We start from the raw sequence: 288,358 nt of genomic DNA on the forward strand, positions 1-288,358 counted from the left end.
GAGGATTTAACCAAGGGGGACTTGTCAGACAAGCACCCCCGGTTTGTTGGACTTGTGGGATGACAGGGCACATTGCACGCGTATGTAGGGGGCAAGGGAATGTACAGAATGGACAATTCACAAGAGGGAGGACAGCTTATCCTCCACCATATAGCACATAAACTAGGGAAGGGTTTGCCCAATATCAGGCGGTGCATCAGACACTAGCACTGTGAGTGCAACAGACACAGCAATCAGAGCAAGAGTAAATTAATTCACCGCAGGGGCAGTCACAACAGGCCCCCATGCCGACAAAGCAGTATGCAAGCACAGGACAATTGCTGACACCTAGAATTGGAGGTGCCACTGTGGTAGGAGGAAATCCTTTCACAGGAACGGGGATATGCGTATACCCACAATAGGATAGCTCACAGGGTGACTTGATGTGTTCATTACGATCTGTGACACCAACCCCCCTAGAAGAATCAAGATTTGATGTGACGATAGGAGGCAAATCCTTTTCTCTTTTAGTAGATACCTGGGCTACTCGCTCATGTATATGAGAGGGAAAATATCCAATGTTGGGAATTGCCATGAATGCTCAGGGGTTCTCAGGAGCTTCAAGTTGAGTTCCTTTTACTGATGAATTGCCAGTCTCTACAGGAGAGTGTGACCTGTTAACATTTAACCAGTTAACATTTTAGGAAGAGATTTGATGACAAAACTTAACATGACAATTTCATTCACTGACAAAGGGATAGTATGTTCCACTCCAGGATTACACTATTTGAACGTGGGAGAATTTATATTAGCGTTCACAGGACAAGTGGCTCTGCAAGGTGTTCCAATAGAGCCAGAGGTTTTTCTATATGGGGTGAGCATTTTACTGACATGTCTACCTGTCTTAGTAGGAAAGACTGAGAATACTGAGGAGGTTTTGTTCAGACCACAGATACCAATCTACGAAGAGGGGAGACAGACTATCCTTATAGAATTAGAAGCAGCTATAGTAGGAAGGGAAATTGTATTGCTCGATGGAGTCGATGATGAGGGTAGACCATGTACCATGGAGAACAGTAATAGCTCTTGAAGAAGGGTACAGATTAACTGACATCACTGATGACGACATGTTTAGGGAAGACCAAACAGACGATGAAGTGGTGTTCTTTATGAGCATTACATACTGGATAAGAATAGAGAAGAGGGAAGTCCCACAGTGAATGGCGATAATATGGCAGCGTCCGGCATTTTTTGAGGAATATTTGGAAAAAGTGCAGAGTGTCCTTTGGACGACTACAGGCCCTTATGATATAGGGTTGTTAAAGGGGATAGGGAAAATCAAGATAAAGCTGAAGCCAGGAGCAATCTTACCTCCGGCAAGTACCCCATGTCTCGAGAGGCTGATGAGGGTATATTTAAGACCATTTCAGCACTGATGAAACAGGGCATTCTGGTACTGTCAGAGTGATTGTGTAATACTGCCGTGTATCCTATCAAATAATCGAAAGTAGGGTCGTGGAGATTTATACAAGATATAAGACCAATTAACCAGATTATAGATGCAGAGTTTCCTTTAGTTCCTAATCCAGCGACAATACTCTGTAGTATCCCAGTGGAAGCTCAATATTTCACGCTGATCGATTTAAAGAATGCATTTTTCTCGATCCTGTTGCACAAGGACTCACAAGATTTGATTTCCTTTACATTTCGCCAAACTCAACTGAAACATACTTGTTTGCCCCAGGGGTACTGTGAGTCTCCATCGATCTTTAATAGAGTCCTATAGATGGACTTGGGCAATATTGATCTTAAGAGTGCAGTGATACAGTACGTAGATGACATTTTACTTTGTAGCTGTCACACTCACCTGTGTCTCTGCAGGAGCGATGGACGAGCTTCCCTTGACCCCGAGTCTTCACTTCCCCTGTTTCACCCGGATGAATACCTTTATCTTTAGTAGGGTGTGCACTCCATCCTGCATTCGCAGGGGCGCGATTCACTCATGTGATTGGTGCCAATGTCTGTAGGCTGAGTTCAGATACCAAACGCTGTTTTATGCCTTCACAGCGAGGCCGAGAGTTCAAGACGCCAGCTTCTTCACTGGCTAGAAAGTCCTTCCCACAAGTGAACATTGTGCGGAGAATGTTGAGTGTCCAAAATTGTCCGTATGGTCTTTGTTTGCCAGTATTTTTGTGAGTGAGTAGCCCTGCGTGTAGAAGCTAGCTGCTGATAGGTTTGCGCAGGGCCTTCAATTCGAGCACGCCTGGTAATGTCTCTCCCTTTCCCTTGCAGGAGAAATTATGTGGTATTAGCGCCTCGAGTCTGGGTTCAGCGCTACTGGAGAATTGGTGATTAGGTAAGTTTGCACGGAGGCTTTTGGTAAGTATGCACCGCATAGAGAGAGAGAGCGCAGTGAAATAAGTTTCCACGTTATTGGAGTGAGCGCAATGAATAATGTCTCTTCTTTCTTACAGGGGTTTGTTCGCTCGTGCAACTAAACTGGATTCCAGCGTCGCGGGAAGATTCGGTGAGTATGCGCAGCATTACTGATGTGCGCGTGTTAACGCTGTTCTTCTTTGTTCTTACAGGTGCCGGTGTAGAAGTCCCCTCTTGACTGGAGATAGCTGCAGCGTGGAGTAAGAACCAGGTAAGCTGAAGCTGAATGATCCAGAGCGGGTAAGCAGAAGTAGGATGATCCAGAGCAGGTAAGCAGAAACAGGATGATCCGGAGCAGGTAAGCAGAAGCAGGATGATCGGGAGAAGGTAAGCAGAAACAGGATGATCCGGAGCAGGTAAGCAGATGCTGGCTGATCCGGAGCATGGCAAGTGTGTTGCTGATACAGCTCACAGTAAGCAACACGAAGCACTGGAAGAATCTTGGGTGTGGCTTATATAGCGAGCCACACCAAAACACTAGACAGCTCATGAGTTATCATGCACTTCCTGTTTGGCAACAGGAAGTGGTAACCAGTAAGTTACTACAAACACTAGGAAGGAATCAAAGGAGGGATTTGTTATGGGTTCTTTGTGTGCCTATGCCAGGCCTGCCAAGCATCCACCCAGCTTTCCCCAACTACCTGCCTGATACCCATGACAGTAGCATGACAGATGAGTGCAGACAAGACTTGGTTCAGTTGATGACTATCCTAGCAGACAAGGGATGCAAGGTAGACAAGGAGAAACTGCAGTATTGTCAAGAAGAGGTGCTATACATCGGGCAGTTGATTTCACATGAGGGAAAAAAGGTGACAACTGAAAGGGCTGAGGCAATTATGAAAACTGCAAACCCAAATACAGTAAAACAAATGCAACCGTTTTTGGGGCTATCCAACTATGTTAAAGTCTGGGTGTTTAATAACAGTTCATATACAAGACCTCTCCTGCATTCTTTAAAGAAAGCACAAGTGGACAAGATAAAAAAAATAGAGTGAACTGAAGAAATGGAGGAAGGGTTTGAAGAGTTGAAAAAAGCAATTTGAACAGCTCCAATTTTAGGAATCCCTAATTATGTTGAGTTTTATTTATTCTCGCACACAAATGGGACAGTCATGACAGCAGTGCTTACACAGAGAGCTACGTTGGGGTACAAGCCTCTAGCATACTATAGTGGGATTTTGGACCCAGTTATGAAAGGACACTTTCCTTGCGAACAGTCATTGGCAGCTGCTGCGTTCGCAATCGAGAAGTCTACAAGTATTGTGATGGGCTGCTCTATGACTCCTTTTGTGGAACATGCTCTTTTTGCAATTTTAGAGAAACCCAAAGGCACATTGACATCCCAAAGAACTTCTGCTTATGAAGTAATGATTTCAAACCCAGCGATCAAAATTGTCAGATGTAAAATAGTGAATCCTGCCACGTTTGTAGCTGAGCCAATAGCAGAAGGTGATCAAGTGCATGATTGTACTAATTATGTTGAATTATATGATGAAATAACCTGCATGAAGGAAAATGCTTTGTCTGGAGGGGAAATTCTCTTTATTGATGGTTCTTCATAAATTGATCAAACTAGTGGGGAAAGGCATTCTGGCGCAGTTGTAGTGAGGCATAGAGTGAATTGTGAGTTTGAATGCTGTAGCAAGTGCAAGGCTACTGTCTCACTTGTCAGCTCAAGCAGCAGAATTAGTAGTGCTTGTTGTCGCGTTTGAGAAACATGAAGGGCAGGAAGTGACGGTATACAGTGATTCCGCCTTTGTGAAGTCAACTGTATATGCAGGGTTAGCGTGTTGGAAAGGGGGGGGCTACAAAAGAACACAGGGAGGTTGAGGAAGGGAATGGAGTCACAAGCAAACCCTCACATTAAGGGCAGAACCCTTGTTACAACAACAAAAAGGCTTGTGACTCAGGAAATTCCCGCATTCTTGGAGTGACGGGAAGCACTATCTCACGTCTTCAACTCATATCAAATTCATCGAAGACGAAGGACAACATTGTTGATAGATCTAAAAAAATTGCATATTTTAATTAATAACAGACACAAGTGCATTGCACAAATTAGATGCATAAACAATATAAATAACCTCTAATGGAGCTAATCCAGAGAGAGCTAATAAAGAGATGGAAGAAAACATCATTGTACAAAACTAATGCAACATAATTCCACATGTAAGTCCCAATATTGGGGGCCTAGATGGTTAAGTGGCTTATACAATGTGATAATACATAATCATATTTCAATTGCTTACTCACCCACTCATCGTCATTCGTACCACACACACATACTCATGAATTGTTATTCATTAATTCACACATGATAAATTTAGACAATAATAAAAACAAGCCCAACATGTTTCTTTCCTCAGGGGGTTATTCCATGGAAATTCATCAGGGGCGGAATTAAAGTTGGAATCATTGCATAGTAGTAGTGACTAGAAACTCTTGCATTCAATGGTTCTCCTCAAAGCCCAGGTGCTTTGGTTGATTTCATAAACATTCCAATCTTTACTTTCAAGGAACTCTAGGTAGAAGACTTCAAAGAATAGCTTCCCCTTGCTGGCTATCCAGAGCATGAGGTAGCTTCTTACTTATAAGGCCTGATTATTCATCACTAAATCGATATACAGGCTGCACCTGTCTGATGGTTGATCGCAGACTCTCAGAGTAAGACACTAATTGGTCTCGGGCCGTGCTGCATAAGGTCGGCTCGCACGTGCCGGATGTCAGGCGACTATCGCGTCCCAATTCCGGAAAGTGCTGGTAAATGTGCACTTATGTGAAATCCGATCTCCTGGCCCATGTAGTAAAAGACAGAGTGTAACGTATCAATTGCGTGCGTTGCTCTAGTCTACTTCACGCAATGCCAATCCTGCTCTCACCCAGTCAAAGCAACTAGCTTCACAGAATCTCTGTTGTGAGTATGCAGCCGAATTGCAGCACCGAGCTGCTAAACTGGAGGTGCCGTATCTTTCGAGGTCTGCCTTCCGGGTCCAAAGGAGGGGCTACCTCTTTGCGGTTGGCACTCCAGTGCAACATGCATCCTTATTGGACAGGCTTATTAAGGCATTACAACTCCCAGTGGCCATAGTGGTTGTTAAGTACACCGCTCACACTAAATGAACAGATTTGATCTCTTGTGGGAACAAGCCGCAGACATAGAAGCCAAAAGGGTTGCATATTCCCCTGATATTTCAAGCTTTGATACTCCAAATGTCAAGGAAAAAGTAGTCACATTTATGATAATAAAAGAAGGGTCTAATAAGTGACCAATAACCCAATTAATGGAGATTCAAGGAAGTCCACTGCAGCAAGAGCAGGAATTATGGAAACGGAGGGGGTGTTCTTTATCCAGCACAGAAGCATTATGGCGACAAGACAGCACTGGAAAGCCGGTGATGCCAGTAGCATTACTAAAGGTAGCGCTTGAACAGCTGCATTACCCCATGCATGTAACTAGGGAGAGTCTTGCTGCAACGATTGCCGAAGACTGGTTCATTCCAAATTTGTTAGAACATGTTGCATTCATTATAGTGAATTGTATTGTGTGTCAAATGCTTACTGTTGGGCATATACTAAGAACAATTAGAGGAGTAATACCTAGACCGAATGGTCCTTTTCAGCATTTACATATTGATAATGTTGATATGCTGCAAGTATGTGAACTGGGTTAGTTCCCAGCTCTTTAATACGAGTAGCAATACCTTACAGATGGGTGGGGATGCAGATTTTATTCATACATCAATAATCGAAATTGCCTTAGCACCAGCTTCCCACCAATTAATGTATCAATCCATCATCCCCTCAATGATCCAGTGTCAATTAGGGCTTTGAAGCTCGTCCTTGAGAGTGTTCTTAACACTGAGAAATTCAGGGAGTGAAAGTACAGTCTGCCCTCGTGCGTAGGTGTGACCACCTCGTTCATCCGATTTCATCCTTCCATGTGACTAGAGACCATGGAATCGAGCCTTTTGTGCATTTAAAATACTAATTCTTAATAGACCTCTGACGTCTTTTGTTTTTGTCCATGCCTTCTGAACAGGAGTTCTGTTCTTTCACACAATTAGTATCTAAAGTCAGTTTGCTCCAGTTTGATAAGACCATGGCTTCTTGGCTCATTCAACTCTGCCTTCTGAGATTCATTTTGTAATTCAATTGTTTTTAACTGTGACACAATAGAAATTAGGCCTTCTCGTTACTGTTCAGCACTGCCATAATGCGTAGTGGAAACATCCATCCTTTACTAATCATCTGCATATATGTATATATTGGCGCTTGCCGCAATCTGTTCACTATAAAGCATAAGACTGGCTTCATGATTACTTTGCAGCTTGCGATTCTTGCATCTGTACACATGAGAACCGACTTGATATCTTCATCATTTCTGTGGCATAAGCTTCTTCACTTTGTTCCCAAGATGTCACTTCTCCTCAATACTTTCTTGATGCCTTATAGAATGTCTGCATTATCTGGTCTCTGCATCTCTTCTGTGCACGTCAGCTCAACTCTGTATGATGTCATCATTCATCTCTGTCGTTTATCGGCTCTGCTTCTTCAGGAATCTCATTTAAAGAACTGTCATACTTTCTTGTGGGCAGGTATGGTTTCCTCAATGGGAACTTTGTCTCCCAGATTCTCTTAGGTATTGGGATTGGGATTTTTACTGGTCCAGCACAGAGTCCATACTCTAGTCTCTGTCGGTTCAACTGCTCCATGTAAGTCTCATACTCTTGTTTCCACTCCATGGGCAACATAGGCGATATAAGTGAAGTGATTGAGGTGGGGACACTTGGCTCCTCCTCTATACTCCCCCCTCTGGGCGATTCATCGACCACTCTATCATCATTCTTTACCTCCAGGCGTCCTCATCTGAAAAAGAGCTTCTTTGGGACCCATATCTTTATGACTCCCTTCAGTCAACCTGCTGTTTTGACGTGCTCACCTTTGGTCCAGGTCATGTGTTGACATTGTTCATTTGGGCTGCAGTAGACCCATCTTCCCATATATTTCTTATGATTCTTCGGATACAGGAACTTCGTTCCCTCAGGTGCATGGCTACTGTCCTTCACATAGTCTCTGATTTCTTCATCTGTCAGTTCTTTGGCCTTCCATCCCTGCTCAACATCGATCATGGTCTTCATTCCTATTGCTTTCTTTGCTGTCCTCCTACATTGCAAGATTGTCAGCTTAATCACACAGAATCCAAGTAATATCATCACTATCAGGGCTCCAAGGAGTTTGAAGATGTCTGCCATCCCCAGTGGAAACCAAGAAAAGATTGATCCAAACCAGCTGCCATCAGCAATGTCTTAGTCAGCATGTCTATGGCCTCTGTCAAGGTTCAATTCTTGTCATCATGAGAAGGTATGAATGTGCAACATGATTCTCCAATTTTTGCACAAACACCTCCATCCATAGCTGTGATCATATGCAGGACATATCTATTCTGGTGAGTCATTAGTCTTATGGCTCTCATTTCTTCTCTGATTGCATTGAATCCTTTTATAGTTGTGTTAATCGTCTGTAGCAATTCCCATTTGGTGTTCTGTAACCATTTGATGTTTGCTTCATCCTGTATTCTTGGCATAAAAATTAACTTAAACACTGATGAAGTCTAGCTGAACAGTCTATGCTCATACGAAATGGCATCAAAGGCTTTTATTGATTTTGCTGAGAAGTAGTTCTCTCTCTTCATTCTTCTTAGCAGCTCCACAGATCTCTTCTTCCTCAGGTGAGCATCTGCTTTCGGGAAGCTATCAATATTCATATCACTCTTTGGAATCCCCAATGCTGGAACATGGACATTCACCAATAAACATATTCCTCCCCAATCTGCAGGCAGCCTTATATTGGCTCTGCCTCCACACGCCCAATAGTGATCCATTATCACTGTTGTCCCAATGTTCATTCTTGTTGCATCAAAAATGTGTTCACACTTCTGATTTTCTCCCATTCTCTTGTATCATTATTTCTTTTTTTTTAAAAAAACCTCTTTTTATTGGTATGTCAACAAATACATTCCATCACAGTATAGTATAGGGGTGTTGTCATGACCATGACCCCGGGCCTTGGGACTCAGGGTCGCTGGGCCTCACCACAATTTCCCTACAGGGCTTCAAGGGCCCAATTATGCCCCTCTTGGCCCTCCTGGAGTCAGTCATGGCACCTTTGGCACCAGGATCATAAAGCAGATGCAGCTCCCATTGGGGAATAGATCAACATGGCTGCCCCCATTGGGTTCAGTTCGGAACTGAACCATGAGGTCTAGCATCTAGGGCCTGGTCCGCCCTGAAGGCACCTGGGATACCTGTAGGCTATTTAAGCCACGCCCAAACTGCAGCACGCGATTTGTGTTGCTCTGCACTCGCAGCGTGATGTTCACCGTGACCTGTCTGCAGCAGTCCAGGCCTGCACCTGCAAAGAAAAAGAAAGAACTCCATCATTCATCCTTACCTGTTCCGCAATCCAGCTCCTCGAGTGTTCCAGTCTGTTCTCGGGAGTCCATCTTCACCCGAAAGCAACATCCTGGGAAAAAGAGAGAAGAAGACAACATTAGCTAGAGTTCGCTTCATTTTCCAGCATCTTGCAGAATCCCCCTCTAACCAAAGCAGAAAGGGACAAGAGGAGGGAACAGCAGTTATGCTAGTACTGCGCAAAGGCAGGCCATTTCCTCAAAAATTGCCCAGTAAAACCACCAAGAAGAACCGTAGGAGCCACAGATAAAGAGAAAACAAGTGAGGAGTCGGAAAACTACCAAGCCTGGCAATTTTAGGGGTCCATTTGTCAAGCGAAGAAACCCAATTACAGACCTCCCATTTTGCTTTACCTGTGATCCTGATCCACCACCAACAGCCATCAAAGATGCATTCGTTGGAAGCTTACATTGATAGCGGAGCCATGGGGAATTACATGGACCAGGATCTTGCAGCAAAGATAGGGCTACCACTCTGCCCTAAGCCCACCACAGAAATTGTAACCACTGTAGATGGCACCGAAATTGCCTCCGGCCCCCATGTCCGAATGTACAACTGTTCTTACTCTCCTATGTCATGATGGCCATATGGAATCAATCGCTTTCGACCTCATCAAAGCACCTCAATTTCGATTAATCCTAGGGATGCCGTGGCTGGTTGCACATAATCCTCGGATCGATTGGCGTGCCAGAGAATTGTTTTTTTCCCAGGATTGTACATGCACCTGCTATCTTAAAGGGAGAAAGGCTAAGAACACTGGCTCATCTGTCCAGGAAGAGGCAACAAGCGCCTTAGGAGTGGTTGGTATCCTGCCAATCCAATATCAGGACTTTCAAGACGTGTTTCAAAAGGAGCAAGCTAATACCTTACCACCCCACAGACCCTACGACTCCCAGATTGATCTGATACCTGGTGCACAAATTCCTTGTGGCCGCATTTACGCACTCACCGAACCCGAGAACCAACATTTGAAGTTATACCTGGAGCAATATCTGGCCAACGGTTTCATCTGCCCCTCAAAGTCACAGGCAGCCTCTCCCTTATTCTACGTGCTGAAGAAGGAAGGTGAATTGAGGACCTGCATAGATTACCGTGCATTGAACCAAATCACAGTCAAGAATCGTTACCCCTTGCCCCTGATCCTGGAATTGCTAGACCAAGTCAAAGATGCCCAAATTTATACGAAATTGGACCTTAGAGGGGCCTACCATCTTGTGCGCAATAAAAAAGGGGACGAATGGAAGACAGCGTTTCATACCAAATATGGCTTATATGAATCCCAAGCAATGCCATTCGCCCTTTGTAATGCCCCCACCGCATTTCAATATTTCATGAACAATGTCTTGAGCGAACTGATTGACGTCTGTGCGTTAGTCTATATAGACGGTATCCTGGTATATTCAGCCTCAGAGCAGGTCCATGTTAAGCATGTACCCTCCGTCCTTACCAAGCTACGTCAACATCATCTCTATGCCAAACTTGAGAAATTCTCATTCCACGTTACAGAGGTGGAGTCCCTGGGGTTTATCCTTACTCCAAAAGGAATCCGAACGGACACGCACAAGGTCGATGCCATCCTCAATTGGCCAGCCCCAAGTTCATTCAAAGGAGTCCAGAGCATGTTAGGTTTTGCAAAATGTTACTGCCGATTAATCTCAGGCTTCTCACAAATAGTACACCCGATCACTTCATTGTTAAGGAAGTGCAACAAGACATTCCAGTGGACAGAAGAGGCTGAAAAGGCCTTTCAAGAACTTAGTGAAATTCACTACCACTCCAATCCTAAGACATCCTCACCCATATCTTCCGTATGTAGTGGAAACGGACGCTTCCAGCATGGCTATGGGTGCAGTGCTATTGCAAAGGGATCCACACACCGGCCAACTACATCCCGTGGCCTTCTGGTCGCGCAAATTCTCACCTCCTGAGCTCAACTACACCATCACTGACAAAGAGCTCCAGGCCATAAAAACCGCCTTCAAGGCCTGGCGACATTACCTGCTGGGAGCCAGACACACTATCACCATGATAACCGACCCCCACAATCTACAATACCTGAAGAGTGCGAAGGCTCAATCTTCTCGACAGCTACGCTGGGCTCTTTTTTTTGCGGAGTACGACTATGTGATCATGTTCTGGCCTGGAGTCAGAAATGGCAAAGCCGATGCCCTTTCACGCATTGGCACCAATGAACTAGTGTAGACTACCCCTGATCCTGTGGCCATCATCCCAAGCGACAGACTCTTAGGCATTACAACCACCATGACTCAAGACGAGTTGCTGCAAGAAATCTGAGGAGTAATAACTCAGGAACAACTACGTGAGTGGCTTACGAAAGGAGAACACTATATGGTTAAGGATTGGCTACCGTACTACAGGGATCGGTTATTCGTGCTCAAGAAAGAACTCCAAGAACAGGTTATCTAGGAGTATCATGACTCTCTCATGGAAGGTCACCCAGGAATTGCTAAAATCCTGGCTAAGGTGAAACGGAGTTAGTGGTGGCCAACATGGCGCAGAGACGTTATTCAGTTCATCACCTCTTGTGGAGTTTGTGCTCAAAACAAATCATCAAAGCAAAGACCAGCAGGGCTCCTTCAACCATTGGACATCCCGCCGGCTCCATTGCACACCTTGTCTCTTGACTTCATCACCGACCTACCCTCTTGTCAAGGTTTATAACACTATCCTAGTGATCGTTGACCTGTTCTCCAAGATGGCCCACTTCTTGACGTTCAAAGGACTACCAAACGCATCCAGCCTGGCTAAGACATTCCTTGAACACGTGGTACGGCTCATGGACCAAGTGGAAGGAAATTGAAAAGACTTATTGTGAATAGCCGAGTATGCCTATAACAACTCACTACACAGCAGTACCGGGCGGACACCATTCTTTACTGTGTATGGCAGACATCCACGCACGTCAGAACTGGATGTTCCCACGTCTCTGGAAATGCCAGCCATCCAGACCCTACACGCTACCATTTTGCAGGCTTTCGCAAGGGCCATTGAACATTCCCGTCAAGCCAAAGTTTGCCAGAAAAAATATGCAGACCGGCTTCGTGAAAAGGTCCCCCAACTACCAAGTAGGTGACAGAGTGTGGCTAGTATCCAAGCATGTGCCTCTAAAAGGAGCCCGGACATTCCGCCCACGATTCCTAGGGCCGTTTACTATTGAGTCCATCATAAACCCAGCAGCAGTAAAACTGACTTTATCAACCAACATGCGGATCCACCCAGTGTTTCATGTATCCCTCTTGAAACCAGTTCAGCCAGGAACTCGAGTAACCACTCCACCCGGACCGGTGATGATCCACGAGAACCAGAATTTGAGGACAAGGGCATCCTGGAATCAAAGTATGTTCAAACAAGACTTTACTATCTGGTGGACTAGAAAGGGTATGGTCCACAGGACAGAACATGGGAACCCAGAGATTACATTCATGCACCACGCCTAATACGATGTTTCCATCAAGAGCACCCCACCAAGCCGGGACCGGACAGAGCAACCACCTTGAGAGGGGCCTTGGGGGGGAGTGCTGTCATGACCATGACCCCGGGCCTTGGGACTTGGGGTCTCTGGCCCTCACCACAATGTCCCTACAGGGCTCCAAGGGCCCAATTATGCCCCTCTCGGCCCTCCTGGAGTCAGTCCTGGTGCCTTTGGCGCCAGGCTCATATAGCAGATGGAGCTCCCATTGGGGAATGGATCAACATGGCTGCCCCCATTGGGTTCAGTTCGGAACTGAACCATGAACCATGCGGTCTACCATCTTGGGCGTGGTCCGCCCTGAAGGCACCTGGGATACCTGTAGCTATTTAAGTCACTCCCGAACTGCAGCACGTGCTTCGCATTGCTCTGCACTCGCAGCGTGACGTTCACTGTGACCTGTCCGCAGCATTCCAGGCCTACACCTGCAAAGAAGAAGAAGAACTCCATTATTCATCCTTACCTGTTCGGCAATCCAGCTCCTCGAATGATCCAGTCTCTTTTCTGGAGTCCATCTTGGCCCGAAAGCAACATCCTGGGAAAAAGAGAGAAGAAGACAACATTAGCTAGAGTTCGCTTCATTTTCCAGCATCTTGCGGTACCGCGCTTACCTTGCGAAGCGCTGTTGGTACTCGACGGCGGTCCGGACGCCTTCCACTATGCGTTCCACGTTCTTCCGACCACACTTCATCCAGGACATCACGGCGACCTGCAAGAAAAGAACAATACAGGTTAGCCCGATTACAAAAACACACATAGCGCAGCGCTTTGCGCATCCACTTACCAGCTCGAGCACTGCCCTCTCCATCAGCTCGACATCATCACCATCCTTTCTGCATCTACGAGAGAAAGAGAAGATTAAACAGGGCACCTACAATTACAGACACACTTAAGAACTATAGACTTACTTCAAGAGAGGAGTCGCAGCAGGTCTGGACTCCAGGGCCCGTGCCAATGAAGCAACTAGGCAGCAAGGTGCCCAACCACAATGCACCCCTGCACAGAACAGCAGGACGGAGAGAGCATCTTACCTAAGCACAAGGTGAGGAAGACTCTGAGGGGTCGCTGGGGACATCTGGGAGGTGGGCCCCGAGAAAAGGAGATTGTAGGCTAAAACTGAACTCCTGTCTTCCAGAATAGACCCTTGGCAGAATGGGTACCCGAGGAAGACTAATCCAAGTCAGAAACTATCCAGCCAGGTCGGGTGGCATCCCTGTGGATACAAGGTGAGCGTTACAGGTGTTTAGCAAGACCATAAAAGACCAGTTTACTAACATTTTGTTAATTACATAACACTAAGTAAACATTGCAATTTGTATCATTATTTCTGAAGCACAACTTCGCACTTTCCAGTGGAACTATCTGCAAGGGTCCTCCTCTGTCTTCGACCCACGTTAATAGCTTAGCAATACTCTTCCAAAGTGGTTTGCACAGCGCTTATACATTCCACAGAGTTGATTCAGGACGATCATACACCATCCATGTTCTGCAGAGAACTACTCCTTCTTCCCAGCCATCTGGTGATAACACTGATCCCCAGATCTGCATCTGGCCTCTATAATTCCAGTGTCAAATGCTTTCGTCAGTGTTATTTGGACTGTCAAGTTTTTTGTTTACTCTCCATCTGAACCCAGCTCCTTTTTCTCCAGGCCTTTCGTAACTGATCACATGATACTTAGTGTGTTCTCTGTCTCTCGTCTTTGAGTCTTGCACATAATCACCTTCATCTGGATCTGTTCATTCAGTTGCCCATTTCATATAGGCATCTCGGCCCATGAACTGGCCTCTGGGCCGGCAAAGTGCTATGTGCGAAAGACAATGTGCTGTCTGGACATCTATTTCAATGACTATGAAAATCTTAGACTTCCCCATGCTGTACGACAGGAGTGCACAAACAAAGCATCCTTCCTTTGAGGTCCTTCTTCCCACTTCCTTCATATGCTGTTGCCAGATGTTATTCCCCAGGTGTGCTCTGCTGTCCAGGTAATCATTCAGCTCGAAATCATCTTCTGTAGTATTCCTCTTTGGTCTCATTCTTCTTTCGTGACCTTCTATGATCATGGTATGTAGCACATCAGCATAACTCTTCCTCACTGGACCAAACATAGGAACGTTTATCAATGGTGTGAGTGTATTCATCTGTACCATTTGAGTAGGAGAAAGTTCAGAAAGCTTCATTCTTTCAACATACCATTTAGGCATAATAATGTCTCGCAAAATCTCCCTGTGTGACCTCCTTCTAGGATTTGACCTAATATAATGTATCACAGGACCAGGTGTAGTTGTATGCATTGTTTGGGTGAGCTCACATTTTAACAATTCATTTCTTTGTTTCTCCTGAAAAGCCTGTTTCTGAAGTTCAAGAATCATTTCTAAAACCTTTTTTGCATGTGAACGGCTATCAGTATCATTTATCTCGGACTCAGACAATGTGTCATTTTTCTTTGGAACAGGAATGACTACATAGGGTCTCGGCTGCTTAGTAGTTGCCAAGGCCATATCTTCCTTCTGCTTGGGGAGATTCGCTGGAGTCTTAGGTCCGTGCACGTAAATATAATGACGTTCGTACCGTGAGTGAAAGCAATACAATTATGAACAGAATGCAAAAGTAGATGACACATAAGTAAGAAAACCGGCAGCATCTACTTTGTGAACAATGTGGATGCCTTTCTCAGTCAGGCATAAATATGTTGCTACTAGCTGCACCCATCTTTAATGCCTAAGGAAGAAAAACCTCAAATATTTTAATAATACAACATTCTGTACTGCTTCTTGAAACACTGTCGACTTGACTCAGCGCTTCATCCTGGCTGATCAAGGACAAGATCTTCAATGCTCTTTCTCCGTTAGTCTTTTCACCAGATGAAATGTAGACGTCTCTGAAGCATGAAGAAAATGATTTCACCAATGTTCTTTTTTGCTTCAATTATTTTTACACAAGTTCTATAACATAAACAAGTTCCCAGTCGATGCCTCGAATTTGCTTCAGGCCAGACGACATAATAAGTCTTCTTTCAGCTTAAACCAAGAGTCCTTCTTTGACCATTAGTCTTTTGATCTGTCCCCCGAAGGACTGTTTTTCACCACCGTCCTGTGGGTTTGCTCGGAGTATATTGACACTTGGATAATTATTCCCTACAAGATTTCCTCCAAATTTGCAGTGTTTCTAGGATCCCTTAAAATTGTAAGCACACCCGTGTGTCTGCCAACAAAATGTGGGTACTCCTCACTGAGACGAAAGAAGACCCCTTTGATAAGTCTGCATGTAGCATCAGTTGATATGGGCATTTGTGCTCTCTTCACTGTACTCAGGTAGTTGCAAAATCTGTTCAGTAATAACTATAAGCAATCGTCTTATGATTGGACCATTTTTAGGATCTTGCAAGAAATTAGAAATGCTATTAGTTCTCCCCACGAGTGAAGGAAAAACACACAACACGAAATCAAAATAAGCAAAGATAACCTGCAAAACATGGTCATTGGGTAACACCATAGGCAAATCCAGACAGGAACTCAGTATGGAAGGAATCAGGATACTGTACTCTTTCCAATTGTCAAAACCACGATCAGAATCTGGCATATTTTTCTCTTCTTATCAAGCCTTTAAGCATGCCCGAGTCCAAAATCTATCAAAAACCTGTGGCTTAAGAACAACACATTTTCGTTTACTCTGCAAAGGCCGCACAGAGCATTAGAATCCGCTTTTCTCACTGCTTTATGAATGGTTTGAAGAGTTTCCCGAACAAAGTCACAGTCAACTGAACTCTTTGAATTTCCACTTGTCAGCTTCTTAACCTTCTTCCTCGTGATAGACCTTGTCTGCTTATGCTGTGGTTCTTCCCCGAAGCCTGTACTTGCTTCTGATGGGTGCTAGGGCATTGGGGTTTCTCCAGTATGAACTTTGACGTTACTTTACGAACGTCTATGTACGTCTGCCTTAAACTCTCATTTTGCAGATGGCGTGACGTTTTCCATAATGAATGAACCTTTGAGGCAGCGTTCGTCCTATTGCTTCCTTATATGGTTTGCGGATTATGACCGCATCACCAGAGAGTAATTGGTTGGAAAAGATGTAATTTCATAGGTTTACTTGTTGCGACGTAGCTCACCTGAAATGACAAAAGGTACTTCAAGTCAAATAATCATGCAATTTCATTTTCTTTTCATCAATTTTAACAGTGGCTGAGCATCACTTCGAACTCTAAATGAAGGCTTTTTTAAGGATGTACTCATTCGCCTTCCTGTCACTATCTCATCAGGGTGATTTCCTAATGCATATGTTGCCAGTGGTAGGCAATGCAACCAACCTTGCTTCAAGGTAAACTTCAAATTGGCTATTTCTTCTTTGAACATATCATTGAGCTGTCCCCAGATCTAATCCCCTTGTGGATGCTAAGCCAAAGCAAACTTGTGCTTTTTACCAAGCAACAAGCTTATCCACTCAAATATCTGGTCTATAAAGGCAAGGACCATTGTCTGACCTCATGACCTCACATACTCCTTATCTAAGAAGCACTTCCCTCACTAAGAATATGACTGCACAGATGGAATCTGGGTGTGCACATGACCCTGCTCTAATCCATATTAAAAAGGACAAACTTCTACAATCCTATATCTATACACATTATATACTTGCATCACGTTCACTTAGTCGATATGCAAATGCTGAAAAAAGCCATTAGGTCTCAGAACAACTCCACAGTCTATGCCCAGCCATGAACTTCTGACTGACTATGCAATTTATTATGAAGAATGCAACATGCTCTATCAGAATTGGTACAAACCAATCTTCAGCAATAGCTGCAACAAAATTCTCCCTAGTTACATGTGCGGGACAGTGTATCTATTCCAGCGCCACCCTTAACAAGGCTACATGCATCACTGGTTTACCAGTGCTGTCTTGTCGCCACAATGCTTCAGAGGGGTTTAAAGAACACCCTCTTCACATCTACAAATTCTTTTCCTCTTAAGGTGCTTTCCCCCGAACCTCCACTAGCTGCATTTTTTGGCAAGCTATTTTAGCCCTTAAATACAGCTATTACAATAATCAATTCTTAATATACATCAAGCGTTTCCACATTCATCATCACTTTATGTGCAATTGACATGTACTTGGCATCAGCGTCAGCTATTTGATTTCCATGTGAGATAACTTTTGCTCCCGTTAGTGTGAGCTGCGCATTTAAAGACTGCTATGCCCACTGGGAGTAGTGCTTTAATGAGCCTGTCCAATAAGGCTGTGTACCACACTGGAGTGCCATCCGCTCGGAGGTAGCCCATCCTTTTCCAACGTGCTAGCCCTGCATGCACTGTCGACATCATATAGGTGGAGTTGCTATACATTGTTACATCCAGGTCTGTGCGATTCACGAGCGTGCGCATCAACGCCAATAATTCTGCAGCCTGTGCTGAATAATGAAATGATAATCGTGTACTTATAAGCACCCAAAATTCCCCCTTAGCCGTGTGCTTCAACACAGCCGCACCTGCATATCTCTGCCCATTATTTTAATCGATCCTCAAAGAACCGCCAATGGAAACAATCTCTCCTCCTGCTGAAACGTTTTCCTTTATTCTGGGGATTTCATCATAGAACTCTTTATAGTTTGCGCAGTCGTGTACACGCTCTCCTTTTACCATTGGCACAGCTACAAATTTGGCAGGATTCACTATTTTTCATTGAACTATTTTAATAGTTGGATTCGATATAACTACCTCATAGGCAACAGCCCTTTGGTTTCTCTAAAATAACAAATAATGCACGTTCAACAAATGATGTCATAGAATACTGTTGTGCTCAAGGTAAAAATTGCACATGTTGCACAAGCATAGGTATTTTTGATCTGAATAAAAATTCATCGGATATTCTAATCATCTTGCCTACGAGGCCTGACAGCCCTGTTAACAGAATGCGCACTTCATAATAAAAATTCTAGCTCTACAGGCATTGCTCTCTCCGCCACTCGTCCTTCAGATGCCATAATAAACTTGCTCATGTTTAAATAATGCATTCCTAGTACTGTACACAATATGCCTTTGTCAGCAGGCTAAATTGTCATATTCTATTTTGTCATTTACTCTCGACCCTATATATTGACAAGCATGTACTCTTGAATATAGCAATGGTGCTGACATGTCACACTCTTCTATAAAACTGGTAATCCTTCAGAGAACTCTGCTTGTAACTCTTGTAAAACCTTAAGGATTTATAGCTTCCATTGGGCATTGAAGCTTTCCCTCTTGTATACATGAGCGCGTTGCACTCGTGTCTACTAAAAGACAGAAAAAAAACCTTTCCTCTTATGCTGACGTCCACCCTCAGTTCCTTGTGAGGTTTCGGCATCATGAATAATATCGAACACATCAAGTCTCCTAGTGAGCTTTCCTATTGTGGGTGCAGCTTCATCCCGTTTCCCATGAACGGATTCCCTCCATCAATAATAACACCCTATCTCCTATCCTAGGAATCAGCGACTATCCTGTTTTCATGTTTCGTTGAAGCTGCATAAATAACTACTGATCCTACCTCTGAGGCGGTTTAACCGCTGCTTGCTGTATCTACAAGCCCTACTGCGCTTGTATGCTGCACCGTTTGATTCTAAACAAATCCATCTCTACTTTGTTGTGAATACGCAGGCGGGTTTGACATCCCCCCTCTTGACAACTGGTAATTTTGCACAGACCCTCGGCTTCTGCATATGCAAGCAAAATACCCTGTCATCCCATATGTCCAACCTATATGCAGTGGTCTTCTACCCTCTCCACATTGTGTATTATGATTATCTTTCTGCATATTCTAAAATCCACCTTGCCACTTCTCTGAAGCCTCTCTAGCTGGCCTGTCAACTCCCTTGGTTACCTTACCACCCTCTTTCACGAAAGCCTCTTCCCTGTGGAGTAAACCCATTATTACTCTGATCAACTTATCTTTTTTCCAATCTGCGGTCATGGTACATACTGCGATCTAGCTCCCTCTTTCTCTAGCAAGGGAAACTTGTGACGCAGTAAACTCATTCTTATTTTCCATCATTTATCCATCTCCTGTGATGACTATATTCCAACACCGCTTTCTACCTGGCAATGACCTCAATCTGCTCACATATGGTGGCAATTCCCCCCTCTCACCATAGAGATGCCTTTCAGATTGATCTGACTATGTCAATGATTGTAACGCCCTAAATATTGGTGCATTTAAAATTGCCCATTTTACTTCCTTTTCCATAGGAAAGCATTCCTCACGACCACATGCGTCATTTCTTTTCTTTATTCGCCCCTTTGTCCTTTAAGCATTCCTCTCTGTCTTTATTCTTTTTGTCCTGCTCATCTCGTCCTTCCCTTTGCCTTAAATCCTCAAATGCTTTTACCATCGGGTTTAAGCAAAATCTGACCACCCATTCATTGTTTTGTAGAAGTGCTAACTCGTCAGTTGTATCTCTCCCTTCCTTCCATCTCTTGATTTCTCTTCCTAAGCTAGAGATGTGCTTGCTCAATCGCTTCTATCCTTTTCGCGTCCCTCCTAGTCCCTCGGGACCTTAGGGATTACATCTCTCTTGGTTATTTTTCCTCTGGACCCTCGTCACTGCTTTATGCTCCATCATTGGGTAAAATCCATTGTCTTTCTTACTCTCGCCGTCTAGTTCAGGTAGGGGCGGGTGGAGATGAGGGCTCTTCACCCCCCTCTTTGCATACATTTAAGCATCCAATCGAAAGGAGCTTGCTAATTTTTCTCTTGTTGATACATTTTCCCAAAGCTCTAAACTCACAAGTCACTTGTCTAGCTTCCTCCGAGTATACGGAACATGCTAATATGTCATCATGTGCTACAAAACTACCTTCGTTAGTGACCCTTCTGGCAGCCACGGTATGAACATTTTGTCTATGGTTCCCTTAACCCATTCTGCACTGTACTGTTTAAGCTTGAGTGCATGTTTGGGCAACTGTTTACAGAGATGCACATGTGGAGTAATCGCCTCCATTTTTAACCTCGACACTCTTGGACTTTTAACACTTATTTACTTTTCATCACAGGTTTAAAACGTTACTTCAATGCTTAACACAACATGAGCATGCACCAAACGTTGCAGCTCCAATCCCTTTTGATCACAATTTTTACTTTAATCTTGCTAAAAAACAACCATCAAGTTTAATTTAAACAATCATTATTTTTCCACTTTTGCACTTCTCTTTTGTCACCAATTTTTTACTTGTGACGTTATTATTACAAACACATAAATACATAAAACAAACAGACGAACAAACACGCTTGACCAGTCACTTATATTTCTCTCTACAGCCCTTCTTTGGGGGTCTGTCTTACCATCTAAAAATGCTCCTCATGGAACGTAAATCTATCTCTTTGGGACCACTTTTAATCAGTCTTGTCTCCTATGTGTTCCGCTATGGGACTATAGATTAATATTTCTTCTAACACTCTTTAAACGTAGGTATAGGGCGTATCCTCTTATCTTGGCCTCTCTCACGATTTCCCTCTACTTGCTCGGCAACATTTGAGTCAAGCTCTATCAATATCTTTAATACTCTTATTCTTATGTCACATTTATCCTGCCTCCCTCCATTACTCTTCTTTTCCCTTAACACTTCCTTTTATTCACTACACATGCATCAATTTGTCATACTCAGTTTTTACTCACCATTCAAATTTTTCTTCCTCGGATTCTCGGGATCGTACGCCTCTTTTACCGCCTCTTCAAACAGTCATCGATTCAGCTGCTCATAGACTTGGGAGGGGAGTTTGGGAGAAAGCAAGGGACCCATCGCACCTACCACGCAGGGTTTTGGTAGTTATACGAACCACTATCTACAGGGAGCTTAACGCTCTGTCAGTCAAATGGCAAAGGTTGTGCGATATTGCCGGGACTCCAAAGTTTACTTATGCGATGGATATTTTACAAAACCATCCTCTCCGCTACCACTTGAAAGACGAGTAGCAATACCTTAGAGATGGTTGGGATGCAGATTTTATTCATACATAAATAATCGAAATGACTCAGGTAATTTGGCAAAAGGAAACTGTTTTATTCTCAATGATTTAAACAGGGAGAAAACGAACATCAGCGTACTCGCTCGATCCTCTCAGCATTGTAAGAAAAAACTAGGTTCTTGTACTCAGAATTAGTCATTAGTGACGTTAACCTACGTTACCACCAACGTCATCCTACGCGGCAAACTAAAAAAACCTATGCATAGTAATGATTGGTTCTCAGTGAGTATCCAAGTATGTGTTCTATACTAGCAGAGTCAGTGAATAAAAGTGATTGGTTTCTTAACATCAGGTGGGGTAACTAAGCCCTCCCCTCAAAATAGCCACTATGAACGTCACTAAATGTACGATGTACCATTGGCTACAAAACTAGAGGACCCTTAATTATGTGGTCCTCTACAATTGGTTACTTCTAACCTCCGTCAGTACTTTCCACCTACGTCTGGCAGCAGGCAGGCCAAGCATCCAGGTGCTGGTGAGCTTGCCTTAGCACCAGCTTCCCACCAATTAATGTATCAATCCATCATCACCTCAATGGTCCAGTGTCAATTAGGGCTCTGAAGCTCGCCTTGAGAGTGTTCTAAACTCTGAGAAATTCAGGGAGTGAAAGTACAGTCTGCCCTCGTGCGTAGGTGTGACCACCTCGTTCATCCGATTTCATCCTTCCATGTGACTAGAGACCATGGAATCGAGCCTTTTGTGCATTTAAAATACTAATTCTAAATAGACCTCTGAAATCTTTTGTTTTTGTCCATGCCTTCTTAACAGGAGTTCTGTTCTTTTACACGATTTGTATCCAAACTCAGTTTGCTCCAGTTTGATAAGACCTTGGCTTCTTGGCTCATCCAACTCTGCCTTCTGAGATTCATTTTGTAATTCAATTGTTTTTAACTCCAACACACTTGAAATGAGGCCTTCTCATTACTGTTCGGCAGTGCCATAATGCGTAGTGGAAACATCCATCCTTTACTAGTTCATCTGCATATATGTATATATTGGCACTTGCCGCAATCTGTTCACTAGAAGGCATAAGGCTGGCTTCATGATTACTTTGCTGCTTGCATTTCTTGCATCTGTACACGTGTAAAATGACTTGATATCTTCATTGTTTCTGTGTCATAAGCTTCTTCACCTTGATCCCAAGATGTCACTTATCCTCATAATTTCTTGATGCCTTATAGTATGTCTGCATTTTCTGGTCTCTGCATCTCTTCTATGCAGGTCAGCTCGACTCTGTATGATGTCATCATTCATCTCTGTCGTTTATTGGCTCTGCTTCTTCAGGAATGTCATTTAAATGACTGTCATACTTTCTCGTGTGCAGGTACTGTTTCCTCAATGGGAACTTTGTCTCCCAGATTCTCTTAGATATTGGGAATTTTACTGGTCCAGCAAAGAGCCCATACTCTATTCTCTGTCGGTTCAACTGCTCAGTGCAAGTCTCATAGTCTCGTTTCCACTCCTTAGGCAACATAAGCGATATAAGTGAAGTGGTTGTGGTGGGGGTACGTGGCTCCTCCTCTACATATGTAATGGATACAGGTATCTGATAGTGGTGGTGTGTCACTTCTTTAGATGCATTGAGGCAGGTCCATATAGACACCCTGATGCCACTTGTGCAGCAACGTTTTTAGTACTTGAAGTCTTTTCTTTCCAAGATGGGGAGTGTGTGAAGTGCTGAGATCCGACAATAGGCCGCATTTTTTTAATGAGATGTTTGAACAGATAGGGCTCTTATTAAAAGGGTTTATTTCTGCTCATCACCCGCAAGCAAACGGGAAATGTGAGACACTCAACAGCCTTCTTAAAGAGAGGATAGCCAAGATAAAACTGACTCTGAAGAAGAGATGGCTATATTGCCTACCATTAGCTTTATATGCCCTACAGAATCAGCCAGGTTCGGACATCGCCTCACCCCCCACAAACTAGTGACAGGATGGCAAATGAGAACGCCTCTTACACCTCCATCCAGGAGTAGAAGTGATGCCCAGAGTACAACAAAACTGTTAGGTAATGAATTTAATGAATATTTGACATATATGACCTCTAGCATCTCTCTCATTTCAGATCAACTCAAGCGTCAGGGGGGTCGTTCTCAGAACACACATGAAGACAATTCATTAACCAGATTATCTGAACTTTTATTGGCACCCACATTTTTGTTGGAGATCTTGTCTTAATTAAGAATTTTACCCGAAAGTGGCACAAGCCAATATTTCATGGCCCCTTTTGTGTTGAGAATAGAACCCCTTCAGCTGTAAAGGTCCAAGGCAGGCAGGCTTGGCTACACTAGAACGACGTGAAATCGTACAAAGGCGAGACTGCCCCTCGCACTGGTGCCAATCCAGAAGCAAGCCAAGAAGAAGAATATCAGTCTGTGCAGACTCGATCCATGACGAAGAAGGACGATGAGGAAACCAGATGCTAATGCAGATTTTGCATTTTGACTAAAACTCGATCAGACACTCCTTATAGATCTATAGCAGGAGTGCAAAATCTTGCTGAGAGTTTTAGGAATCTTGAAAAATGAACTTTAGAATTATATTGATTAATCAAGGTTATGCTAAACGACAGTTTCTAATTTGCAACTGGAAACGTACTCAGTATCCAGATTCATTTCTTGGTGCATACCTGGTCTAATCCGTAATCCCATGGTGTTGACCAATAGTGATGTGCATCAGCTTGTGCTTGCTGTTTTTGTGTTTATCCTTCAAGCTTATCCTGCTCTTGTCAGAAGAGACGTTGATATTAGCACTTTTTTACAGGATCCATAAAATGGCACTGTAATCAGAAGGCTTCTTATTGCTATAATAGAAGAGGTACTGCAGTTGCAAGAGTGAAAGAGTTTTATTATGACTGCAGTAGAAATGTGGCATGCAGGAGTTAGCACGATTCTAAAAAATGAACGCGTACAGCCAGCCCCAGGATGGCGTGACAGGTGGAGGTTGATGGTCTTATGCATAGTATATGCTTGTACAATTACTTTTTTTATCTTTCCGTTTCTTCTACTTCACACTCTCTATCATATTAGTTCAAACAAGGCAGATGTTCCTATGGTTCTCCCAATTGTAAAAACAACTTTTGATTCACTTCATGGCCAGTACACACACCTTGCGTATGGGAGATATAGGAGAGATGCAGAGGAAGAGAGTGAGTGAATAAACACATATCTAGACAATGCAGCACACTTGGGTAATTATATGTGGTACCAACACATGAGAAAGTTGGGAGAGAGGGCATCCAAGGAGAGTTTCTACGTTTGTTCTCTCATACCCTATGCCATGAATACAGTATGAACTTTCATTTCTTGAGAAGTTTCAGAACATGATGCCAGGTGTCTCATTCATCTTGCAGCATGCATGACCAGAGGACAATTTCAAGGAGTTTGGGCTACTTTGCGATGGAGATCGAAATGGTAATTTCCATTACAGGGTTATTATATAAAGACTACACAGATGGGAAAGGAGCCTGCATGGAAGAGCAAGATGCTTACGTGCCCGGTGACAGGACAAGAAGGGGTAGTCATCAAAGAGATGAAGAGAATGGACTGTCCAGATAAAACAGAAATAGCTGGATCGCCTGGATGTTGGGAGCAAACTCAAGTCTTTGTCTATGGGCAAGTGAAATCCCAGAAGGAATGGGAAGAGGTACTGATGCCCTGTGCAGCTCATTTATTAAAACCAGAGTATATGCAAGAAGTGCAGAGAGTAAACAATGGATGTTCAAAATCGTAGGTCAAACATGCTAAGCTGCTGACGTGGGTAGAAGACGAATCAGGTCCTATGGTTGTGATCCCATTGGCGAATGCGACATTATGCTTCCAAAGACATGGAAAGAATCATGTAGGAGCTAACAAAGGCTGCAAAACTACAGTTGATTTTACTAGAATGGGCGCAGGAACAGCTGTACTGATGGATCGATATTGGGCTTGTGGGCCCAGGGCCTTCATTTAAGCCGTCCAAGGATTGGGGAGGGACGTGTTCCTTGGTGCTTATCCGTGTTCCAGCATTAGTGATTCCTCATAGTGACCTGTACATTGGAGAATCCTAGAAGGTAGATGCTCATTTGAGAAGGAGAAGATCGCTTGAATTTCTCAATCGAACAAAAAGAGAGAATTACTTCTCAGCTAAATCAATAGATGCATATGAGGCCATTCCATATGAGCATAGGCTGTTCAGCAAGGCTGCTTCAATCTTCACGACTACCTTCATTCCTGGGATCCAGACAATGGCAAATGCTAAATGGTTAGATTACCAGATGGGAGCTTCTGCAGACAATCAGCACCACCATAAAAGTATTCAATGCTATCAAGGAAGAGTTGATGGCCATACGACTGATGACTCTGCAGAATAGATATGCCCTTGACATGATCGCTGCAATGCAAGGAGGAGTTTGCACCAAAATCATGTCACACATTCATACCTTCTCACAATGACGAGAATGGGACCTTGACAGAGGCCATAACATTGTTGACGAACTTGCACAACAAGATGGAGGATGAGACAAAAGACATTGCAGATGACAGTTGGGTTTCGTCTATATTCTTATGGATTCCACAGTGGATGGCGAACATTTTCAAGTTCCTTGGAGCAGTATTAGTGATGGTGAGGTTTGGATTCTGTGTGATAAGGATAATAATTACACAGTGCAAGGAGACTGCAAAGAAAGCAGCAGGGATGACGATAATGATCAATATCTAGTCAGGGCTTGGACCCAAAGGATTGACAGATGAAGATATCAGAAAGTATGTAGAGGCCAGCATCGTAGCACCTGAAGGAACAAAGTTCCTGTATCCGGAAAACCCAAGAGGTACGTGGGACGATGGGTCTATTGCAATCCGAATGGACAGTGTAGCTACATGACCTGGAGTGTGGACGAACATGTCAAATCAGCTGGTTCCCTGAAGGGAGTGGTGAAGATCTGGTCTCCAAAGAAGCACTTCTTCAAGAGAAGATACCAACACGTGGAGATTGGTGAAGATGTGGTAGATGGTTCGACCAGAGGAGGGAGTGAAGAGGAGCAGCCGAATGCCTCTGCAGGAAGTCCCGCACTCCTACGACCTGTATGTTGGAAGCCTGAAATTGTGCCATGCTTGACACCAGCAATTATGACAATTCTGATGCGAATCTTCGAGAAAAGATACCCACTGAGAAAACCATATCTGATGCATCTTTGAAGAGACGACAATCTAATGGACGAGCACCCCAAAGGAATATGAAAATAAGAGAAAGAAGAGCTGCTGACATCACAAGAAGTGAGCATGACGCACTATGAAGCCTGGCTGAAGAAAATGAATGGACATTATAGAAACCGATGATGAAATAAAGAATCAAGTAAATGCTTCATCAAGAAGATTGCATGTGTGAAGAGCCGTACAAAAATGCAAGCCGTTTAATAGTTGTACAGATGCAGCAACGCAAGTAGACTAAGTAACCTTAGAAGCTGGCTATACTTAGTGAATAGACTGCAGGCGGAGCCGTCATTGTATAGAAGCCGGACATCAGTGTCATGAATTAGTAAGCTCAGACCCAGTGAGAAAGAAGGATCAAGAGCTGTGTCGCAGCAAAGAATTAACTGAATTCACAGACTTGAAAGGTGAAGTTGCCTGGCCTGGTATCAAAGTTGAAGCAAGCCAAGGCCGATTATCTATTCTCAAGGCAGCAAACATGAGAAGCTCAATCGCTCCTTGTTAAGGTGCAAATAAAGAACACCATGCATGCCAAGTTTTATTCAATTAAGATGTTTAATTACTGCAAAATGGACCAGATCGTGGTCTCCTGTCACGTGAGTCAAGGATGGAAATAGAGTTGGCCATTAACTTTCAGAAACTATGATAGCATGTGCTCACACTTCCTTACATTCCCAGAGGCACAGAAGCTCAAAGACAATCTACTTGGCAGAAGGCATGGGTGATGAGAGATGTTGGACTATTTAGGTGGCAAGGCAAAGTCATGTCCACCTCCTAGCAACTAGGTAGGAGCTTATGTGCTGCTAAGTGAACCGAATGTTCCAGACCTGACACGGGCGTGCCAACCAATTGTAGAGGGCTGTATAACAAAGGGCCTTATAGTTTGAGAGCCAATGATATACTGTGTACTTAATAAGTGTTGAAGAAGACTTGCACTAGAGGAGGGCATAAGTGTTCCACCTGACAGTAGATGTCCTATCACAACCCAACCCTGTATAGAAAGTATACTTAGATGTTCCCTTTAAACAAATCACAACCCGTCATAGGTTTTTCTTATTTGCCACATAGTATGTCGTCACATATGACGAATTTGACATCATGATTTTTTATGAAATGCTTCGAGTGTGCTTGTGCGACGTCCGTTGATGTCCGTTGTAACTCCCTGTTTTAGACAATTGATAATAAAACAGAAGACAATTTGCCATCTTCCTGAGTTGGTTCCGTTATTTGGTGTAAGAGTTACTCTGCTTCCCATCCACTGCATGACACGCTACCCAAAGGGCCTTATGTTCAATAGCTTCACACGGAATCTGCCTTCAGCTAGCACCTTCTAAAACAAGGTGTATTCCATAGGAACCCATTGTAAATGCTGTTTGCAAATATTTACATTTTTACAAAGTAAATTAAACGCAAAGACTAAAGCTAATCACCGATTTATAGTATTTTCTTTATCAGTGCGTTTTTGTCAAAGTAGAAAATTGCACGCAGTGGGCCAAACCGCACACAAGTGCTAACATGTGCTGCATGCAATTAGCATTCTTTACAAAATTACTCTATGTGCCTGTGCTGTTGCAAGTTACAGATAACCTTTACAGGGTCATTTTATAAAAAAATTTAAATTTCATGCAGGGGACCACTAACGTTAGCACTTTACTCTTTAGTTTTCCTCTTTGTCTCGGTCTTATGACAAATAAATGCTGCTGGCAAATTACACTTTGGAGGTGGAATTTACTAATGAATTCCTATGAAATCTGCCTGGTCTTCAGCAGGCACTAATCCAAAGTGTATCCCATAAGAGTCCATTCGTTTGATGCATAAGAATCAATTTGTTTGAGGAGGATATCCAACTCAGCAACCTGAGCTGATGAAACCCCATAAATGTTTTGATATTGTTCTGTGGCAGATCAGAAGGAGGACGCAGACACTGAGGACATTTGTAACATGTTTTTATGAAAGAATAAAAGAATGCCTATATTTCCCTGTCACTATAGGGATTCCCTACCAGGTTTACCAACTAAGGTGCTTGTCAGTTGTGGATAAAAATCCAAAGAAAACAGTCCGCCGTCTAAAGCTAACCTAACTGCCCTGTAACCTAGGAGCTCCCAGTTATATAAAAAAAAATGTAAACAAATATTTTGTCCTTTTATTTTATATATGTAGAGTCACGAAGTTATTTTATATATGTAGGGGTCATATTTTATACTGTAAAAAGTATTAAATATGCATTTTTCTAATATTTTTAAGCAACAATGTAAAAAGTATAAAAGATAAGCGGTCTGCAATGCTGACCCCTGCCATGTGATATGTGTGTGTGTCTGTTCGGAATTTTCAGCATACTTCCCAACATGCTACAAACCTGAGATTTGGCATGTAGGTAGGTTCCATGGCATAGACAAATGTAAAAAGTATGAAATGCAAATGTTACCTTTTTTTTTTTTTAAGCGGTCTGCAATGCTTACTGCTGCCATATTTCTCATCGTGCCGTAGTTCTGCAGTAGTTCTGTGCGTAAACTTCAGCAGTTCATTGTTCCTAAACTTTCAGCACTATCAGCATTCTAGCTGACATTATTGGCGCTCACTTCTGAAGTCACGCAGGTGACACAAAACTGTGCTTTTGTAGTAATACGGGTGACAGGAAACATTGCATGTCTCTTCAATAGTGTCCGCAATGACGTTGCCCGTCACGTTGTGGCAAATCTCTCATAATAATTACAGGAACTTAATTTCACACATGAGTTGATGAATGTCTGCCATCTCAATAGTACAAATTGTACATGCTTCAGCCGTACACGTACAGCACTTCAAGCTTACATGTACAGCACTTAGGTTGAGTTTGCTGCTGCCTCGGCTGTAGATCGGGACACCAATAATGTTGCTGCGCAATCTCAACGCTCCAACACAAAGTAGCTGGAATCAATTGCGTTGTTATTTGGGTAAATCAAACAACCATGCAACATCATCATCTATATTCGTTCATTGAATTAACTTCAAACTAGGACTGAAGTGGGAACTACAGTGCAAAGCACGGGTACACCTGCTAGTACCATATAAAATTGAAGCTGTGCAATGTCAAGGGTGAGCAGTCCACCCAGATTCTTTTTTCTTGGCATTTTGGTACTTCTAGTGAAATAGGCATAACATGCGGGTACACGAATTCAAAGGAATAACTTACGCCTGGCATGGTGTGGGTATTAGATCTCATCTTCCTGCCCATAATAAATAGCAGGTAGGTAATGGTAGGAGAGAGCTAATGAGTGACTGGTCTTTCGTTTTAGACAACAGCTCTTTGCATTAAATGATTTCCCCATAGTTTTGGACCTATAAAACAAAACTATAAGTCCCAGAATGCACAATGCATTTGATAAACGCCAGGGTTGTGTGAACATATTAGACTATGTCACAAGACCACTAAGCTATATTAAATAAATGTTCAACATTAGTTTCCTCTTCAGGTCGGTCAGGATGTTCATGCCAAGTCTGAAAAACTCTACAAGACCCATCCCTCAAACCCATATCACCCTACTAATCTGCTACTTGTAGCCCGTCATTCATAAAGGGAAAATTAAATTTAAATTTTGCATAATAGCACAAAACGTCAGGACTGGCAGATCATCTCAAATCTAAACTGTACAGCACAGAAACTCTCTTTCTGCATATTTTGGTGAAAAGAGTATACATGAAGGAATGACATTACATAATAGTGGAAGTAGATTGTCAATGCATGTAGCTGTATTTTTTGCCAAATGTTTGCAGACTACGATTATGTTACAGATGTGAGAAACCTGAGGGCGTCCTCGCATATAATCCCCTTGGGACCTCTTCTACAGACTCTTTTTTGTTTTAGGGCATGGAAGACACACCTAATCAGTGGTGGCTAGTGAATTTTTTAATTGGCGTGCAGTAAACATTTGTCACAAATACGCACAAGCAGACGAGCATGGTGACATAGCCCAAACCAACCAAGTGGCGTTTGGGGGTTTAACAGCCAACATAATGGGGGAGGTAAAGGAAATAGGCTTGGGATCTATGTCATTGTCAGATTATGCCCCCTGATAGTTCAGGTAAGGGATATGAGTCAGCGCATCGGGTTATGGGCATGGACATTTCAGGTGAATTACTGCACGATGAAGGTATGGAAGAGGAGATTAGAGGCAAAATAGAAGGGTATTTTTCTACTAACAGTAATCAATCGGTCTCGCCTGAAGGGACCTGGGATGCATCTACGGCAGTAATGCAGGGAGAACTTTGTCAGTACTCACTCAGTATCCCCAGTGAGGAGGCAATCGTGTCCCAGAAAGTCGGAACCCAGATGATACAACCAAATCTCTGCAAGCCAAGTATGTGTAGAACCTGAGCTAGTCCAACCCTGGGTCTCCCCACATGAGGGAGACCTTTTGTTTAGATCTGCCCTTCTGCTGATTTACAATCACCAGAACAAAAAGGGAAAACCAAATGAAAGAACGGGAGAACCACATTGCTGTAACCCAGGTTGCAAAGAAAATAGACAATGATTAGTCTCAAGGATACACAGAGGGTTTAGCTCTTCTTCTTGGTAGCGCTGATATGGGAGAATCAGGGCTCGACCGAAATGGTCATTATGCAATGAAATGGTAGTTTGAGCGGAATCAAACAACAGAGGTAAACAAAGAAGATACAGTGTACTTTGTAGAAGGCCAGGAAGACAATCCGTTAGTCAGGCTTAGGTTCGTTAACATGCAGACAGCAAAGGTACAAAGTCGGCAGGCAATACGGAGAGTCGGGGGACAGGCAGAGTGTCATAGCTTCAAAAAGACAAGTCAGGATACTCAGAAAAATTAAGTACTCAACGGTAATCAGAAGCAGCGTTCTGAGTGCCACAGAAGCTTTTATGCAATACCGGCGTAGCATGCCGGCAGGAGAGGTACATGCAGGTCACATGACATGCTGCGAACGCCGAACTGAAGTGGAACTCATCATAGTTAGATGCGTCCTTGGTGTGAATGTCTCCATGGCAATTTCCACCTCTGGTAAAATGGAGCAGCCACATAATGGGGCAACCGCCGTACTTGTCTCGCTTTCCTTCTTGCTAGCATTGAGTTCTCGGAGGCTTCACAACCCACCAGAACCGTGACAAACTTATTGCACTCTGAGCCCAGCAGGAGAAACAGAGGGCAAAGATGGAAGGGGACCTTTAGGCTCAAGTGCGAGATACCCAAACTGGCTATAGCTATGCATAGAACAAGGGCTTTGTCTAATAAACTGAAGGAATTAAATAGTCAGCTGAATATGCTATGGACTAGAAGAACAGAGAGATCCTTGCTGATAACTAAACAAAGATGCTATGTTCGTGCCAACAAAGCGGATACACTTTTGCCCTGACAACTGAAGGAATTAGAGGCTGCCAATTTGATACAGCGATTGTCGCAGCCAGATGGGTCGATAATAACCGAAGTGGAGGCAATAACTGAGAACTTTGCCCAATTTTATGAATCACTATATGCATCACCGGTACTCACGGGAGATACAATGCTTTATGGGGGATATGAATTTGCCAAAGATAATGGCGGAGGAGCGCGAGGATCTAGATAGGAATACCAGGGAGGAGGAAGTGGTGGCAGAAATAAGAGCGCTGCCAATAAATAAAGCACCAGCACCAGATGGGTTCCCGGCTGCATTTTATAAGAAATGGGCTAGGCAGCTGGTCCCAAAATTAGTGGAACTCTTCAATACGGTTGTAGCCTTTGGAGGGGTTACACCAACTATGTCAGAAGTGAAGGTGGTGGTGTTTGGAAAACCAGGGAAAGACCCGATGAAATGCGGGTCATATAGACCCATCGCCTCAATGAACATCAATGCGAAGCTGTACCGAATCATTCTGGCAGCGAGACTAGCGCTGCTTCTCCCGGAGTTTATACATACAGACCAATCAGGATTTATATTGGGTAGACAGACCTCAGATAACATTAGGAGGGTGACACAATTAATCAGAAAGTTAATCTTAAACCGATCGCCTCAGTCCTAGTGTCACTAAATACCGAAAAGTCTTTTGATCATGTTCAATGGCCCTTTTTATTCTCTGTGTTGGAACAGATGGGAATGGGGACCAAGTTTATATGGATGGTGCGGGCAAATTATCAGGCCCCTAAAATACGGCTGGCGATTAATAAACAGGTCTCTTGCAGTATAGAAATAGGTGGGGAACATGGCAGGGGTGTACATTATCGCCATTTCTATATGCAATACATTTGGAACCATTCCTGCAAAGAGTCAGGTCAAGGGTGACGATACAGGGCATCCCCTTTGGAGGAGAGGAGCATAAGAGCGTGGTCTTTGCAGACGACATGTTGATAACACTGACACATCCCAAACAATCAATCCCAGCATTGCTGCGTGAAATGGCTGGCCTCAAGGTTAACATAGAGAAATTCGAACTCCTAGAATTGGGTCTATCTGTACAACAGAAGGAGGCACTATCCTCCTATTCTCCATTTATTATGGCAGATAGCTATATTAAATATTTGGGGGTCAATATAACAAAGACGGTTTCACAGCTGTTTGATAGTAATTACCCACAACTATTACAAAAGGTGAAAGAAGATCTTGGGAAATGGACCCCACCCCAAATCTCATGGCTAGGAAGAGTGCCTACTATTAAGATGGTGACTCTCCAGAGATGACATCATAAGTTCCAGGCTTTTCCGATGAAGATTCTATGGCCTTATTTCAAGGCATTGAATAAATAGATTACGAAATTCCTTTTGGCAAAATAAAACCCCGAAAGTCGCATTACAAACATTAATGGCACCGAGAGATGGTGGGAGAGTGGGTCTTCCGAACTTTGTAAACTATTATGAGGCAGCACAGATACATGTACTCCGGGAATGATTTACAGGGGATGCCAAGAAACCTTGGGTAAAGATGGATAGGCCGGTTGCTGGGTGTCCATTGGATGGGGTACTATGGCTATACAGACAAGATAGGCCTCCAAATACTCAGGCCAGTCAGACGCTTGCAGTGGGATTTGATGTATGGGACCGGTCAGTAGATAAGGGAAGTCTATCTATGCCTCCATCCCAGGTTACTCCAATATTTGGAAATCTACCACTCCACCCAGGGATGATACAGGGAGCGTTCAGACAATGGCAGAAAGTGGGATCTTTAAAAATGCGGGACATTATGCAGGGAGGAGATAGTTGTACGTTTGAGGATTGTAAACAGCTTGTTGGCCTCTCAGAGAAGGACAGGCTGGAGTATTATCAATTGAGAAATTGGTTAGCTGTGTCAGGGGGGAGAGCAGCAGCGGGGAGAGAACTTACCATGTTTGAAAAATTAATCACCCTAGACACAGGTAGTAGCCAAATGGTGTACAAGTTGTATTCGATATTGATGGAAGGGGAGAGGGTAGGGGGCAGGTCTGGGGATATATGCATAAGTGGGAAAAGACTTTAGGGATGAATTTTCTGAGAAATCATTGGGAATCTATGGGCAAACATCCCCAAATTGACAAGGTCGATTCAGATCAGGGAAGCGTGGTATAGGATTATGTACCAACGGCACTATACCCCTGAGAGATTGCACAAACTGTTCCCGACAACTACGGGAAAATGCTGGAGAGGCTGTGGAATGACAGGGGATTGGAGACATATATGGTGGGATTGCCCAATTTTGAGGAAGATTTGGGAAGAAGTTACTTACCAGATAAAAATGATGGTTCCCCTGAAGGGATATTGACACCTAGGGAATGGATGTGTGGCTTGTTCAATCCAGAGAGTTGTCTACCCACTAAGACCCAAAACAAAGCTTTTATGTTAATGGTGATAGCAGCATTGTTGGTTATTGCAAGTGCCTAGAAGTAGAAAAGGCCACCAGGGGTAAGAGATTGGTTAATTAAATTTTGGGGGTGTATCGCAATGGAGTGGATGACATACAGCCTTGAGGGGGAACAGGTAAATTTCAACAAGAATGGCCGATGGTATTTGGACTATTTAAATGGTGACTGTACAACAATGGAGTCCACATAGCCTAAGGATATTGAATATTATGTAAGCAAGAATATTGTTGCCTATATGTACAATGGAAGTATGCAACTTTAACTCTGCCCGGGACGGTGGGGGCAAGAGGAGTTGGGGGTATGGGAGGGGGCGGGCTGGGGTAAAGATGTTTTATTTGAAAATGGCAATACAAATACTTTAAAAAAAAAGATTACATTCATAGTAAATGTTGATTAGATTTTTTGTCTGTTCCTCAGATGATTTGCCTCAGGATACAGACGATTGATAGGCTTTCCCCTTGTAGATGCGTTGGTGATTTGAAAACCAGATGTATTAAGCAGTTTACTAGTTTAGCCCTTGATTAACACCTTTGCAGAAAGCATTTTTTTTTCTCCAATATACAAGATGGAATAGGGGAAAATTAAGTCTCTCCTGCTTTCCGAATTGAAAACTGTGGAACTAAGAAGACAGGGCTCAAATCCCCACCTCATACATTATGCAATCCTGTGCAAATCACTTTTCATTACTGTGCCTTATTTTCCATAACTATCTGTAGAGAAAGCCTCATTCATATGGATGAATACTCTATAGTGTTACTTAATAAATAATGTTAAATTATGTTCAGCATACTGGTGAGGAGGTGGGATGACAAGTGAGGGTCTTATGGTGTGGCAGGTGGGTACACAGGGTGCAGGTATGGGTTTTGAGTTGTGAGCTGGGAAGGCAGGAAGCCAGGTATGGGTCTTTTGCCATGCCAGCTCATGTTTGACTCAGAGCAAACCCAGACCCCCGGGTACAGCAAAGACTCTGTTCTACCAATGAATTCTCTGGCTTTGCAACCTCTTTACATTGGTCTAAAACTAAAGATGGGATGGAAGGAGACGAAGCCTGCTGTCATATTGCAAACTGCACGAAATTGAAAACTGGGCTCAAATCTAACTGTTCCCGTTTCTCCAATTATATTATCCTGCTGGAATAATTTGACTGTGTTTGGTAAATCGGAGGATTTCCAGGGGTCTGGGTCTCTAAGAAACCACAAACATAACTGAAAAACATGTTGCATAAAAGGAAAGCAACGTCAATAATGTCTACTATATGTACTTGAGAATGTGTGGGAGGGGGAGAGGTTGGTATTGAGATTACTTGTTCTGGAAGTGTAAACTTGTCCCCTAGGCCAAAGGTTGCCAGCCCGCCTCTGCCTAGAGACCATTCAAATGGCAGTGGAGCGCAATACATCCTCAATAACATAGCATACACGAGCATTATGTTGATGTAATGACCGTTCCTCAAAAATATATGCGCTTCCATCCACAAGAGGGCAGCAGTGTGGCTGCCGTGAGCAAGGCTCTCTTCTCATGATTCCGGGCGCACTTACACACGTCACACGCACACGCTCTGAAGTTTACCCGATTTAATGAGCACTAGCTGGGGGCAGATTGTCTGTGATTTGTTCATGGGACACGACAGCTGCAGCAGGGGCTCCAGGTGGCGAGGTTGAAATCCCTGCGCTAATTCGCAATAAAACACAAATTAAACCATTTCCATCATCCGGAGCATCAGAAAAGCACAGCCATCTGCTCCTGGTAGAACAGACTGTGAACACGTCAGCAAAGCTTGCTCTCCTGCGCCATTCACAGCAGACAGCACTGGCCACCAAAGGCAACACCTTCCAACCACCCACAGCAAGCAGGGATCTAACACCATCTACCACACACTATCTACCACAATCAACGCCCTTACAGTCGGCATCCTTAAACCATCCTCAATAGACAACATTCTTACATCACCCACACAGCAAGATCGCATACACCATCCACAGCATTCAGCACTCCTGCTTAATCCCAACAGTCAGTCAGCACTCTTAAACCATCCATCACATCGAGGACTCTTACTTAATCCAGCACAGTGCGTACTCTCAGAGCCGTCCCGAAGTACGGGCAGTCTGTGCGGTGGCCCAGGGCCATACCTGCGTAGTCTCCGGGTTTACCCCAGAGAGTCTGGGTTTTTACGCTCTTCGGGTCTCTAGGGAAGAGCGTGGAGTCTCTGGAGTTTCCGGCAAACTAAAGAAATCCACCCACGCTTCGATGTGATGGACTACACACACACACACCGTTTGTTGCCAATCACATCGAGATGTGAGCGGAAACTAAGGATCTGCGACTGATCTGATGGCTGTCGCCCAGTTAGCAGCCTCTCCTGATGTGGAGAGTGACACCCGTGCACACGCAAAAAAAAAAGACTACTCTTTTTCTTTTGTTTGCGTGTCCGCATGTCTCTCAGCTGTTTTATTTTTTATTTATTTTTATTTTAAAGTGGTCAGTCGGGTGGGCAGCGTTTTGGGGATCGGGGCGGGATATCGGTGACGTCATTCCCCGGGTTTTGCTTTTGGAAATGTAGGTAGGTATGCCCAGCGCCCCGCTATCAGAGTGTACCCCTGCTGGCACCAGTGCATGCCTCAACTATACCAAGAATATTGTTTTAAGGGGGGGCAGTGCGGCTTTCACGCTAATGTCACGTGAGGCCACTGTGTCCCCTCTCGACCTTCTGTGGCTCTCTAGAGATGAACACCCACTCCCAGAGACCCACTAAACGCTAAAGGCCCCTTAATGACTACTCAACGTTATCTTTCTTCAAACGGAGCATTTAAAGTGGGGGCGCTTTACAAGTGATAGCCCATTTAAGAGACCATTGTTTTGGAGGAGATGTTTGTAATGTTTCTGTGTTAAGAAATACAAAATGGCATTTTCATTCTGAAAACACACACAAAGCTCCAGTTAGCTGCCTAAATCTACGTTCTCCTCCAGGTCAATTACAATCTATCATACAAAACAGTTTTACATTAGCTACATTCTTTTCAAATGTTCATATTTAATGAACCAAAAGGCGTTTCTTTTTTGGTAGAATGTCATATTTTCATCACATCATATATGAACCCTGCATTTGTCAAACACTGAAACACAAACAGGTAACATTTTCACACATACATACATGTTGTTATATGTCTTTAAAATACAAAGGACATTATTTTTGCCTTTTGCTGAATTGCATTCTGGTATTTGTAGTCTCACAGTCAAGATGGGGGAATAATGCCACAATTGTACACTTTTTGCTTAACACATTTCGGTCAGGATTTACATATTGGAGTGGGTACCTTAAACTATGGTATGTGTGCTTTTCAAGGCATCTTCAGAAAGCAGAGTATTGTTGAAAGCCAGACATGGGGTTGATGAGATGAAATGATGAGAGGGCAAGTGAGTCCTGAATTCTTGCCCAGGATGTGGCAAGAGAGGTTGCAATCCTGGAGACCTGTACAGTTATTTTTCCCTGATTGTGGCCATGTGCTGGTTTTCAGGGCGCAAGTAAAGAATACATGTGGGTGGACAGTAACATTTTTTAGAGGGTGGACACAACACACTTGTGTGTTTTTGAGGTTGGAAAGCGTCCTGAAGCATTGGGCTACCAGGATTTCACCCAGGTTGTCATGTATCCAGTGCAGACACATGCAATTATCATCGAAGCACATTCTTTAATCAGGACTTTGTTTTCCAGGGAACATTTCACTACACATTGCTGGGTTTAAAAGGTGAGCACCTTCTATATTTATTGGAAAATGTCCTCTCTCTGGTTATTTTTCTGTTGTTGATTAATTTCTTTGAAAGGCCAATGCTCTTTTGGCCAGTGCACTTTCTTCTAAGGGGAAAGGTCGATTGAATTAAAGGTGCATCTTTCACTTTAAGATATGTTCACTTATTGTGTGTATATTCTTTGGTGCCAGCTTTTGATTTTGCGCTATGGGGGGCAAAGGTTTGCACACTGAGTGAAGCGAGGGAGGTGTACTCATCCCCATGTCAAAACACCACATTTTATAGCACATGTTGCTGCAGGAATAGGAAAGAAGACATGTGATTTACAGGAAGGTCTAAACGTATAACATCTCAGCAACAGTCTCCAAACCTGCTCAGTTGCCTTTGCAACTTTCTGCTGCTATAGGATCCCCTGCTATTCAAGACCGGCAAACAGTTTTGGCCTGCCCACCCCCTCCAATCAAGGCGGAGTTGGAACATTAATGAGGCTCCCTTCTAATTTTGTAGTGAGCAGCACTTGATAAACAGTTATTATTTGCAATTTTGTTTTACAGTCAAAATAACCCTGATCTGTAGCTTCTGAAATAAAAGCGTATGGCTAATTTGGACAATATTTATTTATTTTTATATGTGCAAAGCACACTAAGATCATAGGCATCTGGGAGCTAGTACTGCCCAAATATACACACAATAAAAATAAAAACAATTGTGAAACTTCTGTAAAAACAGCAGTTAGTTTCAGAAGACAGAACACAATCATCATATTTTTGCAATGCCTTCCACAGATATTGTTTTCAAGCCAAAGTTTCAAAAAAAACTTTTTAATACAGTATTTCCACCAATTACATCTGGGAAAAGATGTGTTCAAGTTCCTGAATTGCATACTGCTCTCCAATCCGGGCTTCGAACCAAAGTGAATGCTCCCAGGCAAATCCTTTTATCACAATATGCCTCATCTGCCAACATTAGAAGTCTATACAAGGTATTCAGCAGTCTGCCACTTAAAAGAATAGGCCTCACTCCTGTTATTGCCACATAGGTAAATAAAAGAATTGACAATTCATATACTGGACGTCACAGTGTATTTGTCTACTACCTTACGCATTGCAAAATGTTTCTAATTAAACTTCCCATGATACCTTTACGTACTAAAGACTCATTCTGTGATATCACTGATGTCACTTTTTATGCAAATTATGGGGGCCCACACATCTTTTGCTGCCCAGGTCCCCGCAAATCCAAGGGCCGGCCTTGGTTACCCTTAAACCATCCACTACAGACAACACGCTTACATCATTTACCAGAGCCAGCTACGAGGAGCAGCGGTCCTACATCATGGACCATAGTTATCACTCTTTCACCATGCACCACCAACCACATCAAAGCACATTTACATAAATAACCCCACAGCCAGCTCATATATCATCCACCACAGCCTGCTTTCTTCCACCAGCCACCACGAGGGGCAGCAGTCCTACATCATGGACCATAGTCAGCACTCTTCCATAATCCAACAGCGACAACACTCTTACATCATCCACCATAGCCACCTCAGATACACCATCAACCTCATTAAAGCACTCTTAAATAAATAACCCCCACAGTCAGCATTCTTTTATCATCCACCACTGCCAACTCATATACCATCCACCACAGCCACTCTAGCACCAGTCACCAAAACCGGCACTCTTATAACATCGACCAGTCAGCACACTTAAACCTTCCAGCAGAAGCATCAGTCTCATAGCATCCTCCACAAAGAACACCCTTTCATCATCTACCACAGGGAGCACCCTTACACCACCCCCTCAACAGTACTCTTGCACAGTGTTAGGGGAGTTTTGCTAAAGTCCACTTGAGGTAAGACTCTATAAAACTATCCATTGGTATACAGGTCCCCAACTCTTAGTATACGTCTGTACTACCCAAAGGATCGGGTAGAATGGAAGAACAGCTAGGCTTATTATAGGAGGAAGATGTGAGCTGTAGGTAAGTACACTGAACTTAGTAAATACAGTAGTCCACAGAAACACTTACACACTGAAAATTATATTAAAAATATAGATGTATTATACATACACCAGGCAGGTAAGTAAATACTCTTTTAGACTAACCAATACACATAGGAATTATTCACAATACTTTTCAAAAGGTGACTGTTTCAATAGTAGTTGCTCGCAGTTACAATTGTTACAGAGGCTAACACTAATGACAGTTCTACTGTATTATCGGTACTTCCATGCACTCGCATAGATTACAGACAGGGGAGTTGCTAGGTCTGGAAAAGACCCGGGGCTAAACTGATGTCGGAACTGTTGGGACTGGGGGCTAGCTAGTCTTTTGGCTGTAGCTCCTGAGATTCTATCCGGGGCTACAACCAAAAGATATGGGGCTATAGCCCCCTTAGCCCCCCTAGCAACGCCCCTGATTACAGATAAACGATAATTGCATTTAAGTAGTAAAGTCACATCAGACAAAGGGCCTCATCACGGGTTGGGCGGTATCCTGGCGGTAAATGCGCTGGGATACCACCCAACACTATTAGCGTTATTGCAACTCGGTCTGACACAATTGCCCCAGATCCCGAGTTGCAGTGGCGCTTTTAATCCCCATTTATTCAGAGTCCATAGGACTCCATGGGAATTTTCGACGCTATTACCGATGGTGGTAATAGTGCCAAAAATGGGAGGTTTATACCTACAGCAAAAACCTGGAGGTAAACCTCCCACTTTCCGTCCAAACTCGGGATTGGGCAGAGCGGTAATGAAGCAGTATTAGCGTTACTGCTGCATTTTTAACACTCCACCCAACCCCTGATGACGACCAAAGTCTGTAGGAAGGAAAAGGATGGTTCTTCACACCCAAGCAATATAATACGTTCTAGTAACACTTTCCAAGGCTTCTAATGCTTTCCAAGTGCAATCCCCAACTATTCAAGAGTTAATGAAAGTCATTGTAGGAGTGTAGCAAAAGTCTCATGTAGCACCAGGAAAGGCAAAGTTCCACAGGATACTTTAGTCACTAGAATAAAAATGCCTAGCAAAACAATACGAGTTATAGGGACCCTGCACAGGAAGCCCTAATAGGACACAAGCTGTCAAGCCTGGGCCAGAGGTATGGGTGGATACCCAAACATCTTGTAACGCACTCCAGTCACACTGGAGCGACTCTTTGGCTTGAGTTAAGTTCTACCTTTAGCCCCACAGTACCTTAGGTTAGAAGAAGTAAATTCAGCTAGATTCTTTCATGTGCAGCAGCGACGGACCCAGTCTCCGGATTCCTCGGTCTGGTGATGAAAGGAAGGACTCTGAATAGGATGTCACAGCAGCAGTCGCGAGAAAGGGCCCTCAGCAAGGATTTCTTATGCCGATCTTTGGTTTTGGCACTTTTTTATCAGCTCAAAGGACGGTTTTCGCCATGTCGATCTTCCTCTTTTCTTCAGCCCTGCACTCTAGTGAGGGGAACTTGGATGAGTGGTATAGGGCCTCTGGAGGTCCAACTGGAGTTCACTAAAGTCCTGGGTAGATTCAGCCATGCTAAAACGTTGCACTGCAATTGGGTCGGAGGTCTCCTGGTATTCGCTGTCTGCAGCCCTGGAAGGTCACAGCACCTCGTGAGTTGGCTCAATATGTAGTTCATCTTGGGGCTGGTTGGTCCCACCAGCCAAAGGGAAGGAGTCAACCTCTTTGGAGCTCCTCTGTCGATAGGAAAACAGGGTCAGGACAGCATTGGTCACTTCACGGTTACTGGCATTTCTGGTCGTCTTCAGCTTTGGATCCTCTGTTCCAATGGTCAACTTGCCTTCTATCACCGGAACCTCACCGTATATTCGGATTTCCCACTCACTCCTCTGGAAACTCTCTCAGCATTTTACAGAAAGGGGCGGGTGGCTGTTCAATCAGGACAGCCAGCCCCCTAGTGGGAACTGGTTCCATTCAGGCACTCCAGCACACAAAGGACAGGGGAGTTTTGCACTCCTCCCCTGCTTTCTGCCTTTGCAGACACACTGGAGCCTAGGCAGGGACACCCAAGGTTTCCTGCCAAAGGCAAAACCCACACACAGACAGACCTCCCCATCCCAGAATGGTATAAGAAGGGCTAACAAAGGACAACCACATGAGAAGTGGCAAAAAATAAAAGTGCCACCATGTTAGAACATAGGTGACCCTATTGCGCACAACTGAGACTATGAACACAATCTGCAGTAATTAAAAGGCACAATAGTTGGTAGAACAGGTCCACTGCCACCAGCCATAACTGTAGGGTTGTCACTGTGACTAGAAAGTCACAGAAGCAAAGATAAAGGGGATATTAGGTATCCCCTTAGCACTCCACACGAGGTGGTGTGTGCTAATCTCTCATAAGTTAAAGTTTTAGGAAGGATACAAAGTATCCCTCTATCCTTAAGAACATCAGTTCTTAAGGATAGGCAAAGAATCTCAAAGGGTTCCCAGCAACACTGCACATAGGGTGTTGTGGGCTGCAAAAGTTAAACACAGGTGATATGGAGGAAAGCAGACTCCATATAATAAAGTGAAACAGAAAGAATAGCGTTCCCAAAAGTCAGAGCAAATAAGAATGAAATGAGGGGAGAAAAGGCTGCCCTCATTCAGAATAGAAAGAAAAAGGTCAAGAAGTCCAACAAAAAGTGCGGGGGATCTCACTAGGAGAGGGGATTAAGCATAAAACTGATAAATCTCCCTAACAGACAGTCCACCGCAGACAACACCTACACCATCCACCACAGGCAACACTTGTACAGCATTAAGTACAGTTCAAAGAATCCACCACAAAGTGCGCTCCTGCACCATCGTCGAGAGCAGCACTCTCCCACCTTCCACCAGAAGCAGAACGTTTACTCCATCCACCACAGTTAACACACCATCCTTTTTTTAAAAATTGTTTTAGCTGACATTTTTCCAACTTTACAATATTTATATACACAAGTCAAGTATTAAAATAAGTTTACATTCAATCAATAAAATTATACTTCATCATACATATTTTCAGCAACTTATAAAACATATATTTCTTACAAATTTAAGTAAGTCATACAGTTTAAAAAAAGAGAAAGGGAAAGGCTATGGCAAGGAAACAAATTAGTCTTATCACTGGATGATAATCCTTTATCATTAAACAGAATCATGACGTTTCCAATTTCAGGGAATGTAGGAACCCTACTGCAGCAATTCTCACCCGTAAGAGATACCCACTATGGATCATCAACCATAATATGTCAGAGTCGATATCTCTAAAGGTTTTTAGAATGTGTTTGAAATAATGTATTAGCCCAAGTATGCTAGCACATTCTGTCAGTAAATGTTTCAGAGTCTCTTTTTCAGTCGGAGACCGACGAAACCTACATACATTTGCATTCTGATTAACTGTTTTACGTTTGGCCATTATGTCTTTCGTGGGCCATAGGTTGAATCGGATTTGTATAAATTCATTCCTAAAACCAACAGAGGGATACCTCAATATATAACTTTCAGCGGTTCCATATCTTTTTACTTGCAGAAACATTTGTGCAAAATCAGGATATTTATTGCATTTGGTTGATGTTTGGCTACAATCCCATTGAAACAGTTTGACCCTGGCCCTATTCGGATTCTGGATCAGGGTCAACAAGGTAATATCTATATTGGCCATGATCAAGACAACCAGTTTTCGCCAACTTGGTATAAATTAATCTCTAGAAGAGAAGACATAATTAGCTAGAATTCCATCTACCAAGGGAGACCGTAACGCCAAGAGGCATTTTCTAAATAAGGCCATAATCTGACAAACATATCGCCGCATATAGAGTGAAATCAACCCAAGTTCAAATCTCAGCCATACAGTTGGAACACAATTAGGAAGCTGTAGAAGCCGCCGCCAGAACTTCCCTTCAAAAGCGGTCCATATCTTTACAAAGATTACAGGCTTTGTCCTGGCCGCTTATAAAAGGACTGCAGTATGTTTTTGCATATAATAAGTCAATACAGGTTTAGTTGAAAATGTCACATATTAAGACTGAATTAGTCTCGCTTGTGATATCCCGGTAGTTAATTTGTTTTTTAACGTATCAATGTAATCTTTCACATCATACAAGTTAGTGACATTTACTCCCATATAAATATAGGAAAAGACACATTCCAGCACTTGGCCATCAAGATACCACTTATTAGAGTTGTTTTTCCTACTTCAAATGCACTGCATAGCCTTTGTTTTAATTAAGTTTATGGTCAGAAGATTTTCCCGAACATAATTAATCAAAGCATTTAATTGTTTCTGTAGGCCTTGTTTTTTTTTTTTTAGACATGATGACAAGGTCATCGGCATATAGTAAGTAAGCAATAACTCTGTTAGCCACCCTGGGAGCATCAGTGTTTATGTTCAAAAAGGCTTTGCCCACGTCAGAAATAAAGAAATTAAACAATACGGCTGGAAGTGTGCAGCCTTGTTGCAAACCTCTATAGGTGTTAATAGGCGATGTTACATTTCCTTCAAGAGACAGTCAAACCTGTATCGAATTAGGAGTGTGTATATCATTGATCAAAGCGGTTAGATATGCTGGTCAATTTTGATTCACCAATTTCTTGATCAATAATTCCCTTGATACTGAGTCAAAAGCCATGTTTAGGTCCACAAAGACCATGTATAGAGGTTGTTTCTTATTGGCATGATGTGTTATGATAGAATTAAGTGTTAGCAAATTAATTGCCACAAACAAAGCCTGTTTGGAACACATCACACTCAGCTTGTTTAGCTGTCCATTGTTTAAAGTCCTGTAAGAAAAATTTAGAAAAGATCTTCCCTGGGGCATCCAAGAGGGCAATCGCCCTGTAGTTGGTAGCACAGGACCGATCGCCTTTCTTGAAAATTGGGACTATTATTGATTTACACCATGAATCAGGGATTATATTTGATATTATAATTTGGTTAAATATGGTACATAAGATCTTTGCCCAAAGAGCAGGATGGGTTTTAAACATGCCATTATTCAGTCCATCTGGACCAGGCGCCATTGATCCACTAGCTTTTGTTAATAAAAAACAATACATCCTCCTCCAGAATTTGTAACCCCTGATAAGACGACGGGCCAAGATCCAGATGGCTACCATCCGCCGAAGGTGATGCATGCAAATTTGTATAATGTTGAATCCAGTCAGAATCACTGACTCCATTTATTTGTACAGGTGTTTGTTTCATGTGCAATGCATTATTAAGGTCCAAATCTGGGCCATATTTTTAGATGCCATTGCACGTAGCATGGCCTCACCATCAGCTTTCTGAAGCTGGAATCTGAGTTCCTGACCAATTTCTGTATTTACATTCTGCATTCTGGATCAAGATATTTTTCCCAGAAACACTTGACGCAAGAATCAGTGTTTTCTCTCTACGGAACAGTGCTTTCCTTACTTGCACCTCCTGGTCAAACACATGTCTAGGTTTAAATGCTACACAAGAAGATGACGTTGTAGTTTGTCTTTTATACAGCTGCAAATGGAAAGTATATGATTCCTCTGGCCGCATCTCAAGAGTGTTAGTCTCCTCAATGTTTACATGAAAAGATTGTAGCATTTGTACACTCCAACAAAATGTGGTCTGTGCATTATTAACTGTTAGTATGTGAGGATATTTTTGTTGATCTATTTTGTCATACGCATGACCAAAATCTAGATGGAGCGACAAAGCATCATGATCGCTACCAGAGCAATTGATCACTTTAAATTCTGCAGCACATTGGAAAGTGTTTCTTTCAACAAAAATATAGTCGATTATGGAATTGCTCCCACCTCGCTCCCACGTATATTGTGGAGGAATGTCACCAAAGAGGGACCCGTTGCACATCACCAGGTTTCTCTCGCTCATTAAAGTTAGCCATTTCTCATTAGCCTCACTGTGCGTTTGCTTCCCCAAAATTAGTAAGTGCATATTCAAGTCACCGGCTACAATAATGTTTGTGATTTCTGGGGCATGAGAAGAGAGATTTAGCAAGTGCTCGAGGTCCTCATAAAACCTTTTATCAGTCAATCCTAGATGGTTGCGGTTTATATTGATTAAGGAGGTCGCACCTTCTAAGTAAGCTACCTTTACCATCTGCAGATAAAGATTGGGAGCCTCCTGGACAGATATCTTAACATTCTTGTTTTTGATGGCAATCAAGAGACCAGCGACAGGTCTCCCTCTTAATGATGTCGTAGCAGGATTTAGTATGATGGTACAATTCTGCCAGACCGGTTTAATAGATAACCAATTCTCCTGCATCATTACGATATAGTTATTAAGCAAGTCTGAGCTCTTACTTATCAGGTGCGATAAAACATGTGTGTTCCAGCTGATTATGGATATAGTTTGCCAAACTACTTCACTGGGTGGTTATGATTCCACTCTCCACTTATGTATGTTATTGCCCGAATGATCTGCTCTAGCATTATTTGAGTTATAAGGGTTAGCATTGACCACTCTTTTTGTCTCTTCTGCAAAATTGAGAGTGGAGGGGTCAATTGCAAGCACAAACCCCAAAGAAAAAAGCTCCATCCGCGCCTGCCACAACACATTCCTTACAACATAAGAGGTCACCCATAGTCATACCACTGAAGGGTCATTATCATTTAAAAACTCTACTTGATAAATGTCTGTGGTAGAAACCTCCTGTAGACTAGACACATCCTCAATTATAGCCAACACACTCGCTCTGTTTAAGTCATACGTTGCATAAGGCGCAGCACAACATTTGAGTATTAAGCGATACGACTTACACAATCGTGCCTGCTCCTTTGACAGAGATGTCAGAGAATCACACTTCTTGCTATCACTTAAGTTATTCACTCTATTATGAAAGTTTTGGCGTCCTATTAGGGAGTGAAGTTTGTTAAGACTGAGTCAATTGATTAAATTGAGCTTTCCTCGTGTTATCAGGGGCTTCCATGCTAGCTGTCATCATGTAATTCTCCACAGCTCTGGCAATATGAGTCTCAAGATCATTTGCGGTTTCTAGTTCCCGCAAGTGCTTGTTTTGACCACTCACTAAGGATCTTTCATTTAGCATCATCAGTACAATCATATTTCCCTCAGAGTTTGTTCTATTCTCTTTAAAGATTAGGGGTGGTTGTCTATTCATTGTCATAGGTTTCTGCACTTTATTACCTATTTGCATTTTCAAACTGACAACTTCATTAGCATATGAATCAAGTTCTCTCTTGCTAATGTTACTTAGCGGGATCTCAATCGTTTGTACCGAGGGACCCTCTGTTAATTTTATTGGTCCTTTAGTCAATTGAGAATCAAATGCATCACTTAATTTGTCTTTTCCACTCACTTCAGAAATAAATGCCATTCTTTTGTCAACTGATTTTATGGGTTCTTCCATCACATTCGGGAGGGCCATAACAACAGGGATACCAACTTGATGTAGTTTTATGTATTTTTCAATAGTTTTCTCAATCTGCACTTTAATGTCAGTCAGAATTAGATTGTGAGTAGATATTTGCTTTTCTGTTGCAGAAGTCAAATTCTTCGGGCTATCAGCACACTCTTTGTTTAAGTTTGATTCAATAAAATCATCCACAGCACTCTTATCGTAAGCCTGCGCTGCACTTATTGAAGTAATCAGGTAATTTAGTGGAGGATAATCATTGAGTTCTTTACTTTGGATCTCTGCTATGTCCTTCTGCAAGTTTACTATATCTTTACAATTTGACAACAAGGGGTGAGTTGTTTTTGTTGAAGTGCTCTTTACAGACATATGCTTAAAAAATTGTCTCACGAGAACGACCAGATACATTTTTCTGTTTTTTTGTCTTCTTTAAAGTATTAAATTCCTTCCTTTCATTTTTGGATTAAATGCCTTATAGTTTGTAGAAATTGGGCCAATAGGATTTTGTAGCTCATCTGGCTCAATAACAACTATACTTGTCTGTGTAGGTATTGGGTCAGCTGGTTTTTCATCAGCTAAACCAATTAACTCCAACAATCATTAGAACAGGTTTAGAAAGAGAATTAGAGTCAGCTTCATCAACCGTCCCTACATCGACAATCTCAGAACGAGCAATTAAACAAGCAAGCTTGTCTTTAGGCACAGATTTTTCTCTTTCTTTCATCAAAGCTTGCATCTAAGATTCAATCCGGCCTATCTGCTTAGTTTGTGACATAATTTATTAATCCAATGTTTCAAACAACTTTGTTAGAGTTACAATGGTCATGTGTTTTGAATTCATAGTAATTTCCAACAAAGTGGTCCGGGAATCTAAATGCCGAGTAACAGAGATATCCACTGGGCGGGCCCCCGAGAGACCTATATGAGAGTTCTCAGGAGTCACAGATTGCTTAATTGAATCTGCTTGGCTTAATGTTGTATTTACGGTTGAGGAGGCTACAATTGACTTGTTAAACAAGCCTGGTGACTGATATAAGCTGTTGAATTCAGATTCGATTAAGGAAGAAGAGGCAATTATTGATATGTTTCCAACAGACTGGTCCAAAATTATGTTTGGTTTTTCAGCAAGGTCATTTCGACCATCAATAGATATCTCTGGTTCACAGCCACATTATTCGCCAGCTCCGCTTCAACATTCATTTGTTGTTTTGATTGCCTAATGAAACCAGTTGTGTACCAGCACTCAGAATCTGGGTGTCAGTAATAGAACAATCCAGTAGTATGCTCACCCCCTCCCTTGAGGCAAAGTTGTCTCTTATTGGCAAAGCACTAACCGTTTCATCAATAACAATTGTTTTAGGTATGTCAGACACACTGAATCGGGGTCGACAGAAGTCTCATATGTCACAAGCACAAGTTGTTTTTTTCAAGGTCCAAGATGGATTGCCCTGGTAATTTACGCTTAAAAGCACTAGCCAAATCCCTTTTCAAGGGAGTTGATGTTAGTACCAATGAGGCAGTAGTTATTTGGCGGGAATTAGGCATGTCCGATGCCAAGGCGCACAGTACGTGGATGTCCCGGGAGGATAGCTCAGCGGCAGCGTGCGCGTCTTGGAAGCAAGACGACACGAAGCAGCAACAGGTTCGATCCCCGGGTCCGCGCTTAGAAACCTCCGGGTGTTTAAGCGCGTCATAAATACGTAACTAAGACAAAAAAAAAACGCAATTACGCAACTAAGAAAAACAAACAATTCCTGTAACAGCGCCTCGATGCCTGCGGGCTGTGTGAGCGCTTTATAAATGTAAATAAATAAATAAATAAATACGTGTTGCATCCACTAAACATTAAGCAAGCACAATCAGAAGGACAAATAATAATGGTAATACTCGTTCTGCTTGGCCCAAGTGCTTCACAAGACAATATCATTTTTCTTACAGTCACCTTAAAATCACAGGGGCTGAAAGAGATTAGCTGTCTCTCCCAGCAGCGGTACTTAAATAACCAGAGACCAGCCACGACGTTCAGGCAGTAGAACCATAAACTACGAATACAGGAGTCGCAAATTGTTTCACAATGTTAGTTTTATCAACAGCGCATCAAATAAAGTGCTTTGATGCCCCAAATTGTCTGTTGAGATCTGATGTTCCGACGCTCAATATTCAATACGCTAATTAAAATAATCCTTTGTGCATCGAAGGATGGCTTCTTAGTATAGCCACGGCTCAAAGAGCGGAATTCTTCTTGAATTCACTCCGCAGCACAGCAGGTTCCATCCAAACGACAATCAACTGATAGACACAGGATTCCAGGTCATCGCAGTCTAGGTTAGGTAGAATCAAAACTTAATCAGAAACTGATTTGTCATACGGCTCAAAGGGTTGTATTCACCCCGCAGTCACCATACGCATGAGTCCGCCACCAGAGTATTTCCGCAGCCGCAGCTCAACGGCAGTGAAGCTCAAAGGAAAGAGGTTAACACACCATCCACTAAATCCAGCTATCATACAGCATCACCCTGGTCTAGAGATTTTGGACCAGCCAACACAGCCAGCCCTCCAATGACTTCCATCTCAGACAGGACTCTTGCACCAAGCCTCAGACCAGCACTCTAATACCACCCACAACAGCAAGCACTGTTACATTACAGAAACTAGCGACGGCATCCTAACATCACCTGACCAAAATAGCTCTCTATCCACCATTCAGCACTCACACAGCAACTATCACTGTTAGCACTGCTGCTCCATCTCACTCACTAGCCCTTGTTCACCACTCTACAGAGCCAGCACTCCACCTTCTTGCACTACAATATTTGTATGTCATCTATGAGAGTCATCACTCCACCTCCTAGCAGCACAGTAAGCATTTGTATGCCATCTGTCGGAGCCAGCATTCCATCTCCTAGCACCACAGTAAACAATATTTTGGTGGTTGCGGATCACTCTGTATATGGTATCTATCTTCGCTTCAAAAGTTCAGTCACTCCTTGGATGTTCAATTATATTCACATCGCTCATCACATATGCTTCACACACTTCTCTTCAGATTTTTTTCATACAATCTCGCCGCTTGCAACCTTGGTTCTAACACAGACCGGTCTGCTATCAGTCTTCCTGACTCACCGGCTGTGCTGACTTTACTGACACTGCTTTGTTGTAGGAGCCAAGGACAGTATCACGTTGGCAATCGCTTCTCCCCGCCTTGGATAGCGACATGGGAGAGCCCCGGGCACCTCCGACTGCATGTTTCTTCAGCTTTAATTCGAGGTCTTATGTTTCTTGCTCTCAAGGGCTCCTGAAAGTAGCTTTTTTTTCTCCGTAAAGGTCAAGGACACGTTTCATACACTGGTGATCCCTCCCGTACTTTCTCCTCACCTGGGTCTTCTGTGGAGCAGTCATGAGTTTCTGACTTCTTCCTGCGTCGAGGTTTCCTAGGATCCTTTACCTTTCTTTCCTTCCTTCTTCTCGTGGAGGTAGGGACGAGCTCCCCCGGAGGCCACCTTAACCTGATGAGAAACACCAGCCAAGAGGAACCCCGAGGAGCAAGCCCCCAAAAACAGGGAAAAAGCCCATCGGCACAAAAAACTCTGTGCGAAATTGAGCAATGGATTTGGCGATGAAAGGCATTTCTGGGAATTCTTTCCAGTCTTCTTTAGAAGATCCTTCCAAAGTGAAGGTTGAGCAGGTCTTGAGGACTACAAACTGGCAGAGTCTTAGGCAGAGTTCGAGTCCGGGAATATTCCAGCACCAACATGGATCTGACTCGGGTGCTCAGATGATGGTCTGTATATGTTCAGAGCCACTTAAATGTCTGGATCAGGGTAGCTGAATGAGCCTGGTCGGAGGGAGCAGTCAGAGGAAGCTGTTCCTTAGGGCCCACCAGATAGATAAGGGAGCGGACCAGTAATGCACCAGGAAAGAGAGAAACCTGAGACCAGGTGGAAAATTAGGAATGTGAAAAAGAAAAAAAAGAAAAAAATGTAAAAAAGAAACAAAGTATAAAGGATTTTTGAAAGAACAATTAAGTGTGGAGACAATTATTTGGCACTCATGGATAATATGCAAAGGGAAGTCGCAAGTGGAAATGCATAGAATTTGATAAATGACTTAACTCTACCAGTGGCAATCATGGTATTGATGCAATACCGCAGCTGACAAAACCCTACAAACAATATAAAAAGCAAAAAAGAAGGAATTCGCCGGGAACAAAGTCCATAAAAAGGTTGCCAAGAAAGTGTTTAAAGGAAAATTAGGAATGGACAAGCAGTAGAACACGAAGAGAGTCTGTGGAGAGAGGCTATAGCCCAGCGAGTATGCAGGGTGAAAACAGGTGAGCAGGAATGCCCAGTGAGGGAGCGGGGGAAGCAGAAAGGAAAGAGTGAAGCCCAGCAAGAACGTGGGGTGAAAACAGGTGAGCGAAAATGCCCAGCAAGAGAGCGGGTGAAGCAGAAAGGAGAGAGCGAAACCCAGCGAGGATGTGTGGAAAAACAGGTAAGTGAGAACGCCCAGCGAGAGAGCGGGCAAAGCGGAATGGGGAGAGATAAGCCCCGCGAAAACGTGTGGTGAAACAGGGAAGCGAGAACATCCACCAAGAGAGCAGGCAGAGCCGGAAGGAGAAAGCAAAACCCTGCAGGAAATCGGGGGGTAAACAGGAACTCGGGATGCCCTGCAAATGCGGGACGAACAAACAAGGGAGTGATAGAAAGAGAGACCCTGCGGAGAACAGGGTAGAAAGGAGAAACATAAGGACACTTGAGTGCTGACGGCTCTGGAATAACACTAGAGGATGAACAGCAGCGTATCACCAGTTAGACAGGATACAACGCACTGATCCTCTGTTGCAGCATGTACAAGTAACAGCGGCGACCATCTTAGGTGGAGACTAGACCGCTAACAGCCACTGAAAGGAAAATACGTGATGGCACCTTAATGGAGCTCCAACGCGCCCAGCATTTCCACTGGTGCTGCATGACAGCGCATTCCCCCCTGGCAACCCTCTCTGTGTCGTAAATCTCCCCCATCTCACCTGGGATCGCTTCTTGCTCTGTTCCGCAGGAGGATTCCTCTTGTGGACGGATCAGGTCTTGTATAGGCTTGCTCGGGTCTCGTCCGGCTGCAGAGCGCGTTCAGAGTTCCAGGAAGACCGCTGTTCCAGGATGTCCAGGAAAATAGGTAGCGGTCACAAGAATGGGAATTCCAGGAGCAGATTAGAGGGAAGGGGTGAAGGAAGGAAGAAGGAACCAGGATCTAGGATTAGAAGATTCGCCGAACAGCACACACACATCAAGTCACTACCTAATGATAGCGTTGAGATGCGCGGGCCGCGGGGCGTGGCCAATTTATAGAACGTGCCGTGTGCGACGTGAAAGCTGGTGCGAGGCAAGTCGCTTGTTGCGGCAATGTTGGGAGCAACAAAGAATACAAGCCCCGGCGCGATAAGGACCAGGAAGTCCAGAAGGGGCAAGTTCTATGGGTCATGACAGCATGCCTCCTCCGAAGACCTGTTCCACCAGGTTTGCCCGGGTGTACGAGATAGAATCTTCTAAGCAGTCGAGGGGTATTTAAGTTAGAAACGGGTTCCCAGGTTCTCTCGCTAGGAGGGTATCCTTTCCATTCAACCAGGTATTGAAGTCGACCCCGTTTATACCTGGAATCGCATATTCTGGACACTTCATATTCCAGCTGATCGTCCACCACAACAGGACTGGGTCTGCAGGATTTTCGGGAGGATTGGATGTAAGGTTTCAATAGGGAAGTGTGAAAGACTGGGTGTATTTTCTTCCAGGAATCGGGTAGCTTGAGTCGGAATGAGACAGGATTGATGACTTCCTTTATGGAAAATGGTCCATAGTACCGAGGGGCCAATTTGTTTGGCCGTAGATGTTGCGGTAATAGTTTCGAGGACAACCAGACTTGATCACCAACAAAATAAGAGGGCGCTGATCTTCTCTTGGAATCCGCATAGATCTTAGTGCGTGTTTGAGCCTCTTTCAATTGTTCCTTGGCTTCCTTGTGTATGTTGATGAGAGTCTGTATCCATGAGTCGAGAGTAGGTACTGGAGTGGGATGTGGAAGAACAGAAGGTAAAACGGACGGGGGAAAACCTTGACTGCAATAGAAAGGGCTGACCTTGAGTGCTGAGTGATCGGAATTGTTGTAGGCAAACTCGGCCAGGGGTATGAGGAGAGACCAGTCATCCTGAACCTTGGTGGCAAAACAACGAAGATATTGCTCCAGAGTTTGATTTACAAGTTCCGTGGCTCCATTGGTTTGTGGGTGATAACCTGATGAGAGAGCGCGTTGGATCCCTAGAATACGACACAGATGTTTCCGGAATTGTGAGACGTATTGAGGGCCTCGGTCCGATATGATCTTGGAAGGAAGTCCATGAAGACGGAAAATATGTTCCAGGAAGATTCCAGCAAGTTCTGAGGAGGATGGTAGTTTATACAACGGTGTAAAATGAGCCATATGGGTGAACAAGTCTATGGTTACCATGATGGTCGTGTACCCTCGGGTAGGTGGCAATTCTACAATGAAGTCTGTAGCAATAAACTCCCATGGTCTTGTTTTCAGCGATGGTTGCAGTAGAAGACCCACCGGTCTCTTGTTATGATGTTTGTTTTGACTGCAGACAGTACAAGCCTTGACGTACTGTTGTACGTTGGTCTTCATTCGAGGCCACCAAAACTGCCTTTGTATAAAACGAGGGTGTTAGTTATACCACGATGACCGGAGTGAAGGGTATCATGACAGAGGTTTATTACCCTGTGTTGTAATTTCTGCATAGGAATGACCAGTGCATTGTCCTTGACTAGATATTCTTCCTTGACTCTTAGATTCCATGGATTCTTCCTTGAAATATCCTTCCAGAGGTCAGAGGACTAGGTTTGCACTCGGATTTCTTCCAGGAGGTTGATTGCTTGAGCTACAAAGATAGTTTGGGGAAACATCTTAGGATAGGCCTTGCCCTCAGTGGCTGCGTAGTCAGGACGTCGAGATAAGGCGTCAGCAATCATGTTTTGTGATCCAGGAACATGAGTGATTTGAAACTGGTACTGGGCAAAGAAGTAGGCCCAACGGGCCTGACAACTGTTCCTGCACTCCAACGACTGTAGGATTTGGAGATTCCGATGGTCTGTGCGAACCTGAACTGGATATCTAGCACCCAGAAGTAGGTGTCGCCATTCAGTGAAGGCTTGGCGAATGGCCAAGAGTTCCTTCTCCAGGACGGAATAGTGTGTCTCGCTGGGGGTCAGGGTTCGTGAAAGGTAAGCAATGGGGTGTTCCAGTCCATCCTCAAGTTCCTGTTTCAAGACCGCCCCTATGGCGTAGTTGGAGGCATCCGTTTCCACTAGGAATGGGCGATTTATGTCGGGCTGGGTCAGGATGGGGGCTTGCATGAACTCTGTCTTCAATCGTTGGAATGCTTTATCTTGCGGCGTAGACCAGATAAAGGGGGTGTCTTTCTTCAATAGAGCAACGATCGGCTGAACGATCTCGGAAAAGGTAGAAATAAACTTCCGGTAGAAGTTGGTGAGCCCCAGGAAGGATTGCACTTGTTTCACAGATGTGGGAGCGGGCCAAGCCAGTACGGCCTTTACCTTTGAAGGGTCCATACCAATTCCTTCTGGGCTAAGAATGAATCCTAGGTAGTGAACAGAAGTAACGTGAAACAAGCATTTTTCGGGTTTGGCTAACAGTTTGTGTTCACGAAGCCGTTGTAGTACTGCCTTTACATGTTCTTCATGTTTTAGAGGATCCTTGGAAAAAATCAATATGTCATCCAGATAGACAATGATGAAGAGGAACAACATATCAGAGAACACCCTGTCCATAAAACGCTGAAAGACTGTGGGAGCATTGGCTAGTCCAAAAGGCATGACTAGGTATTCATGGTGTTTCATGTCTCGTACGATGATGACTAACAACCCAGTCTTGATCAATGAAAATTCCCATAGCTCTGCAGTCCACCAAGGCCAGAATGGGATGGGTCTTGTCTTTGGAGGGAGACAGGAAGGCCTGTAGTATCACCAAACTGTTTTGTCCAGGAGAGTTCAAGGATGGAATTGATGTGGAGCAAACATCTCTCTCCCGACACCTCGCTCCATCTAGGATCGGGAGCTGGCGTTTCCCGAACGCTGTGGAGGGGCTAGAGGGCATTCTCTAACTAGGTGTTTTTCCGATGCACAATACATGCACAGGCCTGTGTGGATCCTTCTCATCCTTTCTTGAGGGGAAACAGGCCCACAGAAGGCTCCGATTTGCATGGGTTCCGGATCATGTCAGGGGTTGGGGCAGAATCGGTTTTAACAGAGGTCTCAAGGGAATTCTTTTGAAAGGGTGACTTGGTCTTTCTTCTTTCAGCCTTTCTTTCCTGGATTCGGAAGTCTATTTGCATGGCTAGATCCATAAGAGCCTGGAATGAACTAGGATGAGCCCTGCGGGCTAATTCATCCTTAATGTCCTCGTTTAGACCCCTGCGAAATAGAGTGAGACTTGCTTCTGAGGACCAATCCGCTTCCTTGGCCAGTTGTTTGAATCTAGTAACGTACGTTAACATATCCTCATTACCTTGTCGGAAATCAAGTAAGCGTTCCTGAGCACTAAAAACCTGTTCTGGGCGGTCGAACATAGTCTCGAGTGCCCGGATGAATTCATCATAATCATCCAGGAGGGCATCCCCTGAGTTGACCAAGGGAGTGGCCCAGGTCAACACTTTCCCTATGAGGTGCGAGATTATGAAGCCCCCCTTCGCCCTAGAAGTTGAAAAATAATAGGGCTTAAAAGTAAAATGCACCAAGCAGGAATCCACGTAAGGATTTTGTCGATCCACCATATCTGTGTACCACTCCACCCAGTAACACACTGTCCCTATTACCGGGGTCGCGAGACAAAACAAGCTGCCTTAACGCAGCATTGTCAGCCTTTAAGTTCTGTACTTTAGTTGTGAGCTCTTGCATGCCACGCATAAGGTCCTGGACTGCTTTCTCCATAGCAGTATCAGTGTCGGTCGTTGGGTGTCTCAAACTGTCGTAAATCTCCCCCCGTCTCACCTCGGATCGCTTCTTGCTCTGTTCCGCAGGAGGATTCCTCTTGTGGACGGATCGGGTCTTGTATAGGCTCGCTCGAGTCTCGTCCGGCTGCAGAGCGTGTTCAGAGTTCCGGGAAGACCGCTGTTCTAGGATGTCCAGGAAAATAGGTAGCGGTTGCAAGAATGGGAATTCCAGGAGCAGATTAGAGGGAAGGGGTGAAGGAAGGAAGAAGGAACCAGGATCTAGGATTAGAGAATTCGCCGAACAGCACACACACGTCAAATCACTACCTTATGATAGCGTTGAGACGCGCAGGGCCGCGGGGGCGTGGCCAATTTATAGGACGGGCCGTGTGGACGTGAAAGCTGGTGCGAGGCAAGTCGCTTGTTGCGGCCATGTTGGGAGCAACAAAGAACACAAGCCCCGGCGCGATAAGGACCAGGAAGTCCAGAAGGGGCAAGTTCTATGGGTCATGACACTCTGGTCTTGCTGCCTTTCTCCTTGTATTAAACTGCCATCTTCGAACTTCCCCTATGCGATGTAGCCGCATCCGTTTTCACAAGGGAATTGAGGAAATCCACATTTCCTTGGTCTTTGCCCTTTCGGTGCTCCATAGTGAAACAGCAGGGTTGCAGGTCTAAGAACCATTGCATGACTCGAGGGTTAGAGTCTTTTTGCTGGCTAATCCAAATTAGTGGAGAATGATCCGTAACAAGTGTGAACGTTCTTTCAAGGAGTTTCTATCAAAGGTGGATAATGGCCCACTTGATGGCAAGGACCTCTAAATCTAGCACAGAGTAATTTTTTTCAAGTGGGAAAATTGTGTGACTCGTAAATAAGCTGGGATTTTCCAATATGTCGCAAATGTGTGACAATATTGCTCCTAGCCCATTAAGGGGGAAGTCTATTTGTAATAGAAATTCCTTCGAGAAGTGTACTACCTTTAGGATCGAGTTCTGGCACAGGATTTGTTTTAGGTTGTTGTAACATATATCATCCTCGTCAGTCCAATGAATTTTCTGGGGTTCTGCGTACTTTAAATTGTCTGTTAGCCTAGCTGTTCTGTCCGAGAAGTTTGGATTAAACCTACAATAATAACCGATTAACCCTAGGAATTCTCAGAGATCTCTCTTAGTTTTAGGTGTAGGGTTATCAAGGACTGCTTTCACTTTCTCACATTGAGGTTGGACACTACCATTTGCTACAAAGAAGTGGAGATATTTCACGGCTGATTGGGCCAGTCTGCATTTGGATGGATTGGAAGTTAGGCCAGCTTCTCTGAGGGCTCTCATAATAGTAAAGAGATGGAAAAGATGGTCTTTCCAGGTTTTACAATAAATGACGATATCGACAATATAAGCTCCACAGAAATCAGAGTAGGTCTGTAATATTTTGTCCATAAGTATTTGGAAAGTGGCTACAGCCCTGTGCAAGCCAAAAGGGAGGACTTTGAACTGGAACAGTCCCAGGGACGTCGAGAAAGCTGTCTTTTCCTTATCAGGTCCATACACTGAGAACTGCCAGTACACTTTTGTTAAGTCTAGGGTTGATAGAAAAGTGGCATTTCCGAGTTTATCAATCAGGTCGTCGATGCATGGCACGGGATAGGCATCGTAATCGGAAATCGCATTGACTTGGTGGAAGTCGATGAAAAACCTCCAGGAATGGTCAGGTTTGGTGACCAGTACGATAGGGGAGGACCATGGACTTGAAGAGGGTTCGATAATATTTGCTTTCAACATTTTATTCACTTCCTCAAAAATCTGTTTGCGGGCTTCCGGGAGTCTATAAGGTTTCAGATGGACCACCTTTCCCTTTCCCTTGAGTTTTCTAAAGAAGTGATAAGTGCCTTTCACTCTTCCCGGTTTCTCGAGAATACATCGGGAAATGATACAATGAAATCCTTTAAATCTTCTTGTTGTTGATTAGATAGCTCTTGAGGAATAAATTCAAAGTTATCTATTTCTTCTGGTACCAAACAGAATAGTATTGTGGCATTGGTGGCCGACGGGTTTTCCTTCCACTCTTTTAAGAGATTTACATGATATAGATGGATCTTGTGTTTCCTGTCAGGTTAAGCTACCTTATAGGTACAGGTTCCTGTTCGTTCCAGTATGTCATATGGCCCATGCCAAGTTTGTTTGCTGAGATAGGCAAGAGGACCAATACTTTTTGTCCCATGGAAAACGATCTTAAATTGACCTTTTTGTCATAGGTGGACTTTTGTTGGATTTGGGCCTTTTCCATAGGAGTATAGAATATATATCGAACAAGTCTCATATGCTCTTGCAACCTGGTAGCAGTTTGCGAAAGGGGAATGAGTGCATCTTCTCTTTCTTCCCAGATCTCCCGGAGCATGTCCAGGACATCTCTAGGCTCCCTGACATAAAGGAGTTCAAAGGGAGAGAATCCAGTGGTTACCCGAGGGGTTTTCATTACTGCAAATAGTACCCAGGGGATCATACAGTCCCAGTCCTTCCCGTCCTTATCTACCAACTTTCTTAGGAACATTTTGAGTGGTTTGTTGAATCTTTCTACCAATCCATCTGTTTGGGAATGGGAAACTGAAGTTCGTAAGATGGTAATATGGAGTAGCCCCTTGACTTCACCAAGGAGCTTGCTCATGAAATTGGTTCCGTTAGGATTTCCTTAGTAAAGCCAACTCGGGAAAGATATGGTAGGGGATGCTTTGGAATCTGCTGGGTGGTGGTGTTCCGCATAGGGAATGCCTCGGGGTATCTGGTTGCGTAGTCGATAATCATGAGGACATATTTCTTAACCAGTCTAGACATTTCTAAAGGTCCAATGATGTCCATCCCAATTCTTGAGAAAGGGACTTCTATTATCGGTAAAGGATTTAGAGGGGCAGGTAATGGGATGTGAGTACTAGTTTTCTGATATATTTCACATGTCTGAATAAAAGATTGTATATCAACATGGATACCTGGCCGTTAAAACTTCCCACTGATGTGTACCTGGGTCTCAAGTGTTCCCCTGTCAGATGGGAATGTGCAATCTCTAGTATGATCTTCCGGTGAGTTTTGGGGATTACTGAGTTTTACTTAGGCCTTCTGTGGATGTTTTTTTCCTGTCTATCAATCCTTGCTTTAAGAAGAAAAAATGACATCCCTTCTCTACTCCCTCTCCTTCAGGGCTTGCTTGTAAGATAGCCTCAGCAAGGCCTGGGTCATTTTGCTGGGCAAAGGCCAGGTCGGGAAAGATGGTAAACTCTACGTCCCTTTTCTCTTCAGTGTTAGATGGTACATCAGCTTCCCCAAAGCCGAAGGTACCTCGCTCTGTTTCGTCTGGTTTGCTCTCTTTAAAATTAGGAAATATAGCTTTTTCAAGAATTCCTTGCGCAATTTAGTTCCCAGAGGGATTTCACCATGGTTCTGCACGGTTTCCCTTTGATAGTTTGCACCCCTGCATGCATTTCCAAGGGGCTATGCAAGGACGGGGCGCTTTGTTTCCTCAGCTTTGCATGGTCCATTGGAGATGCAGGCTGGGGTATGTCAGCTCTGAATGTGCGAGAAGCTCCTGTGTCTCCCCACACATTCAAAGCCAACAGGGCATACTCAAGGGTGCGCCGCAGCTCACTGCTTCCTGTTCATGTGGTACAGAGCCAGAGGCCGCTCATGGATCCTGAAGAAGAGGATTCAAGACGGGAGCTTCAGGTAAGAAAGAGATGTGCATGTGGCGCTGTGTGATGAATGAGTGTATTTGGGTGCGCACGTGAATGAAAGACTAAGTTCTGTGGGTGTGTGAGTGAGTGAAAGAGTGAATGTGTATGGGTGCATGAATGAATGTGCATGATGGAATGTGTCAAAAAAATGCACACCCTCCCCTGGACCCTCAAATCAGAAGCCCACAAACCAGAGGCGTGCTCACCAGCGCATGGATCAACGCTCAGCGTGCTGGTCAGTGGACGTTTGATTTAGGCATGAATCGGATCATAGACCTGCTTACCAGAACGGTGAGTGCCACTAACTGTGCTGGTGAGCAGGTCTTTGATTTAATGCATCAAAGCAAAGACCCACGCAACAGCATGATCTCCCTGTGGAAGACGAGGAGATTGCAGGTTTACTTAATGCCTAAGGGGATAAGAGAGGTATAAGAGAAGTGTTATAAAAATCTGCAGCCACTTCAAGTAAGATACAAGTATGTTCCTTTATTCATGTTACTCTTAAGTCCTTAAGTTCCCCAATAGGAACCCACTGGCTTCCACCACCCAGGCTACATCTTCCAACAACCTGGGTTGGAACCTACACAAACATTCCCTCACTCATAGCAACATTCTCTTCTCATAGCATTCACTCTGATCTCACACATTCCGTGCATTCATCCAAGCATCCATCCAAGCATTTCATAACACACCTCCCTTCCTTACCAGCCACATACACATCCTTCGCACTCACACACTCAACTCCAGGCTGGCATGACGCATGCATACACTCTACTCCTCACTCATACCCTTTTATAGAGCGCGTAGCTCTGTATATACTGGTTGCTATACAAACATGCCTTCCGCCAGCCTCAACGTGCTTTACCCACCTACAAGTGTAGTCCCATACTACTACCTCTGACCCACCGACCGGTGTAGTTCCATACTTATACCACTGACCCACCTAACAATGTGGTCCCATACTTATACCTCTGACCCTCCTACCGGTGTAGTCCCATACTACTACCTCTGACCCACCTACCGGTGTAGTTCCACACTTATACCCCTGACCCACCTAACAATGTGGTCCCATACTTATACCTCTGACTCACAAGTGTAGTCCCATGCTTATACCTCTGACCCACTTAACAATGTGGTCCCATACTTATACCTCTGACTCACAAGTGTAGTCCCATGCTTATACCTCTGACCCACCTAACAATGTGGTCCCATACTTATACCTCTGACCCACCTACCGGTGTAGTCCCATACTACTACCTCTGACCCACCTACCGGTGTAGTTCCACACTTATACCCCTGACCCACCTAACAATGTGGTCCCATACTTATACCTCTGACTCACAAGTGTAGTCCCATGCTTATACCTCTGACCCACCTAACAATGTGGTCCCATACTTATACCTCTGACCCACCTACCGGTGTAGTCCCATACTACTACCTCTGACCCACCTACCGGTGTAGTTCCACACTTATACCCCTGACCCACCTAACAATGTGGTCCCATACTTATACCTCTGACCCACTTGAAGGTGTAGCATTCTCTCTTCACAACAAGAACCATCACGGTAGGGCACCAATCAAACGGAACAACTGAAATTCTGCAGATAGAGCTTTTAAAAGCTAGCATTCCGCCTGGATCCAATTTAACCTTTGGGTGTGGAAAGCCTTCGATATGTTTGTTTCCAAACAGCTGAAACACTTTGACATCCTTCCATGAGCAAGTTGCCTACAGATTGTTCTAAACAAGCTAAATACAAGTGGAGCTTGTACAGTGAAGTACAGGGCACAGTTCAGAATATGGAGATGTCTAGCTATCTTGATTCTCATTTAGGAAACGGCTGATCTATGTATTCAGGCAAAATTGAGGGAGGGAACCAAATTTGGTGTTATTTGTGCGGCGTCTTTGTCAGCTCCATTGTTTCTCAAACGGGACCATAAAGGAATCTCTTTTATAATTAACATGTTCTATGCCAAGATGATTTCAATACAGATAAAGCATGACTACATCATAATAATGCTATTCTCTTTAATATAGTGCTTCATGACAGATTCCTCCAACTTCCAGGTTCTGTATTAATTAGCGCCATCATTACTCAATTCAGTGGCACTCAATTTATCAACCTTGCAAATGTAAGGGTCTGCTCTGCTGGAATTCTCACATGTGATTGCATGCTGTGCATAGATCTGACGAGGCCACTATGACGAATCCTGTGGTGTCGTCCTTGCTTTCCGAGGGGGAGACCCTTCCCATGTGGCCAGCGAGGTGAGGCCACTACCCAATAGTCCCCCTGTGGGTGGTACTCGGCGTGAGGATCTCATGGGCAGGGATTCCCCTTCTGGCATACAGGGATGACATCAGGGAGAAACACAGTATTGCCAAGACTCACCCACCTCCATCCTTAACTTCCTCTTAGTCTGCTGTAAACTTCCCTATGTACTTATGTCAAACCACTAATACCTCTACTACTGGGACAATGCGTTGACTCCATTGGACCGTCATCACAACCTACTGAGACGAGGAGGAGCAGCAGAGCAATGAGGAATCCTCCACGCAACCTAATTGAGAAATCTAGCTATCAATCAAGAAGTGGCTTAAAAATGAAAGCAGGACAAACAAGGTTGTCAGTCCCTCCCCAGAGACACCGCGAGCGAAAGTACCATACCACAGGCGGAGAAGCTGATCATGCAGGTGCTGACCGGGATGGAGCGGGAGAAGTTGCGGTGTCCCTACCTGCTCCAGAGAAGAACGAAACACAGAAGCCAAAAGAGGCAGAGTCACCCGGCGCAGAAGAACATTGGGAGGGACGGTGAAGCAGGTAGGCACAGCCCGGCTCCCAGGAAGTGCTGGGGAGCTGCATATGGCAGCGCACAAACAGGAAGCTACTTCAAAGAACTGTCGGAAGACACATAGAAGCCCAAGAGGTGAGCAGCCGGGAGCCCATACAGAAGGTACAGGGTGGCCCGGGAACCTCATGGGGCCGAGAGAAACCAATGTGAAGGAGTCTGGGACCCAGGAACGAAAAGCCAATGTGAAAGGTTCTGGGATCCAAGAATGAAAAGACATTGTAATGGGTCAAGGAACCTCAAGTGGAGAACCGGTATACCAGGCAGGGAGTGCACCAGGGATACTGGAGGAAAACTAGTCAGACAAAGAATGGGTCAAGGACTGTGACAGAGGAGGAGTTCCTCAGACATACATCTTCCTTGTGGCAAAACCTGGCAGCAGAGTATACCTGGTCTGCCCAACTGAGTCACTGGAGAGGCTTATTAAGGGCCTGAAAAAGGCCAGGGGAAGGGAGACACTGGCACTACTTTGTGGAACTGGGACAACCAGCCTGAGAAATTCCAGGGGAAGTGAGACATTCCCCTACTTTGTGAATTATACCCATCCAGAAGAAGGGAGTCATTCTTCTGGACCCAAAAGAGACAAATCCAGTTTAGTTTAGTAATAAGTCTAGGGTTTTGACATGGCAAGGTGGACTTTTTAGTTGCGGACATTCTTGAGTTGCCCAAGTGTTTTGTTGAGGCAGGGAATCCCCTCTTAGAGCTAGTGATAGGTAGGTTATCCTTTTCTGTTGCATACAAATAAAAGTATTTTTTCCAAAAGCATGCCACCTGCGTGTCAGTCTCATACTTCTGCAGCCTTACACCACCTAATTTGTTGAGGTAACGTATAAGCAATATCTTCATAGAAATCCATTGAGATAAAGGCAGCACGTTTGGTAAAGGATAAATCCACAGGGATTTCATAGATGGGACATCTGAATACTGTGAGCATGACAAAAATACACCGAAGTGCTAAAGCTGATGACCAGGCCCAGATCTCCTGGGTGGGAGGGGGTCAGGAAGTAAAACTGTGACAAGGAGGAGTAGGTGTAACACTCACCTGGTATCCACGGGGATGTCAGTCAGCCTGTTCTGACCTCTATCGACCTCGAACCCTTCCCTGGAGTCTACTCGACTGGAGACTGGGCCTTGTTTTCTTGGAAAGTGTGCTCTCCATCCTGCTTTCAGTGCAGGGGTGCGTTGATTGATGCGGGCTCGTTGCTGCCTAGTTACTTCACTGGCAAGAGTCTGACAGATAAGTATAATGAGTCTTTTGAACAGTTCTCCAACTTCATTCCTTTCCTTCTTTAGATGGTGGCCGGCGTTCGGGGATGGCGGAGATGAGTAGTGCTGAAGGTGAGTGAGATTGCGATGCAACCTTTTGTATTTGTATTGAACTGAGTTTTCTTTCTGTGTCTTTTAGGTGCCGTGATGTTTTCAGCATGGATGCCGGTTATGAAGAAGAAATGCGGGGAGTAAGCGCGGTATGCGGCGCCTCTAGATGTTTCCACGCTAACCTGGAGTGGCTTTTCGCTCTTGCAGATGGATGAGAAGTTACGGAGACAGAGTTCCCCCAGAGCGGCTAGGAATCAGGTAAGCGTTTGAAGCTCGTACAGTCTTTAAAAATAAGCGAAGATTTGCTGAATGGTTACTAATGCCTTTTTTCTGTTCTTTTCCCTTTTCCTTAGGAAACGGCGTGCCGGGATGGGAATGACTCTGCCGAAGATGCCCGCAGAACAGAAGAAGCGATGAATGATGGGCAGAAGCGCTGCAAGGTAAGGCTGTTCCTCACAGTGTTCTTGTTCTTGCAGAAGCTGAGCGCAGAAGAAAGATGCAGGCCTACTGGAGACCGATCCGAACACGGTGAGCGTCACGCTGCAGGGGCAGAAAACACAAAGCATGTTTCTCAGCCTGGGCGTGGCTTAAATAGTCTCTGGGTATCCCAGTTGTCACTTGGCTGAACCACACCCAAAAGACTAGACTGCACATGCAGTTCTGGGTACCGAAATATGTGGGGGCATCCATCTTGTCTCCATCAATGCACTACAAGTCCAATCCCCAATGTTATCGTATGGGAGTGAGTGAGTCTGGTGCCACAAGCGGCAAGTCTGACTCCAAGTGGGTGGAGAGGCCCTTGAGGGCCATGTAGGTGATCGTGGCCTGGCTCCAGCCTGACATCCTGGAGGGCTGGGGACAAGAGGGGCAGGAATCATGACAGAAGGACTCAGTAATAAATATCACTGTGAAGTCATTTGGGTATTACCCTTGTGTCCCTCTTCTTTGGCCCAGTCCTTACTAATTGAGGACTCAGTAAACTGGCATCACCACTAATAAGTAGGAAGGGAGTAGTTTCTTACCTGTAACTCCATTTCTCCAGCATTGGTATCTTTCATGGATTCACATGCTTAGAATATTCCCCGTCGTCAGACTGGGAACCCTCGGTACACATATATATAGTCATTTCCAATAGGAAAAACTTCTGCCCTATCCCCGTCTGCGTCCTCTACGGGGCCGCCCACGTACGCCCCGTTGGACGTGATGGTATATAAGCCCCGCCGCCGCGGGTCCCTTCAGATTTCGACCCCTCCAAGATAACGGGGGGAAAACTTGCTTACATACCAATCTTCCACATTGCAGTCCGGGGAGGCCGGAGGGCGCATGTGAATCCATGAAAGATACCAATGCTGGAGAAATGGAGTTACAGGTAAGAAACTACTCCCTTCTCCAGCATTGGATCTTTCATGGATTCACATGCTTAGAATAGATTGTAAAGCAGTAACATTAAGAAGGAGGTGAGAGTGCAATGTAACTTACATTCGTAGAGACACCCCCAAACACTACCGTTTACACCATGTATGTAAGCAACAACTTATTATACTGATACGAAACGGATTTCCGCCATACAATGCTATGTCATATGACTCAGTATGCACCCCTTGCGCACATATCTACCCAACCACTTATGTTTAGGTCAATAAACTATGCACATTCATGTATACACTCTGAAAAACCAGCTGAGGCCAAATAATAATAGGCAGCATTCTTCTTGAAACTTTGGCTTACCTCATTGAAAAAGGTGGCGAAGCACTGCCCTTCCCATTTGTACCTCATCCGCGTGCTGCTTTTCCAGGCAGTAGTGGCGCGTAAACGTGTGCGGAACAGACCATGCCGCCGCCTGGCAGATGTCCGTCAGCGGAATTCCTGCCCATAGAGCCACGGAGGAAGATGTCGATCTCGTGGAATGGGCTCTGGGACGATGTAGTAGAGGTCTCCCGGCCTTGGAATGACACAGGGTAATCGCCGAGGAGACCCAGCGAGCCAGACCTTGTTTGGAGATAGCCTTACCCCTAGCCGAGGGGCCGTAGGCGACGAATAGCTGTCTGGTGGCTCTGATATCTTGCGTTTTTTGCAGGTAAAATTTTAGCGCCCTTTTGACGTCCAGAGTGTGAAGAGCCTTCTCCGCCGTCGACGAAGGAGATGCAAAGAAAGTAGGGAGTACCAGGGTCGAGTGCTTATGATAGACCGACGGTACTTTTGGGATGAATGAAGGGTTAGTTGATAAAATAACTTTGTCCTTAAAGAACCTCAGATATGGAGGGTCTATGACCAGTGCCTGTAGTTCCGACATTCTTCTAGCCGAAGTGATGGCAACTAGGAACGCGAGTTTCCAAGATAGAAATTGTAGAGATGAAGAGGACATTGGCTCAAAGGGAGGCTTCATTAAGGCAGCTAGAACCGTGTTCAGACTCCACGACGGTGGGAACCGTTTTTCCGGAGGGAAGGTTCTAAACAGACCCTTCATGAAATGCTTCACTAGCCTGTCACTGAATAGTGGAGGGGACTGTCTTCTTCTGGTAAATCTCGAAACAGCCGCCAGGTGTACTTTGATTGACGATGATGACAGTCCGCTTTCCGCAAGATGAAGAAGATACGGGAGGATTTGCTCCGGAGTTACTTCCAAAGGTTGTATATTTTGTTGTGTTTGACACCATATACAGAACCTTTTCCATTTGCTTACATATGATTTGTTAGTGGACGGGGCTCTGGCCGCCTGCAGAATCCTTCGGCAATCAGTCGAGACTTTTAGGTTCCCGAACTCCGAGAAGTCAGGAGCCATGCAGTTAAGTTCAGGCTGTCCGGATTGTGGTGCCACACGGTCCCCTCGTCCCTGGACAGGAGGTTCGGTACTTTCCTGAATGGTATCGGCTGATCCAGCGACAGATGAAGGAGGTCTGAGAACCATGGTTGCCTCGGCCAGCGCGGGGCCACTAGGATGACCCGGCAATTGTACCTGTGGATCCCCTGGATCGTCCTCCGTATGAGGGGAAATGGAGGGAAGGCGTAGAGGAACTTGCCTGTCCACGGAAACGAGAACGCTTCCCCCAGGGAGCCTGTTTGGGGCCATCTGCTCGCGAACTGAGCACATTTTCGGTTTCTTTCCGTGGCGAAGAGATCGATCGACGGGGTCCCCCATCTTTCGAAGATTTCCCCGAGTTGAGTGGAGTCCAGCTCCCACTCGTGTATTTGTGACATAGTCCTGCTCAGGGAATCCGCCTGTAAGTTCTTCGCTCCCGGTAGGTGGTATGCCACTAGGGAGATGTGGTGTTTTAAAGCCCAATGCCAGATCTTTTGAGCTTCCTTCGAGAGGGTCCTGGATCTGGTGCCACCCTGTTTTATCAGGTAGAACATAGCTGTCGTATTGTCCGTGAGCACTCTTACTTTTGACCCCTTGATGTGTGGGAGGAAAGATTTCAGGGCCCATCTCACCGCCCTTAGCTCCAGGACGTTGATATGTAGGCGAGATTCGGTCGACGACCACCTGCCTTGGGTTTGGTGGCGTGACATGTGTGCTCCCCAGCCCGATAGAGAGGCGTCTGTAATGATGGTGTTCTGAAATTCCGGCTCCTGCAGGGGCACCCCTCTGTCCAGGTTGCGCGCCACTTTCCACCATCGGATGGCTTTGATAACTCGTTCGTCGTCGACTATTATCTTGTCCGACCAGCGGCCTGTGGCCTGCTTCCATCTGTCTGATAGGAACTCCTGTAGAGGTCTCATGAACAACCGGCAGTTCGCGACTAGGTGGATGCACGATGCCATGGAGCCGAGGAGAGCCGCATATTTTCTTACTGACAACCTTCTCTGTAAACGAAGTTGGCTTGTCAGGTGTTTGATCTTCAACAACCTTTCCAGGGATGGTTTCACTAGTCCCGTGTGGGTGTCGAATTGAGCACCTAGGAACTTCAAGCTCTTCGAGGGCTTTAGTGAAGACTTTTCGTAGTTCACTGCAAATCCCAGACGCTGTAGCAGTCGCAAGGTGCAACCTCTCGACGCAAGACGCTTAGGTGTGGTTGAGACAGGCGTATCGGTGGACGTCTTGGAGGTCTGGATTTGAATCTTAGGGAATGTCCCAGTCTCACCGTGTCCAGAACCCACCGATCTGTCGTAATTGACTCCCATTCCTCGACGCAACTTGACACTCTCCCTCCTAGAACGTCATTGTTGATCTTTTTGTTTTCCAGTCGACGACGAGTAAGTGGGACGTCTCTTAGAGGCCTGGAAATTTCTGCGTCGGGTCGAGGACTGTGAGGCGCGTCTATAGCCTTGGGACGGATATGAAGACCTCCCGAATGCTCTATCCCTGGATCCCGCAAATCGTGCGTTTCCCGTAGCTCCTCTAAAGGGGCGAAAGGAACGAAAGGGCTTACCGCTTTGGAGAGAGCCCAGCGAGCGCGCCGTCTCAGAGTCCTCCTTCATTCCTTTCAAGGCCTCATCCACCTTTTCGCCAAACAGGTGGTCACCTTCGAAAGGCATGTCGACGACCTTATATTGCACCTCGGGTCTAAAGTTGGTGCACTTGAGCCAGGCCTGGCGTCGTAGAACCACTCCGTTTTTAATTTGTTTGAACCCCGAGTCTGCCAGGTCCACCGCTATATTGATAGCATGGTTCGAGGCTTCTTCTCCTTCACGAACCAGGGACATAGCTGATTTTCTGTGTTCTTCTGGGAGGTGGTCCAAAATGGGTGCCAGTCTGTGCCACATCTCCCTGTCATACCTGGCCATGATTGCCAGGGAGTTCGCTGCTTTCACTGTTGACGCTCCCACTGACAGGATCTTCTTACCGAAAGCGTCTTGGCGTCTAGCTTCGGAGTCCGGCGGGGTAGAGCACTTATGCTGGGCCTTTGCCTTTCTCGTCGCCGCCGCTGATACCACCGAGTCAGGCGTGGGTTGCGCAGAGAGGCATTTTGGCGTCGAATCTGGAACTTTAAATTTTTTCTCTACGCGGCCTTTGACCGCAGGTTCCGAGAATGGATGCCGCATGGTTTGGACGCCCTCTTTCCATACGTGGTCCAGTATCGGTATCGAAAAAACGGAACGCCTATTCTTGCCCATGTGGTCAAAGAGGAAGCAGTCCTTCTTTTCTTCTTGTTGGGTCAAACCGAACTCCTTGCAGGCTTTTTCCATCATGGAATGGAAGGCCCCTATGTCATCCGGTGGAGATGGGTGAATGGGACTTTTCGGAGGATCCACCTCCACATCCGAAACCCATGACGGGTCTCTCGACGGCGAGAGGGAGATATCAGAAGCTGACCCCTGTTCAGAGAGGGAGTCCGAGAGCTCACCTTCTTCCTGGACTGTTGGAGCAGTTGGGCCCACGACCGATCTAGTCGGGCGGTGTGAAGGTCCGGGCTCGTCGACGAGGGGAGTCGTCGGAACAGGCGGGAGCCTTTCGTCCAGGGACTTCAAGAGCGAGTGTAAGGAGGAAAGTACCTCCATGGAGAGAGTAGCCTGGGCGTTTGGAGGCTGGGTGAAAACTTGAGAGCAGGTTGCACCAGAAGGAAATCTGGGCCGTAGCCCCAGGTCTTCCGGGCTCACTATTCTGAAGCCGTCGTCTTCTTTGGAGGCGATCGAAACTGCCTGTTCTTGTAGCAGTGTGTCGGGTAGCCCCATGTCGAACGTTTCTGGCCTCCAGGCCTGGAACTCCGTTGACGAGGGAATCGTCGTCGACGATGAGCCCGTTTGAAAGGCGGGGGACTGTGACGGAGTGGGCACTTGGATCGTCGCCGTCGTCGTCGTTGACGGAGGGCCTGCAGGTGGCTTAGGCGGTCCCGCCTTCGCGGAGCTCTCCCTGCGTTTATCCGCCTCTCTACTCGTAGCTGATCTTTTCTGATCGCTCGAGGAGGATTTTGGCCTGTCCTTATCTTTCTTCGACGAAGAAGAAGAGGAAGATGATTTCTTCGTCGATTCTTTCGATGAGGTCTTAGAGGAATGACTTCGAGGCACGTCCTTCTCCGTAGGTCGTGATTTTTTGGCCGGAGGTTCCGACGGATGTGAGCGTCGGGAGGCTTCTGATGTTTTCGCTGAGGCGATACTGCGCACCGATCCTACCTCCGACTGAGGGTACGCTCCAGCGCCGTCGTTCAGCCACGAGACCAGTCGCCGATTCCGGTCCTTCAGGGTTTTTTGGGAAAACCCCTTGCAGATATCACATTGGTCCGCCGAGTGGTGGGGGTGAAGGCAGTAGATGCCGTCAAGATGGCCATCCCCTTCATAAACCTTCTTTAGACCGCACGTGGCACACGGGCGGAAAAGAGGCTTACCCGACATTATTGCCAGACCAACTAACAAAACTCGTAGGAGTTGGAAGCGGACCAAACAGACAAACTCGCAGGAGTTAGAAACAATCGATAAGTATTTGAAGAAAATACACGAGGAGATCCCACTATCTTTGGAGACGGTTGAAATCTGAAGGGACCCGCGGGGGCGGGGCTTATATACCATCACGTCCAACGGGGCGTACGTGGGCGGCCCCGTAGAGGACGCAGACGGGGATAGGGCAGAAGTTTTTCCTATTGGAAATGACTATATATATGTGTACCGAGGGTTCCCAGTCTGACGACGGGGAATATTCTAAGCATGTGAATCCATGAAAGATCCAATGCTGGAGAACAATGAACACCTGATAAAGGTAGATGCACACCAGTGAATTCCCTGGACCCTTTTAGCAATGAAATCTCAGCAAAGCATTCTCCTCTAAAAGGGCAGGTAGTAACATTTGATAAACGTGACCGCAGTCGCCCAAGTGGCAGCACAGCAAATGTCTGTCAGGGAAAGACTAAAAGGAAGCCAAGGAGGTGGCCATTCCTCTGGTAGCTCGAGCCTCAATGACACAATGCGTTGGTACTCTAGATGGCTTATGTGACATTTAGATAACCAGTTTACTCCAGGGTCTGAAGGTGGCTACTGAGGGCTTCATCCATGCATGTGCACCTCAATGTCAGGGAGTCATAGGATCGGTTAGGGTCCATTTTGTCCAGATCAAGCCCGGTACATCTTGAGCTTCTGTGCTCAGTTCTCCCACCCTCTGTCCAGTTTCTGTCCCAAAAAAGAAAGATGAAGGAGAATTACCCTTTCTGATGCTTCCCCCTGCCACCCTATCAGCCAATACTGCCTACTCCCTACCACCACATCTACTTCCTCCAGAGCTTATAGACGCAACACGTGTTAGATCTAAAGCAAACGTCATTCCTTTCTCGAATAGTTGAACTTAAACAGAATAGCCTGAACCCTCTTCCAGGGCTGGGAACAGGGTATGGGAATCCTTTTGGATTAATTGGGATGCATGTGCTGCATAATGCCTATTTTTAACCCAAAGCACGAAGCAGCATATGCCTTTTTGAGTGAGCCCTGTGAGAAACCAGAGGGTATTCTCACTCCTAAACCCCTTGGATCCTCTGCACAGGTAGCCAGGGAAAGGCCATTGCTATTGGAACGCGGCCCTGGGGGCTGAGAAGCGAGGATGATAACCTGGGTGGAGGGTCCTTGGGGGAGTGGGATGCCCTTTGCTGAGACATGGTATTGCCATTTCCCTAGTGACAGCCAACCCAACCCTTTGCCAACATCTATGGTCTTTTATAAGCCAGCTCCCCTCATTTCTCCACAATTGACACTTGACAGTACTGGGACGAAGAAGAGGCAACTAAGAGCAATGAAGACTATGCTCTTTTACCACTCTAGTACTAGGATGAGGAAGATACCTGCTAAGAGCAGTGAAGGTCAGGCATGTCCCTTTAATTGTGGTCAGGCAAGGTTGATCAATCATCCACACCTGCAGCCTGTCAAGGGGCGGAAGGTGTATAAATGGTGCCCTGCCCAACAGCAAAGGGGAACAACAGGAGAATGACCAGGAGGCCAGTGTATGCATGGCATGGGAGTTGGGACTCCCTGGAGCAGATTGAAGAAGTTGAAGGGAGCCAAGTGGGAAGGCTGCCCTGTCCTTTCTGCTCAAAGTGCTCATTCCCCTGTGGTAGAGGACCACCACAGGAGTGTCGGAGGGTCAGGAACTGTAGCCGTGACACTAAAAGCAGAAGGCTGTGTGATCCGTGCTGCAGCACAAGTGACCAGTGAGTCTCTGGTGAACGAGAAACCCGGTGCATGCGTGCAAGACCTCTTTATGTCCTCACTACATTGTATCGGAGTGTCGCATGCTTCCAATTAGCACGTTTTTCAAAAGTCTCTGATCCTTTCATTGGCAATTATCAAACAGATGGGACTACTTTGTATCGGCGTGGTCGTGTGTATTCAGACGTACGTCTATGAAGGTCTCCGAACATCGAATCCTTCAATTAAAGCGAAACAAACAAATATTAAACTACAGATGAAGTGAAAATGAACCAGAGGCAAGATGTATAATTAGTGAATACCAAACTGAATTAAAACCTCTGGAACCAAAAAAGGGGAAAGAAACTTTAAATATTACAAGCAAATCATTATATATTGAAGTACTAAACAAACTACATTATGCTGAAATCTAATGTGACTTTAAGGAATATACAAACAAAAGACAGTGAAGCCTGATTAACAGGGAAACTAGAACCTGGGTGACAGTTGCAAATTATTTGAACAAATCTGCGAAAATAATATTAACTGAACTATGGAGACAAAGATACTTTGCATTTCTTTTTTAACTGTATATCTTGAAACTTGGGGAAGGGAACCCTGAGTCCTGACCAGGAGCATTTTACATTTCAAGATTGTTTGAACTATGTGATTTGGAACTTGGGGAAGGAAATTGTGAGACCTGAATAAGACTCTTGCATCCTCAATCCAAGAAAGGGAATGTTGGGACTTTTCTTTGTGGAACTGTTTTATACTTGGGGAAGGGAGTGGAAAGAAAGTTGTCAGCCAGAAGAAGCTTGTAACTTTATGTTGGACACTGTTTCTTTTGGTTTCGGACATCCCTACACATTGTATAGATTAGTTGTGTGGGCAAGCATAGGTTTTGGACACAGACAGATTCCTAAATTGAACTCTTTGACTCAGACTTTCCTTAGTTTTAATTAGGTATGGAAATCCCACAATAGCATTGGGCAAGTTAGGCCTTTTCCATCCTTGACATTTAAGATAACATTAATTGTTTTGAATATTGGGGGGGAGGGGTGTAGAGAGAGGGTGGGGAATTGTTAGAAGGCGAGCCTACAACTACAAATCACTGCGTATGGAGCGAGAGACGAGGGAGGACGTGGGTGGAGTGGGGTATGGATAAAATGGGAGACCGCAAGATAGTGACCTGGAATGTTAGGGGGCTCAATAACTATTTGAAGCGGAATAGGGTCATGATGTATCTGAAGAGACAGAACATTGATATTACCCTGTTACAAGAAACCCACCTGACCAAAGATAAACAGGAGACGGTGGAGAGGAAATGGAAAATGACCACCATAGGAGCAACATATTCGGCATACGCCAGAGGGGTTATTACGTGGGTAGCACCACGTCCCTTTTAAGCTATTATAGTCTACCATAGAGCCAGACAGGAGGATGGTGTTAATAAGTGGAAAATAGGGAGCTGAGCATTATTAACATGTATGCCCCGAACCAAGACACTACCAGCTATTTTAAAACTTTATACAGTAAGATCAGCCCATATATTGAAAGAGCAGTCATATGGGGAGAGGACTTTAACTGCATGCTGGAGCCCAGAGTCGACAGATCAGATGAGAAGCTAGGGAGGCCCACCCCAGTAGCTAAAGATCTAAAGACCATATTAAGTGATTTTCGACTGGTGGACGTATGGAGAATGCATTACCCACAAGACAGGGTATACTCCCACTATTCGGCTACACAAAATCTGCACACTAGGTTAGATTACATATTTGCAGCACCGGAGTTGACGGGAGAACTAGTGCAGTCAGAATACAAAGCGAGCGTCCTCTCAGACCATGCCCTGTTGATTATAACATGGCAGTATTCGCATCCTAGAGCTAGAATCCCGATCTGGAAACTTGGAGCCTAAGCCTTGAAAGACACAGTGTTCAGGGAGGATCTGAGGAAGGAAATAAAGGAATACTTTGAACACAACACCGGGAGTGTAGAATCGGCTGGCACACTGTGGGAGGCATTTAAGGTGGTGGTGAGGGGGGCGGCGATATCTAAATCTAAAGGCTTACAAGGTGGAATAATACAAGAGTTACACAAGGCATAAGAGAAATTAGAGACAATAATGCGGGAGAGCGGGCATTCCCTAGAGGAGGATGGGAACATACGGCAACTACAACAGGATTGTAGCGATCACTGGGAGAGGTTATGCAACCTGAACTATAAAAAAATATGTTGAAAGGCAGCACACTGAGGGAGACAAGCCAGGCAGATTATTAGCCTGGTTGTACAAGAATGAGACCCCCAGACAGACGATTAGAGCAGTGCAGGGGATGGATGGACAGACACTAGATACCCAGGAAGGTGTGAACAAAGGATTTTTAGAGTACTATCAGCGACTGTACACTGATGTTACCGAGGGGGCAGAGGGGGAGATTGATGTGATGGAAACATTGGTGGTCATTGACCTACCCAAACTGGAGGCAGCAGAGAGGGAGAACTTAGAGGCCCCAATTACGTTAGACGAATTAGAAGAGGTGATCAAGCACTTACCCACTAATAAAGCCCCTGGAGCAGATGGACTCCCTTGCGAGTTCTACAAAACGTATAGGGTGGAGATGCTTCCCCCGATACTAGCAATGTTAACCAGGGCATTAGATAGAGGTACGCTGCCAGAGTCTCTTAGGGAGGCAATCATCATCCTACTCCTTAAACCTAATAAACCGAGCACAGACTGCGGGTCATATAGACCACTATCCATGCTCAAACAAGACAGTAAAATACTCACGGCGGTGCTGGCAAATAGGCAGAGACCGGTTATCAATGAACTTGTACATCCTGACCAAACCGGGTATGTGCCGTGCAGAAGCCTATCCGGCAATATTCGAAGGCTCCAACATGTTATAGAACAGACAGAAAAGGACTCTCAGGAGGTTGCAATAATTTCATTGGATGGAGTCAGTGCCCTTGACGCAGTTAAATGGCTGTGGTTGATGGCTGCCTTGAAGGAGTACAGGGTCGGGCCCACATATTTGAAGTGGGTCCAGCTGCTGTACAGTGAACCACTGGCTCGAGCCAAGACAGGAGTGATCATCTCCGAACTATGGCAACTTAGTAGGAGTACCAGACAGGGATGCCCATGGTCACCAATGCTCTTTATACTGGCACTTGAGCCCCTGGCGATATACTCGAGACAGCAATACGGAGAAGTGGGGATCAACACAGGGGGAGGGCAACACCCGATATCGATGTATGCTGATGACATTCTGCTATATCGGAGATACCACAAAGAGAACCTCCAATATATTTTGGAAGTTATGGAGCGATTTCGGTGCTGTCTGGCATAACAGTGAACCCTAAGAAAATTTGCATATTTCTCCTCGGTAGATATAGAGGGATACCACAGGATAAACTGCCGGTATTACAAATACAATGGGAGACGGAGACCTTTAGATACTTGGGGATAGATTTACACCATAGTGTTGAGGTTGAGCACAAACAAAACAGAGAAGGAAGTGGCTAAAATTGGAAATAGCATGAGGTTCTGGACCAAGCTCCCCTTGACCATAATGGGGAGGAGCGGGGGGCGCTGTTAAAGATGGTGGTACTGTCTAGGCTATTGCACTACTTTACGAACATACCATACATGATACCCAAGCGATTCTTTGTCAAAATACAGAGTATGTGTAGGGGGTTCATATGGCATAATTCCAGGAATAGAATAGCATTATGGAAACTGCAAAATGCACACGAACAGGGAGGCATTAAACTGCCCAACTTCAAGATTTATTATCTGGCCGGCCAACTACAATATGTGGCAAGAGGGTTGTCGGAAGACTCCACACGGAGTCCAGATTGTTGAAGGCTGAATATGCACCGTTCTTTCTGAATGTATGGATATGGCTGCCAATATCGCAATGAGATGAAGGGACAAGAATATTACATTTGGGTTGGAAGATTTGGTGGAGGGCCTGTCGGGTCATGGAGAACCTGCTCCCGTGTTCCCCACAGATGCCGCTAGTAGCACTGGAAGAGGTGGACAAGCAAGTGAGGAAGACAGTCAGAAGACATTGGGAACCGATTGGTATAACAACCATGGGGGATGTGTGGCAGGATGGAAAAGTGGTGGAGTTTGACACACTGGTGGAAGACACCGGTTTACACCGGGGACAATATATCGCTTATACTAGGCTTGTGCGCATGATAAAAGACATGCGGTCAGGAACAGTGCAGGTTAGTCTGCCTGACACGGCCATAGAAACCTTTTATGATGTGTTGGAAGGAGGACATGAGATCTCCCGCATATATGAACTGCTGATGTCGAGGGTGGGGGAAGGAGGTGATTCAGTTGAGGAGGGACTGGGAAGAGAAGCTTGAGAATCGATGGGTGACGGTTTGTGGGTGAGGGTACAGGGATACTATGAAAAAGTCTCCAGGAACGTGAGATTGCAACAAATCCAGTTATATGTTACCCATAGAGCATAGTTGACTCCTAAAATGATACCTAAATTTAGAAAGGTGGGAACACAAGCTTGTTCTAAATATGGGGATGTGAATGCGGGACTGGTACATATGTTCTGGGCATGCCCAGAAATAAGGAGATTCTGGGGGAAGGTAGTCCACCTCATGGCGGGGAAAGAGATAAATCTGGATGTGGATTCTATGTGGGCGTGCATGGTAGGGGGGGTGTAACGCTCACGTGGTATCCACGGGGACGTCACTCAGCCTGTTCTGACCTCTTACGACCTCGAACCCTTCCCTGGAATCTACTTGACTGAAGACTGGGCCTTATTTTCTTGGAAAGTGTGCTCTCCGTCCTGCATTCAGCGCAGCGGCGCGTTGATTGATGCGGGCTTGTTGCTGCCTAGTTACTTCACTGGCAAGAGTCTGACAGGTAAGTATAATGAGTCTTTTGAACAGTTCTCTAACTTCGATCCTTTCCTTCCTTAGATGATGGCCGGCGTCCGGGGATGGCGGCGTGCAGCTGAGAGGAGTAGCGCTGAAAGTGAGTGAGAGCGCGATGCACCCCTCTCGTATTTGTACTGAACTGAGTTCTTTTTCTGTGTCTTTTAGGTGCTGCAACATTTTCAGCATGGTTATGAACAAATGCGGTGAGTAAGCGGGGTATGCGGTGCCTCTATATGTTTCCACGCTAACCTGGAGTGCCTTTTCCCTCTTGCACATGGATGAGAAGTTCCAGAGACAGAGTTCCCCCAGAGCGGCTGGGATTCAGGTAAGCGTTTGAAGCTCGCACAGTCTTTAAAAAATAAGCGAAGATTTGCTGAATGCTTACGAATGCCTTTTTTCTGTTCTTTTCCCTTTTCCTTAGGAAGCAGCGTGCCAGGATGGGAATGACACCGCCGAAGATGCCCGCAGAACAGAAGGAGCGATGAATGATGGGCAGAAGCACCGCAAGTTAAGGCTGTTCCTAACGGTGTTCTTGTTCTTGCAGAAGCTGAGCGCAGAAGAAAGATGCAGGCCTACTGGAGACCGATCCGAACACGGTGAGTGTCACTGCAGGTGCAGAAAACACAAAGCATGTTTCTCAGCCTGGGCGTGGCTTAAATAGTCTCTGGGTATCCCAGGTGTCTCTGGGCTGAACCACACCCAAAAGACTATACTGCACATGCAGTTCTGGGAACCGAAATATGTGGGGGCATCCATCTTGTCCCCATCAATGCACTACAAGTCCAATCCCCAATGTTATCCTATGGGAGTGAGTGAGTCTGGTGCCACAAGCGCCAAGTCTGACTCCAAGTGGGTCTTTGGAGAGATGGAGAGGCCCTTGAGGGCCATGTGGGTGATCGTGGCCTGGCTCCAGCCTGACATCTTGGAGGGCTGGGGACATGAGGGGCAGGAATCATGACAGCGGTTCCCCAGACTGTGCAAATTGAAGCACATGAGTAAACTCAAAGATCTGGCTTACATTCTAGCTAAGCGCAGAATAGCTATGAGCTGGAAAGCAAGTAACAGACCGAAAGTAGAAATCTGGTGGCGGGATCTTCGGAAATGGGCAGATGTGGAAACGGTGGCATGGAGCGAGGCAGTAGGCAGAGGTGGGGAAGACGAAGTGGAGAAGTTGACAGCCTGGAGACAATTAGTGGCCTAGAGGAAGACGGTACATCAAGTGGATTGGAGGGTGGGGCGCCCCCAGGGATGGTGGAGGAAGGTGGTGATGTGGGGTATGCTCGGGACAGGGGAGCTGGGGGGGGCGGTGGAAACAAAATGAAACTGTACACGAGAATTGGAGTGTATAACTGTTGTGCACTGTATGGTTTTCACATTGGAATTAATAAAAAATGGTTTTGAATTTGGAATTTGTTGTCGGTGTCCTTCTTCATGATGTTTTCACAGCCCTCCAACCACTTATCAACCAGGTCTGAAGGGGGTGCTACTTTAAAGGATACAGAGTTCTTGCTAGTTGTTCAACAATATAAGGATTCATGTGATCAAGAAATGCTGCATCATCAACCTTCAAAGAGTACATTTTCAGCCAGTTTCTGGGAATAGACTTCTCAGGGTCTCTCCATTCCCTGTAAGGATGAGCACCTTGGTGGGCACATAGCAACTAAGCAAGTGGCACCTCTGGTGCAGCTGGATCAGGAGCTTAAACATCTACTCATTGCAAGCTGGCCAACAAGTGAGCTACGACCCCCTCAATGACCTCCCTTGCAGCAGACTCCCTAATCTCCTGTTGATCAATCTCTGGGGCGAAGGCAAGCTGGATCTCCCCCAAAGAGATGGCCTCAGGTGGGGCAAGCTCTGTAAGCAGAACAACCAGTGTCCGAGAGGGGGGCAGGGATGGAGGGTTGATGGACACCAGCAGGACAGGACCCGTCAGCAGAGGCAGCCTCTCGTGGACGGTTTTATCCACCTTCCCCACAATCAGTATCTTCCCCCCCCCCCCACAAGAAACATTTTCACTGAGGGGGGAGGCAGTATAGAGTGTGCAGTCAAAGCAGTTGGACGTTGTAGTCTCTTTATTTGGTGGTGACTGGGCGTAGAGTGATCATCAAGTCTGCCTATTCTGTGAACTGTCATATGAGGTCATGTATGATCCTTGTGATATCAGGGCCGAGGGCAGTCCCTGCGAGGAGAAGCTCTGAGTCCAGAATCTGCTCCTGCTGCGGCAGGAGTCAGATGGAGCATAAGCAAGTGTACTTTTGACTCCATCAATGCACATGGTGTTGGAACCCTCTGCAGCTGATTTTCCCCTTAGTTTGCCATTCGCAACTTTATTTCAACACAGTTCGGTTTCTTATCGGTCCTCCATTCGACTCATCGGCTGTGATGAACCGCTGGGCTTTTCTTGCCTCTCGAGTCAAGGACGGTACCATGGTAGCAAGCGTCTCTCCATGCTCTGATCATCAGTGTAGGAGGGCTCTCTGTGTACTGTTTACATCTGCTGCAACACATGCTGGCTATTGTTCGCAGTCTTAGGATTCCTTTCACGAAGGCTGCGTGGGTCTGGGTCAAGCAGGGCAAGGTTGCTTCTCTCCTTGTCGCCCCTTCGGTTTGCGCTGCTTTTCTCCTCTTGAACTGCCGTCCAGGGATAGCCATATCGTTGGGACGGTTTACCTTGCTCGTAGTGTACTCTTGTGCTCCACCTTCTATCCCTGTGGGGAAGGGAAAGGGCTGTCAGGTGTGTGTGTGCTTCTGGTCAATTGCCTGACTTTGCCTGAAGTTGCCTGACCCTTGTGTTGGGACACGTAAGGTAAACGGCTCTAGTATTAGTCTGTTATCTTTTGTGGTATAAGAAAGTGTTTGTGTTGGAAAAGGGGGGGGGGGAGGTCTGAGTATCCTCCTTGGTAGGTTGGGGAAAAGGTGTTATAAGAAGGGGGATACCATGTCTCACCTGTAGGTTTCCCACCTCCACTCCCGAAGGGCCCCTCATCCAGGTGATCCTCCCACACTGGTTCACTGCCAGGAACTGGATCCAATAGAGAGCGATGGCCATTTCCTGGCCACCTGGATGACAGATCCCTGGGGACTAGTCAGGAAGACATTTTCAGGTTTCTCACTTACCCTTCCTCCATGTGATGTATCCACATTAGTTTCACAGGGGAACCGGGAAAGAAAATCTACATTTCCCTGGTGTTTTCCTTTTCGATGTTCCACAGTGAAGCAATAGGGTTGTAGGTCTAGAAACCATTGCATTACCCAAGGGTTGGACTCTTTGCGTTGGCTAATTCAAACTAGGGCCGAGTGATATGTAATGAGTGTTAGCTTTCATCCTAATAGGTAGTATCTAAGATGTATAATGGCCCACTTGCTGGCCAGGGCCTCTAGCTCCAACACAGAGTATTTTTTTTCATGTGGGAATAGCTTGCGACTAGTAAATAATATGGGGTGTTCCAATCCATTGCAAATCTGGGACAGGATGGCTCCTAAGCCTTTAAGGGAAGAATCTGTCTTTAAGACAAACTCCTTAGAGAAGTAGACTACCTTCAGGATTGGGTTCTGGCACAGAGTCTGCTTCAAGGTGTTATATCTCATCCTCATTCCAATTAAGTTTCTGGGGTTCGATATTCTTAACTTTATCTGACAGCCGGGCTGTTTTGTCCGAAAAGTTGGGGATAAACCTACAGTAATATCCTATTAACCCAAGGAAAGCTCTAAGATCTCGTTTTGTCTTATGGGTTGGTGTATCTAAGATGGCTTTTACCTTCTTATGTCTTCCCTATGAAGAAGCCAAGGTATTTTACGGCTGACTGGGCCAATCTGCACTTAGCTGGATTAGCAGTTAGGCCAGCGTTTCTGAGGACTTTCATGATGGTATAAAGATGGAAGAGATGGTCCTCCCAAGTCTCACTATAAATGACAATATCGTCAATATAAGTTCCACAGATATTGGAATAGGGTTGTAGAATTTGATCCATGAGGCGTTGGAAAGTGGCTGGTGCGCTGTGTAAGCCAAAAGGAAGGACTTTGAATTGGAACAGTCCTAGAGGTGTTGAAAACGCAGTCTTTTCCTTATCTGGCCCATATACGGGGGCTGTACTCTTTGGTTAAATCTAGGGTAGATAGAAAGGTGGCTGCTCCGAGTTTATCAATTAGGGCATCAATGCATGGCATGGGATAGGCATCGAAGTCCAAAATGGCATTAACTTGACGGAAATCTATGCAGAATCTCCAGGAACCATCAGGTTTAGTGACCAACAATATAGGAGAGGACAATGGAGTTAAGGCTCGATAATATTGGCTTTCAACATTTTGTTGACTTCCTCAATCACTATCTGTTCACGTGCTTTTGAGAGTCTATACGGTTTTAAATGAACCACTTTACCTTTAGGTGTTCTAATATAGTGCTATGTGTCTTATACTCTTCCTGGTTTTTCTGAGAATACATCGAGAAATGAGACAACTACATCTTTTATATATTCTTGTTGTTGGATAGATAGCTCTCGAGGAATTATAAAGTTATCTATTTCTTCAGGAACAAGACAGGCTAGTACTTTGGCATGGGTAGCTGACGGGTTCTCTTTCCAGTCTTTCAAGAGATTTACGTGATATAAATGGACCTTCTGTTTTCTGTACGGTTGGGCTACTTTCTAAGTATAGGTTCCCGTTCGTTCTACTATCTCATAAGGTCTGTGCCACTTGGAGACAAGTTTGTTTTCTGAGGTGGGTAAGAGGACCAGTACTTTTTGTCCTATGGAGAATGATCTTTAGTTCATTTTTTTGACATAAGTTGATTTTTGTTGACTCTGGGCATTTTCCATGCGAATACAAACTGATTCTCGAACTAATTTCATATGTTCTCGCATTATGGTGGAGGTTTGCGAGATGGGAACGGGCGCCTCCTCTCGTTCTTCACAGGTTACCAGGAGCATATCCAGGACATCTCGAGGCTCTCTACCATAGAGTAGTTCGAAAGGAGAGAAACCTGTGGAAGCCTTAGGGATTTTCCTTACTGCAAATAGTGCTCACAGGATAATTCGGTCCCGGTCTTTATGTCCTTATCTACCAATTTTTGTAAAATTTGTTTATGGGTTTTATTGTATCTTTCCACCAAGCCATAGGTTTGGCAATGGTACACAGAAATTCACAAGGTGGTAATGTGGAGCAGCTCTTTGACTTCGGCCATAAGTTTACTCATAAAATTCCAAAACTCGTCTGTTAGTATTTCCTTGGAAAAGCCGACCCTGGAGAAATACTGTAGAAGGTTTTTAAGGATCTGTTGGGTGGTATTATTTCGCATTGGGAATGCTTTGTAATATCGGGTCGCACAATCCACAATCACAAGGACATATTTATTGTCTAGTATGGATGTCTCTAGAGGTCCAATTCTGACCGTACCGATTCTCGAAAAGGAAACTTCTATAATCGGCAACAGGTTTAGAGGGGCAGGTAATGGGATGTGCATGCTGTCTTTTGACATATTTCGCACGTTTGTATGAAAGTCTTTATATCGGCGAAGATAACTGGCCAGTAAAACTTCCCACTAATATGCACTTGGGTTTTAGAATATTTAGATTATCCTAAATGCCCTCTAGTAAGATGGGAATGCGCGATCTCTAGCATAACCTTTCAGTGGCTCTTAGGTATTAGCAACTGTGTTTTTACTAAACCTTCCGTTGAAACCTCTCGTCTATAAAGCAATCCTTGTTTTAAAAAGAAAAAGGGGCTTCCCTTCTCCAAGCATTCTCATTCCGGAAAAGCTTGTAGAAAAACTTCAGCGAGAGCTGAATCATTCTGCTGGGTGAAGGCTAGGTGGGGTTAGATTGTAGGCTCTTCTCCCTTCCTTTCTTCGATGTTAAGAGATTTATCAGCTCCCCCAAAGCCTAACTTACATCATTCTGTTTTATCTGGTTCATTTTCTTTAAACTTAGGAAGTAGAGCTCTTTTCAAAATTCCGTTGGCAATTTGATCTCCACACCGTATCTCAAAAGGGATCTCACCATGATTCTGTAAGAGAAACTTCACATCTCCCCAAAAGTCAGGATGCCAAGACATCTATCCCAAACCTCCACGCTAGGCCAGATTTCAGGGCCAATCTTATGTAGCACCCAGAAGGGGGTATCAAAACCAGGTCTGCAGGAATCATTCCTCTTTTCCCAGGGGGAATAATAGCTTCCCTACTGCTACAGGTATCAAACCCTATTGATTCCTTGGTGGCGATGGAAGGGTTAGAAGCTCTCTGACTAAGTATTTGAAATGTTAGGGTTCCCCAATTAGTTTCAATTGACTCACATCCACCCCTGACACCATATGTAAGGAACTCATGGTGGCAACAGTAAAGACAGACATAAGTGAGCAGTTCCCCACCAGCCACAAAACCTTTAAAGGGTGTCCTACTCAATGTTAGATCCTTAGGCGCACTTAACATTGACGTACATGATCTAGTTCTCGAATACAAAATTGACCTAGTCATAACTGAAACCTGGCTCCATTCAGCTTCAGGCCCTTAGCTCACACCAGCTACACCACCTGACTACACATTACTCAGAGCAGACCGACAGGAAACCACCGGAGGCGGAGTTGCCATCATCTCCAAAACACCTATCCAATTCAGGGAATGTAAAACGGAAATCCTACCAGGCTATGAACTCCTAGCCCTTAAGCTAGCCATAGACCCCAAAACCACCATCACTGTATTAGTAGTGTACAGAGCCCCCATTGCTACCAATAACCCTGATATTGAAATACCCCTACTCATCTCGCCACTCCTCATAACCCAATTCTAAATTCATTCTCCTAGGAGATATCAATTTGGGATATAATGACCAAACTGACCTCAAAGCTACAGCATCCCACAACGCATTTTTAGAAATGCAATTTAAACAAATTATTAATGCCCCAACTCACTCAAAAGGACAAATCCTTGACTGGATTCTAACACTGAACACTACAGTCCTAGTAAAAGACTTCGTAGAAATGTCCTGGACGGATCACCAAAAGACAGCCATAGATGAAATACCCCGATTAGATCTAAAAGTACCAAACATAAACGCAGCAACACATAGTTTAACGATGACCTCATCGAACTCAGAGGAAAAAAAGAGCCCTAGAACATCTATCTAGAAAAAAACCCACTAGTGAATCAAAAAAAGAACTCCTGCTAGTGTCCAAATCCTACAAGTTGGAAATATATATGCTCAGAAAGCCAACTCCCTTAATGTACGTATCAGCAATGCCACCTCAACTAGCAAAGAGCTATTCGTCATCATCAAAGAACTAGAAACACCTATCATTCTTCCCAGCATAGTTAAGGTAAAGCTTGGTGCACCACCATCTAGGACACACTAGCCTCTAAAATAAAACAGTCTTCACAACAAAATCGACTCGCAAAGAAAATAAAAATACCACCAGCCACCATAGAGCTACCCTTGTTGCCTTCCTCTCTGCCATCACTAGATACCATAACTAACATACCTGAATTCCATTTCACTCCAGTGACCGAAGATCAAGTATTAAAAACCATAGCATCACTCAAACCCTCCAACTGTAAAGGAGATAACTTTCCTGCTAAACTAGTTAAGGACTGCGCCCCTACTCTTGCACCCACTATCACAAATTTTGTCAATCCTTCATTCAACACCAACACTATCCCAACCAATATCAAAGAAGCCTGGATTACCCGCCCTAATTAAAAAAAACCACGTTAGATCCCACCATCCCCACCAACTATAGACCCATCACCACAGTCCCCTTCCTTCTCAAAATGATAGATAAAATTGCCTATACCAAAGTCCAATCTCACCTCGAAAAGAATCAATTGCTAGGGGAAAGACAATCAGGCTTCCGCCCAGGGCACAGCACCGAGACAGCATGGTTAGATCTTAAAAACCAGATGGACACGGTCAGGGAGTCAGGGAAATGTTGTATTCTGCTATTAGTCGACCTTACCGCGGCATTTGATTTAGTAGATCATAACAAAGTATGCCTAACACTAGCAAATAACTTCCATTTCTCCAAAGAGGCCACCGCCTGGATTAACTCATTCCTCTCAGACCGTACATCTAGAGTAGCCATAGTCGATGTAGCAGCAGACCCCATTTCAGTCCCACTGGGAGTTCCCCCAAGGATCCTGCCTCTCCCCAATGCTATACAATGCGAACACTATATTACTCTTTGCAGCACTAGATGCAATGGGAGTAATTTATACCAACTTCGCTGATGACACACAAATACTTATCCCAATATCAGGTAATCTGGAACAGGATACTATTTGTATGAATATAATGTATTCCATCATCCAAAACTGGATGGCAGCAAACAGCCTCTGTCTAAACAGGGAAAAAACAGAAATCCTCATAGTAGGCTCCCCTGCCCATATAGCAAAGCTTCACCCACATTATTCAGCTATAGTCATCGATGGAACTCCTATCACCATCTCCAACCAAGTGAAAACCTTAGGGGTCGACTTGGACTCTAGTCTCACTATGTGCAAACATATCAGTGCACTCGCCTCATCCACAGCATACACAACCAAACTCATTGCACGGAGTAGACCATTCCGCACCCAACAAAATAGTATCACCCTCGCTAGAGCTCTCATACTAGCCAAGATTGACTACTGCAACATACTCCTACTAGGGACTTCAAAGAAAAATATAAACAACATGCAACTACTCCAGAACAAAGCGTTAAGAGCAGCACTAGGCATAAAAAAGGGATCACATATCACACCACAAAAGAGAGGCACACTGGCTACCTATTCAAGCTAGGATACTCCACAAAGCCCTCACTTTAAAACACAAATGTGTATTGGGTAACGCTCCTAGCTACCTCAACCAAAGTCTTAGCGGAAAAATTACAACCAGAACTCTTACATCCAATGCACATACGCAACTACCCTTTCCCCCCCCCCCCCCCCCCCCCGATTCAAAAATGCTAGAACAGGTAGCTCTAGCTTCCCTGTAGCAGAATTTGGAATTCTCTCCTAACTAATATTTGTAATGACCCCTTCCTTAACAAATTTAAGAAACTCCTCAAAACTTGGCTCTTTAACAAATACTACCTCCCTCCTGTTTGTAAATAAGTACTGTATGTATTATCAGTGTATGCAAGATTGTAAATTTACTTACCATGTAAATATTAAGGCAGCATGACTGATTGTAACCAGGCGCAGCTCCATTATGATGTTAGTCTCCAAGTAACTAAGTACATTAGTTTCAAGCAACATTATCATACTACTGTAAGTTATTCTACCATGTAATGTAATATTTGTGCTTTTTAATTAGACCGCACCACTGTAAAGATATTTACATGTAACAAAGACTAAGGATACTTGTAAATCTATGCCGCGATACCCCCGGGTTTGGGCGTGTAATAAATAAAAATAACATCGTACCCATGGCATTTACACTTGCAGCACCTCAAAACAGCAAGTACTGCTACACCATCTCATGTGACGAATCCAGGAAATGTGTCCAATGTGAGGCTAGGGAGGTGGGCCGGCGGAGGGGAGGAAGGAAGGATGGCTCAGGGGCAAAGCGTTTGTCTTGGAAGGAAGATCACACACCGGAGCAGGTTCTTAAAAATCACTCGCAGGTATTCAGCACGTTATTTATGAACAATAAATAAAACAATTAATACCCTGTTTAGCGGTAGAGGCAAGTGGGACCTCACCGGGAGAGACAAGGACTCCCATTGCTGTGAGGAACTCTCTAAACCTTTTGACAAGATGGCATACATGGCATTATCTAATATCCAAAGTAGTGTCAAGTCCGAAGAGAAAGATATTTCATGCCAGCACCATGAAGAAAACAAAAATGCCTCTTTAAATACAAATCTCTAATCAACTGGGACAAGGGAGTTGAAGAGAGTGCAGACCGAACGAATCGGAGAGAGAGAGAGAGGAACACATACAAAGGCAGGGAAGGCGCCCTGGGAGCGTAAGAGCTGGAGGAGGTGGAGCTTGAGAGCCACAGAGCCTGCAACGTTCAGAAGTGCTCTGAACATGGGAAATGCTGGAAGATCGGTTTGTGCAGAAAGCAAGAAGCAGTGCCTAGTGGAGCCTAAAGTGCAACGGTGGCATGACCACAAGGATGTTGTGGTTAGTAGGCTGCCCGTCTAACACTGGCAACAACGTACAGATCAGGAATTGGCAAACACTCTGGTCACCCGTCAGTATACCGAGATACCAAGAGAGAACGAGAGAAACGCAAGGAGATGACGCTGGCGGAAGAGAAACCCAGCAAAGGATCCGGTTGCGCAGCAATACAGGCCCCAATGAAATTCCAACTGCAGAGCAACGATAACCGGGAGAACCGGGAGGCCGAGTGGGACTCATTATACAAGCATAGAGACTAGTCTGCGTACAAGTGACAAAATCGTAAAACAACATCTGATGAATTTGAACAGTGTTCATGTAAGAAGAAGGATCACAAATAACTCTTAGAGAGTGATCAATGGAATGTGGGTGTCACACTATCCTTACTCAAGGAACCTTGAGGGGAACGTAACAGAGAAATAATATTATAAAGTGAAGGGCAGAGAAGCCTCAGAAATAAATTATATGAAGACAGAATATGGCAAGGAAGGTTGATGCCCAATTGCAAACACATAGGAAAAGACACTTTCCACGGTAACCCAGAGCATATTAACCCGAATCAAAGGAATTGACAAAGGCCAAAGAAAGTAATCCTTAAAGAGGAAAGCCAAAAGTCTGCAAATATAACTACAGGAACAGGTACAGAAAATAACACGAGAATATTTGAAAATGTAATATTAAAAGAAATGAGAAGCATCCATCAGGAGAAGGGAGTCATTCTGCTGACCTTAGTTTGTTAGAATAGTGGCAGGGTCAGTAAGCAGTATTTTTGGACAATGGACTTATTCCTTAGGACTTCTCATGGCTGACAAGCACTTAAGTTGTTAAAGTAGGTGGGTAACACCCCATAGTGATAGGGAAAGTTGGGTCTTATTCTTTACTAAACACATGTTGGAAATGTCCTTACAGTGTCTGCGTCATCCTTCTGACCCGCCACACTCACCAATAGATAATGCTCCTAAACTGCCCTCCTAAACTGCCCACCAAATGGTTCTCTCATATTTTTATTTTTTGTAACAGTGCCAATCCATTTAGAGCATTCTCAACAATTAATGAACCACACACACACTAGAAATAGCACATTTACTACATCAGCTGTCAGCAGTTTAACACCAACTGCCAAAGCCAAGGCTTCCATGCCCTCCTTGAAACAGTTACTAGTCTGAAACACCCCTGGCAATTTTATGTGGTTGGCCAAAAAAAGCACTATTACAACCAAGTACCTCATCTGCCTGAGATAGCCCTTCTGCACTCTCACCACAGCCAGCACCATTATATCTTACACGAAGCTGTGCCACACCTGCCCCCTGCAGAGTCAGTATCTTCTACTATCACACCTTGCATGCTCTTGCCCAGCACTCCCAGCCCGGGCATGCAAACAATTCCCAAAGCGAATGTGAACAAAATATAACCACTCTCAACACATTTGAAAATATGGAATTTATTGTGTGCAGAATAGCAAAATATTTTCCTCAGATATCTGAAAATATAACATTTAAAATCTGCCTGAGGTGTGATCTCTGAGCAGTCCAGAAACTGCCCCGGTCAGTAGAAGAGAAGTACAGCAACTCCATTTGGGCAAGCACAACATTGGAATAGGAGGGGTGATCTTTGAAAGAAATAGGAAATTGTGAATTAAAAGGTAAGAGTAAGAAAAGAAGAGACAGATATTGGCTAAAGAAAGGACAAGGAGATAAAGGAGAGCCATAAGGGGGAAGGATAAAAGGAGAGAAGGAAATGGTCAAGTGAGCAAAAAAAGGAGTTGCATAGGAATTTCAAAGAGTAAGGGACAGGGTGGGTGGATGAATGGATGGATGGATGGATGGATGGATGGATGGGGAAAAGAGAAGAAACAGAATGTTGGAGAAAACCCGGCAAATGAGAAGGGCAGGACCAATAATGCAAGGGGAGAACGGTAAAGAGAAAATTGAGGAAGGAAGGAAGGAAGGAAGGAAGGAAGGAAGGAAGGAAGGAAGGAAGGAAGGAAGGAAGGAAGGAAGGAAGGAAGGAAGGAAGGAAGGAAGGAAGGAAGGAAGGAAGGAAGGAAGGAAGGAAGGAAGGAAGGAAGGAAGGAAGGAAGGAAGGGAGTTTTAGAAAGCAAAAGGAAAACTGGGAAAAGGTGAAACACTCAAAAGATAGTGGCATGCCCAGAGGGGTTAGATGGGATGTATTGCAGGATGTGACATGGGCAGCTCAGTTTTCACACTATAACCGTACTCTGCTTGTTTTCTCTTTGGTAGGTTTGGGGATGAGGAGTGTAATTCTTGTGCAGAGTGGCAATCATACTCCTGTGCGTTCCCCGGCATGCTTTCTTAGCCATCATTCACCCATTTCAGGATTTTCAGTAGTCGTCATTCCTCAGTGCATGTCTCTGGCGCGTCCGAAGTGCCTCCACCTGTTTTTCCAGGTTCTTCACCTTGGCCTCGAGCTTCACATCACCCCGGCCTCTTGAGCTCACCCATCCTAGGAGTGCATACACCCCCACCAGGCCCAGCAGGGATGTGGCCAATAGGTGAGGGTCAGAAACCCCTGTCACTAGATAGAAAAAGGCCACCAGGAAAAGGGAGATCTTCAAGCCCCAGAGCAGCCGGCCCAGGAGTGAAAGAAACAGGCCCAGTACTAGAGAGAGCATCCAGTAACCTAGAAGAGCCAAGGTTGCCCAGAGAAGGATGTGCTGGACCTGCTCCGGTGAGAAAGCCAGAATGCTGGAGATCTGCTTCCCTGTAGGAGACAGAAGAGAGGGGGGAGCAAGAGAAGCTGTTAAACACATTTCATGACGACTGCATCCTGTCCCACCAAATCCTTTCAGACTTCCAGTCAAACATATTGTATTAACATGGGAGCAATCACTGTACTATGGAGCTTAAAATTCAGCAGCAACAGACAGTCGCCATCCTCATAACTATTACCTGCTCTGGTGCCAGGAAGGTCTACATTCCTACTCCTGTTACTTTAGATTTGTTATGTAATTTAGGGAATGACAGATCACCGTACATCCTATCCCTTGCTCTGGTACAGAGGCGATGTCTGTACTCTAGTGCATAATGATTTCTTTGGGTCACTGGATGTAGGGCAGGTCGGATCTTCCTAGATCCTGCACTCTATAAGCAATATTGCGAAGGGACAATCTCTGTGCTGCTCTACACCTTGTTTTATACTGACTAGAGTTATTTACTTAGCAAATGAACTGTTGAAAGGGGCTTACTATAGACCTTTATCTATACCCCTTTCTGCCGTATGAATGATCCATGTATTTCTGTTCTCTCAAATATTATCTGGGTTAATAAATGCCATGTTTCTTCATCTGTATCTGGTGTACTAGCAAACACTCCACTGTTGTCCTCGGTTCTTCGCATAGACTATTATAGTGTTGAAAGTGACCTTTCACTGCTTCAAACATTTTCCTACAATAACATGCTGTTGTATGATCTATACTCTTGTGCTTGTTAAACTATCAAAGTTATGTTTCCACGCATTTACTGGGTAACATTCTACTTGCTCACTAGATTACCCATTTCAAAATGTGCTCCAATATAATCTAACTCATTTGCTCACATGCACCCTCAATACATTCACACAGTCATCATATAGACACAACTGATTAAGGGTAGATGGTTTGACTAAGTCTTGAGAGTAGCTAAGGCAAAGGCTTGCTGCGTGTACACTTCTACAGAGCCCACCCTAACAAGGCTCAGATTTAGTATAATAGTCCAATTGGGTTGGGAGTCTAATCAAACGTGCACTGCCACAAACATGTTACTGAGAGGATTATTATCAGAAAGCTGTAGTAACAGATACACATATATTGTTTGCACAAATATATTTAATCGTGTTCTGAACAGCCAACACATGTTTCGACCAAACTGGTTGCTCTCAAGGCCTGAGATCTTGGTAAAGTCGTACGGAAATCATAGAGAAATGTTGTCACGCAAGTAAAGTTGCAGATGAATATATTTGCGGATAGTTATCGCAGTTCAATAGTACACCAGATTAGAATAACACATCTAATGGTGTGGTATGTAGAGATAAGTGCAAATCTGAGAAGAGATAAATCCCATTGATAATACGGTCCACTCGTAGATTGCGACGATCAAGGGGTCATGCCTCCAATGGCGTATTCCCTTGGCATGCAAGTAACAGGGATAGATGCCACTATCCATATATATGGGTATCTGTTACTACAGCTTTCTGATTATAATCCTTGCAGTAACATATGTTTGTGGAAGTACGCGTTTGAGTACACTCCCAACCCAATCGGACCATCATATAGACACATCTAGAAATGCAGAAGTGCCCTGAAGAGGAAAGCAAGTTACTCACTGCAGTTACTCTTGCCCTTGTAGTCAATGTGCTCTTCCTACAGACGCCTAGGATATAGGTTCTCTTGGGACCACATCAGAGCATTTCTGGCCAGTCATAGAAAAGTAATACAAGCCTGTGCACAGAGGCAGCTCCACCAGTATGACATTGAGAAGGAGGTAACCAAGGAAACTGGGCATCTGGGAGAGAACAGGCATTTTGCCCTTGAGAAGCATAATGGTTTCACTTTGGGTTGTTTTGAGTCGCAACGAGGTTGCAAATGAATATCCCCATTTATTTGAAGATGCTACGTTGAAGCACAAAAAGCTAAAAAAGTACCTGCAAAAAAGCCAGTGAACAAGCGGAAAGAAATCCACACGCCCCCAGATGAAGAACCCCATAGAGTTTCTTAAGCCAAGCGTTGAAAGGAAACAAAAACACAGAGCGCTGAATGGAGAGAAGCAACTGAGGTATGAATGCACACAAGACAGGGCAGAGCTTGCACTTTATTGGAGCGCCTCTTGTGCACAAGCTTCAATTGTTTTACTGCGCTTGGCTAGAAATGCTCCGTTAGAAGTACCAATAGCCCGGGACTCTGGAGGAAAGGGACATGGTTTACCAGTGCTCTCTATAACACTTCTCTGCCTATGTAAGGACACACTCTCTCTCTTGGGTGGACAGGACCCTTTTGCTCACCATCAAGCCCCATCACATCCAGGAGCTGCTGGAGGAGACCAGAGATTGCGATCAAGCCATTGGAGACCCCAGTGCAGAAAACCCAGACACATTTCGAGGCAATCTAAGAGAAATAACAGAAAACAAGAATGTAAGAACCTAGACGAGAAACGGAACACAGACAATGAGAGAACATATGGAGGAAAGGATCAGCATAGTATTGAAATAACATGAAGGTAAAAAGGACACTGCTGATTTTAGGGAACAATAGAACCGGGAACAAAGAATGAGAATCTTAGGTTATATCCAGTGGCACGTGTCCTTTTAACACCTCTCAATGCATCATTACAGCATGCACGTGGGTCCCTTTCAGGGAGGGATGTTTTTCAACAGAAAGTATGCGCCAAGGGCAACATGGCCCGGTGCTCACGCCGGCATCCAGCCAACATTATGGCGACTAAAAATAAAAACAGTCTTCGAGGTTAGTAAGGTTTGTGCACTAAAGCCACTAGCAGAATATTCAGAACCCACCAAATGTGAGATGTGCTCGCTCACAAGCTGCAGGCAATCAGAGAACTTGCGGTAAATAGGGAACGTAATGACATGAAGGTAAGACAACAAAGGTAATGTGCGAAGTAGGGAGGAGAACAGGGTGGAGAGAGAGAGTGTGAAAATCCTGTTACAGGTCAAGTGAGAACCTGAAGGCAAGTGCGTCATAGGGTTGAAGTAACAGTAGGTAACGTGGCGCTGTGAATAGAAGAACATGAGGAAAAAACAGGAGACAGAATCTGCAGGCCCAAGGAGTGAAGAACAGAGAAGGCGAGGACCTGAGGTAGGGTAAACGTCAAACAGAAAAGAATACCATAAAAGTAAATAAACTAACCCTCGAGTGCCAGGCTATTATGCAAGTCTATGCAAAAAGGACGAGCATACTCGTCTTAAACAATAAGAAAGGCAATCCCGAAATAATGATAAAATGAAAACATACATTAAAATGGATAAAACGCAATGCATCGCCATCTTAAAAAAAAGTAGCATTTAAACTAAAATAACAGATTTAGTATTGCAAGGGAAAGAACGTGTTTATCTCGTCTCCTTTGTTCTAATCCTAAAAGCTGCTCTGAAGTGACATTCAGGTGCCGTTGCCAGCGGTCGGACCGCAATTTGTTTGACACATGCGAGTGTCACACTGTCTAATACCTCGTGCCCTCAGGAGTGGGAGAAGAGTAGTAGCTCTAATTGCCGCAAATTTGGGAATATAAAAAGAAGTGAATTTCGGATCCTTCCCAAGCCAGGCAAAACGAGCAAATGGGCATTTCATCTTTATTTCCTCTGCACCGCCATTTTTCTGTCAAGAGGAAGAGCCAATATCTGTTGACGGACTCCTTCACCCACAGCAAATCACCTTGCGCCTGGGAAAAGGAGTGTCAGCCAACATCTGGTGACCGACTCCTTCACCCACAGCAAATCATCTTGCGTCTGGGAAAAGGAGTGTCAGCCAACATCTGGTGATCGACTCCTTCACCCACAGCAAATCATCTTGCGTCTGGGAAAAGGAGTGTCAGCCAACATCTGGTGACCGACTCCTCCACCCACAGCAAATCATCTTGCGTCTGGGAAAAGGAGTGTCAGCCAACATCTGGTGAACGACTCTTTCGCCCACAGCAAGTATTACAAATGAAAAAGAAAACTCGTGTCAATGTCTTCCCCGATGTCCTGAAGTTTTTTTCCTTTAGACGTGAACACAACTTTTTTTATGATGGCTGTCTAAAAGCGAGGAGCACTGGACCAGCGTCAAAGCACAATAAGCATGCCTGGAGCAAGGAATTGGATTCAGGTGTCGGTAACAAAGACCCTTCAAAATGACTCTTAATAACGTTGCATGGCGTTTAACCCGCGGAGACAGCTACAATGAGAATGGTCCGATTTGTGCATAATCCAAGATGTACTCTTAACTCTTTATGCGTAGCAAAGTTGTCTGTCGTACTTGGCGGACCAAGTAATCTAAAGAAAGCTTTCTCGATTACTCGGGGCTTATCATGGGCCTCGTGCCGCATATGGGTGAATTATAGAGGCCTTGACCTGGCATTACCGATTCATAATACAGCTCCCACTGACTGGTTACCCCAGTAACACATGGCTTGGCTGATAGAGATAGATATATATATATATATATATATATATATATATATATATATATATATATAGTCAACGCCTCAAAGATTTTCCGCAATCACCATTCCCAAGTAGGTAAATTGCTTCACTAATTCCACTCTCGCATCATCGAAAGAGAAATTGTGCAAACTCCTCCTACCGACGAGTAGCATTTGAATTTTGTGAATTCTGCAACATTTATCGGCGATCCCTTGCTTACATGATATCAACATATGCATTGAGGGGAAGCCGGGTACTGAAAATGTCAGTCCCCGAGGGGGAAATGGGGCGCTGAGAACGTGAAAATAAGACCCCTGGAAAGTGATACTCCGGGTAAACACAGAACTTGCGGAATATGGGAACCGGTGACCAAACAAAAATGGGAAAATAGTAAAAGCCTGCGGGCTGCAGAATAGTCAGTGAAAATAAAGAGACCGCGGTGGAGAGCAGAATGCCTGGCAAGGAAGAAAAAAGTGACCCGCTTGTAATCCTAGCTCTCCATCATGTTTATCATCATTACATTGGTAAACAGTGACTATTGCTACATGTGTGCAGGATTGCTGTTTATTTAAAGACAGCACTCACATGTTTAAGTAATTATAGACGTTAAAAAAATTCACTGGTGCTTTTAAAATAATGTCTGCCTCATTACGAGTTGGGCGGTATTCCGGCATTAAATCTGCCAGAATACAACCCAACGGAATTACTGTTACTGACACAGCCGAATTTCAAGTGGCGGTGGTTCTGTTAGCCCCCATTAATCTTGAGTCCATAGGACTCCATTGGGGATTTCAGTGGAATTACTGATGTGGTAATTCCGCCGATTTTGCTGGATTTACCACTAATTCCAGGGCCAAACTTGCAGCACGGAGGTGCAGGAAAAGTGGCGGTAGTTCCATTGCCGCCACTTTTTTCCCACACCACCATACTCGTAATGAGCTCCAATGTCTTTCACCAATTTCGAACATTGAAAAAGACAACAGTGAGACAGATATGAGGTCATGTAAAACAATGCACTGCAAGGCTTTGCACCAGAGCAGCGCTCGGTCTATTTGTACACGGTGCTGAAGAAGAATCCCTTCATTTCTTTCTTGTGTGCCCCGCCTTCTGGGCGCTTCCAGTGAGTGAGTGGCTTGTTTATGAACTTACTAAAAAAAGGACCCATGACGGAGAAGTAGCAGGAAAGGAAACAACCAAACATATTGGGAATGACTGACATCTTTCCAAGAGACGCTTACCCCATTTGTGCATCTGTTTAAGAATCTGAATCATGACAACAATGAGTTGTCAGATGACCTCCATGTAACTGATTTGTGAAATTGAATGTTGCTTAAAAAGGGTGCCATCAGTTACTTCCGCGTGTAGAAGTAGAGCGAGGTGTCCCTGCCAATATCAACAGCTTGTTTTGTTTCCCGACAACAATCCGACTAGCTCAATACTTTACAAAAAACGATTTGATTTTCGAATGCCGATCGAAAAATCAAACCGTATAATCACCAGGTAGTCTTCTTTAGACATTAAGGGACCTTTCTGTAGGTGAGGATAGATTCCGAAAGAAGCATGGCAAGGACATAGTTACTGCGGAAGTCAGAAACGACTTTTGAACACACGAAAGGACGTGTCCTAGTGGACACTCTGCTCTTATGGAAAACGGTGTGCTGCTCATGAATGCAGAGTTTCATTATCACTACCGCTGCAGAAAGAAGCAATGCCATCAGGAAAACTAGCCTCAAAAAGTGTTTCAAGTCATTCAATAATAATTCTTCAAGGGAATCGTGGAGAAAAAAAAAGATCCAGGAGAAGGGTGCATTCTTCAAGAAGAAACAGTGGCCACATTAATTTTTATGGAGGAATATTAATGAATTCATATAAACATGATGTTATTTCATATAAGCATGGTAGAGAGGTATCTTGTCTTCCTGACATGTAGTGGATTGAGAAGCCGTTACGCTCACCTGGCCTCTGCCGGGACGTAGGGTCACGGTTCGAGCCCTGCCTGGATTAGGCTCCCCTGGATCAGTTCTCTCCCCCAGCTGCTGCCAAGTAGACTGCACTGGATGCTGGCACTGCTCCTGCGAGAACACGAGAGGCAATGATAAGGGTGTGGTGGTATTGCGACTTCCCTCAAATTCTTCGTGCCAGAATGAGGCGAGTAAGCGTTTACCCATATAAGCTCACCTGACGTCTTGTGAGGATGAGCTCTCCGACATGCTTCTCATCAGCAGGGGCGCTTCAAGAGGACCTAGTTGTTTCACTGGTGCATGGATGTGGCGGCCCTGGCCAGCTGCGACCGAACAACTTTGAAGGTAGGAGTTCTTTGTAATGATTATTGTTCGTATTCATAGTAATGACTTTTCACATGATTAATGTTCATATCCTTCGTAATGTCTCTTTCTCCCCAATAGATGATGAAGGCCTGGTGGAGCCGCGATACTGGTGGAGAGCCCGCAGTGTTCTCAAATAGATGGTAAGTTGGAGTCTTAAGGTAAGCGCAATGAGATATGGCACGCGACCTTAGAGAATGACTTTATGAAGTTTCTAACCTTAGTAGTTCTTTTCCCCTGCAGATATAACCTTGAGGCACTTGGAGAGGAGCAGCGGTGCGAAGACCTGTCGGCGGGTGATGGATGCCTGCAACCGTGAGGATGCTGACAGTGTAGAACTCTCCTGCGTCGGTATCCAAGCTGCAGATCAGGTAAGGCGCGCTGCCGGCTGATGTATTACTGGATCCAGGTAAGTGCGCTCTAATCGGTGGATGGAGTCGCTGCAAGCAAGTGAGAGGCGCTTCAGGCTTAGGTAGAATGCGCTCCGGTTGAGGAGTGCGCTAGAAACAGGTAAGGTGCGCCTCAGCGATGGTTTTGCTGGTTCTGAGCAGATTAACGCGAAGCACTGGCGTGACGGTGGGGCAGACTTGAATAGCCTGGTCCCGGCCACACCCCCTTGCTCTGCTAGATGGTTCCACCCAGCCACTCCCAGATGATGCTGCACGTGCAGCTCCATGTATTCCTATGGCCACGCCCAGCCCATATGCACGTGGAGGCTCATTAAGAGATAGAATAACACATGCTCAAGGAAAGAAGTGTGCAGAGCACACTTTATGAGCCTGGCGCCAAATGCGCCAGGACTGGGTCCAGCTGGACCCTTTAGGGGATGTTAACTGTGGTTCTTGTCGAGTGGCCATGACAGCACTCCACCTCAAGGCCACTCTCACAGGCGTCCTCCCTCCTAGTCTTCTTTTGGTGGGATTATGATGATGAAATTGTCTAACCGTGGGGCATGAACAAATTCACTGGGCTCCCATGTTCGGTCCTGCGGTCCGTAACCTTTCCAATCTATTAGATAGTACAGTTTGGATCGTACTACCTTAGAATCCAAAATGTCTTCGACTTCATATTTCGCTTCCCCTTCTGTGATGTCTGGCTCGGGTGGTGTTTAGATCAGAGTATCTGGCTTCATCGGTTTCAGGAGGGAAACATGGAATACCGGATGGATCTGCATGTTAGCTGGCAAATCCAATTTCATGGCTGCATGATTAATAATAGCTTTGATGGGAGAGGGTCACAAGTACCTAGGGCGGAAGGCTCAGAGTCCTTTCAATGGGATGTTCTTGGATGCCAACCAAACATTATCTCCAACTTGGTAATGTGGGGCTTCCTTTCGGTGTCGAGCCACAAACTTTTTCTGTTGTTCTTTAGCCTTGGTTAATGTCTCTGCAGCCTCTTTAAGAGTTTGCGAGATAGTCTTGTGTAAGGTTGAGACAGCTGGCATTTCCAATTCGTCGGGAGAATCAAAGACGGATGTTCGAGGGTGGCGACCTTGGACTGTATAGAATGGGGTCTGTCCGGTGCTAGTGTGGACTGAGTTATTGTAGGCAAATTCCATCAACCAGAGAAAGTTTTTCCAAGGCTCTTCAGTTTGTTGCAGTATGTACCGGAGGTATTGCTCAAAGGTCTGGTTGGTCCTCTCGGTCTGACCATCAGTTTGGGGATGGTGACTCGTGGATAGCCGGAGATCAATCTTGGCTATTTTACAGCTTCTCCTCCAGAGAGCAGAAACAAATTGTGTTCTGCGATCTGAAATTGGCACTGACGGGAAGCCATGTAATTTGGCAACTTGCTCCAAAAACTCAGTGGCAAGGGCAGAGGCAGTAGTAAGCCCTTTCAACAGAATAAAATGGGCCATTTTGGAGAATAAGTCCACAATAACCAGAATTGTATTGAACCAGTTGCAGGGGGGAGGATCGGTAATAAAATCCATCAACAGTGTTTGCCATGGTGCTGGTGGTACCGCTAAAGGATGTAATAGCCCTGTGGGACTTTGTTTCTGAGATTTATTTTGTGCGCACACACCGCAGGTGGCGATGTATTGGGCAATGTCCCTTCTCCAGGTTGGCCACCAATAGCCCTTTTGGATCTTGGCCCGAGTCTTGGCGTGTCCAGGGTGTCCTTCCACTAATGATTTGTGGTAATTCGCTATTATCTGCTTTTCCAAGGCTTTGTCTTGGATATATAGCCTTTGTTGAAAATAGGGTAAATCATCCCTGATGGAGTATTGATCTCCTTGAGCTAGCCATTCCTGTTGTGCAGTTTGGTTCATCCGGGATCGAAGATCAGTTTTTAATTCCTCCAAACAGGAGGTTGCAGCGATTTGGTTCTGAATTCGTTCTTCCGGTATAATGGCCACAGGCTCAGATGTTGCAAAGGCTTCCTTGTCTTCTCCCATGCGGGATAGGGCGTTGGCTTTCCCATTGCGTACTCCTGGTCTGCATTTAATAACAAAATCATATTCTGCAGAGAAAAGAGCCCAGCGGAGCTGGCGCGAGGATTGGGCCCTGGCTGTCTTTAAATACTGTAAATTACGGTGATCTGTAATAACACTGACTGTGTGCCTGACTCCCAAAAGATAGTGTCTCCATGTCTTGAAGGCCCCTTTGATGTCTAATAGTTCCTTGTCGGTAACTGCATAGATCAACTCTGGCGCTGAGAACTTACAGGACCAGAAGGCGATGGGATGCAGTTGTCCTGTATCTGGATTTCTCCGTGATAGGACGGCTCCCATGGCTATACTAGAGGCATCTGTTTGGACCACATATGGCAGGTCATGACGGGGATGCCGAAGAACTGGTGCTGAAGTGAAGGCCTTTTTCAGTTCCTGGAAGGACTTTTCTGCCTCGGGAGACCAAAGAAATGTCCTATTCTTCTTCAATAAGGAAGTGATTGGATGGACTATGTGCGAAAATCCGGGAATAAATAGTCAGTAAAAGTTGGCAAACCCGAGCACGCTTTGCACTCCTATGATGGATGTTGGTGATGGCCATTGTAGAATTGCGTCCACCTTGCGGTTATCCATGTGAACCCCTCATGAAGTAAATAAGAATGTCATTAATGTACACGAGTGCACACACGTCCAACAATTCGTGAAGTACATCGTTCATGAAGAACTGGAAGGCGACTGGTGCATTGCATAATCCGAAGGGCATGACCTGATAATCGAAAAGCCCATATTTGGTTCAGAATGCCATTTTCCATTAGTTTCCCTTTTTAACCCGCACAAGATGATAGACCCCTCGTAAATCCAATTTAGTGTAGGTTTGGGTGTTCTTTACTTGATCGAGCAACTCGGGGATAAGTGGCACAGGGTACTTGTTCTTTATGGTGATTTGATTCAGTGCTCTATAGTCTATGCAAGTTCGTAAATCACCTTCCTTCTTTGGTACGAAGAATAGAGCTGAAGAGGCAGGGGACTTAGACGGGTGGATGAAACTGTTAACTAGGTACTGATCCAGGTAAGATTTCAGATGCTGATTTTCTTGCTCTGTTAGAGCATAAATTCGACTGCATGGAATTTGTGCTCCCGACACCAGATCGATTTGGCAGTCGTAAGGCCTGTGAGGAGGTAGAGTATTTGCTTGTTCCTTCTAGAACACATCATGGTAATCCAGATATTCCGGGGGTAAAGAGCTAGAGAGTCCCAAAATAGATTTTGTTTTGAGTTCCTTACTCTTCTCGGTGGTAGCAAACGTTTGTGCCTTGTGGAGGAAAGGCCAGCACTCTTGTTCGCCAGTCGATCCTTGAGTTATGTGTTTCCAGCCACGGCATTCCTAAGATCATTTGGAACTGGGGAGCTCCAATAAGGTCGAAGGTAGTGTCTTCTCAATGACCGCCTTGACATATCAGCATGACTTTGTCAGTATGTTGCGTCACTGGGCCGGATGACAGTTGAGACCCGTCCACCGCTGTGACGTTGTCTAACTTGAGCTTTTACTAAAGAGGAAGGCCTATTCGTCCAGCCAGATTTTGATCAATATAATTTCCCACTGCACCACTATCAATATATGCCTCCAAGACATGTACCTTTGTTGGTTGCCGATGGTTGACCAAAAGTACCGTGATGACCGGATGTGAAGTCTGTACAGATTCCTTCTTTTCGCTCGACAAGTGGACCCCCCTACCCTTGCCGGGCACTGGAGTTTTCCTGATTTTGTTCCTTTTCCTCGTCACCATTGTCTGTTGCTCCTACAATTCTTTTGGGGGGTTTGATGGGGCATTCTCGAAGAAAATGTCCCGCTTTTCCACAGTATAAACATAGTTGTTGCAGTCTCCTTTTCTCCCGCTCCGCCTTGGAGATAAGAGCGCGTAATCCTCCGATCTGCATTGGTTCGACTTGTTCGTGGGTTTTGACTGAAATGTCCCGGGGTCGCATATAGACTGACCTCCCTTCATTCTGTAAGCGATCCATTCTTCAATTCTGCAACCCGTGATCTAGTTGTACTCTCAGATTTATGTACTCTGCACATCCTTCAGGAGGATTGACCACTTGGGCTAGCACACCTTTTAGTTCCCCACGCAATCCCTGATGAAAGAGCGTGGTCCTTTTTTCTTCTGGCCAATTTGTCTGCGCCACAAGGCGACTGAAGATGGCAATATAGGTCAGCAGGTCTTTGTTCCCTTGTCTGAGGGACAACAGTTTGATGTCCAAGGCTTGGCCAACTTTTCCATTTCCAGTTGGAAATCCCCAAAGTTTCGGAGCAGAGGATCATCCTGATTCACTAGTGGTTTGACCAGTCCGCTGCACTACCTCTGAAATAGGAAAGAACAAAAACAACTCATGCGCTATCATTTGGAAAGGCCCCAGGTCGGCACAGAAAGTGAATAAGACATTGATTCATAAATATTGCATATTTGTTTGGATCGCCGGTGAAACATTTGGGCGGGGCTAGTGGCACTGCCCCCGGAAGCACCACCTGGACTGGTGGTGATGGCTGCGGCGTAGGAGGTTGTGCCATCCCAGGTAGCAGAACCTGTCCTGTATGTGTCTGAAGTTCGTTCTCAAGCTACAATTAAGTCCCTTCGCAAGGCACTGGAATCTTGTCTAGAAGCATGAACTTCGGCCTGCAATTCCCATAGTAATTGGGCCAACTAGTCGGTTTCCGAGGTTTCCATAACACCCAGGCAGAGATTCAGAGAGGCTTTGCGTTCTGTTACGCTGACCTGGTCTCTGTGGGGACGTTGGGGCACGGTTGGAGCCCTCCCTGGATTATGCTCCTCTGGATCAGTTCTCTCCCCCAGCTGCTGCCAAGTAGACTGCTCTGGATGCTGGCACTGCCCCTGCGAGAACATGAGAGGCAATGATATGGGTGTGGTTGTATCGTGACTTCCCTTGAACTCTTCGTGCCAGAATGAGGCGAGTAAGCGTTTACCCATATAAGCTCACCTGATGTCTTGTGAGGATGAGCTCTCGTCCTGCTTCTCATCAACAGGGGTGCTTCAAGAGGACCTATTTGCTTCACTGGTCCATGGATGTGGCGGCCCAGGCCGGCTGCGACCGAACCACTTTGAAGGTAGGACCCTTTAGGGGATGTTAACTGTGGTTCTTGTCCAGTGGCCATGACAGAAGCTCACTGGGCTGTTTGCATACCTACAAAACTTTGCATTCAAACAGATATTTAAATCATCACCATGATGTTATGGGGCAGTAGGAGAAGAGCAAAAATGTCACGAAACTGCATACACAACTTTATTTTGCAGGGCAAGCAACATTGTTTACAATCTCCACCTGGCCTGAAATATTGTTCGATAGTGCTCAGTAAAACCTCCGATTTACAGGAGAGATGTTAGCTGCAATAGCATTCCATGACATCTATGCCCAATGCAACTCGGAAAACTTGGGAAGAATGCAGATTGCCTGAAAAACATTGCATATTTCTGAACATCTGTTCAGGGTTCCTCTCTCTCGCCACTGCCGTTTAATCTCTATCTACGCACCCTTATGAATATCATAAGGAGACAAGGTTAATTTTCAGTCTTATGTAGATGACACCCAAGTGTTTCTCAGGCTAGACGATGAAGATGATTCCCTGACACTGGTTAGCAGCTTCCCGACGGGAGAAGTAGGAGGATGGATGGCCACAAATTGGCTACAACTCAACCCAAAAGTGATTTTGTACAGGCCAAAAAATCTAATAGGCGAGAACAGAGGCTCCCCACCCCCATCCTTTTTAGGATCAGAACTAAAATATGCATCTAGGGAAAAGAATGTGGGGTGCATATGGCAAAATGGTGAATGCCAGGTATCAGCCAAAGTACAGGCCATTTACTATAACCTTCGGTTACTCCGGCAGGCCCTCCCCTATGTTCCCCAGAAAGGCTGTGCTACCGTTTTAAGAGCCTTGGTTAATTCCAAGCTGGACTATTTCAATAGTCTGCTGACCAGGGCTCCTACCAATCCGATACACTGTAAACAAAACAGATTGTTCCAAGGAAAAGCGCTTCCACATGAGTCCAAAATAATGAGTGAGAAAGTGTAATTTGCGGTTGCTACAATCCGTGTTTTAAATCACAAAAGTTTGCATCATATAAATCAAACTTAACCAACTAAAGTCAACCTGCCAACACGTGTTTCGACCCGACTTGGGTCTTTATCAAGGCAAGGCTCAAAATTACAGAAAGAACATGTCCTCCAAATCGAAGCTGCTGTGCCAATAAGTCTGGGGCAAAACATCCCAAAAAAGGGAAGACGTAGTGCCTAGGTTGCACAAGAACGTGTAAGTTTGGCTCCTAGTTACATCGTAAGTGCATCGGTTTGGAATGGTCATATGCACGTGAGGTCCTCGAATAGAGTCCATTCACTAGAATGCGTGCCGTGGCGCATTCCTAAAATATTGTAGACAACACCGCCTTGGCATTTATTCGAGTAATTGAATTTTGTTTTAGGACCCCAGAAGTTACATGACTGGTTTTGTTCTACAATATTTTAGGAATGCGCCACAGCACGTATTCTAGTAAATGGACTCTATTCGAGGACCTCACGTGCATATTACAATTCCAAACCAATGCACTTCTTCCTTTTTGGCACGTTGGAAACACATTTCTCTTGCTAATTACTAGCTGATGTCCGAATTGGCCAAGCATGGATATGCAGTAACTAAGAACCAAACTTACACGTTCTTGTGCAACCTAGGCGCTACGTCTTCCCTTTTTTGGGATTTTTTGCCCCAGACTTATTGGCACAGCAGCTTCGGAGGACGTGTTCTTTCTGTAATTTTGAGCCTTGCCTTGACAAAGACCCAAGTCGGGTCGAAACACGTGTTGGCAGAGTTGACTTTAGTTGGTTAAGTATGATTTATATGATGCACACTTGTGATTAAAACAGGGATTGTAGCAACCGCAATTTACACTTTCTCACTCGTTATTTTTGACTCATGTGGAAGCGCTTTTCCTTGGAACAATCTGTTTTGTTTACAGTTCAATAGAGTAGGCTGGGGGATCCTACAGTTCCTAAGGTCTGCAGCATCCACCACACAATTTTAATTTGTACCAGCATCCCATACTTCTTAACCGAGCGCTCTACTACCAGGTACCCCACTTCTTTTTTCTTAATCAGATACCCTGACTGCAAAAAGCCCAGAATGCAGCAGTCAGATTAGTCTTCAGGGTAAAGAAATTCTACACCAATATCTGGCCTGCGCCGATCCGTTCACTGGTTAGCAGTGGAGGACAGGATAAAGTTCAAAATTGGGTGTATAATCTAGAAATGTCTGAACAACTTAGCACCTAGATACCTAGTGGACAAACTAAAGTGGTACCAACCTACACAGTCTTTAAGATCAGAGCATAAGTTGCTGCTGTCCATCCCTCCCGCTCGATGCATGTTTAGAGAAGATTGCAGATTCTCAGTATTTGGACCAAAACTGTGGAACAGTCTCCCATTGGAGCTGAGAAAACTTGACTCCTTGACATTTCGTAAAAAATAAAAAACGTACCCGTTTAAATAAGGGTCAGGAACTAGAATAACATGAGGGAGGAAATGTGATGCTTCTATAAGTGTGATGGAATAGTTCCAGTGACTCTTTCAACTGCGCCATGGTACGATTTGGTTTGTCTAGTTGCGCAATATAAATTACTCAATCAGTCTACTGGCCCAATGCTAGGTAGGATTAGTGCCAGGAATATTTCCTGTCCCACATTTCTTCTTTAGGCCAAGCAAAGGATATTCCAATATTGCTCCCCCCTAAGGTAGGAGAGGCTGCGGATGAAATATGAATACCAAATACTGTTAGAAGACCAAGTAGATAGGTGTGTATGGTCACCCACACATGATTGAGGTAATTTAAACTGGTCTAGACCATATCAACGCTAGTTTTTATAATGTGTGTTATTTAACAGAACGTCAGGTAACTCCTGTGGCTTCCACGATGTGAAAGCTTGAGAAGGTGGTCATTGTATGTGAATTAATGCTAATTGGCATGGAGAGGAAAGCTGGGCAAGTGTACACACTGTGACAAGGCCTGGGATCAGGCATTGCAAGGGGAGGGAGGGAGGGAGCCCACACCCCAACTCCCTTCGAAGGTGCCTGAGCGAGGGCAGGCCCCCTCCCAATCTCTCCTTACCTGCTGGTGTGACAGCACAACAGCTGCAGCAGAGAGCAACAGGACGAAGTCTAGAATCAGACACTGAATGCTGGGACTGCATGGCGACGGTCTGCACAACGCAGCAGGATGCGACGAGCATGACCCCCACCGGTCCAAGATGGCAGAGGAGGCAGAACCCCAATGCCGCAGGATGCAGTATACTTCATAAGACCAGTGCGGCTCCAACAGACCAGCCACTCTCCCACCAGGGATTACAATATTAAAGAGGGGCCACAAGAGGGCCATGACCGTAGGAGCACCCAGTCACCCGCTAAAAATGTAATTCTCTATGCCAATACTGCATGGAAAGGGAGCAGGGCTTGCACGCCCTTGTAAGCCCTTCCTTTAGTATTCCTCCGTCACACCCATTCAAGGAAGGGAGGTTATTGACCAGGGCGAGTTGACCAATCGGGAGAGGTGGCTGGGCTATTTTAAGAAAAGCCTGGTGAGTATTGTAGGGAAGGCATGGTATCACAAGTATGACAATGACACAATAGGTACAATTTGTAAAAACCTTTATTAAAGTTTCTGGGGTTGGAAAACTCTACGCTGCCCTATTAACTAAGATGGGAATAGTTTCGACCATCAAAACAAAACAGTCCTGGTGGAGTCTGTGAAACCACAATGGCCTACACTAACAAAAACCTAATGCGTGCCCCATCTCTTGTACAAAAAGTACATAAAGGAGAAACCTATGCAAAGGAGAAATCGGTGTTCAAAAGAATAAATGTGGTTGAACCAGCTCTGCTCCCCAGGTTAGACCACACAGAGTAAGGCAGTCCCTGTAGACAGGATGACACACTCTGGCTCAGTTGTCAACACAATAAACCATTTCAAAACGTGGATCGAGGCCCACCTGGCCTTCCACGTTAAAAGTCTCTCTTTTGCAAGTTCCAAATAATGTTTAAACAAAATGTTCACTTAGGTCCCCCTCTGTCGTGTTCAGACCTTTCACAACAAAGTTCACATAGGTCCCCCCTCTGCCGGGCTTAGACCGTTCTCACCACAACAAAGTACAACAAAACTTGCAAGGGTGATCCCTTCCCCAAACCTATTACACTTCGGGCCTCCCTCAGCCAGGCTCAGACCACTATCAGATGTCAAAGACTTTCGAATGTGCATGGCTTTCTTTACAGACCTCCACAGGACCACTTCGACTCAAAGTTCCAGGTTCAACTTTCACTCTTCCCTTCTCTAGGAGTTAATTTTGCTTACTTCACTTTTGCAGATCATTCACTATTTTGTTACAAACAATGCACCTTTCACAGAGACATTCGAGTGGGCTACTTCCTTTCGCCGGACCACTCGATTACTCAGTATCACCGATTCTAGAGCTGTCCTTACTTCAAAGTTCATTCACAGGTCTACCTTCCGTCGCGTCTTATCCACACGCGTTCAGTCTTCACTTGCAATATAATGTTGCTACTTCAAACTTGAACACACACCGATCTTTCGGGTCGCTTGCCAACTCACCGGCTGTCTGCGTTTTTTTCTTGGTTTTTACGATTTCCAATTCACGAGTCAAGGTTAGTACCACAGGATTGGACTCGCCTCCTGAACTCTGCCCTTCACCCGGGAGGGTCGCTGGCGTCCTTGGAACAATGCAGCCTTCTGATGTGGGATCTGGCCTTTTCCACGTGTCCTTTGCAGCCCTATTTGGAGGCAACAACCTCCAGTAGGGAACTCTTGGGGTTTTCAACCCGCTGCTCTCGTACCTTGGTCCCTCGCTCTGCTCCAATAGATTTGCCTTTGTCCCGGAAGTCCTGCTCATACTCGTGTTCTGCCTTGCTCAGAGTGTGTCTCTAGGTTCTGCCTTTTATTCGTGTGAGGAGAGCCAATTGGTATTCGGTGTATGCACTTTGAGTCAAGTGCCTGCTTTTGCCTGACCCGATTAACGGGACATGTCCAGTATGATGTGTGAGAGTTAGTCTGGTTGCTCTCAGTCACCCTTTTCCTTGGCACAGTGTTTGTGCGAAAAGAGGTAGAGGGGGAGGGGAGTTGGGAACTCCGAGAATCCTAAAAAATAGAATCGGTTAGATAAACAAAAAGAGGGGGGAAATACCGTGTCTCACCATCAGCTGTTCCCCCCCCCCCCCCACGAAGACCACTCACCCAGGTGATCCTCCCACACTGGTCCACCCCCACGGTCTGGACACCTGAGAGAGTGAGATCCCCGGGGACTGGCGGTTGAGACACCCTCTAGTTTCTCACAGTTTGCAGTGCGGGTTAGTTGGGTGAAGACCAGAGGAGACAAGAGCAAAAGGAGTGTAGAGGCTACTGGAGAGAGGGGGGCTGTGGAGTGTTTGCAAGTGAGAGTAAGGAGTGTGTGGAATAGTAACACAGTAGGAGGTAGTGGTGGTAGAAAGTAGTAGCCGTTCAGAAAACTGGCAGCAGGGGTAGTGGTACCTGTGGGAGGAGTAAAGTGGTAGTAGGAAGTGGTGATTGGTAGCAGTGAACGGTAGTGAGTGTTAGAGGGTCATAGCAATAGTAGAGGAATTGATGGCGTTGGGAGTAGCAAGAGTAGTAGTGGCAATGGTAGAGTGGGAGTAGAAGGTGGAGTAGTATTAAGGAGGAGGGAAGGAAATAGTAGAGGCAGTAATAGAGTGGTATTTGGGGGAGGAGTAGTTGGAAGTAGCGTAGTAAGGAGAGTGATAAAATCTAAGGGTTCGGTGACGAAGGTGGAGTGTGAGAGCGGAAGGATATGAGTACAGCGCGAGAAGAACATTTTAGGACCCAGTGTAGAGAAGGGTCAGGTGAGAAAGTAAGTGAACGACGAGTTGGTGGAGCAGCGTGGAAGAAGCACCACTAAGCGGGACTAGGTTAGGGATAGTTAGAAGATCCCTAGGGAGACAGTCAGCCAACGCCTTATGGAAACCACCGATAGATCAAGGTAGACAAAAGACAGATGGGTGTGTCTGATCCAATAGCGACTACCGAGCATGTTGTTAAGGATTCCTGGGCTAGGGAGGGGGAAACTGAGGCAAGTAGTGCGAGAGGGATGACCCTAGCGCCAAACTCCCTAAATAACCAAGATCTTTTCTAAGAATCTACAGCCATTCTGTCTGACTGAAGAATAAACACCCTTGGATCATTAATGAAGCGTCAGAGTTTATTTTTATCGTGCCGCGTCACAACACATACAGCTTGGAGGGAACAACACTGCAATCCCCAGAGGAGGCAACTACCTCACCTTTTTCGGAGCCCTGTGAACTAGTATTGTAGTCCAACATAATGGTGTGTAGGGGTGGAGGGCCAGGTGGATTATGGGCACACTGGAGCATGTTCCTTGGGGCAAAGGACAAATTGATTGAGATATTTGTTTAGCGCATACAGGATGTACCAAATCGTATCATGGCGCAGACGTTAACATAGCAGCAATAGCTCCGTCTAAAATCATCAAATGCAGGGGAAGGCTTCCATGTATCCATAGGTCCTAGATTTTGTTTGCATCTTTTTACACCACATTTTTTGGTCCGGAGCGTTTGCCTGTTTTTACAGAATAAAAGTGGCTGGTGCTCCCCTTATCCGTCTGGCTGGTTATGAATAAGTGTTGTGATAGCTCTTTTCTCAGGGCAACGCAACGTCGATCGTTAAGAAGTGTTACATACATTCTGGTTATAAGACTGTCAGGAGAATAACTGCATCAGAAATGGTTCACTCCAATTTATGAGAGGCATATTACAAGCCGCTGAATTACTTTATTCCGTTGGCACACAAAACCTTATTGGCATGTTTCATGGCCCACTCTATTTGGTTGCCAATATCCCATCTATCAAATAATGTATCATGTTTTTTTGGAGAGGCTACATGAGTTAAAGTGGTATTTATTCTTTGCAAAACATTTTCAGATGTGCGGTTTTTCGAGTGGCATAAAATAGGCTCTACACATTGCCTCGGAGCAGTGTTTGCCACTCGGAACCAAAGCAAAATACATTGTTTATAGCTTTCTTCTGGTACATTCTTGAATTTTCTCTGCACAGGAGTACTTTTGCTGGTACTGTGGAAGATCGTGAAGTCATATAGCATTCCATGAAATCAACTATAAAACATGTCTTCAGCTAATGTATGTGGAAAAGGTGCTGTAAGATTAACTTTTTATACTGATTTGTAAAGAATCGCAGTGGTTGGAAGGCGGTCATTTCCCTTCCCCACTCCATAAACAGAGGATAGCTCACCAATTATGCATGCTTACAGAGAACGACTTACCTTGTTCTTCTTAAGGTGCGCAAATGGAAATGCATCCCAAAAGCACCCTTTATGCTCATGAAATAAGTTAGGAGTTAAGAGTTTCAATAGAAAATACAATCTGTATTTGTTCCCGAAAAGCTCAAGACATCAGAGATGATCTTTTATCCTCCTGGTTGTAATACTCCTTGCCTCTGGTAATAGGGCAGCAGACACAAATTGCCTAAGCAACCCAAGGCACAAATTATCTTTCAATTATACTGAAAAAGCCATAGCGTCAAAGTAAATCACTTTAAGAGAACGCATAACTAAGTTCCATTATAGGGAACAAAATATGTGCCCTCTCACATGAAACATATTTTTAAGAAGGAAATCACACTAAAAAAAGACACCCCAGCAAGGGAACACTGAGCCCGAAGGTCCCATACTGGTATTTCCAAATGGTGTTACCAACTCTTCACCTGATGAGTCCTAATTTAATGACATGTAAATGTGGGCTTCGCATGGACTGTACGTCCATGGGAGTGGGGGAGTATACCACTTGCCCAACTGTCCCTGAATTGTAACCATGCATGGTTGGCCCTGGAGGGGCCTAATTGGTTATTAGCAATTTTTCTCTTAGCAATTTCAGGGAGTACAGCTCAGAAAAAACGTACATATACCACTAGCTACCCACCTCTAGCACACCACATATTAGTCATTGAGACAGCCGAGGAGGAGTCAAAGAAACAAAAAGAAGACTTGGAGGTTTTAGAGAAAAAGATTAATGATGAATCTGCCATCCCAGAAATAAAAGTACTATTGGAGAAAATAGAGGACGAAATGAAAACATTTACCTTGGACAAAAAGATTTGGAAGTTAAAAAAAGATATACTTAACTACAAGGAAGAGTCCACCTATCCCTATTTGAACCCAACTTTTTTTCAACAACAAAACGCCAACCAAGTGGGAGGGAGTGGTCCACCCAATAATAGAAATTGTGGAAACAAATTTGTCACTTTCTCTAACTCATCTAACAGCAGTCACTCTGATTCCTCTACAGCACAACCCTCCACCAGCCGTGGAGGCTTGGCGCAAAGAGGTGCCCAACCACAGTTTTTTCAGGGACAAGGGAAACATGGGAAGAACAGACAATGGGGCAACCGCACGATGCCAACCAGACAGTGGCAACCGCCACAGAGCAACTGGTAATCCCGATCTTTAACCTTAGCTCCCACCGCCTCACTGAGACAGAAACTAGGGTCTTAAGTAAGGGACTATCATTTGTTCCAACTAAAGTTGCAGATAAATTCACTACTGAGGCACAGATGAGAAATTTCTTCAGATTGATAAGGCTCAAGTATTTTTTCCGCAATCCAAAAGAGGGGTTCATTCCAGATGATAATATATCAGGACTTAAATGTCCTTCGTCCTTTACACCAACACCAGCTATGATCTCTCCAGAGATTCTCACTTTTGAAAACAAAATAAGGGAATTGAATTATCTCTTTAAAAACAAAAACCAACAAAAAGATAATCTAACACAAGCAGAGCGAAGAGCTTTAAAAAATCTCGAAAATAACACCTCCTTTGTAGTGAAACACGCTGACAAAGGGGGAGGTATCGTACTGTGGGATGTGAATGCATATAATCTGGAAATTGAAAAACAGCTAGGTAACCAATTATGTTATCGGAAACTTGTAGGCAACCCTACTACGGGATTGACTGTGGAAATCTTGAGCCTTATGAAACATGCACACGATCAAAAGTGGAACTGTAAAGATGAGCTGATGTTCTTGACTAGACCCAATCCGACCACCCCGGCTTTTTACTTATTACCCAAATTACATAAGAATGCGATTCATCCACCTGGTCGCCCTATTGCCTCAGCTATAGACTCACTGTTGGAGCCTCTTTCCATTTATGCAGACCCTTTCCTGAGACCATTTGTGGCTAAGATGAAATCATATGTGCAAGACACTACAGCTATGATACACGCATTGCCAGTCTACTCCCAGGGGCCGATGACATCTTGGTTACCCTTGATGTAGAATCGTTATATACTAACATCCCCCAGGACCACTGCATTAAAGTATTACATCAATATCTAGAGACAAGAGCTGACCGGACAGTGCCATCCAACTTTATAATCGAATGTGTGAGGCTGGCACTTACAAAAAACTTTCTTGTGTAACCAAACCTTTTACCAACAAAGGCAAGGGACTTCAATGGGTGCTACATTTGCACCGGACTTAGCAAATTTATACATGGATCACTATGAATTTAATTTCATCTACACGGCGACTAATCCTTTCCATGAACACATCAGTTCATGGCATCGCTATATAGACGATGTCTTCATGCTCTGGCACGGAAGCCAGGACCAACTAGATCTCTTTCTAACATGGCTTAACAGCCAAACTCCTACCATCAAATTCACTATGTCATCAAGCACTGACAATATAGCCTTTCTTGATCTGAAAATCTTCAAAAAGGAAAACCAACTGGGTACCACACTATTCAAAAAACCCACAGACAAGAATACGCTTTTGCTTTTCAGCAGTTTCCACCCGTCCAGTTTACGGGATTATTTGCCCTATGGACAATTCCTCAGAATCCAACAGAATTGCAGTGAAATGGCTGACTTTAAAACCAATAGCCAGTTTTTGAGTGAAAAACTAAAACAGAGACAATATCCCAGGAAAATAATCAGGAGATCTATGAAGAGAGCACGTAACGCAAATCGCGAAGTGATCCTTCAGAAACACAAAAAACCACAAGATGATACAATTACATGCGTCTCATCTTTTTCACCCCTGAGTAATGACCTAAGAAGGGTGATACTAAAAAACTGGAAAATCATTCACACCGATGATTTTCATCCCAATTGTCCAAGATTTGCCTTCAAACGGATGCCAAATCTACGGGACAAACTAGTACACACCTACCCCATTAACAACACTGAGACACCCACTCAATCCACACTATGGGGACTACCACCAGTCAGTGGACATTATGCATGCAGACATTGTTCAGTTTGCCATTTGACCACGAATTTAAAACAGATTGACCTGTATGACAGGCTGTGGAAATACTGATCTTTCTCGAATTGCTTGACCAAATCGGTGATCTATGGGATAAAATGCCCTTGTGGGTTAATCTACATAGGTAAAACTATTAGGTCAATCAAACTACGAATCGTAGAACATCGCTCAGCCATTCGTAATGGTACTCCTGATAAACCATTGGTGGCCCATTATCTAGAAGCAAAACATACATGTGAAGACATGTTTTGGTTCGTCATTGAAACATCAAAAGCTCACCCACGGGGAGGGAACAGGGATCTGTTCCTTAAAAAAATGGAGCAAAAATGGATTTACAATCTTAATACAGTCCAGTCCGGCCTTAATATTGCCGTAGAGTGGAATTTGTTTATCCACTAATGGCTCAGATACTCATTGGGGGGTTTATGAAATATGATTTCTTTGCAATATCTGTCTACCATGTCTGTTGGAGGGTGGCGCTTTGCTGAAAAACTGTCATATAATACACAACTATCATGTGCATAAATACGTTCTAGAGATAAAATGCACTCGATATATAATACATACCTCCATACTAAGAACTAGCAATCAGATCATGTTTTATCCTAGTGTTAAGTATTTATTTTGTTAGGACCTCTATACACTTAAGAATTGCCGATCCTTATCCTACATCGAGGAAAGTCCTTCTTCTATTACATACACTGAAGGACTGGACTTGGTAGTCCTCTGTTGATGTCAATGAATGACATTTTGCTTATACTGGTATTACACCACTGAAACCACGGTGTAAAGCGATCCTGTGAAGGCCAGCGTGCACACGATAGGTAAGCCTGGTTTATACTTTATGCCACACTTGGCTGCTGCCTAAACACGAGCAGAGAGTCTAATTGTACTCTCTGGTGTCTTTGCCCCCCGCACAGAGCTATTTGCTGACACGCGGCATACGCGAGCGGTTCAAAATAACTAACCCAAGATATATAAATACAAGACAGATCTTGGGATCATGATGACCAAGTAAGTGTTACTCACTGCCATTTATATGCCTGAAAGAAACGAAAACCATGTAAAACCATGTGAAACTGAAAGGCTTTTTTGCATTGTTTGTAGATTCCATGATGCATTATGGGACATGTAGTGCCCTGAATACCATAGAAATTCGGTTCACTACTGATATTCCTCTGCAGAACTTGAAACTAAAATCAAGTCGCTAATACCGGCATTTCACTATTGAAACCACGGTGTAAAGCAATTCTGTGAAGGCGAGCGTGCATACGACAGGTAAGCCTGCCTTTTATTGCATGCCACATTTGGCCTCTGTCTAAAAACGAATCGAGAGTCTAATTGCACTCTCTGGTGTCTTTACCCCCCACACAGAGCTATTCACTGACACGTGGCACCAAATAACTAATCCAATATACATTAATACAAGACAGCCTTTGGGATCATCATGGCAAAGTAAGTGTTACTCATTGCCATGTATATGCTTGAAAGAAATGAAAAGCATGTGAAACCATGTAAAATTGAAAGGCTCTCTGCATTGTTTGTAGATTCCATGATGCATTATGGGACATGTAGTGTCCAGAATATCATAGAAACTCGGTTCACTATTGATATTTTTTGCAGGACTTTAAACTAAAATCCTTGCCTTATACATTAAATGATAAATATGATTTATTCATACACCCAGATGTGACTATTGTTGGCTCAATATGTTACTTGTTTCAACAAAAAGCTAAATAATTAACGTATTGATTTACAGCCTGAATTCTTAAGACGGACTGGTTTGCCGCCTCAACTAAATAGATTCACGCAATTGTTTTGCCCATCACACCACAAGAAATAATTAGGTCTTTACACTGACACATAGGTGCCATGTTGCCTGTGTAACTGGTTTCTTTAACCTATCGCGTCCTGAAGACGGGGCTTGGGACTTGACTGATGAGCTTTAAACTGCAACAGTGTTGTCCTTCTCCCCAGAAACATATTTAAGTGTTGACGCTATTATACCATGTTGTTGTATAATTGAAATGCGATCAAAACACACCATTACTAACATCACGCAAATTGTATACTGCAAATGTCTTGGTGTTTACTTTTCTCGCTCATTTTTGTTTCTACAAATGACGAACGCTGGAAATAGGTTTTTATGTCATTTTATTATGTTGTGTTTGATATAATGATTAAAATATGCTAAATACATCATTCTGTCTCTGATGGCAGATATAATCTTATGAAATTCCTACTGTGAGGTTAATTTCTGACAAGTAGCCTTCCTTTGGTGTGCTAGAGGTGGGTAGCTAGTGGTATATGTACGTTTTCTCTCTGCTGTATCTTTCCTCACATACCACAGCCCCCATGAAAAATTGAGGAAACCCTTTTGCTCATCACATTTGCTTACCCCCAGGGAGTACAGCTCTGCATTACTCCGAGGGTGCACCTATCAACAACTCTCATGTAAAATCGTGTTCAGAGTTCTTCAGACACTCATTGTTCCTGAAGGAGAACAAAGAAGACCCGGAAGTGGTCATATATGGTCATGACTTGACTTGCTTCAGTTTCAAGGCTGCAACGTTCAACCAGGTTGACAATCCACATCTAGCGTATTTTTTATTGGGTGGTTGCCAAAATGTCTAATGCAATGCAACCCTTTGAATGTGTGTAAGGGCTCTTACACCGCTCCCGCTCCTCTGCATAAAAGTGGAAGGACTACTTCAGTTGCTTGTAGAATTTGCGAGATAAACTCGGATTCACAAGAGACTTGAAAACTGCTGGAACCTGCAACCTTCCAATACCCTGCTGATGGCAAACATATGTCTGAAACTGAGGAACCGGACACCCGCCTACTAGGGTGAAACCAGAATGGGGCTTGCTCCCCTAGATGCCGCGGGGCAAGACTTGTTAAAAGCTTAGCCCAGCTTGCTGGTCCTGGGCATCTTGCTGCTACAGATGAGCAAGAGATAAAAATATCAGGAATCCAAAGGTTCAGATAAGATTTTGAAGTAGGGATATTTGGAAAAGGAGCATAAGAGGGAGCAAACATATTTTAACTCTAGAAACATCACTTTTAAGCAATTCATGATTCTTTGGATCTAGTTAGTCATGCACATGACAATATACATCTATGCCCGACAGTGCCTCTTTAGATCAGGGAGAAATAATGGAAATTGTTGCTAGGGCACGCTCTGCTGGTACCACTTACCTGAACATATCTATAGAGCGAAGGTCGGGGGAAGGCTCATATAGGTAATTTGCTTCCTATTATTGTTAGGAGTATTTGCCTTTCTGTAGGGATTAAACAGGGCTGGTATGGAACATCTGTATGGATGTTGAGAACATAGATGTACTGGCAGCTGACAGAGTCATGAAGACTTGTAACATGCCTAAGTTTTGAACCATGAATTCAACTACCGCTCCAAGGCAACAACTATCCAACCTACACCAGAACACCGCCCCAGCCGGAATCCCAGCCTTCTCGTTCCAGGAGATGACGGAAGAGGAAGTCCTAACCATACTCAACTCCATTGAACCCTCCAATTGCAAAGGCGACTCATGTCCTGCTCAGCTCGTCAAGGACAGCGCCCCCTCACTGGCACCATTCTTCACAGCCTTCATCAACGCCTCGTTCAAATCCACCAAGTACCATCCTGCCTCAAAGAAGCTTGGGTCCGCCCATTATTGAAAAAACCTTCACTAGACCCCAAGGTACCAGGAACTATAGGCCCATCACAACAGTTCCCTTCCTTCTCAAGATCCTGGATAAAGCTGCATACATCCAAGTTCAGAACTACCTAGAAGCTCATCACCTACTTGGTCTCCGGCAATCTGGCTTCCGCCCAAACCATGGCACAGAAACAGCACTACTGGACCTTAAGAACCAAATCGATGACCTAAGAGACGTAGGCAAACCAGCTCTCCTACTTCTACTCGACCTCTCGGCGGCATTTGACATGGTCAATCATGACACCCTCTGCCACCACCTCTCTACAGCGGGCAACTTCTCAGCAGAAGCCACTGCCTGGATAGCATCCTTCCTTAGGGGCATAGAAATGAAAGTCTTCTCGGACGCAGCCTGCGCCCAGCCAAATTTAATTGAATGCAGTGTCCCGCAGGGGTCCTGCATATCTCCCACACTGTACAACCTTTAATAAGGTCATTATTCAAATACCTCGATGCAATGGGCATCACCTACACCAACTATGCGGACACTCAAGTCCTCATCCCTCTCACCGGAGACTACGAAGCCGACCAAAAAACCCTCATCTCCATTTACTCCACCATCCAAGCCTGGGTGGCTGAAAACTGGCTCTGCCTCAACAGCGAAAAAACAGAGCTACTCATCATCCGATCACTAGCCACAATCAATAAAATGGAGCCCCAATATGACTCCATCATCGACAATTGCCGCATCTCGGTCTCAAAAGCAGTCAAAACCCTTGGAGTCTACCTGGACTCAAACCTCACCATGGACAGACAGGTCAACGCAATCTCTTCAGCAGCAGCCTACCACTCAAAACTTATCACTGCTGCAAGGCCCTTCCTTTCACAGGAAAACTCCCTCACCATCACAAGAGCCATCATAGGCTCCCGCCTAGACTACTGCAATGCACTCCTACTAGGCACTTCAGCCAAAAACATTAAAAAACTTCAAACGGTGCAGAACAATGCCCTCAGAGCAGCCACGGGAATCTCAAAAAGAGACCACATCTCAGCCACCAGAAAATCTGTCCACTGGCTTCCGGTCAAGGAACGGATCCTTTTCAAATCACTGGCACTCACCCACAAATGTCGACACGACACAGCACCGCGCTACCTTGCTCAGAGATTCTCTGGTCCCCCCTCTAACAGACCAACCAGATCTAGCCACACTAACCGCCTAGCAATTCCAAAAAGCATCAGAACCAGAGCAGGTGGCGCTAGCTTCCCAGTCCTCGCCGCCACCAACTGGAACCTATTACCCGTCGAGATCAGAGGCATCAAATCCCACCCCTGCTTCAGGAAAGCAATAAAAACTATGCTGTTTGTATAAACCCCATTTGGGCCCGGTCAACTGTATAACCTCTGTAAAGGCAAAACTTCCTTTTTCCCAGGCTAGGGGTAGATACGATCTCGCTGTAACAACCTCGATCTACCCCTCCCTGCGCTGCAACCAAGTAATTTTCTTGCAACAGCGTCCCGATGCCTCTGGGCTGCGTGGCGCTTTACAAATGTCAAAAATAAAATAAAATAAGGTGCCTGCATCCATAGGACTGCCTGCTTGCCTGAAGCAGCGTTGCTGGAGTTCACCTGAAGTCTTCTGCTGCACAAGCGACACCTCCATCCGACTGGACCGGTTTCCAACATGCTCCAACTTCAGTAGCTCAACCGGACATGTTCTAGGCTGCTACTTTTTCCTGAACGACCCCTTGAAGCTGCTCTCCAACATTAATGTCTCCTCATGACATCTAAAATATCACTTTTGTGGCCTCTACAATCACCAGCTAAGCCTCTGGCAGTTCTGGTGGGAACACCCTAAGAACACCAGCCCTGAGGTACCCAGGTGTTTGCTGGGCCTAGCAGACGCACCTGAGTGCAGCATTATATCACGCTAAATCAACATTTTAAGAGGCCTCATTGTCTTTATTACAAGGGTGAACTGTACTGCGGTTAGGTAGGGGTCGGTCTAGCAGCCATCGATTGCACTCCATGTACTGAACTGTGATTAACCAAGCCGCAGTGAAGTAATACAAATCCTGAGCTCTCCCCGACAGCTGGGAGATGAGAAAAGTTCCCCTCCTTGACCATCACTGTATATAAAGATTTAGCTACCTGCTACAAGATATAAAGTATATACACTATAAATTGGGCTCCCAGGTTTCCGTTTGTACTGATTTTTACACATAAATACGAACGAAAATCACTTGTTTTTCTTTCCGTATTTATTTGTAAAAAGCTAAAAAATTAAAATGCAAAAATTCATGTCTCTGGGTGGCCAATTTAGGGTGTCAATGATGCACTGCAAGCCAATGGCTATGCAAAGTAACACAATGAAGAGGCAAAAAAAAGTTATGCATTTCACTTTGAAGTTGTTTAAAGGGCTGCAAGGATGTTTAAAGCATCAGCAGAAGTAGTAGATGTTTGCTTTAAAGTTGAAAAGGGATCTTGGATTGAAGTGCAAGAACCCAGCTCTTTGAGCTTCCAATTACAGGCATCAAAGGGCTATATTTTAAATTTGAAAAAATGAGGAAAAGCACTAGTTGCAATTAGATTGTTTTTGCAGAGCAAATTCACATGTGGATCAATTAAGATACAATGACTACAAAATATGGATAAATACAGATGGAAATGTTAAAAATAAAAAAATGCCAAAACCAGGAGCCTTAACTAAAAATATGCGTTGGATTGTTCTATTCAGTCTTAACATGCTATCTTGCATTCTCATCACGGGAGGAGGTGCACTGAAGTGGGAGCAAAGGAGAGAGGGCGAGGGGAAGAGACATTCCACACTCAACATTCGACTGCTCATCCAGTGTTAACAAACGGTGAGCTAAGGCAAGCTTAGTGAAATCATATTGCTTTTAAATGTAGCCAACTTGTACGTCCCCATCTGTGATTTGGGGTGAACGCCTGGAAAAATTTGCTGTAAAACAAATTTGGAGAGGGAGCTAGAGGGCAACAGAGAGAAAGAGCACAAGAGCGACAAAGAGAAGGTGCGAGAGAAAGAAAAAAATTATAATCGGAGAGTAACTTTGTAGAACAGATTGTAAGAGTCTTTAGAGCTTCACCCTGCCACATATGGGTCACAGAGTTCAGAGTCAACCTGAGCCTCTGGGGAAAAAATGCGGACGTTAGCGTGCAGTGCCCAAAAGTAAGCGCTCCTAGTTCGAAGAAAACAACCGCAAGCGGTCATTGTTTTGGAAGTCCAAGGTCACATCAGTCAAAAGCAGTATTGGGTTGAACAAGTTTGAGTCCAGTAAAGAAAAGAAAAGGTTTCCACACAGGAAGGAAGTCTTTAAGGGTACTAGGGATTTTGCGGCATCAAAGACAAAGGTGATCTCTGTATTTTTGGGGAGTAAATGGCAGTAATAACATTTCTTTTTATTGTGATTTAGTTCAAAGAACTTTACACATAAATATAATTTTAAAATAAAATATACAAATCAGTTAATCACTTAGCAATTAATCACCATCACTTAACAAAACTAACATATTCTCTTTCTATTACAGTCAATCATCAATTCTAAAACACATCATTATATCGAACAGACAATATTTCGTTGATGAATTGGACTGATTATTCCAGGTATTACAATTTACCACAATTAATGATTTACAATCCCGCAACGTAACTGGCAATATTACTAATTGCCATGTCCTTTCGTTACACAACACCTTTGTGATTGCAACTTTCCAAATCTAACCTCAATTATCTGCCAAAATACATATAATTACATATTCAATCCAGCATTATTTGCTATGAGACATCTTCTCCAAAATGGTTTGCTTTTAATTACAGCGTTCTGTACAAACGCAGCCAAATAATCTATAGGTTTCTCAATGTTCTGGAACTTGCCATCACATGTTGAATGGTCTCCAGTTGGTCTTGAACTAGACACAACCTACAATCCCTCTCACTTAATGGCTTCCCAATTCGGGGGCCAATCATTCCTATAGTAGGTAGCAGATTCAAACAACGTAGTAAAAACAATCCATGCAACGCCGGGGATAACAAAGTGGTTGTCAAGTGGTGATCCCGGTGTCCTGGACGTTACCCTGCTGCTTTTGTTACTGCACCTTTAAGCCTACCTGGAGGTTGGGCTTGGATCCTGCTGCCTGCTAGGAAACAAGCTACAAATTTGCCATACACCGCAAAAGTGGTGTTCGCAGGTGGCGCTGGTGTGTCATTACAGCCGTATTATTGAAGGAACTGTCGGAGGGGGTAATACAATGAAAAAGCCCAATGCCGCTCGGGACACGGTGAGCGAGGCTGGGAGCTCCTGTACGAGATTGCAAGTGAGACAGCGTTGTTATTCAGTACTGTCTAACACACAGTCAAACCAGCCTTGTCCCTCACCAAATCGGAATAGTGTACTCTTCAAGCAGACATGTCTATCTTTTGGAATTAATGGCCAAATGAATGCTCCCTATGATCGTACTTTGGCTGCGGAGAACATTGACTCGACAGATGAGAGAGAGCCAGCTCCACTTCTGTCTGTGGTGACCCGTAATGGGGAAGATCATGTGAGCGGGAGTAGAGGCAGGAGGGAGGGGGTGGTGAACCCCTGTAATGTTTACAACGCAGCAGTGGCTGGCTGGCGAGCGAGGGACAAAGGAAACCGGAAGCAGGGTATTCAGCAACTCCTCAGCTCTCACCTGCCTCGCCAGCCCGTGCGCTCTCGCCAAGGTCCAGGCCATCATCGGAGGGAGGTGGCGGGGAGGGGATGGCTGAGGTGCTACAATTGCCTTGCGAGGTGGTGATAAGCTAAGCACTTGCCGGTCCTGTTCTAGAAGCCCGAAGTGAAGCAATGGATGATCGCTGTGAAGAGACTAACGCTTCAGGGAGTGAATGTTCGGAGGGGGTATCCCGGAGAACATTGTGAGGTCCCTGCCAGTGCCTTCAATCTCCCCGTTAAACGCAGTGCCGGTTGGGAGGGGGTCCCCACTGCCATCAGATTGAACACAAGAGGGTCTATCTTTGGGGCCCATATCCCGGCCCCAGTCCGGAAGCAAGTGTGCTGACCACCTGTTACAAGACAATCAATCGGACCCTGACTCGGTCAGCAGAGGTGGTCCCTTACCCAGCAACTCTGGATTCCGGATCTTCAATCCGGAATGACACCCACAACTGGGATGTCTTTGACGAACCCCAAGAAATGGCAGGAAGAGGGTTAAATCAGGAGACGCCGTGCTTGCTGTCTGGTGTTAACACAGAAATCAGGAACAAACCAGAAGGAAGTATGAGTGTAAATGACAAGGTGCTCTCCCCCAAACACGCAGGAAGGAAGAGACGGGCTAATTTTTCAACAAATCAAGCATCTGAAGAATTGAGTAATTCCAAGTTGGCCGACAAATTGATCAAAGATATTTCAGCTCTTACCGGAAAAACGGAAGAGCCTCACTTTTATCAAGGATAAAATTGCTGCCTTAGACACAAATCCAGCAAAAAAGGCCTACAAACGTAGAAACACTACAGGCTAGCTTTTTACCTCTTTAGAAATCGCTTGAAATTCGTTCGCCAAATGACCCAAGCCCAAATGATATCTTATTCTCCAGATGGAAGGAGATTTACCGAAAACACAGGATGGAAACAACCTCACATCTGCAAAATACAGTAATGGCAGCCCTTACAATAGCAGTTGCACCGTTTCTAAAACTACATGAAACAATTAATGAATCGCTGCAAGATCGATCAGTGGCCAATTTAATGTCGAAGGAACAGTTTAATAATTGGAGAGGTTCACAAAAACAATGGCGATAAGACTGGATAACGAAGTGGACCAAACCAGGACATGGCAAAACCGCCTTAGTGATCAAGCCAGAGGTGAGGCAAATGTTTGAGAAGACCCTTTTGATGGAAGCGATACTTGAGAACTGTAAGTGTATGAGGAGCTATCGTCATTCTGACCAAGTGCATCCAATGCAAGCCGAAAAGCGTATTCTATTGGAGGATGAAACCTCACTGGACTTGGCCTCTCAGCCCTCCATACAGAATAAAAACTTGGTAAAGAATGAGGATTTAATCAAAATCACATCCGCAAGTAATAAAGGCCCTCTCCAATTATCTAAGAACAGAAACTCACAACCACAACAAGCAATATGTGATCTCAAGGAGAAAGGCCAAATGCAAATGACTCCCGTAATCGAAATTGATGAGGACATTCCTCCAAGATGTAGTTTTTCGTTCTTTCGGGGAGCTACGGAAACAGCGAAACGACAGGAAATTCAAATGGAGTTGAAAAGGGGGAGAAAATAAAACTGCAAAATCAAGTCCATAATCACAAGCAACATGGCTCCAGAGCCTTTCTAAGGAATATAACAACTCCACCCAAACTTGATGACATTGAAAGTGCGAAAAGACCAAGAAGAGAGCTGGTGTTAAAAGGAAACCTCCAAAACTAAGGGGCCTTAGATGCCAGCATGCTATGCGAAAATTCAATGGAAGACTCACAGATATCGGATGCATGCTTAAGGGACCTCCTCGAGGTTATAGGAAAGAACAGGGGGAAGGGGTGAAGCATGGGACAGTTTTAATTCAACTGATTGGGAGCAAATTGAAATCCAGGCTCGAACACCATCGGAAACAAGAAAGGAGAAAAGCGACTGGCACCTAGTGGCCCTAAACAAATAGCAAAAGAAAGAAGCAAGCCTATTCAAACGAGAAAAGGGGCATCTAATGGCCAGGTGGAGCAGGAAGACATAAGTATAGCTGAGGTCTTTCAAACACTTGAAGATAAAAGAATAAAAGAAAGACCCTTAAGAAGGAAGTACATCTTACAAGAAAAAGAGATATGAGTAAAGCTCCTGAAAAGAAGAAGGGTCCCTAACCCTCATAGGCAAGTCAGCCTACCAACTGGAGCCAGGTTACGGCCTTCCACTGTGGCCTCAAAGGCCTTGACATCTTGTCAAAGACTCTTGGAGTCTGTCCTGGCACCAGGCTCATACTTAATGTGAAGATAACATTAGGGTTTGGACTTCTTAATAGACTTTTTTATTCAACATGGAGGCACCCACATAGCTCAGTTCCAAGAACTATGCTATGCGGTCTAGTGATTTGAGTGTGGTCCGGCCTTGAGATACCTAGGGCTATATGAGCCACGCCCAAGCAGAGGAACATGCTTCGCGTTATTCTGCGGTTTGCAGCGTGATGCTCGCCGTGTCCAGTTTGGTCTCCAGAGTTCCTTGTTGCCTGCCTTCTCCTGAAACCGTGCACCTGAAAGAAGAAGATAATTAATACAGCACTTACCTGTGAGTAGCATCCTTTCTCGATACATCGCAAGCTGCAGTTCCACCCACTCGAGTATACTCTATTCAGAGAACAGCAGCATCTTGGTGTCGCATCCTTCTCCGGAACACTGCAACCTGGAAAGAAGACAGCGAGATAGCATTAGTGAGCGCTTACTCATTCCTACTCAATAACAACGAAAACCACAAGACTCTTAAATGGTTCAGTCATCCCTTGGTCAGCATCCATTCCGGAACATCACTGCGGCCTACAAGAAAAGGGAAAGACACAGGTTAGCAAAAGAAAAGACAAGATAGCGCCGCACACTTACTTACGGAATAGCGCCACGCACTGCGCATTAACTTACCGACTCGTGCTCATCTCCAATCAGCACAGCAACGCCTAAATCTCTTTCCCCACCTTTAGGAAAGAAGCAGAGACATTAGTAACAAACAAAGGGGGACAAGAAAGAAAGAGCAGAATATCAAGACTGTAAGGCAGCAAAACCTACCTTATCAGAGTCGGAGTCACAGCACGTCTGGCTACGTGCCCCTGCACCGATAAGCAGGACGGAGAGCGCACCATACAAAGAATTAAAGGTGAGGAGAAGGTCTAAGGGAAGGTTTTGAGTCCAAGGGAGGCAGGAGTCAACCTACAAGAGACAGTTGAATCCAGTTCGCCTGTATTGCAGGCCCAATCCTCATCTGAAACCATTACCAAGGGACGAAGGGAGAGGGTTCGAGAGTGCAAGTTTTCCAGCCAGGACGGAGTGGTGTCCCCGTGGATACCAGGTGAGCATAACAGTCCCTTAAAACAGAAAGAATGCAAAAGATCTGAACATGAAATAAACCTTCAACTAGAGCGAATCTCAAGGGACCAAGAAGATTAATTCTGAACCGTGAACTGTTCAGAGTATTTTATGGCAGATCACAACACTAAGACTTATCGCCTCGGAGGACATTGTCATTGTGGAATTCCCTAAAGAAAAGAGACTTGACAATCCTCCATATAACAACTGAAACGATTAAGGACTCATTGCTGGAGGTGCAAGCCAAATTAGTCAAATTGGGATACGATCTAACAGAAGTGATTAAACAGGGTATCCCCCTGGGTAAAGCAACATCACAAGCAGGAAAAAAGGCTTTAGAGAAGCACCGAGCAGAGACAATCCATGAAAATAAAAAAAAAGTAAGCCTTTGAGCAAAATCGTATCCCAAGTAGGGAAAAAGACCTTGGAGAGACATCGAGGGGAAAACACGTATGAAATGAAAGCCGAAAGAAACCCTACAGTATTTAAAAATAACACAAACTGCAACAGTGGAAAAAGCCTTTGAAATAAGGAGAAAGAGGCTATTCTCCTGAAACGAAAAGAGAATATACATCATGAAATTCAAAGGACCAAATCTGAGGTTCGGCCTTTGGCTCTACCTTTAATAACGGATGGGCATAAATATAGCTTTACTATTGATAACTCCAGCCAGGCTAACAAATTGAAACATAGCTCACAAAAAACGGTATTGCCCAAATTGTTCGTTTACAATTGTCCAAACAGTTGTAATACTAACAATTCGTATACAACCCAAAAAACATCACAGAATGGAAGAGATTGGGCATGCATGGACGGAGCATTAGTGACCAAGAAAAAAATAATAGATTTCAAAAAAGGACCAAGAGCTAAACCTGCATATTGACTCATGGAACACCTGAGGTTTCAAACATTTATTTTCAGGAGAGGATAACTCCTTGTGATTCTATGATATCGTCTGCCTCCAAGAAACGTGGGTCCGGGAGAAGCCGCTATGTGATGGTTATGAAGTTTATATTAATCCAGCAAGAAAAGGTGAGAAGAGACGACCATATGCAGGCTTATTAGTTATGGTCAAAGTAACCTGGGACTTCTCGGTGGTAGAGCATTTAACCCCAAACCCATTTGTACAAATCTTAACTATCAAATCCCGGGTGGTGAATAAGGAAGCCAATATACTTCTAATTAATGCCTACTGGACTGAAAACAAAAGACTCAAAGATTTCATTGATGTCATCATGAGGAAAATAGATAAATCAATGACTGAAGACCCAAATCAGTTCATTATACTCTGTGGTGACTTTAACATCAAATTATTGAATCAAGATGGAAAGATAATGAATGATAAATATTTGGGGGAAGAAGGAAAAAAGTTGGAAGACCGCAATGGAAATTCGCTCTAAGAGGATGCTGAGTGGGTCGAAACCAGGGGATTTAAGTGGCGCGGATACCTGTTATTGCGGAAATAACAGTGCCTGTCTGACTACTGCTTTGTTGCGAGTACTACATGGAATTATATAAAATCATTTAAAGTGAAAAAGAAAGCTAACAGTGATCACACCCTCTTGGATATTGAAATGGTAGGTGTTGCGGAGAAACCAGTTCGAATTAAAACAACTCCAACGGAATTATGCTGGGACCCGAATAAATTAAGAATATAGTAGGAGAACCTCATTGGCCTGACAGAACAATATGACTGCCATGTGAAGAGCAACCCAGAGGCCGCTGATTATGATTGTCTCCTGTTGGATTTTAGAACTAAGCAAAATCCAAGGAAAGAAGCCAGGATAAGCAGGAATCATGCTTATAATAAAGTCTTAGTTGAAAAAAGAAAATTGATCCAAGCTACTCGAAATATTAAACGATATTCCAGAAAAAAAGGAGGCACTTAGGAAGTGTAAACAAGCCTATAAAAAATCCACCTGAGCTCAGAGTACAGCTAGATGCAGAAAGAATGTTAGCTGCAATACGGGTCTGTAACCCTAGACATCTATGGGATATTATTAATAAAAGAAATTACTTTCAAGCAGCAGTGGCAACTAACTAGGTGTCAGAAGAAAGGTGGGTAAGCCATTATTCCTCTCTCTTTGCAAGTAAAGAGGCCCCTAAAGAGCAAACATCCAACTCATGCCAACCGTGGTCATTTAATTTGGACCGTGCTGAAATACTTTGGATGATCAATAAATTGAATTCATCAAGGCCAGCGGGGCCCGATGGCGTTTCCAACCAAATGCTCAAAGAAAATAAAGACAAATGGGCAGATTTTGTCTACCTACTGTTTAAACAAGTTGCTAAAACTAAAACGATCCCTTCGTCGTGGAAAGACGCCATTGTGGTACCGATTTTTAAAAAGGGGGACCTCACCGACCCAAGAAATTACAGACCAATAGCCTTATTAGATTCTAGAGGCAAACGTTATGCGTAGATATTGCTGCATGATCTTAAAATATGGGCAAAGACAAACGGCAATCGGCGTTTGTAAGTGGCATAGGCACATCTTTAAATCTGCTCATTTTGAATCTGCTGAAACGAAGCTCTCGAGACCAAGCAGAAAGTATATCTGGGATTTATAGACCTCAAACAAGCGCTCGATGGCATCATGGAAGAGATGGGGATGCCCGGAAGATCTACTAGAGGCAATACAAGCGCTTTACTCCAATACAACTATACAAATTCATCTTTGTAAAGATGGCACCCTATCCAAGTAGATCAAAACTTTGAGGGATCAAGCAGGGGTGTGCGCTTGCACGGTTTCCGTTTGTGTTGTACTTGGCAGATTCCCAAAAATCGATTAGTGCATTCCCACCGAAGATCGAAGAAGGAGAAATTCCGTGGATCATATACGCGGATGATCTGGTCTTTGTTGACCTAACAGCAATTGGACTCCAAAGACGACTAAATGCATTTAAAGTCTATCTAGATAATAATGACATGAAGATCAACGTAGGAAAATCCAAGTTCATGATTATACAGCCTGCTTACAGGAATAAAAAAATGTAAAAAACGATAAAAAAACGTAACTGGAAGATCGAAAATAGTTCACTAGAAGTAGTGAACTCCATTATATACCTTGGAATATGTATTAACAAGAATATCAATGAGTTGGGCCAATATACATCACTCAGGGGAAAACTTTTTAAATTAACAAACCAGGGAAGAACTTCGTTATGGCACTTTTTTCCCAATTCCAACTTACATTTTTTTCAAGTAAAAGGGGACCCCACTAATTACGTATGGTGTAGAGACTTTATTGAATTTATCCTGGGAAACGTGGGAGGTATGTGAAGCCTTCTTTTTGGCGGTAAGTCTTAAGAATACAGAATGCAGTCTCAGCAGCTGTAATAAGATATGAGCTAAGATTACAATCACTGTCGTTGATTGTTCTATGGAAATCAATCTCCCTTTTCTGTAAATGCATCCTAGATGACCCTGCGGAGCCCTTTGAGATATTAAAAAGGGACCGATTCAGCAAAAAATAAAAACTTATCGAGATGGAAAGAGCGATGCAAAGAACAACTTGCCAACTTAAAGATAGATTTTGAAACTCAAAAGTAATACCAACAAGGCGAAAAAAAACTATTAGAAAGGGATTGGATTGAAACGATAGAGCTAAAGAGTTAGAGCAAATTGTGTATCAACATCGTCTGGGAACAGCAAAAGCTGAATGAATTACCACCATACTTGACGAAATTTCGGTCACCCTATTACAGAGATCTACTCCTACGATGTTGATTAAAGATCTTGGCTTCCAAAGAAGTGTTGTTGATCAGGAAAAAGATTATGACACAGGATGCTGTATGCCGCTTCTGTAGAGAGCCAGATATGATTGAAACAATCAGACATTTGATGCTAATCTGTTCTTTGCTAAGGGAACAGAGAACAAAGGCAATGCCAACCTTCTTGGCTGATCTAGACCGTTTTGGTGAAAATCAACTATGGGAGAGATTGTTAATGGCGACTAAAATCAGTCTAACAATTGATGCCCTGAAGTTCCTGGAGGAACTGCTGAGATGCGGAACCGTTCCATAATTTCTAAAGGAGATCAAAGAGTTCTGAAAGTAAAATGACTGGACCTACACTGATAACATTATTAAGTATGATTGTTTTGTAAAAGAACAGAGTCCATTGGAAAATAATGAGTTGAACCTGTATGTTAAAGGTTGAAAGCTAAACAACCAATAAAACATAAAATATATATATTTTTTTAAAACAACATCAAGTATCTCTAAGGACACAAGTAAGCTGTATTTCAGCATCATCAGCGTATGATTCCAATATATTAAGGTGGTCATGATTACCCACCCATTCCCCTAAATTTAATTTAGTGCTGAATTCTGTTTTTAAGATGTGTTCTTCTTTCTCCCAATCTGGAGTCCATTCCACACGCTCAAATATTTCCAAACACTTTATTTTAAACTCCTCCAATTCTGACATACCATACCTTTTAATTGAACTCCCATGATGTCAAACAATTGGCATATCGGGTCTTCAACGACTTATTTACAATGAGCCTTGCTGCTACAGGATGTCGTCATATAAAGGAGGTTAGAGCAAGTTCCAATCTTATTGCCTGCACAGGTACCGTGAGAAGCCTGGAATGAGACGCGGACACAGACAACTCATGGTTTTTGGTTATAAACCTTTATTCAAATTAAGAAGGGGTTGGAAAATGCCGCACTATCCCTAACCTATGAGGTATTTCCCTACCTCAACCAAAAACTAAAAGGTCTGTCCTTTGTCAAGATGTCCAAAGCAAAGTTTGGCCTGTGTCTGTAATCCTATTCTGCCTCTTGCACTCTAAACCAACTCTAAGTTGCAGAGGATATTGTCTCTGATTCTCAAAAGTGTTCAAGTCCAACATAAAAGGTAGGATTAAAACCCAAAAGTTCCAAATGGACAAGGTTTATAGCTCCAGTGAATGGCTCCCTTCCACGGCTTCCTTTTCACCAATATGCAAAGGTTCAAACAATGAATAAGCAAGTTCCTTGTAACACAAGAGGGCAACTCCCTCCTTTGGTTGTACTCACAGTTCCAGGGAATGGCTCCCTTCCCCAGATGCCTCCTTACATCAAGACAACTCAAAATTCCAAAGGCATGAATCCTCTTTGGGTTTCGCTTTCCAATAATTGCGGTGTGGGTCCCAGACTCGCATGTCACCTGGTATAGTCCCCTGCCAGGTTTTCTCTCCACATTGAAACCAACTCACAATCCCAAGGGCATGGCTCTTCCATGAGATTCTTTTCCACTGTAGTTTACTACACACCTCTAAATTTGACCTGGTGTACTCTCATGCCAGGTCTTGGATGCAGTCTTTCAAACATTGAACTTCCCTTGGTATACTCTCCTGCCAGGACTTATTTGCAGTTATCTTTCCTTTTGCCCACAAGGTGATGTTTGCCCTCTGTTGGCTTATCACCTCCGTTTTCACAAAGTTCATTTCAACATTCGTACCTTTTGTTGTATTTCATCTTTTCAGGTATGGGCCCAGCAACCCGTTCATGGTATGGTTTAAGACCACGCTAAATCCTTCACAGGCTTCATTCAGCATTTTTCTCATTATCTTCATGGAGCGGCATGCATTATTAAGCACCCTGGTAACCTGTCCATCTTCCCTAGCCTTACTGTGTACTTTGAATGCTTCTTACGACTCTTCGTTTCTTGTCCGTGCAGCTTGTTGGCTCAGTGTACATCCCGTCAGTCGCTGCAGCTTCGCCGCATTCGGTTCCACTCTGCGAGGCTCCCGCTGCTTCTCCAACACAGGCAGGAAGCCCTCTGTCACTCTGTTTCCTTTCATGCTGTTGGGGTTCGCTTTGGCTTTGCTTCCCACAGCATGCTCTCCCGTAGCATGCTGTCTGGTCTCTGCATGGCTTGTCACATCTCCCAGCTTCTGTACTTCTCCATCACGCTGGTTGTTAGATGCCGTGAATTTAAACTTTCTGGCAGAATAGAGCAATTTCCAAAAACTAGACCGCCGAGTTTGCTCATCGGTTTCAGTCATCTTCATGGCTCTGTTCCACTTTCTCGTCTTAGTTACGGCCACAGTGTCTTTAGTATCATTTTCAGGAAGTTGGCAATGGATCTCACTCAGTCATCTCTACTGCTCCCTGCCTCTTCCTCGCCTCAGTTATTAACATATCACTCCCTGTCTGATGTTGGGGACGGTTTGAAGTAAACCTGGCAAGTGTTAGAGGGAGAGGGTTACTATATGCCATTAAGGCATGAGGAAGAGAAGGAACATCCCTAAAAGGGAAGAGGGGGTATGTGTCCATATCGAACAAGGTCTTGTCATCCCCCGGAGGGTCATCTCCCCCCCCCCCCCATGTAGTCACCCCCAGGGTCAGGTTCAGGTAGCGCCTGCTGTCCGCTGGCCACATTGGAAGAGATTATCCCACAGAAAGGAGTGAGGACATTGTCAGATTCATTACAGTACACACTGTGCAGGACCAAAGATTTGTCTCCATATTCATCCCTCTATTAAATATTAGGGGTGTACCGAACTTCGGCTTCGAGTAGGTATTCGACTAAATTTCGACTGAAAATCAGCTATTTGGCTTCGACCGAAGGTTCCCGGAATACTTACTCGAAGCCGAAGTTTAAAAAAAAAAAAACTTTTTGGGAAAGTCCTCTTTCTATGATTCGCAATCGTCTCTGTGTGAGAGACGATAGCCAATCCTAGAAAGTAGGACAGTGGGAAAGCAGCACTAGCCAGTAAGATGATAGCTTACTGGCTGCTGCAAGAGCACAAGGAAAATACCCTGCACCGAGGCCCAGACTGGAAGAAGATGACCAGAAGATACTGCCCAAGGAAAGACTGACATCGAGGCAGCATCAGGTAAGTCTTTTGTTCTGTCTCACTTAATGTGCCTTTGAAGCGGCTGCCACGCGGTAGGTACGTATATTTATATAAATGCATAAGTGTGTTGTGAAGATGAATGTTATCTAATGGTATTGGGCTGTGTGGCGAGCGCTGCTTCCATGTGCTTGGTCTTCCATTTCCCTAATGAATGTTGGTAGTAATGGCGTGTGAACGTGTTCCAAGCTACAATCTGCCAAGGCACCCAAAGGCTCAAGCGAGGAACCGTTACTGTGTGCATAGCTTCATTGACTTAGGATCTGGTCAGTAATGCTAGTTATTGACCCTTACACCATGCCCTAGGCACCCCCTTACAAAGATCAAGTCTATGAATCAGATGAGATATTGACCTTTTAAGCCTGGAATAATGCCATGTAGTGTCAAAAGCATCTGTGCCATTTCTAGTGATATTGCATTGTGTCAGGGTGGAGTGGCAAGCACGCAGAGACTGCGTGTGTTATTCAAAAACACTGCGCAACCACAATAAATAAAAGAGAACTTTACAAAATTATAAGATGCCAGATGAGTGAAAGAAGGGATTTAAGGGGTAAGAAAGGACACGCTTCCCAAAATGCCCCCTCTGGTGTGGGGGGGTAGAGAGCTAGGAGCACGTGGTCAGAACTGAGGCCAGCTGCTGCTTTCGGTAAGTTCACAAATTCTACCCCCCACCCGGCCCCCCAAAAAACCCACGCTAAAGGAGCCATTAAGTACTGCTTACAAAGTTACCCCAGGAGGCCATAACAATGTGTTTAATGTACAAACATGACACATGCAGCCCCAAAGTATCACAAAAACGCTCTGCAGCAAATTCTCTCCTTTTCCACTCAAACACGTTATAAAGTGCAGTGGGCAGGTATCCCCCCCCGTGCCACAAAGTCCTAAGGTGCTGGCATTAATGGGGCGCATTACACCAAGGCACCCTTCTGAATCAACGGGCAATGGCAAAGTCAATAGTCCGGGCTGTAATGAATGCCACCTGCTTGCTTTCCTTGTTACCCTTGCTTTCTTTCCTTGACACCCTGGCTAGCTTTCCTCACCACCCTTGCTAGCTTTCCTCGCCGCCCTTACTTGCTGGCTTTCCTTGCTGCTACACCCGCTTGCATTTCAGTGAAAACCCCTTAGCTCTGGAGATTTCCCAGTAGGCCTTGGCACACTGGGCCTATTTTCTGTGGTATTTCCACATTTTCCCATAGAAAAAGGGTTAGGCTTGCTTAAAATGTGTAATATGGGCCCAATTTTAAAATTATTTTCCAGGGCCTCTTTTGGTTGTGCAAATGCTCAAATGGGGTTGAAAAGGGCAGCTGAATGTGTGCATCCATGATACGTGCATTCACATGCTCTTTTACTGTCTTACAAAGAAGTATTTCTCATGTGCTGGAAAATGTATTTAAAAAAACAACTATTCGGCTTCGGCCGAATAGTTTTACGAACTATTCGGTATTCGGCCGAATAGTAATTTCACTATTCGGTACACCCCTATTAAATATAGCCATTCTGAATTCAATTGGAACATTGCCTCCAGCACATAACTTTTATTTAATGTATTTGTATACAGTAATAAAACTTTTACAAATTTCAATTTACAGATTAAAATTCTTTTGGGAACAACAATGATAAGACACTAATAACGATACAGTGCTAAAAATATATATTTATATTAAAATTGGTTAGATTTGATTTGGGAGTGCAAAGACAATTACAAATGAATATAAATATGTATAGGCACAAACCCTATCACCATCAAATAGCATTGTATATTGGAACTCATATCATTACAACACATTACACCAACCAGTATTTCCTTTGCACAATGATTCCAGAGAAATCTGGCAAACCCACTCATACTTAATTCATAGAATTAATAGGATAACCGTAATATAATAAATAGAATAAAACTGTAGTGCATGTAATACCAGCCTACATTCAGAATTAACAGTTATAAGGGCACAGGCCTATTTACATGCCCCCATTTCAGGGTCTAATCCCCCGCTTTACCATACTCATACAGAGATTTTACACTCAATAATAATTTCTGGATCAGTTTCCATATACGGAAAAATGCAAAGGGTATCCTTCTATTTTCAGAGTTTAAACAGTAACACCAGAAATGATCCGTACCTATGAATTCATTATTATATACAAAACGCCCAAAGTTCTCTGTGATTGCATGTACGCTCAGGGCGAGGAATATTATAGCAAGGCCCTTCATTCAACAATATAGGTAGTTGATTAGTCCTGAGCTGAAACAAAAACATTCTCACAGCCAGACTCGGACAGCACTTAATATATCTTTGGGCCTTAAGATATATGTGGGCAACAGTCATTACTTCAGCATGGGATCTTAAGCTGTACAGGTGTTCGTAGTTACTGGCCCAAACCCACTGGCATAACCTTTTTTTGAATAACGTCTTTAAGACACCAAAGCTAGTGCCCCGTCTGAAATCTGGGCTCCAGGCAATTTTCCCTAGACACTCTTTTATACAGCTGTCAAAATCCCTACTTGCAATTCTCAACATGTCTCTGGATGTAGTTGCCATGAGTGACAACAATGACTCCCACTTTGCGAGGAGGTATTCTTAGGTATAAAACTACCTGCCTCATGGCAGCTTGTCCCTGAAGGGATAACAAACCCAACTCAAGTCTGATGCATTCTATGGGCATATAGCGAGGGAGGCCAAGAACCGTCTTCCAAAAATAAGCCTCCACTCTATCAAGCCACCGCGTGTCACTCATTGCCAGAGCATCCAAACCATAGAGTATCATGGGGCTAAAGCACGGTTTATATAGTGCAAGGATACCTTCTAACGAGTATCCAGCAGTCTGAGATGCTGATTTACATATTAAATTTGCTAATTGCTTTAAGACTTTTTGTTTCCTTAATATAAATATAGGGTTTTGATGGGCTCATCTCAAGTCCTAAATCGGGGTACTTTTCAACCCTCTCAATAATTCCTAAACTAGTAGACAAAATAGGACATTTAATTAATTTTGCGCCCACAATCAACTTAGTTTTGTCCATGTTTATTGTTAGGTCATTAGCCATGGAATATTCAATAAGCTTTTCAAACATACCCTTGATACCGCTGTAAGTAAAATTAAACAAAACAAGATCATCCGCATATAAAATGCAAGGTAACAATCTTGCTCCTATCTTGGGAAAATAGCCCAAGGTTTGTGTAAATATGAGCGGAAGATCCGCTGTATAAATACAATAGAGCAGGGGCGCCAATGTGCACCCCTGCTTAGCCCCTCCATTGGTATACACTGGTGCATAGAGTCTCCCCTTATCATCCAGTCTAACCCATACAGATGTCTAAGTGCAGACCTTTAGCAGCCACCCTGGGCATCCCCAACACTCCATTTTTGCCCAGAGTTTTTGCCTACATACCCGGTCGAAGGCCGCCCTAAAGTCAACAAATATGGAATAAAGGGCCTTACCACCCGGGACTGAGGCTTCCCTATAAAGGGAGTTCATCACTATGATGTTACGTGTAGTGCTACTACTGGGTCGAAATCCAGTTTGGGCAAAATTCAACATTTTAGAATCATCTACCCCTTTTTGTAAGGCTGCTAGAACAAAAGAACCGAACATTTTTCCTGTTGTGTCTAGGAGGGACACAAGCCTATAATTTGCAGGGGAGGTACATACCCCTTTTTTATAGACTGGAACCAGCAACACCTGTTGCCAAGATCTGGGGATACACTGCATGGAACAAACTCTATCAAAGACGATATACAACACTTTTGCCCTTGTACCTGGATTAAGTTTTAATAAAGCATTAGCTAAGCCATTAAGGTCAGGTGCCCTTGAATTATTTAGTTTCAGGATGTTTTCCTCTATGGCACTCTCGCTTATATTCAGGTGCCAACCTTGCAGGCAGAATCCCACAGGAGGGGAGAACACCAACCTCATTGGTCTTAATATAATCAACCCGTTCCTTTTCCTGGATTGGGTTAAGGCACCTCCCTTCATTTACAGTCTTAAACGTGTTAAGCTTCCTCCATAATTCCTTAGTGTTTCTCTTACTGAGAACACCAATCATTTCTTGCCAGCATTGGTTTTTAATGGAGAATTTCCGGCGCATGCATCAAACCCTATGGGTATTCTTAATCGTTTTAATTTGTATGTTCTTCCCTATAACGGAAGAATTAGTCCTCTTTATATCCCTACACATAACGCGCTTGGCATCACGAACCACAGGATCGTATAAGTGGTTATTTTTAGAATTTATCACATGTTGCCTGATATAACATCTACCAATAGACATAGCCATGTTCTTTATCCAGTCTTCTATGGCATCCCCACCCAAAACCCCAGGGATTTTATATCACATGTATCCAGAGAGGCAACCCTACTTTCAATCTCACCCAAATTCTGTTAATTCCATCGTATGGTATTTCCGGAATGATTAGCCAACAAACCTGAGAACCAGGAAACATCTTCTTTCAATTTGAATCCATCAGGTGCTACAAGGGTCAGTCCTAGTGGGTAATGGTCGCTAAATCCCAAATCCTTGACAACAAGCTTTCTACCAACCAACAGGCAGGCGTTATTTCCAAATGAATAGTCCAAAGTGCAGTGAAATTAGGCCCCTTCCAGGTATATTGGCCTGGTACATCCCCCAACTGTACTTCCATTCAACATACGGATACCCCAATGTTTAAAGAACCCTACCAGTTGCTTCTCTCTGCGGTCTTCCATACCCTGCACCATGACACTTCTAGGGGCAACATTACAATACAATGGACCAAGGGTGTTGTCAACACATCTTGCGTTGAAGTCACCCCCCAATAAAACTAATCCTTCATCCCCATTTTCTTTAAGATTTACTGCCAAACCCTCCTCCAACTGTTGCAGAAAACCGCTGATGAATTTCGAGATAGGGGGTAGATACACGCTACCTACCAGCAGGGTGGAACTTACTGTACCGATATTACTGGTAATCTCCACCCCAAGTGCAAATCCATCGCCTTGAATTTGCCAGACTTCGCGAAAGCACAACAGTTGGCTAACACCTATAACCAACCCCCCAGATGATCTCCCCCGTTTGCCTTTCGTCGCAAGTAAATGGTGCAGGTGATAGCCTTTGTAATATACAGGGCAATCTAGCCAAGTCTCCTGCAACATAATCATCTCATGGCCCAGTACAAATTGTAGCACATAGCTAACTGGGAATTGTACGTAGCTTGTATAGCAATATAATACCCTTTAAGCTTGGGGAAGCCATACCCTGGGGTGGCTTCAGCAAATTTTTTTAACAGTGGCCCTCATGGCAAGTACTTTATTGTGCCTTTTCTGCTTCAGATCCCCTAAAGCTGTGTTAGTGCTCAGATATATCACTAAATCCATGCCACTAGCTCAATTGAGGGCTTTTTCACATGCAAATTGACTTTACCCCCACTTGTTGCCCCCGAAGCGCATATACTCAGTTTTCTCACAGTTTAATATAAGAACATTCTTAGTGCCATAACGAGTTGTCTTATTTGCAGTGCGCATTAAGCCCACCCAAGGGTGGTCAAAGCACATCATCGGCGTGCGAGGCCCAGTGCCCCTCTAGCTTCGGAGGAAAATGTCAAACCCGAGTAAGATACTTGGGTAAATCAGCTATGTACATTTTAGTAAAGAAAATATTTTGCAGTTATGAAATTCAAGGGTGCAGAGTGCCAATTAACTCATCCTGAACTATTTTCACTTCAGGCCTCTTTCTCGGCTATTGGCATGCACTATTATTTGATTCTGGATAGCCTTAAAATGTAGATATATGAGATTAGGGAAATACAACACAGACGGGAGGGACAGTGCTCCTGCCAACACATGTGGTATTTCCTGGGCACTACATTATTTTCTTTGCAGTAATCTGGAAAAGCAGGACGAAGTGTGAATTAAAAAAAATAAACTAGCTAGTATTTAATTCCATTAAAAATGTAAACTTCTAATGTACAAAAATGCATTTACGTTTCCCACCTGGGATGAAGGCCTCCCTACGATGCAAAACAAGAGCAGCCGGGAACTGGCACATGCAAATAATCGGTGTGACCTAAGAATGCTCATAGTCGGAGAATGGAGGATTCAAATACAGTAAAATATGTCAGAATATATCACACAATGCTCAAGACAAGCGCTCCCAGTGAGCAAAAAATGAGAAGAGAAAAACCCACAAGTCTTAGGGTGCGTCTAGTCCAGCCCCTCCTGGTCTCCTCCAAGATCTGGCTCTCTCTATGGGTCAGGCTCTCACTCAAGCTATGGCTCTCTCCCAGTCTGTCTCTCTCCCAAGGTCCGTTTAACTCTCTAGGACTACCTTGTTATTCTCTCTACTGCCTCTTTTATAAAATTACCCAAGCTGGTGTTTTCCTTTCACTAAAAAGGTTTCAAAGGCAGCTGGATAATATACTCCTGCAGAGTTCATAATTGCCACGACCTGGGAGCCATTTAGCTCCTGCTTGTAGCCTAGAAATGCCTGGTTAGCCCAACTACCAGGAGCTACTTTTGACTCCACAGGCCAACTGGTGCCATACAAGCAAATCTATGTGACCTTAACTCTGGGTGTTTGGGAATGTAACGGAACAAAGGGTATTATCGGGTCATAATGTAGAAAAGGTTCTAGTTTTCCACTCATCTGGAAGTTAGATATGCAACTCGCCATGTACTTGCTCCTCATTCCCCAGATAGAACTGCTGCATTCTAGGTGATGCCAGATAGCTAGGAGCCACTTTTAGCTCCTGCTCAAGAAAAACAAATTTCAATCCCATCTTGTCAGCATTTAGAGTCACTGGGGAATGGCAATCGGAATGGCCTTGAAGAGCTGTGCAGCCATTCTGAAGTTAGGCGGAAGCATCTGTGCAGATACTCGGCTGTGGCATGAGCAGCTGTCTCTATCAGTGCAAGCGTTGCCAGCTGACGGATATAATGGGGACGTTTTTCTCCCCCCTCCCGCCCCCTTGAGCAGCTGTATTTAGCCTCACACTCCAACTTCAGCAGTGTTAATGCAAAACCATCCCATACACTTTCACATTCTGGGGCTAGCGCCACATTGACTTCCCAGAGAGTCTATACTATTAGATGGTCTACGGTGAGTGGAATGGGGGGACTTCTGAGGGGTAACTTGATTAACTGGAAAGGGGATCAAGCCCACTCTTTTTCATCTGGTTAGACTTAACTTGCAGAGGCTGCACCTGCTAACAGAGGCTATGATTATTTGGATAATCTTGTGGGCTTCCAATACCCTTATTGGGCGTTGTTTAGCGGCAATTGGGAATGCATGGTGCAGCGGAGGGGAATATGTGGGGAACACTCCATAAAACGGCACCAGGTAACCTATAACACAACTGGTTAACATGCCTGGTCCCCCAAGCCCCACATTTGGCAATTAGTGGAAATAAAGCACACAGAGATGAATATTTGCCTAACATCACACAACTTTGGTCAACCGAGGAGATCTGAATTCAAAAGTGTGGCATTATTTCACAAAAATAGTGTTAGCAGAAGTGACCTCACACAACGCTTGATAGTACATGATCTATGACGGTGATGTGGATTCAGAGCAAGTTTTCTAAACATTGTGTAGTCAACAATTGTCATTAAAGCAGCGAGTCATCTTGGGAACAATCTGCAAGCTTTTAAGATGAGCAAATGCAGACTTTTTGAAATAGGCGAGTAGTCAGATTGATTAAATCACAGGGGTTGCAAAGAAGTGAACAGTGGTTGCAAGAAGCAACATTCCAGTTGCTAATGTTACTAAAAAATGAAACCCAGGATTAGGATTCCACATATTTTGTTTCCTAAAGTGTACAATGCAGCCAGCAAACCGCTCCTCTAGCTGTTCTTCCTCTTCACTCTGCTCCTGGCCACTGTACCGGATGCCGGTGGTGCATGAATGGGAAGATGCCTCTGTGGCGGTACAGAAAGGGGATGGTTCGATTGTTTGGGGTGTACAATGCGAGTGGCTTGGATCCATGCCTGTATAGTAAAGTAGGAAAATGCTAATGGGCGAGTCTGATGGAAGGCAGAGCCATCTGTGTTTGCAGAGGAGTCAAAGCTATTGAAGAGTGATTAGATAGCAGAGCTTTAGAACGTGAAAGCAGTCAGATTCGTAATCATTGCTAATGACAAGATCTGCTTTTTCTTCATGGGTCATTCTTGCCAATCCCCTGCCAATTCATCATTACAGCAAATCCTATCCGTGCTCATGATTATTGCTAATCATGCACTATGGTCCATACTGGTAAAACTGTCAGAGAACAGTATTAATAATCCTGCCAGAGGTAAATATCACTATTTTCGTATTTGTACTTGGTTTTATATAGTTTGAACATTGCTAGAAAGCAATGGAGCGCTTTACATGTCGTGGACGGTAAAATAAGAGGTATGGGGTTACATTATCTGGTACAGGATGTTCCAGCCATGAGGGTAGAATGTGATGTAGGAACACAGATATCCTTGATGTATTGACTGAAGAGTAAGCCCTTAAGTTTCTTCCTGAATTGCAAGAGTGTTGGCGCGGTCCGGATTGCCAATGGGATGGTGTTCCAGTAGACAGGGGCATAGCAGGAGAAGGCCCGTTTCACTGTGTGCCCGTTTGGTCTCGAGCCTAGCAATGGCCTAGCTCATGGAGGAGTATACCCACATGATCCACAGAGATTTGCAGCTTGGTAGTCAGGTGTGTGAGCGGTGGTTGCCTTGTAGATGATGCAGGCATCCCTAAAGAGTGATATGAATGTGATGGGAAGCCAGTACAGCTCCCTTCAGATAGGAGAAATGTGGTTGAGTGCCTTGTTTCCAGTTATGAATCATGCCACTGTCTGTTTAGTGGGCCGAAGTGGGGCCAGGAGCGTTGCGGGAATGCTGGTAAGCAAGGCATTTCTCCCATCGATGTGGGAGATTGCAGGGGCCTGGACTGTGGTTCTGAAGTCCTCGGGAAAAAGGAAGGATTTTATCTTCTGAAGGAGGGTTAACTGGTTCCAGGCAGTTTTAACCTTTTCCTAGATATGTAGAACAGTATGGTCTATAGTGAACCAAACGGATTTGGCAGTGGTGGCACAGTGAGGTGTGAAGCAGTCAAGGTGCAAGTCATTTAGCCACCATTGAATGGTATCCTGCTAAGGAAGGTGACTAAGAAGAACAAAATCCGAGTTTGTGGGATTGTGCTTCAGGTATGTGTTTGACATTCAGGTTTGGATGGAAGAGAGGCAATTCCTCAGGCGTGGGATGTACTGGGTAAAGTGGACCTATGTATAATTGTGTAACGTCAGCCTACTGGTGGAGTGAGATGTTGGGGTCAGTGAGAAGTGTTCCCAATAACTATGTATAATTAAAGATCACCTTGGAAAGCATTGCGCCTTGCACGACTCCACAGGTGGGTGGGCGGTGGTGCGATGAGTCATCACTGAACCTCAGCCTAAGATCTCCTCCCACATGGATGGAAGAAGGCAGATGTTACCTGATCCTACCCCTCCCCCGAGGGTGGTACCATGAAGGAGGATAACATGGGAGTAGATGAATGTCAGAAGGAAGTGGTGACTCCTTTGGGAGAGAAGCAGTGTTCATCTTCTTGTGAGGATGAGTGTTCTGTAATTCTCAAATATCTGATGGCATGCGGAAGAGAAGGTGTGTGGTTTTGCAGAGAACGTGCAGAAGGAAGCAGAGTCATGGTAGGCAGCAGGGAGAGAAGTCCAGCTGTGTGGGAGATGTGCCGCTGACCAGTTGTGAGTTCACTGGAGGTGCTGGAGGACGCGGAGACCCAGGGCTGTGCAGGTGGTGGCTGGTACAGAAGAGCTGTCAATCAGATTACCAATCTGCTGAGGGTCTGCAGCAGCAGCAGGGAACAACAAACGCCAAACAAAGCAACAGAGTTGGCCTGCAAGAGAAGGTAACCGCCGGGACGCTCCGAGTGGAACGTTTGCCAAAACCAGACTATTTTGAATACCGAGCAAGTATTATAAGAAGGCAAAGAGGGCACAATTCTCGATTTATGAAACGTCAACTTGGGAAAAAAACCTGTAACCCACATTGACAACAGCCAAGAGGCTAACCAGAAGAAAAGAAAGGCAAAAAGGCTGCAATCCTCCATTTATGAGATGTGAACTTGAGGAAAGCTGTAACCCACATTGCCACCTGCATAGAGACTATAACAAAGAGATAAAAGGGCAACAAGGGCGCAATTCTCCTTTCCTGAGACACCAGTTTGGGGAAATCTGTAACCTGTATTGCCACTAACAGAAGGGACCAACTATAATAATAGGAGTTTTTCTTCCTGACAGGAGAGTGAACCAGGAAACTGACCCCTTGCAGTTAGTACTGACAGGCAAGTAGACCAGGAAGAAAACAGTTGGTTTGAAGAAATGTCGTTGTGGTAAAAAGGTGTTGTGGAAAGACATTGGTAACTATCATATTGACAAACTGTTACACCGCCAAAGGTAGTTGCTGTGCTATCCGGACAAAAGTATTCCATTGGAAGAATAATGTGGAGGAAAACAATTGCCATGGTTTATGAACTTGTGTTTTGTAAAAGAGACATTTGCCTTACCGGGAAGGATACTGTGGAGGAGAACTATTTGTTTGGTTTTTGAACAAGTGTTTGTTAAAGAGACATTTACTTTACCAAGTGGAAGTACACGGTGGATGGAATTTTTTGTTGAACTGTACAGAACTTTGCTGAATCAGAATTTTTCCAAGGGTAGGGTATTCCTGAATTGATTCAGAGGAAGAGAGCCCAACCCTGGTCACAAGGAGTACTTTCTAAAAAAACATACATTTTGCACTGTTTTTTTTTTAACTGAAGACAGCCAAATATTCCTTGTACACTTTTGTTGTATGCATAAGTGTGAGGGTCAGAGACTTTCGGACACTAGGTCGGATACTAGGTCATCTTTCTTTAGCTATAGTTTGCTAGGTAGGGATATTCTCGTTAGGATAGGGAAAGATGGGCGTTTATCTCACCCCTTTTTATTTTAATAAATGGCAAACAATTGAGAAAACTATACCTTTGTGTCCGTCTCACATTTCTGACCCCTCTTAGGTGGTCTGACCTGAAGTTGCCTATCAGAACAGCTTAGTGCCCGTCCGAGAGGTCAAATGCAAACCAGTTGAGATCTGTGCCCGAGAAGCCCACTCTGTTTCGTGAGCAGACTGGCCAGTGTGTGATGTTTAACGATGCTCAATGGAGCAGAGCTGCCAAGGAGGACTAGGAGGTGACATTGTATGTGGCGCATGCAGTCTTTGCGATCTTAGAAAAGTCCAAGTCGACTTTGACGACACAAAGCATACAAGGTTATATCATCGAATGCATCAATACCTCCCGTGCGGTGTCACTTAGGCAATACTACAACATTTGTAGTTGAGCTAGTGAAACCTGATGATATTGTTCATGATTGTGCAACTTATAACGGGAAGAAAAAAGGGAGGACGGGTGCTAAGGAGGATGCCTTGGAGAGAGGTGACACTTTTTGTTGATGGGTCCTCAACAATTAATCAGGACACTGGTCTGAGGCATGAGGGTGCAGCCGTTGTGTGCCATGTGGATGGGGAATACGAGGTCATTCTGAAAAGATGGTTGCCTTCGCATTACTCTGTGCAAGCGGCGGAACTAGTGGCACGGTGCTAGAAATGAGTAAGGAGAAGGCAGTCACTATTTATTCAGACTCTGCGTATGTCACCTCCACTGGGTTATCGAGGTGGCAAAGAAGAGAGTTTAAGAGATCTGACGGGACCCCTGTTCAGCATGCTGCGCTGCTATCCAGACTAATCAAAGCATTAAGCTTGTCCGCAGAAATGTGCATAGTTAAATGCGCTGCACACAATAACCATAGTAAGCCAATAGCTATTGGGAATGATGCCACAGACAAGTAGTGAAGGAAGCAGCATACTTCTTCACAGATTCCCAGAAAATGGAAACCGTGTCCCAGCAGGCACAGTTGCCAGCCCCATACACAGCAGTCCCGGTGCTTCAAATCATAGAGATGCAAGGAAAAGACCTGAGAGAAGAACAGGAGCTCTGGAAAAAGAGACTATGTGTCCTCTCGCCAATGGATTTGCTGTGGAGACAGGAGTTGACATAGAAGGTAGTAATGCCCCTAGGGCTGGATTTATGGCTCTAGAGCAACTGCATTACTCATCACACACTTCTCAGCAACAAATTGCAGCAGAGTTTCAGGAAGAAGGGTTTATACTGAACCTCAAGGAACAGGTAAGTAGATTTGTAGGAAACTGTGTAGTTTGCAAATAATTCAATCCTCGAAACACCATGAGGCCTGTAAGGAGAGTCTTGACTAGGCCCTCTGGGCCGTTCAGGTAGCTCCATATTGATTTCATAGACATGATCATGAGGTGCAACAATTATCAGTACGTCGTCGTTGTTGTTTGTCCATTGTCCCAGGGTCCTGAGGTTGGTCACTGCGTACACCCTGATGCTAAGCCTGCAGCAAGATTCCTGGCGAGGGAGGTATTTCCACGGTGGGGAATTTGCGAGGTCCTAAAATCCAACTATTACACCCAGATACTCCTCACCATCACAGGCGATTACCAAGCAGACGTTGCCCGGATCAACGAAATATTCTCCATCATTCAGGCATGGATGGCCTCACATGGCCTCTGCCTGAACGATGGGAAGACAGAGCTCCTTACCGTTGGCTCCCCTAACACCCTAACCAAACTCAATCCCAGCTACAATAACATCACGATCGATGGTCACACCATCCCTATTGCCAAAAGCGTGAAAACCCTCGGCTTCTATCTGGATGCCAACACCAACCTTTCCAAACAAACCAATATGATTGCCTCAGCCTGTGCCTACACCGGCAAGCTCATTAGTGCCGGTAGACCCTTCCCATCACCCAACAGCTGCCTCACCCTTGCCAGAGCCCTCGTACAATCCAGACTGGACTACTGCAACAGCCTGTACCTAGGTGCCAACCAATCCGTACTCCAAAAACTACAAGTACTACAGAATAACGCTCTGCGCGCAGCCCTCAACAGTCCCAGATGAGAGCACATTTCCACTACCAGGAAAGCCTGCAAATGGCTCTCCATACGCCAGAAAATCGATTTAAAAACCATCTGCCTCACGTACAAGTCCCTCAACCTCCTAGCACCACCATATCTAGCTAACACATTTACCATGAAACCTGCTACCAGAACCATCAGATCCTCCAACACACTATGCTTGACAGTGCCCAGATTCCACCTAAAAAGAGCTGGAGGGGCCAGCTTCACAGTACTTGCCTCCCAACTCTGGAACACCCTACCTCTCAACATGAAAACTATGGAGTCCTTCCATATCTTCAGGAAGGAAGTCATCAGTTGGCTCCTAAACAAAGAGTAGCTTCACTAACACCCGACCTCTCACCCCTGCTCGGTAATTGCCTCATGTATTGTATAAGACTGCACATGGAAACTGTATATTGATAATTGTATGCTATTCAAACTGTAAACTGTACTCCATTTTGTTATATATGTATTATAAGTATGTAAGTACGAAGTATGCAACTCCAAGATACTTCTCAATGTTGTAACCATCTTCTTAAGCGCCCTTCTACCCCTGGGTCTGGAGCGCTATACTAATAAAATAAACAAACACTTTTTAATGCCTTACTTCTAAATGGGGTCCTCAAGGCCTGGTGGGCAAAATTATGCAATTATTTGAAAATGTTGTGGTACAATTGTTTGTCCCTAGCACGGTTTTAGAGAAATCGGCCAAGAAAAGACCACCACTTGAGCCCACACAAGATCGTGACGGGGCGTAGGCTACACACACCGCTCTCCTGTATGCGCTGCATCAGACGGACACAAGGCCGTAGAGGTCCTACGAGAGGAGTATCTTGGGGCTTTAACCAAGAGTATCAAGATTATATCTTTACAGGTTGTGTCTTCTGACCAAAAGACTACAGGAGGAAGCAGCAAGGAAACAGACAATCATTGCAAGCAACAGTTACTCCCGGAAGAGCATATTTTTGTCCGGACCTTCGTACGTCATTGGAATGAGTGGCGTTTCTATGGGCCGCAATGAGTTATTTATGCGACTCCGACTCCAGTCTGCAAATGTATTGATCACTTTTTAAAACCACTCAGCCAACAAACACCGACCTATCTGAGAGACACGATGTCCACAATAACCAAATTCGAATGGCAAAAATTCAATCAAGAACAAGAGCTTCTTGTCACTATGGAGATAGTGAGTCTATATACCAGCATACCACAAGATGTAGCAGTTGAATGCATCAGACATCACTTGACACACCACATGACACAGAAGAGAGCCCCACCAATTTCATCATGGAATTACTAGAATTAGCCTTAACCAACAACGTCTTCTCGTTCAATGATTTCTTCTACATTCAAACGAGTGGTACAGCAATGGGAGCAGCATTTGCACCGAGTTTGGCAGTCATTTTTATGGCAGAGTATGAACAAAACCATATCTTCAACACTTCTAACCCATTTCAATAAAAAATGCCCCCTGGCATCGTTACATCGACAACATCATTCTCATATGGAAGGGTGGCATTGGAAGCTTGAACAACTTCTTCAATTGGATCAATACACAAACCCAGGAAATTCAATTTACCATGTCGAGTAGCTATGAAGAAATCAACTTTTTGGACCTATCCATTAGACCACAAAATGGCTCCCTGGTATGCACGTTATATATCAAAGAAACACAGGAATACTCTTCTGCACTAGAGAAGCCATCATCCAAAAAGCCTACGCAACAATCTCCCGTATGGACAATTCTTACGTGTTAGAAGGAACTGGACGGAAATTGATCAATACAACAAATACGCCACAGTCCTACAGAACAAACTGTTAGACAGAGGATAAGAGGATACCCCAACATGCTCCTCAAGAACACTAAAAGGAGAGCCAGATACACACCACGACAAAGCCTACTTACGCCCAAAACTCCCAATACTGATGTTGAGAACGTCCTGACCTTCGTATCCATGTTTGGACCCAACACAACCAAACTGAAAGGAATACTTAAAATGTTCTGGCCTCTCGGCCAATTGAACCTACCGGAAGAGAAAATACCTAGGATGGCTCTAAAACGTTCAAGAAACCTTAGGACGTTCTCACTCACGCCAGAATTGACAAGACTCCTAGATCCACTATTTGGAACATGCGAGAAATTTGGGGACATCATCCATGTGGAACATGCACAGCTTGCTGCTTCACTAAAAAGGTGAACTCATTTTGGATTGACAATAAAGATTGGCAATTAAGACACTTCTCTAATTGCAAGATGACCAATGCTATCTACATTATAGAATGTCCCTGCGGCCTGCGTTATGTGGGCCAAACAAAAAGGCAAATTCGCAAAAGAATAGGGGAACACAGATCACGAATCAGGTGCAGAACCCACACAGCCCCCTTGGTGTCACATTTTGTAGAATTGCAACATGGCCCAGATGCAATGTATGGTGGGCGGTTGATACAGTTTCCAATAGAACCAATGCCTCCAATGGACTAAACCATAGGGAGGCGTGGTGGATTTTCAAGCTTAAAACCATATCCAATGGACTTAATGAGGCCGAACCTAGTGGTCCATATGGCTAAGAGCCCGGTATTCTCCCCTCTACAGTCCAAACCTTACATTACAGATATGTCATTACCATATCAATTTAAATACCCAATTTCCGATCCCAAAAAAAAACCATTACCCTTGTGTAATGTCTTCCAACAGAGGCCAAGCTCCACAGAAAACTGAGTCCATGGACACACCAGTGTACCGATAGAGCCTTTTTGGAAAACCACTAACTCTTACACAAGGATACCGTTGCGATTCGTTTTCTGGTCTCCATACTAAGCATTGCTGCCATTTACCCGCCGCCGTAATACCCAGGATCACTGACAACTCTTCCGACATCCTACAGCGTCCAGTTACCTAGTCAACGGGGCGCGATGTAAAAGCGCATGCACGTAGCGGTTACACCAGTCCCTTACGCGCATGCTGTGTGCATACTGCATTACACAGCTCAGCGTTCGTCTGGCAGCGCCACAACGTTTGTACTGGCCACAGACCCCACGCCAAAGCAGGACCAGTTCATAATAGCAAAGCCTGCCACTTAGAGGTATGCCTCTTGTCTACGAGATCTCCTTACTTCTTAGTTCCCTTTATTACGGCTTAGCATTTACTTAGCCCTTTCCCTCCTGATCTTGGCTCCTTCACAGAGTTCCGTACGAAGAACCTCATCAACCAAGAAGACAAGACAGAATCCCTTTCACAAGTACAGTGCGTAAAGCATGTCTGCACATTAAGGTACGCCTTTGTTATATCTGTAATCGGCCCTTTCCATACAGTTGTCCCCCCCCCCCCCCGACTGTAGCGCCCACACCGATGTGCACCCTGACCTAGTCTACCCGCACTCATAGCTGTGCACACATGTTTCTGAGCCCCACAGCATTTGTGCATCAGAGTCTTGTGGCTTTACCTACGCCCCGAGTCGAACACGTTGAAGTTACCTACTAAGGATACATCCAAGGTCAGTCCGGATGCTGATCTGTTTTTAGAATTTTATGGTGTGCCACATTAGAGGTTTTTATGTCATGTATGGCTTTTCAGTAAAACACACTACTTGGCACTAATAGAGCCCTCCACTGTTCTTATATGTCCCATCTACAGGGAAACCTACTCCAGGCCCAAGAAGAAGGCATTTCGCTGAAACGTCTTAGGATATCGCACACTTGGTGCACTTGCTGTCCCAACACCTATACATGAATTCCCGATTGATATCTAGACGTAGACCAACTGTTAGGTCACCCTCTTGCCTGGCAATACAACTTGGTTTCTTGGTTACTAGTTGCTATATTGTAAACACTTTGGAGTATGTTATTATGAGATGTACCACCACGGGTCACTGGAGGTGGAGGTTATACACAATTATCACTGCACCATTTTGTTTGTGATTGGTATAATTGTTTGATGGTTTCTTTTCCCCAAAAAAACTCATGTAAGAAACTTCAGAAAAAGAAAAAAAGAATGTGATACAGAATTAAGTATAAAAAAGACAAAATATGCAAAACAGCAAAATCAGAAATGCTGATTATGCTCGAATTAGTGTCGATTAGCTACTAAAGCTCTATTGTACACAGAATTGAGTTCAATTGTGTCAAGCATGACAAAATAATATGTTTACACAAACTAGGAAGTAAACATTTGATTATAGACAGGACGGCCGTCTTGTGTTTCAAGTTCACTTAACCCATAGTCCTGACGCCTTTAGGGCTGTCCCTTTTGTTACCAAGTGAAGATGGAGGGCAACAAGAATTGGATCCACATTGGTGATACACAAGGGATACTGGTACCGCTCCACAGGCACAGGAGCAGGCTGAAAGTTAAGTATGCCCTAAGGATCCTTAGTTCATTCCACTGGAAAAGGGGGGTGCAAATGTAGATCTGGGAATTGAATCTTTGTTTATAAAAGAAAAGAAAATATTTGAAATAATGATGTATGTTAGATTGAGTGCTTATATGTTCTTTGTGTTTCTTTTGTCATCATGTTCGAATATGACACGTGTAAATGTAGGCAGTTTAAATGCACCTAGTTTTAAAGACTCTGAGGATGTACTGTAAAGAATAAGAAGTAGTATTGGTGTTGATTTCTTGGATAATGGGGATGATTAAATAGATCCTGCAACAAATGTACATGGTTTTGCAGTAGATAATGTATGATACAGCCATATGAGGAAGGTCGGGAGAGATCAGTAAGATATTGCTAAATGTGTTTGTTCGCTCATCCCCCGCGCTTCTGGTATCCCTATGGTTTTTATCCCAAATGAAGTAGAGGCAGCAGACACCCTATGCCTAGTGCACCTAGCATTATGCAGGGTCAGGGGGGCAGTTTAAAGGACAATCAGTTACAGCATCCGTTTTGCTATCGATGAAGAATGTTCACTTAAAGATTGTAAAGAGCAGAAGAATGTTCGGTGTATACAAAGAGCCCAAATCAGTTTAGAAGGGGCTATTTTTACCAAAAATCAATGCAAGCAAGGGGTGAAGAGTTGCAGAGCTAGAGGAATGAGGGGATGTTCAGAGGAAGGGTTGGCACGTATAGGCCAAGAATGTGGAAATATGTGGCACGTTTATCTGCAGCATCTGATGTGGCTCAAAGAGCCAGAGAAACCGGTTGAACCTTACCCGTTTTCTCTGTTTTATGGGCGATGGTACAGTGTCTGTTGGCACAAATGGGAACTGCAGCCGCACGCTTCACATCGCTTATCTGGCTGGAGGTACAGCTGACCTTTTGGATGTGTGGATAACATGTCTACAGGCAGTTGCCTCCAGGCTGGTGAGGTGTGTGCAATTTCTCTACACTTCACATGCCAATCCTCAGAATCCCAGAGCAACACTTAGTCCTGGCCTTCCCAATGTCACAGTCATATCTTTGCCCCCACCTTGTTCCCTGTGTCCCCTTCATCAATACATATAGACAAATCAATGACTTTATTCGACGACAGGAAGCAGTAACTATTGCAACCAATTACAGTCTAATCACATTTTGGCGGCATGATCCAAAGCCTTAATGGACATCTCAGGGCAGTAACAACTGTTTAGTCACACCAAGACATTCTTCGCCTCTTTTCTGGCACCTCGCGTCCAAGCCGCAGCAAATGCCAAGTGGCTCCAGGTGACCAGATATGAACTCCTGTTATTAAAGAATTACTCCGAGTCAGCGTTCAGTGCCATTAAAGAAGAGCTGTAGCCCCTGAGGCTCATGGCTTTACAGAACCATTACATCCTCCACCTCCTGACAGCTATGAAGGAGGGCGGGGGGTCAAAGAATTCGGAGTATGTGCTGCACATTTGTGCCTCCCAACAACTCAGAGAATAGGTCCCTAACCCAGACATTGCTGCCTCGCTGTGAAGATTCTTCTACCTGATTTTGTCTTTCCTATTAACTTCTGTTCCTGCCAGATGCTCTTATGGTGTTGTTCTGCACAGGTAAGGAAAGCAGCTGCTATGAGGATTCTGACCCCGTCCAAAGCGAGAATCACTACCATTTCATCTCACATGGGTACTCAGACTGAAGTTGTTTTGTGTCCTCCACTCAAGTCATGATGATTATGTAGAGCAGTGGGTAGATTCGGGAAATGGGGGAGGGGGAGAAAGAGTTGGGTTTGTTCAGCGGAGGATTATGCCCATATTCCGACCAGTATGAAAGATGATTGTAGGGTTGTTCCCCAAGAAGATGATTATGATTTGTTAAAGTATTAACTAAAGGAGGGAATGTTGAGGTGGTCAGGAAAAGTCCCAATGATAAACACGGGCTCATGTTGCATGCGCCACATTTGTGACTGGATGTGCAGTGAATTGGGCGCGATGTTGCAATTTCATATGTATCCAGTGTAGTTAAATGTGAAGGGGATATATTACTTTATTGTTACTTAAAGTCGATACATGTTAGATTTGAACCCGCGTAGACAGATAAAATGCTATCATCGCCAAATATAAACGCAATTCACACATGTGTGCTACGAAGTACTGAGAGATGGGGTGTTTTAATGCGCATCCGAATAAGGGGCCTGTCCTGAAGAACCCACTGTAAAGGAAAGATATTTATTGAACATGCGTGCATGAGAAACAATTAAAAGGAATTTATGACATGCATTACTCACCGTAATAGCATTTCTGATGATTGTATCTGCTTAGATTCACATGCTGTGCATATGGTCCGACATCCAGTGGTAACCGCAGAGTATTGCATCTTTTCTTTCGGGGACCGAAAGGGGACGTCGGCATAGGTGTGTCTGTAACACTATCCCTATCGTGACGTGTGTACTACCCAAAATCCCTCACGCGCCGAGGTCCCTCCGATTCGATTTTTTCTGCCATGAGGGAGCCCAAGGCTATAGTGAGTGAGTAAGTACATAAAGAGAGAAAAGTAGTAAGATGTCTATGTTCCTTCCACCCCCAGCGGGGAGGTGTAGAGGGCGCATATGAATCTAAGCAGATACAATCAGAAATGCTGTTACGGTGAGCAATGCATGTCTTCTGATGCTTGTTAATCTGCTTAGAATCACATGCTGTGCATAGACTAGCGAGCAGTACCCGGAGTTGGAGGTGGGTTGTGAGAAGGAACAGTAGAGAAAAGAGGTTTTAGTACTGCTTGTCCCACCTGAGAATCAGACCTAGAATGAGTGTCTAGGCAATAGTGTTTTGTAAAGGTGTGTACAGAACTCCAGGCTGCCGCTTTGCAAATGGACTCTAGGGGAACATTTGCAATGAATGCTATGGATGCCCCAGTGCCTCGAGTAGAGTGTTCTAGGCTTGAAGGGCAGTTCTCTCTTCACAAGAGTGTAACATAGTGTGATGCATTTGAAAATCCACCTTGAGATCGCCGATTTAGAGGCAGGAGCCCCTTGTCTACCAACTGCCACTGAAACGAAGAATTGTTTAGTTTTCCTCAGTGGTTTAGTTCTTTCCAGGTAAAACATGACTGCCCTGCGCACGTCTAGCGTGTGAAGGCTTCTTTCGGACATGTTAGTAGGGTTTTGGAAGAACGTGGGTAGTTCGATTGACTGGTTCACAAGGAACTTTGAAATAAATTTTGGCGCAAACCTAGGATGTGTGCACAGAACTACCTTCTGCAATGTGGTAAACTTGGCCTTGCCGCTCACTTCCTACCTGCGTACTCTCGTTTTGTCTGTCTCCCGCCCCCACTCCCTCCTACTCCATGGTGCTCTCTATCTCGCCTATCTTCTCTAACTGCTTCTCTATTGACTATCCTACTCTCCTCACTAAATCTGGTAGGAAAAAGTTTAAAAAGGACATCCTGGTCTCCAACCCAGGCCTCCCTATCGCTGACACCTACACTAGTGCCTGCTCCAAGGAAACTCTTACTGACATCCTCTTTTTCGTGCCTTCGCCTGACCTATGGACCCTTCATATGGTCTCTGTGCTCTCTCCTTTCTCCTCTTCTCCCATTAATGGTGGCACCCGTTGGGATGTCCTCTTGGCCTCCTTCCACTCCTCTAAGGCCATCATTAATGTCTACGCTAATGGGACCGTCTTGGTCCAAGGTCCTCAGGCCAACCTTCACCTCTTTGATAGACGCTTCCCACGCCTCATCAACTTCCTTTCCTCTCCTGCTGTCCCCCCTCCTCTGTCCTCGGCTACCTTGCCTCTACCCTCCCTCCCTGCCCCCTCTCGTGCTCCTTCTTCACCTCCCTCTTCTACACCTCCGCAGGACGTACCTCTGATCTGTACCCCTCCCCGGAAGTCCTTCAAGGATGGCAACCTTCTCCACATTGCCACTCTTAACTCTCGCTCTGCCATCAAGCATTCTTCTGATATCTGTCACCTTCTTGAGGAACTGGACCTTGATGTCCTCGGTCTCACTGAGACATGGTTCACAGCCAGCTCTGTCACCAGCTTTGATACACTCCTACCTGACGGTTACAAGATCCTATCTGTGCCCAGACCCAACTGTGTAGGGGGGTGTAGCCCTTATCTTCCCTGAGTGGATTCCTGCCACTGTCACTCCTACGCAGACCTACTCCTCTTTCGAATGCCTTGTCTGCCGCCTCTCTCGCTCTCCTAGCCATTCCCTTACCGTGGCCACTATCTATCGACCACCTGGTCAAATCTCCTCCTTCCTCTCTGAGTGGGCTGACCTCTCCTCCTCACTCCTGTCCTCAACCACTCAACTCCTCCTTCTTGGTGACTTCAACATCCACTTGGATGCCTCCTGTCCCCCACGGGACTCTTTCGTGACCTCTGCGACTCTCTCTCACTCTCTATTCTCCCGTCTGGACCTACGCATTCTGCAGGGCAAATCTTGATGCTCTGATCTCTTCCGACCTTCCCCTCTCCGTCCCTCTCTCCACTCCTCTCTCCTGGAGGGATCACTTTCTGCTATCCTCCCACTTCACCCTCCCTACTCCACAGGCAATGCCACCCTCATCACTGCCACCCACCTTCTCGGTCATCCGACCCATGAAGCGCGTGTCAGTTGAGGCTTTCGCTACCACCTTCTCGCCCCCTCCTTCCCCTTCGGCTGACTCCCACCCTGACACAGCCCTCTCCATGCTCCACTCTGCTATATCTGATACTCTTGATATCCTTGCCCCTGTCATGAGAGTCCGCCTGAAGCCCAAAGCCAAATGTAACTCCTGGTATGACTCGGATCTCGTCACCCTTAAACGCAAGTGCAGGGTGGCAGAGAGGAAATGGCGTGCCTCATGTTCATCCTCTGACAAACTGGCCTGCCGCTTGCTCCAAAGGCAATACCGTCTCTCCGTTCTCACCAAGAAGAGAGCCCTTATCCAAGCCTGCATCTCTGCGACATCTAACAACTCGGCCGAACTCTTTAAAATCTGCAAGGAGCTTGCCAACCCTGCTGCTGTCTCTACCTCTCCTGTCCCCTCCCAGGCCCACTGCACTGCACTGGCCTCTCACTTTAGCTCTAAAACTCAGGACATCCTATCCTCACTCTCCTCCTATGACCTCCCTCCCTCCCTTCCCGCCTCTTCCTCTGGCCCTTCTGCAGCCACCCCTCCTCCCTCCTCCCTCCTTCTCTGCCTTTCCCCTTTTTTCTGCTGACGAGGTTTCCAGACAAGTCCGATCTATGAAAGTCTCGTCTAAACATGTTCACCCCTTTTCCTCCAAAACTATCAAGGACCACATCGACTCCCTGGCTCCGGCCCTGGCTGACTTTTGCAACCACTCCTTCGCCTCTGGAGTCTTCCCATCCCCCCTTAAGCACTCGCTTGTGCACCCTCTTCTTAAGAAACCCTCTTCTGACCTCTCCTGCCCGGCTAACTATCGCCCAATCTCCATCACTCCCTTCCTGGGCAAGCTCCTGGAGAAACTGGCCATCTCCCAGCTTAACCTCCATGCTGAATCTGTTGGAAGTCTTCATGACCATCAATCTGGTTTCAGAGCTGCCAGAAGCACGGAAACTGGTCTCCTGAACATCCGTGAGGACCTGCTCTTGAATCTCGACTCCAACAATCCGTGTGGTCTCATCCTGCTCAATCTCTCCTCTGCCTTTGACACTGTCAACCATGCCATCCTGCTCAACCGTCTCCGTGGTAATCTGGGTATCACTGGTCAGGCTCTGGCGTGGCTGACCTCTTTCCTCTCCAATCGACCCTTCCAGGTCCAACTGGGGTCCTTCCTCTCTGACATCTTTTTCTCAACCTGTGGTGTCCCCCAGGGATCTAATCTTTCCCCCTGGCTGTTCAACCAGTACCTGGCACTCCTAGCCCACCGCATCGCCGCTCTCTGCCCCAACTTTCAGTGCTATGCAGACGATACCCAGCTCATTTTCAGGCTACCCTAGGTCTCCTCCTCTCCTTCCCTCATCTCTGACTGTCTGTCTGCTATCCAGGAATGGTGTGCCGCCAATGACCTCTGCCTTAATGCCAGTAAGACTGAGGTTCTACTCATCGGCACACCCACCCCCTCCTTCCCTGCAGCTCTCTGGCCGGCCTCTCTTGGCCCTCTTCCTGTTCCTACCTGCAAGGCGAAAAACCTCGGGGTTATCTACGACTCCACACTCTCCTTCTCTCCGCATATATCCGACGTCTCTAAGACGTCACACTACCAGCTGCACCTCCTCAGAGGTATTCTTCCCTTCCTCTCCTTCCCACAGAAGCTCACTGTCTCCCGAGCCCTGGTTCTCTCGAAGCTGGACTACGGTAACAGCCTCTATCTTAATCTGCCTGCCTCCACTATCCGCCCTCTGCAACTCATCCAGAACAGAACTGCGAGACTTGTCCTTGGCCTCAAGCCCAGGGACCGTATCTCTCCAGGACTGAAATCTCTACACTGGCTCCCAGTGGCTGCGAGGATAAAGTTCAAAACCCTCTGCATTGTCCACAAGGCCTTCCGGGGCCTGGGGCCTAAATACCTTCAACTCTCTCTTCCTAAATATCTTCCTTCCCGATCCCTTCGCTCATCCGTCTCCAACTCCCTCAGGGTCAGCCGCTTCTCGAAGCAACGTGCTGGGGGTAGATCTCTCTCCGCGGCAGGGGCCTCCCTCTGGAACAGCCTTCCTGCCTCCCTGAAACTTGAGGAGAACCATCTCCGGTTCAGGAAGCACCTCAAAACCTTCCTCTTTGCTTCTGCTTTCTCTCTCCCTCTCCCCTGCTAATTCTTCGCTGAAACTGCACTGAATCTGCAACTGGGCCACTCCCCGACCCTGGGCCCAGCCACTCTCTACTTGCACTGCCTCCCTGGCAACCCCTGCACTGCGGGACTGTCTCTGCATCCCTCCAGCCCCCCCCTTCCCAGCACATACCTGCACTTACCTTGCACTTGCCACCAGCTGGCCCTCCTTATTTATTTATTTTATTCTACTTACCTTGTACTGCACTTCCCCCTTCCCCCCTGCCACTTCCCCCTCCCCCCTTGCACTTCTTCCCTTCCCCCTACCCCTGCACTTGCGCGATCTGAATGACACCTGGCCTAGTAGGATCGTTGTCTGTCTTCCCCCTGTTCCCCCCCCCTCCCTGCCTCGTCACGCCTTGAAACACTTGTGTATAGGCGCATTACAAATGCCATATCATCATATCATATCATATCATATCATACCTTCTCTTTGTGGACTGTAACAAAGGGGTCTAAAACAGAAAGAGCCTGTAGTTCGCTAACCCTTCTGATAGAAGTGATAGCCACTAGGAAGGCTGTCTTATAAGTCGGATCCGTCAGACTTGCTTTATGCATAGGCTCAAAGTGAGCTCCCATGAGCCTGGTCAAAACCACCTTCAGATGGGAGGATAAATCCTCTTAACCCCTTCCATAAAGGCTTTAATTACTGGTATCTTCCACCGCGATACTTTTTGCTGTGATGTGGTGTAGGCTGACAGAGCAGCCAGATGAATCTTTAGGGAATTGAAGACAAACCCAGAGTCCAACAGGTGGGTTAGATACAACACAATGTGTGAGGGTGAGCAATCGATGGGATTGACGCACTTGGAATTGCACCAGATGACAAACCGTTTCCATTTGCTGGCATAGCAATAACGTGTATTAGGCTTTCTCGCTTCCCTGAGTATGTCCATGCATCTCTGAGGTAGTTGCAGGTGTCCAAATTCTATGATCTCAGGAGCCAGGCTGCTAAATTCAGAGTTTGTGGGCATGGGTGGAGGGTCTCTCCCCCACCCCCCTGTCCTAAGACAACATGTTGTACGTGCAGGGCATCTTGACTGGTGGGGAGAGGGGCATCTCCATCAGGTGAGCGAACCAGGGTTGGCGGGCCCATATGGGGGCCACCAGTATAATGGTAACTGGTTCCTGGTGCATCTTGTGCACTATCTTGTTGAGAAGGGGATCCGGGGGTGGGTGGGTGATAAGAAGCGTAGACAAATTTCCACAACCAAGTTATCCAGAGACCGTAACCCTTGGATCGGTTCTGGGGGTACCTGGAGGCGTAGTCTTGAGATTAGGCGTTCTCCTGAGTAGCGAACAGGTCGATCTCTGGAAAATACCATTCTGCGAAGATGTTGGACACAATGTCTTCGTGCAGCCGCCATTCGTATTCTTCTGGCAGAGGAAAATCTCTGCTGAGTACGTCTGCCAGAAGATTGAGTTCTCCTGGAACATGTTGGGACAACAAAAACATCTTGTGTTTGAGAGCCCATATCCAAATGTTTTGGGACAGCTTGGATAGCCCTGGAGAGTGAGTGCCCCCCTGTTTGTTCAGGTAATACATTGCTGTAGTGCTGTTGGTTAGGATCAGCACTGTCTTCCTGTGCAGTTGCACCTGAAAGGCTTTCAATGCTTTGAACACCGCTAGTAGCTCCAGTAAGTTTATATGATTGGACGCTACTTGAGGGGACCACGCTCTGTGTGCTGTCTGCTGAAGCAGGTGAGACCCCCACCCTGTGAGAGATGCATCTGTCGCAAGAGTGGCTTCCACTGCAGGGGTGGTGAAGGTCTTCCCCTTCAAGAGGTTTTCTCTTGACCACCACTGCAGAGAGAGAACAAGGGCTGGCGAGACAACTAACAGATCTTCCCATTGTCCGCTGGCCTGACACCACTGGCTGTTGAGCCACTCTTGCATGGGACACGTGCAGCCGCGCGTGGGGAACCAAGTATATGCATGATGCCATCATCCCTAGCAAACGCATGGCTTTGAGTACCGTCACCTCCTGACTGGCTACATATTGAGGAATCTGAGAGAGCATGTTCTGAACCCTCTCGCTGGAGGGGAAGACAAGACCGCCTTCCGTCCGAATTAGCGCTCTCAGAAATTGTTTTACCTGACTGATGAATAATCTGGATTTCTTTTCTTTGATTGAAAAACCCAGGCTGAAGAGGAGATCTACTGTTTTTTGGGTGTTCGAAAAACAAGCGTCGAACGAGTCCCCCGTAATGAGCCAGTCGTCGAGGTAAGGGTAAACTGGGACTGATAGTCTGCGCAGGTGTGCTGCTGCCACTGTCAGAACTTTGGTAAACACCCTTGGCGCCGAGGCGATGTCGAAGGGGAATACTTTGAACTGGTAGTGTTTGTCCTGAATCATGAACCTTAGGTATTTTCTGTGCGCTGGCAACATTGAAATATGAAAGTATGCATCTTTCATATCCATTGTTGCCATGAAGTCCCCGTTTCAGCAATGGAATCACCTGCTGCAGTGTTACCATGCGAAACTTCTGGGGTTTTATAAACTTGTTCGCTGGGTGCAGATCCAGAACAGGACGCATGGTGAGATCCTTTTTGGGTACAAGGAAGTACACTGAATAAATACCCTTGTTTACCTGAAGAATAGGGACGGCTTCTATGGCATCCTTTCCCAGCAGTGCTTCCACCTGTTGGATCAGGATCTCCATATGGTTCCTGTGAAAGGCGCCGTGAGCGTGGCGGTCTGAACTGTGGAGGTCGGGCGAATTCCACACAATAACCGTGGGCGACCGTCTTTAAGACCCACTGGTTGGAAGTTCTCCCCTCCTATGCCTTGAGGAAAGATGTTAATCGCCCCCCCGACCGGGGAGACATGGGAGGGGACCTGGCCTTGGTGGTCATTTCTGACCGGAGGCTCTGGCTACTCTGGGATTGGGGCCTCTGCCTCTACCTTTGTCGCGTTTCTGACCCCTTGGGGGGGGGGGGGAGGAAGTAAGTAGGACTTCCGGATGCTTGATTCGTGTTGAAGTTACCCGTGCCGTAGTTGTTCTGACCGGCACGGGCTTGTCCTCGAAAGGACCGATGAGAATTATTACCCCTCTGGGAGGAGGGTTTTTGTGTAATCTGGTGCAAAGACCTAATAGTCTTGTGCTCCTTCTTGGCCGTCTCCAACGCTTCATCCACTGCTTTCCCGAAGAGGTTAGTCTCCTCAATGGGTTCATTAATGAGGGAGGCCTGAGTCTCAGGTCTGAAGCCCGATGTACGCAGCCATGCGTGCCTTTTCAGAAGAGTACCTTGTGCAAGAGACCTGCCTGTTGTTTCTGCAGTGTCCAGGGTGTTCACCACATTCTGGTTAACCAGTTTTCCCTCCAAAACAATGGCGAGAAGCTTTGTTCTGGTGGGTTCAGGAACCTCCTGGAGGCCTTCTTGGAGTAAGTTCCATTGGGCATCAGCATAGCTTGCTAATAGCGTAGTATTATTAGCAACCTGAAGGGTATATGCAGCTGCTGATGTGACACGTTTGCCCAGGGCATACAACCTCTTAGACTCCTTGTCCGGTGGTGATTCTCCCGTGGCAAGGGGTACCCCTGCTCTCTTTCGAGTGGCAGTCACTACCAGTGAATCTGGGATGGCGTGCCCTTTGATATACAGAGGGTCGGTAGGAGAAGGCAGAAATAAATTTTCGACTCTCGGGTTCACGCCTGTGTCTGAGCAGGTGTGAACAAAGAGGGAGCTACCCGTCTCCTGACAGAGTTAAGTAGGGGGATGGATCGACTCCCCGGAGGTTTTTCTTTAATATCCTCCACGAAATCCTGCTCCGGTACCGGCTCTTGAGTGTCAATCTTGAAGAATTCTGCCGCTTTTTTCAACATGGAGTTGAAAGCTATTTGGTAATCCACAGGGGAGGCCTGGCAAGCCGGGGTGGAAGGAGGAGAATCTAAGCACAAAATATCAGCGTCCTGATCTTGTTGTGTGCAAGGGTTTTCACCCTCCTGCTGAATTTCCTCCCAGTTGTCCGTCGTGTCCTGTTGATCCTCCTCATAGTTTGAGAAAGGAAGCTTCTTCTTCTTCTTCATTATAGATATCTCTAAGTATCCATATGGATCACGTCTTCTTGTTGGAAAACCTGAGACTGATCTGCTTGAACTTGGGGGTTAGGGTCTACCTGTGCTTTTTTCGGGGGCGGATGATCAGAAGTACCGATAATCCGCTCCAGCCGATCCATACAACCTTCAAACTTTTCTGTAGTCCATTTAGAGGACCCAAACGGGCCGGCGCAAAGAGAAGTGACATTCGCCGCACCTTGACGTTAACGGGAACCTCGAAGGGTGTCGGAGAGAGTCTCTTGACCATCTACGTAAGTCCCATCGGAATCGGGAATCCAATCCGCTGAAAACTTTTTCGCGGATTGACACATAACCGTCGGCGGGACCGGGATAAGACCCACCGCCGCTGCGATTCTTCCGATGCTACTTTGGATAGTCGCCGAATCGTCGTGAGACAAAGGCTCTGATGATTTGTCGGCAGCAGAAATACCGTCCGTGCCACCAGGAGGTTTAGCGGATGGGTTTCCGGGTAAAGGCCTAGTCGTAGTTTTTGGACCTACTGAGGCCTTGGAACTTGTCGAAGCATCGGGCTCCCGCCTTTTGACGTGTGTATGATTAGGAGTAGCGCCCTTGTTTTGCCCAATCGCCATGAGCTGCTGCGAATGCGGGGAAGGCCTTGGATCAGAGCGATCCGAGGGAACCGGCGAAGACTTTGGCGGGCCCCGTTGGCGTAGGGGTTGTGTGCTTAGTGCGATGCGATTGTACGCCCCTGTCGCCGGGTGTAGTCCCTGTAGCAAGACCAGAGTCGAGCCTGGAAGGGTGGGGGAAGGGCGTGGCGGATCTAGAAGTGTCCTCCTCAAGGTCTATAACATCCACGTTGGACGTTTGGTCATCTGAAGTACCCACGTCACTTTCGGCTGGTGTGGCGGTGGGGGGAGGGGGCTCCACGCGTGACATGCCGTACGCGGCCCACCGCTTTACACAGCGCTCCTTAAGGGTCTTGGGCCAAAGGAGTATGCACGCTGCACACCGCTTCTCGTCGTGCTCTAAGGGGAAGACAGGCGTTACACGTCCTGTGCTCGTTCTTCCAAGGATATCTGAACCTATCTAAAAGGAGTCCTTTCCATAGCAAAAGGGAAGGATGACCAGACCGAAAGGGAAAAGAGGGGAAAGGAGGAAAAACATACTAAACAATATGGCCACCCTGACCCCACTCTCCCTACTGTATAGGTCGGCCAGAGGGCCTGACCACGTGGACAATCCGGCTGCCGGATGTAGGCACTGAAATCCACAGCCGTAGACGATTCCCCCGTAGTCTTCGTCGAAGTTGCTATTGGCGAAGTGACTTAACAGGAATAAACCGACAATTCGGCAAAGATAAACAATGTCTCTAGTAAGAGCTTCGCTATAGGGCGACCAGTTATCTGGGCGGAAAAAACCAATCTGAGGGACCTCGGCGCGTGAGGGATTTTGGGTACGACACACGTCACGATAGGGATGGTGTTACAGACACGCCTATGCCGACATCCCCTTTCGGTCCCCGAAAGACAAGATGTAATACTCCGCGGTTACCACTGGATGTCGGACCATATGCACAGCATGTGATTCTAAACAGATTAACAAGCATCAGAAAAATCTGTATGTATGCATGTATAATCGGTTTTACAAATTCATTCAGACTCTGCAGTCAGCAGTTTGTGCTGTGACTTTCATGAGACTAGCAAATTATAGTTCTACAGGTTTCCGGGCTGAGGCAGAAACAATGATTAACCAAGTAGATGGTTAGCCGTTGAACAGGATGCAAGGTTTATGGCTTGGTAATTCCGCAGGAGGCTGATGGAATCTCCTAAAGTACCTTGAGGTTTGCAGAGGGACCCAGCCATTTGTTCTGACCATTAATAAATATGGGGGCCAAGGGGAGTAGCGATGAGGCTAAAGTGATTGAAAACTAGGAGTTTCAATTGTATTCCCAGACCTGCTGTACGTGATGAAATGGCAGTTATTTAGATTAGAATGATTCAATGGAGCCAGTAAGCCAGGGCGGATGAGATTGCTATTGTCAGTTCAAAAAACCTGTTTACTCAACCTCTTTCATATGGCTTGAAGTATCTATGCAAACCAGAGGGGGGCGTGGCTTACAGCCATGTAAAGAGGACGCAGGCTCCGAGTGCTCCCATGATCCGGAAAATGATTAGCAACAGAATATATCCTTAAAGCCTTTTTATACATTCCCCAAAGGACGCATAGACGCCTGAAGCGCAGGGCAAGTTCTGTGTGTAAGGCCGAGGGGCACGCGAGCTGCATTCAGGTAGAATTACCAAAGGAGAAGGACCAAGATGGCGACTACTGGAACGGGCCGAGGTGATCTCTGGAGGAGGAGCGGATCGCTGTGTAGCAGAGTGGTCTCTAAGAGGAATACAGTGTCGGGCAGCCTATAGTACCCACAGAGGCTGTGCAACCAGGATGAAGCTGTGGCGGTGCAGATCCAGCAGAAGCGGAGGATCAGCTGAGTGGAGCGTCGGCAGCCCCGTGAAGAACAAAGGAAGTGTCACCTGGGGCGGAGACAGCGCAATGTCTGCATCATAGCGGTCACTGGGAAGTGACCTAGTGAAGGACATAGGTGGCTAGAACAGTGCACGCACACGGTGGAGATAGCAGACGGCGGTGACAAGCAGAGGAACGGGCACAGACAACGCATGGCTGGCCACCGAACTGCGCTGGAAGAATAGGAGCAGAATGGCTAGAGAGCCCAGCAGTGGAAGGTGAGGAGCGGGCAGGAGAGTGGGGGCCCCGAACAGATAGTTGAATGTGCCTGAGGTCACAATTGACACCCCCTCCTGCCGCACACAGAAACGGAGCAAGTCTCCTTGGCTCTCTACCCCAGCTAAAGACTGAGCCCCGGCCCTAGGACTGGGTGCTACAACACTGACAATACGGCCCGCGCGTGTATAGGGCTAGCGAGGATATACAGCCTAAGTAAGCAGGCTGCTACAAAACAGATTACGGAAAGCCACATCCACATGTTTTGGGAAGTGTGTGAGCACAGGGAACACGGGCAGGGAAGGAGGAGCTGGAGTGGATGCAGAGGCCCTGAACAAATAAATACAAAGGAGCGCTGGCGGGGCATAAGCACCGGCTCCTCTGCAATACTCAAGGCAAGCAGAGGCTGTGACGCCGCTGTGCGCGAGGAACGGGTGCCATAAACAAATGCCAGTCGGAAAAGCTCCAGACCTCAGTGCCAATGTGAGCGTGAAGTGTGGGAGCTCCGAGCCCTAAAATTGACACAGGATTCAGGCCAGCGGATACATCCGTTGCGAGCGCTCCTTACACTTCACATGAACATAGACACGTTATGATCTCGGTACGGAGGCCCACACAGGAAAAAAATGGCGGGCCCGAAGTGACGCAAGGGCAGGCTACATCCACTGCACTGAGGACTACCAACGGGTGTGTGCAGCCCACTTACAGCAATAAGGAGCACCGAGTCACTGAACTGTCCCCCGTGTAGCAAACGGGCTGCACAATAATTAATGCACAAGCCCTGGGCTCACATTAAGAAGTAAGACCAAAAACAGCTCAGGAACTGCCCCACCGGAAGCCTCGAACATCAGCAATAAGGGGTCTACAGTCCACCAGAAGAATAGCTGGGCAATAAGGACATAATACAAGCCAAGAGGCAGACAGCAGAGACTATGGCGCAAGAGTGGCAAGAACAAGGTAAAGCAACCTACGATGGATATCTTCACTAAACCATCACAATCCCTGGCCACGACAGCACAAGCGGCACGTCGGCCCCGCCACGGAAGGACCAGTTGATCTTGCAGGCCATCACGGACATGAAGTCCTTGTGGACCACTACGATAGCGGATCTCAAAGTGGCACTGGAATTCAAGATTGATGCGCTGGGCGTGGATGTTAACCTTCTGCGACAAGATGTCAGGAAGCTGGCCGAGCGCACAAGTACTCTAAAGTGCTCGGTGAAGAACACAGAAGTCAGCATTACCAACGCTGAGGAGGTCCATATACTGAAACAACAAGTACGCAATTTGGAGGACCGAGCAGAAGAGGCAGAAGGGCGTGCAAGATGCAACATCCGCGTGGTGGGACTGCCAGAAGGAGAATAAGGACCAGACCCCACTGCCTATGTCGAAAATATGCTTATCCAAGAAATTGGGGCTGGCAAGCTCTCCCAAGGGTTTGCGATCGAACGTGCACACAGAGCCCTAACAAGGAGACCGCAACTCGGAGCCCCTTACGAGCGATCATTGCGAAGATTTTAAATGAGACAGGGAAAATATCCTGGAATTTTTTCGGAAGGGCAGAACAATAACCCGAGCGACAGCGACTGTCACAGTATATCCTGACTACACCTTGTTGGTGCAGAGACAACGCTTTAGCTATGTTGCAGTGAAGAGGCGACTAAGGGCGGCGGGATTTAAATATATACTGCTATATCCCGCATAGCTAAAGATCTTACACAAGGGCAAAGCACACTTTTTCGATGACCCAGAGGAGGCGATGAACTGGCAGAATACCCAGAGTTGCCCGGATGACGAAAAGGGGCCGGAGCGAGGCAAACAGAATAAGTGAACCAATGCTATACCAGTAACTCTAGCCTTAAAGGGGACGGTAGCGGGAAATGTAATGTAGCCACATGGGTCCGCCAATAATGTGTAGGCACTAGAGATTTCAAATTTTAACATAAGGACTTGTATGGATTGGAATATAGTGGCTTAAACCTTCAACTATGTATGTCCGATGCGCGATGATCTATTGCTTAGTGGGAGTATAAGACGGAGCATGACTTACCCCCAATAGTTAGAGTAGTCGGATTGCCAGTAGGGCGATAACCCACCGCGGTGCATCTAGTATCGGCAGTAGCCAAGAAAGCAGCAAGATAAGGGATAGCCCGAGATCCTGGGATGGAACTGGGCATCAGTTGGGGATTGGGTGAGGGGAAAGGGGGGGACAGTTGGGGAGTTTGTAGTGGTGTTTTTTGGGGCACGAGCTTACACCCAAGCGTTGAACGGGATGGGGTATGGATGGAAATGGGACATGGATGATAATGGGAGACTTTAGAATAGTAGCCTGGAATGTCAAAGGACTCAACAGCTACCTGAAGAGAAATAAGGTAATGATGTACCTGAGAAGGCAAAAAGTTGACATAGCCTTATTGCAAGAAACCCATCTCACCAAAGAGAAACAAGAGGTGGTAAAGAAAAAGTGGAGAGGGACCACCATAAGAGCAACATATTTGGCATACGCCAGAGGGGCAATCATTTGGGTGGCTGCACATGTGGCCTTCCAGGTGGTGCATGCCAGGGTGGAGCCGGATTGGAGGATGGTAGTAATTCGGGGGCTGCTAGAGAACAGAGAACTGTGCATCATAAATACATATGCCCCTAACCAAGATACAGTGGCCTATTTCAAGACACTATATAGTAAGATCAGCCCCCACATAGGAGGTGCGGTAATATGGGGAGGGGACTTCAATTGCACGCTGAACCCCAAAATGGACATATCAGACACAAAACTAGATAAGCCCACCCCGTAGTGAAAACGCTACAAGCCCTGCTGAGAAGCTTTAGGCTGGAAGACATATGGAGGCAGCAACACCCGAATGATAGGCAATACTCACACTATGCCGCCCCACACAACCTGTACACGAGACTGGATTACATGTTCGCCACTCCGGAACGTGTTTGGGAAATGACGGGTTCAGAATATAAGGCGAGAATATTATCGGACCATTCCCCCCTGGCCCTAACGTGGTGACATCAGGCCCCCAGAGCCAGGATCCCAACATGGAGGCTTAGAGCCGAGGCATTGAAGGACACCGCATTCCAGGAGGAGATAATTGGGTATTTAGAAAATAGAAAATAACACTGGAAGCGTGGAGTCAGAAGGTACCCTACGTGAGGCCTTTAAGGTGGTAGTGAGGGGGGCGGCAAAATCCAAATCTTTAGGGCTCCAAGGGGGTATAGTGCGAGAGTTACAGGAGACAGAAAAGAAACTACAAGTAATTATGAAAAGAGGGGGCTCCTCACAGAAGGACGCCGAACATGCGAGCCAGTTACAACAGGCATGCATTTTGCTCTGGGAGAGCTTATGCAACCTGAATTACAAAAAATACATTGAAAGACAACACGCAGGGGGAGACAAACCAGGGAGGCTACTCGCATTGAAAAAGAACTATCAGCCTTTTGGAACAGTGCTGGAGACCAAAGGTTAAAGAGTGGAAGATTTTGTTCTAGATTAACAGAGATGCTGCAACTCGGGGGTGCCACAGAGGCTGACCTGTGCTCGAACAAAACTGAAACCTGAAGTCCCTAAGGTTGCGCTTCTCTGATGCAAAAATGATGAACTCAAGGCTTGTGCTAATTAGAGAACTATTGAATTTTATTGTTCATAGGCGACAGGCACAAAGATAAAATATGTATAAAAACAAATTTAATCAAAACAGTAGTTAATTCACTAATTCAACAAAACAATAGTTAATTCACTAGACTGCATGAAAAATAAAGTGAAAAAAAGCCCAAAAGGTTGCACAAACTGGTCTGTTTGTTTCTTAATATTCAGTTAGTCACGTCACTTTTGTTACCAAGATTCTTTTGAATCATTTGTTCAAGTCAACTTGATTCCAAACACAAAGTTTGTTGTTGGGCCGGTCGGCCTTTTTCCAGGATTCATGTTTTGTTGACGTCCTCTAGGGAGAGAGAGCCGGCAGTCTAGTAGGCACCTGGGCTCCTTGTGGTTTTTAAAAATTCCTTGGATTTTGAGCAGAGTAGGTTGGATGTTTTGGTGAAGGTCTGGTTTCCTTGTTGTGTGTCCAAGACAAATGTTTCAATTAATTGTTGTTATTTAGTTGAGAGCAGTAAGCTCTGAAATCTGAAAGAGTCCTTGAGAGAGCAGCGTGTTCCAGATTCAGGAAAAGATCCTCATTTGAGAGCGGTGAGCTCTGAGATCTAAGAGTCCTTGAGAGCAATGGGCTCTAAAAGTAAGTAATGCTACTCGCATGGCCATACAAGAACGAGACACCAAGATCAGCAATTAGAGAGATAACGGGAGAAGCGGGCCAAGTCTGGAACACCCAGGAGAGTGTGAACGAGGGATTCTATAAACACCTCTATGAAGATGCAGGAGAGACGGCAGTACAGGAGACTCAGGAGATGCTAGAAGACATAGGATTACCCAAATTGAGTGAGGAAGACAGGGAGAACATGGATGCCCCAATCACAATAGAGGAATTAGAGACAGTGGTAATACATCTGCCCACGAGCAAAGCCCCGGGGACAGACGGCTCCCTAGCAAATTCTACAAAACATTTGGACAAGAAATGCTCCCCCCCCGCTATTAGCAATGCTCAACGAGGCCTTCGAGAAAGGGAGACTGCTGGAATCTCTGAGGGAGGCGGAAATTATTCCACTCCTCAAACCTGACAAGCCAAGCACAGACTGTGGGTTCTACAGACCACTATCCATACTAAATCAGGACAGCAAAATTCTCACGGCTGTGCTGGCGAATAGACTTAAGCGGGTAATAACTAAACTCATTTGCCCCGATTTCCCACGTAGAAGCATATCTGATAACCACAGGAGGCTCCACCATATCATAGAACAGGCGGAGGACGATCCAAGTGAAATAGCAATAGTCTCGCTAGATGCAGTGAAAGCCTTGAACTCCGTAAGGTGGCCTTGGATGATGGCGGCCTTGAAAGAATACGGGATGGGACCAGGGTACCTGAGGTGGGTGAAAATGGTGTATAGCTCCCCAACAGCAAGGGTCAAAACGGGAGCAATAAATTCAGATAAATGGTAATTTAGCAGAGGCACGAGACAGGGCTGCCCATGGTCCCCGATGCTGTACATCCTTGCACTAGAACCACTAGTGATCTGCCTGAGACAGCAGTACGAAGAAATAGGGGTTTACACTAAGGGGGGACCGCACTTGATATCATTGTATGCGGATGATATGCTGCTATACCTGCGGTACCCAGAGGAAAACTTGCAATCTATCGTGGAGGTGATGGAGCGCTACGCGACTCTCTCAGGCATACCGGTGAACCCCAGAAAATCATGCATGTTCCCCTTGGGGAGGTACAGAGGAGTCCCACAGGAGCACTTGACCATCCTGCAGATAGCCTGGCAGACCAGGACATTCAGATACCTGTGGATTAACATAGATCACACAATGGTAGACAAGCACAAATAACACAGAGAGGGCAGTCGAAGGCATCAAGAATAGCATGGGGTTCTGGGCAAAGTTCCCCCTATCCATGGTGGTAAGGGTGGCCTTGCTCAAGATGGTGGTCCTGCCTAGGCTCCTACATTTTTTTGCAAATATCCAATACATGTTGCCCACACGCTTTTTTATTTAACTTCAGAGTTTAGGCAGAGGCTTCCTGTGGCACAACTCCAGAAACAGAGTGGCCCTATGGAAATTACAGAATAAGTATGACAGAGGGGGTATAAACCTGCCGAACTTTGAAATATACCATCTGGCAGGGCAGTTACAATACGTCGCTAGGTGGCTGTCGGAAGACGAAACAGCAGAATCTAGTTTTCTGAGGGGTGAATGTGACCCCTATTTCTTAAAGGAACTGATATAGCTACCCAAACCAGAGTTGCAGGGGCGTTCAAGATTGCTGGAACTGGGCTGGGAGACATGGCACAAAGCGTGTCAAGCTATGGGAAACCCGACCCCATGCTCCCCGCAGGCGCCACTTGTGGTGCTCTGCGGGGCAGATGAGCAGCTGAGGAAAGGGATCCGCAAACACTGGGAGCAGGTAGGCCTAACGACCTTGAGAGATATATGGCAAGAAGGGAAGGCATTGGACTTCCAAACGATAGCGGATGAAAATGGGGTACATATGGGGCAATATATCACATACACTAGAATAGTTAAACGGGTGAAGGAAACGTGGTCCCAAATAGCACTGGGAGAACAACCGGACACTGCCATAGAAACGATGTATGATATGTCGGAGGGAGGGCACGAAATATCCCGGATTTACGAATTGGTGATGTCTATAGTGGGTAAGCAGCTGCTCCAATTGAGACAGGACTGGGAGGAGGAAGCGGGAGAGCCTATGCAAGACGGGCAGTGGGAAAGAGCTCAGAGATATCATGAAAAGGTGTCTAGGAACGCTAGGCTGCAGCAGATTCAGTTATATGTCACCCATAGGGCGTACATGACCCCCCGAAAGATCGCCAGATTTGGAAGCACAACAGTACAAAAATGCCCCAAGTGTGGGGAGGTGGATGCCGGGATGATCCATATGTTCTGGGCGTGCCCAGAGGTGGGAACATTTTGGGAGGAAATTAAGCTATGACCATCTGAAAAGGGAATCAAGCTAGAGGTGGAATCCGTGTGGGCATGTATGATGGGGGGGGGGGGGAATTTACCAGGCCACGCAACCTGAAACACATGTGCAAACTCAAGGACCTGGCCTACATCCTGGCCAAAAGGAGAATAGCCATGAGCTGGAAAGCAGCCCACAGACCCAGAATATAGGTATGGTGGAACGATCTCCTGAAACGGGCAGACGCTGAGACAGTAGTATGGTAGGAGGCAGCCAGCAGAGGGGAGGATAATGAAGTGGGACCTCTGATAGCATGGAGACAAATGGTAGCCACATTGTCGGGATCCTCCCATGTCAATTCCAATGACTATGACACATCCGAGAACAGCGAAGGGGATTAACCCCAAGAGAAGGGGCTATTGTTTAGAGAGTCTATGTGAGGCCAGCTATACCAGATTCCTTTCGGTTGGTGGTCGCTCTATGCTAATGGCAGAGGTGTTGAGGTACGTCAGATGTTTCAGTCTGGCCAGCTTTGTGTGCAGTAGGCCGGATGTGCCGTAGGCATGGTCTATAATGCATGGATGCTTGGCTGTGTCTGCGGCCTGTGTCCACGCTAGTGGTGTGAGATATACATACCGTAGGCTGTGAGCTTGCTTGGCTGGGTAAATATATGTCCAGTTCTAGAATAGCAATGCCTATACCGGTGGGCCTAACTTTCATAATGTGGCAGGTAGCAGCCTATCTCAAGCAGAGATGGGGGGCTACACCCAGATTCGAGAGTCCTGTATAGTGGGAGAGAGACCTATACCTGACAATGCAATTTGAGGACGAGACTAAACAAAGCTAGAACCTACATCTAACGGAGCAATTTGGGCACAAGGCTAAACACAACTAGATTTGAGAGTCATACATAGTGAGAGAGGCCTATACTTGAGAATGTAATTAGAGTAAGGACTTCAACACAGCCAGATTTGAGAGTCCTGCACCGTGGGAGAAGAACAAGTGACTTCTTACCTTGTAACGTTCTTTCGATGGGATGTTCCTCCGACGTATTCCTTATCTTAGATATCTCTTTCCAGCTTTGCTGGCCTCGGAAATTTTTTCTCTCTAGAGGGCGCTGCGTGTCGACGTCCGCCGAGTCGATGTCCCTCGACAGCCGCCGTATCGACGTCGACGTCATCCTGCCTATAAAGGCCGCGCGCAGCGTCTGTTGCTCAGTTCCGTTTTGTAGCCCACAATAGTTCTTTCTGGAAAAGACTAATCACCCTGAAGGAGCGTAAACTGGAACAACAAGGGAAGTAGTACTGCGGGGATGGATGGGAGGGTCGATAAGGAATACGTCGGAGGAACATCCCATCGAAAGAACGTTACAAGGTAAGAAGTAACTTGTTCTTCGAAGGGATTGTGTCCTCCGACGTATTCCTTATCTTAGATAGGCTCCCATAGCAGTATTCTGTTATTGGAGGTGGGAGTACTGACTTCATGCTTCCTCTTATTGATGAATAGAGTGCAATACTGCCCTTCCAAACCTAGTTTCCTGACTGGAGGAGGAATCCAAGTTGTAAAACCGTGTAAAGGTATGGACGGACGACCATGTGGCAGCCGCACATATGTCTCGAACCGGCACTCTCTTTTGAGGGCCGATGAAGCTGCGATACCTCTGGTCGAATGAGCCCTAAGATTTTGAGGGGGCTCTTTTCCTGCCAGTTTATAACATTCCAAAATAGCTAAAATAATCCATCTGGAAATGGTCTGCTTAGTTATCGGTAGCCCCAGCTTGTGACCTGCGTAGCCTACAAACAGCTGGTCTGCTTGTCTTATCCTAGCCAGTCTACTAATGTAAAAACCTAAAACCCTTCTTGGGTCCACCCTGTGTAACCTCTCTTCCTCTTTCCCCGGATGGGGAGGAGGATAGAAAGATGGAAGGGTAATCTTCTGTGTGATATGAAATTCAGAAACCACCTTTGGGAGGAAATTAGGCTTCACTTGCAGAACAACTTTGTCTTTGTGAAAGATTGTATGAGGGGGTTTACAAGAAAGAGCTTGTAACTCGCTCACCCTTCTAGCAGATTTAAGTGCTACTAATAAAACAGTCTTAAGGGTAAGAAACCTTAACGAACAAGAGTGGAGTGGTTCGAAAGGTGTGCCCATCAGGAAAGTTAGGACTAAATTTAAATCCCATAGGGGAACCTGGAATGGTCTTGGGGGATAAACGTTAGTTAACCCCTTTAGAAACTATTACCAAGGGTAACTTGAAATAGGATGGTTCTTCCGCAGTGCGCTTAAACATGGATAGCGCTGCGAGATAGCCCTTGATAGTGCCAACTTGAAGGCCTGAATTTACCAAGTAGAGTAGAAAGGATAACACCGTTGGTGTACCACATGAAAAGGGGTCGATATTCTCTTCTCTACACCAGCTGCAAAATCTGTTCCAACGGCAGCGGCATAAAGATTTTGTTGCTGGCCTTCTTGCCGAAAGCAACACCTCCATAACGTCATCAGGGAGGTCCCAATCCTTGTACCTCAGCCTCTCAGAAGCCAAGCGTGAAGGTTGAGGGTTTTGATGTCTGGATGGAGAACCTGACCTCCCTTCTGTGAGAGCAGATTCTCTCTGAGTGGAAGTCGAATTGGAGGGCAGATGGACAAGTCTAGAAGGTCCGGGTACCACGTTCTCCTGGCCCAATCCGGGGCAATTAGGATCATGGTTTTCCGGAATCTTCTCAACCTCCTGATCATTTGAGGAATGACAGGGACTGGTGGAAATGCGTACAGGAGTGGAAACTCCCACTCCACTATGAACGCGTCTCCCAGAGCTCCTCTCGGGGGAAATTCCCTTGACCAGAACAGATCGCACTTCCTGTTGACACTGGTGGCGAACTGATCCACCTGAGGGGTTCCCCAAAGGGCGAAGATCTCTTGAAGGACTTCCTGAGCTAGTTCCCACTCGTGGGAGACTGTGCTCTGCCTGCTCAGAGCGTCCGCTGTCAAGTTCTTCTCTCCGGCTAGGTGAACTGCCGATAGAGAGATTCCTTCTTGGATTGCCCAAAACCAGAGCTGCATCGCCTCTCTGCACAGTGGTAGTGATCCTACGCCTCCTCTTTTGTTGAGGTAATGCATGGCCACTGTGTTGTCCGTCATTATCAGGACATTCTTTCCTTGTACAGATGGCAGAAAAGCCTTCAGCGCAAGTCTGATGGCCCTCAGCTCTAACAGGTTGATATGTAGTCTGGACTCCGATGGAGACCAATGACCGCTGATCGTCAAGTCGTTGGCGTGGGCTCCCCACCCCGTAAGTGAGGCATCCGTGACTACTGGTATCTCCGGCCAAGGTTGCAAAAACTGCTCTCCTTTCAGAACGTTCTTTTGACAGGCCCACCACTGAAGGTCTCGAGCCCCCCTGTTGGGAACCTGAAGAAGATCTGTCATTCTCCCTGAGAATTGTGACCACTGAGTCTCAGTGCCCACTGGAGAGATCTCATTCTCAGGCAAGCCTCTGGCACTAGGAAAATGCAGGATGCCATGAGGCCTAGCAACCTCAAAAAGTCAAAGGCTGGGAGACGTTGGGCATTTTGAAACTTGGTGACTATCTGTAGAATATCTTGAGCCCTCACCTCTGGTGGCGAGGCTTTTCCCAGGGAAGTGTCCAGGATCGCTCTGATGAACTGGAGTGTCTGCGATGGTATCATTTGTGACTTCTTTAAATTGAGGGAGAAGCCCAGTCTGTGAAGGGAGTGGCAAACATAATCTAGCTGGATCTGAGCTTGTTCTGAAGATACAGCTCTGATCAACCAATCGTCCAGGTAGGGGTAGATGTGAATCCCTTCCCCCCTTAGACTTGCAGCCACTACCGACATTAACTTGGTGAAGACCCTCGGGGCGGAGGTCAGCCCAAATGGCAGAACTCTAAATTGATAATGAGAGTTGCCAATTGCGAACCTCAGGTATTTCCTGTGTTTGAGATGGATTGGCACATGGAAATAAGCATCCTGAAGGTCCAGAGATACCAACCAGTCCTGGAACTGAAGGGCCTGAAGGATCTGAGAGAGAGTTACCATCTTGAATTTGTCTTTCCTGAGGAATTTGTTCAATTCCCGCAAGCCCAAAGATGGGTCTCAGTCCTCCGTCTTTCTTTAGTATGAGAAAGTATGGGGAGTACCAGCCCTTGTTCCTCTCCGCGACAGGTACTGGTTCTATGGCACCTTTCTCTAGCAGGTCTAAAATTTCCAGCAAGAGGAGCGGATCTGGAGCTTTTTGAGAGCTGATCCCCGGTGGATGACTCTGAGGTATGCGTAGGAGAGGCAGGCAGTAACCTTGTGCAACTGTCTCCAATGCCCAAGCATCTGACGTTATAGCCTGCCATTCCGCCAGATGTTGAGTTAACCTGCCTCCTACAGGTGTCTTGTGAGGGAAGTCCTCAGAGTGGTTTAGGGGTGGCTGATGCAGATGCCGATGGTAAAGTGGCACCTGCTGTTGCTGCGGCTTTTGAATATCTACCCCGTCCACCTCAGGTAGTTCTTCTTTGTCCCCTTTGAGCCGGTCGTCCTCTACCTCTTCCGAATGCGGAGTAGAAGCGAAAAGACTTGCCTCTCGCAGAGGTTCCTGTGGGACGAAAAGGTGTCTGACGGATTGCAGCGCCTAGGGATTTTGCTGCTGCCTTTGATGTTTGCAGTTTTTCTAAACTGTCATTCGCCTTTTTCCCAAACAAAGAAGAGCCATCAAACGGCATGTTCAAGAGCCTGGCTTGCACATCTGGGGCAAAACCAGACTTTCTCAACCAAGCAAATCTCCTGGTTGTTGTACTTGCCGCCATTGCTCTGCTGATACTGTCAGCCGAGTCAATGCCTGTCTGGAGGTATTCGCACATAGCGTCTTTACCGTCCCTTATGATATTTAGGAACGCCTCCCTTTCTTCTCCCTCCGGGATGCAGTCAGCCGCTGTAGAAACACACTCCCAAAGTGTATGGCTAAATCTAGCAAGGGTGCAAGTAGCATTAATAGATTTTAACGCCATGCTACATGCCGAAAAGACTTTCTTAGCCATAGCATCGTATTTCTTATCGTCCCTGTCCTGTGGGACGGTAGGGTAAGCAGTCTTGATGTCAGTAGAAGATGCTGCCTGTACCACCAGACTTTCTGGGGATGGGTGTTTGGACAAAAACTCTGGGTCTGCAGAAGATACCCTGTATTTAGCAGACAGTTTTTTTATTTACTGCCGGGACGACATCTGGGGTTTCCCAGTTCGTCATTATTTTTCTTTGAAGAGCTTTATGAAAAGGTACTACAGGATCCTCCTGTGGACCTTTATCAAGAATATCCGTGAGGTCATCCTGTTGGAAAGCCGGTGAAGGTGTTGACCACCCCATAAATTCTGTAATCCTGGCCATTAAAGCTCTATAAGGGGTTTCAGCATGCTCCCCCGGGTCTGGCCTAGCGAACTCCACCTCTGGGGAAGTGTCTAAACCACTTGCCTCATGTAAGGAATCATGGAGTTCCTTTAATCTACGTTCCTCTGAGGATAACTCCTCTTGAACTGGGGTTGCAGATCCCTGCAACTCAAATGGCTCTTCTTGATCAGACACTTCTCCCTCTTCCATAATTGAAGACATTGTTCTCAATTGGTCTGAGCTCACAAAAGGGTGTGAAACCCATCTCCAAGGCAGAGGGTGCCAAACTTGTCGTAATCGGCCTCGAAAACGTCGATGTCGTCAACGCCGCAGGCTTCGAAAGTGGCGTCGAAAACAAAGGTGGAGGCCTCGAGGTCTTCGATAGAATCGGAATTCTGCTCGAGGATATCGACAATCTCGACGACATCGACATTGAAGACCTGGGAATAGCCACTGGGTGCGCCGCAACCGAGACTTTCCTTGGCGTCGACGCCGGTGTTGAGGATGGCGTCGAGTCGACAGACCCGTGTATCGAAGGTCCCTTCGACAACGGCGTCGAAGACACCGACCTCGGCGTCGACAGAACCTTCGTCGACGGCGTCGACGGAACCTTCGAAGGATTCGAGGTCTTTGCTTTACTCGAGGGTTCGTGACGCGCTCGAGAAGCTTCCTTCGCTGGGTGCTGCGACTCGCGGCGTTTTAGACCTTCGGGTCTTTCGACCAGAGCATCGCTCTCGGCAGTCTTCGAGGGGGGGGTCGAGGCCGCTTTCTCGAAGACGCTCATCATATTTTTTCGGAATTCCTCCCATTCAGCCCGGGAACTATGCTTCGTGGGGCAAGGGATTCTCTTAGGTGAAACAGAGGAAGAGGAGGACGAAGAAGGGGATCTTCGGCGTCTCCTTTTCGAGTGCTTTGATCTCGAAGAGTGATGGGTCTCGCTTCGAGACCTGGAGCGCGAATGGTGACGAGGAGACGAATGTCTCGACTTCGTCGAGAAAGAAGAAGCTTTAGAAGTCTTACCTTTTTCCAGCTTCCCCCTATGCTCCTTCAGGGCTTTAGCTGTCATGGACATACAGTCCTCACACTCCGAACAATGGTGTTCAGCTCCCAAACACAACAGACAGACCCTGTGAGGGTCCGTTAGCGACATCTTTTTTCCACAGTCTCTGCATTTTTTAAAGCCGGACCGAGGGGTCGTCGGTTCAGACGAGGAAGCCATCGAGTATGGATCGAATATCTCGAGGAAAATGAAATAATATATCTACGAAACTGAGCAACGATATTCCGAGGCACTGAGTAAGTGCGGAAAAACGGAACTGAGCAACAGACGCTGCGCGCGGCCTTTATAGGCCCGATGACGTTGACGTCGATACGGCGGCTGTCGAGGGACATCGACTCGGCGGTCGACGCGCAGCGCCCTCTAGAGAGAAAACATTTCCGAGGCCAGCAAAGCTGGAAAGAGATATCTAAGATAAGGAATGCGTCGGAGGACACAATCCCTTCGAAAGGCCTACACTTGGCGATGCAGATTGAGAATAAGACTAGATACAGCTAAAGCCTACACCTAACAGTGCAATTTGGGCAAAAGACTAAAGACAGCTAGAGTTGAGAGTCCTGCATAATGGGATGAAAGGCCTAAACCTGACAGTGCAATTTGAATACAAGGCTAAAACACAGCTAGAACCTACACCTAAGAGTGCAATTTGGGTACGAGACTAAACACAACTCCAGGGTGAACAGCAGAGTTGGAGAGGCGAGGCCAAGCCTGTGGTACTAACCTTGACTCGTGAATCGGAAATAGCAAAACAAGAAAGAAGCACACACAGCTGGTGAGTTGGCAAGCGACCTGAGAGACGGTGTGTGTTAAAGCGAATGAAGTAGCAGCATTATATCACAAGGGAAGGCTGCACGTGTGTGAATGGGACACGAAGAAAGGCAGACCTGTGAATGAACTTTGAAGTAAAAGGCAGCTGTGAGACCAGCAATGCTAAGTAACGGAGTGGTGCAGAGAAAGGAAGTAGCCCATTCGAAAATCTCTGTGAAAGGTACAAACAACAAGTTATAAAGTGAACAAACAGCAAAAATGAATTAAGCGAGAGTAAACAAACTTTGAGTCGAAGTGGTCCTACAGTGGTCTGTAAAGAGAGCCACACACATTTGAAAGTCTTCAACATCCGAAAAGGGTCCGAGAACGATTGAGGGAGACCCAAAGTATAATAAGCCTGGGGAAGGGAGCCTCCCGGAAAGTTTGTATTGAACTGTGACGTGAGAGGTCGGAGATCGACAAAGGGGGACCTATGTGAACTGTGTGCTGTAAGGTCTGAGCCCGGCAGTTGGAGACCTTTTGTGAACTTTACGTTAGAATACAATTTTAAAGTCAAGAAAGAGACTTTAACGTGCAAGGCCAGGGGGGCCTCAATCCACGGTTTGGAACTGCTTAGAGTGTTAGAAACCGAGCCAGATTGTATCATATAGCCTTACTCTGTGAGGTTTAACGTGAGGAGGAGAGCTGGTTCAACTACCTTTATTCTTTTGAACAATGATTTTTCCTTTGCATACATTTCTCCTTTCAACACTTTGTACAAGAGATAGAGCAGGCATTAGGTTTTTGTTAGCATAGGTCATTTTGATTTGAGGGACTTCACTAGGACAGTTTTGTTTATCGTTTGATGGTCGAGACTACTTCCATCTTAGTTATACGGCAAAATAGGAGTTTCTCCGACCCAAACAACCCAAAATAAAGGTTTTGCAAATGTTATCCATTGTGTTAGTGTCAATACTTGTGATACCATGCCTTTTCTACACCTGGAACAGGGAACACTATCCATTTGGAACTTTTGCTGGATTTATACCTTTCTGTTGAACTTGAACATTTATGCACTTTTCACGCCAAAGACAATACCCTTAACACCTTAGAGTTACTTTTAGAATGAAAGGGCTGGTATTTCGGACACAGTACATTTTTGCTATGGACATCTTGACACAGGACAGACACTTAGTTTTGGTTGAGGTAGGGAAATACCTCCTAGATAAGGGACAGTGATGCATTTTCCCAACCCCTTTATTATTTAATAAAGGTTTATGCCAACCACCTTGAGTCCGTTGTGTCCACGTCATATTCCTGGTTCCTCATAATACACACAATTATTTTACAGTGCATCCTCTAACCCAATATTGTTGGGTAGGATTATACAAGTGCACAGTGAAACTATTTTTTGTATAGGAGAGAATTACCATAGCATTTGTGAAGATCTAGGCCTAACGGAACTCTGAACACTTGGAAAGCATGCATGCTTTATGAAAAAGCAATGCAGCTGTTTGAATATTCATTGCCCTAATGACATGTACGAGTAGTGCCAAGCATATTCCATAGCCGGAGCATATTTACCTACTCAAAATACTTATTGGGCAGATTATAGTTTCATAACGCGTTAACTTGCAGAGTAACCACTTCAAAGCACCTGTGTGACATATGTGCAAAGAACATGAATCATGGTATGAGGATGCACATCCAAGTAGCCGCTTACTTACAGTCAGAATCCGATAATTGGGCTGGCATTTGGGTTACACAGAGTGGGTGATGCTTTTGCTAAGGCACCAGTGGCTATAGAAATTCTGGTGGTTGAATGTTATTCATAATACAACCAATATAAAACTACTGTCGCTTATGCCTTTTTAGTTTTTGAGACGGTGGGAATTGCCTGTGTGCGCTGCCAAAACTCTGCTGAGTGGTACAAAGCGGAAAGGTGGGTAAGCAAAGCTTAGAGGGAACATTGCCTACTGACAACAAATTTGCTAAGGTGATCGGGAGGAACGCAATGACACATTTCCACCTTTGAATTCTAGTGCCCGAAACGAAAAGGAGTCATGGTAGAAAAAGGAACTCCACCGATGTTCTAGACCTAGACACTCTAGACAGTGTTTATGGACAGCTGCCGCTGTGTACGGACCCCACAGGACACACACAATGCAAACCCTTTATGCTTCAGCATACACAGAGAAAAATAGGCAATCGTAGGAACCAAACAGGAAGCTAAATTCTGACAGGACAAAAAATAACAAATTTCCCACAGGTGCTACTGAGTGTCTGATCCCAAACGCATGGCGAAAAGGACTGAAGGGCGAGGCGCAAAGCGGGGCACAGGGATGCACTGGCCCTCGCATAAAATTTTTTAAAAAAGGACAAAAGCTTTATGGTGTTCAAAAAAGTGCTCCGGTTCTGTCGCAATGGTCGAAATGTTTCATAAGTATGACAAAGGGGGCGGAACGTAAGGGTACCGTGAGGGGTCAGTAATGGAAGGCAGAAAACTGATTGTAGCTTTCTCAAAATATGACATTTTTATTTAAGTAAATATTTTCAAACAAAGCCTCGCTTGCCCTACTCTACCAAGGGATTCTCTACCTACTCTACAGGCTAAGGGAGCAACCTCTAGCATGGGTAAACTTGCCCTCACTCTAAACAACAAAACATACACAAGAAATTATATAGCAACAAAAAGCAATAAACAATATCTGAACGGCCTTCACTTGTCCTGGGTAAGATCCCTTCAGGGGTTGTGCAATTAGATTTAATATGAGGTTGAGAGATATTAAAATGGCAATAGGCAATTATCTTTTTAGGTACATTGGGAAAATCTTCCCGTCAGAGGAAAAATACGGTGTCTTATCCATCTTCTCACTACCCTGGGCCCCGTCTCCTCCCAGGTGATCCTCCCACAGCACACCACCCCCAGGGTTAGGATCAGGAAGCATTGGTCTTTCTTAGGTCACCTGGGAGGAGACTTTAGGCAGGGGTTCAGTGGCGGATCGGTAGAATTCTTCACAGATGTGAGAAACTCATGGTGGCAACAAGTAAGACAGACACAATGAATCACAGTTCAAGGGTGTTTACTGAATAAGGAATGCGGTATGGAGGTTGGAAAAACGCCTATTCTAAACCTAAATCTAAGATTGGAGCAAGCGTCGACCATCAAATGAAAATAAGGCAGTCCTAGTAGCGCTGTGTCAAATAAAAAGGGCCTATACCAAGAAACCTATTGCCAAGCCTTATAACTAATACAAAAATGGGTGTGGGATAGTTCTCAAGAAAAGAAAGAAGTGTTCTCAAATAATATGTCAGGATGCAGTAGCTTGGGTCTCCCTACCCCACGTTTTGACCACAGGATGAGAGCTTGGAGCAAAGTACAGTCTCATGCTTCTCCAGCACGAGACGACAGTTCTAATGACCACTTTCGGGACCGTCAATGGCTAAGTCTCGTCTCACTTGAAAGTCTCTTGCCTTTGAGGGCCTTCGCTTGCCCAGTGTACCGTTGACATTTGCTGCAAGACACTTGTGCTATTGTTCGTGGTCTTAGGCTCACTTTCTCAAAGGTTCTGTGGGCCGGGGACGAAAAGGGCAAGGTCACTTCTCTCCTCGCCACCCTCTCAATTCCTGCCGTCTTTCTCCTTCGTTTGAACTGCCGCACCCAATTAGCCATCTCGTTATGCTGTGTGCCATGCTCAAAATGCGCTCTCTGGTTCCACCTTTTATCCCAGTGGAGAAGGGAAAGGGCGGTCAGGTGTGTGTGTGATCAATTGCCTGACCCTTGTATTGGGACATGTCAGGTAAACGGTTCTGGTGTTAGTCTGTTGTCCTTTGTGTTGTGCGAAAGTGTTCGTGTTGGGAAAAAGGGGGCAGACGTTTGGGATGTCCTATGTGAGAGGATGGGGAAAGGGTGTCAAAGGAAGGGGGATACCGTGTCTCACACGTTGGTGTCCCACTCCCTGAGGACTCCAGCATCCAGGTGATCCTCCCTCACTGGTCCACCCTCAGGAACTGCATCCAATAGAGATGGCCGTGTCCTGGCCACCTGGATGACAGATCCCCGGGGACGAGCTAGGGAGGCACCTCCAGGTTTCTCACACAGTACTAGAGTCAATCTAGGCGTGATGCAAAGCTTGGATCACAAAACCATTTTCAGGGTTTATTGGGGCACAACTCTCCAGAACCTTTTTCAGATATCTGTCTAGTCAAGCAGTTTTACTTCCCAACACCAGGCCAACCTGCTGAATCAAACACCCCATGCATGCAGAGGAAAGAGGAGAAAAAAAGAAATGCTTGCAACAGGGACAAGCTGGAATTTTGGTTCAAACAAAATACACTTTGTTAATCCCGAATCATCCTCCGTCCCGCTATGTGACCAGACAAAATACCTGAATTCAAGCTCACCTCAGTCACCAATTTCAGTGTCTCCTCTCCCAGGACGTACACAAGCATTTCCCGTGCAGTCCGAGATACCCGGTACAAGAAATCTGGGGGGCGTGCCTCCCCACCACTTCTGGCTTGAGCTTTGGGTTGAGCATCCACTGATGGAATATTAGAGATTGTACAGACCAGAAAGGCAACAATGCATGCCTGCATCAGAACACTGTGGCTCTTAGACCAAGAACAACATTGGGAAAACATGATGATTTCAGGAGCTGGCTGACAGGGAAGAGAAACCTGCAAAAGAGAGAGAAGGGTCAATGCAGGAGGAAGCTACCACTCAAAAAGCATTAGATGAACATGTGTTCCAAATGGAAGATACTTCAGAGTGAGGTCAAGTATGGTATATTCATGGCAATGGTGGCAGCCACTGCATTCCTTGCACAAATAATGTGTTCCGCAAAGCACAGAAACAGTGTAAGCCTCATCCACAGAATTGCACATCATCTTGGTAGCACCACATTTCTAAAATGCAATAAATAATCAAGGCCTTGCGTGTTCAAAGCCAAGGCCACCAAAAGGAAACCACATCATCATGTACTTCTCATGTGATAGCAAACTCCATAATTAAGGACACTTGAGTAACCAGAGTGCAGAATTTGCACCCACCACTAGTCATTGGCTAGCAATATTTGACTCTTGGCGAATAATACATTGTGTGCTTTTTTGTATCTACAGAATTGAGGTGGAGAGTGGCTTTATTACGGTTGGCTAGTATCTTGCAACTTCAACTTTTGCCCCATGCTTACTAAGTACACAAATGAGACAACCACTTCAGACAACCATTCAAAAGGACAGAACAATTCTAAGTAGAGACAACAGCTCTAAACTGCATATCAAAATTGCGTAATCCCTCAGGAGATAATCACCCCAATCCTTTCCTCTGTGCAGTCACTATATGACTAATGATACACCCAACCCAGGCCTCACTATTTGAAGGTCAATATATCACTCGGGACAGTAGATCATTTAAAGAAGACAATGACCCATCTCTCACCTAAGCAGTGCATCATAATCATGGCCACACCATCCACAAACTGGGTGACAGCATCACATCACCACGAAAAAGCTGATTTTAACAGGATAGGGCGCTCTCTAAAGGACATGAAAGGACCACGTTTTATTTAGGGGACTGTGGAGGGTTAGATGAACTCAACATTCTTTGTTATGAGAGGGGGCGGAGACAGAAGTGATTGAGATGGTGGCTTCTACCCAAAGTGCATCCCACAGGGTGTATGGAGCGGTTTTACCTGGGCTTATCAACCCCCTCCAAGATGCCCAGTTTTATCATTTAAGGCTTCAGGTACCCAGAAAATGTACAGGGGACTGCAAGCCCCAGTAAACCTCGGCCCTAATAGAAACATACTGTGGAAGACAGAATCAACATATCCACATTTCCCAGCTGAAGGTATGAGATTATCAACTGAATGTATGATAGGATATATGATAGGTTATTTGTAACGCAGTTAATACCCAGAGGTTTCTAAGCACAGACCGGGGATCGAACCTGTGTTGCTCTGTGTCGTCTTGCTTTCAAGGCTAGTACGTTGCCCTCAAGCTATCCTCCCAAGAGGTAAATTGCGATCTGCTCTTAGACCATGCAGTCAGGCGGGAATGCCACATCTGCTAGTGCAGGAAACTTCGATGACCCCGGAGCCGTAAGCTTACTCGTAGGTAATTCTAAAATAACCCCGATGTCCGGCTCATATGTAAAGCCTATGAGCCAGCAAATGAACCCAATAGGGCTATTTTAGATCCTGCCCAACAGCAGGAGATTATAAATCAGGAAAGAACAGCCCAATAAGTAAAACAAGAGAGAAAGGGCCATAGAACCCCAAAATGGGTCATCTATTGGAAAGAACAATCCCGTACCAGCTTATAAAGATACCAACCAACTCAGGAGTATAAAGGAGCCCAGGTAAAGATTGTGAGAATGTTACTTAAACCATGGTAGCAGCAGCAGAAACTCATATAAAAGGCAGAGGCCAGAGCACCAAAACCAGTGGTGTGCAAGGATGGGAACTCAGAGCAAGGTTTCATCACAGACGCATGAAGAGAAACTGAAGGCATGAGGGCTGGCCTCTTCCAATGGAAATAAGCACAAGGAATCTGAAGTAGAGGCTTTTGGCAGGAGGGTTACAATATAATCTGCATTGATAGAAAAACTCTTTACAGCAAAAAAAAAATAGAAGGTCTGAATCGAGGGTACTACCTGGATGGAGGTGGCTGCCCAGGTAAGCATCTTGTGTGTCTTTTAATACATTACAGCTGGACATTGATAGCAGCATTGAATGATTGTTTACAAACACTTTAGTTGACCAGATTTGAGAACATAGTTTAGCGTCTATTTTGTGCAAGATACCTTTGCGGCGCTCTGCTGAGATGGTACAGTTGGCATTGCCCAGCAGACAAATGGCTCTTTGAGCCCAACTTGAAAGTGTCACAGGATCGATGGGTTCTCCTGTGTTAATAGCCGCCTCTGCTAGATCCATTATCTTGGCTAGAGGGCCTGTAATGTCCAGTACCCGGTCTTGGCACGACTTCCAGGCACGATCTATACCTTTTCGTGGATCTTTAATATTCTTTCCTAGGAAAGTAATCATCCTGGAGTCCAACTCCGGTGTTAGGGCCACTTTATCTGGTATTTCGGGGCGTGGACATTCCGCTCTAAGCTTTGCTCGGACCTCTTTGTCCAATGGCTTACGAAGCCTGCTCTTGATATAATCTGTTGTCCTAGAAGATGACTCCCAATGTGAAGATCTGGGGTGTACCAGATCCTCCGGCACAAACATCCCTTTAGAGGAAAGGGAATCTGTGCTTAATTTCTTAGGGATGGGGGCTGCCACAATCCCTGAGGTAGAGGGTCGCGACTCGATTGAGTGTGTATCTTCTTCAGAGGAAGCTGGAGACTGACCGTGAAGGTCGAGCTCCTCTTGATCCTGGCCCTGGTGATATTCTTCTGGGCTTAGAGATGTGATATCCCTGAATTCTTCCTCCGGATAGGAGGGTTCATCTGCGGAAGGGGGCCCCTTCCTGTCCAAAAAGGCTTTCTTAAGCCTGGAGAAGGCGTCTGATAGGGCAGCAGTGGCTGGTTCTGACTGGCTCGGGGGGGGTCGTAGAGTTCTTACTCAGGCGAGCCGGTGTACATCCCCCTTCTGAAAGGTGCTTTCTTTTTTGAGTCTTTTTCTTTGGTAGGGATTTGTCTTGCAAATGCTCCTCCATGTCATCCAGGCGCTGCTGAATAGGCATAAGCATTTGTGTCACCGCTTTTTTTATGCTGGTCTCCACTGTGGAACCCAGTACCTTCTTTAGGCTGGAAGCCATAGCCACTTCATCAATATCATAAATCTCTTCCTCCTGACCAGACCAATCCTGGCCTTCTTGAGGGAAGTATTGTGCTGCCATATTATAAGCACCCTTCAATTCACCCTACCTTTTTTTTTTTTTTTTTTTTTTAAACGTATGTGTGGGCAGACTGCCTTCTCTCAATGCCCACTGAAGGAGATGAGGAAAGTTGTGGAAAAAAAACCTAACTATAAGGGCAGGAAGCAGCGATCCGCTGTGTCCTTTAAATTCCTCTTTTTTTTTTTTTTTTATGAAGTCCGTGAAGTGCAGCTCCCGGCACTCGCGATCGCTAATCCGCTGTGAAAGTAAAACGGAAAGCGATCGCGAGCGCCAGAAAACTGAGGAGCGGACCTGTGACGGCAGGCGCTCCCTCTGGTGGCCGCTCGAGGCACCGCGGTCACTGAAGGACTCTGCGGTTTCCCCCAAGCCCTGCGAACGCAGGTCGCTAGAAAAGCGAAGGGAAACCGAGCCGCGGGTTTACGCTCGCAATGAAATAAATATAAACAAACAGCCGAACGAAGGCTGAGAAGGCGAAATACTCTCCGGCGCCGGCCGGAAGCGGTCGGCGTCGGAGAGTAAACACTGACACACGCGAGGAGCGCTCGACGAACGAAGTCGAGAAATTAGCTCTCACTATTACGCGCGGCGAACGTTGCGCAAATCATGCGACAATCACCTCAAATACATATTAAACATAATAAACAGATCCAGAAAATGATGTACTTATCTCTTGCTGTGAGCAGCAAAGAAAGAGGAAGTGGCATCATTTTCAGGACTGTTTATGCAGGGACTTACCTTGCCATTGGACGTTTCAAGTCACATGTTGGTGACCTCTTGTTGAACTTTTTCACAGTCCTCCTGGGAAATGGAGTTTTCTTGTGTTTTTTCAACCCTAGAGATTTTAGAGTGTTTTTGTCTCGTTACATATATATTTTTCAGCATTCTGAAGAAATATTTCTTGCTGCTGAGCTTCCTTTAATAATTTAATAAAAAGAAAGAGAAACATAATGGGAGCCTCCGGTCTTGACATAGAATTAGGTTTTGAGGCTTTTATTTTGGAGGAAATCTAATCTTGATGTGCAAAGACTACCTGGACAACCTATTTTGTGTTTTTCTCCTCTTTGACACCGTTTTATAGGAGTTATCCTGTATGATTTCTTGCACATTTCGCAGTTCCCCTGCGCCATTTCCAACCCAAAAGCCTGAAACATGAATACCTCAAAGACACTAACTAATAACTACGGCCTCTTTTGTGTCGCTGCTTGGCCTCCCTACAGAGAGTTAGTAGGAGAGTGTCCATTATACAAAATACAGATAAGCGGGGGATACAGTAGATGGCAGAGTGTGACATAGGGAACCCTTTTATTTTTTTACACCCGAGGAGATGGAAGTAGCAGAACTTGAAATTGGGAGACATATTGTAAGACTCTTCACTTTTAAGAAGACCCCTTGCCACAACACTAATGGGCATACAATTAGAAATATTCTAGCTGTCAAATTGCAAACTTGGAAAAGATGTTCATACGCTCACCTACCAGAAGGGAGCATGGTGAGGTTCAGGAGTACCACACAGGCAGCATGCAACATCTAACGGAAGCAACTGTACCATAGTGTATATGGTGTACCACCCACCAAGCCCAAACACACCATAGATATTTTCCGCCACTGTGGAACATTTAGAGGCAACGGAGTAGATGTGGACTAGCAATAAAAGAATCTGCAAACTTTTTCCTCTGCACATTCTTTATCTTTGAAAGATTCCTACAGGACTACAGATAATGGGTGTAATTGCCACTTTTACTCCCCAAGAATAGGCAAATACTACAAAAAAATAAAAATAGGGAGTAAAAATACTTTCAATAAAAAAATGGGAAATGGACACAGGAGCTTGTGCACCTGCTTTCACCCACACAGATCCATGGATGTGTTTGGACCAGTAGTTCCTGTAGTACTACAGGAAGAAACGATTATAATCGTGGAAGAGAGCAAATGTATCTTTTAATGTGCATGAATAACCTTATTCTGCACAAAGATATATTTCAGTTTTACAGTTGAACTTATTTGTGCTGGTTTAGAATATACTCCCATTTGGGACTGGACTCATGTTTTTACTCGCTAAAAAAAAAAATCATTTTACTCCCAACTTTCAAAAATAGGCACTTCAAAATCTTATCTGGAGCACTGGCCTTATGTGACGAATCTAGCAATATCGTCCTTTATTCTCTGGAGGGAAGCTTCCCTTACGTGGCCAGGGAAAGGAAGAAGCTACCAGACTCTGACCCTGTGAGTGGCTATCTGCAGTAGGACCACGTAGCGGAAGACAAACTCAAGAGGGCCAATACAAAAATATTAGATCCGAATAAGCCTGGAGATATAATTCCTAATCAACTCTGTGGCTTTACAAAATGCCTGCATGGCTTATTGTGACAAAGACTCCCAGGTTTTCACGACCAACAACCTTATACCCCCCCCCTGTTTAGTACTGTACGGAGAGGAGGAAGAGGGTGGAACAATGAGGATGACCAGAAGTGGTAAGCATACGCCACATTCTAGTCTTTACAAAGTGTTATTGAAGCCAGGAAGCTTAAAACACACACAGCTGACCAGAAGCAGCTGAATGAGAGGCAGCTTAGTGAAAGGCAGAGACCAAAGCTGTTTGCAAATTTTTCTGATGCCGGTCGGAATGCCATAGTCGAGCAGACAGTGAGAAGCAGCACAGAGGCTGCCGCGAACTGCATGCAGGGGGACCGAGCCGAAAGAAGTGCAATGCTTTGTGACCACTGGCCGTTGGTGCCACCGAGTGCAAAGGAAGGCAAAGCAAGAGCACACCGGCTGACATAACGCACGTCCAGCCAGCGGACCGAAAGGGAAGGAGAGACGCGAGGAATGCCAGAGCCACCCAGTAAGCCCAGGGAAAACTAACAGTTTACCGGGGCGGTTGAGGATGAACAACACATCGCCTTAACAGCACGAAAGAACACAATTGAAACCATTGAAGAGATTGATACAAGTATGACAAAATTAAGAAAGGGTCGGTGACCCAATGCTGGAAAAAGAGACCAATACAAGTAACGAGCAGTATTAAGAAAGGTTTGGTGACCCACGATTTAGAAAGATAGAGCGCTACAAGTGCGAACAGCGTCAAGAATGGTTTGGTGACCCAACGCTTGGAAAGAGAGAGGGATACAAGTACGGACAGTGTTGAAAAAATGGTTGGTGACCCAATACTTGGAAAGAGAGGTTAATACAATGACAGTGTTAAGAAAGGGGCGGTGGCCAATCATTTGACAAAAGGAGTGGACACAAATAAGAACCTTGCTAATACAGGGACAGTGAGTCAATATTGGAAAAGCATTATTTCTTGGATGAAAAAGAGTGAGTGGAGAATGGAAATGCCATGGCAGGATAGGGAACCAGGCAAACCGCGAGTCTTGGACTCGCACCAAACAAGTGGAATGATTGCAAGTTACAAGGATATAAAAAGCCGTGGCAGGACAATAAACCAGGTACTGTGCAAGTCTGGGACCCTCACCCAAGAAGCAGAGTGGTAATATTCTGGCAGGAGAGTAAACCAGGAGTGAGAAGAAGTCATCCAGAAACCATTGAACAGTGAGAACGGAAACAAAAAGGGAAGACCTATACCCATTTTTAGGATAGATAAGAACGTTGCAAGTACCCTGGCAGGAGAGTATACCAGGGGTATACAAAGAAACAGTGAATGGAAAAGGGAAGGACCATACTCCTTTAATAAACTAATACAGAATGTGAAGTTGACCATTCAAAAAAACTGTGTGCTAAAAGAGACTGAAGGTAAGGATCATTACCCTGGATTAACCTTATATATTAACAGGGGCACTGTTGAGCGGCTAACCAAGATGGCCGCCACCTGAGAGGCTCCTGACCTCGGCACAAATATCCTCTCACTTATCCTGGTACCGGACCACACGTCTTGCACCAAAAAAATAGAGGAACCGTGAGTCGAGGTGCCTGAGCACCCCCCGGTGAAGTGCTGATCGGAATCGCAGCCTCCAGGCACAAGAACCGTCACGTCTTACTGAGGCGCCTGGCCCGTGGCCATTGGTGTGGGGGAGGAGCAGGTCGCAAACGCAACGTTCTGGTCCGGCAACAGCTGTGGAGGAGTGTTCAACAGGGTATAGCTGCGCACCCTGCCTGGCACAGAGAAACTTGCTGCGGAATCCGCCAGAGGCACCAGCCCGGCCAGTGAGCCCTGTGTCCACACTGCAGACCCTCAGCTCTGTGCCCCTGTCGGGGCGTATTTCTCCTGTGCCCACTCAGACGCGCCAGCTCCCCCTGTGTTGGCGGGGTGTGCACCACTCTCCCCCGGGCCCGCTCGCACTCCCAACCTGCAGCGATACACTGTGGGAGCCCTTGACTGAGGAGGAGCTGCTCGGCGTGGGGGGGTGGGCGAAGCAGGCCGGCACTCCCCGCATACCCCTCAGGTCTATGAAATAGGGTTCTCACAGCGGGCAGCAGAAGTCCCGACCCTCGCGGAGTGCACTGCCCCAACTCCTGGCAACACCCTACGGCTTTAAACCGGCCATCCCCGGGCCTTACTCACACTGACCACTGAGTGCGCAGCCGCTGCAGATATCGGAACTGGAGCGGAAGCCGACAACCTTGCACACCTCTGCAACCTGGTGCGTGGGGCACAACCACTGCACCCCATCTAATGCCACAAAAGTCTGGCTGTACCATGGCCATAAGGATGTATCCTGTTTCAAGCCCTGGACATCTGAGGTACCTTAAAACATCACTAGCACCGCTGGCCCGCAATCCAGGGGAAACTCCAGGACCAACATCCCCTGTGCCCCCAGGTGCAAATAGCCCACAGTTCGCTCTCCTGCATTCTCTCTGAGGTGAGGCCCCCTTCAAGGACAGTGGGAGGTGAAACCCCTTGTTGGAATACCGCTTCCCTGGTGCGTCTGAGCACTTCCACCACCCAATCCTGGGTCTTGAGTGAGGCTACATCGTGCTGCGCTACCCTGCTAACCCTAAATTCAAAGACACTGTGGTGGGATCTCAATCACGCAATACGGCACCCAACTCCCCAGCAAGAGGGCGCGGGCAGACAGCACACTCACACCACTCTCCACGCCCAACGGAGCCGACACACACTGTCTGAAGAGAGACCTGCAAACGTAACACGCCCAGAGATGACGCCAGGGCCCACAAGCTAGGCCTGCAAGTGGCCCCCAATGTGTAGGAGACACCAATTGTGCCGGAAACTGCCAGATAAGGAGAGCTCCACGTGGGCAGATAACGCACATAAATACAGACCCGGTGCTGCACGCCGTAGCGACTCGCTGCGGACATGGTGAATCCCAAAAAACAGGCGAGGATGGAGCAATTTGCTCTGCTCTACTGGCTCTAAAAAACAGCACGGACAACCTGGATGCGAAGATTGATGCACTTACGTGCAAAGTCGACATCTCGGCGAACCATATACACAAGCTATGCGGCCGGATGTCGGAAGCTGAGAAGAGAACAGGGGAGGGCGAGGATTACATAACTTCTTTGAAGAACGAGATGGCCGCCTTGCAGCAGACTGTGAAGAAGGTCAAGGCCAAGAACGAAGACCTGGAAGGTCGTTCCAGGAGAAATAATATGCGCATTATGGGTTGCCGTAGTCTAACCAAATAGACAAAATGGAGAAATTTGTGAAACAACTCCTGGTCGACATCTTGGAAAACCCAACCCTTTCAAACTTGTGCATGCTCGAACGTGCGCACAGATCTCTGGCACCACCCCCCTCCCCCCGGTCGAACCCGAGCGCCCATTATTAGCCGGGATCTTCTGCTACAGAGTCTGTGATGCCCTGCTCAGGGCAGCACGAGACAAGGGGGAGCTGCGATGGGAAGGCACCATGCTTCGACTCTTTCCAGACTTCAGCCAGGCAGTCCAAGACCAACGGAAAACTTTCCAAGCGGTGAAAAAATACACTTTGGAAAAAGGGCATAAGATACTCCATGATGTACCCCGCAAAGCTTTGTGTACAGTAAACAGCTCAACGATGTTCTTCACCACTCCTGAGACTGCAGAAAGATCGCACTGAACATACCAGACCCCGGGGAGTCGCCTCGCCGCTCACCTTGACAGATTTACCATATCCTTTTGTTATGTTCACTTTGTATTTGCTGGTAATAAACCCCCACATTAGGGCTTGGGCGCCAAAATCAGTGGTCTCGTCTTATAGCAAATAGCCGTCATCGCCTGGAGTACAGGGCCGCCCTCGACGCCCCAATTTCCGCACCCAATGCAGATTGGTTTGAAATTGTTTCTGTTGTGGGGGAGGGGTGTCGAGTGGGGAGGGGATGGGAGCATGTAGGTTGTTGTTTCTGGAGTGGGTGGAGGGCGGGGGAGGAGATGTTAGTCTTCAAAGGTACATGACTGGTACAACATGGGGCGAAATTGAAAGACACTCTCCAGCTATCTCTACGCGGAGACCCCTTCACTTTGGCATGATATAGAATGCTGCAACAGTTACACCGCCGAATTCCCTAACAAGGTGGACATACATAACGCGGAAAAACTAGTCCCCATGCCAGATACAGGCGATAGCCGCGCCGTCCTGTCCATAATGTCATGGAACGGAAGGGGCCTTACTAATGGGGAAAAAACCAGGCTGATAAGTAATTACTGCAAAGACCATCGCACTAATATCCTTTGCCTACAAGAGATACGCTTGGCTAGGGGCACGGCCATTCCTCACATGCTGGGGTATTCGCAGATACGGGTCCTCACACACTACCCATTCCAGAGGGGTTGCAACGTATGTTTACAGCTCCCTAGACTTTAGACTCCACAAACAAATTACAGACGAAGAGGGGCGGTGCATGGTGCTGGCTGGGGAAACATTTGGGCTAAAACTACTACTTATAAATGTGTATGCACCCATCGTTCTTTCATGCTTGTGCTAAACACATCTACAAATTTCTGGGGTATAGTATAATTTGGGCCGGAGATTTCAACATGGCCCTTACTTTGGAACTGGATAGAGCATCCACTGCCCAGCAGTCCATACCCCATACCGCTCAAGTACGGCAAGTTATAGTACACCAACATGATCTGCATGATGTGTGGTGCGAAACCCACACAGACAAGTAGGAATACACATACTACTCCGGGGTTCATGCTTGCTCGTCCAGGATAGACTACATAACAGCCTCCTCCCCCCTGATGCGAAATGTGACCTTAATATTACCACGTACCCTTTCATACCACTGCCCGGTCCTTGCATGCATTACCGGTTCATTGAGCCCTCCCAAACACCCACGTTGGTGGTTTAGAACCACGGCCCTCGTCGACGTAGCGGTCCGAACTGAGATAGCCCAAGATATTGTAACATATTTTATCCCAAATGTAAACTCTGACCCTGTCCCCGGGGTGATATGGGAGGCCTTCAAGGTCTACGTGAGAGGGTGCTGTATCGCTAAAGAAGAGGGGGTATTGAAGGCCCTGAGAGGCACCATGCAGAGACTGGAAAATAGAATGAAGGCTCTAGGGGGTACAACTTGGAGTTTGGGACACAGACGAATTAAGAGTTTCTCTCAAAGCCCACGAGAGAAAATGTTGATCGCCCTCTGGGCGGATAGATTTACGAGAGACCCTTACGCCGCAACAAGATATGGCGAGGGAGATCGCCCTAGCAGGAACCCCGCGAGGGCAATTAAGCAGGAACGGCAGTTGACCCCAATCATGGCCATTGAGAATCAGGACGGCAGCCTAGTTAAGGAACTTCCCTCCATAAATACAGCCTTCAGGGATTACCATGAGAAATTATATCCCTCCCAAACCAGGGTGGCGCACAACATTATGCTGCAATACCTGGACGAGGTAGCATTGGGATGGTTGTACCCGGAGAGTGGGGGCGAGTTAAATAAACCGATCACTGAAGAAGAAATCCAGAAGTTATTCTCTCCCTCCCAAATGGTAAGGCCCCTGGGAATGATGGCATCACTGCAGAATTCGATAAAGCGTATGTAGACCTGCTCCTCCCCCATCTGAAAAGTATGTACGATAACGCCCTGGCAACCAGCTCCCTCCCAGAGTCCCCGAGGACAGCCCTGATCACTGTATTACTCAAATCGGGCAAAAACCCTCAAACATGCACTTCGTACTGCCCCCGTCACTGATTAATATAGACAATAAGATCATCGCAAAAAATCCTGACAGAAAGACTGCTCCCACACATCTCAGCACTGGTCCTCCCAGATCAGGCCGGGTTCGTAGCGGGCGGATCCACCCAACATAATTTGAGGAGGGTATTCGAGTTAATGCACAACATCGACCCTGACATCCCTATAGCGATAGTAGCACTGGACGCTGAGAAAGTGTTTGACTCAGTGGAATGGCCATTCCTTTGAGGTTCTCAGATGCTCTGGCCTGGCTCTACCATGGGTTAAACCGTTACACGGCCCCCTGAGCCGCAGTATACACTGATGGGATGATGTCGGAATTTTTCCATCCTGGGGCCCAAGGCAGGGCTGCCCATTCTCCCCTATACTTTTCACCCTGGTAATGGAACCACTGGCGTGCCACATTAGAGACCTGCATGCTCATTGGGTACGGTTCCAATCACATCTGAACATCATCTTGCTATATGCAGATGACATATTACTGTATGTCAAACACCCTAAGGACAATCTCCCCCCTACCCCCCACTGAAGCAGGAAAACACCAGGTTTGGCGAGTTCTCGGGGCTCAAAATCAACTGGACCAAGTCAGAGATACTGCCTCTGACCCCAGCAATGAGCCAAGCAGATAACGTCCGGGACTTCAGCTGGTGCCCCTCAGGGACGCGATATTTAGGCGTGTTGGTATCTACTGATGTGGGCGGCCTATATGCCCGAAAGTACATTACTACACCTGAGGCACTGGAACTAAAAGTAGAATCCTGGATACACCTGCCTATATCTCAGGCGGCTCGCGTAGCCTTAGCGAAAAATGGTCCTGCTACCCAAGCTGCTGTATGTGTTTAACAATGTCCCCGTCTGACCTCCAAGGCGCTTCTGGAACTGGGTTTGAAATATGATGATTAGATTAGCGTGGGCGGGCAAACATGCGAGGATCCCATATGACACCCTCACCTTGCAGTTGGAACAGGGCGGCCTAGAATACCCAGATCGCTGTGTCTACTACCTAGCAGCCCAGACAGTACATAGCAGGTTGGGACAAACCACCCGGACCCTCCTCATTCAAAGGTCGCCAGGGAAGCTGCACACCCAGACGACATTAGGGGGATGCTCTGGGGCATGCAACCCCGGCTCCCGAGCAAAGAAGTGCAATCCACGGCAATGACATCCAAGGCCTGGGTTCATATCCTACACCTGACAGGCGCATCAACCACATATTCACCTGGGCTCCCACTATACAACATTCGTGGAATACCATTAACGCACAAAAGCTCCTTCTGCGCTGTCTTTCGGAAGCTGGGTTTCCAGACACTGGGCGATTTGGTACAAGATGGGGTGTCCACAGCGTGGGATACATTACAGACCAAGGGCAAATGGACAGCAGCTACCCTGCTCATGTACTACAGGCTCAGAGAGGTACTCCGCTCACGTTGGCCTGACTTCCCCAGGGCACCTTCAGTCCACGCTACATTGCAATATGTGTTACACACACTGTCACCCCAGAAGCTAGTGTCAACATTATACAGGCTTGTCAGGGAGGGGAGGTCCAACCGCCCACTACAGCACAGGGCTAAATGGGAGGCCAATCAAGGGGTAACTTTGAACAACCACCAATCGAAACTTATAGGACGCCAAACCCGCAACATATCATTAAACAACCGACTCAGGCTGATCCACTATAAGTTCTTGCACCAAATATATTACTCCCCCCGCTACACTACACAGAATCTACCTGGAGAGGCCCTCCGCATGCATGAGGTGCAACTCGGAGGCAGCTGATTCTACCATGTGGTCTGGAAATGCCTGCAGGTGCGCCCGTTCTGGGAGGAGATAACTAGGGCCAAGTCAGAAATGTTGACTACCACCTGGGTGTATACTCCAGCCTTATGGCTTCTGGCTCTGATAGGAGAAGGTCCGCGGGGAGAAATAAAAACTCCTGGGGATGGCTTCGGTGACGGCAAGATATCCGATTGCCAGTATGTGGGGGAGGCGCACCGCCCCTACCTTTGTTAGATGGTTGGAGAAAATGAACCTTTGTGAACAGCGTGAATCCCGGTACGCTCAAACTCTTCCGCCTAGCAGCAGACCCATAGACTACTGGTCGCCATTCAGAAAATACTACTCGGACTGGGAACAAAATGGGCGAGCGGTGACACCTGAATCGTCATCCGATCTCGAAAGCGCAGTGCATGTGTTGAAGGTATCTGCGCATCCATAGTACTTCAAACCCGCGGATAATACGAAATCAGCCCCCCAGATTGTCGGGCACCGCAGCGCTGGAAGATGGTCAGACACTGTGCCTAACTACCTCATCTGAAAGTGAGATTGCCTATGATTGACACCTGTTGTGCCTTTATGGTAGTGTAAGGGATGATGGGAGGGGCGAGCGGTGGGGGGAAGAGGGGAAGCCGGGAATGTTCCGGCCCAGATTGGACCAAGTTGCATGCACGGTTGCGTGTCTTCAGAAAATTCATTAAAGAAAGTTTGAAAAAAAGAAGAAAAAAAAACGTATATATTAATGTATTGAATGCTGAAAACAAAGAAGCAAAGGGAAAGAGTTATTTTCCTTAAATCTGTGAAAGTTTAACTAGTGGAGAAACTCAAGGGAGAAGTCCCCCCACATTGAAACTGATCAGTCAAACATTATATGAGGAAAGAGACGAAAGGGGAGAGACCTTTGAAACAGTGGAATATTATTTGTATTCAACATATTTTCCAGAAGTACCAGACAGACACCAGACGTGGACTCCCTGCTCACTGTGCTCAGAGAGGCGCAGCGTCACCTCACTGATGAGGCCCAACAAGGCTGAAACACGTGTATGGGGTTGCTGTTGGTACTTCTGTTCAGAGAGGAATTGCCATAGCATTTCAGTGCTGGACTGCCCATGTCGGTGGGACAAAGACTAATATGCAAATGGATATTTCCCATCTGTGAAAGGTACAGTGAGCAAAAGTTGTGTGCTGCAAACTCTCATCTCAAAACAGGTTATCATGCCATGTTCTTTCTGGAGAGGAGCACCAGCTTCCTTTTTTGTAACATTGTTGTATGGTATCGTTCTATAGACCATTTGTTTGTAATTTGGAATGGTTCTATTGAGCTGTTTCAGAAATATGTGAACTGTTTAAATGACAATCAGATGAATTTGGAACTGACTATTACTAGAGGTTTTGAAGAGTTGATCTTTTTAGATATGAAATTTCAGGTTATTGACAACATACTGATATCTACACAGAAAACCTATGGCATCAGATTCATAGCTCCATGCTAAGAGTCACCATCCTAGACCACTCATTAATAGTATCCTGCATTGGGGAACTGAGCGTGAAACAAAGTTGTTCCAGGGAATAAGATTATTTTGAGGAAGCCAGGATTGTGGCGAGACGTTTCCTATCCAGATGTTATACTCGCAAAGCAGTCAATTAAAAATGTCAAACGTCCAAACCCAAAAGTAGATCTGATTTACTTAATTCAGGGTTAAAAGAACCAGAAAAGAATACTTTAAGTTACACAACTAGAAATAATTATCATCAAGCTAAATTGATTGGATCCATTTTTTGTAAACACTGGCCCATTCTCTTGAACGATGATTTAAATCAATCTTGAAGAAGGACTCCACAGATCACTTATTTGAGAGCTCATTGAAAGACGTCTTCTCTCCTAGTTTACTCAATAGAAGAACTGCTGATAACTGGTTAGTTCAGCAAAGCAATGAGAAAGGTTTCCTTACCTGCAATAACTGTATAGTGTGTAAACACGGTATTAAATGTGAGGTTTTCCAATTTGGAAATGGGCAAGAGTGGAAGATAGAGCACAAGATAATTTGTCTTACCAAGTTCGTGGTCTTTGCAATCCAGTGCATTTGTGGCATTCATTATATAGGATTTACTATTTGGCTGCTGGAATTGTGCATTTTACAGCAGTATGGAGCTATTAATAATGCAGATATTAGTTACCCACTAACAGTGCATTTGCAGGAGAAACATATAAAGATGTAAATTGCATGACATTTTTAGGAATTGCACATGTCTCAGAACATCGCAGGAAGGGACACAGAGTTGAAACAGGGTCAACTGAAATCTTGATTATGGTTAAAATGGTTACCTTGGAACCAAATGGCTTAAAATGGAGAGAGTTAGGTCTTTCTTGAATGAATTTTACTTAAATATGATCTGTTATCTATTCGGATTGGTTATGAATGTAGAACCACGTGGCATTTATATAAGAATGTAATCTATTTGCTAAGTCTGACATTGGACATGAACAAGTACAAGGTATCTTTCTTTTTTGCATAGAATTCCATGATTGTCAGATAATACTGTAGTCAGAACAAAATGTACAATTGGAAGAAACAGTAAGTTTTTTTACATATGTGCACTTGCACTTTAATTCCACTGTTTTTGTGATAAGGAGCAAATTTGTCATTGGTTTTATATTCACTACTTTTGCCTTTATGCAATTGAATAATGTAGCACTTGTGCGTTTTAAAGATTGTTTAGAAGTTATGATATACATGAAAGTCACAATATCGCGCTAGTTTTGGATGAAAGAACCACTCTATGGTACCAAGTCACATGACTTTGAAATCAAACAGGAAGTGACATAGTTTGAACAATGGTATAAGCGCGAAATGGTACCGAATATTTTATACTAGCCTGAGGAAGTCCCGAGAGTGGGATGGAACGCATGGCATTTCTTCATCTTCAAAGATGTTACTCTACTTCTCTGCTTATGACTGGTTACTAAGATCACTAGTCTTATGTAAAAGATTTTTATTTTAAATAAAATCTGTATGAGTTGCATGTTGCACTTTAAAATACCAGCCCAGCGTGAGCCTGGATAATTTTGATTTCGTTTTAATAATGGACTGTTATGGATTGAATATGGCATGGTTATTGGACGTTTTTTTCTATACATTAGGGAATGCCTTTTCCCTGATCCAGTGCACCGGCTGAATAGAAGGCGAGTGCCTCAGAAGGCACATTCAGCATGCATACAATATATATATATATATATATATATATACACACACACACACACACACGCACACATACATACATTTTTGCTTTGGCAAGTAATAAGATGTACACAGTGCCATTAAATGTAATCGTGGGAGAACTTTGTTGTTTTGATCATAAATCGGCATGTGGCACAATGTCCGCATGGATTATGTCCTATGGCGGAGGTGTATAGTCCCAACTTTTGTTCTGGGGTGCAGAGTCTTTTTATGTGTGGCACCTATCAATGTTGAAGGCCCTTTTTAAAAAAGGGCAGACACGCTTAGAACCTGTCAATGTTGATAAAGATAAAGTAGGCCAGTATTGATGGATCAACGTTTTAAGCTTTGGAGTAAACCTAGAATACATTGTGACACATGCACTCATAGGCAGAGTTAATCTTTTTGTTCTTGTAGACAGTAAAGTACCTTGATCAGTAGAATCTATGTGATCACTGCGCCGCCCAAAATGTCGACAATTAAATTGCCAACTCCCATTATGTCATGGCGCTGTGATGACAGATCACTGTGCCATGCATCCCTATAACCGCCTCCCCCTACCAACTTACCTTTTCGGCAGCACACATAGAAGCGGGTTGCCGTCTCTCCTCCGGCCCTGCAGTGTCAGTTCTCGCCCACTAACATGGGTCTGAACTGGCATCTCTGGGTCCTTTTTTCTTTCTTTATTGTTTCCCGCTTCCATCTAATGGAAGCAGGGGAGGAACACCCGCGCAATCCTTGCTCCCATTAGTCGGTGTAGTGGGGGTCAGCATGTTATTACCGCACAAAGGCGCAGTAATTAACATGTCGCAATCATCAGGGTGACTTTATACCTCACTTGCTTGACTGTTTTTGAATGTGAAGTGGCTAACCTCTGTGGAAAAACTTGGAGTTCATAATGTTGCTGTGTTTCACAGTCAGATTTAAATGTAGTTTCTCTGTAGTCGAAGGAACTGATTGTATGGTAATTTATCTCAAAGATGTTTTGGTGTGTTGACTGGAATGGTATAGGAAAATGTTTCTGTTGTCGTTTTGTGTATTCTGAGTTATGAGGTTTATTTGCTTCATGTTTGATGGTAAAGTCTAAAAAGGCAATCCCGTTAGTGGTGTGTTTCATGGTATAAAAACAGGTTGGAATGAAGTCAGTTGAGCCAAAATATGAATAATTCGAGAGATTCCACTCAGCATTGCCAGATCATGAAACCATTGTCAATGTATCTTTTCCAGCATTTTAAGTTCTGCAAGTATTGGTGGTTTGTGAAAAAGAGTAGATCTTCGAAACAAGCCATGTAATGGTTGGCTTTGCTGAGTGCCAATGCTGCTCCGTTAGCAGTACCTTTGATTTGTAGTTACCTTTAGGTGCCAAACGTGAAAAAATTCTTACTCAGTGCTGTGCTCAAAAGTCTCTTTTCTTCTACACACTCGAATAAAGACAGGATTAGGATAAGCTTTTGCCCACCCATTTATTATATAATGTATTATATATTTCAATTCCTTGCAATGAAATTCCATTCAAAGCTGCCCATGAATTCCGTTTCCCCTCCCCTATTTTCCTTTCCTCAGATCATTCAGTAACATGACATACTTGTTCCAGAAAACCTTCAAATAAAATTGGAGCACCAATGACCAAACTCTTTCTCTGAGAAGACAACAGTGAGTGCTCCACTAAAATCATCTTGTAGAATACAGGTTGGATGTACGTCAGATCAAAGCACTTTGTACCAGTAGTGTAGACCATGCCAAAAACACAGCGTGTGAAGGTATGCCTCTTTCAGGAGGATGGGACATAGTCAATCTTCTCTGGAAAGGCTGAATGAATATGACCAAAAGGTAATTATCTTAAAGGGTGCATTCAGCAGGAGGAAGTTGAATTTGTGGACTACGCGATGATTTATAGCACTTCTCTTCTTTTCTCAAGACTATCTGAAAAGCACAGGAGTGAAAACTCAAAGCCCACAACTCCATTATACCACGCCCTCTCCTGTGTGAACTTCTGCACCTCCAAAAGAAGCTCACTAGGTCATGGTATGTGTATGTACCAAGTCAACGTGCCAGCGAATAAGACATCGCAGTAATCAAGCCTGGCGCTCACCACTCCCCGGGCAATTTTAAGACAGTTGTCGCGGGTGAGGACGGGTCTAGCAGCGTTGTGCAATTTCGTTGAATAGGCTGCTTCAGAGGAGATGGCCCTTACTTGGCATGTTAGGGAGAGAGTGACATTGAGTTAGACTCCTAGTGTTTTTACAGAAGAGAAGACCGAGATCACTGATCCATCAATGTTAAAAGGTGGAATATTGTGAGTCAAGAGTCTTTAATGCTGCCGCAGGACCAATGATGAGAAGTTCTGTTTTCTCATCATTGAGGCAGAGGCCGTGGGTCGCCATCCACGTTTTGGATAGTGGCGTAGGTGGAGCTGAGGTTGCCAGAGTCTTTGTGGTAAGACCCTGTGAGAGAGAGAAGTATCTGTGAGTCGTCGGCATAGTTGGTATAAGCTATGCCGTGTGATTCCAGGTGGTCAAAGAGGGGCTTTGTGAAAATGTAATGGAGCGTGGGCGAGCTACAGGATCCTTGGGGGACCCCACAACTAATGGGGGAGGGGCAGGCATTGTCCGAGAAGACTTTCATAACTCTCCCTTCGAGGAAGGAGGTTATCTAAGCAGCGGCTTCCTGGGAGAAGGCAGCCGAGTAGGTGAGGTGGTAGCATAATGTGTCACGGACGACCAAGTCGAAGGCAGCAGACAAGTCTAAGAGGAGAAGCATGGCCAACTTTCCTTCTTCTCTGATTGCGTCTAGCTGAATTTTCAGGTCCAGGAGTTATTTTTCGGTACTGTGGCGGAAGCCCGTTTGGCGGATACCTAGAATTTGGTGGGTTTCTAAGTGGCATCAAATTTGTAAGTAGGCTGCTCTGTCGAGAATTTTGAGGAGGAAAGGTACAGTGGTAATGGGCCAGTAATTATATGCAATGGGAGGGGGGTGGGGGGGGTTGGTTGAGTTTTTTTTTTTTTAGTAGCGGAGGAACCCAAGCTTCGTCAAGACATCTTGGTACTACACCCGTATTGAAGGAGGCGTTGATGAAGGCTGTGATGATGGGTGCTAGCTCGAAGGAACAGTCTTTGATCAGTGGGGCCGGGCAGACATCCCCTTTGCATCTAGATGGCTTGAGGCTTTGTAGGATGCCTGAGGTTTCTTGTGAGGTGATTCTTTGGAAATTGAACAATGGGGGATCGGAGTTGCCATGGGTGGGCATGTGGGTGGCCAGAGGCTGGTGCATAATGCAGGCTTTTTTGGCCAGGATTTTCTTTTTTAGCAAGTCAATTTTAAGCAATAAGGGATTCTGAATGGTGTTGCACCAGGCATAGTCCTTGAGGATCGTAGAGACTTGGGGGACTGGTGTTTCCAGTTCTTTGAGGATGGCAAATAGATCCTTTAAATCAGAATTAGCATTGGCAAACCTCGGAATGAATGAGGCCTTTGCTTGTAAAATGGCTTTTTTTGCATTTATTGGCGAGGGGAGACAATTTCAGTTTGGATGAGTCAGGGGGATTATTTTTCCAACTTGACTCGGCAAGTCTTTTTTTCGGCTCTGAGGGTAAGTTCTTGTATGTACCACGCGTTGCTGTGGATTGCTAGTTTAGCTTTCTTGGGCACTAGTGGGGCAATAGTGTCAATGGCGTTGGTCAAGGTAGTGGAATGGTGTTCCACTAGGAGCTCAGTGTCTAAAATCTCCAGAAGGTCAGGATTAAGGGCGTTGAGGAAAGGGGAAAGGTTTTCTTTGGTAAGTTTGTGTGAACTGCGGCACAGGGTAGAGGGGGGTTGGGCTGGTGGATGGTTTGGAAAGTGGGCCTGCGGGGAGTGAGAAGGTGACAACATGGTGGTCTGACCATGGGCAGGCGAAATTGGCCTTGATGGAGATATGGCAGTTGGTGTCAGCCAGCCAGTCAGTCACTCTAGTGTATGGCCTGTGATGTGAGAGGAATCACAGATGCATTGGTCAAAGCCAAGGGAAGTGAAAGCATTAGCTAGCGAGATGGCTCATAGGTCAAGGGGGTCATTAAGGTCCAAGTTGACATCGCCCAGAAGTAGTACTTGCAAGGAAGGCTTGATGTTGTTACTGAGGGTGAGGAGTAGGTCCTCTTCGAAGGCGAGGATGGGGCCTGGCAGGCGATAGACAAGGTGAATATTGCTTGGCAGGGGAAGTGGACCATTTGAGAGAGATGATTTGCAGTTCTTATTGAGAGCAGAGGTTGATTGTCTAATGAGCAGGTGGTCCTTAGCAATGAGGGCCACTCCGACTCCTCTCGAGTTTGGTCTGTCACTTTTGTAGAAGAAGTAGCCTGTGGGGAGGGTGAAAGATAGCATTGGTCCGGATGCCGAGTCGAGCAGTGTAACTGTAATGGCTAAGGCATCGAGGTTATTCATAGTTAGGAGGTTGTGGATATCTAAAAGGCATGCGCAGCTAGGGAGCTGGCATTGATTAGAGTAAGGTTAAGGTATTGATTGGGGTAGTGGAGGAGTTTGTTGTGGAGTTGAGGGTGGTCGTGCTTGGGAGGTCGAGGCCCAGATTAGATGGGCAGGCATTGCTAGGTTTTAGGATGGAAACATTTCTAGGTTTTGGCATAGAAACATTGCTGGGTTTTAGGATAGAAACATTGCTGGGTTTTAGGATAGAAACATTGCTAGGTTTTGGCACAGAAACATTGCTACGTTTTATATGGCAATCATTGCTATAAGACTGACATAATTTCTTGCAGGTGAGGGCAGGTGGAGCGATTATGGGCGACTGAATGCAGAGGGCGGGGAGAACTCACTTTGTTGTAGAGATGCTTCTGCTTGACTTGGATCCGTTGAGGTTCGAAAGCCTGCTGGGGACATGGTTGAAGCGAGTGGATGAAGAGAAGTGCCGTGAAAACGCATGCTTGAGAACAGTCATCCTGGAGCTGATGTGCGCGTTTCGCACAGTCGTTGGGATGGGATTTGCACGTTACTAGAGACTAAGTGTAGTACGGCTTGAGAGGAGTGCGTTGCGAAGGAAGATTCAGCAGGCGGCAGAGGTCGAGGAAGCGACCAGCGTTAAGTGAACATTGAGTGTAACGGGGGACGAGTTGGTGTGATTTTGTAAGGCGTCGGGGATAAAGAAGGTGGGAGGGATGGTATGCTCGGCAGGAAGGACAGCGGGAACTGTTAAAAGGATGGATTTTGCAGGAATCTGTACATACCATAAACCGGGGACAGCCGACAAATCCCAGGCAGGATCCAGACAGCTAAGGTTAGAGGCCTTACTTGTGGGCCTTCTGTGGGGCCGGCAAAGCCTGCTTGCTTCCAAGAGATTGGCTCATATGATGCACAGCTGGCCAATCGGCACATCGCAGACGGGGGCAAGCAATGGAGCATGCATCTCTGTTTCCCCAACGCTGCAGTGGCGCCCATCTTTGGCAGTTGTGATTCTTCAGGCCAGTTTCTTCTGATGAGGCCACGATGGAGGGAGTAGAGCACTCCGGTGCTACCCGTTGTGAATGCCGGTTTATAGCAATCATCATGAGTCCTCGGTGTCCGAGTCTCATTCCTGGTTCCTCACATAACCTCCCCAAAACCAAAGCCATGAACCTCTCCAATGCGTCCATAAACAAGGACCTACACTAATGGACTGTCTGACAAATCTTGCACAGCTGATGACACAGATGGCCTTTGGAAGAAAGGAGTCTACATGCATGAGTGCTTGAGGTGGTATCAGGGCCTAGACAAACCTCTAAATGGGGTGAATGACCATAATCCATAGGCTACATCCTCTTCATGGGGCAGAAACCCAGAGGTCTGACAGCTCAAGGTGGACAGGTGGACTGCTTGGCTCAATGCAAGGTTGCTTTAGCAGGCAAGCACACCTTGTATCCAGGGCATCACTGGCTGTCTCCCAGTCAAAAAGAGGTCCAAAAAGGCCTGGTCCCATGAAAGGAGGAGAACCAGGATCTTGTCATTCATGCAACAGTAAAACTAATTTGTACAAATTCAAGACCACAGAGGATGTCAGACGACAACTTGCCTCTCCATCAATCCTTATTTAGAAGGCAGTGGCTGCAGGGTGAAAACAAGAAGAACTCTTTCTCAGACATCTTGGTGCTTAATGAACAGTTCTTGTAGGACCAGAACATTCTCACACACAGAGGAAATACATTTTTGGTCCGGTCACCAGAAGCTGGGTAACTTTGCTGGTTCTTTGATTACCATTTGGGTTTGGGCAACCTACAACTAGAATTATTGGACTCCCAGAGGTCAGAGCCAGAATTGGTGCTTGTAATAGCCGCGGAAACCTAGGTAGAAGCTTTAGACACCATTAGGAATGGATCCTGGATTCAGCTTAATGGTCACTTCAGAAGGTAATCCAGTGTTTTAGCCTGTACAACAGGGGACATCATTTCAAATTGCAAGCTACAATAGAGGCATAAGAGTGACTCGCCCTCTCAGTTGTCCATATGGACACAGCATACTGTTTTACTTGCCATGAGTCATTCTATCACTTGACAATGGCTAGTGCAAATTTTGTAGCCTGCTAAAGGACCCTCAAGGAAGAGCATAGTGATGAAACACAGGTAGGAGATGGGGCCTAATAATCTTAGGCCCAGATGCGACCTTAAGAAGATGTCCTGGAGTACTACACACCACTAGTACTCCTTGTATCTTGAGCTTGGTCTATGTCTGCTTACTTACAAGACAGAAATTAAACCAAACATTCTCAGCTTGTGCTTCAACATCATGGAGGACCTAACCTTCCACACAAAAAAGTTGGCTGAATCCCCCAAACATACATTCTGGAAATGGATTAGACATATTAAGGCCATACTGAATGAGTTAGGGTTGTTAAGGTTCTGGAATAAGAACCTAACTATTAAGAGGTAAATAACACTGTAAAAATAAATAAGACCAATTGTTTGAAGTTCGTTCTTAAATGAAACATTTCTTGGAAGCCTGGCTTTACAATATATACCCTTTAAAACAACATGGGGCTATGAGAAATATTTAGCTTGGTTAACTGAGAAAAAGTGCTCTTTACAGAAAGTTTAAATTGAACATTTTGCCGCGGACAGCGCTCATTGCCAAATGGAATGTATTTTATACAGATAAATATTCATAATTGCATCAATTTAGTTGAAAATGAAATGCACTTTATATTTGAATGTGAACTATACTCTATGGCAAGGAGGAAATGCATCTTCCCTATATTGATTGCAATTGAAATCCATAATATGAGAGGGGCCCTTTCATTTCTGAAAATTGCCATCACTAAAGAAACAACAACATTAGTAATCGTACATTTTTGTCGATTGCGCCTGGTACTCGATCACCTGGTACGCGATCAAAACTGTTGGAACAAACAGATTGCAGTAAGTTACGACGGGTTCTGAAATTTTCTATTTTGATGAATCTAGAGGTTTCGTCCATTCTTCCCTGGGGTTTTGGAGTACACCTTCTTTAAGGCTGGGGGCGTGACCGCACTAAGTAAAACCCTCCCAAGGTGTTTGGAAAAGCAGGACCTCACTGAGAGGGACTCCCCGCCAGGGGATGGGGACTCCCATTCCAGTAAGGAACTCCCATTACTGAAACTATATCTGCATACATGGGAATACCAGAAGTGGATCTGTCTGCTAGTTGTGGAACTACAAATAATGTACAAAATACATGCAAACGGTTGGCCCAAGAAAATGGTGATTTTTTTGTGGCTGGACAATCAAGCACGCTCCTTTCGTATCTGATACCAAGGATAAAAGTAATTACACACTTCAATGGAGGAGAGACAATATGCAGAGGCAAACATCTGGCGTAACTGGGAGGAAAAGCCACCGTGCCGAGTGGAGCCAGCCATAGTGCAGAGAAAGTCCTGGTCCAGATGGAGACCCGGAGAGACTCCGGCAGAGAAGGCAGAGAGGGAGAGAAACTTGGCCGACGAGGCACAGGCCTATGCAGAGTTGGGAAGGACGAGCAGAGCCAACCGAGAGGGAATGGATGATCACTCGGAGGGCGTGGTGGGCTTGCAGCCCAAGAAACAATGCAGAGCCCAAAGAGCGTGAGGGGAATGAGTCACCCGCTCACACAACGAGAAACAACAGAGGAACAAGGCGTTGAGGGGGGGAAACACTCCAGCTGGCATACCGGATAGTATGCAGCGGAGCTACAAGGAACGTCAGCGGACCGGAGCCACCTCGCTGTAGCAGGACACTATAGAGAAGGCATGCAGGTTCCTGCCAGTGAAGGGGGGCACAAAGACCAAACTCAGTCGAGGGGAGAAATAACAAAGAGTACAACACTGTATGAGGGGCAACCCAGCCTAGAAAGGGATCCAGACACACAATAAGAGTGGTTACTGGAACCCTGAAAAACAGAACTTTGGAATTAGTCAAACAGCTTGGAGGTACAAGTAGAAACCAGGGGGTGGGGGAAGAACCCCCGGAGATCCATACATCTCTATGGTTTAAATGAGAATCTGGGAACAAGGAAAGTCAAGGGAGCCAGGAGTGCTCTATAAAGCAAAGTAAGAATCAGCCCAAGGGGAAAACAGAGTCAAGCAACACTGGACTCTTGTGAGGAGAGGCCCACGTAGTTGGTGCAGGGAGATTAAATAAATAGCACTTTGTCTACGATCTTTGAGAGAATTGACTTTCTTTGCAGCTTGAGAATTTAGGATGATTATATCTGAGGAAATCCCTTTTCTTTATTTGTTGAATAGTGACAAGATGGACACGAACCATTAGGTTTTCTCGAGGGTATTTCCCGATAATGAAACACGACACTAGGAGAGATTCCTGGAACCACTAGCAGAGGGCATAGTAAAGAACACTGGGGCAACCTATATTACCCATTTGCCCTTTTTGGTTATTTTTTCCAAGTGGCAGTTTAAAACCTAGGATTTGGCCCAAGGACAAGCTTTATTATTTTGACTCATACCGACGAGCACCTTCATTTAGTTTGGTTGGGAACTTCTGATTTAGCAGTAGGGTTAGTGAGGCCTTTTCTTTAAGTTAAATAAAAGCATTGTAAACCGAATAGTTTTTCTGGTCGGAGTCTTTTTTCGAGTATGCCACACTGTCTACTAAACATCTTGAAACTGCATTTGGCTTAATTGTAAAAAGAAATTAACCTGCATAACAAGACAGCTGGTTCTGCACTGGTATTTTAAAGAATTTCTGCTGTATAGCTGATTTTTTATTGTGATTTGGATTGTTGCATGTTATTCATATTGTATACGAGAAATATGCGATTTCTGAATGACGGATAATGATGATATAATGTCCTGTTCAATGTTAAGGAGTTGTTCCTCCTCATCATCATCATCCCAGTTATCTTCTACAGTGTCAGTAAGTTATAACAGGTATGCTGCTGCTTTGTTCCTCACCCCAGGCACATATACTGCATCCTATGTGTACTCTTGAAGACGGATGATCCATTTGCCAATACGGAATGACACCCTGTTCAGCCCCTTGCAGGTAAGGATTTCTTTCAAGTGCTTGTGGTCAAACCACAATTCAAATTGTGTGCCCCACGGCAAGAGTGTACTTCTCGATGGCCCGTATGATGGCCAATAGCTTGTTCTTTATGGTGGAATATTTGTTTCTGCTTCCTTCTGTAGTCTTGATGTACACATGATTGTGTATTCCCTCACATTTTCCTTCTGCATCAGTATAGCACCCGGGTATTTATTTCTGGCATAGGTGGGGGATCACGTTTCTCCTGCTCGGATGAAAATTCTTTAACAACTGTGCTTTTCCAATGCATGTTTAATAGCCTTGACATCTTTTCGCAGTGCATGTCCCATGCACAGTTCATGCCCTTTTTTGCAAATGTCCTCATGTTGCTTGTGCCATCTGCAAATTCTGGTATAAACTTGGCATAGTTTTCAGCCATCCCTATAAAGCATAACAACTGTTTTCTCATCTTTTGGAGTGGGAATATTGTGTACTGTACTCACTAGGACTCTCTTGGCTTCTCTACCCCTCCCAATCACATGCCCTAAATTTTGAATCTCAAGTCTTGAATAGTTTGCACTTGTCCTAGGTTAATATCCTGCCTGCTTTGCTAAGTGTTTCTGGTGCCCCTAGCAGTGGTGTCCTCTGTTCCTCAGGATGATACCCATAAATTAATATATCATCTTAAAAGCAAACTATTCCTTGCTCATTCTGAAACAGTTGGTAAATAATGCTTTGGAAAACAGCAGCTGCCGAAGGGAACCCAAAGAGCAACCTTATGCACTGGCTCAACCCTTCCGGCGCTATGAAGGCATGAGAGTCCTTGAAGAGAGATGTAACTTTAGGTTGTTGCCTGCCAATTTAACGTCCAAGGTGGAGAAAATGTGTGCTTCCCGGAGTGTACATTATGGTTCTGGGATGTTTGGGAGAGGATGTCGGTCAGGAACAATACATTTATTAAGTGTCCTTAGGTCGCTACATAAACTTAGTTTACCATTGTGATTGAGCACTACCACCAACAGTGAAACCCATTCTACTGAGTCTACTCTCTCAATTACTCCTGGTTTTGCCATTACTAATAGCTATGCCTTGTGTTGATTGCATAAAGCAATGGGTATGTTTCTAACTTTGTGTCCTATGGGAATTTATTCAGCCTTAAGTTTGATCTGATGCTCAAAACACTTGAGGCATCCTAATTCTTCTCTAAATACATCATGCTCGCTATCGTTTGCTTGTTCTGATTTAAAGTCTGTGACCTGGTCTTGTCCATTATCACAGAACAAAGCAGATTCTGTGGCATTCGGGTCAAAGTGAATTCCCAGTCTACTCTGGTGCGACCAGCATAGTAGTGGGCAATTCCTTTGCAAGACACAAACACTTTGCCTTCTGCATTTCACTCTTTGAATTTAAATTGTGCTGGGAACCCTACTACCAGCTGCATCCTCTTGCGCTGTATGTTGCCAGGCTGATAGCAATCTTGTTGACTCTTTGGCATCTCCTGAATGTAGCATTAGAAATTCTCTCTGGTAAGAATGTGTACTTTGCACCCAAATGTAATCACCATTTCTACTTAGCAGTTCCTCTGAGTGCAATGATTTTAGTTGTATATGCTTCCCCCCACCTCCACATTCAATAACAGCCACCTAGTTCTTCTATGCAATCCATTGTGGATGCGTTGCAACTGGATTTGGCAAAATGTCCTCTTTTGTTACAATTACTACATATTACCCTGGAGGCTGGGCGGCCTTTGCTTTTGGATAGATGGAACGGCCCAACACATCCGTTACATTTTCTTTTGTCATTCCTCTCTTGCTTACTCTCTAGTCATTTACAGCTTCACCCCCTACACAGCCGCTTGTCCTTTCGGTTGAAGCGTTGGATCTAGGCGGGGCTGTATGGATCTCAGCAGGTAACCACAGGGCTTTGGTTTGGCTTCCTGTATTAGCCCTCCGCTCCAACTCTTTGACGGAAAGGTTAGTGTGCTCCACATCTTTGGCTACACGTAGAACCTCTTCCAGAGGAGGGTTCCTTTTGCCCGTACTTTGACCTCCCTGCACTCAAGAATACATTGGTCTCTGACACGTGCCTCTAGATTTGGATTAAAGTTGCAAATTGCAGCCAACCTCCTGAGGACCATTAGTATTGTTCCACAGAATCCCCTTCCCAAAATGGTAACATTCTAGTATAACACTGACCTTTTCATAATGCACATTTCATACTCATGGAGTACCTGGAGTTCTATCGGGATAAATGGTGGTAAATTATCACTTGATCTTGGCTAAATGCACCTTGCAATGTATAAGAAACTATTATTTCCTTTCAATGGTGTAATTGGATCCACGTACTACTTGCACATACTGTTCGAACCACTTCTTCCATTTTTTCCAGGAAACAACTGCATCACCCTCTGTGGTAAGAAAGGAATTGTGTGGAGGAATAACTTGCATATCAGTTACATAGAGTCACTGGTAGGGTTCTTTAGGCGATGTGCCACTAGCATGGTATTCTCTTCCTCTCACCTTTTTCCATGCTTCCACTTTTACTTTATTTTTTGGGGGATTTTGCTCTCACTTCTCTCTTCGCTTTCTCACAATTTACGTCGTCGTTTCCCCCCCCCCCCCGCTACACTTTTTACTTCACTGTGTGCACGTGCCCAGGGTGAGAAGTGCACTTTATTTCTGGTCTGCTTATTGGCTGCATATGACGATTGCGCCCTTGGTTGTTCGGCACCTTGTGGATGCCTAGACCGACTCACAGGAGGGGCTGGACCAGCATGCGTCAACATAGGGTGAATCTGCGTGTGGCGGTGCTGGGAGAGGCTCTCTCCATCGTTGTGCGCAGGAAGTTTGGGAGCCTCAACACCTGCCCTACCCATCCCCTTCAATCCCGTCTGACATTTCAGTGGGGACCCGTGCTGTACAGGGTTCAGAGACTCTGTCAGTCATGCAGCTGCCACTTAGTGCCTGACTCGTTGTCCACTCCTGCCAGTGGGGCATCACCCTAAGCCCTCAATGTCAGTAGAAGGATTATGGACACGCAATTAGTTTCAAACCTTTTATTGTCTTTGCTTCGCTTTACATCTCCAGTTAGCCCTACTGACTCACCCGCAACCATCAAACACTATCTCATACTAACCGCCCTTCCTCATTCTAACCTCACATTCTAGATTGTTTACACATTCCGAGTCACATGGGTGACACAAATAATATGGGGCAAACAATGGCAACAAAAGCTAAACAATTACCGCAGTGAGCCAGCAACTAATTCCTAGATCTGGTCAATAATCACTAATCTCATTCAGGAAGGAAGGATGGTTATGCATGGCAACAGTAAATACTTTGAACAAGAAACTCAGACGTAGGAAAGAGCAATCACATCTGCTGCCATGGGTCATCTGTAGGACCGATGAGGTACCGCCCAGCCACGGCACTACCAAATTGACTGAACTCTCAAGAAAAAAAACATTCCTCCCTCTGACGATGTCTCAACAAACCCAGCCGAGGACCAACATTAAGTGATAGCCCATCACACCAGCATGGTAGGACTATGTAATGTATTCCTTCCATTTTAATGGCTCAATATTATAAGCAGGTTGTGTGCCAGACTGAATTTGATATCTTAAAAGCCTCTTGATTCCTGTCGCAAAATACACTGCAAATCACCTAAACACCTAACCCGTTTCTATGACCTGCAGGTGCCCGACTTCTTTCTCATGCCTTCAACCCCTTGAACGATCAAATCAACTATTCTGTTAGCCAACATCTATAACCAGTGGAAACTTCCTCTACCAGAACAAGGGAGGACTCAACCGGTATTATCATATTGGCCAACATTCAGACTCTGGCAATTTCGCTTTTCCTTTTCTAAGAAATTCTGAGCACTGGCGCATAATATTAGAAATGATTATGCATGCAACCACCTACCACTCACTGATTATTTCCAAAAACATTGCATAACAGACCCTCCACAAGTAACAAGTTCCTCCTGGAGCAAATCAAGCAACTTAATATAATGCTTTCTGACCAGCGCTCATCCCATATAATACGGCTGAGTCACACTAAAAATGTAGTACAGCCGCCACAGTCATCGACGACTCCTTCCTTAATCCTAAACTCACTCCACCTCAGCCTATTCTTTGCCGTTGACCTAGTCACATCAACTATTATCTGAACTACTCCTTAAATTATATCAACCACTTGCATGCAATGCGATTCTTCAATGTTTCACATCCGTCAGATCATGGTCTGCCCAAGGGCCATTGAAACCACAGCCCTTTGAAGCCATTACACATGGCAGCAGGCGCAATACAAACACCATATAACAAAGCAAAGGGGAAAGGGACGGGAGGACAGAGGGCAGGAGGAGGTTAGTGAGAGGAAGAAGGAACAAAATACATAATGGATGAAATTGGAAGCAAGAAGGGAAAAAAAAAAAGATGAAAACAGAAACGTGAACAAAAATGCAAGAATGAAAGTAAAAGAAAGGAATAGAGCGAAACAAGTGTTAGATATTATCAAAAACAGGACTGGATGCTGTTAAGGTGGGGTTCATGGCCAAGCACAACAATTACACCATTGTAGGAACAGGGAACATCTTTATTCAGTTCCAGCTCCGGGTACAGGTACAGGAATACATTTGGGCCACATCATGCAAGTTACTTTGTCAGACATCCACCGGCATCCTCTCTCAGTCAACCCATCTTCTCAACCGACATTCACGGAACCATGCAGAATATAACATTCTCGCGCACAGTATTCCATGTCAGTCACATACAGGGCAAGGTGCAGGGAAAGACAAGACACAACATATCTTCCCTTTAAACAACACACATCCAAGAAGCAAGAGACATACATACACACACACGCAAACCCAACACATGTACATGCCTCAACTTCCCAAACAGCTTCTTCCAACAGCGCACCCACACAAAGCCTTCAAACCATCCTCACCCAGTGGGACAAACAGCACCATAAAATGCCACTGCCTTCTACTACCATTAATGGATAGATACCAGCCACAGAACAAAAAGGATACCACAAACATCAGGCTTCCAGTCCCAAACACACAGCTGAGGTAAACCATGCCGTACTAGCATGCAAAGTGTGCCCCTGAAGCCACAGAGAACTGATCTCCCAAATGTTAATGTTAAAGGAATGGTGTGGTCAGAAATATTATTGGCCACAAAGATGGCCAATCATTTTTTTTTAAGTCCCTATGTAAAAGTATTGAGCAAATGAAGCTCAAATTTTAAAATGGGAAGCACTAGGGGGCATCCATTTTGTGAAATGGATGCCGCCTGTTCTTGCCTTTGCGGCACTAATGAAGTAAAAGCCATCCAGCTGTAGTAAACAAAAGCTACCACTGGGTGGCTTTTGCTTCATTGGTGCCAGACTCGGAGGACGGAGACCAGAGACTACAGGCAGGAAAGCTGCAGCTTTTAAAACGTTGTATTTATGTTTGCGGTAGCTTCATCTTGGAGCCCCCTGGTGAAGCCCCAAAAGTGAAAGCTGCTGTAGGCAGAAACACAGCGCAGGTGTTTAGAAATGCTGCAGTGCTTCTCACTGCGGCAGCTTTCGCGTGGAGTCTCCTGGACTCCGGGATGGGGGAGCCCAGGAGACTCCACGCGAAAGCTGCCACTGTCAGAATAACAACGTTGTTGTATTTGCGATTGCTGTGGTTTTCCAACCATGGCAATCACAAATACAACAATGTTATATTTTTAATTCGTGCGCCTCAGCTTTTTGCCTTCATTTTACGTTTTCTGTGCTTCCCTGGGCTTGGAGAGCACAGAAAACGTAAAATGAAAGTGAAGGCAGCCTCCTCAACTCTGCTCAGGCTGCAGTAAGCAAAAGCTCCCAGTAAGGGGATTTTGCTGCTTGTTTCGTGCCGCCAGGGCAGAGCTGAGGAGGCTGCCTGAAATCACAAAATAGATGCTCCGATGTAAACACTTCGAGCCTCGTTTTCGCAAAGTGTTTACATAGGAACTTCAATTCAAAATATTTCTAAACTATGTTTTAGACTATTGCCAATCATTTGACCAATTATCATTTCTGAGCGCACCATTCCTTTAAGTACTTTTTATTAGGCGCAACTCGCCCAGATGCCTCAGTGCGCAGCAAGACCGCGGGAATCAAATCCCAGAGAATCCATGCATAATAAGAAGGGAAAACTAGTGAGAGTTAAAAAGAAAGGTTTTAAGTGCTCTCTTAAAAGAGGTGGTTTCAGAACAAGTACGGATCCCTAATGGAAGAGAGTTCCACAGATGAGGGGAAATTAAGTCAAAACAGAGTCAATTTGAAACAAGGTTGTTCCAGTTTATTCGAGTTGTTAGACCGAAGAGAACGCAAGATACAAGGGCGCCAGATTCATTCTTTCAACTAAACTGGCGCTTTGTGGGCGAGGCATTTAAGCGTGAGGAAAAGAATCTTATAAGTGACACAGTGTTTGACAGGGAGACAGTGACGGGATCTGCGCGCCTCAGTAACACGATTCCTTTTCGTGAGATTACACAGCTCGAATGGCATTCAGGGCAACCTGTAGACAAGCAAAATTGTACTTAGAAGTGCCTGCAAGTAGGGTGTTGCTATAATCCAATTTGGAGTTTACTGAGGCAGTAGCAAGGGCAGCAGTGTTAGGAGCGGACAGAAAAGGTCTAATTTGTCGAATTAGACGTTTGGTATAGGCACAAGATGCTTTCAATTGACTGACATGTTTTTTACATATCAAATGAAGCATCAAGATACACACCAAGGGTATTAACCCAGAGGCTAGGTTTGATGGAGGTACCCGAGATGCCAAAAGAAGCTTATCTGGGATCAAGCTTTCCAAGGCGTTGGACGAGCATAAGCTCAGTCATGCTCCCATCGAGTGCCCGGTAGTTGTTAATCATCCAGTCCTGAGATTGAGATGATCTTAGAAAGATCCTTCTCGTACTTTCCAGTCAGGTCAATCAATATCTGGGTATCACTGGCGTAGTTTGTATAACCCACGCCGATGCTACCCAGAAGGTCAAAGAAAGGATGGGTATAGGAGGTTGGGTAGGGGAGAGGCATGCTCCCTGCGGAACACAATGACATGTGAGAAGTTCAGGCGGAGACTTGTAGCCACCCGAGGCAACATGGGCAGTTTGAGGGCCCAAGAAGGAAGCCAACCATCCCAAAGCATTGTTTGAGCAGTTTGTGATAGTCCCCAACCTCTCCAGCAGCAATGCATGATGAACCAGATCGAAAGCAGTAGAGAGGTCGGGCAACATCAGCATAGCAACTTGGTCGAGTCCATGATTTGACAGAGGTCGGCCTTCAAGTCAAGTAAAGCCGTAAATATCTCTCCACTACAACATACAGATCTCCCAAAACACAGTACACTACAAACTCATTTCACAACACAACTTAGCTTCCAAATACAATGTTAACCATTCCACTTACAACTCACTGGCTGTCCACCATAACTTGTGCACCATTTCCAACATGGCATGGTACTCCAAGTAACCCGGTTAACCGGCACCCCACTGAAAGAGCACTCCAAGTACCCCGGGTGCCGACACCCCCACAAAACGCATGTGAATAAAGACCACATTCAACAACTCGATTTCATGAAGCCAAGCGCGCGCACACACACACCTCATCATGACACTCGCACCAAACAATGCATAACAAATTATTCAAAACACTTTCCACAGTTAACTAAATACAGTAGGATAATTCTATTTTGCATAAGCATTGCAACTATGCAACTGAAGTTCAATTTCTAATTAAATGTCCTTCAGTGACATCACCCTGTAACCAAAAGAGTTAATAAAACATGGATCATAACTTTCTCATTGCAATACTAACTTAGGAATTCCATGTCCTGACTAGCTTTAAACAAATTTAAAAGTGCCTAGTCCAAACTGAAAAAAACTTTAAAACATATGTATAACGACTTGCACATACCACTACTAACTTAAGCAGTTCTTTTCCTAACTCACTTTAAACACACGGTCCAACATGTAAAATAAAATGTTACAGCATAGCCACCAACTAAGGAAGTCCATCTCCTATCTAACTTCCAAAATATAAAATCCAAACTGTAAGAGAAAATGTTAACGCACAGATATTTCAGTGCACTCCAAGTCTCAGCAAAACCAACTAAAAGCACAATAAATCTCTCTAAACGGAGGCCACGAATTCCAAAAGCACGGCAAAGAAATAAAAAATGCACAGGCCTCACATCACATCATCATCTATGGCTGAAAAGAAAACCAACAAGAATTAAGAGGAACAATAAACAATACTTTGGGGCCTTTAAGCCTCTCTCTGCTCAGACTAAATTTCTTTGAAGAATTTAAGAAAATCCAGATCCAGGTCCTGCAGTTCTAAAAGATGACTGTTACCTGGCTCTCTTAAAACAGTGCCACACAAAGAGCAAAAACATGAAAATCGTGAATTACTTGCTGCTGCCCTCGGGATCAAACCAACATTGTCCTCACATATCCCTGTCTTTACCTCACCGCACTTCTGTGATACATGCAGTCCAGTCCGCCTGAGGTTCTGATTCCACCAGTGACCGTCCCCCAAGCTCTCACTAGAATCATCTTCCTCATGCGTTTCTGTGGTCCTTTTTGCAATGCCCTCTTTCTATTATCAATGTTGGGAAAGGAGACCCCATCCCCTTTCAGGTGTTGGGGCGTGAACTTGCACCCCAACGGTTGAGCTAGGCGGAGCACATGTTAGCAATAAAGTAGTAACAGCCTGATTCCACGTCTCCGAGTCTCATTGTGTACTGCTTTATTAGCCCGTTATATTCGTGCATTGTCTCTGACTTGCAATCTAACAATGGCAACGAAGAAATCCCACGGAGTGGTGCTAACTCATTACCGCAGTGCCCTCCGAAGTCTGAGCAACCATAAAGGCTCCCAATGCACTTTGCGACCGTTGTGGAGACCAAAGATCACCACGCCCTGTCTCGGCCCCCCACATATGCTGCCTATCATGACGTCTCACTACTGGGAACATCAGTCAGACCGCCGAGCCGTACACACATTAACGCTGCCATCGCCGCAGAGGAGATCTGAAAGCGCTCGCAGCAAGAAACACCTACTGAGCCACACGTGCCTCGCACACATATGCACAGGCACTGCCATGGAGGAACACTGCCAGCCACTCAATCCAGAGCGGCCTCACCAAAGAAAGGTCTCATTTGCCAGCATATGCCACTGCCTCCAGCTGCGCACGCACGCGCAGGACAATTCACAAAGTTCTCAGTCCAGTTCTACTGCCTGCACTCCTGCACACAGGGAGGAGGGAGGTCATGACTCATTACAGCTACAGGCCATGCAGCATTTTGACATATCAGTATGGTGCCAAGATGGTCCAGTTGGCTCAAGGAACTGCACATATATGGACGCATCAGGTGTCAGAGAAGAATGCTGTCTTAGAGGTATATTAGTGCACTCAATAGGCCCGGTGGCGAGAGATATCGCATTCGAAATGCCGGAAAATACAACTGACATTTCAGGGCATAATGAATAATTATTTTGCACCGCTGTGGACTATGAGCGCCACATTTTCCACACAACCACGCAGAACAAAGGAGAAAACACAGACAATTTTGTAATGAGGTTGAGGAAAAGAGCAAAATACTGCAATTTTGACCGATACTCAACAGAAGAGGCAATAAAATCACAGGCCATCGTACGGTGCAAAGTTCCAGAAGAAGCTGCTACAAAAAAGTAGAACTTTAGATGAAATTCTCCAACTCGCTAGAGCGGATTCCACTCTGTCTCTGGAAACAGAGTCACCAAGCAAAATTAAGATCACACAATCTGCACCGCCAGTGGCCCTGTGCCCCATACACACGTCAGAACGCAACCCTGAACAAAAGAAGTGTTACAGATGTGGTTACAAGTTCCCACATGTCGGGCCATGTCTAGTCATAGGACATCATTGTGACAAATGTGGAGATGAAAACCACTTCCAGTCAGTCTGCAAGAACATCAAATTCTTCCAGTCAGTGGAGACCAGCCAAGAAGCTAGGAGACATTAAAGCCATCGCCCAAGGCGAGAAAGCCCTCGACCAGACACATGGCGCTCTCCTGCGACCAGCAGACACAGCGGGACAGGAGTCATCCCGCAGAGACAGGCAGCGGGAGGACAGAAGAGATGACTCAGAGCGATACAGGTGCAGAAACGACTCACAAAGAAGGGCACCAAGACAGAAAATCATATCTGGAATCATCCCCATAATGATGCCACAAATCAAACTCCTCCTCATCAAGTGGCAACCGGAAGCGAGGATATGTGCACGCTATAGGAAATGCCACAGCCACCAAATACTGCCCAAACCTACTGCTACAGATAAATGGACGGAGTCATGAATTCCTCATTGATACCAGAGCCACAGTAAATGTCATCAACGAAGTCCCGCTCAAGTCCCTAGTCAAGAAAAAATTATTGAGCGGACACTGATATAAAGCCATACGGCTCAAATAAACCCCTCCACTGCAAAGGAATGTTCATAGCCACGTATCGGTACAAGGACAAGAGCTTAAAAATCAAAATCTATGTGATAAAAGGTGAGGTGCCAGGGCGAAACATCCTTATCTTTCGATCGGCCATTCAAATGGGCTTAATACACGTGATGTACCAGATCATGTCTGCATACACGACCAGCCCAAAAGAAATGCTGAAGAAAATGTTCCTGGCACTGTTCAAAGGCAAACAAATCAAGTTACACATAAATACACAGATACAACCAACGTCCCAAAATTATAGGGGCATACCCCTCAATATTCAAAAGGCACGTGGAAGAGATACAATCCCTACTAGAACAAGACATAATTGAGCCAGCATCAGGACGCACCATGGGTGTCCCCCACTGTACCTGTGCCAAAGATCGAGAACACCAGCATCCATATCTGTGTAGATATGAGAGCCCCCAATCTGGCGATAAAAAGAATGACACCTGGCCCCCCCGAATGACGGACATGATGCATCTACTGCACGGGGCAAAAGTATTTTCAAAATTGGACATAAATAAGGGCTATCATCAGCTAGAACTACATCCGTCCTCCAGATATATAACAATTTTCTCTACAAACCGGGGGCTTTTCGGGTACTAGCGTCTCAGCTTTGGAGTATCGCCGGCCACCGAGATATTTCAAAATGAAATTCATCAAACATATCCCCCACTTCCTAAACTATAGCGATATCATCCTGATATTTGGTGCCACACAAGAAGCACATGACAACACGCTACGGAGAGTATGCATGGCGATAGAAGACGCCATCCTGACATTTAATGCTGATAAGTGCAAGCTCAGCAAATCGACGCAAACATTCTTTGGGCACATACTTGCAAACAACAGACTAAAACCTGACCCCGAAAAAGTACAAGCATTAGTGGAAGCTCCTACACCCACCTCCGTTTCTGCAGTTAGATCTTTTCTAGGAATGGCAAGCTACTGCACCAGATACATTCAGGATTTTGCTTCAGTCAGCACGCCTCTCCGGCTACTCACCGGAAGGGGACAATAATTCTCCTGGTCTAATCAATGTGAGGGAGCTTTTCAGGAAATCAAAAAAAGAATAGCTTCTGCATCTTGCACATCGGATTATGACCCGGAACTCAACACGGAAGTGACAGTTGATGTCAGCCCTGTCGGTCTGGGGGCGATTCTTGCTCAATCAAAACCAGGAGCCTCACCCGACACACCAAGACGCATAGTAGCGCCTGCAAGTCGCAGCCTCTCTACCACGGAATGTGTATACTCGCAACCGGAGAAAGAGAGTCTTGCGGTTGTATGGGCATGTGAGCATTACCATCTTTTCCTGTATGGACATCCATTTACCGGTTCCATGTTATTTTGCTGCTGGATTTTTCGTTGCAGGACTTTTCATCGCCGTTTTTTTAATCGAAAAAAACTCATCGTTTTATTTATTTTTTGGGGGGTTACCCCCTCAAACCCCCATTTTTTAAAAAAATGATTCCCTTTCACCCACAAATATTAAATTTAATTTTTAAACCCCCCCCCCCAAAAAAAAATGAAAAATCCCGCGGCAAAAGAATGGTATACCCATTTACCATCATCACGGACCATCAAGCCCTTACCACCATCTATGTAAAACCAACGGCCAAGATACTGCCACGCATTGCGAGGTGGGGACTCTGGCTACAAGAATATTTGTTAAATATTATACACCGCCCGGGGAAAGACAACAACCCAGCAAATTTCCTATCTCGATATCCCCTTCCAGCTCAGGACGAGAGACAATACATAAATTATTTAGTAAGCAATGCACTGCCCAAATCCATCACGAGTGCACAACTGTTGAAGGGCCTGAAAACTGACCAGCTCCTCCAGAAGCAGCTGGTCAGCATGCCCTACGTTAGGCTAGTGGCACATCAAAAACAAACACGATCAGCCACTATCTGCGGCCGAAGAAAGCCATTTCCAAACATTCCGACTCATAAAACACACATTCTCCATGTCTCCAGAAGGACTATTACTAAAAGAAAACAGTTGTCATCCCGGCAAGTTTACAGGACCAAGTACTTACGCTGGCACACTCTGGTCAGAGGAATTGTCTCCACAAAAATCCTAAACAACGTGGGATTCATCCCCACCCCGTTTTTGGACCCCAGACAGCAACGATTCCCCACAGGGTCCACCCTGCTGCTAACCTAGACTTAGTATATGCCCTTATGAAATTGGGTTTTTCCTGCTTGTTCGCAAGACAGCATTAAACCATTTGTTTTCAAGACGCCACCACAGTACTTTAGATGAACAGAGCCATCCACTGTTATCAGCTGTCCATGTCTACAACATTTCTTATTGTCCTGACGACAGTTCGGATCATCAGATAACCTGAGCTACATCGCAAATTTGATGTTACAGTCACCACACGAACCAGAAACACCTACTAGCTGTGTCAACAGTCATTATGTACTGTTAATAGTTCAGCAGTACATGAAATTGCACCTTTGTTGGTACTAACCAACGTACAGAACCGATTGCTTTTTCTTTATGTAATATCTATGGTTCTGCCTTCAATGGCCATTTTAACATGATGTTTCTATTATGATTAAACTTTGTTTAATGTTGTACCCACTTCTCTGTGATCTATTGGTTAGTATATGTTAACCTAGCCTCCTGTAGTCGGTCTGCACCTCCTGTGCGTCTATGAAAGGGGTAGCTTTTGACTCTGCACTTTGCTCTTTCAGTACTTGTTCACCCTCTACAACAAAAAAGAGGGTCCATCGCCCCCCGATATATTTCTCTCCACATTACACGGACTCCAAGTCCCAGAGTTCCACTCAGCGCACATTGCTCTTCAGATGCAATCACAGCTGCGGTTCAGTACCCCTCTGACAACCACTTTGCTCGCAATTGTAGGAACTCCTATGCCCAGTACCTGTGTTCCACAGCAATACCTCCAACAGCTCTCTGGAGGTTTATGTGGCACATAGCTCTGGCACAGCAGCGGCACAGCAGCTACCGACTACATCCTTCTGGTCCCACACAGCAATGTCTGCATCTGTCCCTCACAAACTTGATTGGCCCTTGGCCCTGGCGCAGCCCACTGGATACTGGACCCTAACCAGCTTTTCACTGCCCCACACAGCAAAGTCACTGCCTGCCCACTGGAAAACTTGCTGGCCCATGGCCCTGACAATTTCTCTGACTGCGCCTTACAGGCCTGATGGGCTCTTATCCCCACAATGTCTCTGTACTGCTCTGTCTGCCCTATGCAGGCAAGACACTGTCACCCCCTTGCAGACTCGATAGGCTCCCAGGCAGGGGTGTTGCTAAGTCTGGAAAAGATCAGGGGCTAAGCTCATGTCGGGACAGGCGGGATTCACGGCTAGCTATAGCCCTTGGTTGTAGTCCCCGAGCTTCTATCCGGGGCTACAACCAAAAAAAAAACTCAGGGCTATAGCTCCCCCCCCTACCCCCAGCAACGCCTCTGCTCCCAGGACCTGGCACTGCCTCCTTACATTAATGGCTGGACCTCACTGGCCACAATTCAGCCGAAAGCGCACCTACCTTGAGAGGAGATCTTCTCATGTTTGGGGGGTGGTGGATGCCCATCATCTGTCCAGGTGCTGTCCCCCCAGCACATCCTTGTTGCCAATGTTAAGGTGGGTTCCTGGCCAAGCACAACACTTACACCAATGTAGGAAGAGGTAATATCTTTACAAAGTCCAGCTCCAAGTACAGGGTAGAGGCGTCCATTTTGGCCACATTGGGTAAGTTACTTGGACAGAAATCCACCCATCTTCTCAACGGACATTCACAGAACCATTCAGAACAGAACATTCTTACGCACAGCATTCCATGTCAGTCACACACAGCAGTCCATGCATACAGGGCAAGGTGCAGGGAAAGACAAGGCATAACATATGCCAACGTAGAGCTGAGAGTGGGCAGTAAAAAGAAAGATGACAAAGGAAATACGTACAGCCAGGAGTAATGGGTTTTCTAAAAGAAAACAAAGATATCTGGAGTGTTTTATGGTAACAGATGAGCTAGAGAAAAAAGGAAGAGAGCCTCAAGGAAAGGAGTTAGGGCGAGTTGGAAAAATATAAAAACATGCCAGGGAGTAGTTGTGCGGTGGGGAGGAGTTTTGCTGTATGTAAATGAGCAGCGCAAACGTGCATTTGGATGATTTGTCCTGTGCACCATATCGCCTAGACACTGTATTGGTGGATTCACACACTTGCGGCGAATATAAGCCATCATTATTGTGATTGTGTTTGCTATGCTCGCTTCAAGGGGTTATACGTAGAAGGCACACTTGCTCCGCGGCTGATTCACAGGCGGCAAAGGATAAATAAAGTATTGTTTAAGCACATGAAATGCAAAGGGAAACCTTAATAAATATCTATATGAACTAAAACTGTGAAGATGTGCTCAGTTGCTTAAATTGTCCTCATCCCGGTTTCACTATTTAGCCAAAGTGTGTGATCCTGGGCAGATCATGTAATCAGACTGTGTCTTATTTGCAGCTCTGTAAATGATTCACTTCAAAGCTTGTGTGTTAATATATGATGTTATTTTTTTTTTAAAGCCTGACTTGCTCCATATACAACAGTGCATCTTAGGTATTTTGCATCACAAAATTATTTGCCACTTGGTTTATGACAACTTATTCTAAAGTCACTTGCATGGTGCCTCCAAGTATCAAATACTGATGATGCTCCTTGCAGTGTGCTTTCTGTGAAGTAATTTCTGTTGGTGCAATCCATATGCAAATTAATTGATTTGAATGTATTTTGCCATAGAGCGCCTGGACAGAACTCTAATAGATAAGTTACCTGCATCTATAATGATTCTGCCGTTTTTATTTAGCTTTTGTTGTGTTAAAATGCGATATGCCACTAGTAATGTTACCAAAAAAGTACATTTAGGACAGGGGTGGGCGGTTTGTGGGCGCGAATGAGACAACCCGGAATTGCTTGCGCTGCATTTGAGGGGAAAGTAGCAGGAGTTTCACCGTGGCTGTCCCCCCACTCCCTCTTGCAATGCTGGATACTCCCCTGACTGGACAATATGGAACGCGGGCGTTATGCAACATACGGTACCCCATACCGAGGCTCGGAACTCTCCTACTTTGGTCTGCGATCGACGAAGACAGCCGATGGCAGGGGATACCGGATCGGTATGGGATACCAAATATTGGTAACTATGGCCCCTGGGGCTAGTCTATAGTTACATAGCCCCAGGGGCCATAGTTTCCACCACGTTTATCCACACTCCCTACTGGAGCTGGGATGCTTACTGCCCGGAGGTCAAACGCAGATAAAGCACGGAAGTAGTGGAAACTCACCTGCAAAAGTAGCAGAAAACTCCGAGCGGTTAGAGTCCGCACTCTGTGCACCTTGTGGAGGACGCCCTTCGACCTTTCCTGGGGTACTCTGGGAACTGTAGTCCTGTGGGAGGCCGCCTTTCGAAAGGGCGGGTTTACCCTGTGAGCTCAGTTTGAAATGGAGGGCCCCACCTTCCCTTGGTAAGAGGACACCTCAACCCGCCCTTCAATGGAACGCACCCTATGAGTTCGGTCTGTGCTAGCGGCCTGAGCGGCCACACCTCCCATCTGTAAGAAGACACCCCGGCCAACCCTTCGGCCTGCTTCCCGTGAGTCATGGCAGAGATGGCAGTGTGAGCTAAGCAGTTTGGCATTTGGCCTTTGGCTGTCTGGGACGTGTAGTTTAACAAGTGCTCACACTGCTAATCCCTCTCAAAGAGTTTGTAAATTAATTTACTGTCGATTACTTTCATCGATTTTTCTATGCATATGTTACATAATGGATATTCCATTGGGGGCTGGAGGAAGGAGTAAATGCGTGACCGCTGGTTTTAAAACCGTCAAGGATTGTTTTAGACTATGGTAGGCGCGCCCAATGACATGTATCACACAGGGACTTTTTTGTTGTTGTACATGTCACAGACATACAGAACACATCTCTTTAAAAATCTCCATGAGTGCGCTCGGTTTTTAAATGGCGTCACTTGAACCAGAAGGAAACATGTCGGCATGTCGCCCAGAAGTCAGCACAGGCATGTTTTCGGGGAGAGAATAACGGAGTCGTAAAAGAAGCTGGATCTGGGCAAACGCAGAACCAAGGAAGTGAGAATTAACAAAACGGCTAACGACGCCTGACTGATGCATTGAACAGAAAAGAACATTATAGCACTGCAAACCGCTGCCACTCCTTTATTGGTATATACATCCATGAAACGTTTACAAGCAAGATCGTCAGTCAGATGATCTACCCTCCAGATGTTTTTTTCACTTTTAGTGTGATATGTGCCTATCTGATACTGTTCATAGCGCCTTACACGGGATACTTTTCTCACCAAATACTGTACATAACATTGGACAATGTGCCCTAACGACACTGCATTCAATGAGGTTTTCAAATGCGAAACGGCAGCGGAAAAATAGTACATTTGTTTTTTTGGCAGACAAGTTTCAATTCGTGTAGTTTTGTTTTTAATCCCTAAAGCTCATATCTGAACAAACAATACAATATACGTACGGAATGGGAAGAGTAATATCATTGCAGCATAGGTAAAGGACGTTGGTTGAGGCTGCAACTGTGCAGTGCATAGAATATAATGGAGTATATATTTCCTAATGAAAATTGCAGTGGGCAATTTCCCTTTTCTTATCATTAAGGTTGCGTCACAATGAAACGACCTTGAATTTCATTCTTTGTCATAAACCTCGACAAAGCAATGGAGCCGACTCAGAGTGGGGGGTGAATGGCTCCAGATAATAAAACAGCAGGTTTATGGGTCTACACATAACTGTGATGTCCACGTGTCATGTGATGACGGGGTTAGAATAGATCACGTGGAACAGGAGTAATAAAAGAGTGTGAGAAAGCCCGCCAAAGCAGTCTCTGCTCCGGCATGGCAACAGAGTGTGTCCGTGTCCCTCATTTCCTCAATGCGCAGCACACCCTGCCTGCAGGCCCTGCCTGCCCCTCAGTTGTCCCTTATCACACTGGCAACGAGGTGGAAAACCAGAGCCCACCTGCGGCGGCCCCCACCTGCCCTGGCAGCGCTGCATCAGCTGACTCCTGAACTCCAGTTACCCCAGGACCCACAGACTCACCGCGGAGTCGCGCCCTCCCCCAACACGGTGCCTGGGACATGGCGAACACGCCGGAGTGCACAAGTAAGTGAAGAAAGAAGCGACGTGCCCGCATGAAGCATATCCCTCACTCTCCACGCCGATCCTACGGCGCAAGCACTGTTTCATGCCCACAGGCCACCCAGGGCCCCAGGAAGCATATTTGGCCCACAAACCCTCACAATCAGGCCATTATCAAGCACTGGCACACCTGAACTGTACCATTTGCCTGCTTGTAGGCTACAACACTGTCACAGCAGTGAACTTTCAGCCCTGGCAGCCTGCAAGCCAGCAGCCACAGACAGTGCTGCAGCCAGCCCTACACCCCATCAGTTGCCAGGCTCTGCACCTACCCGGCAAGGACACCAAAGGCAGTGCTCTGCCTAGCGTGTGGACTACACAGATAAACCCTGCAAAGAGCAGCCCCAGGTACACCTGGACGTGCCTCCCTGAGCGCCCCACACCCGCGCCTGCCCGAATCCACACCATGGCAGAAGATCTGACAACGTCACCGCCCAGCCAGCAGTACCAGAAACAAGACACAAGCACGTGGTTAGATACCACACAGGGCACATTTATGAAGCCATTCAAGCCTTTTGGTCCCAGCGCAGGGCTCCACTGGGAGCTACGGGTCCAGCAATTCGAATTGAGCATAAAAGCAGGTGACATCGCTGCCGACGAGAAGAAGACATTCCTCGTACTCAACCGCGGCACAATGGCGCAGAGACTTTTCAACACTCTCCCAAATCATGACACAGAAGACTATGAGACAACGAAGGCTGTCCTCGCGAGGAAATTCAAGCCCCAGATAAGTGTAGACTTGGGGTGGTTCAAATTGAGCCAGGCCAGACAACGCCCGCAGGAAAGTATCAACGACTTCCATGGTCAGCTGCGAGAGATGGCCCTCGGCTGCGACTTCCCGGATGATGAATTTGCGGCCAGACAGCAGGTCATACATGGCCTCTCTTCGGAGAAGCTCTGGCGATCCATCCTATCAGAGTCGAAGCTCCCGCTGGACACCATCCTAACTACAGGGCGACAACGAGAGAGGACAGACGAGCATGTGGCGGAAATGGAACAGATGATTAGCCGCCTACGACTAGACACAGAAAAACTCTGCAACAGCATGACCACCATCAATGCTCTACAGCTGAACAAACCCCAACAAGGGCAGACAGCAAGCAAACCCAGAGAATGCCTATGGTGCAACGGCCAACAACACAAAGGGGAACCCTGCCCAGCATACAGCACCATGTGCTACAAGTGTGGAAAAATTAACCACTATGCGTGATTATGCCTAAACTCGCAGAGAACCAAAGAACACTCACCTCATAGGAGATTCCAGGATTGGAGGAATGACACGAGGCCCAAGAACGTACAAGCATTCCCCCCAAGGCTACCCGACCGCCGCCAGCGAAGTCAGTCCCACCGGATCTGTGACACATGAAGAGGACGGGCCCGGGCAATTGAAGGAGAAGACACGGACAGCAGCAGTGGCGACGACGACCAGCCGAGCAGAGAACCGTCCCCAAATCACACAAACCGATACCGCAGACCAAGGCATGAAAAAGTCCACATGATCTTAGTGGTCAAGCCTGCCCACGGCAGGCACCCCAACAACGACAGATCACATCGCAGCTGCACCGTCACCTTCGGAGACATCCCAGTGACGATGATGATAGACATGGGCGCCACAGTGAGCGTTAAGCCGACCACATGGTTCAACAAGCTAGACCCCAGGCCATCCCTGCGGCGGAAACCTTTGCAACTATTTGCGTATGGATGCAAAAAGCCGCTCCCAGTCGTAGGGTACTTCAAAACCACTCTCACACACAACAAAAAGAGCTGCAGGACCCGTATCTATGTAGTTAACGCAGGGATCGAGACATTGCTCAGGTGCCTAACCCCCGAAAGGCTAGAATTAATACTGTTTACCTTCACAATCAACTCCAGAGAGAAATTGACCACCAGTTAGACAAGCACAGGAAGCTATTCCAAGGCATTGGATGCCTAAAAGGGAGGACAGTAAAGCTCCACATCGACCCCATGCTAGAGCCAAAGGCAGTCCGACACCGAAGAGTCCCCTTCCACATGAGGGCAGCTATGGAGGCAGAAGTGAACAAATTCGAGGATCTTTGAATAATCGAGAAGATCACTGGCCCCACACCCTGGGTATCCCCCATAGTCTTGACTGCGAAACCCAAATATCCCCATGCAGTGCGAATATGCATCAATATGCGCCTGCCAAACGTGGCGATTGGGCGGGAAAGACACATAACCCCAACAGTAGACAAACTGATTGTGGACATGACAGGCACTACTGTCTTCAGCAAGCTGGACTTAAGGTCAGGGTACCACCAGATCCGCCTGGCAAAGGACTCAAGGTACGCCATGACCTTCTTGTCACATCTGGGGCTGAGAAGATACCACCAGCTCAATTTTGGAATCTCATCCGTAGCGGAAGTATTCCAACATGAGATACGAAAAGTACTCCAGGACCTCCCCGGGGTCACGAATGACATCCTAGTGTACGGCAAAACAGAGAAAGAGCATAACGGCTAACTGGCTCCCACACTACAGCGACTAGAAGAGTCCAGGCTAACGCTCCACGAAGAAAAATGTGAATTTGGGAAGTCCACACTGAGCTTTTTTGGATATGTCTTTAATGAGAAAAGAGTATCCCCAAACCCTAGAAAAGTAGATTACATCAAAAATGCTTGGGCCCACACCAACGCCACCGAGGTCCGCAGCTTCTTAGATATGGCAACATACTGCGGGCAGTTCATCCCCGACCTGGCCACCATTGGCACCCCCCTGCGAGAGCTCGCAAAAACAGCATGGGAGTGGGGAGCAACCAAGGATTCCAGAAGATCAAGGATTCACTATACAGCGAGGCCACCATGGCATTCTTCGAAACGTCGCGAAAGACAGAACTACTAGTTGATGCCAGTCTCGTTAGCCTTGGAGCAGTTCTCACTCAGACTGACCGAGATGGGACCGTTGTCCCCATTGCGTTCGCCAGCCAAGCCCTCACTCCCACGGAGTGGGACTACATCAAACTTTGTGCCCACAAATCTATCCATAGACTACAGGGCCCTAGAGACAGTACTTTATGCTTCTCTACCATGCGCTACGCCAAATAGAAATGACAGACTCCACGCCAGATTATCTAAATTATATGAACCTTTGAGAAGATCCCTTCTGGTCACCAATCTTAAAACCAACCACAAGTCTAGCCTGAGACCCAGCCAATTAAAGTCACCTAAATCCCAATCACTGTCCATCCCTAACATGAAAACCCATCAGTTTAATAACCATAAGCTCAAGCCTTGCAATAATAACCTTGACAAACCTATCCTAGTCAATAAAGGATCTGAGGCTCCCCCCTCAAAGGAGCGCTTCTCAATGTAAGATCACTCGTCGCCCATGCTACCGACATTGCCGACCTAATCACTGAAGGTAACTTGGATTTCCTCGCAATAACGGAAACATGGCTCCACAATGCAGCAGGACCTGCACTTATGCTAGCTACCCCTAATGGCTATACTATAGCTAGACAAGACCGAGACAACGACTGAGGTGACGGTATTGCCTTTATCTCTAAAATTGGGCTTGACCTTAGACTAGCCCCTACCCACATGTCACAATCATGTGAAGTTCTTACGGCCAAAGTTCAGATAAACAATTCACAATCACTCACTATTCACCTAATATATAGACCGCCTGGTCCTCTTGGTACCTTTTGAGGATGATCTGCATAACATAATCATGAATAACCTTAAACCTACCTCGCAACTACTCTTACTAGGAGACTTTAACTTAGGTTTCAATGACCAAATGGATAAAAATGCAACAGACATAGTCAGCACAATCAACGCACTAGGCCTCTCACAAAAAGTCAACAAACCTACCCACCTAAAAAGGAGGATACTCGACTGGACTGTGGACTTTAAACAATCAGCTACTATCTCTTCTATCCTGCCACTATCGTGGACAAACCACTTTCTGGTCTCCTTCCACCTATCTACTATAAGACCCACTCCACTGGCGCAGCCTCTAGCACCTCAATGCTTAACTAGATGTAAATAAAGTATCACTGTAGAGAAAGTCATCCCTGCCATTCTGCCTACCCTCAATGCACTGCCAGAAGATCTTGATCCTAGCACTTTAGTTCAGGAATATAACGATATTATGCTCACTACACTGGACAAAATTGCCCCTGTCAAACTCAGACCTAGCAAACCTATAGCCCATCTAAACAAATGGTTCACACCACAACTCAAAGACCTTCGCACCTTAAAGAATAAAAGTGAAACCAATTGGAGGCTTTTCCCCTCTAGTGAGAACAAAGTTAAATTAACTGCACTTTCCTCACAATATAAGAAGGAAATCTGCCGTGCGAAAAGTAATTCCTATGATGAGCGTATTGCCAACTCTAATTCTAGTATGAAAGAACTCTTTTCCATACTCAAAGAACTAGAGTCCCCAATTGCTATACCCGATGTCTGTACTAAGGACAAATCCTGGTGTACAGATATCCAACATGCCCTAGCTAACAAAATTAACACACTCCAAAACAAAATTCAACAAAAAAAAGAAGTATTGAACTTACAGCACTCCCCCAACACCCCTGTGCCTAATGTCTCTCCACTGGCACTCAATACTACCTTCCACTTCTCTAAAATGTCTATCTTGGAGGTAGAAAAAATCATCCTGTCACTGAAGCCTTCAAATTGTAAATGTGATATTTGCCCAGCACAATTAATAAAAGATGCTGCCAGAGAATTATCTCCATTTATTACTAAACATATAAATGCCTCTTTTACCACAGGCACCATCCCGGCCAACCTTAAACAATCATGGGTGCTCCCCCTCCTCAAAAAACAGACACTAGATCCTCTCATTCCCACTAATTACCGGCCCATCACCACAGTCCCATTTCTACTCAAAATATTGGATAAAGCTGCCTATAGCCAAATTCAAAAACACCTTGAACTACACAAACTCCTAGGTAATAGACAATCTGGTTTCCGACCACTACACGGAACAGAGACAGCCTTAATTGACCTAAAGTCCCAAATAGACGAGCCAAGAGACAAGGGCAGGACAGTACTCCTGCTCCTACTTGATCTCTCTGCCGTATTTGATCTGGTCAATCACAAGATCCTATGCCGACACCTTGACTCTACGGCCCACTTCTCCACAGGAGCCATCAAATGGATTGAGTCCTTCCTGAGTGAGAGAACTATGAGAGTCTTCTCCCCCTCGGCTGCCGTCGACCCAACACCTATCCTATGCAGTGTTCCCCAAGGCATCTCGCCAACCCTTTATAATATCTTCACTAAGCCACTGTTGGACGATCTGGACCATCTGGGTATCACCTACACTAACTACGCAGATGATACTCAGATTCTCCCCCTGCTTTCTGGGGATTAGAGTGCAGACACTGGATTCGTGAACAAGGTATATTTTATCATACAAGCATGGGTGGCCACTCATGGCTTGTGCTTGAACAATGATAAGACTGAGTTAATAATTCTAGGTTCACAGGCCAACATTAAAAAACTACGCCAGGAATTTACATCATTCAATATTGATGGGAACACCATCAAGGTCTCTAAGGAGGTAAAAACCCTTGGATTCTACCTTGACGCCACATTGTCCTTCGATAAACAAGTCAAATCCCTTACCTCCTCCACGGCTTACACTTGTAAATTGCTTCGAGCTGGTAAGCCGTTCCTCTCTGACCAGAGCTGTTTGATCTTGGCCAGAGCCTTAATACTCTCCAGAATTGACTACTGCAACGCCCTATACAGTAGTGCTAATAAATCTACCATTCAAAAGCTCCAAACTCTTCAGAATAATGCCCTAAGAGCAGCTCTAGGCATGAATAAAACAAACTCACATTTCCTCCTTAAAACGCCAGCAGAAATGGTTATCCACATCCAATAAAATACAACTAAAAACACGCTCCTTGACCTACAAAGCCCTCAATAACACAGCCCCTAGCTACCTTATAGATAAACTCCAGAGAAGAACTTCTTTCAGACCCAGCAGAACTGGGTATGCTAACTGTCTGACCATACCTAAATATAAGCGCACCACTATCGGTGGTAATAGCTTTACTGTAAAGGCAGCTAAATTCTGGAACTCACTGCCCCAAGATCTGAGAGCCGACCAACCCTACCTACATTTCAGATAAAATGTAATAAAATACATTATCGCCACTGAGCCCTAGTCTCCCAGTACCTGTTGTGGCCCTGCCCACATCTGAAGAGACCTTTCATTAGACTCTCACCTGTATTATGAGAATGTTAGTGTGCCAACACTTGAAGACCCTGGGGAATCTAGTCCGTTGGTGGGCATAGGTGTTTTACGAAGGGCTTCACCCCGGCAATATATACATATATATACTTGCACAGTGTTTATTGTCTACTGTTTATTTCTGCATGTATATAGGATATTTTTAGTCTCTGCCCTACTTTTGTACATTTGTATATTTTGTATGTATGTAAATACTGTATCCCGTCCATATTTCACAACTTGTAAGCTTTGCATCTCCATACTGCTGCGCCCTTTTACTTACAAGTCTGGTGCGCATAACAAATGAATAAACAAACAAACATGGAGAGAAACTATGTGAACATAGAAAAAGAGGCCCTCGCTATTTTATGGCGGTGCAGACACTTTCACGTATATATTCTGGGCCACACCATAAAAGTACCAACGGACCACAAACCCCATGTCCCAATATTCAAACGGTCAGCACCACACCCCCAGCCAGGATCAAACACTGGATGCTGCAGTTACAGCAATTCGACCTCGAAGTACAATACCAAGCAGGAGCTGACAACCCTGCAGCCTTTCTATTGCAACACCCGCGACCAGCCACGGCAACGGAATGCGAAGCGGCCAAAGAGACAGAGGAGCACGTTCGCCAGATCATCGCCTGTGCCAAACCAAAGGCACTGAAGCTAGATGAAATCGTGGAAGAAACGGAGACCCCTGCCTCCTAAAGACCAAAGAAGCGATACTAACTTGTGAGTGGAAATCATTCCTCACTGCTGTCGCTCACTGGACACCCCAGGCGGAGAAGATGATGCATGCCCTGTTCGGAATACGCCATGAGCTGTCTGTGTCTCTGGAAGGAACAACAAAAAATGGACCTTGGCAAATGAGATCAGAACATTTCTTAGTAGTGACAACACCAACTTTTGTCAAAAAATATATATTTATTTATGTATAACTTTCAAATATATGTTTACTTCGAACATCCACATCTATATACCACCACTCATTCCATCATTCATTCACACTCTCACTAAATGTATAGATCTTTCACAGGTAGGGTAATACATCCACCTAAATACTCATATTTTTACATAAATCGCAACACTTCTTTACATTTTTCAGTAAGTGTTAATACACAAAATCAAATAGCATCATGCTTATTCAATGTGACTCAACATATGTTTCGGTCGTCAAAAGATAGGCTCCCAACTTGAGCCAGTCAGTATAGGCTACCTTCTTCAGGAGACGGATGGTTCAATTGCAACCACTCCGAGATGTCAAAAGGTGGGGAATGTTGTCAAACATCAATCTACAAATAAACAATATAAAGTTCGTCAAAGTTCTCATCTCTTATTTCTGTAGACACAGAAACATCTTGTGTGTATACCTCAGTCAATGTGTATACAAGCTGACACTCGCCTCCACAAATATCCACTTTCTCTCCAATAAGCAACATGATCAAAAAGAGTGTGAATAAAAACTGGCACCTGGTGAAATGTCCTGGGAGTTTGGCAAACAAACCCATGTTTGCGTTTAAACGCCACATGAATCTAAAACAGAAATTAGTACACACTTATAAAGAAACTGAAGATAATCAAACAGTGATGAATCAATGGGCTCTAAAACCCATTACAGGACATCACAAATGTGGCCACTGTGTGGCATGTCAATTCACCTCCACAAGAAAATCTTTTGAGTATGGTGATAATAAGGAATGGATCCCATACAACCACACCAACTGTCTGCGTAAAAACGTTATATACGTTATCCAATGCCCATGTAATCTAATATATGTGGGAAAAACAATGAGAGAGGTGTGCCAAAGAATATCTGAACATCGCTCCTGTATAAGGAACAAGGTGCAAGACAAACCATTGGTAGAACATTTTGACAGAATGGGGCACACAGACAAAGATATTAGGTGGTTTGTCCTCTAGACCATTAAGACCCCCATGAGAGGGGGCGACATGTCCACCATGTTACATCGACATGAACAAAGGTGGATCCACTCTTTGGATTCGGTCAAGAAGGGGTTGAACATTTCAATTGAATGGAACAAATTGGTCATGGGATAAGGGACAGGGTATATGAGCTTAGACTGTCTCTCTACTGCAATAGATTCCTGTGTGGTGATTTCTACACACCAGATATACATTTGTAACTTAATTTTTGTTTTTCAAAAATATTTTTCAGTGCATCCATTTATCAGTGCATGCACAGAATGCACTGTATGATATTTGTCACTTGTGAGAGGGTTCTCGTCACAAGTATGCGAGTCTAATTATTTTAGACCAGTGAAAATAATGGGCAACAGCCCATCTGTGGGGGCACTATATGGGCAAGAGTGAGAGGGTCCTCGTTGTAAATATTTTTACCTACTTATTACAGACAAGTGAAAAAATTGGGATTAGCCCACACTGGGGGCCGTCACACGGGCGGTAGTGCATATCCAGAAAGAATTATGAATGGAGATTTCAGATTTCAGTTTTCCAACATTAGCTTGAAGGCAGCAACAGAAATATGGATGTTCCCAAGGGGAGCACTACATGTCCCAGGATCTTCTCAGGTTGGAGTAGAGCAGTCCTTCTGCTATGTCCACACTCGGATAGAAAAGGAAGCCACGCCCACGTTCACTGAAGTATGTGTTTGGTGATTGGAGACAGAGCAGCACACCGCGCGAAGTGACACTACCGCGAGCCAACGGTAAGAAACAGTTCCCCCAACAAGAAAGGTTTGGATTGTGAATGCATGCCAGGACCGACGTGAAACAGAGGGGCCTCGCTGTTAGGAATGTTGATTTACCTGTCACAGATGAGTAAAGACATTTGGAAACAGTCTGTGTATGCGGGCGATGCACATGAGAAAATGTGCAGCGTGTAATGACAGTCAACATCGGCGTCAATCCAGCATAGTAATATGTAGGAGCCCTGGCAGAGTACTAGATGTCCCAGGATTCGTTCACATGGGTGCAGATTAGTCTCCCTGACGTCTACAAAGCTGGAAAGAAAAGGGAACCACGCCCACTTCAATGGACGTGTGTCTTGCGTAATTAGAGAGAGAGCAGCACACCGCGAAAAAACCCTGCGAGTCTGTCATGATGCCCGCTGCCGGGGAGCCGGTTCAAGCCCTGCGTCCCCGAAAGCAGACATCCAGTCCTGCGTCCCCGAAAGCGGACATCCAGTCCCCAAGGTAGGACCCAGCAACCCCATATAGGGGCCCTTTGGACAGTGTCCTGGCGCCTATGGCGCCAGGCTCATAAAAGACATCAGTCCTGGCACCATAGGCGCCAGGCTCATTATGGAAGTGCTTGGGTGCACTTACCTGATGCAGACCATGCTGCAGGATCCCGGCCTCCTTGAGGCCTGAAAGGAACTACTTTACCTGTGGGACTAATTTACCATCCGGGCGTGGCCGGGGATGGATACATACCTGATTGGAGGAAGGATACATACCTGGAACTTCTTCCAAGGCTATTTAAACCCCACCCGAACAGCCACACGTGCTTCGCGTTGTTCTGCATCTAGCAGCTGGACGCTCACCGTGTCTGCTCCTGCATCCTGACTTCTGCCACGCCTGCCAGCATCCTGGATCACCTGCAAAGGAAGAGAAGAAGAGAACAGAAGAAGGAAAAGTCCTTACCTGCTAAAGCCGCATCCCGGAGACATCTCGCCGACAATCCTGAAAAGGAAGACTTTTATTTAAAAGCTCATCGCGTCGATCGCTGCAGCGCCGCATTCCACTCACCTTGACAGGGCGCCTCCATGTTCAGCAGCGATCATCCGGATTCGCAGTCACGCCCCAGCGCCTAGGGAGAAAAAGACCAGAACAAAAGGTGAGAGAGAGAAGGGAATAAGGAAAGCTAAATCTCCATGTTAAGACTTACCTGTTGATTCATTCCCTCTTCATTTCGGGTCCGCGCCGCATCCTGGCATTTCCGGACCCCGGCCCCTAAGGGGAAAAGAGACATCAGCGTTAATGAGCGAATGAAAAGACATTACCAAAAAACGCTCATTAAAGACTTACCTGATTTCTACAAGGATTTCACCTCTCATCTCAGGTCGGTGCCTGTTCCCCGGCATTCCGTACCCCGGCCCCTATGGGGAAAAAGACACTAGCATTAGTACATTAATGCATGGACACAAGGGGAACCTCTTATCAAAAAACTTACTTGGAAGCCAAGCAAGTTTGGTTCTCACCAATCCGAAAATCCAGTGAAGTAACTGAATAGCAACGTGCCCCTGCATCAGAAGCAGGATGGAGAGCTCATCCTTCCAGACCCTAAGGTGAGACGCTACGAGGAATCACAGAAGGGTTTTGAGGAGGGTGAGAGGGGAAAGTGGGAGGCTGATTGCATTACCCCGCAGACAGTTAATCTCTTATTTTCGCCTACAGAAGGATACTTCTGCGAGCCAGATTTGGGGGCCCGGTCCAGTCCGTCTTCCGAACCCTGCACATCACCTTAGAAGAGGTCACAGCAGCGCGAACCAGGCCAGCGCCTCCGTGGGAGTCAGGTGAGCGTTACAGAGTCATTAGTAAGAAACAGTTTCTCCATCCAGTAAGGGTCGGACTGTGAACGCACGTTTGAGACCAGTTGTGAAATGGAGCACTTCACAGCTATAAAAGTGAGTACATATAATGTAACAGCTTCGTGTTTGACTCAGACAGGGATGAGTAGCAAACATGGTTTGGGACTGCATATGTGTAAATATAGTTGTATCCCACCCTGTATCAAAACAATCTGAACCGAAAATTTGTTTCAGGGTAATCACTCAATAATTACTTTCTGGGTGACTTCTAAATTGCATCAATTCCCTAATTCAATTACTTGTAGACGTCTTAGATTAATTGAGCTAGGTGGAGAGGGAAAACATTTTTTACTAACGTGTGCTTTTTAATTCATATTGATAAAGTGCGTTGATACAAAAATAGTTTGAACTCAACATTGATGTCTGTAATACATTCCATAAAAAACATATCATAATCAAAGAAAAACCATTTGTCGTCATGATTTATAACAAAAAAACATTCAACAATATGATAAACAAAATTAAAGTTTCAAAATGTAACATTGAAGGTGAGAAGAGGAAAACGTGAATACAGTTCCCTTATTTAACACCCTATTGTGGGTTTCTTAGAGAAACTCCCTATGTCTTTCCCTTACATGTACTCTATTAGGTAAAAGAGGCAGGAGTTTAAAAGGGTTCAGAAAATTGTCCAAGGGCTTTAATTTAGCCTCGTAACTGGGTCTTTTTTAGTAACGGAATTCTTTTCCACTGCGTGTGTACACGCTGGCCACATCAATACGTAGGAAGATATTTTTACAATTGCATAACTGCACGTGTAGCAGAGAAGGATTTTCCTACACGGTCCGACATGGATCTATGAGGGGGTAGTTGATATATTCTCCCCTCATTGTAGAAGAAATCATGCATTAGACACCCTTGATGGGTTGCAATTCAGCGAGACAAGGGATAGAAGGGTTGATTGAGAACGGCCTGCATAATATTTTGACTGAGGGACACGGGCCATTGAAGTAATGTCATTTTGTCCTGTATATCCTTGACAGGAACGCATCATCTGATCTGGTACCCGTGATTCATTTATGGAAAAAGAATAGATCATTCCACTATCCGTCAACACAAGGTGAGTTGACTAGAGAGTCCATCACTCATCAGCACATGCGATGTTCTGGATGGATTGGCTCATACACATATTCTCTATGTTGCATCCTAGAGACGTCTGGGGTCGTTTTGGCCTGTAGAATTAAAAACTTTGAAGATAAACTTGGAACTTTGAACCATGTGAAATACACCCTTGCGCATGAACTTTGGATCAGGTAAGAGCGTGTATCTAAGAGTGTTTATTTAGTAATATAATTTTGACATTGGTCTTGATTATTATCAGGAGGGAGGCTCATTGAAGCGCTGTGTCCTTCTCTTCCGTTGCAGTTTTTGGTGCAGAGTAATCTGCTGTAGGATAAATTCCCCCGTTGATACGCGACTCCATCATTATTTGTGGAGGTGAGTGTCAGCTTGTATACACATTGACTGAGGTATACAAAACAAGATGTTTCTGTGTCTATCGAAATAAGAGATCAGAACTTTGACAAACTGTATCTCTTCCTTGGACCATCACCCATAGAGAACATGGGCTAGCCACAGCCATGCAAGGATCCGAAACTTTCAACAGGAACATGTCCCACTTCAAGCAGACACCGCACACCCTGTGGGAGGAATCCGAGGAGGACAGAACCCCCGGGAGGGCACCCTCCCTGTCGGCCGAGCAAACACCAGAAGACAAGAGGGAAATGCCAGCTCAAGAGACTCCTACACCCAGAGACCGAGAAAGGAGTCCACCCAGATCGGCCACCCCATGAAGGGAAGATGGAGGGCGATACTCACTCCGGAGACGGCTGGTACCCACTACTCGACTCCAAGGGTACATCCTAAATGACATCTACAAACGTGCATGAGCAATAGCACACGAGACTGGTGCCCCGGTGAACACTTCCAAAGACTACCACAATGTTTGAAAAGTTCATTTGTTTGTTTGTTTGTTTGTTTGTTCATCCAAGTTGGGGATGGATATGATGTCCACGTGACATGTGATGACGGGGTCAGAATAGATCACACGCAGAAGGAGTAATAAAAGGGAGCGAGAAAGCCCGCCAAGGCAGTCTCAGCTCTGACACCGCAACAGAGTGTGTCCCTCATTTCCTTTCTGCCCAGTGTGCCTTGCCTGCAGGCTCTGCCTGCCCCTCAGTTGTCTCATCACAATAACAAAGAAAGGCAGCCAGCAAGAAAGCTGAATCCTTAAATGATCCCTTAAGAAAATCCACAATATGATATAAGTCATTTATCACGCACCTGTACAAAAGTGTTTCTAGGCACCACAAGACAAGGGAGGAATAACAGGGAAGACAAAACAAACACTCTTACTAGGCCTTGTGTCATTCAGTTCGTGCAAGTGCAGTAATGCAAAGTGCAGGGGTGGGAGGGAGAAGGGAAGTGCCAGGGGGAAGGAAAGGGGAAGTGCAGTCAGGGTAGCATTGCTCTGAGTAGGTGCAACCAGGGCAGCAGAGCTCTGGGTAAGTGCAAGGAGGCAGGGGCCTGTAGGGTTCCAGCTCCATCCCCTAAGTGCGCGCTAGGCCCGGAGGCAGTGCAGGGGCTACTGGTCGTGGAGGAGCCTGGTACCCTGTGAGAGTTTGAGGGTAGTCAGGCAACCAGTTAGCGCAGCAGACAGGTAGGTCAGCGCTGGGGGAGAGAACGAGAGAAAGCAGCAGTGAAAAAGGAAGATCTTGAGCAGCTTCCGGACCTTCAGGTTGTTCGGCTCAAGTTTGAAAGGGGCAGGGAAGCCATTCCAGAGTGAGGCAGCTGCAGATGTGAGAGATCTACCCCCCACTCTCTGCCTGGAGAAGCGTCAGACCCTCAGAGAGTTGGAGGTGGCAGAGTGAAGGGCTCGAGAAGGAAGGTGTTTAGGAAAAGAGAGTTGGATGTAGTGCGGGTCCCGGCCCCAGAAAGCCTTGTGGCCGATGCAGAGGGTCTTGAACTTGATCCTTGCAGCCACCGGGAGCCAGTGCAGAGATTTCAGGGCTGGAGAGATACAGTCCCTGGGTTTGAGGCCAAGGACAAGTCTCGTAGTCCTGTTCTGGATTAGTTGCAGAGGGCGGAGAGTAGAGGAAGGCAGATTAAGAAATAGGCTGTTGCAGTAGTCCAGCCTAGGGAGAACCAGGGCTCTGGAGACAGTGAGCTTCTGGGGGAAAGTGAGAAAATGAAGAATACCTCTGAGGAGGTGCAGCTGGTAGTGGGCCTTCTTGGCAAGGTCTGAGGATGTGAGGAGAGGGCGGAGTCGAAGACGACACCAAGTCTTTTTGCCTCACAGGAAGGCGAAGGAAGAGGGCCCAAAGAGGGCAGCCCGAGTGAGAGAGGGAAAGCAGGAACAGGGGTCCCAATGAGAAGGATCTCAGTCTTATTGGCATTAAGGCAGAGATTGTTGGAAGCGCATTCAGGAATGAGGGAGAGAGGAGAAGAGGCTGAGGGAGGAGAAGAGGCTGGGGGGAGCATGAAAGAGATCCGAGTGTCATCCGCATCACGCTGAAAGTTAGAGGAGAAGGTATTGATAAGGTGGGCCAAAGAGGTCAAGTAGACATTAAAGAGCAAGGGTGAGAGGTTATAGCCCCGGGAACACCACATGTGTAGAGAGAGGTGGTGGAGAGAAAGGACCCAAGTTGGACCCTGGAGGGTCGGTCCAGGAGGAAGGAGGTCAACCACGCCAGGGCCTGGTCCATGATGCCCAGGTTCGCACGAAGATGAATGATCAGGCAGGCGTGATTGACCGTATCAAAAGCAGTTATCGAAGGGTCAAGGAGGATGAGGACATAAGTACGGCTAGAATCAAGATTAGGGAGCAGATTTTCACTGGTGTTCAGGAGAGCAGTTTCTGTGTCTCTGGCTGCTCTGAAACCAGACTGGTGGTCATGGATATAACCAACAGATTCAGTGTGGAGAGTCAGCTGGGAGATGGGCAGCTTTTCCAGGAGTTTGCCCAGGAAAGGAGTGATAGAGATCAGGCAGTTGTTTGCCAGACAGGTAGGATCGGCAGAAGGCTTTTTCAGGAGGAGGTGCACAAGGGAGTGCTTGAGGGGAGAGAGGAAAGTTGCAGTGGCAAAAGAGTGATTGCAAAAATTGGCCAAGGCTGGAGCGAAGGTGTCCATGTGGTCCTTGATTGTTCTGAAGGAGCAGGGTAACACCTGTTTGGATGACACTTAATAGGTCGGATTTGCCTAGAAACATCGCCCGTTGTGATCGGAGAGAAGGAGGAGGAGAGGAAGAGTCGGCCAGAGGGGTGCCGAGAGAGGTAGAGGGGGAGGAAGAAGAGAGAGGGGACAGGATGTCCTGAGTTTTAGTGATGAAGTGAGAAGCCAGAGCCATACAGAGGGCTTGGGAGGGAACAGGAGAGGTGGAGTCTGCATAAGGAGTGGCCATCTCCTTGCAGTGTTCGGCCATGTTGTTAGAAGCTGTAGAGATGCAGGCTTAGATGTGGGCTCTCTTCTTGGACAGGACAGAGAGTCTATTCCCTTTTGGAGCAGGCAGCAGGCCAGTTTGTCAGAGGATGCGCCCGATGCCCTCTGCTTTCTCTCAGTCACCCTACACTTGGGTTTCAGGGTGGCAAGGTCAGAGTCATACCAAGAGTTTCACTTGGAGGCAGGCTTCAGACATACTCTCATGACAGAGGCATGTACATCGAGAGTATTGGAGATAGAAAGATGCAGGTTATAGAGTGCTGTGTCAGGGTGTAAATGAGCCGCACGCGTAGGATGAGCAGGAAAGTGGCGGCAAAGGCATCCACTGACACGCGCTTCATTGGATGAATGACATAGAAGGTAGGTGGCAGTGCTGGGGTGGGTTTCGTCTGGGGGTCGGAGAACTTCAGGTGAGAGGAGAGCAGAAAGTGGTCAGTCCAAGAGAGGGGTGGTGAGAGGGTTCGAGAGGGGGATGTCAGAAGAGATGAGAACTTCCAAGGTGCGCCCGGCAGAGTGCATCGGACCAGAGGGTAGAATGGAAAGAGAGAGTGTCACAGAGGTTGCGGAAGAGCCCAGAGGAGGGATTAGAAGCATCCAGGTGGATTTTGAGGTCTCCAAGTAGAAGTTGCAAGGTAGAGGCAAGGAGAGAAGAGGAGATCAGCCCACTCGGAGAGGAAGAGGGCGACCTGGCCAGGAGGCCTGTAAATGGTGGCCACAGTCAAAGAGAGGCCAGGAAAGATAGAGAGCCTGCAGACAAGGCATTCAAACGAGGAGTAGGCCTACGTAGCAATGACAAGCAGGGACCCACTTCAGAAAGATCAAAGTTACTCCACTTCCGGGACGGTTGGTTCTGGGTTCGGAGAGGATCTTGTAGCCACCTGTGAGGAGATTGTCAAAACTCATGACTGGCCTGGCCGTGAACCATCTCTCGGTGAGAGCGAGGACATCCAGGTCAAATTCATTGAGGAGGTGGCAGATGTCAGAGGAGTGTTTGACAGCAGAGCGAGAGTTGGGAGTAGCGACATGGACTAGGTTGTCACATTTCAAAGACTTGCGTGGAGGGGTACTGGCTTGTGGTACGCCCTGTGGAGGTGGTAGAGGGGTCCGAGAGTGGGCAGAGGAGGTAGAAGGAGATGGCAAGGTAGCCAGAGAGGATGAGTAGGGGTCCGGGGAAGTGGCAGAAGAAGGAGGTGGCGGAGGAGCCAGAGAGGTGCTTGTAGGGGTAGCAGGAAAAGGAAGGAAGTTGATAAGATGCGGGATACGCCCATCAAAAATGAGGAGATTGGGCTGAGGGCCCTGGACCAAGACAGTGCCATTCAGATAGACATTAATGATGGTCTTGGAGAAGTGGAAGGAGACCAAGAGGACCTCCCACCGAGTGCCACCATTAATGGGAGAGGAGGAAAAAGGAGAGAGAACAAAGGCTATATGAGGGGTCCATGGGTCTGGAGAGGGAGCAACAAAGAGAATGTCGGTAAGAGTCTGTCTGGAGGAAGCACTGATGTAGGTATCAGCAATAAGGAGGCCTGGGTTGGAGATCAGGATGTCCCTCTTGAACTTTTTCCTTCCCGACTTAGTGAGAGGGATAGGATAGGAGATAGAGTGGTAGTTAGAGAAGATAGGGGAGACGGAAAGCACCACAGAAGGTGCAGGGAAGAAGTAGGAGGAGGATAGAGCACAAGAGAGAGCAGAGAGATGCACAGCCCTTGCTGCGCAACGCAGGATGTGCTGATGGTGAGTGACACAGTACGGAACACACAGAAGGGGCAGACAGGTACACCCAACAGTACACACAATAACCCCAGCGGGGTTGGGTCCTAGAGAGTGGGAGGGTACCTAAGGGACACAGATCACAGTACAAAAGTAACCAGAGTTGGGTTGGGGGGGGGTAGACTGTGGGAGAGAGTCTAAGGGACACAGATCACAGTACAGAAGTGACCACAGTTATTAGGGGGGGCTAGAGAGTGGGAGAGAGCCTCAAGGACACAGAACACAGTACAATAGTAACTGCATATGAGGGTACCTAGAGAAAGAACACCAAACACAAAGTATGGCTAACCGCAAGAGGGGAGAGCCTAGGGTTGCGCAGAGACAGAGTACTTTGTGTCAGACGTTAAGATGGAAGTCTGCGCAAAGGCCGTGAAGTTTAATGGAGAGCAGTTGTGGCTGCTCCCCCTTCCCGCACCTTCTTACCTTCCGATCGCTGATGGGCGACAGCTGCGCAGTTCGAATGCACTGTGTGTCGCTGAACACCTGCATCGCACAACACCACAGCCTTGTCCTGCAAGGGTTTTATGATCGTGATATGATTGTTTATTTATATAGCGCCTATACACAATGTGTTTCAAAGCGCTTCAAGGCAAGGGAGGGAACAAGGGAAAATACAACCACATTCTTACAGGCCATGAACAGTAAGGATGTGAAATTAACTATCGTACTCGGCCTGACGACATTTCAGATAGTGCAAGAGCTAAAACATAGATAAGGAAAGGAGGGGGAGAGTGGGAAGGAAATGGAAACAGACAGGTGACTACCGTACTAGGCCTGACAACATTTCTGGTAGAGCCAGAGAAAAACAAAAGGTGAGGGAGAGGGGTGCAGAAAGGGAGGGGAGGAACAAAACAAGCGACTATCATACTAGGCCTGACGACATTTCAGATAGTGCTGAAAGGGTGCGGGGGAGGAAAAAAAACAGTAATGGGAGGGTGAAGGAAACAGACGAGGTTGCTATCATATTAGGTCCAGGGACAATTCTGATAGAGTAAGTGCATAGAAGGAAGCAAGGGGAGGAGATAGGAAAAGGGAGAAGGGAAAGGAGGAGAGAACAGAGAGTAAGCAGTCAAAAAGAGTGGAGAAGCAAGAGTGGAGAGCGAATACAATTGCAGAAGTCAGTAGTAACACATAATGTTGCAAGCCAGGTTCTTAGAGGTTTGGATGCTTGTACGTAGTGTAAGGAAGGCATGGTATCAAAGTAAGACGGACACACGTGATCACAGTTCAAGGGTGTTTATTAAACTGTAATATATGTAAGGCCTAATCTAAACCTAAATCTAAGATGGGAGCAAGCTATGACCATCAAATAATAATAATACTGTCCAAGTGGTGTCTGGTCAAATAAAAAGGGCCTATAATAAAAAACCTATTGCCAATCCTTACAGTATGCTACAAAATATTGTGGGATAATGTTTCACAAGAAAAGAAAGACGTGTTCACAAAATGACAGGTCAGGATGTTATGGCCGGGGTCTCCCTTCCCCATGTTTTTGGCACAGGACAAGGCGGGACTCTTGAGCACAGCACACTCCTGGGCTTCTCTGGCACAAGCTTACAGTTCCTTTTCTCTATATCAAGGCCTTCTGTGCCCACGTCTCTTCTCGTGCAAAGTCTCTTGCTTCAGAGGGCCTGATATGCCAAAACAACAAAACAAAAGATCCTTCTGCTAATCTTCGCATCGGGGTGATTACCCTTCACCCTTGGACCCCCTCAGCCGGGCTCTGATCCTTCTCTCACTCATTAGCCTCCCTCAATCGGGCTCAGACCAACCACTCACTGTGGACATCCCTCAGTCGGGTTCATACTTGTCACAATGTTGTTCACTTAGCTTCTTCACAACATTTCTCTTAACGTCCCTGAGTCGAGTTCACTACCACCTTTCAATCACAGTCTCCTTATTTGTAATATTCAGAAGTCTCAATGTCTTTTTCAACAACGATCTAGGTTTAGTTAGGTCCCCCTCATCCGGGCTCAGACCTTCCAAAGCACCTGCCAATTTTAAACAAAAATTCCGAAGGGCGTTCATGTCTTGCTGGGTCACTCTGTTAGCCTTTGGCAAGTGCGTGTTTCACAAAATCACAGTTCACACGTCGTTCCCCTCAGCTGGACACAAACGCCTGTTTCACAAATCCCTCAGTCGGGTTCACAATTTCACAATCGTCAACATCTGCAACGTGTCAAGGACCTTCGATTGTACAAGGGGTTTGGCTTGACCCTTGTATGACCACCTTGACACCTCTCACCGGCCTTCCCTATAGCCTCTTTGTACTCGTAGTTTTAATACTCTTTTAGTTCAACGAAGTCTCTTTGTTCAGGAGGTGGGTACCAGCCAGAGACCTTCGAATGAGCGCCCACTTGGTGCCGGACCACTCTATCTCTGGTACTAAGTTCATTCACAAACAAATTTCTGTCTATTAATCTTATTAATGTTGCCACTGAAACCTTGAGCCTAACACAGTCCGGTCCACTGTCAGGTTCTTCCGACTCACTGGCTGTGCTGCACTCGTTGGCATTTCTTTTGCCGCTAGAGTCAAGGACGGTACCACAATGGCAACCGTGTCTCCCTGCCCTGGCTATCAGTGTGGGAGGGTTCCATGTACCGTTGACATCCGTCACACCATTCGCCAGCTGTGATTCACAGTCTTATGTTTCTTTTGTCGGAGGCTTCCCTTCGCAGGTCTGGGTTGAAAAGGGCAAGGGAAACTCCCTCCTTGATGTCCTTTCAGCTCTCGCCGCCTTTCTCCTCCGTATGAACTGCCGTCCTGAAATAGCTGCTTCCTCGTGCATTCGGCCTTGCTCAGAGTGTTCTCTTGTGCTCCGCCTTTTAGCACTATGGGGAAGGGAAAGGGCAATCGGGTGTGTGTAGTTGTTGACAATTGCCTGACTCTGCATGACCCTTGTGTTGGGACATGTCAGGTAAACGGCTCTGGTATTAGTCCGTTGTCGCTCATGGTGTAAGAAAGTGCTTGTGTTGGAAAAGGGGGGAGGTTGGTAGAGTATCTAAATAACCTACTGGGCAGGATGGGGAAAAGGTGTCATAAGGAAGGGAATACTGCGTCTCACCCTTCGGTGTCTCACTTCCACTCCCCGAAGACTCCTCATCCTGGTGATCCTCCCGCACTGGTCCACCCCCAGAAACTGGATCCAATAACGATGGCCGTGTCCTGCCCACCTGGATGACAGATCCCCAGGGGCTAGTAAGTGAGCCACCTTCAGGTTTTTCACAGTAGGCGCAACGTATTACGCGTCGACTGACAGTGTCTCCTGCGCACCTGCGTCGCACAACACTGCGGCCGTGTCCTGCAAGGGCTTTACCGCATAGGGTCTGATCCTCAGTTCTTAAAGGTTTGGATGCGTGTACTTAGCTTTATGTCCAGTCACAAGTACCCCCCGACCCCCTTATCCCTCCTGGTCTGGGAGTTGATTTATGTTGAAAAGGATGAAATGTCCCAACACTGTTTACACAACCTTGTGGCACTTTACTGTGCTCATCTACTAGCTAGCATTGGATACTGTGCTCAATATGTTATATTAGGATGTATACCTCGCACCACTACCAGTTGCAAGTTCTTCAGGCACCCTGGTATATCAGAAAGAGAGTGGGCGGGTTTGGTTAGTTGAGATGAGAGGGAAAATGCAAGATCGCTGTGGTCTTGTGTTAATGCGTGCATGTGATGCTGGAAATGCATTGCAGGGGCAGGGCCTCCATGTCCTTGTCCTGTACACCCTTATCATGTGTGTTCTGTGTTGATTTCTGCACAAGAGTCCATGTGGGACTCCTTGCAGTGCAGCTCTTCCTCATTTTGGTTGTAGTGAACAGAGACCCTTGGGATACCCTTATGGCACGCAGGGGTGGGGGTACAACCCTGTACCCTTAGTGTATGCTTTTGGGCACCTGTGTGTGGCCCACAGAGCAGGGTCTGGGCTGGTGGCAACTCTATGCTGAATTTGACAGGTGCTCCGAGTATCCTCCATTTTGGGTTACCCAGTCCCTGCCATAGGAGTCAGTGGATTCTTGATAGGAGACAATATGGCCCCTGTGGCCTCTTGGTTTCTATTACCTGTTACCTTGTTTTCCCAAAGTCCTGGGAAGCCATGACTCGGTCCCTTCCCCTGACTGGCTGTTGGGTGGAAGAACCATATATGGTATTGTGGGGAAGTCCAGGCCAGATTGGCCGGAGCCTTCCCAGTGACTGTATGTCGTGGGTACACCTTTGGGGTGGGACCTGGGTGAATGGAGTGTGTGACGAATATGTATTCCATGTTATGGGTGTCTGGTATCTGTGTGTATGTGACACAAAGAATGAGACAGTCCTGCCTGAAACTGACAGGAATGCAGTGTGGTATGCTAAAAGGCTGGGTGCTTGCCCCAATCCACATTCCTCGTTATGGGTGTCTGGGTGGAAGTGAATGGCCTGAATGCACTATGAGCCTGATTGGCTGCCTGCCTGCATGTATGCCCTTCTGACTGATTGGCTGACTGAGCTTGGCTCAGCACTGTGAATGAGGGACAGATCTGTATATCCACAGACCTCTCACTTACCACAATTGTTCAGAAGCTGAAGTTGAAACTTGAAGCTGCTCATCCTTGAAGCCCAGCTAGAAGAAGGTTTGCTGCTGCTCAACGTCGACGAAATCCGAAAGCTGCCGTGTCTGTCAAGGACTGGTCCAAGAGAGGACCTGTTTAGGAGACCTCTCCCCGAGCTACGAGGGAACATCATGCAGAAGCTGATCTTCATCAAGGCACCCTGGAAGTCAGTCCCCAAAGGCTGTCAAGAGGAGACGGGGTCCGCCGAGAAACATTGAAGTAAAGTCAGAGGACATTGAGGCCGTCGACGTCCATCACCGTCAACCGGGGTTCGGAGGAACTCCATGACCGCTGGAAGCCCGTCGAGTTGTGTTGTCTAGAATTGGTGAAAGCTTGACGCTGTGCTGCTCGACGATCAGTGCAGCAATGCTCCACCATTGCCTAAGAACATTTAAACCAAGGGCACCCTTGCCATCACCGTCGACTGCTTTGTCCTGCCAGAGAAAGTCAAGGTTGCCGACAACCATGGAGAATCCGCTGGTGGGTTTCCTGCCACCTGAAGTCAACAAAGACGCCGACGAGTGAAGATCCAGCTGTGGTCGAGTCCCGACCATCGATGCCGACACCCGACTGCCGGGCCTACGCTTGTCACTGAGTCCTCTTTGCGGCACCGAACTGTGTCATCGCAGTGCACCGCACGCCTCTTCTACGCAGGACGTGCATGACAGATCATTGACGAGCACCGCGAAATTCGAAGCTGCTGTCCTGACGACGGTGTCCACTCACAAGGAATCAGTTGACGAGCCATTGAAGACACTCTGCTAACTCTTGAACATTTTGACCAGGAAACCAGATTTAAACATATATGGACTGGCTTGTTAATACAGTTTATTAAAGGTTACCCAGATGAGGTGGGCGGGGTGGGGGGAGGTCCTCACTCAGAATTGTGCCTTGGTAGAGGTGGAAAACAATCTACCATTGTTTAACTTAATTTGCCCTCCTTCCTATGTCCTATGCTGATACACATTACTGTTTGATTTGTATGCCATTAGAAACTGTCAGCAGTTGGTGCATTTTAATGGAGTCAATAGTTAAGAGTGGTACCACATAGACATTGTATATATTTGTCTTATTAGATTTGCCAGAGTACAAAGTGTGTTATTAATTGTGTATATATTTTGGACCTTATTTTTATATAAAGAACTGTGTTAGCACATAACATAGTGTGTCGATATTCCTTTGTGAGGGGCGTGGGGACTACACTGTACTTAAAGAACCAGCCTGCATCACCTCCTGAGAGGTTAAGCCTTGGTTGCTCGTCCTTCGCTACCCTATAGAGAACCTTGGCTGGGGTGCTCTGTGCTTCTACTCTGCCATATAGAGGGCAGGAGTACAGATACCCCCCTCAAGTATTTACAGTTCAGACAGGAAGTACCCTTAGCACTGCATGAGTGCGAGTCTCTAGGTGGTATGTGTGAAGCACTTAGAAGATGTGTGTATGTATTCAGAAAGGAGTCATTATGTGCCCAAAGTGCTAGGATGCATTCACCAGGAGGCTGTGGTATGCAAGTTGGTTGTAGAAGTCTAGTGTTCTGTTTGCTGTCTGGTGAAAGGGGCGTTAAGAAACCATGTGTGAGTGGCTGGGTTGGTTTGTGTGGGTTGAGATTGAGCATGGAATTTTTGTGGTAGGAGAGAGTAATAGTGTGAAGGAGGGATTAGTACCACTGAAGGATAGAGGCAGGCTCCCAGATAAGTGTCGTGCCAAGCATTTGTACACATTCAAATTGTGCAAATACAATGGGCCTCATTCTGAGGTTGGAGGTAAGGTACAAACCATGCCGGTAATGATTTACCGGCATGGATTACCGCTCCATGCCATTCCGACCCTTCAGACAGTAAATTACTGCACAGTAAACAACAATGCCGTAATTTACGGTCTTGGGTCGCGCGCGCAGACCACCATGGCGTAATTAACGCCATGGCGTAAACCGGAGCTGATCGCAAGTAAGGAGCACACGTAAATAACGGTCTCCTTAAGGCCGTAAAGTACCTGACCGGCATGGAGTACATACAGGCATCTCAGAGAAGGAGTTAAGAACACAGAGCAGTGGATTCCACAGCCACAGGTGCACACAATCAGCACAGGTGTAGCCAATGGAGTCTGGCACAGCACAAAATGAGCATACCCACACACCACACCCTCTCCCACACCAAGATGATACCAATAGTAGTGGCACAACTGGAGCAGGAGGCCTTGCTTGCAAGGCAGTAACAACAACAACCACAGCCCCAACCACATAGGACACACAGGAGGAGACGGAGGGTGAGACAGGCCCAGCATGCACCACCAGTGCTTCCACTGTTACCACGCCGGCAGCCCCCAATCCCTCGCATCTGAGCCACCTCCTTCAACCTAACACCACATCAGATCCACACCCTGTACCGGCTTGACCATGACACCATCACCACCATAGTGGACCTGATACATGACGACATAGTGAGTTTCATTGAATAAAGCTCTGCCATCCCCCCTCCACTGAATGTAGTGACTGTGCTCCACTTCCTTGCCACAGGCACCTACCAGCACACAGTGGGGCACATGCATGGTATATCACAACCCTTATTTACCCGGATACTGAACCAAGAGCTGGATGCCCTCCTCAAGCACACAAGGGACTACATATACCTACCACGGATTCCCCAGGAAGCAAATGTTGCCTTCCATGCACCGTGAGACATCAAATGACACCTGCGCAATGATCAATGTCCACTCCGTTTTACATTACGAACAACCAGTGTATTGAATAATTGACATGAAACGTGTACAACAAAACCTCCACCACCCTCCCCCTCCCCCCAACTCCCAAACACACCCTCACTCCCCTCCCCCTCCCCCCAACTCCCAAACACACCCTCACTCCCCTCCCCCCAACTCCCAAACACACCCTCACTCCCCTCCCCCTCACCCACAACAACCCCAGAATAGTGCCATGAGGCCAACATAGGCCACATGTGTGTGCCAGCATGTTCAAGGCGTGCCCCCAGAGCCAGGGGGATCCATGTTGGGCCGGCGCAATGTACGCATTGAGCGTCGGAGCGGGCTGGTCTGGGTGGAGGAGCACTGTGACGGTGTGTCCTCCCGCTGGGGCTGTCGTGTGGGAGGTGCAGCCTCCAGGGCATCCGCGATGCGTCCCAGGACCGCACACAACCTATTGCTGCTGTCAGTGACCGCCTGACGCATCTGCCTTAGCTCATCCACCCACTCCACCCTGCCCTGGCGGGTGTCCTCCATGAAGGCATTGATGAGGTCCGTCAGCTGATGTGCACGTGGTTCATCAATGTATGTAGGTACATTCCTGGCGGGTCTTGGCCCTACCTGCCCTGGCATGGCCTCAACTTGTGGAATAGGTCCAGGATCTGCCGGAGCACTACGTCCAGGTGTTTCCTGCTCCACAGAGTCACTGCTTGATGGCAGGTGGACATTGGTGGGCTCCGGGGTGTGGACTGTGGGGTAAAAGTCCTCCTCAGTGGCACCACAGATCGATAAGGGGCTGTCCACATTCTCCTGGGTGGCCGTAGCTGCCAACTCCCCAGCAATGCTTGATTCTGCCGACCTTGGGGTGTCTAATGTGGCAGGTGCCGAGGCAGGGAGGGATTGTGGTGGTGCATCCTCCACTGGCGTTTGTGGTGCCTGGGTGGTTTTCTTATTCCGTGCGGGAATGTTCCGGGACCGGCCTCTGCACGTGGAGGTGGATGGACGGGTCGTCTGGGTATCCCCGCTGTCATGATCGGTGCCTGTGGGGGTAGAGGAGAGGGACAACATGAGTGATTGTATGATGCGCTAATTGCATAGATCGCTGCATTAACATTTCTGTAATTTGGGGTTTGTGGCCCTATGGGCGTTGCAACAGTACTAGTACATATTAATGTGAATTGCATGTACGCATGTGTACGCATGTGTCGGAGTGACTCATCCTGCCATAGTAATGTGCAGTCTGGCACACACACTGCCGAACCTGGTGCATGATGGAATGTGCAAGTTACTGCACTATGGCTGATGTGTGTTATGTACTTGCAGTTGGCCCTTGATTGCGTTGCAGTTGACTCTGCATTAGTTGGATGGGGGGGTGGCTACATGACAAGGTGCCTTTGGGGGAGTCTACATCATGCAATTGCCATTGGCAGTGTTGACTTTGGACACTCACCTCCATCGGCAGACGACGTTGCCCCGCAGTCCATTTCACCGATGCCCTCTATGCATTCCGTGCCAATCATTGCGGCGCATGTCTCCTCCCATGCCTCAAGTTGCACAGGGGAACTTGGGCCCCCTCCAGTCTGCATGGCCTGACTCCTGTTGGCAGTGAGGAGTCCCCGCACCCGCACCCGCAAGTCATCCCACCGCTTGCGGCAGTCCTTGGGGGTGCGAGGGGTGGTGCCTACAGCGCTCACCCTTTGGGCGGTTTCTGCCCAGATGTTCTTTTTGCGGATAGTGGAGTCCCTCCGCATGTCTGGGCTGAACACCACGTCAGCGTGTTCTGCCAGGTGGTCCACCATGACCTGGAGCTCATCAGGGCAGAATCGCTTCTTGTGGAGCCGGTCCGCAGACTTCTTAGGTGCTTTAGGCATAGTTCCTGGGTTCCTGATGCTTTCCCCAACTTCGGATTGCTCCCGAGGGTGCTGCCTGATGAGGATGGCTATGGATTGTGTTTTTATAGATGGCCGCCGCGCTCCTTCCCGTTCCTGTGCGATGACGTAATTTCCGGTTCCGCTGTTTATCGGTGACCGTAATTTACGGGATCCGTAAATTACGGTCCCCGGTTTTTACTGTCGCTGCTGCTTCCATGGCGGTGTTGTAATGTACGTGTCGCAGCAGGCCGGTAGGGGTTTTTCGGGGGGTTTTGCGGCATGCCGCTAGGTACTTTTCCGGCATGGCGAAAAGTGCGTGTCCGCGAGGTCGGAATGGGACGCAATTAGCGGTCTGTAACCTTGGCGGAGTCGTACTTTACGTCATGCCGGAAACGACCGGTACTTACCTCCAACCTCGGAATGAGGCCCAATATCTTTTAATGCGTGCAGTGGTCACTGCAAAGGGCAGGTGCCTTGACAGCAACCAGAACACATGTATTGATTCTTATCTGCATTTATGAAACTGCAGACCATGAAGGAGAGCGGTACAGACATTTTTCTCTAAACTTTGTTCTCTGAGCTTGTCAGAAAGAGCACTGGTGAGATAAGAAAATGTTTATTTCTGTTCAACTACTGCTGTGTGGTGTTTCTGGAAGGGGCATTATGCATACATTTTTATTTTCCTAGAATATTAGGATTGTTGCAGTAATAAGATGTACAGTTCTATATCCACACCGGAGGCGAGCATTATGCTTAAACACCTTTAATGCTACAATCCAGCAGCCTTGAAATCTCAGAAAGAATTTCCATAAACAACTTTAAAAACGTTTCTAAAATGTTTCCTAATCACTTTAAATCCACCGGAAACTATCTCGGGAAAAAACTCCCTCTCCCATGAGGCCCTTTGCTCTTCCAGTAGTTTGCTCTTCAAAATCCAATCAATGAGTGCCCTCCAGTCTTTCCCATGTCATTCCCTGTCCAGGTTCCTTCCTCTTCTTTTTGCTGCTTTCCAGCAAATAAGCTCTACTTTTGTCTTGCTCTGTTTCTCATACATTGCATTGATTACTATAGCCTGTGAGGGTGTGATTATATTGATATAAACTTTAACAATGCACTATTAGCAGATTACTGGTGTGCTTCATCTTATTTGTACCCTGATTATATGCTGTAGAGCGAGTGCATGCTGCGTTATCCACCTCTCAGTGTATAAATTAAGCGCGGTAGAGCAATTATCATAGCAGTTTGATTACAACATTAAAATTCAACATTGCTCTCGGGATAGCATCAGCGAGGCAGACATTATCTCTGCTTTGCCTCTCAGACAAAACAGACCTTGGTGAAGGAGTATATGCATTGTAGAGTGTAGGAGTTAGGATAAAGGCGCGAGCCGGGTCTGCAAGCAATTCCGCTCGTGAGGAGACGCCTGCTTGCGCCTCCTTTCCATTACAAATTGGCAGACTTTCCACACTGGGCTGGATTCGGTCGATGTTCCGAGAGCGTCTCTTAGGCGACACGACTCGGCACGCCGGCCCCGATCTGAGGAAAGCAGCTCAGCACGATATTACGCTCAACAGCATACAGTGCAAAACACCTCACCGCGCACAAGCATTAGCAGAAGCCCTGAATTTAGAATCTCGGCAGCAAGATATCAAAGGGCCATTTGCTGCCAAGGTCAATAGGGCAAGTGGAGCACACAAGACTGGAGCAGAGAATAAAAAAGAAAAACAAAATATTAATTATCCATAGACATTGAGAAATAGGATACTTGGCAAGAGATTTGTACTCCTAGATTGTGAGTAAGTGACCCCAGTTTAGCAGCTGTGACTGCAAAGCAGATAGACTCTGCATAACAGTGTCATCAGTTAAGTGGAAGACGCAGTGCCTGGCTGGAACATGGCTGAATCCTGGAGCGAAGGAAGCTAGGAGGAAGAAAGCCAAATAGACTGGGGGATGGACTATGAGGTGGCTGAGGAAGGTGAGGATTTCCTGGATGAGAGGGATTCAGACCTAACCCTCAGCTTTAAAAGAGTATTGGGAGACTCCCTGGTGCAGGCAGTTTTCCAGGGGGTTAAGCCCCTTATAGAAAAGCTGGAGATGCTGGAACCTGTCTTCAGGAAGAAGGACCAGACCAGGCAGGTGATAAGGAGGATGATGTTGTGTAGTAACCCTCCCATGTGTGCTGCCCCTTTAAGGGGATGTGTCTCTCCCATGTGCACTGCCCTTTTAAGATGGGCCATGACTGCATCATGGCCCAAGCTAATAAAACAGAGCCCTCCAGGCACGTGCAACAGAACGGCTGCAGACTCTAAAATGGAATGACCTGAGTCCGTGTCTCATTAAGACCTGCACGGCCACCCGGTGTAAGAAGGGCCTGCAGGCCAGGTTCCCATGGGGCCCCCCTGCCAGCAAGGCGGGCAAGGTCTGCATGTGCAGACAAGGCTTGCGCTGCCACCCCCGAGGCACTGGGCCTCCAAGGTGCTAGTGTCCCATAGCACCTCAGGGGGCTGGTGTGATGTCCATGACCAGCCCCCACCCATCAACCCCTCGAGACACTGGGCCTCCCAAGGTGCTGGTGTGCCATAGCACCTCAGGGGGCTGGTGCGATGTCCATGACCAGCCCCCACCCATAACAGATGATAGTCCAGGAGAAGGGCGATCCCATTTACACCCTCAAGTCAGGGCTGAGTAGCAAATGAGCCATGAAACCCGGAAGAGGTCTTCTACTCCCCCGGGCCAAGACAAAAGGAGAATAGAGAAGCCCCTAGTGGCAGCCGACAAGCTCCAGAATCTTAAAGAAGCTTTTCTACTAAAGTCGGCAATGCCCAGCCTCCTGCCCAAGGGTGCAAAATATAGGGGACGAGCCTGCAAGCTTCACTAGCAGACAGGCAACAGGGATAGGCCCATCCAAGAGGCCTAAAATACAGGAAGAACCGGAGGAGGAGGCATCCGATATATTTGACCCAGAAGCCATTAGGCACCCTAGGTCCTCTGAGTGGTCACCATCACTTAAGGTGACAGCCTAGATGGCGTAGCGCCTGTGGAAGCCCCTGGATAAGGATCCTGGAAACCGCATGAGAGCCAAGGGCCCCAGACCCGAGCTACCAGGTAAGGTAGCAAACACACCTGAATTGGACCACAGGATGCGCAGCCTCGTCCCCAAGGCAACCAAGGATGCCCACAAAGGGATTGACAGAACTTATAAAGGGTGCCAAGACAAGTTCTTGGATCTAGCGGGTCCCATAGCATGAAGAATGTCAACCTAAAAGGAAGAATTTGGCAACTGAAATCATTTACAAACTGTAGCTCCCAATGGGTAGTATACGCGATCCAGTGCCCTTGCCAACTCCTCTACATCGGAAAAACAAAACGACATATAAAAACACGTATAGGAGAACACCGTACTAACATTAGAAACCAAACACCAAACAAACCCCTGGTCGCCCATTATCTCCATTTGAAGCATAAACCATGCGAAATATTTTGGGTAATTATCCAAACAGTCCAAATCTCAAAAACAGGAGGAGACCGGGATCTAGCACTCCGAAAGTGTGAACAAAAATGGATTTTTGATTTGGACACAGTGAAAAATGGGCTAAATTCAGCAGTGGAGTGGGGTATTTTCTTTTAAGTACTAATATCACAAATATCAAATATACCGACTGGATATAGATATTTTCACTTCTGTTCTCCACCAAACAACATACGTCTCACGTATGGCATCCTAAGCACTCCAAACAGAAAAATTACTGGCATTTTCCGATAAGATAACATATATATACCCCAGGTATGGCAATTTTATTAACTAAAAAGGCACCCAAAGAAGGTAACACTCATCAGCTACATCGAATGCCATCTGGCACCATCATAGAAAAGGATACAACTATGGACGTATTAAGTATATTTGAGGACCAAGTCTGGTTAAACATTCTGAACATCCGAAAAGATGCGGACCTAGTACTGCATTTACACCTTTCAAGATGGCCGACCATTCTGGACGTATGTCGAATTACAAAGCAAAAGCACGGACCAGATGCGGAATAGGTTGTCATGTGACACGTTAACACGAAACAACACTAAAACTCCTCCGGGACACTGTATCAGACAAACTGGTTCTCCCGCATGCAAACAGAGAGGAGCCGCAGTACATTGAAAGACATCCGACCGCCTTGAATTACTCACAAGGTAAATCGAACCTGTCCCTAAACACCCGCTTTCCCTCAGAGTGGAAATGAAAGCACGCAAAAAGACTATTTGGGACATGCTATACTGAAGGTAGTCCTGAGAGGATCCAAAGAAAGTTTTTCCCTAATGCCCCTCCCACCTTTTGTCCTTTTAGGCTGGTGGGATAAAGACGGCATCCGTTTCGCAAAATTGTGCACCGGCCCAGCGTGAAACTGCTTAGCGACCCAGGGCCGAATTGAACAAAAATTGACTAAAGAAATTGCAGGTCAGTCAAAATACCGCACGATCTGTCTCACAAGTAACACTAAAATAAATAATCTTGCTAAAACGTACCATATGACCTTCCCTACAGGTCTAGAGAGAAAAAAGAGTTTCCCTGCTGAGACCAACGAGACAAATGACATGATGGCAGAGAAAAATCGTGTAAAGTCTGCTAAAATATCACAGAATCAGTCTGTTGTATGATACTATACATGGAACTATACATGGAAAAGGAAGCGAGTTCCCACTTCCTTCGTTACATCAACTAAAACTTGAGTCCAACCACAAGAGCATGAAAAGGTCAGTGATAAGCGGAGATCTGGATAACTTAGCAATCCTAGTTACATAAACTATTATCAAAATAGCATTTAAATATGTTTTTATCCTAGATCAAGCACTAACACAAATTTCGCATTTCCACCTTTTACAGCATTGGAAAGTGTGAAAAATCTGGGGATTCTGTTGAACTTTTTTGTCACTTCTGAAAAACAAGATTTCATCCTGAAGAGGGCTGGAACTATAACAGCAGAACACCAGGGATGGTGTTCATGTAAATCCTGTGCCGAAACATATGTAGACATCTAGACACGAAAATCTATGTGTCTTTATACAGCATTAAAACTCCTGTGCTGTGCATTTCAAGCATGTTCCCCCCAATATAACAAAACAATTAATGCTTTGAAAATTAATTTGTCAAGGTGATTTACGATACCTGTCACTTTACTAACTTTAAACACTACGAGTAAAATATGTGTTTTTGCTGGACTTTTTAATTTTCGTGTGATTCTAACCTGCTTTTAATATTTGTAGGTGTCTTGTGGAAAGCACCAACTATATACATTTGTATCTTTTTTAATTGCATTCATTATTATATGTTTATACTTTGTTTATCCTTAGTACAACAATATGTGTTTTATGTGACCTCTAGATAGAAAAAATAGATAAATCTATCATTTTGCTCTTCTTGTCCCTGACCCACATGTTAGGTGGACTAAAAGAGGGGTAATTGAGTTTTGCTTTCTGTTTGTTACTTCACAAATTAGTCCCTATTTTAAGCTCAATCCCCCCTTTAACAAAAAATTGGGACTCACCCTTTCTTACGCCTATAGACAATTGGGGCACGCTATCCGGGGATGCCTGGGTATTATACACTGTAGCAGTCTTCAGGGTAGAATATATGGGTTTCCGCGACAAGATCAGGCCCCTCAGCCGATGCAATCCTCTCGGTTAGAAGCACAGTTATTGGAGGCAGAACTGAAGCGGCTCATGTTAAAAGGGGCTATAGAGAAGGAGCTTCCCCGGGAATGGAAATACTAAAGCAATATGTTCCTAGTCCACAGGGAAGGAAAGGTGAGACCCATGATAAACGCAAGGGACACAACATCTGGCTCGTATAGCGGAACTTCAAGATGGAGGGGATACACCTCCTCCGAGACATCCTCAGAAAAGGAGACTGGCTGATGAGGCTGGCCCTTAAGGACACATCTCTCACCATAACAGTCATAGTCGGGCATCGTCCCTGCTTATGTTTGCTATGGAAGAGGCAGGTTTGGCAGTTCAAGTGTCTACCTTTCGGGCTGTCTTCAGCTCCCTGGGTGTTCACCAAGCTCATGAGGTCGGTTGCAGCAGCGATTTGCGAAAGTTGTGTATGGATGATAGTGTACCCAGACAACCTCCTCTTCTTGGGCCAAGACAAACAGTTGCTCGAACAGGTGCAGTGGGCGACTTCTCTCCTGTCATCCCTAGGGTTTGTAATAAACCGGGAGAAGTTGGACCTGACCTCCAGCAAATGCATGGAGTTCTTTGGGTTCATTGAAAACACAGCCAAGGCGATGCTGGAACTTCCAGCGCCGAAACTCTGAGCCATCAAGAAAGAACTGAGAGGGGCGCTCCGGAAGCAGGTTATATCGCTTTGGAATCTTGCCAAAGTAGCGGGTCTGCTGGCATCCTCGATTCAAGCGATCTACCCGGGGCCGTTGCACTAGAGGGCTCTTCAGAGACTGAAGATCAGACACTTGTAGAAAGGGCTGCAATATCATCAGCTTGTTCCCCTAGACCAGGGGTGCACAACTAATTTTGACAGAGGGCCGAGAGTACCTTGCATAAGGGCTATAGTGGGCCGAAAAGTAAATGTGGGCGGGGCGGTAGGCGTGGCGTGGCAGGAGGCTTTTTCAACCCCCAATTTGTATTAAACTGTTCTGACTTGAGTGTTGTGTAGACCGTTGAAACCTCCATCCTCAAGTGACGCACAGGGGAACTAAAAGAAACCCGCTGTGCGACCTTTGGGGCCACAGGTGGGAGATGTTACTTCCCGGATCCACAGAACCTCTGGAACACCGATGCTGCTGTCAAAAAGAACAAGGTTAAGTACCAGGCAATTACAATATATCACGTTAACCAAAGGATGTGAATAGTCTTACCTATCTGGTGTTTGGAAAACCCAGGAAACCTAGGAGGGAGGTTCAAGACTCAGATGAGGCGGTCCCTAGAACAAGAGGACCGCAGGACAGCGTGGATGCAGGATAAGCCACCTGTAGGACTGAAGGCGTGACTTGAATCCCAAAAGGGAAATGGCGTAGAAGATCAGCAAGGTACCAAGGGATGATCCGAAGATAAGTTAGGGTCGAGTCAGAAATCCAGCAATAGGTAAACAGTTCCAAGCAAAGGTACAAAAGGGTAATCCGAAGGAGTCCAAGAGAGAGTTCCAAGATCAAGGTAAACCAGTAGTATTATCCAAAACGTAGCGCCAAACAGGGTCTGAAGACAGCTGAGAAGCAATGAGTGTCCCGTGCCTCAAGCCTTATGTACTGTGCGTTTCGGGATCATGTGACGTCCACCAAGGTCACGTGGGAAACGCCATTCCGCATCACGTGAGCAAGTGAACGATCGGCCTGGAGGTTTAACGCCGCCCCTTCTGCTGTATGTTCTCCATGGCAACTGCCAGTGCAGGAAGGGCTGCAATCGAGCCCCTAAATCTTACCTGGTACGGAGCTTTCGGTCCTTTGGGTAAACCGAATCACATGAGCCTCGAACCCTGGAGGGAGGTGTTGGGGAAATGTGAGCAGTGTTCTGGTGTGCAGTGGATCGGTGTGCAGAGGATCGCCTAACATAGCCCCCCTGCCCCCCAACGGCCCACGACCCCGTGGGCAGGACGAGTGATCCTTATGGAACCGGGCCACCAACCGAGGAGCGTCAAGGTCCAAAGCGGAAACCCAAGAACGCTCTTCCGGTCCATAACCCTTCCAATCCACTAAGTACTGGAGCCTAACCCTAAACCAACGGGAACCTAAAATGGCCGACACCTCAAAAACATCAGGGGAGGCCAGGGACACCGGGGCTGCAGGGGCCCGAAGGCGGGAAGAATCAGGACAAGGCTTGAGGAGAGAGACATGAAAGACAGGATGTATTCGCCAAGAACTCGGGAGAACCAGACGAAAAGCCACTGGATTCACAACCTGAGAAATCACATACGGGCCAACGAAACGAGGCAGAAGTTTCCGACAACCCACCAGGCAAAGGTGACGGGAAGACAACCACACCCTAGAACCCACCACCAGGGGAGGAGCAGCCAGGCGCTTGCCGTCAACCCAAGCTTTCATAGACGCCTTTGCTTCGGTAAGATGAACTAAAGTACTAGCATGAACAGCAGACAGATCCCTAAGACAAGCCGTGGCCGCAGGATTCAAAGAGACAGAGGCGTCGGGGACAGGCAAGACCTTGGGGTGTTGGCCATAGAGGGCGTAGAAAGGAGAAAAACCTGTAGCAGAGTGAACCGCGTTATATTTATGCGAACTCGGCAAGCCGTAAAGCACTCAACCAGGAGGCCTGTTGCTGCAAGATAAGACACCGAAGATACTGCTCTATAGATTGATTCGTCCTTTCAGTCTGCCCATCAGTCTCAGGGTGATAGGCAGAAGAATACCTGGTATCGATGCCAAGTAATTTAGTCAACGATCTCCAAATCCAAAAACGAGAGGTGAACTGTGACCCACGATCGGATATAATGACTGAAGGCAGCCCAAACAACATGAACACATATTCAAAAAACAAGTCTGCCAAGACTGGGGCCGAAGGAATCCCCTTACAGGGAACAAAACGGGCCATTTTGGTGAACGTGTCTACCACCACCCAGATGGTGTCAAAACCTCGTACCTTGGGGAGATCGGTCACGAAATCCATCGTCAGAGTATGCCAAGGTCTTGGAGGTACCGGGAGCGGAAGCAGCAGCCCAACTGGACGTCCTCTTCGATGTTTGGCCTGAGCTCAAACAGCGCATGAATTGACATAACATTCCACATCGCGCTTCATAGAGGGCCACCAGCACCAGCGCTTTAAGAGATCCATAGTGCGCTCCTGGCTGGGATGGGCATTAAAGGGAGCATCATGAGACGACTCCAGGGCCAGGTTACGAGAGTCAGGCATGGGAAGAAACAGTCATTCATGTACGAAAGTCAAACCATCACAATACACGGGGTCCCAATCCCGCAGTTGGTCGGAATGATTGCTCGTCCAGGCTCGTACAGAATCTAACAATGACAGAGAGGGAGTGCAGAGACAAATCACATGACTTTTACCAAGAACAGTATCGGGGAAGGTTGGCAACTCGACCCCACCCGGAGAACGTGACAAGGCATCCGCTTTTCCATGAGAGTTTCCAGGACGATGCATAATGTGGAAATCAAAAGCGGAAAAGAAAAGATGCCACCGACCTGTCTGCTATTGATGCACTTTAAGGAGGCCAGATCCTGTAGATTTCGATGATCTGAGTATACAGTGATTGGATGTTTGGCCCCCAGAAGATGATGGCGCCAGACACGAAAGGCGTCCATGACAGCCAGAAGTTCCTTCTCCGTTACAGTATAATGAGTCTCAGTATTGGAAAACTTACGGGAGTGGTATGCCACTGGGTGCAACTTGCCTGATGTAGGACATGTCTGAGACAACACCGCACCGAGGGCAAAAGATGAGGCATCCGCCTCAACTATGAATGGAAGATCGGGATTGGGGTGCTGGAGCACCGGTGCGGTGGTGAAAGCGGTTTTCAAAGCCTCAAAAGATTCTTGATGTTCCTTCTGCCACCGATAGGGTACCTGAGGGCTGGTCAGGGCCGTAAGTGGGGCTACAATCGTGGAAAAGGATGAAATAAAGCGTCTATAAAAGTTGGCGAAGCCCAAAAAGGCCTGCAAGGACTTGAGTGTCTGAGGGACTGGCCAATCCAGGACTTCTTTAACCTTGGATTCGTTCATGGATAGTGCCCCAGGGGTAATGTGGAAGCCCAGAAACTCAACAGACGTTTTATGGAATTGACATTGCTCGGGTTTGGCAAACAGGGAATGTTCCCTCAGACGGGATAAGACCTCCCGGACATGCTTTACATGGTCATCAAGATTCTGTGAAAAGATCAAGATGTCGTCCAAATAAACAACCATGTATACGTCCAGAATGTCCCTGAATATGTCATTCATAAAACGCTGGAATGTTGCCGGGGCGTTGCATAGACCAAAGGGCATGACTAGGTATTCATACAAGCCGTAACGGGTGCAAAAGGCAGTTTTCCACTCATCGCCTTCGCGAACGCGCACTAGGTTGTATGCACTGCGAAGATCCATCTTGGTGAAAACAGAGGCATGGGATAAGTGGTCCAGAAGAGGTGTGATCAAAGGAATTGGATACCTATCTTTTTTCGTGATAGCGTTGAGACGCCGATAATCCACACAAGGACGTAAGTCCCCCTCTTTCTTAGGTACAAAAAATATGGGACTTGCAGCTGGTGAAGTAGAGGGGCGGATATGTCCTAGTCGTAGGGCGTTCTGTACATACTGTTTCTATGCTTGTTCTTCCGAGGGGGACAGAGAATAAATCCTGCCCAAAGGAATAGTAGAATTCGGGATTAAATCAATTGGGCAGTCATATGGTCTGTGTGGAGGAAGTATCTCGGAAGAACCGCGATCGAAAACTGATTCGAATGCTTTGTACTCAGATGGAATCCCTGACACCACCCCTCCAACAGTGTGGGAATTCACAACCTCTGATCCATCATCGTTCACCGTGAGTTGAGCTAGAGCTCCCAAGGCCCGAGAAGGAGTATCTGTTGCTTGATGGGTTGGGAGACAATAGTTCTGACAAATATCAGACTCGAAGAGCACCGTGCCTGATTGCCAATTAATCAGAGGATTGTGTTCACGTAACCATGGTATTCCTAATATGATACCGATTTGAGGTGTGGTGATCAAGTCAAAACTTAGCGTCTCTGTGTGAATATCTTGTATGGTCAGTAATAGAGGGGCAGTTTGGTGTCTAACGGGACCAGAGACTAGTGCAGTGCCATCTACTGCCTGAACAGGTTCAGGTCGAGTTTTTACCACTAAAGGTAGATTGAGAGAATGGGCTAACGCAATGTCTATGTAGTTCCCAGTGGCACCTGAGTCAATGATGATCATGACTGCATGAGAGATACCCGTAGAGGGACAAAGAGTGGCCTGTACAAAGATGGGCTGGACACGAGCAAAAGCAAGAGTGGTACCCGGAGATGAAGACCGGACACTCGACCTGGTCTCCGGATCTAAGGTCGAGCTGTCCGAAAAACCTGAGACTTCTTGGGACGTTGAGGGCATTCCTTTATGTAATGTCCCGTGGTGGCACAATAAAAGCATGCATTATCCACCCTTCTACGTTCTCTCTCAGATGTCGTGATAGGGCTACGTAAACCTCCTACTTGCATAGGTTCTTCAGTACTAGAAACAGGGGTACTAACAACTGTAGGATGGGAAGAAACCCCCAACTCAGCTTTGCACTCTGATCGACGGGCATCTACCTGTAGGGCAAGATCCACTAGTTCCTGATACTGAGTGGGCATGGAAGGAATTACTGCTAAGGCATCTTTCATTGTGTTATTCAACCCCCTATAAAATATAACCGCCCGCTTGCTTTCTGGCCATGATGTCTCGGCGACCAACTGGTTGAACCGGGTGATGTAATCTATCAAGATCCCTCTGCCCTAGGTTAGTTCTAACAACTCCAAATCCCTAGACTGTGCCTTGTGTCTGGTATCGAAGACTCGAGACATCTCTAGAACTAACAAATCAAAATCATAGAGAACCGGGCTATTGTTCTCCAATAAAGGGTTAGCCCAAGCGGCAGCAGTCCCGGCCAAATGGGAAAGGGCAAAGGCGGCTTTAGCAGTGGAATCAGGAAAGGCCAGAGGTCTGCACAAGAAATGTAATTTGCACTGATTGATGAAGGTCCTGAACTTCTTGGGGTCACCTTGATAACGTTCAGGAGCGGCCAAAGGGGAAGGGGTTTGGAGGACCACCGGAGTTGGAGCTGGGGTATTTACCAAGGGAGGAGGTGTGGTTGAAGTGCTAGCATCCCCAAATTCAGGGTCTGCAGGAAGAGAATGCTGAACACTCTGTATGAAATCTAACCTTTGGTGAATCACCGTATTCGCGGCGGCCATATCTGCCCTTAATACTGTAATCGCCTGAACTAAAGCAGCTATGGGTTCTTCCGTGGATCCCTGCATTGTCTAACACGACTATACGGCTTCTCAGTCTGTTCTGACTTGAGTGTCGTGTAGACCGTTGAAACCTCCATCCTCAAGTGACGCACAGGGGAACTAAAAGAAACCCGCTGTGCGACCTTTGGGGCCACAGGTGGGAGATGTTACTTCCCGGATCCACGGAACCTCTGGAACACCAATGCTGCTGTCAAAAAGAACGAGGTTAAGTACCAGGCAATTACAATATATCACGTTAACCAAAGGATCTGAATAGTCTTACCTATCTGGTGTTTGGAAAACCCAGGAAACCTAGGAGGGAGGTTCGTGACTCAGATGAGGCGGTCCCTAGAACAAGAGGACCGCAGGACAGCGTGGATGCAGGATAAGCCACCTGTAGGACTGAAGGCGTGACTTGAATCCCAAAAGGGAAATGGCGTAGAAGATCAGCAAGGTACCAAGGGATGATCCGAAGACAAGTTAGGGTCGAGTCAGAAATCCAGCAATAGGTAAACAGTTCCAAGCAAAGGTACAAAAGGGTAATCCGAAGGAGTCCAAGAGAGAGTTCCAAGATCAAGGTAAACCAGTAGTATTATCCAAAACGTAGCACCAAACAGGGTCTGAAGACAGCTGAGAAACAATGAGTGTCCCGTGCCTCAAGCCTTATGTACTGTGCGTTTCGGGATCATGTGACGTCCACCAAGGTCACGTGGGAAACGCCATTCTGGATCACGTGAGCAAGTGAACGATCGGCGTGGAGGTGTAACGCTGCCCCTTTTGCTGTATGTTCTCCATGGCAACTGCCAGTGCAGGAAGGGCTGCAATCGAGGCCGTAAATCGTACTTGGTACGGAGCTTTCGGTCCTTTGGGTAAACCGAATCACATGAGCCTCGAACCCTGGAGGGAGGTGTTGGGGAAATGTGAGCAGTGTTCTGGTGTGCAGTGGATTGGTGTGCAGAGGATCGCCTAACATAAACACATGGAAAAAGAATATGTTTTTGAGGGGTAACGATTTTTATTGCATTTCAAACTTACATTTTGTACTACTACATTTTCCATTGTTATAATTTATTTCGATTTAGTTATTGTATATCGTCTGTTTAATGAAATTATATATATTTTATTGACCTATGATTGGACATTCCATTATTTTGGACTGCTATAGTTTGCTGTTTGGGTTGCCCAAGAGGAGTATGGCCTTCGTTGAGTCAGGTTTCCTCAAAAAAGCAAAGGATGTACATCTCCTAACTGTGCCTGTTTTAGCTTTATTATTGGGTTCACTCTTGGAGTGCAACACTATGCCCCATGGCTCCCACCCCCAACCAAACACTATGCCCCATGGCCCCCTCAACCCCAACCAAACACTATGCCCCATGGCTTCCACCCCCAACCACAACACTATGCCCCATTCCCATGTCCCCCACCCCCAACCAAACACTATGCCCCATGGCCCCCTCACCCCCAGCCAAACACTATGCCCCATGTCCCTCACCCCCAACCAACCACTATGCCCCATGTCCATGTCCCCCACCCCCAACCAAACACTATGCCCCATGGCTCCCACCCCAAACCAAACACTATGCCCCATGGCCCCCTCACCCCCAACCAAACACTATGCCCCATGGCTCCCACCCCCAACCAAACACTATGTCCCATGGCCCCCTCAACCAAACACTATGCACCATGGCCCCCTCACCCTCAACCAAACACTATGCCCCATGGCCCCCTCACGCGCAACCAAACACTATTCCCCATGGCTCCCACCCCCAACCAAATACTATGCCCCATTGCCCCCTCAACCAAACACTATGCCCCATGACCCCAACCAAACACTATGCCCCATGGCCCCCTCAACCAAACACTATGCCCCATGACCCCAACCAAACACTATGCCCCATGTCCCTCACCCCCAACCAAACACTATGCCCCATACCCATGGCCCCCTCACCCCAACCAAACACTATGCCCCACGGCTCCCACCCCCAACCAAACACTAAGCCCCATGGCCCCCTCACCGCAACCAAACACTATGCCCCATGGCTCCCACCCCCAACCAAACACTATGCCCCATGGCCCCCTCAACCAAACACTATGCCCCATGACCCCAACCAAACACTATGCCCCATGGCCCCCTCAACCAAACACTATGCCCCATGACCCCAACCAAACACTATGCCCCATGTCCCTCACCCCCAACCAAACACTATGCCCCATACCCATGGCCCCCTCACCCCAACCAAACACTATGCCCCATGGCTCCCACCTCCAACCAAACACTATGCCCCATGGCCCCCTCACCCCAACCAAACACTATGCCCCATGGCTCCCACCCCCAACCAAACACTATGCCCCATGGCCCCCTCACCCCCAACCAAACACTGTGCCCCATGTCCCTCACCCCCAACCAAACACTATGCCCCAAACACACTCTCAAGCATGCACCCATACAGGCCCGAACCCCCCAATCCCCAACTCAGCGCACACACTCTCAAGCATGCACCCATACAGACCCGAACCCCCCACCCCCCAACTCAGCACACACACTCTCAAGCATGCACCCATACAGACCCAAACCCCCCACCCCCAACTCAGCACACACACTCTCAAGCATGCACCCATACAGACCCGAACCCCTCCACCCCCCAAGCCAGCACACACACTCTCAAGCATGCACCCATACAGACCCAAACCCCCCACCCCCCATCTCAACATACACAACACAAACACTCAAAAACAAACATTCATAAACATCCGACACCCCCCACCTCCCCATCTCAACATACACAACACAAAAACTCAAAAACAAACATTCATACACATCCGACACCCCCCGCCCCTCCAACTCAACATACACAACACAAACACTCAAAAACAAACATTCATACACATCCGACACCCCCCATCTCAACATACACAAACATACAGCAGAACAGACCCGACACACAAACACAAACAAACAGACCACTTACCGGATGTGCTGGAAGGCAGGTAAGCTGGAACGCTGGCGAGGTAAGTGGAGTGGTACGACGGCTGGCGTGGCCAGCAAGGCTGAAATGCCTTCCGGCATCAAGCCTTACTGGCCACGCCAGCCGTAGTGCTGGCCCTCCATTGGTGCAGCAACATGTACTACGTGGCTCGTAGGAGCGACGTGGTGCGTGTGTGCTGAGCCAATGACGGCCAGTTTTTTGTCCCAGAAGACAACAAAGACTTTCCTAATGGAGGGCGGCCGATGCGGCTTGCGGGCCGCCCTCCATTAGGAAAGTGTTTGTGCCTCGCGGGCCGGACAAAACAGCATGGCGGGCCATATGTTGTGCATCCATGCCCTAGACTGTGAGGCACTGGCGGAGTTGGTGTGGTGGCACCATAACATGGAAGCCTGGAACGGCCGCACCATTTTTGGAGACGCTCCAGATCTGGTTAGACAAATCAGATGCAAGCAGATCAGGTTGGGCCGCATGGTGTGGCCAGCCGGAGACAGGAGGGAAATGGTTGCAGGAGGAATTAGCAGTGCACATCAACTGCATGGAACTTCTAACGGTATCCTTTGCACTCAAAGCATTCACAAAAGACCACGCAAGATGTTGCATCATTCTTCGGATGGACAACATTTTAGCGGTCCGATACATCAATCATTTGGGAGGTACCATATCGAGAATGCTAGCGAAGTTAGCAAGGGACTTCTGGCACTACTGCCTCAACAATCAGGTGTCCATTGCGGCAGAGTACCTGCCAGGGGTGCAGAACGCAGTGGCAGATTGGAACTCTCGCTATTTGATGAACTCCAGCGATTGGAGACTTCAGAGGGAGATGTTCCTGAGGATTCAGGATCTGTGGGGTCCCCTAAATACAGACCTCTTTGCATCCTGACTGAATGCGCAATTAGCCAGGTACTTCAGCTGGAGACTAGACCCGGAGGCAGAGGCCACGGACCCCATTCTCCAGGATTGGTCCGGACACACTCACTACGCCTTTCCCCATTTATCATGATAGCCAGGACTCTATCGAAGATACGCTGGTAGAAAGGGGAGGTGGTAGTGATAGCACCTGAGTGGAACTCGCAAGCATGGTTTCCAGTTCTGATGGAACTCTTCTCGGATTTCCTGTGGAGGATTCCATTGCCGGAGGACCTTCTATCAAATCCAGTGAACCGTCCTCATCTTCTGATTGAGGCGCAGAAACTCAGGCTACTGGTGTGCAGAGTTTCGGGTGACAAAGGAATATGCTAGGGATTTTTGAACAAGCTGCTTTATATATCATAGAATCCTGGGCACCTTCCACACACAGGAGCTATAGTGTTGCATGGCAGAAGTGAGAGAAGTGGCGTTAGCAATAGGGTGTACATCCCGTTATAGCCCCTGTAGTACAGGTGCTACATTTGCTAGCGTCATTATCCCATAGCGCAAAGGCATTTTGAACAATAGGCGTTTTATAGTTCGGCCATATCTGCTATTCACGATCCTGTGGAAGGCGGCCCTGTGGGTGAGCATCCAGCGGTGGTCTGGGTGCTTAAATGGGTTAAGATGGTTAAGCAGCCTTCCGCGAAATACACCTCGTTGTGGGATGTTAAGAAGGATCTGGACTTATTCACGCAATGGGCGAGCAACTATCAGTTATCAGCCAAACCATTTTAGGGAAATTAGCTGTGTTGCTGTACCTTTTATCATGTAGACGAGTGTCCGATGTCAGGGCCCTGGAGATTGACAGGAAAGTCTTCTATGATGATGGCGTGGTAGTCAACACCGCCAGACGGCCAAATGGATTTAGAATGTCATATCTTACCCATATTTTCCATATAATGCCAAGCTATGCGTGACACGTTGTATTAAAGACTATGAATGAGTATCAGCATCAGTTACGTCCCAGGGCGTATCGCAGGTGCTAATTGCACGCAAGAGGCCTTTTCAAGCCATGGCAGTGGCGACCATAGCCAGATGGATTAGAGAACTATTGGTGGGTATCAATACCTCAGTTTTTGGCGCACATTCTGTGAGGAGGCCATGGCTTCTAGTGCATATATGGGGAGAGTCTCTCTGCAGGATATTCTCATAGCAGCCTGTTGGTCGAGCAACTCCACATTCAGGACTTTTTACTTTAAGCCGTTATCTGCATTAGCAGCGGCAGAAGAAGGAAGCTTTGAACAAGCATAATGCTTGCCGCCGATCTTGAAATAGAATGAAGATTACCCAGGCATATAGCGCAGGGATTCTTGAAGAATCAAGACTCCCTGCGCTATTAAACACACAGAGGCAGGCATTATCCCGCACCGTGAAATATATGGGTGGAGGGCGTGGCTAAGAGGCCATGGAGTGAGACGTGTCTCCGTGTGAGCTCCTGCAGATCCGAGAAGATCCTGGGTGAAAAAGTGCGTCTACAATGAGCGTTTGTGCATAAAAAAATGAATACAGGAGGATGTAATGGTGGAGCATGTCTGGGAAGAAACAAGTATACTAAGGAGGGCGTGGGACTTGAAGCTGGCTGCTGCAAGAATGTAATGTAACCAGTAATGGAGGAAACAGAAACAAGATGGCCGGCGGCAAGGAACAAAGGACGGCTGTGAGGAGGGTGGATATATGAAAACGAGCTGCTGGAGCTTGCGCTTTCAACAAATGGCAGAGAGAAGTACCCGCCCGCTATAATGTTGCATCAGAGGGTGACTGACGGTCGGGATCAATGAGAAGGGCTGCCGACGCAGCCTCGTGAAACGTGGGAGATTGTTCGAAGAAGGAACGGACAGCGAGGAGCGGCTGCCTGAAGGTTGGGGCGGAACGAACAAGAGGGTTACGGATACAAGCCCCCAGGGGGAGAGCTTCTGGCGGACGGCACGGCGATTGCGACCTGGGCCGGGTTTAATAACATCCGCAGCTGCCTGCACGAGGGGGGTCGGACGCGACACTTAACGACAGACCGAGTGAGGCACACAGAGCCCTGTAAAAAGAACGGAGGGCTCACTTACTGTGATCAGCTGAGACGCAGCACATGCATCTAATTAAGATACACATTAAGGATTTGCTGGCACCTGAAGCTATGTTGCAGTGGAGCATGGAGCATGCCTGAGAATATTTCATAGACGGCAGCCTGGAAGCGGACCTGCAATAAACGGGCACTACAGCCACACGAACATTGCTCCCAGCGAGCACAGGGTGCATAGCAATGAAAGAACGTTCAGTCCAAAACACTGTGAATTGTGGCTGTGCAGTGGTGCGCCAGATGCCAAGTACAAGACAAGGTGGAGGTGCCGCAGACAAAAACAAGTGCAGTATGGTAATCCTGAATTGAACTAGATGCCGCAGACAGAGGCGATAAGAGGAAAGGGCACAAGGCTCTGCGGCAAACTTGAAGCCAACACAAGGTCACAGGCTATAAGACTGGTACCCATGCAGAACTGTAGGGTATAACAGCAGACAACGCTGGCAGAGGGTGGAAGCAAGGACTGCACAGTGGACTGACCAACTACGCAGCAGGCACCGGACTCGCAGGTCAGCACGTAGGAGGATACCTGACCACCAGGCCTGGGAAAACTCCTAGACTGACAAACAGAGCACAGTGAGGAGGCAAATGAGGAACCGACCTGGACTTAGACCTAGAGGAGTTCCCCAGGATGAATAAAAGCCTGCTACGCTCATGAGGCCGCACAAAGACCAGCCAGAGTGAGCACAGCCCAGCACTAAGCAAGCATGAGAAGTGCACAGAACGACACCACGCAGTATACGTCAAAACAATAACCAATACTGTTAAGGAGGGATAACCCGCCGGATCAAGGAGGCGTGAGGGCCAATGCCAAGCTTGGGAAGCACAGTAAGAGGCCTCTGATTCCGGGCCCACACAGCTAACCAGCGTACCTTACGGTGCAATAATATCTGTAGACACACCCACACCCCGCGGGCACAGCCGCAGCTCCCAAATTGAACCAGGCACTAGATGAGCCGGGGCAGGCTGAAGGGTCCAAGAGATTAGCCCCAACTACTGTGAACTGATACACTAGGTGGCACCAAAATGGCATTCAAGTTGCCCAAAACAAAAGGAAAACAAGCAACAATGGAGGAATTCACAAAAACACCTCAGTCAATGGAGGGAGCCAGGAATAGAGAAAGGAACCCGCAAACAGAGACTGCACCAGCACACAACGATCAGCAGATCCTGGACGCGATTGCGGACCTGAAAATTGCATGGGAAACCAAGCTGGAAGCAGCCGTGGCTGAACTCAAAACATCACTGGACCTTAAAATTGGAGCGGTGCAAGAGGACGTCAACCTACTGAGACAAGACGTAAAGAAAATAGCGGAACGCACATGTGAACTGGAGAAGGAAGCGCATGCAAATACAGCTGCCTGCACATCACACGCCTCGGAGATCCACATACTGCAGCAACAAGTGAGCAACCAGGAAAACCGAGCGGAGGAAGCGGAAGGACGGGCCCGCAGAAACAACATACACATCGTGGGGCTCCCGGAAGGAGAAGAAGGACCAAACTCCACCGATAACATAGAGACCATGTTGCTGCAAGAAATTGAAGGAGGGGCACTTACCCAGGGGTTCGCAGTGGCGAGAGCGCATAGAGCCCTGATAAGGAAACCACCGACGGGAGACTCTCCCCCCCATCCCCCAGATCGATAATTGTCAAAATCTTGAACTACAGAGACAGGGCGAAGATGCTGGAATTCTCCCAAAAAGGGGGTACAATAGAAAGGGCATCCGCGTCTATTACGGCGTTCCAGGACTATACTCTCCTGGTGCAGGGAAGGCGACTAAACTATGGGACTGTGAAGATCATCCTGCAAGAGGCGGGCTTTAAGTACATGTTGATGTACCCGGCGAAACTGAGTGTTTCACAGGAACAAGGCCCTTTTTTTGAAACTCCAGAGGATGCGATGGAGTGGCTGGATGGACAGAATTTGGAGAAAAAGAGACCGAGGCAACAGTGCCTTCGGTGTGGGCCGCACACCCTTGATTCCCACTAAGGGTTAATCAATTTCTTTTGTGATCGTTGTTCAGTTAATAAAATCCAACTTCAATCGTAATTCACAGATATGTATATTTTTTAATTTTTCAATTGCTGTGTTAATAAAGCTCATAAAAAATTGTGCTTAATTGGTTAAACTTCACCAAAGAAGCTAATTATCTCAGTTGAGGCAAAACAGAAAACCCATCTGGCTAATGCATTTCGGATGTATATCCTTCGTCAGAGCCAGGTTAGTACTACACACATAATAATGCATTATAGGTGGATTTAGAAGGTTTACAATGTTTAAATTAATAATTGTTCCGTACGTCATGTGTAGCAACCAGATATTCAAGAATTAATAACCAAAACAATCATAATAAACAAAACAATCATAATAAACAAACAGGGCGCCCACAAGGACAAACAAATATTTAACAAAAAAGTGAGATTGGAGAAAGGAGAAAAAACAAACAAGTAAGCATACATGATTGTAGACAGTAAAAATACAATATTTGCACAGATAATGATATTGCTCTATAATTCAAACAATTAATGGGACTAATCAACTGCGTACTAGAATTGCCGATTAAGCCTTTTTGGTGACTATGTTGCTTAAAGGTAAAGTTAGGCAGCGTGTGCTTATTGTACCAGAGTATTGATAGTCGTACTATATTGTGTGAGAATACCTGTGGCTAGTTAAACATTTCACTAACCTGTGTGTCAGTATGCAACCCACGCGTGCTGTCCGCGTGTGGTGTTTCTTTATGAAGCACTGCCTAGTGTGGGGAGAAAAAATGTGTTATCTCCTCCGAGTAATTAGCTGCTATTGATCTATACGCGATCTTACTTCGCGTCGCTTTGTGCAAAGGTATGGCTTACCTGGAGCGTTCTGAGCTACGTCTTGCTCGATCAACTCCGATGGATGGACAGAATTGCCCGTCGGGGACAGATGCACAGAAGGACGGAACGGAGAAGTGAAGCAGCGTGTCAAAACCGTAAGGAATGATAGGGGATCGACCCCCTCTCTCGAACCACAGAAGCCGGATAGATCGACCCTCCCACCGTGGTTGACACAGGCGTCTGAATAGTATATAACAGATAACCACGTGGCAGCCAATGGGGAGAAGACAGAGTTAGGGAAAGGGGGTGGATTGACAAAGGAAAGGAGGGGAGACAATCATACAATTCACAATTCCTACGTACACCTTATCACCAGTCTGTATCCCTGATCCTGAACACCACCTAAACAGACTCACAAGAACTCTACCTGAATATGCATATAAACGTAATTGCTTAACATAGTACATCAGCTTTGACATGAACACATATAAGCAGTAAGCGGGATGACACAAACAAGGGAACTGCTCCCATATGAAATAAACATGAACACATGGCCCGAAGGGCAGGCAAGCAACATCACAACATAAAGCGCAGCCAAGTGAGGACAGAAATCTGCACTCTGAATTCAGAGAATGGTACCCATGGTCCGGGCTAGTTGCACAGTCATTTAGGCACTCTGAGCATGAAAACGTGAAGTCCCTGGTAATTATATATATTTCCGAATACAATCACACTTAAGGCAAAGGTCTATTGCCAGTCATAGACCCAAGAGTGAGAGTAGCGTTCATGTACTACGCCCACTCCAAACCTAAACATTTCCAACAAGGAATGGAATTTGACACCCTTGTGGAATAAACATGTAACAGAAAACAGAAGCACTTATCTTGTTGTCCGGGTGCCTCGTGGGCGCACCCGGACTTCCAGTAGTATCGCCTTTAACCTCTGTGAACGAGACGCCCACTGCCGAGGAAACCACTGGTGCATGAATCGTCACACCATGTAGAAAGGGTTCAGCGTGTTCGGTTACAAACCGTGTCTCCACTCGAACTGCTACCGTGGACCGCAGCGTGACTCTAAGCAAAATGACAATCTCTCCTGCATCCTTCCTCCAAGAGCGAAACGCTGTGACCGCCCGTGCTGTATAATCAACAATTATCAGCACCCGTGCACGGGCGGACGGCGGTTTAGTAAACGCCGCAATTACATGCAGCTGGCTAGTGGCGGGAGTCTGGAACAACTACATTCGCCCCCAAAGCCTACTGGGTACTGTAGTTTTATACTCATTTCCTCTGATATAGCCATCTGGGCTTGCCCCAGTTCGTATTTCTGGCACAGCGGCTCCAGAAGCTGAGGTGCTGTATAAACTATGACACTGGGACTTGAATATAAGATAGAGCAAACGTAAGCTGGGAGATGAGTTAGGTTTTAAGTAGAAGAATACAGGCGCACATAATATAATATGGCATGATTGCGGGAGATACAGCGGACCTACTCTCACACCCCAATAGTTAGTTTAGATAGGTTACCGGTAGTGTGGTAACCTCCTGCTTGAGTTCCTAGTACCAGCAAGCCGAGAGTGGACTAAATGTGCGATCGCCTGAGATCCATCGATGGGGCTGGGCAACAGTTGGGGACGGGAAGGGCAGGGGGGGGGTAGGGGAGTTCGGGGATTTGCAGTGTTATTTGTTAGGGAATGAGCTTACACACACAAGCGCTGGTGCTTAAATCGGAAAATGAGGAGAGTCAGAGGTGGGGACTGGATATAGATGAAATATGGGGGACCTTAAGATATTAACCTGGAATGTCAGGGGGCTCAACAGTTACCTGAAGAGGAACAAGATAATGATGTATTTAAGAAGGCAGAAAATAGATATAGCCCTAATACAAGAAACACATCTCAACAAAGAAAAACAAGAGGTGATGTAGAGGAAATGGAAGGGGACCATCATAGGTGCAACGTACTCAGCTTATGCCAGAGGGGTGATCACTTGGGTGGCACCACATGTCCCTTTCCAGATGCTACAGCCCACAGTGGAGGCGGACGGGAGGATGGTGGCAATACGGGGATTGATAGAAAACAGAGAAATATGCATCATCAACACATATGCCCCGAAACAAGACACAGTGGCTTATTTCAGGACACTATATAGTAAGATAAGCCCATAACTGGGTGGTGCGGTTATGTGGGGAGGCGACTTTAACTGCACGTTGGACCCAAGAGTAGACAGGTCAGACAGGAAATTCGATAAACCCACCCCCGCTGCCAAAACTCTAAAGACCCTGTTGGGAGACCTTCGGCTGGAGGATATGTGGAGGCTACACCACCCACACGATAGACATTACTTGGATTACTCGGCCCCACAAAACTTGTACACACCATTAGACTACATGTTCGCTTCACAAGAGATGACGGGAGAAATAGTGCAATCAGAATACAAAGCGAGGGTCCTCTCGGACCACTCGCCATTGGTTATAACATGGCAATATGTGCCTCCAAGAGCTAGGATCCCAACGTGGCGACTCAGAACCGAAGCATTGAAAGACACAGTGTTTAGGGAGGACCTAAGAAGAAATTGTAGAATACTTCGAAAAGAACACTGGGAGGGTAGAATCGGCCGGCACTCTATGGGAAGCATTTAAGGTGGTGATGAGAGGATCATCTATACCCAAATCTAAAGGGCATCAGGGAGACATACTACGAGAGCTGCAGAAGGCTGAGGCGAAACTAGAGACAGTCTTGGGTAGAGGAAGCAACACCGGGGAAGAAGCTGAAACCATAAATCAATTGCAGCAGGAATGTGTAGGGCACTGGGAGAGATTATGGAATTTAAACTATAAGAAATACATAGAGAGGCAGCACGCTGGGGGAGACAAGCCGGGGAGATTGCTGGCATGGTTGTATAAAAGTGAGACCTCCAGACCAACAATCAGAGCAGTAACGGGGAGGGTGGACAAATACTGGATACTCAAGAGGGTGTGAACTGAGAGTTCCTTGAATTCTATAAACGATTGTACGGGAACGCAGGAGGGGGTGAAGGGAGCGAGATAGTGGAAAAACTAGAGGATATTGGCTGACCAAAATTAAGTGCTGAAAAGCGGGAGGACCTAGATGCCCCAATTACATTGGAAGAACTAGAAGCGGTGGTGGAGCAGCTACCAACCAGTAAGACCCTGGGAGCAGATGGACTCCCCAGTGGGTTCTGCAAAATGTATAGGAAAGAAGTGCTCCCCCCCGCTGCTGGTAATGTTAAATGAAGCATTCGAAACAGGCATACTGCCAGAATCCCTGAGAGAGGCGATCATTATCCCACTCCCCGAACCTAATAGGCCAAGCACGGACTGCGGGTCGTACAGTCGTTGTCGATGCTGAACCAGGACAGTAAGATACTCACGGCTGTGTTGGCGAGTAGAATGAGACAGGTCATAAGCAGATTAATACATCCCGATCAGACCGGTATGTCGCGCACAGAAGCATATCCGACAACCTCAGACGGCTCCATCGGGTCATAGCGCACACAGTAGGTGACTCGCGCGAGATTGCAATTGTAACACTAGATGCAGTGAAGGCCTTTGACTCCGTAAAATGGCCTTGGCTGATGGCAGCCCTAAAAGAATATGGGATGGGACCCGGGTACCTAAAGTGGGTGAAATTACTATAAAGTTCACCATTAGCCAGAGTCAAGACGGGAGCGATCATCTCGGAGAGGTGGCAACTCAGTAGGGGCACCAGACTGGGATGCCCTTGGTCTCCGATGCTGTACATTCTAGCACTGGAAGCCCTGGTGATCTGAGACAACAATACGAGAAGTGGGGATCTACACAAAAGGGGATCACACTTGATTTCATTATACGCAGATGACATGTTGTTATACTTCAGGCACCCTGAGGAAAATCTGCAATACATCCTAGAAGTAATGCAGCGATTTGCGTTGCTCGCTGGTATTGCAATTAATCCTAGGAAATCGTGTATATTCCCCCTGGGGAGGTATATAGGGGTCCCGCGGGAACAACTGCCAGTTTTACAAATACCATGGGAGACCAGTACTTTTAGATACCTGGGAATTGACATTTATCAGACGGTGGAAGCAGAATATAAACATAACACTGTGAAAGCGGTAGCAAATATTGAGAATAGCATATGGTTCTGGACTAAGCTCCCCTTGGCCATGATGGGGAGCAGGGCGCTGCTGAAGATGGGTCGTATTGCCTAGGTTACTACATTTCTTTGGGAACATACCATACATGATACCCAAGCGTTTCTTTGTCAAACTCCAGAGCATATGCAGGGGCTTCATCTGGCATGGAACTAGGAACAGAATAGCCCTATGGAAATTACAGAATGCATATGACAAAGGGGGTATAAAACTGCCTAACATTGAGATCTATCATTTGGCCAGTCAATTGCAATACGTGGCTAAATGGTTAACAGAAGACTCGACATCAGAGTCCAGGCTGTTGAGATCTAAATGTGCCCTGTCTTTCTTGAAAGAACTGATATGGCTGCCCAAACCTGAATTACAAGGGCACACGGGGATGTTGGAATTGGGATGGAAGATATGGCGTAAGGCCTGCCACGTCATGGAGAACCCAACCCTGTGTTCTCTGCAAGTGCCGTTAGTGGCATTGACCGGAGGAGACGGGCAACTGAGGAAGATGATTCGTAGGCATTGGGAACCTGTGGGAATCACAACAATGGGAGACATATGGCAAAAGGGGGAAGTAAAGGAATTCTAGGTGCTGGTAGAATAAACAGGTTTACACTTAGGGCACTACATTACTTATACCAGATTGGTACGGCGGGTGAGAGAGACATGGTCTGAAATAATGTTGGAAGATCAACCTGACACGGCCATCGAAACAATGTATGATATCGCAGAGGGAGGGCATGAGATTTCCCGAATCTATGAGCTGCTGATGTCCAGGGTGGGAAAGGAAGTGGCCCAGTTAAGACGGGATTGTGAAGAGGAAGTGGGGGAACTCATGGAGGACTGGTTATGGGAGCGGGTTCAAGGGTACCACAGGAAAGTGTCTAGGAACGCGAGGCTACAACAAATACAGCTATATGTAACCCACAGGGCATACATGACCCCCCCAGAGGAGAGCGCTGAATGACATACATGCCCCAAATGCGAAGAAGAAAACGCTGGGATGGTACACATGTTTTGGGCATGTCCAGAAATTGGGAAGTTCTGGGGAGAAGTAGCCCACCAACTAAATGAGAAAGGGATCAAGCTAAACGTTGAATCAGTGTAGGCATGCATGGTAGGGGGGATTCCCTAGACCGCGGCAATTGAAACGTGTGCAAACTTAAGGACTTGGCTTATATACTTGCCAAGCGCAGAATTGCCATGGGGTGGAAAGCCTGCAACAGACCGAAGGTAGAGGTTTGGTGGAATGATCTCCTAAAATGGACCGAAGCCGAAATGGCAGTATGGAATGAAGCAGTCAGTAGGGGAGGGGAGGAGGAAGCAGAAACCATGACGGCTTGGAAACACTAAGTGGCCACGCTATCGGGGTTGTAAGAGAATTCAATCCAGCACTACAGCTAAGTCAATGCCTAGTCTGGGATACTGAATGGAAACCCTTATTGATATATCTTTATGTCCAGTTCAAGAGTTCTGGATGACTACCCCTATATAACATCCCTCTCTTGGAACCCCCCTGACCCCACTGAGCCAAGAAGTAGTTCTGTTTTGCAAGTTTAAACGGTTTATTTGAGAATGTAAACAATATATATATATATATATATATCACACTTTATAATAAATTAATATTTAATATCACACTTCAGAACATGAGCAGTTAACAACAATGGGTAATGTTCTACTAATAAACTGATTTGATTACCCAGGAGTAGTATAACGGATGAGGTAGCACGCTTGGGAATAAGAACAGAAGAATAAGGTGAGAGAATGCTTTATCTAGTTTCAGATGGATGCAATGTTGAATGAAAATGCAATACAGAAAATACTCAATATGATTTCAACAAAACAATGTAATCACTTTTCTCTGGCAATCCACTCCCCCCTTATGCAATGTAAGGAAATGAAGAGGAGAGCATACAGTTCTTAGAAATGCAATCAAATGTAATTCAGTTCACCCCAGCAAGCTTAGACTACAGAAGTTTGAAACACAGGCCCAAAATGCTTTTATATGTGCTGGCAATGAAGTGAGGAATATGCTGAAAATGGTTTTAATTCCCTTTAGGAGGTTCAGGGTGAGTGAAATATACTTGGGATGAGTTCAGGCTCACTTTAGCAAGGATCTAGGAGTAACTAGCAAGTTAAACGAATTTTTGGCAAAGGAAAGCAAGGAAGCTGCTGTTTTCACACGTGGCTGGATTTTTAACCAAATCGCAAATCGCGGCAAAATTCGCGAATGCGTGAATCACGATTACGGCAAAAGTATACAGAGTAGCAAGTCGGTTCTAAGCTGAGATTCTAAGCTTTCAGAGGAAAGTTAAACAAAGTTCCTAGCCCAAACGGTTCCAGAGATACGGACGATTAAATAAAGGTAGTTTTTCGGATTTGAAATTTTAAAAATTCAAAGCGACAGGTTACAGCTTGCAGCTAGAAAATGACAGGTGACAGTTCTACTTAGGTTAAATAGATTGAATTATATTATATTAAACTAAGGGATAGGTTCTGAGTTTTGCTGAGTACTCACAAGAGATTTTGGACAGGAAGGCGACTTTGTCACGGATCCGGTCACTGCGCACAGCACTTCACAGCGATCTGGTCTCCGGTTCCGAGTACAGCTCTGCTTTCTGGGTCACCGGCACTGCTCCTGGATCTTGGGTTCTGCTGGTCTGGTCTAGCACCGGTCTGCACGGCTCCTGGTCCCGCTTTCTCCGGACACAGCGCTGATCTGCACGGCTCCTGGACACTGCTACCGGTCCCGGCAATGTTCTAGGCAGGGAATGCAAACAGTTTGCCCGGCTGTTGATAGTCTGCAAATGATTTTTGGGCCTGCTGACAAATACTTTTGCTTGCAGTGGGCCTTCTTGGTTCAAAGTTCTGTAGTCTCTGTTTAGCTTGGAAGTCTAAGTGTAGGATCTCTGGATGTGAAGTCGTCGGTCAGCATGCTCCGCAGCAAATGGAATTGAACGTCTCTACCTGTCCCAGCAGTCTCTTTTTATGTGTTTTGAAAGTGGGTGGAGAGGCTAGCTTTCTAGGCCCAACCCCTTCAGAGTTCTGATAGGTTGGAGAATTCTTTGCCTTCTCACTGGAGAACAGGATTGTGTGTCAGAATGATGTCATTTAATGGCTTGCAGAAAGGACACTCCCCTGTCAAATTACACACAAATCTATATTTGACCTAAAGACATATTTCATAGATACACAGTGGTTTGACATTACATGCACCCATTACGGATCACATGAGGTATACTCTGTTCAAACTCTGATGTTTCTAAGAGCTCGCATTCAGAACTGGCAACATTTTGCGTTTTTTAACTGGTTTTGCAACATTGGTTTTTCATTAAAAATTATACACATGTACACCCCCCTCCCACACATATCTCAGTAACTTTCCAGGTCGCTAGCTTAAACACAGAGTATGTGGTGTCAATAAATAGCAGGGTTTTGCCCCAGAACATCACACAAATTCCCAACGTGTCTTAAAACGTGCACAGAAAAATCACAAGAATTATGGTATCATTTAAATAATTTTGACAAGTCCGCACTGTGAGTTATACATCTTTCTTAGAATCATATTCTGGCCAACAGGGGTGTGTCTTTTCAGGTCACATGCTATAGAAACCAGTTTATCCAGTTTCTGCCAAGCCCAGAGACCATGCCCCTCCCAGCTTCTGCCAAGAGGAAGCTGTTTTACGGTCCCCCCAATAAACCATCTGCCTGAGTCAAGGCAGGGCTTTGTTCAAAAGGAAGCCATTTACGACCACCCTAATAAACCATCTGCCTGGGCCCTTTCTTTAGTTTCTTGCAATCCCCTGGTAATTCAATCAGAGAGTGGGTGACCTCCTTTTGGCAGGAGCAACAGAATGCAGCCAGGCCTGGGAATGCATTTGTTGGGCAAGCCCCCACTCCTGTCGGGGGTAGCTGTCTGGCAGAATTCCGGTTTCCTTAAACCAGGTTTCAGGTAAAATGTCACTTTTTGTTCCCCAGTTTAAGTCAAGACAATTTTTACATATGCAGCTAGAATGCTGATTCTAAGTTCAAAACTATGACATTTTAACAGTTACAAACTATGTGACACTCAAAAGTAGGTCACTCAGTTAATTTAAACATTTTCGATTTTTGGTAGTTTTAAATCCAGTTTCAGTTAGGCTGCTGCAGCCCTGCAGAGCTCAGCCAGTCTTGTTATGAACATTGTTTTGGGGCTCTTCAACTTCCCAGATTTAGTATGCACACATACTTCATTCTGCCAGATGTCCGCTGGTGTTCAGTGAGATTTTTGGATGTGCTGCAATGTTTGAAAATAGGCATTTTGAGCTGGCATTCAGAGAAACCAAAGGTAATTTTAAAGTGCGGTTTTTCCTTTGGCACACATTTCACTCATGGCACCCCGGCCCATCCTGCTCGCACTGGTGGGTGGCAAGTTAGGCAACCATTTTAGTGTGCACAAACTGTGTGGTTCTCCTGGATTTTGGCGCACATGTGGGCTTTTTGGCCATCTTGGATTTTCTAAGCCCACAGCACCAAATGTTGCAGCATGATAGCTCAAACGTAGGTCAGGACACCCAACAGGGTCCACCCAGGACTGCTCAAGCGATCATGAAACTGCAGAGAATACTGATGGGGAGGTGCCCTTAGAAAGGGAAAAAGCAGAGTGTGAGGTAGAGTAGGCTCAAGTTGGGGGGACAGGTAAGGGGTAAGCAATAGATACTTGACATGTACATGATGCTAAAATATTATGACAAGTACTGCTGGTTTTGTTGAATTTTGATTGTTGAAAAAATTAATAAAAACTGTTTTAAAAAAGAAAAATACCTGGGTGAGGGGAAAACTGTGTAAGTACGTTTATTTTTGCAATTTTCCCACCCTAATGGTGCGTTCTTTGTTTTAGGAGATGACCAGAAGATCCCGTGAGAGGCCATGATACAGGTGTGCGTCCAGAGTGGCGGAGACGGTGAAGCTGGTCCTCGAACGGACGGATTGTACGGTTGCCCGCACGGGGGTTATTCTAGGGACATGCTTGTGGATTGATTTTCGTTGGCTGTTCAAGATGTCAAAAAGAAGGAGGAAGGGACCCGACAGGACAGGGCATGGGAAGTCTGGAGGGCCCTCATTGGTTGGATTTAGAAGAGGAAACTACTGGACATGCAAAGGGGCTCATGGGAAAGGGAGTTTTTTCCCAGATAGTTTCCAGAGGTTTTAAAGTCATTAGAAAAAATGTTGGAAAAGTTTTAAAAATTGTTTATGGGAATGTTTTCTGAGATTTTAAGGCTGCTGGATGGTAGCATTTGAGGAGTTTAAGCATAAACTGTCCCTTCCCCTGACTGGCTGTTGGGTGGAAGAACCATATATGGTATTGTGGGGAAGTCCAGGCCAGATTGGCCGGAGCCTTCCAAGTGACTGTATGTTGTGGGTACACCTTTGGGGTGGGACCTGGGTGAATGGAGTGTGTGACGAATATGTATTCCATGTTATGGGTGTCTGCTATCTGTGTGTGTGTGACACAAAGAATGAGACAGCCCTGCCTGAAACTGACAGGAATGCAGTGTGGTATGCTAAAAGGCTGGGTGCTTACCCCAATCCGCATTCATTGTTATGGGTGTCTGGGTGGAAGTGAATGGTCTGAATGCACTATGAGCCTGATCGGCTGCCTGCCTGCATGAATGCCCTTCTGACTGATTGGCTGATTGAGCTTGGCTCAGCAGTGTGAATGAGGGACAGATCTGTATATCCGCAGACCTCTCACTTACCAGAATTGTTCAGAAGCTGAAGTTGAAACTTGAAGCTGCTCATCCATTAAGACAAGCTAGAAGAAGAAGGTTTGCTGCTGCTCAAAGTCGACAAAATCCGAAAGCTGCCGTGTCTGTCAAGGACTGGTCAAAGAGAGGATCTGTTTAGGAGACCTCTCCCCGAGCTACGAGGGAACATCGTGCAGAAGCTGATCTTCATCAAGGCACCCTGGAAGTCATTCCCCAAGGGCTGTCAAACGGAGACGGGTCCGCCGAGAAACATTGAAGTAAAGCCCGAGAACATTGAGGCCGTCGATGTCCATCACCATCGACCGGGGTTCGGAGGATCTCCATGACCGCTGGAAGCCCGTCGAGTTGTGTTGCCCAGAAGTGGTGAAAGCTTGACGCTGTGCTGCTCAATGACCAGAGCCGCAACGGTCCCCCATTGCCTAAGAACATTTAAACCAAGGGCACCCTTGCCATACCGTCGACTGCTTTGTCCCGCCAGAGAAAGTCGAGGTCACCGACAACTGTGGAGAATCCGCCAGTGGGTTTCCTGCCACCTGAAGTCCACAAAGACACTGACGAGTGAAGATCCAGCTGTGGTCGAGTCCCAATCGTTGACGCCGACACCCGACGCCCGCTGTCCGGCCTACGCTTGTCACTGAGTCCTCTTTGCGGCACCGAACTCTGTCATCGAGGTGCACCGCACGGCTCATCTACGCAGGACGTCCACGACAGATCGTTGATGAGCACCGCAAAATTTGAAGCTGCTGTCCTGACAACGGTGATCACTTTTTCTTTGTGGCATCTCGACGACCGTGGTTCCTGCTTTAAAGGGAGTCCACTCACAAGGAATCTGTTGACGAGCAATTGAAGAAACTCTGCTAACTCAGGTGAATGGGGTAGTGGAACATTTTGATCAGGAAACCAGATTTAAACATCTATGGACTGGGCTTGTTAATACACTTTATTACAGGTTACACAGGTGGGGGAGGAGGGGGCCTCACTCAGAATTTGCCTTGGTAGAGGTGGAAAACATTCTGCCATTGTTTAACTTAACTTGCCTTCCTTCCTATGTCCTATGCTGATACACATTACTGTTTGATTTGTATGCCTTTAGAAACTGTCAGCAGTTGGTGCATTTTAATGGAGTCAATAGTGGTACCACATAGACATTGTATATATTTTCCATATTAGATTTGCCAAAGTACAACGTGTGTTATTAATTGTGTATATATTTCGGACCTTATTTATATATAAAGAACTGTGTTAGCACATAACATAGTGTGTTGACATTCCTTTGTGAGGGGCGTGGGGACTACACTGTACTTAAAGAACTAGCCTGCATCACCTCCTGAGAGCTTAAGCCTTGGTTGCTCGTCCTTCGCTACCCTATAGAGAACTTTGGCTGGGGTGCTCTGTGCTCCTACTTTGCCTTATAGAGGGCAGGACTACAGATACCCCCTTCAAGTCTTTACAGTTCATACAGGAAGTACCCTGAGCTCTGCATGAGTGCGAGTCTCTAGGTGGTTTGTGTGAAGCACTTAGATGTGTGTTTGTGTTCAGAAAGGATACATTATGTGCCCATAGTGCTAGGATGCATTGACCAGGAGGCTGTGGTATGCAAGTTGGTTGTAGAGGTCTAGTGTTCTGTTTGCTGTCTGGTGAAAGGGGTGTTAAGAAACCATGTGTGAATGTCTTGGTTGGTTTGTGTGGGTTGAAATTGAGCATGGAATTTGAGTGGTAGGAGGGAGTAATAGTGTGAAGGAGGGATGAGTACCATTGAAGGGTGGAGACAGGCCCCCAGATTAGTGTCGTACCAGGCATTTGTACACATTCAAATAGTGCAAATACAATATCATTTATATTTTAATGCGTTCAGCGGTCACTGCAAAGGGCAGGTGCCTTGACAGCCACCAGAACACATGTATTGATACTTATCTGCATGTATGAAATAGGAGAGCGGTACAGGCATTTTTCTCTAAACAGTGTTCTCTGAGCTTGTCAAAAAGAGCACTGGTAAGATGAGAAATTGTTTAATTCTGTTCAACTACTGCTGTGTGGTGTTTCTGGAAGGGGCATTATGCAGGCATTTTTATTTTCCTAGAATATTAGTATCGTTGCAGTAATAAGATATACAATTCTATATCAAGACCAGAGGCAAGAATTGTGCTTAAACTCCTTTAATGCGATCAAATGCTACCATCCAGCAGCCTTGAAATCTCAGAAAGAATTTCCATAAACAACTTTAAAAACGTTTCTAACATTTTTTCTAATCACTTTAAATCCACTGGAAACTATCTGGGAACAAACTCCCTCTCCCATGAGGCCCTTTGCTCTTCCAATAGTTTGCTCTTCAAAATCCAATCAATGAGGGCCCTCCAGACTTTCCCATGTCATGCCCTGTCCGGGTCCCTTCCTCTTCTTTTTGCTGCTTTCCAGCAAATAAGTTCTACTTTTGTCTTGCTCTGTTTCTCATACATTGCATTGATTGCTATAGCCTGTGAGGGTGTGATTATATTGATATAAACTTTAGCAATGCACTATTATCAGATTACTGGTGTGCATCATCTTATTTGTACCCTGATTATATGCTGTAGAGTGAGTGCATGCTGCGTTATCCATCTCTCAGTGTATAAATTAAGCGCGGCAGAGCGATTATCATAGCAGTTTGATTACAACATTAAAATTCAACATTGCTCTAGGGATAGCATCGACGAGGCAGACATTATCTCTGCTTTGCCTCTCAGAGAAAATGGACCATGGTGAAGGAGTGTATGCATTGTAGAGCGCATGAGTTAGGATAAAGGCACGAACCGGGTCTGCAAGCAATTCCGCTCGTGAGGAGACGCCGGCTCGTGCCTCCTTTCCATTACAAATTGGCAGACTTTCCACACTGGGCCTGAATTGGTCGATGTTCCGAGCGTGTCTCTTAGGCGACACGACTCGGCACGCCGGCCCCGATCTGAGGAAAGCACCTCAGAATGATTTTACGCTCGACAGCATACAGTGCAAAACAGCTCACCGCGCACAAGCATTAGCACAAGCCCTGAATTTAGAATCTCGGCAGCAAGATATCAAAGGGCCATTTGCTGCCAGGGTCAATAGGGCAAGTGGAGCACACGAGACAGGAGCAGAGAATAAAAAGAAAAACAAAATATTAATTATACATAGACATTGAGAAATAAGATACTTGGCAAGGGATTTGTACTCCTAGATTGTGAGTAAGTGACCCCAGTTTAGCAGCTGTGACTGAAAAGCAGATAGACTCTACATAACAGTGTCATCAGTTAAGTGGACGACACAGTGCCTGGCTGGAACATGGCTGAATCCTGGAGCGAAGGATGCCAGGAGGAAGAAAGCCAAATAGACTGGGGATGGACTATGAGGTGGCTGAGGACGGTGATGATTTCCTGGATGAGAGGGATTCAGACCTAACCCTCAGCTTTAAAAGAGTATTGGGAGACTCCCTGGTGCAGTCAGTTTTTCAGGGGGTTAAGCCCCTTATAGAAAAGCTGGAGATGCTGGAAGCTGTCATCAGGAAGAAGGACCAGACCAGGCACAAGACAGGCGGTGAGAAGGAGGATGATGTTATGTAGTAACCCTCCCATGTCTGCTGCCCCTATAAGGGGATGTGTCCCTCTCATGTGCACTGCCCTTTTAAGATGAGCCATGACTGTATCATGGCCCAAGCTAATAAAAGGGAGCCCTCCACGCACGTGCAACAGAACGGCTGCAGACTCTGATATGGAATGACCTGAGTCCGTGTCTCATCAAGGCCTTCACGCCCACCCGGTGTTAGCAGGGCCTACAGGCCAGGTTCCCATAGGGCCCCCCTGCCAGGAAGGCGGGCAGGGTCCGCATGTGCAGGCAAGGGTTGTGCTGCCACCCCCGAGGCACTGGGCCTCCAAGGTGCTAGTCTCCCATAGCACCTCAGGGGGCTGGTGCGATGTCCATGACCAGCCCCCACCCAAAAACCCCTTTAGGCACTGGGCCTCCTAAAGTGCTGGTGTGCCATAGCATCTCAGAGGGCTGGTGCGATGTCCATGACCAGCTCCCACCCATAACAGATGATAGTCCAGGAGAAGGACGATCCCATTTACACCCTGAAGTCAGGGCTCAGTAGCAAATGAGCCATGAGATCCGGAAGAGGTCTTCTACTCCCCCGGGTCAAGACAAAAGGAGAATAGAGAAGCCTCTAGAGGCAGCGGAATGCTCCAGAAGCTTAAAGAAGCTTTTCTACTAAAGTCGGCAATGCCCAGCCTCCTGTCCCAGGGGTGCAAAATATAGGGGACGAGCCTACAAGCTTCACCAGCCGTCAGGCAGCGGGGCCAGGCCTATCCAAGAGGCCTAAAATACAGGAAGAACTGGAGGAGGAGGCATCCGATATATTTGACCCCGAAGCCATTAGGCACCCTAGGTCCTCTGAGTGGTCACCATCACTTAAGGTGACAGCCTATATGGCCCAGGGCCTGCAGAAGCCCCTAGATAAGGAGGCTAGAAACTGCATGAGAGCCCAGGGCCCCAGACCCGAGCTACCAGGTAAGGTATCAGACACACCTGAATTGGTCCACAGGTTGCGCAGCTTCGTCCACAAGGCAACCAAGGATGCCCACAAAGGGATTAACAGAACTTATAAAGGGTGCAAAGACAAGCTCTTGGATCTAGCGGGTCCTATAGCAAAGATTATGGCCCTCACAGAGAGAGCTAAAGACACGGGGGAACCTATCAATGCTCACACACTTGCCAGCTGGGCGCAAATAGCAGTCTGCATGTTGGGCAACGCGAAGTGCGCACTACTGTTGGAAAGAAGGAGGAGCATGCTGCTCAAGATCAACAATAATTTGGGTGACGTGGCAATTTACGAGGCAGGGTAGTCTACACAGGGTCTGTTATTCGCAGAGACATTTGCGAAGGAGAGGAATATGTTTGTAGGAACTTTCATAGCACTAGAGAAAGCGCAGTCATCCATTTAGAAGATTTTTGCCAGGACTGGTCGAGCGACCGGTCGATTCCAGGCGCATAGATGACCTCAGGGGCCTAGAGCCCAAAACTGGGAGAGCAGGTAGCAGGACGCCTTCTTCCCATCCTGAGGGAGAGGGCCCAGAGGTTATAGAGGTAGAGGACTCTACTGTCATCAAAGCGCAGGAACAGGTGAGAGCATTGCTGCTAGGGTACCCTCCAGTGGGAGGGAGGACGAGTCAGTATATAGACAATTGGCTCACGCTATCCGGCGATGCCTGGGTATTACATACTGTAGCAGGCTTCAGGCTAGAATTTATGGGTTTCCGCGACAAGACCAGGCCCCTCAGCCGATGCAATCCTCTCAGTTAGAAGCACAGTTATTGGAAGCAGAACTGAAGCGGCTCATGTTAAAAGGGGCTATAGAGAAGGAGCTTCCCCAGGAATGAAAATACTACAGCAATATGTTCCTAGTCCACAGGAAGGGAAAGGTGAGACCCAGGATAAATCGCAAGGGACCCAACATCAGACTCGTATAGCGGAACTTCAAGGTGGAGGGGATACACCTCGTCTGAGACATCCTCAGAAAAGGAGACTGGCTGATGAGGCTGGCCCTTAAGGACACATATTTCACCATACCAGTCGCAGTCAGCATCGTCCCTACTTATGTTTGCTATGGAAGGGGCAAGTTTGGCAGTTCCAGTGTCTACCTTTCGTGCTGTCTTCAGCTCCCTGGGTGTTCACCAAGCTCATGAGGCGGGTCGCAGCAGCGATTGGCGAGTTGTGTATGGATGATAGTGTACCCAGACAACCTCCTCTTCTTGGGCCAAGACAAACAACAGTTTCTCGAACAGGTGCAGTGGGCGACTTCACTCCTGTCATCCCTAGGGTTTCTAATAAACCGGGAGAAGTTGGACCTAACCTCCAGCAAATGCATGGAGTTCTTGGGGTTCATTGTAGACACTGCAAGGCGATGCTGGAACTTCCAGTGCCCAAACTCAGAGCCATTAAGAAAGAACTGAGAGGGGCGCTCTGGAAGCAGGTTATATATATCGCTTTGGAATCTTGCCAGAGTAGCGGGTCTGCTGGCATCCTCGATTCAAGCGATCTACCCGGGGCCGTTGCACTACAGGGCTCTTCAGAGACTGAAGATCAGACACTTGCAGAAAGGGCTGCAATATCATCAGCTCGTTCCCCTAGACTGTGAGGCACTGGCGGAGCTAGTGTGGTGGCACCACAACATGGAAGCCTGGAACGGCTGCACCCTTTTTGGAGACGCTCCAGACCTGGTTAAGCAAATCAGATGCAAGCAGATCAAGTTGGGGCGCAAGGTGTGGCCAGCCTGAGACAGGAGGGAAATGGTCGCATAAGGAATTAGATGTGCGCATCAAATGCCTGGAACTTCTAGCGGTATCCTTTGCACTCAAAACGTTCACAAAAGACCACACGAGATGTTGCATCATTCTTTGGATGGACAACATTTTAGTGGTCAATCATGTGGGAGGTACCATAGCGGAAATAATAGCGGAGTTAGCAAGGGACTTCTGGCACTACTGCCTTAACAATCAGGTGTCCTTTGCGGCAGAGTACCTGCCAGGTGTGCAGAACGCAGTGGCAGATTGGAACTCTCACTACTTGATGAACTCCAGCGATTGGAGACTTCATAGGGAGACGTTCCTGAGGATTCAGGATCTGTGTGGTCCTCTAAATACAGACCTCTTTGCATCCCGGCTGAATGCGCAATTAGCCAGGCACTTCATCTGGAGACTAGACTCAGAGGCAGAGGCCACGGACCCCATTCTCTAGGATTGGTCTGGACACACTCACTACGCCTTTCCCCCATTTATCATGATAGCCAGGACTCTAGCGAAGATATGCTGGGACAAAGGGAAGGTGGTAGTGATAGCACCTGAGTGGAACTTGCAAGCATGGTTTCCAGTTTTGATGGAACTCTTCTCGGATTTCCTGAGGAGGACACCATTGCCGGAGGACCTTCTATCCGATCCAGAGGACTATCCTCATCTTCTGATTCAGGCTCAGAAACCAGGCTACTGGCGTGCAGAGTTTCGGGCGACAAAGGAATTTGCTAGGGATTTTTTAACAAGCTGCTTTATATATCATAGAATCCTGGGCACCTTCCACACGCAGGAGCTATAGTGCTGCATGGCAGAAGTGAGAGAAGTGGCGTTAGCAACAGGGTGTACATCCCGTTTCAGCCCCTGTAGTACAGGTGCTACATATTCTAGCGTCATTATCCCATAGCGCGAGTTCGGCCATATCCGCTATTCACGATCCTGTGGAAGGCGCCCCTGTGGGTGAGCACCCAGCAGTGGTCTGGCTGCTTAAAGGGGTTAAGATGGTTAAGCATCCTTCCGCGAAATACACCTCATTGTGGGATGTCAACAAGGATCTGGACTTATTCACACAATGGCCGAGCAAAGATCAGTTATCAGCCAAGCAATTTTAGGGAAATTAGCTATGTTGCTGCACCTGGTATAATGTAGACGAGTGTCCGATGTCAGGGCCCTGGAGATTGATAGGAAAGTCTTCTATGATGATGGCGTGGTAGTCAACATCGCCAGACGGACCAAAGGGATTTCGAATGTCATATCTTACCTATATTTTCCACATAATGCCAAGCTATGCATGACACAGTGTATCAAAGAGTTGAACGAGTATCAGCGTCAGTTACGTCCCAGGGCGTATTGCAGGTGCTAATTGCGCACAAGAGGCCTTTTCAAGCCATGGCAGGGGCGACC

At 46.1% G+C, this 288,358-nt stretch overlaps 1 protein-coding gene across 1 annotated transcript; it reads right to left on the reverse strand.

Annotated features, from left to right (window-relative positions):
* Nucleotides 1-88,820: 88,820 nt before the first annotated feature.
* Nucleotides 88,821-222,197, reverse strand: TMEM109 (transmembrane protein 109). Its single transcript, XM_069628890.1, has 4 exons — nt 221,999-222,197; nt 180,213-180,485; nt 92,391-92,493; nt 88,821-90,116 (listed from the first exon to the last, which is right to left on the reverse strand). The coding sequence occupies exons 2-4, from the start codon at nt 180,447-180,449 to the stop codon at nt 89,737-89,739; spliced, it is 720 nt and encodes a 239-aa protein (XP_069484991.1). The 5' UTR covers nt 180,450-180,485; nt 221,999-222,197; the 3' UTR covers nt 88,821-89,736.
* Between the last annotated feature and the right edge of the window lie 66,161 nt (nt 222,198-288,358).

Source organism: Ambystoma mexicanum, chromosome 12, assembly GCF_040938575.1.
Source record: "Ambystoma mexicanum isolate Mex_15411 chromosome 12, UKY_AmexF1_1, whole genome shotgun sequence".
NCBI classification, from domain to species: Eukaryota; Metazoa; Chordata; class Amphibia; order Caudata; family Ambystomatidae; genus Ambystoma; species Ambystoma mexicanum.

What these genes read in the sequence shown, in the direction of transcription:
- TMEM109 (XM_069628890.1), bottom strand. Translation starts at nt 180,449, where the DNA reads ATGTTTTCCCAATGTTGTTCTTGGTCTAAGAGCCACAGTGTTCTGATG. An exon ending in CACTGAAATTGGTGACTGAG is followed by an intron (nt 92,494 to 180,212) that starts GTGAGCTTGAAT and finishes TATTTCTCTTAG; the next exon opens with ATTGCCTCGAAATGTGTCTG. An exon ending in GGATGTGATGGGGCTTGATG is followed by an intron (nt 90,117 to 92,390) that starts GTGAGCAAAAGG and finishes TGTCTCCTACAG; the next exon opens with GGAAGCAGATCTCCAGCATT.